At 41.6% G+C, this 288,358-nt stretch overlaps 1 protein-coding gene and 3 long non-coding RNA genes across 9 annotated transcripts; 2 read left to right on the top strand and 2 right to left on the bottom strand.

Annotated features, from left to right (window-relative positions):
- Positions 1-62,672: 62,672 nt before the first annotated feature.
- LOC308482921 lies at positions 62,673-111,397 on the bottom strand. 3 transcript variants are annotated; one of them, XR_013989499.1, is made up of 5 exons: positions 111,277-111,397; positions 100,978-101,048; positions 86,313-86,420; positions 84,031-84,224; positions 78,508-78,756 (listed from the first exon to the last, which is right to left on the bottom strand). It is a non-coding gene; the product is annotated as an uncharacterized lncRNA (long non-coding RNA). The 3 variants fall into 3 exon arrangements; XR_013989498.1 differs by lacking the exons at positions 78,508-78,756; positions 84,031-84,224 and adding an exon at positions 62,673-62,836; XR_013989500.1 differs by lacking the exon at positions 84,031-84,224.
- Positions 69,269-73,448, top strand: LOC308482925. The gene is made up of 3 exons (XR_013989507.1): positions 69,269-69,543; positions 69,975-70,106; positions 72,688-73,448. It is a non-coding gene; the product is annotated as an uncharacterized lncRNA (long non-coding RNA).
- On the top strand, positions 73,572-76,215 carry LOC308482412. Its single transcript, XR_013989265.1, has 2 exons — positions 73,572-74,615; positions 75,385-76,215. It is a non-coding gene; the product is annotated as an uncharacterized lncRNA (long non-coding RNA).
- Positions 111,398-112,387: 990 nt separating the features above from the next.
- ADAMTS18 (ADAM metallopeptidase with thrombospondin type 1 motif 18) lies at positions 112,388-209,775 on the bottom strand. 4 transcript variants are annotated; one of them, XM_081018461.1, is made up of 23 exons: positions 209,306-209,775; positions 209,128-209,212; positions 204,741-205,057; positions 172,932-173,208; positions 167,453-167,652; positions 163,859-163,942; positions 163,173-163,332; positions 162,078-162,183; positions 158,420-158,557; positions 157,181-157,334; positions 153,968-154,063; positions 152,519-152,667; positions 145,243-145,415; positions 143,735-143,865; positions 141,568-141,691; positions 140,386-140,630; positions 131,335-131,476; positions 129,501-129,627; positions 125,475-125,679; positions 122,717-122,908; positions 120,776-120,988; positions 118,794-118,941; positions 112,388-114,673 (listed from the first exon to the last, which is right to left on the bottom strand). In XM_081018461.1, exons 1-23 carry the CDS (start codon positions 209,405-209,407, stop codon positions 114,558-114,560), a joined length of 3,684 nt encoding a protein of 1,227 aa, XP_080874587.1. In that variant the 5' UTR covers positions 209,408-209,775; the 3' UTR covers positions 112,388-114,557. The 4 variants fall into 4 exon arrangements, with proteins under 4 accessions (XP_080874587.1, XP_080874584.1, XP_080874585.1 ...); XM_081018458.1 differs by having other exon boundaries at positions 209,128-209,775; XM_081018459.1 differs by having other exon boundaries at positions 140,386-140,603; positions 209,128-209,775.
- Between the last annotated feature and the right edge of the window lie 78,583 nt (positions 209,776-288,358).

The following is a 288,358-nucleotide window of genomic DNA, read 5'->3' as shown; positions in this document are numbered from 1 at the left end:
GTTTGTGTTTTTTTGTTTTTAAACTAGATCCCGAAAGGTTGCAGTCTGCCCACTCCTGCCATGGGAAATGAACTTGAAGCTGATAGTGCTAGGTGGGTTGTGCATGAACATATCTGTCAAAACACTTCTGATTGCAGGATTAAGCCTTCCCAGTTTTCAATTTTTCTTCCAACTCTTTCCACCCACTCCTTTGATGCTCATCTAGGGGGTTCAGATTGTATACTTTCTGAGCCTTAGCTTCATATCCAATTGGATTTCAACTTTGACAAACCTATTTTCCTACCCTGCAAGTCTCCTATCACAAATCCATCATAATTTCTCTGGTTGATGCTAGTTCGGCTCATTCAAGATTTCTTATCTGCCCAATATTTTTCCATCTCTAAAGTAAACTCACAGTTACTCTGTCTCTATATGCGAGCAGACAGGAGAGTTAATGAATTTTACATACACTTGCCGTTAATTTAAATGAAAAGGGGGGGGGTTGCTCTGGAAATTTGAACTTCAGAGTACTTTAATAAAATAGTACTTTAAAAGTTTGACAGGGAGCTGGAACTTATTTGAGCTTGAATTCAGAATAATTACTGGAATACAAATAGACCAGCAGTGACAAAGACACACATTAAGCCTCCGGATAATGAAGGGTCTGCTTTGCGCCTCAATAAACTGTGATGGTACTGCATGATGATACAGAGACTTGTAACAATTTTGTCTCTCCCTAAGCACGTTATAATAAGAAGCAAAAGTATGGCTACTATATGAGTGCAAAAGAATGGGTGCGTGGGGGGAATCTTATTTTATTTCAAATCCCCGAGAAGGTCTTTGCTGAAAGTTAACTGACAATTACAGAATCTTAGGATTTCTATAGTTCTTGAATGTATTTGTTATGTGCCATTAGTCACCAGGTGAAGCCCTACACTTATAGCAATACCCTTCAGTAACAGCTTGGGAGAATCTAACACTGATTGATGGCAAGTCACCTGGAATTGGTTGGCAGAATTTCCAATTTTCTGTGGGGAAATTGCTTATTTCACTGAGTCTATTCCCATTTTTACAAGTGGACAGCAAGCTGAGATTATACATTATTATGTGTCTGACTAAAATGGTGATGGATGGTGTCACACATTTAAAGAGAATTAAACATTTCATTTAGGGCTGGGTTTGGAAAAAAAGTGAGAGTTTAAATAACTTTATAATACAGGCTGGCTTTTAAAATGCAGTCTCTCTGACTTTTTTTTGTCTCATTTCATCCATGCTCTGAGAAGAATTGCTACACCTTCTATATTTAGATGGAGAGCAACTTTGAAATGTGCTTTTAAGATATTCAAAATAGTATCTAAATAAATATTTTTTCACGCTTTTGAAAGTTTTAAGACTGCTTGGACAAAATAGTGTTGAACTTTTAACATGTTGTAAATGAGAGTTGCAGAAAGCATGTTCTCCTTCATGAACAGCACGGGTTGTGGTGGGGTTAACCAGAAACCCCTTTGTTGCTGGGCGAGTTGGTTTGGATGGCCACAGTTGTGATTGGGCTCCTCCGGTTGCTGGGGAGAGTTTGATGTTGCCAATTTTGATTGACAGCCTTGGTTGTATATATTCCCTGCACACAGCGTTGAGCTTCCTCTTTTCACTGACTGCATCGGATCACCTGCCCACCCTCCCTGATTTTAGGTCATTTTTTGCATTTGACCTTGCTATGCCTGTCATGGGGTCGTCTGCTTTTGGGGCAGGGGACTGGTAGGAATTTTGCCCATTTGGCTGATTGGCTGGTGCCATTTGGTTTTTGCCTAAAGGTAAAGGGACCCCTGACCATTAGGTCCAGTCGTGACCGACTCTGGGGTTGTGGCGCTCATCTCACTTTATTGGCCGAGGGAGCCGGCATACAGCTTCCGGGTCATGTGGCCAGCATGAATAAGCCGCTTCTGGTGAACCAGAGCAGCGCACGAAAATGCTGTTTACCTTCCCGCTGGAGCGGTACCTATTTATCTACTTGCACTTTGACGTGCTTTCGAACTGCTAGGTTGGCAGGAGCAGGGACCGAGCAACGGGAGCTCACCCCGTCGCAGGGATTTGAACCGCTGACCTTCTGATCGGCAAGTCCTTGCCTCTATGGTTTAACCCACAGTGCCACCCGCGTCCCTGTAGGTTTTTGCCTACTGCATAGCAAATCATCACAACTTGTAAGGTTGCTGTTAGGCATTGGTTTTAGAAAAATTGGTTGGTGGAGCGGTATGGATTGGCTGTGCCTGCCCCTCCAATGCTGCTGCTGCTGCAAGGGTATTCCGTTAAAGGAATCCAGGGGCGCACCATGCTTTTGTCCGCACCTCTGTCAAGGGGGCTAGGGCCACGCAAAAGCCCCTGGGAGCATTTGGGGAGAGGTGAAGGTCTGGTACCCAGCTCCATTTGCTCCCCATAAAATGTTTTCCCTTACTGACTTCGCAGGCTTGTGGATATCAGTCCTGTCCCTGGGCGAGGACAGATAGTCTCAACCAATGCCTAAGCAACCACTCACATGTTTTGTATTTTAATAAAGTTGTGGCCAAAATTATGCCAAAAACCTTCAACAAAATTATGGTGTAAAGTGTGAATTGGGGACCTCAACATGCAAATATCCATTTTGATCAATGACAATTTAAAATAAATAAATACAGTAGATCTTTTACACATTTATTTTTGAGGTAGGAGATAGTGGTTTTTTGTTTTTGCAAATAGGGGCAGACAATGCTAAGTACAGATCTGCAAGTTTGGGGAATGAGTCAGCCAAACTTTGAGGAAAAACTTTATTGTGAGGGCTAATATTTTTATGAGATTACCAGTTTAAGCAAATGGACCAGCGGGTATTCTGGCATGGAACAACTGTCTCTAGGTGTATGCTAAGTGGAAGAAAGTGATGGGAATGCAGCTGTACCTGAATTCCTTGGGTTCATTTAATCTCAGACCAAACTGTAGTAGGCATAGCCAACAAAATATTATCTGCTTGCTCTGGTTTTGAACTAGGTCTCAGTAAGTTAGTTGGACAAGGATATAATTGTTGTGCAACCACAGCAGGAAAAAGGACGAGGTTCAAGCATAAGTCAGGCCAATCTGTCATCAGACAACTTTTGACCACTCTTCATTCTATAGATGTAATCTCACTGCAAATGATAGGAAGTGTAAATGCTGTGTAAAATACAGTAGGCACAATTAAAGCAAAAAATAAATAAATCTGTGAAAGCATCTAAATATGGCATCTAGCATATAACTCTATATAGAGCACGTTGCTTTAGAGCATGGATAACTGAAGCTATGCTATGGGCATAAGCACTCCTGACCACAGAATCCATTGAAGTCTCATCCTACAAGTTGGAATCAAGAACTACTCCTATACTACAAACATGTTCCTTCAGGAGGAGTGCAACCATTCCTAGGACAGGTTATAGCATAATTCCAAGACATGGGAACCACCCACCTATAGCACCTTCACTGGTCCCCATACAGCCATTCACTGCGTCCAGGCACTGGTCCAACACTCAGATGGAATGGAGAGAGGGGGTGGGGCAAGACGCATGTTGTCAACATACTGGTGCTTCCATGATCAATATGTGATTGGTTCACATATGATTGGTTCGCAAATTGATTCAAGAATGTGAATTAGGTAGTTTCTCAAAAAAATTCAAAATGATTTTTCTCCTTATTATGCTGCTATCATTTTTTGAAATGACCTACACACACACATGCCTTCCCTGGTTTTATGCTTCAATTGCTCCCTCCATTGACTGAGAGATGGGGTCAGGTTTTATTCTTATGTTCTTGCTGAGAGTCAGGGTGTACAGGGCCTTTGTCATCCTTAGATCTCTGTCACCCTTAGATCTCTTGCTAATTATGCTGTTTTAAATGTGCATTTTATATTTCACTTCATAATGTTTTATTCCAAAATCTTTAAGATAATATTGCAGTTTCCTGTTAATTATGTTGCTTTGAATGTATACTTTATATTCAACTTTCTTCAGTCATATTTTATTCTGGGTTGTTTTATGTTTTAACATGGGTTGTAAAGCACTTTGAGATTTTTTCCTTAAAAATATACCGTGGTAAAGAAATGAGATGAATCATAATAATAAGGAAAAGAATTATAATAAAAAAAGAAAAAATTGTAAACATTCTGAGTGAAATGCCAATAAATACAAGGAAAAGTGTTAGGTTTGTAACATTCAAGGAAAGTGCAAAGCAGGCCTGGTGAGGGATGTACTTGGGGTCATGTGTGGCATGAGGAGAGTCTACCTGAGGGCCAGGTAGAGAGGGCCTGGATGACATCATTTGGCCTGCAAACCTGAGGTCCCATGTACCTGATGTATGGTATAAGGAATGTTGGCCTTAAAGAGATTCACTATCAGAAAGTTTGAGAAGTCTCCGACCGTGACATACTTCCACTTTTAATTGAGTGCCAGACACATATGCTAGAACTAATCAGCTACAAGTGAATGAGTTGGGACTTAAGACATTTCCCACATGGCAACTCTCCTTTAATGAACTTCCAGTTATATTGAATTGCACCTTTCTTTTATTCCTGGTGCTACTTTATGTTCTCCCTGCCCTTCATTTTGTTTCTTTGTATTTCTTGGAATCACATTGCATTCAGCTTCCATAATATATTCTCTCCCTTTCCACTTCACTCCCCGTACAGCACATTGGGCTTCTTCGTATGATAGATGCTCTATGAAAATAAATTGCATTGGTTTGGGAGTTCTGAAATCTTCAGGGCACAATTCTTTTTCAATGACTCAGAAATCCGGCCTTGAAATTATGAATCATCATAGATACATTTTTTCCCAAGGCAATACGCATCCCTTTAATTACTTCCATAACACTTTATCTGAGCCATTCGAAAATATAAAGCTAAGATGTGCTCTCCTACTACCTCTCGCCTCTTTTCTCTTTGGTCTGGTGCAATTCTAGACTAGCTCTGCAAGGCTGATTCCGGATTCCATTAGTGGCTTTGATTCAGGGTAAATCATATCTTTTAAAGTCACAGAGCTTCACATCTCAGAACTGTACAACATGTTGTAAAATTCTTTGCAAACTTTATTCTGTGGAATATATATTTCCCACTTTAGTCCCCCTGTGCATTAACTTCTTGATGCAAGCACATTGCAAGAGAGGTGGCTGCAGCAAATGGATTTAAAATGATTTTTTTTATTTATTTAACATATTCAGACAAGAAAGCATGGTGTGAGTAGCCCAGATGCTGTTTTTGTTAACCTATAGATCACAGTATCACATGGACCACTAAAATGGGAGATGAAAAAGTTGCTCATTCTTTTTCTGCAGGAACCCTACCCCCCAAAAGAAGGAAAAACCTTACCCTTTACTTCATGGGTGGCCAGTAGAATCTGGTCAGTGGGACAAATAATTATCTCCTCCATCTTCTGTGGACCAAGTTTGACAGTCGAATGGAGCTGCTAACCTGTTAATCAACTGATGTCATGATGATGTCAGGACTGGCAATCCCTGCTGTAAGTGCTTCAGAGTTGAAAAGCTTTATCTAGATCATGTTTGGTATAGTATCTGGTTGGGAGGTTTTTAACAGCTGTATAGCCTGCAAGTCTATTATCACTGAACATGCTCATTAAATGTCACTATTTGAACAATTAATATTTAATTTGCTGTAGGCTATTTTGATAAATGTTAATTAAATATCTACAAATTTTTTACAAAGAATATACTAATATGAAAAAGGCATTTCTTGATTCTTATGATTTCTGAGCTAATTACATGACTATTTGATCTATCTTCTAAATACCCAATATGTTCTTCCTGAACAATCATTTTTATTTTTATTTAACAGTATCTTAGGTTGGTAGATTGGAAATAAAGTATGTCACTGGAAGAAATTAAAAAATGGTAGAATTATTTCAATGGTGATTAAAGAGATGACTGATTGAGTTGATTAATTCCAGTACCATTTGAGCAATTCAAGACACAGGGGTGTGAATTCTGTTTTTCAAGCACCTATAGTACATATCCATTGCAAGTACTCAATTGCAACAGCATGTATTTCAGATGGGGAGAACTCCCAATGAGAATCTCAAAATGGGGCTAAAAAGATCCCTGAACCATTTCCCCCATACTCAAGTTATTCATAACCTAACTCTAGACCAATTCAGATCCTGTTGAACCTCCAGGCTGTTTTCTAGAAAAGTCATTTCCCTCCAAAAAGTTCCTGTACCTCCAATAGTTCAATGCAAAGCAGAAATTCAGGGCCACTAGCAGACATGTTTTTGCTGCCTGTAGGATAAGGTGGCATTCTACTCCATTCCACATATATAAACCAACTGGAGTGGTGTCTGAATCTACTTTGGCAAGGTGACAGTGTCCTATGCCACTTCTGAAGCACTAAACTAGTTCAGCGGATGGAGGGAAAACAAGCCACAGCAGGGGGAAATGACTGGAGGAGAAACCTGAGGGCATGCTCCATTGCACCCAAAGCATTAGTCAGTAGAGCACGAGACTCTTAATCTCAGGGTTGTGGGTTCAAGCCCAATGTGGAGCAAAAGATTCCTGCATTGCAGGATGCTGGACTAAAGGACCCTTGTGGTCCCTTCCAACTCTACAGTTATATGATTCTATCTGCCACCTGCGCTGTTAAACCACAGAGCCTAGGACTTGTTGATCAGAAGGTCGGCGGTTCGAATCCCCGTGAAGGGGTGAGCTCCCATTGCTCAGTCCCTGCTCCTGCCAACCTAGCAGTTCGAAAGCATGTCAAAGTGCAAGCAGATAAATAGGTACTGCTCCAGCAGGAAGGTAAACAGTGTTTCTGTGCGCTGCTCTGGTTCGCCAGAAGCGGCTTAGTCCTGCTGGCCACATGACCCGGAAGCTGTACGCCGGCTCCCTCGGCCAATAAAGCAAGATGAGCACCGCAACCCCAGAGTCAGCCACGACTGGACCTAATCGTCACGGGTCCCTTTACCTTTTTATCTGCCACCTGAGGCAGTTGCTTGACTTTGCCTAATGGCAGGGCCAATCATGTCTGCCGTGGAGTTCACTCTTGCAAGAGGTAGTGCTGACCATGAACTTTAATGGCTTTTAAAGAGAATTGACAAATTCATGGAGGACAAGGCTATCTGCCCCCACTGTCAGAGGCAGTTCCTGGAAAACGTTTGACGGGAGAGTGCTGTTGCCCTCTAACTCTGCTTTCTAGCCTTCCCACAGGGATCCGCTTGGCTACTGTGAGTACAGGAAGCTGGACTAGATGGACCACTGGCCTGATCCTGCAGGCTCTTCTTTTGTTTTTAACAATGGCATTGGAAACCATCTTTCTCCCCACTATAGCCCCAAAGGCAACACCCCTGCTTCTCCAGCCCCCCTTCCCCTGGTGCACACTCATCAGTATCCTACAAGTCTGTGACACCATGTCTTCACACCTTTGCCCTTGACCTCACTTCCTTCTGTAATTGTTCCAGATGTGCCTTCCTCTTTCCACCATCGCTGGTGCATGAACAAAGTGGAGGCGGGGCATCGAGATAGTGGAGGGACAGGGGACATGGAGGTATGTGGGGGACAGCTTCATTTAATACCTGTTTTAAATTTTAATACAAGTTGGGAAATCCTTCTTTGGGGTGCAGTTCTTCTTTATTGTTGGAACAAACATAATAAATTCACCAAGATTTGTCTTTTCCAACCCAGGCAGTAGCATTTGGGTAAATGGGGCAGCTGCCTTCCTTTCCATCACCACATGGTGTACCAGGAGGTGAAGGAATGGGGCTGTGGCAAGTTCAACATGGTGCAAATGCACTGGTAGGAGCTTGACATCCCATATGCACCACACCAGCCTTGCTATTGTCTCACCCTCCTGGTATGCCGCAGTGATGACAGTCATGGGAGGTCATGCAAGCAATACCACCATTCCAGCTGCTACTGAAACCTGGAAATAAGAATGTTGGCAGAATCACTACATGTAAGTACTCATATACTTCCTTGGCAATCTATCCAGAAGACATTTGTATTTTGAGGAGTTAGTGAAGAGAAACAGATAAGGTTTCCTCACCTCAGGTTCACTTCAGAATGCTTGTGTGAATCAAAACATGAACACTTTGCTCCAGCTACCAGCTCCTTCTGTTCATTTGTATTCAGCTCACCTCCACATATTGCCAACATGCACATTATACATGCACATTGATAAATGATACAAAAGAACAATGACAATGGAAAACAACAGCCATTCTTAATACTGCTCTGCACATGACTACAACACAATTCTTTTTGTGTGGTGTTTCACTGATGTGCCCATAGCTCCTGCACATCAGTAAAATATCACACATACCACATTGGATTGTATCCAATGCTGCCTCTTTCATTCACAGAAAAATCATTGATATATAGTTCAAGTGTGGGGAAATTCTGGCCATCCAGCTATTGCCAATCTACAGCTCCTATCATCTCTGGCCCTTAGCTATGTTTGCTGATAGGAGTTCTAGTTCAACAACATTCAGAGGGCCAAAGGTTCCCCACACTGCTAACAGAAGAGGGGGGAGTCATTTTGCAGCCCCCTATGCCACCTTCCACACCATTCTGCAAGGTCTTCTAACATTCTGAAGCAAAGACTTTGGCATGCAGAGGGAGGGAGGAATTGTCCCAGAAAATTGTCTCCCTCCCTCTGCTGTGAAAGTGGAGGCATCTGCTAGATCAAAATCTATTGCACAGTTGGCTTCAACCCTCTTGTTACTGTTGCACATATGGTCACACTGAGGTTGCTTTGTTCCAGAGTCATATCGATGAATAGTGGCAATGCAGAGGAAATAAACAAATGAACTGAAAGCTAGCTACACAATGCTTGCAATACTTTGTGCCAAATTGGGAAATATAAAAGAGATTAATGGAGGATTCCTAATGTCTTGGTTCTGCTTTGGAAACATTACCAGGTTATTCAAAACTCCATGAACCACAGAGAAATTAAGATAAGGAAAATTTGGGGAGCACCCTGAAGTATGAACTGATTTGAAACTGTTCATTGCTGTAGATAGGCCCCAGATATGGATTCTGATGAACAGAGCTTTTGGTAGGTGACTACGATTGATCTCCACTGCCTTATAAGAGGCATCCTTTAGCATATGGAAGAGGAACAATCACCTCATATAAGGGTTCCTTGTGTTTCAAATGATTATATCTTTCAAGGATAATAGGGAGAATATAAAAGAAAACAATAAAAAAGCAGGGATGGAATGTGAAAAGATAAAGATAAATCCAACCAAACCATGCAAGATAGCTGTTATCGGTGGCTGTGAACTCAAAGAGAGTGCCTGTTAATGACTGGAGATAACATTTTAATACAAAGAAGGAAATCGAATTTTGAGAATACAGCTAGATAGTTGGGAGTGCTCTTATTTTGAGAATACAGAGAGAGGCAAAAGGGGGAAATGACAAGTCCTTTGATATGTTTCACACATTGCTGAGATTTACAACCAAATCAGCAGTATAGCATTCCTAGTTTTAAAAATGTAAATAGCAGCCATGGGAGGGGTGAGGGTCTCATGGCAAGAGGGTGGAGAGGGTCATTTTACACCCTTTCCATTCTCCATAGAGTTCATAAAATCCTTCCACCTGAAGCTGCTATTGGTATAGGGAAAGAAACTTCCACTGAAACAAATTGCGTCATCACTCCCAATGTAAACAGCATTATGAGAAGGTTGCAGTGGGTCTATTCACCAGAACTGAGCCGATTTCTGGGAATCTGGGTTTTGGCCAAGGCAGCACCAGATTGACCCTGGTTGGGGTACCTAGAGCAATCCAAAGCTCTTAGGGAGTGAGAAATTGAGCAAGAAGGTTGCAGACGTCTGCTTCACCAGTGTGTTCCATGCAGGGAATGTACTAGGGAAACAGACCCCACCATGATTGACTCCACCACTGACCATCTGGAAAGCTCCACAGAGGGAAGACACTTGCAAAACAGTACCCTGCAGGACTGACACCCCCACTCAGTAGCTGGTCAGTGGAGGATTCAATTCTACTATAGGCTGAATGGATTTGTTTCTCATGCTTCTCCTTCCCAGTCCCAACCTTATGTTCAGTTAGAATTTTAAAAACCCTGTTTAAACATTAGCCCTCTCCTCATATTGTTTTGAGGCCAGATCTGGGTCTGATGTTCCCTGGATCAACTGGGGACTAGGGCTGTGCAAAGCCCTACAGCTCGTGAATCCCTCCAAGTCTCCCATGGCTGCTATGTGAGGATAGGTGAGAAATGTGATTTGAATTTCTTTTAAAGACAAAGGTACCTAATTCACACTTTCCAAAACAATCTGCAAACTGAACCATAGCCGTCCTTCAAAGCTCACACTTCTCAAAATGTTGCTGTGCAGTTCTCCAACCAAGTTCTCCAACCAAGATGCATATAATTGACTAAATTATGCAAAAAATAATAATTAGTAAAAGTATATTAGTAAAAGTAACATACAAAATGTTAGGGGAATCTGGTTTGCAAATATACATATGCATATTATATATTGCACACTCTGTTTACACCTGTGCCTGTTATAGTTTTACTTCCCCAAAGTTTCCCTACAAGGCAACAATGACTCCTCACTCCCTGCCTCAGTATACCGTCTGAACCACATCTTCTTCCTGTCTCAGTTTTCCTCCCCCAGAGTTTCACCCTCTGACCACAAATCTCCCTTCTCCATGCCTCAGTTTTCTTCCTCAAGACTTCCCTGTGTGATCTTTGTTTTTTACCTCCGCAAACCTCCTTTTCTCCCATACCCACAAAAAGGCAACAATAAATCTCCTTTTCCTCTTTCTCAGCCTGTTCCCCTTTCTCTCACACAGAAAAAAACTTCCCATGGAGCAAAGAGAGAAAGATCTGCTCCTCGTAGCAGATCATGGTGGTGCCTCCCCATCCCATGCTCCTCCTCCTGAGGTCTTCCTTCAGGCCATGTGCTGGATTTCTGCAAGGGCCAGATTCCAAATATCTGCTTGGTCTATGTTCTTCTTATGCTGTCTAGTGGCTCAGAGTACCACGGCAGTGTGTTGACAGACCAGTGCAACTATTACAGAAAGAGATAAGGGGGGGAGTGTATATTAGAAACTGCACTAAAATACTGATGAATTTCCATGAGGAATAACAATAATAATAAAAGCAGCAGCAAACTGATGTGGAGATATGGGGATCAGAACATAAGACTGAAAAAATGAGAACCAGTTCACTGGAACCTTTAGCTTTTAATTATGATATTTTTTCCTGCCCAAGCTTAGTATGTAATGGCTATGGGGAAATGATAGCATGGACCACAGGCTACAAGACCACAGAGTTGAACAGGGCTTCTTCCAATGTACGCATGCATCACAGAATCGTAGAGTTGGAAGGGACCAATAGGATCATCTAGTCCAACCTCCTGCAATGCAGGAATCTTATTGCCAATGTAGTGCTCAAACCCACGACCCTGAAATCGAAGGTCTAACATTCTATCAGATTGCAGCCTTTGTATTCTTCTTGTGCTTCCATAAAACGGCATTCAACAAATAGTAAACAATTATCAATTTGAGCAGGCAAGTGTTTAAAAGTATTTGCTTTATAGATCACAGCTATAATACTCCTTGAAATTTTTTATTGAAGAGTTCCAGAGAGAAAGGAAAGATGCTATTAGCTGTTTTAAATGGTGTGTATAATATGTTGGTGCAATATTATATGCTGATTTAATAAGGCACTGTTTCGTCATTTGGCTTCTAGCATGCAGAACACTAGATTATGTTTTCCATTTGTTTGTGATCAACAGCACTGTTCCTAACCTAATCACAAAAATCTAGCCGGCTACAATTACTGTTTAATTTGCCACAAACCCCAGAGTTGTTTTATTTGCATAAGTAAAACAGTTCTCTGAAGCATAATAAATTTTTCAGATAGATGAAAGAGTCGACAGAAAGAGAAATGAAGGCAAATGCTGCTTGTGCACTGTTAGATGAAGAGCTCAATGGAACCAGCCAAGTGTTAAATGATGGCACAAATATTTGCATCCATTATCGTTTGGGATAAAACTTAACAGCACATCACGAGGAATGAAGGAGCTGGGAATCATCGGAGGCATGATGGCTGAAATGGCTTGTTGGGAAATTGATATACTGAGCAATGAACAATTCCCTACCCTACTTTTGTTCACTTAAGTTTTTAAAGCTCCCTCACATATCTTAAGGCCTAAGAAATATGAAGGTTGCTCAAGCTGTTAGAAGGGTGATTGTGGCCTGTTCAAACTCTACCACTTGTAGCTCTGGAGGGCCTAAGAAATATGGAGGGGTTGTTGTTGTTTAGTCGTGTCCGGCTCTTCGTGACCCCATGGACCAGAGCACGCCAGGTACTCCTGTATTTCACTGCCTCCCGCAGCTTGGTCAGACTCATGTTTGTAGCTTCAAGAACACTGTCCAACCATCTCGTCCTCTTCTCCTTGTGCCCTCAATCTTTCCCAACATCAGGGTCTTTTCCAGGGAGTCTTCTCTTCTCTTCTCATCGTCCTCCATGGAGGGGTAGGAGAGATATTATTGAAGGTGTGTCATGTTTTTAGTCACCCATTCAAAGATGAGTCTGACTGAAAAGGAGCGCTTAGGCCTAAATACTTTATTTGAGTGACCTCCATTCCAGTGTGGATGTTCATTGCCGTTAGCATCCACCTGTCTTGGGAGACAATGGAGGATTGCGCTTTGGTGGGGTGACGTCAAACTGTACAGCCACCTGCTGTGGCTGTACAGATCGATGTGGGAGAGACATGTTTTGTTGCAGCTGAGGCAGATGAAGTTGTCTGCTTGTGCTGATGCAGATGCACCATGGCATTTCTTCTTTCTGAACTCTTCCCAGTGCTCAGTCCTCCTCTGGTCACGGCTATGGACATACAACCTGACTGTCTTTCTCCAGGCACTGTAGTCCTCTGCAAGGGATTCCCACATGGCAGGGTTGATATTGAAAGCCTTCATGTCACATTTGTAGACATCTTTGTAACAGAGTTGGCCTGCCAACAGGCCTGGTGGCTGAAGCCAGCTCTCCATAGAGCACATTCTTGGGGATCCTGCCAACTTACATTCTGTGGACATGGCCAAACCAGCATATACCTTGATGAAACAGGACTGAGAACATGCTGAGAAATGTGGGTTTGGGATAGCCCATCTTTATTTGAAACTCTGTCCTTCCATGTGATACCCAAACCTTCCTGACACAGTGCATGTGGAAGGCATTGAGGCATCGCTCCTGATGATTGTAAGTTGCCCATGACTCACTTCCATAAAGCAGCATGGTAGACCTTCATTTTGGTATTGGTCATTAGAATCACATTCTCCTATACTCTTTTGGAGACATGAGCCATTGCCATAGCTGCCTTGCCAATATACATATTCAGCTTAGCATTGATGGAGAGTTTGCTGGTGGAACCCAGGTAGACAAAATTATTTGCTACCTCCAGTGTGTGGTCCCCAATTATGATATGTGGAGAGCTGGTGATGTCCTAGAATCATAGAATCATAGAGTTGGAAGAGACCACAAGGGCCATCGAGTCCAACCCCCTGCCAAGCAGGAAACACCATCAGAGCACTGGTGTCCTGACCCAGGACACCAGTCTTCGTCAGGCTGATGGGTGGGCAAAGCAGCTGATGAGTCTCTATAGAGCTTCCTCAGAGTGCACTGTCAACCCACTTTGCCTTGGCATGGAGATTGTGTCCTTCCATGATAACATGTTCAATTTGACAACTTATTCTCAGACTCCTTCCCTATAAAGAGCAGTGTAAAAGAGGCCTGTGTTCTTGCCCCAACTCCATTTAGCATATTAAAAAAAAAAAAAAATTATTAACCGACCAATCAAATCAAATCAAATCACATAAATTCCGAATTACAAAGCCGAATTCTAAATTTTTGTTGAGGGGACCCATATTTCAAGATCCAAAGGGGGATTCCGATCATCTTCTTGCTACTGCGTTCATATCCAAATCAGTCCAAATAAAGTTCATAATTCTATCCAGTCTTATCTTGCTGTTTCCACATTTCATCTTGTTCATATATTTTTTCTTTTTTCTTTAAGATCTCTTCTGATAATCTCCTTAAGCAGAAAAACAGCAATTATATCCTATGTGGATTTTTCCGTTCGTCCAATCCTCATATCGAGATGGTTTCCATATATCATCACTTTCATAAATAACATCGCTCTTTCCATCATTAATCTCAGGATCTGTCATTCTTAAGTCCCACTGAGGAGTCTCACCCACAATATAAAAACAGCTCTTTTCCTCCTCCCAGACTCAAGTCCTCTGACAGAGCTTACCAATATGGCGACGGTATTTTTAACTGCGTCATTCCAGAGCTCTTAAACCTTCCACGCTCTTCTTAAAACATGCTTTGGTTAGAAAATTTATCTCCACACAGTCGTAAATCCACAGCTTAAGTCATTAAAATGGCATTTCTGACTTGTGAGGGGGGGGGATTCTTGTTTAATCACATAGAGGAAAGAAAGGAAAGTTTCCCCCCCTCCCCCATCCAGTCCCTTTGCCATACCGAGTCTTGGCATATCTTCTCATGATTGATTCTTCTTCCTCCGACTCATCTTGTTTATCAGAGAACTCTTCAGTTAGTCTTTACTCCCCCTCCTTCCTTGAAATATGTGCATTCGCTTCTTCCTAATTGTTCCTTTTGAAGTTCTTGCAGCTAGCGGCGTGGATCAGAGACAGCGTCCAGGAGCACCGAGATCCACAGGAGGGCATTCTGCCTAGTGCCCCCATCCCCACAAATTCGGGGGTGGTATATATAGGGCACAGCAGGCAAGGGCAGCCCCCCCCCCCACAATCTTGGGGGGGTAGGGAGGCTATTTACTCCCATCACAGCCTCCTAATTACCCCCTGTGGGTCGGAGAGATGTTATTGTCGGCCATCTTCCGATGCGCCCCAGTGGCCCCTGCTTCATTTAGCATATTCTTCGCCTTGTTACGCTCATATGCCTTCAGCTGGACTGAAGATGTTGTGTAATCCTTCCTCCCAAGGTGATGGGGTGCAAGCTAGCTAAGCCTGGCAGGGCAGCTTACTCTATAGTCTTATAGAGTCATGCATTAATTAGAATCAAGCATGTTGGTTATATAGGGTTGATTTATCTCACAGCTTTTATGTCTGTTTTTAATATTTCTAAGTCACATTGAGTTCATTGGGGGGGGGGATGACTAACAACAATAGCAGTTCCCAACACCATGGCCAATAAGATGATGGGAACTGCTATCCCAAACATATGGAGTGCATCAGTTTAAGAAAGATTGCTTTAGGATACCACCAACACGGAGCTTATCTATTGTTTTATCTGATATGCAGTGCAGTCCTGTGAATCAACAGAAATAAGTGAAATTGTTTTTGACATGGCTTGCTCCCTTGTGTTTAGGATCACAGCTAGTTTTCTTTCAGGGTCCATGGCTGTTCTTTCAATCATAGGGCTATCAAGCACCCAGTGTCTATTGTGTGGCTTTATGCCCAGTCCATGCAAAGAAGTCCTGGAGAACAGGAAGCAGAGCTCATGAGATTCCTATTCCAACTTAGTTATATGATGTCTGAAGCCAGCTTCACTCAACACTAATTCTGAACAGGCCAGTTTAACTCTGGCTTTGCAGTTAGGAAGGATTTGGACCAAGATCACTATCTAACTCTAAACCTCTGTTACAATAAATGGTCTCACACAAAAGATAAATGGGTGTGCTGTCCTTTTTTGGCATTGACTTCCTTATGTATTTACAGCTTTCCCCTGGAATAGTAGAATCTGGTGTTCCTGAGTGATAACAGCAGGCTTAACTCCAGGAGCATCTCATATTCTCTTTGCAAAAGGATGAGGCCTTCCCAGTCTCCGCAGCTGCCCATCTATAGACTAAAATGGATGGTTTCTTTCTTTTCTTTTTCTGTGCAATGCTAAGGAGCTAATCAAGATCCCCACATGCCTTAGAAATTGTGGCAGTTATACCTACCAGATGTTTGTTTCTTCTGTGAATCCCCTGGTCGGCAAAGATGATTGTTGTTCCGGGAAAGCAAGGTCAAAGCAAGCTAGCTTTACATTTCATTCTGAAAGCGATGAGATTTGTGGTCATTCTAATCCCTTCTGGGAGTGAAGCTCTGCAGTGTTCCTTTTCAATGTGCTAAACAGTTGGCAAGAAGAAAAGTAATACGTTTGGATGAATAAAAAGCATCACAGAGAGAAAAAGCAAGGAAAACCCCTTAGTAGCTACTGATACAGCCTCTTCTCCTACAGGACTGAGATTATACAGTCTGCTGCCCTGCCCCGACACTTCTTCAACACAAACCTTAGGGGGAAGTGTGATTTTCGGGCCCATTAAACACTACACAGTAAATATTCTCTGTGCATTACAGGTGCAAAATGAAACACCTGAGTTAAATTACTTTTTTTGCTGGTCTGCTGGGAAAAGTCCTACTTTAGTAACCCCAAAATATCTCATTTCTAGCACACACATGCTGCTGAAAAACACACTTAAAAAGAAAGACTTGGATGTGCTTGTCAGACCCATTGAAGGTCTTGTTTTCACTTTATTTTTTGAAACTGAGCTGGGTCTTTTGTCCTGCCTAGAGACATAATGTCTCTTTAACCCTGATGTAGCATTAATGGCTTTTAGGGCCCACTGGGCATCAGACCTCAAGAGGTTGGGTTTTCAGGCCCTCAGAGGGAGTTGGCTGCCAGATCAATGGACCAGAGATAGGCAGCGTGATCCAGATTCAAGTACCACTAAGCAGCATTTCAAGATATGGGAAGAAAGAACTGTGCATATAGGCATATACATACATGACAACTCAAGGCCAGATGTTGCTGAACTACTACTCAATACAGCCTCAGCCAGCATGGTCATTGGTCTGGGATGATGGGAGTTGTAGTCCAACAACATGGAGAACATGCCACATCAACTATACCTGCTTCAGAGCATTTGTGTACATATTAAAAGGAAATTTTGAGGGTATCCCCCACCACACACATTTTTTTGCCCTCCCCCAAAAGGCAAACAATAGACAAGGATTTCCCAGAGATAAGTTTGAATAAACAAAGGCTATTCCTGAGGTTAATGAACATTATGAGCAAATGCTTAGTGTTTCTTGACTCACAATACAGAGAATTATAGTAGTACCTCTGGTTATGTACTTAATTCGTTCCAGAAACCATTCTTAAGCTGAGGTACCACTTTAGCCAATGGGGTCTCCTGCTGCTGCCGCACCACTGCTATGCGATTTCTGTTCTCATCCTGAGGTAAAGTTCTTAACCCGAGGTACTGCTTCCGGGTTAGCAGAGTCTGTAACCCGAGGTGTTTGTAACCCAAGGTACCACTATATATCATTACAGCACTTTGGGATCTTTAAAAACAGTGGTCTGGGGCAGCTTCAAGTGCACACAAGACAATGCACACAGATGGCTCTCTACACATTCATCACATTTCATTGCCAAGTACTGCAGTGGTGATAATGGCATGGTCATTGTGCCCCTTGTGTGACTGAAGATGCTGAAGAGGCATATCCAAGTCTCAAAAAACCTTTCCCGTGGGTGTGCCTGCGCCTGAGGGCCAACCAGCAAGGTTTGAGAGCCCCTTCTATACTAATGCCACCCCATCATTATGAGCTCCAATCTATTTGAAGCCGGGTCTTCGATTCAGCTCTCCCTGCAAATGAAAAGGCATTAATAAATGTGAGGAATGAACTCGAGGGGGAAAACCTCAGTCAGTTTAAGCATCCAAGACTAAGGAAGCCAACCACTCATTTACTGGAAAGTAAAAAGATAAGGGTGGAGATGTACAAATCAGATGTAACATCTGACAGCAAAGCCAGAGTTAGCAGCAGTCTGTTAATGGCAAAGATATTTCTGTCCTTTAAGGAGGCTTCTCAAGAAAGTGTCATTTGAAGCATGGGCCTCACATTTACTTAGGAGTGTATCCCTTTCACTTCAGCAGGACTTTCTTATGATCAAGCATGCCTAAGATTGTAGCCTTACCTTTTAATGTAAAATGACTAGATTTGATTTTACATGTTGAATGTCAATGACAATCACTTGTATTTCCTTCTTTCTTCAATTTTTATAAAGAAAATGATCGTGAATTATGGATTGCTGCTGATTAAAGAATCTCAGTTGCTTAATTGTATGAGTTGTACTTATTTAATCATCTTTTGGCAATGGACAACCCCCTGGTAAGGAAATATAATTTACTGCCCATTATTGGCAGTGGTGAAATGAGTGGTGATTGGGACATATACAAGTGTTTGACTTTTACACAAGCCTCCTTAGATTAGCTAATTCAACTTTATATTCTCTCTGGAGCACACTTTTTTTTTTTTGCACATTTTTACTCTTGTGTTTCTTGACTCTCCTCCACCCCATTTCCCCCCTAAAAAATAGAAGCAAAACACAACCCTACTAGTGCATCCTTGCTTATGAATTGCTCTGTCAGAGAGCCACCTTGCCTGCTTGTAATTCCAATACTGATGTAAAGTACAAAACAGAATCCAGATTGAAATCCTGTGTTGCACATCACAAAGAAGGCTGGCCAAACTCTTCTGTTTTTTCTGAAACCCACAAAGAGGCATTGTAAGATTAATGATTAGGCACAATACAAATAGGACTCCTTATAACAGAGACTGAATCTATGGATATTTTGGGAGTACAGTGGAGATGCAGAGCAATGGGGCACCCAGGTGGCTCCATCAACACCTTCTTTCAATACATGCATTATGAAACTAGGTATTCATCAACAGAACCCATACAAGTAATGGTGACATAACCCCTCACACACACTAAGTAGAATAATAGAAGCATAACCACCTGACCCCACCCCACCCACCACCCGCCACTCCCCCTCTTCCCCCCTCTTTTTCTGCTAATTGTTTAAACCAACTCATAAACCAATGACTCATACCTTGATCACTAATAATGAAACATAGATATTTTGTAGATATTTTTTCACATTTATTATGCTATTTTTGTGATATACATATGACATGAGAAAACTTGGTATACTTATTTGTATAACATTATACTTGTTTATAAAACCCAATTAAACACCCCCCCAAACCACCCCAGTAATCTTTATTGCACTAAAAAGGGGGTATTTTAAGACCCTGGTGATACTTGACATTACACACCAAACAACCTGAAAAAGACAAGCACAGAATACCTTTGCAGATGCTTTATTCACACTTTTTCAACCATACTCTAATAATCCAACATCTACTCTACTCTACTAATGTACTCTAATAATCCTACTCTAATAATCCAACACCTTTACAAGTATTTGGTTTAATATTCAAGCCAGCTAGCAGATAAAGTCTTGCTTAGTGCCAAAGTTGTCATCTCTGTCTTCTTCTGTTCATAGATGTGCAGTGCGCCTCTTCCTTATTTCTTATTTCTTTTTTTACTGTCGATGAATACATAGTTGGCTAACACATGCAAGGAATCATTTGAACCCCTTATGCTCATTGCATCATCAATAAATTTCTAATGGTTTCTACTATATGCCAAAAGGAAGTCAACTACCCTGTCCAAGCAAGCTCCCTCTCAGGTGTTCCATTGCTGTACTGGGGGGGGGGGGGAGTGTGCCAAGGAGGATTCTGGATAGGTGCACAGATAGGGGTCTAAACTACTCCAGACTCAGTCTGGAATTCATCCTATCTTATCCCCCCACCCACCCACAATATAAGTAAAAAGTGTGAATGATAATAAAATCCAGGTTCCCTAAATTACTTCTGGAGCACAGCAGAAGTGAGGAGCTTCATACATCTCTAGGTCTTAGGTTAAAAAAGAAAGAAAGAAATGTTTGTTCTTTTGTAACCTTTAATAGCTGACTCCTGTTTTACCTTTTACGCTGTTTTATTAAATGGTTGTTGTAAACAATTTACAATTTTAAAATGAAACATTGGTATACAAATATCACATGTTCCTGCTGGTGCATTTGCACCACACTGACCTCTCTGCTGCCTCACTACTCTCCCTCTCCCTCCTGGTAAGCAACAATGTCCCTCCAGCTGTAAAAGTAGCACAATGCCTCTGTCCTGCCCAACAAACCACTTCTAGCAGTCTCATCACCACTGTGGAACTGCCAGTCCAATCAACTTGAGTAGGTGGAATGAGACTTTACGAAATGCACTAAGAATGAGAGACAGTTCACATACGATCCATTATTTTTCCAACTATCCAAGCATTAGACTGTGATCTAAACCCTACTTACCTGGATTATGGCTACATATTCACCATATATTTGAAGCCCATAAAAGTATTCTCCCCCATAAAAAGAAGAAAAATCACAAAAGAATCATGGAAACTGTAGGAATAAAATACAGCTCCTGGGAATATTTTTTCCCTGGTGGGTGTTTTAAATTTATGGTGTGTATGCAGCTTAAGACCATGAAATACACATGTTAAATTACACACTTTGAGAACAATAAAATTTATATAAAATTCACAAAGACTGACACATTGCTTCCATTCTTTATAAACAAAGCAGGAGCAAACTTCTTCTTTTTAATTATTACACCTGATTTAAAATAGGTCAGGTCACCAAATAAAATAGCTGAGAAGAGTCAGATGGGACCACCTGTTAGCATCCCTTCCTCTATCCCTTTAAGGAATCTTACTGTGAAATGAGACTTATTGAGTTGTCATTGTTTGGGGCACAGAAAATGGAGGGGTGTGTGTGTGTTGCGGGGATATTGTCATTGCCACGTTTCCTAGAAAACAAATTAAAGCAGAAAACCATTTAAATTATTTCTTTTCCCATCAGCAGCTGAATTTATATACCTCAGAAACTAATATAACTCTTTGATGGGAATTGCTTATTTTCTGTTGACAGCTTTTTAGTGAAAAAGATAGAAATCAGATTGAATTTGAACAGTGAGAAATGGAGAGCAGCTTCTACCAGCAGGAAGCTCAAAGCTTCTAATTTTGCCTCAGCGAGCAAAAGATAGAGCAACATGGCCAGCCTCAAATATCTATCCATAAAAAGGGAAGAAACACCAAAGGAGGTGTTGTTGTTTTTAAGAAAACAAAGCAAAAATGCCTCTGATCCTCAACTTTCATAGGAGACTCCCATCCCAAGTCAATAACATTTTATTGTTTCATGCCTTTACATGAAAAAAAATCTAAAAATAAAAAAGGGAAGTGAAATATAAACTAAAACTCAGCAGCAAGTGAAAATATTGTCAAAGAAATTGTTTGCTCATTGACTTCATTTGTACTGTACCTTTCCCAAGGCTATACATAGGATTTCAAGGCATTCTCCCCTCAAAAAAGTAGACCAAACCAACACCTGCCTAGCTTTTTCAATAAGGTTGCTGCATTATGTACATTCTTCAAACCACGTGGGCTCTTTAGTTCTTTTGCAACTGCAGACCTTTGGGCATTCCTGGGCCCCAAAACTATCACTTTCCATATCACCTATGGACAATGGACCATATCACCTATGGATGCAATGGACAGGTGGGTTGTCCCACCCATCTCTCAAAGCTGGACTATGGGAATCTAAAAGTGTTCCCTACCTCTGGATTAAAATATGTGCACAGTTATCTGTGAGCAAGTTGCATTGAAAATTATTCTACTTTTCCACAGGTAACCATCGTTTTAATTGTGCTTTTGTTGAGCTACAGTTTATTAAAACTTGTAATGAAGAATATTTGAATATATGCCATTATATACCTAGCCTCATAGGAGCTCAATCTTCAAACCAACACCTCAGCTTGAAATGTATTTTTCATCTAGTCATTTTATGCAGTCTTGTATTTTGTCCAGATAATATACGATCCTCCAGTTTAGGATCTGGGGTAATATTTTTACTACCCTTACCTCTCCATCATATTATCCTAATGCTTTCTCCTATAAAGCATAATCATAAACCATATTACATTAATTCCTCGCTGGCCCATCACTTTTCCCCACTGTGTTTCCCGTTATTACTTCTCTGGCTTTCTCTCTCATTGCCTTTAGACTTTATCATCTTCCATCTTTATCATATTGTTTTACTTCTTTTCATTGCATCGTTCTTCCTGTTGAATCATTCTATCACCTTGGTTTTCACACTCTAGACTGCCATGGTTGCTTCGCAACACATCTCCAATGAAAGAAGCATCTCTCTAATCCAATCTAACCTTCACTTTATAATCATATATCTTTTCCTCTCTTGATACATTGTTAATATTGTCTTGGTCTTGGTCATGAAAATACAGTTTCTGTTCTCATAAAATCTTTGTTAGCTGAGAAAATAGAAATAAAATAAAATATCAGAACGAAAATAGAGCAGCAAAGTACATTGTAGGCCAGGATGTGGTTTGCTGCTTAGCCTCACTAGGGGTCTACTATTAAGAAAGCTTCCTTTGTCTTCAGCTATTTTGTCTGACTTCTAGCTAAGCTGCTTTCGTTTTTCATGGGGTAGGGTGAATATGTCCCTCTAAAGATCAAATCAATAAGAGCAAAATTCAAAGACCATTCTATGGGGGTGCTAGGTATTTTCACCAGTATATTCATTTCTATTGTGCACTTTCCCTTAATGTGTACCTTTGTGTATGCCTTTCTTTGGCTGGAGAATGGCATCATAAGATTTGGAGAAATGCAAATTCTGAAAGAGAGCTGCATTTCAGTTCACCTTTGTGTTGAACTGTCTTTCTTCCTCATTCCTAGATCATGGAAATAATATGTTGTTTTTGCAGCTGATAACACATGGAAGCTCTATCCCAACCTTCAGATGAATGCATGGAGGACAGCAGATATGAGTCTTATTAACCCACCCAGATAGATACATTCACATAATATTGTGCCAGAGACTGGCTGGAGGCAGAGGAATGGTGGGTTGAATAAACTGGGGCACCCCCAAGGGAAGAAGGCTCAGAGCCTGGGGATTGTGGTGGGATGATAATGAGTGGTCAGAGGGAGAAGAGGATGAGGTGTCAGAAGCTGAAGCTTAATGAATTGGGCTTAGTGAGACGTTAGAGTTTGTGGCAAAGAGAAGTCCAGAAACAGAAGCAGAAGCATGAGAGTAGGATGAGGGAGGTCAAGAGACAGAGGTGAGACAGGCTGGCGAGGAAGCACTAGTGTCTTCCCCTCCTTATGGGAAAAGCTCCCCTCTCCCCTGATCTTCCAGGACCAGAAGAGCATGAAGCTGGAGGAGCACAGGTGCAGTCTCAGATTGCTTGGGAAAAACCTGGAAGAGGAGGGAATGCAGATAGCTGTGGGAAAGAAGAAACCTTCCATCTCCACAACTACCACAATACCTACCAAAGAAGAGTTGCTGTGCTCATTAGGCCTGGCACTCCTGTGCAGATCCTGTTTTTCTAATAAAGAGTTATTCACCTATTCGGTGTTATTTGCTGTTGACTCACTCCTGACAATTTGCTAGGGCTACAATCAGTGCATTTGTTTGTGATGCTGCTGCCATCTCTCTCTTTTTGCTGCCCATGGCAGCCATTTTGTGCTGGCACCCATAGCACCTCACTTTTTCTAGCAAAAGAAGAAAAAAAACCACTAGCTATAGTTAGATGATTGGTCTGTAGATACCTCACACCAATAGACACTCTCCAAGATTTGAGACAGTGACTTTTCCAAGACTTGCTGGATGAAATCCCTTAATTGGGGATCCTTGTGCATGGAAGAGAAAAACAGTGAGATGTTTAGGAGAAAGGAAGGAAACTAGCTCTTCTTGTAGCCATCCATGAAACAACAAATGTGAATTTTGCCTTTGTATCATGAGCTAGCTTCTTCACACTCATGCATCCCTCTATATCTTTCAACCAGGCAAGCAAGAAGAGTTTAAAGACACATTCCATCCAGGCCAAAACACTCAAGGAGGATGTGAATCAGGACTGGGGTGGGTGGGTAGCCTGGGAACAGCGCCTGGAGGGAGGTATTTAAACCCTGGACCTGAGACTCCCCATCTCTGCTTCACACAGGCAGGGAAGGGAAGAGAAGAGGTAACATAATATAAATAGCTTTGGCAGCTGACAGTTCATTGAGCATGCTTCCCTATTACTAAATGTGATTGCTGGGGAAAGCAGTGCCTGCTGAATTGCATTCTAACTTGTAGATGTTAAAAAGCACAGTGCCTTTCCAGGAAAACACACACATAAAACAAAGGAGCCCACCCTACAAATGAAACCCATTTGTCTAGCAGCTGGAAATAGAGCATACCAGCTTCCTCATATGTCTTACTTAGGTATCATCCAATAATTTGTATTTCTTTATGCCTTGAATTAATATCACATTGACTGCAGTGGAAGAGAAAGCACAGAAAGGCTGAATAGTGAAACAAAGGCAGTCAATTCAGGTGATAACTTTTTTCAAATGCAGCCAGGCTGGCTTCAACTAGAAGTCTAACGTCTCCCCCATTCTGCAATCACCTCCACCCTTCCCCCACCCTGCAACAAACAGTCACATTTCCCAGGTTCTCCCACCTCTACTTTTAATTAAAATGCTGACAATCAGGGATAAGGGGAACAAAATACAAAGGTAATTATGTACTGAAAAACATATTTCACCAGAGCCTAAGCTATTACCAGTTTCTCAGCTATCTGATCATCTGACAGCCTTACGGGGTAAGTGATGTGAATTTCAGATCCCTTGCCATTCCCTGAGGAAGCTCTGTCTCATGCAGTTTGTTACCTAGCAAGATGCTGGGATGCAAAAGCAAATGCAGGGGAAAGAAGTGAAAGAATTAGGAGAGCACAGATATGCTGGCCTTAGTTTGGGGGTCTGTTTGGTTTGTTTGTTTTTTAAAAAAAGACTGGGAGCTAGTTCATATTCATCAGGTTTATAGAACTGGACAGAACCTCATTGGCTATCATTCTTCTACAATGAATGCTGCAGTACCTCAACAAGACTACAACAAAATGTTGCAGCACGGTAGGCTCCAGTTCAGGAATCCAAGTAGCCATGGCCTTTTCCAGGACTTCATGGTGTGTAGGAATGGACAAACCTGACAGTTTTGATTTCCTAATTTTAACCATGTTAAAATCAACTCTTCATGCTTCGGCAGCATTTTCATGTAATCATTTTAGCATGTTATTTTCACTAAGATATGGATCAGAAGAGGTCAGATATTGAAGGATAATTATGTTTCAGTTCACATATTGGTTTCAGAACTTCAAATTAGGTAGTTTCTCATTAAAATGCAAACAAAATAAATTTTCTTCGTCATCCCAAATTCCAAATTCCACTCCAAGGGTTGCCATAGTAAGCACTTGCACACTGCAAAATCTATCTGAACCATTTTATCCCCTCGCAATGAAATCATTCTTCCCAAGCATAATGAGTTGGCAATAGCTGAAGTGGGGAGGGAGGTGGGTGCCAGCAAACAAACAGAAAAAATTGAGAAGCGATGACACTCAGAAATGAAGATGGAAGTGACTTGCTTCCTATTTCTTTCACTGGCTTCTTTGTAACACCCCCAAAGGATGCACTGCTTGTTCAACCATGGTCAAATGTATGTGTTCCAAGTGCTCTGAAAACATTTCCCTCCCAGAAAATGTGGCTTATATCTGTTGAAAGTAAAGCAACACTGCTTGTAGTAAACAACCTGAACCAGTGGGGGAGAGACAGGCAGAAAGGAAACCTGTTCTTCCTCCTGACTGTTTTCTTCCCTTTTCATAACACCTTCTTGGTAATGGAGATCACTTGCTTTCAGACTTTACTTCCTTCCTGCTGCTTCTCCAAGTTTAGTCAGTATCAGAAAGAGATAGCATGTGCTAGTGTTAATTTACATTGCAATATATAGTTACTGACTCACAGTTGTGTGCATGAAAGAGTTAACTTGAGCTCAGGTTGCCACTTGCGTGGAGCTTAGTAGGCTCCCTGCAGCCTTTTGTTTCCTTCCTCCCATTATTATTTTTCTTTTTTGTGCCTTCCTGGAACAAGCAAAGAAGGAGCCCCGCGCTAGCCCCCAACTCAGCAAATACTGCAAATGAACTGACTTGCTCCAAAAGGGAGATTTTGCAGACTGTATCTTTGTTAACCCAAAGATTGCACATACATTTTTGTAAGGAAACAAACACTTTTCTTTTTAAGTCTTTTTCTTCTTTGTTTTACTGCCAACAGGGGACTTGTTTGCTAACTCCTGGAGACTCTGTGAGTGAAACATTCACTAATTTGCAAAACAAAGTGTCTGAGATTTGTTCTAGCTAGCCTAAGTAGCCATCTAAAGGTAGATGAGGGCAGATGCAAATCTTACCAAGTTTTAATGTGCTTGGAGCAATCACCAAAGTGCTAACTCTGCTATGAGAGAGTAAGAATCTCTGTACTAAACCTCTCTCCAACAATTCTGTGGCTCCGGCTTGGCCACATGTAAAACCTATGCTTAGAATGGCTTTGTTTGGCATAAGTAATAAACCTTAAGTTTTATTTATCCTTTCAACCAGCAGCCTCACCATACTTTTTCTTTCTGCACACCACTATGATATATTAACCAAACTCCAACAGTAACCAACTAAATTCTTCCCAGAGTAGACCCATTAAAATTAATAAAAATTCATAATGTCCATTATTTTTAATGGGTTTATTCTGCATATAATTAACACAATATAATCCTATGTGCTCTATTTTACTCTCTTGCGTTTGACTGTTAGAACTTGTGGACTGGAGAAACAAGAATAATAATAGCTTTAGTTTGTATCTCCTTCCAGTACTCTATCACCATGACGAATGTTTGTTTGTGTTCAACCTATATTACAAGTTGCTTACCAAATACCTGGTCTGATTATTATCATCTTATGCAAAGATTGCCATCTTATCCCTAGCCTTTATGCTGCACATGAAAGTGCATTAGTCCTTCTCCAATAGGGCTTTGAGGTTCCATTTTCACTATATAGTCATTTCTCCCTTCCAGCCGATCTCTCTTATGTTTTGATCCACAAAAGATACATGCAATTGATAGAGAGACAAAGGATATTTTCATACAGTTATATTTTTATGATGGAATATGGAATTGCATCATCAAGAGGTCTTCAAACATCAAAGCAACCCCCAGTTTCTCTTCCCCATCCTACAGATGTATTTACCATTCTTCAAGCAATCGAGATTGATGGCAATACTTTAAGCTTCATTGTTTAAAGGGGAGGGAATTGTATAGCAAGTTATTTATCACAAACCTTTTTGGAGATGGAAGCTTTATAACTACATTTTGATGATTTTTAAAAAGAAATTCTGCCCCCTGTATATATGAGGGCTTGGCTGAGTTTCTTTCAGGAATCAAAATGAAACTTCTGATCCTGTGCATATATGTTCACTAATGGCCTTGAATCTTAGATCAACTTTGTAACCCCCTAAGGCGTAATGATGATGAAGGGGGAAAGCAAGTTCGTTTTGTCACATTTTTATCAAATATCAAGCTATATTAAAGGAAGCATTTTTCCTCAATACAGGTGTGCATCAGAAGAGTGACTGACAACTTGATGTCTCTGCTTTGATAAGGCTTCTCCCTTGCCATTTTTGAGATGTATTTTCATAAATGAGCAGCAGTTTCTTGTGAGCTGAGTGTAGATCAGAAAAGCTGTGTTTGAAAGCTATGCTTACTAGTTCCTAATTCACAAAGGACAGCACAAAGTAAAAACAACTTTTCTTAATGTACCTTCTGGGAACTCAGGTAGGTGATGCTTTCATTAATGCTTGCAGGAGGAAGGTAATCATGAAGTCTGCATATGTTTACATGCCACCACTCAGAAGCTTTCACTGGTCAGACTCTAATGTCCTAACTACAAAGACAACCATGTTGGGAACTGTGGGAGAGGGAGCTGAGAGGTAGCAGCCGAGGAAAGGATTAAATGTCCCTTCTACCCACTGCTTCTTTGCTGCAAAAATATATTCTAAAGCAACGTTTTCATCAGAAAATCAGTCATTAGTGACATAGGCATATATGTGTAACATGTAATGTTGCCTTCCATTTGTGTCTTAAAATCATGGATCTGGAGCCATAAAACAATACATTTTATTTTAATTTCAGGGTACTATAGGTGGTTATTAATTTCAGGGTACTGGAAAGATGAGGATTTGTGACTTTATGAGCACCTGAGGTTCAGATGCCTATGTGTTTGCTTCTATACCCCTATTCAACATGAACTTTTGTAAATAAACAGAATATTACAATGACACAAAACCATTTCCAGCATCTCTAGACTGGGCTGGAAAGGACTCCTAACAACAATGAGAGCATATCAGTACAGGTTCTGCAACCTCCCCACTGCCGTGCCCCTCTCTGTCCTAGTAAGCAGCAGTGACCCACCTGCTAGAAAGTTAGCATTGTAGCTTCACCTCACTCGCTGAACCACTTCTGGTTATAAGGCTGCCAATCTATTTTTAGTACAGTGGTACCTCGAGTTACAAAAGACCTCAGGTTACAAACGCTTCAGGTTGCAAACTCTGCTAACCTGGAAGAGTTACCTTGAGTTGAGAACTTTGCCCCAGGATGAGAATGGAAATCGTGTGCTGTGGCAGCAAGAGGCCCCATTAGTGAAAGTACGCCTCTAGTTAAGAACAGTTTCAGGTTAAGAACGGACCTCCGGAATGAATTAAGTTTGTAACTAGAGGTACCACTGTATTTAGAATGTAGAGGCTTCTTTCTTTCCTGCAATATTATGTTCCAATGTATATTCAAAGTAGCATATTAAACTGAAACTAAAATGTATCACTTGTTTGAGAACAGCAGCTCCTCAAATTCATAAACATTTGAAAGATCTGATGTGGATTTACATATTTTGTTTGAGCTGTTTCACAAATTTTTCAGGGACCAACTTTGAGTAGCTACCAAGGAAACACTCAAGAAATTGCACACAATTAAGGCTCCTTAAGAAATGTGCCTTTTTGATACACACATATGCAAACATCTTTGACACATTCGTACTTTGATGTTTATGTGCATGTAGCCCACTAGGGAATTCTCCTTTAAAAATTTTGGTAGAAGGATATTCCTGAAGATGTTCTGTAAAAGAGTTGAAGCAGGGAGCTGCCACCATTATGGGCACTTTGCCTATTGTAAGAAAGGGACCCAGCTTCCGGGTCATGTGGCCAGCATGAGTAAGCCGCTTCTGGCGAACCAGAGCAGCGCACGGAAACGCTGTAAACCTTCCCATCAGAGCGGTACCTATTTATCTACTTGCACTTTGACATGCTTTGAACTGCTTTGAACAGGATAGTAGGGAGGTTTCCTTTAAAAATGTAAAATTAGTTACAAAGTTCCCTCATTCATTGTCTGTCTATGTTCCTTTATGTTATAAAGGTAAAGGTAAAGGTAAAGGGACCCCTGACCATTAGGTCCAGTCATGACCAACTCTGGGGTTGCGGCGCTCATCTCGCTTTATTGGCCGAGGGAGCCGGTGCACAGCTTCCGGGTCATGTGGCCAGCATGACTAAGCCACTTCTGGCGAACCAGAGCAGCGCACAGAAACACTGTTAACCTTCCCACCAGAGCGGTACCTATTTATCTACTTGCACTTTGACATGATTTGAACTGCTAGGTTGGCAGGAGCTGGGACCAAGCAACAGGAGCTCACCCCGTTGCAGGGATTCGAACCACCAACCTTCTGATCAGCAAGTCTTAGGCTCTGTGGTTTAACCCACAGCGCCACCTGCATATAATGGCCTGTTAATTTCACTTCCATAAGTTATTGATGCACGCAACATTTTTGAGAAGACTGCTGTAGAGCAGAGGCAAATTAACAAAGACAATTTTCCCTCTGTGGCCAGCAAGCAAGACCAAGCTGCAGGAAGATCAAAGCCCTATCTGCACTACATGTTTAAAGCAGTAGGATACCCATTTAAAGAGTCATGGCTTCCCTCAAAGAATTCTGGGAACTGTAGTTGGTTTAGGGTGTTTATCATTGCTAGGAGAGCCTCTTTCCTTCACACAGCTACAGTTCTCAGAGTTCCCTGAGAATAGGGCTTGATTTTTAAACCACTTTGAAAATTGTAGTTCTGTGAGAGGAATAAGGATTTCCTAACTACTCTCATCACAGGCTGTATAAAGTGGTATGATAGAGTTTTAAACATATAGTGCAGATGGGACCCAACTAATGTAGATAGTGACCAAATGGAGAGGTTCTATGGTGACCAGACTTTGGGAGGATGGTGTACTGTTTCATCATATTGTGTCGTTTATGTAAAATCGTTTTATATTTATGTACATATCAATAGGATAGAATAAAGTCATTGTTTGATGTTTGAGAGTTTTATGTTATTTACTTCTGCATAAGTCCTTTGCTGTGAGTCCCCCCAGAGACCCCGAATCAAGGACTTTGACATGCAAAAACATAGTAGTAAAATCTTATAAAAGAGTTACAGATCTATTTAAGTCCTAGTTGTAATGTGTGAACTGGTTCTTTTAGGAGTGCAAAATTCATGCGAAGGCAGAATTGTTTTGAGAGATCTAGAAAGTATATGCATTGATATACTGCTTTCTGGGTGGACCTCACAAAGTGGTTTACATAAGATAATTGCAGCAATAAGACTTGATTTTTGAAAGTAACAATAAAAAGGGGGGAATTTGTCTTCTTTGCTTTTCTCAGGGCATGATGGCTATGCAAAAGCCCCTGTGAGGACAGATGGAGGAGAGAGAGGCCACCATTGGGATATTCAAGAGATATATTCAGTATAAAGAACAGCATGCCATTGATCCTTTTGGTTCAATGCCTTTCCACACCAGATCATTCAGTTTGGATATATTTGAATGACGTAAATCATGTGTTGGTTCCTTTGCTCCATTAAGCTTCTAATCTGAGGCATAGAATTGTTAGCTATATATTGCCTCATTTGCCCTTAGCCCTCTCTCGTTACCTCTGAATAACTTTTCACTCTGCTGCAGGTTGTTTTCATGAAAATTGCCACTCAACAGAGAGAGTCAGAGCGAAGCCTTACTGAGAAAGGTGGAAAATTCACAATCATGTGTGATTCACATTACACCAAAGTATGGCTGAGATGCAAAAAGCCTATTCACTGCTCTATTTGCCGGGGGGTGAATTTGGGGAGGAGGAAATTTTGCCAGTTTGCAGTGGTGGGGAATAAAAACATTGACTTGATTGTGGGGTGGTGGGAAGAAAGTGTTTCCATCCATAAGTTTTGTAAGTTATGGACTGGTTTAGGAAGTTTTGGCTGAGTACTGACAAATCAGAATTTCAAAGTGCAATGCCACTTGACATCATAATGATGGCAGGTGAATGACAAATGAGCAGCTCCACCTACCTGTCAATTTGGCCTGCGATAAGGCCTGTTGTCCAGAAAAAGTTCCTCCAACCCTGGCAGAGAACATCTTTGGGGCAAGGAAATGATGACTGCCAGCCAGTTGGCTGAATAAGTATTATATAACCTCCCCCATCTGACAGATCAAGCAGAAAGAAAAGAAAGATGAAAGAAAGCACCACTTAGCATGTTACATTAAAAAGGTGCAGAAAGATGTATAAAAATCAATTCAATGATTTTTACCAACCCCATCTCTTTCAAGCAGTCAGATTTGCCACTTGATTCAATGAAGCAACCCAGTTCATAGAACCAGCTTACAGCCCCATACTAAACAGACCAGAATAAACTCAGTGGCTGTGCTGATGGTAATGGCTCAAATGATGGGACTGTTTGCTAATAGAATTACCCTATTTTCACCAGATCTCTCTACTCTGAGTGACTTTAAAAAAAAAATGTAATTGATTCTTGGGTACTGTCAGATGAGTAATCCTGGCACCATGAAATGTGTAAAATCTACTTTTTCCATTTTTGTTGCTTAGATCGATTGCATTGCTGAAATAATGTATGTGAACATTTTAAACAACATTATTATTGACTTTTATTGTACTGTGCTTCAAGTTTGGTACTCATGTTGGGATTTTATGGTGCCCCTAAGAATTCTATCCATTTTTATATATGTGAAAGGTGCAGCCATTCTTTACAAACATCAGTGGTTCTTAACACCAGCATTTTGTAAAGGCATCACATTGAATAGGGCTAGCAAAATCTAGTAGGTTGCTTATTGATTACATCTTTGTCTTGTCTTTCCCCTACAAAACTAAGAGCAGCATTTCTAAAGCTAAGGAAGGTGAATTCAAAATGTCCCTATTTCTGTAAGTGTGCACCCAATTTGGCAGGATGATCTACTGCTGAAATGGATCAAATAGAATTGCCAATGAACTTGAAATCAGCTATGAGCAGTTGCAGTGAACCTAAGAAAAGCCTGCTGGATCAGGCCAATGGTCCATCTAGTCCAGCATCCTGTTCTCACAGTGACCAACCAGACATTTGGGGGAAACCCTAACAGCAGGATTTGAGCACAAGAGCACTTTCCCCTCCTGAAGTTTCCAGCAACTGTTATTCAGAAGCATTGATGTTGAGTTTTGATAAGAGAAGACTAAATTAAGGAGAAGGGAGAGGCTGAAGCAGGCATGAGGAACCCAAGGCCCTCCAAATGTTGCTGGATTTCAACTTGCATCCTTCACCACTGGCTATGCTGGTTGGTGGAGTTGGACTCCCACAATATCTGGAAAGCTTAGGTTTCCCACTCATGGGGCAGTGTAACCAAGGTTGATTATGAACAAGTTCAACTAAAAAAGGACAAAACAGTTCTATTCTGGGTCTCACCAATAGCCTATACAGTCCAGCGTCCTGTTTCCTAGGACTTCCCCCAGGGCTGTCAGGGGCATAAGCCAGGAAGGAGTGGTAGGCAGTGGGTGGAACCCCACCCCCCAAAAAAGACTGAGACCTCCTGTCATGGTCTTCCCAGGCAAATGTAGGAGCCTGATGCTGCCTGATTCTCATTCCTGCCTTATGTCCAATCCCTGCAGGATAGGTGCCTCTGTGCAATAACTGTTGCAAGAAATGAGATTTTGATTAAGCAATAGGAAGAACTTTCTGACAGTAAGAACTGTTTAACAGTAGAACAGAGTCCCTCGGGAGATCGTGGAATCCTATTGGTTGGAGGTTTTTCAGCAGAGGTTGGATGGCCACTTGTCATGGATGCTTTAGGTGAGATTCCTGCATTCCAATGTCTTGGACTAGATGACCCTCAGGGTTCCTTCTAATTCTACAATTATATGAGACATCAGTCCTGTGGGGTGCAGGGCACTCATCCACAGGGTGCAGATAAGCCACTTTTGAAGGAGTACCTCAGTCGGGTGCCACTGATTTTTTAAAAAACCTAGCTCAAGAGTTGTACCACCTCAGACTAATTCAGGACCAGATCTCGGCCCAGTAGTCCCCATGATGGCCCAGGGCAGGTTGATTTACACACACACACACACACACACACACACACACACACCAGCAGGGCCAGGGTGTGGATCAGATGGCACTGTGCACAGCTCCAATAAATTGACCTATTCTTTCCCCTGAGTTGTGTATTTTGAATATCGTCTAAGCTAGTGGCCACATATTGTGGCAGCAAATTCCATCCATTAAATACATGCTGTATAGCATGAAAATTTATTACAGTGGTACCTGTGGTTACTATCTTAATTCGTTCCAGGGGTCCGTTCTTAACCTGAAACCGTTCTTAACCTGTGGTACCACTTTAGCTAATGGGGCCTCCCACTGCTGCCGTGCCACCAGCACACAATATCTGTTCTCATCCTGAGGTAAAGTTCTTAACCTGAGGTACTACTTCAGGGTTAGTGGAGTCTGTAACCCAAAGTGTTTGTAACCCAAGGTGTTTGTAACCCGACGTACCACTGTATATCTGTTTTTGAAGATAATGTCCTTGAGCATTCATTTCATTTGAGTTGGGACAGACTAGGAGGTTAAACCAGAGATTTCATGCAGGAGACGAGGCCTGAAGAGAAAGATGTGGCTCTCACGTGGCAGATGGAAAGAAATGCACAACAATTAATGGTCATTCACCAGAAGCAAAGAAGAAGAAATTATGAATTCACAACACAGCAACAAATTATAACGCAAAAGATTCCTGGTGGGAGCTTTTTATTGTGAAGTCTCTATCCCCCCAGCGCCATGACCTTGTTCTATCTCTCCTCTTTTCCTTTTCTGATGCTCAGGGCTATATGCCCAAAGGCAGTCTCCAGCCTTTCATTAGGAGATTGTCAAACACAATTTCATTGCCCAAATGGAATGCTTTCGGCATGGCCTGTGTCTGTCATGTTAGGCTTTTAAGGGGGGGGGGGCATTTCCACTTTGTGCACTGTAGATTTGAGTGGTCCACTGTGCCAAGTCTAAACAATTCTGTTTATTCTCGGTAATGGCTGTCTTTAATGTGGTTGTCCTGGGGTGATACAGCAAGTAGTTTTTCTTCTGTCAGAGATACAGAAGAAGTTACGAAGGGTGCACTAACGTGTTCCCTCCCCTGCTTTGATCAGAAAGAGTACCGTTGCTTATTTCAGCCTCTGGAATGTTTCAGATGCCAGGTTACATTACTGTTTTCATTATAGTGGTATTCTGCATTTGGTTTGTCCAATTGTCCTCTCTTCTTACCTGATATAACCTTTCTAGCAAAGGTGAGGAAACCATTTTTCAGATCGAGGGCCACATTCCCATTGGGGCAACCTTCAAGGGGCCACATACCACTGATGGGTGGGGCCAGAGGCAAAATTGGCAGCAGAACTGAATGTGAACTTTACCTTTGCACATGCGGCTGATTTCTACACACACACACACACACACACACACACAATGTGCAGGGATGTTTATGTAACGTCACATGCCTGCATTGTGGCATGCACATGCGGGCACCCACAATCCTGAGGGCAGGATGGTGCCCCTGCTTCGCAAGATGACTAGTCCCTCTGCCCTCCATTTCTACCCTTAACAAAAAAGCAATAGTTGCCCATACAGTCATGAGGGTTTCCACAGTCTCCTGCCCTCATTGCATTCTTCCCCTTCTTGTGTATCTTAAAAAAGAACCTTGCGGCTCTCAGTACTGTTTCTCCCTACTGGTTATATTATTCACATGGGTTATCACAACCAATAATGGGCTATACACTGAGCAAGCCAATCCAAATCACAATACAAGTCACTAAAACTGAGGGAGAGTGACGGAAATATCTATGGATTGCTGCACATTTTTGCAAAGAGTGAGAAATTCGCTCTCTCTCTCTCTCTCTCTCTCTCTCTTATTACACCACTGAAAATGTTTCCAAAACCTGATTAGCTTTAGCCTAACCCTAGCTGGAATATTTTCCTCCACTTTCCCTTCCTTCATTGTTTTAGTGTGAGCAAACCACATTTCAAAATTCCTCATCAATCATCTGATGATACTAACCCACATGTGGCACATGACAGGGCAGGTAGAGAGCACTTACACTATAATTTATTAATGCAAGACATTCTTTAATAGAGGTCAGAATATAGCTGTTTTATTAGTTGCTTTGATATTATTTCCTGAAATTAACCTACACTGTAGTTTCTAAAAAAATTTCACTCATTGAACCATCCCTGTGATTGGAAGTAATGTGCAAATATTGCATTTTTGCTGTTTACTATCTACTGCAATGTATCCTTTTCTTTTGTTTATGCTTTCTTTCTTTTATTTTCTTTTTAAAAATTGTGTGTACGTTTAATTTAGTACTTGCGCAACAATTGGTGCTATAGAGAGAGACACATATATAACAATAAAAAGGTAGGATAAAAATATTTGATAATTAATAATTAAATATTAATAATTTGCGTTTTTTTAAGTGCACTGAGCATTTTTTTTAGTATTTGGAGAATAATGTTAGCTATTAGTTGCAGCAACATTGCAATTTGTATAGTGAACAATCTTTAATAAAAATGAGTGCTGTACATTCTCTTATCTGCGTATCATTTTGTACATGACATTTACATCTCTGGTCAATTTTGCATGTGTTAATTGGTAAGTCTATTCCATTCCATTTAGCCCTTAATTTACTTTCCTTAAACCCACATGAGACTTTATCTATTTCTCTCTCTCAAAATGCCAATTTCCAAATGCATTTTCACTGTGCATTTTGACATGGTTTAAAAAGCCAGATTTTGGAATGTTTGGGAAGTGCAATTGGTCACATCCACACTTCCCCCAAAGAATTCTGGGAAGTGTAGTTTGTTGTTGGATGCTAACCTGACAGCTACAATTCCCTGTGCCCTTAACATATTACAGTGCCCATGATTTCCATGACTGTTAAAGTAGTGTAACAGTGTTTAAAATTTATTATGCAGAGGTGACGTAAGTTCCAATCCAAATATTAGTGCAAAAGGAGAGGATCAACCAGTTCTTATTGGAAATCAGAAATCCATCAAACACCCCTAATTATAAGTAGTGTAAGGGCTAAAATGAGCGGTATTTTGTCTTCTGAAATCATGGCTGCAGAACCAAATAAATGTTAACAAATAGATGATGTCGACGGTGATGATTATAAAACTCCTGCATTTCTCAGCTATGTAAGGGTATAGGCTTCCATTAATGGCAAAGCATATGGTTGAGGAAAATGGAAGAAAAATGAAACTTCTTTCAAACATTAAAATGAATAATGAGTTTAGACTTAATCCAAAAGCAATTTAACGTTAAACATTCATATGAAATTAAATGAGCCATTGAATTTGCTATATAAGCAAGCATTAATCTTATCAAGCTATGAAGACTGGAATGCTATACAGTGAGTGACCCATTAATTTCAAAGTCTAATACAAGGTCTGTTTAATGCCTGCAGTCCATTAAAAAGTCTGATTCCACAATATAACAGCTTTTTCATAAAAGTTTAACCCCCTATTCATTTGTTTTAATTACTCTAATTGCTTGATACCCTTTCCCAACACAGTGACAGTGCTAAACCTGAGGTATGTTTTCTTCATGGGAAATGATCTTTGAGTATGAACCTTTTGCAGTTTTAAGTTAAAACTTCTGGAAAGTTTTAAACGAGAATTAAGAATGGCCAAACTCTTGGAGGCGAATCTTACCGGCAGCACTGGGCGTAATGATCTGTTAAGCCAAGAATGGATAATTTGTTTCAAATGGCCGCAGTGAATTGCATACTTGGATACATATGATAATTTGCTTTTCATTGGCATAAACATGTTGGATGCCAAGCCACAAGGACAAGAAGTATATCATATTTATGATGGTGAGGGGCTTCCCCCCCCCAACTTCAAATCTGTAAAAACATCGAAACAAACCAATTAAAAATCCCAACCACCTGCACATCCTAAGGTCCTGCTAATTCATACAACTGAATCCCATGGCTGGGAGAAGTTGTGTGGTGTCTTTGATCACATCTGAGCCTCAGTTGCATGGTCTGGCGCTTCCATGTGGAGATTAGTGAAAATTAAAGCAATTATGGTGGCTTTTTTCCAAGTTGATAAATCATACAAAGAATAGCAGGTGTATGTTCACAAAGGTGAACCAACCAAATTTGCACTTTCCAAAACAATATGAAAACCATAACACAGCCAGTCTTTGGAATTTTGCAATGCAGTTCTCTAACCAAACGATATGTACAAGGGTATACTAGGATGTACTAGGGTACATTGCGCATAAAGATGCATATATTACTTTTAAATAAAAAATGTAAAAGATTATTATACAGTCGTACCTTGGATCTCAAATGCCTTGGCTCCCAAACAAATTGGCTCCCAAACGATCAAAACCCGAAAGTGAGTGTTACAGTTTTCGAATGTTCCTTTGGAAGCCGAACATCCGATGGGGCTTCTGCAGCTTCTGATTGGCTGCAGGAGGTTCCTGCAGCCAACCGGAAGCCGTGCTTTGGTTTCTGAACATTTGGGAAGTCGAACCAGACTTCCAGAATGGATTCCATTTGACTTCCAAGGTATGACTGTAGTAGGATAATTTGCTTTGCAGAAATGTGCACACAAGGCCAGAAAAAACATACAAAATGTGTGTATTAGGATAAACTTGCACTGAAATGCTCATGAATTTTAATGCTGATATTTTCTCTGTATTTAATAAAAATATAATAATGTCATTGCGGCCACCCCTATTGGGGACTGTCACACCACAGCCCCTGATTTGAATGAAGTCAGGGCAGGGTAGAGGAACAAAAGTGAACAACAGCAGTGGCCATGGCATGGGAGCTAAAGGAAGGAATACTGAGAGGTGGAAAGTGGTGTTTTGTGTGTGTGTTTTTTGGTTGGGTTGTGTGGGGTTTTTTTTTGGAAAGTGGTGTTTAAAATCAAAGGCATATGTTTGAATAATGCCTGGATGGAGGAAACTGAGAGGGACATGATGATTTTAAACAATGGCAGGTATTTCATTGTTTGAAGGTACTATGGGGCTAACCTGTGGCAGAGTTGTGGGGCGCCCCAAGAAGGGATGGGTCATGAAGGACTCCCTGCCCATGCTTAGGTGGGAACTGATGAAAAGTGGGTGGTATTAAACACCTCCTTAATGTGGTAGAGTGGACCTTGCCTGAGTGGTTAACAGCTAGGTTCCTGCACTGTCAAATTGCAGATAATTTGCATGAATTTAAATGTGACCACATGTTTTACCCGAACATTTCTTGTGTCACACCTCTTTATTTCATGGCTGCAGTCAATATCTTTTGTCACATTTTAGAGAGAAGGAAGCATGCATAGAAAAATAAATAGAAAAAGACTCTTCAAACTGTCCTTTTAACTAAATGCATTGGGGAGGAAGCAGCAAATGTACTAGAACGTTAACCACACTGTAGCTGCCATTTTGGAAGGTCATGGACCTAAATGTCGGTTTCTAATCAGTAGTTATTTTCTCCAAAAACCAATCAAGTGGGAAAGGTTGATATTTAAATATGTTTATCTGTAAAACAGGTGTTCCCATTTGACATACTAATCCTAATTTTAACTCATTTTCACAAATTTAAGGTCAACACAAAATTGAAGCTTTTGAAAATAAGAGGGAGAAACAGTGGTGTGATGTGTTTATTGAATGAAAGGGATAATAATTTTCCTTCCAAAGTTTTCTTTAACTTTATACCTTAATTGGCAGCACCTGAGAAAAAGGTTATCATGTTATGATTCCCTTATCCAGGAAAATATTCAGATGCAGGGGAATGTGGATGGGTAACTAAGATTGAAATGAAGTTCCATTTCCCCACAAATGTTTTCCCCTGCAATATACATTTTTTGATGTGACAGATTATTCAGCAAAACATGGATACCTGTCCTGCAGTCAATGAACTAAGCAGGGGTTTTAAGCAGGTGTTTTTTTTTAAAGCAGGGAACCCACTTATATCAGAAGTAACATTCCTACTTATGCTTTCAGCAGTAGGGTTAAGTAAATATACAATGGTGGCATCTGGGAAGGGTGACTGGAGCAGCTGTGAGGGTGGACCTAACAGGCTCATTCCTGCTACCACATTGCATGCCAACTTAAGCCCAATGCAGAAGACCTGAAGAAGGCTGTTTGTGTCAACTTCAACATTTACTGAGTAAGTACATTTAGAACAGATATGCCCTAGAGCAGGAATTGAAAACCTGTGGTCCTTAAGATGTTATTGGACTATAGCTCCCATCATTGCTGACCTTTGCCTGGGGCTGATGGGAGCTCAACTCCAACAGCATGTGGAGGGCCACAAGTTCCTTATCTCTGCCCTGGAACACCCATTTACTAAAGCCTCTATCATTTTGGATGTCTGTTTTCCTGTCATCCAGTTAGTCACATGGCCTACACTGGCAACACCCATAGAATGGACTATACTTAAATGCTTCATAACTATCTGAGAGGTGTGTTTATAACCCTGAGGTCTCTCAATACCCCTGGGGGGGGGTTCTGATAGACAAAGCACAGATATGAATGTTTAGATTCTGGATGATAGCATTGCTCCCATTTTAAACTTAATGTACAATAAAATAAGATATGAAGGTATTGACGTTGTATTGTGCTCATGTGTTTCTTGACACTAATTCAGCACTGATGAAATAGCGGTGCTTGCTTCCGATACTAGAATTTTCAAATACAAATGATCAAGGAGCAAACAGCACCAACAAAAAACTCTCCCAGGTTCAGGGAAGAGACAACTTCTAAATTGTCTGCAATTCTCCACTACTTTCATTGTTATTTTAAACCTTGGCATTTCTGCCATTCTTCAAATCATCTGTGATATTTGCCAGATTAAGTTGTTCCATAATCACCGCAGGCTCAGAACATTCGGCATATGACAATTTGTTCTCAATATAATGGTGTTCACCTAGAGAAGAGTAATATCTCCCCGCACCCCACACACAGACACACTAACTTATTAGTATTCCAGACCCTTACAGAGAGTCTGTGACCTGTTTGTGTAACTGGTATAGCCAAGCATTCGGGTTATGTTAATTTCCTTTTGCTCTGAAAGGATAAAATATAATGGAAGAGAAAATTAAACAAAGGCTATATACAAAAATATCCCTCTTTGCCACTTGAGGAAATGTTCCATGTGTCAATTTTATGAATACCATTGAACTGACTATTTTTACTGGCTCTGAATGATAGGCATAAGTGACTTTATGGAGTCTCTGCCTTAGCTGTGAGAAATTATGTTTGCACTCTGGGGTTGCTGTGCTGATAGAATACGCTTGTTTTCAAATGGGAAGAAAAAGATAAGTAATTCCAAAGTGAGACCAAGAAAAAAATCTTCCGACTTCCAGTGTGGCACATGTTTGTTTTTCTTCTGTGCAGAGGATCTATCAGGTTAGAAACGGCATATTTATAAGGGTGACTAGGAAAATGTGGATCAGCTCATATGTTAATGTGTATCTGCCTAATTCACACTTCTCAAAACAACACGTAAACCGAAATGACCTTCAGAATCAAAGCTGATTACAGGCAGTTCAAGTTACCAAGGCCACTTGAGTCTCTACTGGCAATAAGTACTACAGAATGAAAATACGATCTATTAAGACAGGGATAAGGTACTTATGGTTTATTCTGGGACTCCCATCAGACCTAGCCAATTATCAGGGAATATTGGAGTTGTAGTCCAGCAACATCTGGAGGGCCACAGGTTCCCCACCCGTTTGGTGAGGAATGCCACCCCTCCCAGAATAGGTTGAATACCACTCTCCCGAGAGGATGAACCACCCGCTCACAGTACTTTCATTTGTCTGGACTGAATCTCAGTTTATTCACCACCACCCCAACCAGTCACTTACTGTACCCAACCACTGATTCAGGACACCCACAGATTCACCTGTCTGTTTCCTTTTTTGTTTCTCTTGTAGCACCATCTGTTAAGCTAGTAACTAGGGAAGGCAAATCATTCACTTTTTGGTATATGTCACTTTTGCATTTGTTCACCCCTTAATCTTTTCTATTCTGCTTTCCTATTCACACACACACACACACACACACACACACACACACACACAGTGGTACCTTGGGTTAAGAACTTAATTTGTTCTGGAGGTCTGTTCTTAACCTGAAACTGTTCTTAACCTGAAGCACCACTTTAGCTAATGGTGCCTCCCGCTGCCGCTGCTGCACGATTTCTGTTCTCATCCTGAAGCAAAGTTCTTAACCTGAGGTACTATTTCTGGATTAGCGGAGTCTGTAACCTGAAGCGTATGTAACCTGAAGCGTATGTAACCCAAGGTACCACAGTATATATATACCATGCAAACATCTTCATCTCCTAAACACAGGATCATAGAATTGTAAGGTTGGGAGGGACCCCTGCAATGAAGGAATCATAGCCAACTTGTATTTAAATCGATACTTAAAAACTTATTTTCTCTCTTATGTATTTCTAAACATCTTTTCTCTCAAGCTATATATTTTTAAAATGCATTTGGATCCTTTGGGGAGGGTGGAACCATGCCCCAGTATTTGGCAAATGTAAAAGTCAGCAGATAACTAAATTGTAATAGTCAAGGACGTGCACATCAGGTCAGTGTATTCCAAATATCAATTATGTGTTTTGTGAAGAAGGACTTGCCTTTCCTTGTCCTAAATCTATAAGTTAGTTTCATATGATGACCACGAGAGAAAAACTTTTCTCTATCTACTTTTTGCACACCGTACATAATTTAATAGGGTTCTATCGGGCCTCCTGTAATGTAATAACCTCTTTTCTCATTTTTTCTAAAGCAGCTCCCCCAAAATTATAACCTTTGCTCGTAAAGAAGGTCCTCAAAGCCCCTGAATGCATTTTTGTTGCCCATTTTGGCATGTTATTCAGCTCTGCAATATCCTTCTGTAGAGTTGTGAACAGAACTGTACTCAGTATTTCAGGAAAGGAAGACGGCAACCCTCTTGTTGAAAAATGGAGCATTTTCTTTATGTACTGGTGCAACAAAGTACAAGAATATGCAGATCCATTATGACTGTGAAAGTCATAATCAAATTAATGTGTCTATCTTATCCAAAAGTGTATAAGAAGATATTTCACTTTTAAAAATTTAAATTATTGGTTTTGTATTATTATTATTATTATTATTATTATTATTATTATTATGCTATAGTAAATGTACTGGTAATATCAGCAGTAATAATAATAATAGCAATAATGATGGTGAACCCAGTATTTCAGATGTAGTCACACCAAACAATAATTTCATTAGGACTAGATAAACTTTATACTGCAGTATTAAAGTTTTAGTTGTACAGAACATAGGAGCATAGGAAATGGCCTTATACTGAATCAAATCATTGACATTCCAGCTCAGTATTGTCTATATTAATTGACAGTGGCTCCCCATAGTTCAAAGCTTGGGTAACTTTAAAAGAGGGTTAGACCAATTCATATGGCTATCAATGGCTACTTGCCGTGATGGCTGTGTTCTGCCTCCACTGTCAGAGGAAGTATGTTTCTGAATGCTAGTTACTGGGAATCACAAGTGGGGAGAGTGCTGTTGTGCTCAGGTCCTGCATGCCAGCATTGGTTGGCCACTGAAAGAATTGGATGCTAGAGTAGATGGGCCATTGACCTGACCCAGAAGGCTTCCTATCTCATTATGAGGCAGTAAATGCCTGTAGGGTGGGCAGCAGATAGTTGACCTCCCAAGCAATGCCACTTACTGGAAGGGCCAGGGGCCAGGCAGCAGATATATCAACACCGTGGGGATGTACCAACACTGACATTGCTCTATTTTCCTCTATGAATTTATATTAGGGAGACAGGGGTTGAAATCTGTAGTCAGTCATGATGCTTCCTGACTGGTCTTTAGCAAGTTTCTCTCTTTGTTTCACCAGATCCATAGAGCTGTTGTGAGGATAAAATGCTTTAACACTGTTCTGAGGTGCTTTGTGAAAGAGTAGAGAAGAAAAATCAATACAGATGTGTTTGACGGATCTTTAAAAATAAATGCACAGATCAGTTCAGTACTTAGAACAGAACAGCGATGGAAGGAAGACCCACTGCACAGAGCCATAGGCTCCCCTCCCAGGTAAGTGTGTATAGAATTGTAGCCTTAATCAGATGAAAACCAGTAATTTTCCAACATCCAAGCCGTATTTGTATCATCTTCAATTGTCTCGCTTTGACTTTTTTTGGCTTCTGCATTCTTCAGAATTTACAACCTTTGACAAACAACTTTCCTTTTAAAATCAATAGTCCTTATCTTGAAATCTCAGACACACTTTGGATAATTACTGGATGTTGGGTGGAGGGAGGCATGAAACCTCTGCTGGCTTTGAGGGGAGGGGGAGCACTTTGTGTTCGGAAGCAACATAAGGCCATCAACGAAAATACAAATTATGACTGTCAGCTACATTTTTCAGGTTATAATGACATTTGGGCACCATATAGTGCAACGAAGGCTTAGCTTTTCAACATGCTTAAAGCCATAAAAAACAAGATTATTGTTGTTTTGTGCCATTATATTGCATGCAAAGCTTGAATTAGTGCTCCTTTAGTGGTAATAAAAACAAATTGTAAATCCAATTGGTTTTGGTAATATGAATTTTGCCAGTAAAGCACTTTTTATTCCATTAAAGCATGTACTAAAACAAACAAAAGGAGGCTGCTCTTTTAGAATGACAATATGGGGCTGGACAGATTTTTCTTCCATGTGCTCTTACACCCATATTCCAAGAAGACACCTTGAAAAGATTCCTCAAGGATAGCTTCACCCAGATGCTCTTTGTATTTTGGGAGGGTGCCTTCCACACCTCAGTGATCGCAAAGGCATTTTAAACCTACACTCTGAAGGTGCAGCAGTACACTCAACTAATTATTTCAGCGGGTCCTTTGCCATCATTTGCAGAGCCCATTTAGTATGGAGGGAACTATTCATGATGTATCCACACCTACTGAGAGAAAGAATTTCACTGTTCAATGTACTGCTGTACAAGATGTTAAGTGCATAGGTACTAGGATGTGTATTGGATTGAGAAAATTCCCAAATGCTAAGGCTAAGAAGTGTGCCCTGAATGGATTTTGGGGCTTTGTGGAAGTGAAGCTGGATCTCCATAGTGCAGCACAAATCAAAACAGGAAGCCCTGAAGGTCCCAGGCTGTAAAGGCATCTTCCAACCTGCCCAGCATGACAGCAAAGCAATAATCAAATGCATGGCAGAACCACCCAACCCCATGCACCCAGAACCTTTCATATTTTCCCATCTCACACCCATTGAGTTCAGAAGATTAATGATGAATGTGTACTACTCCACTACATCCTCAGAATAACCCCCTGAGTGAATTAGTTTGAGACAAAGTGAATGGCCCATGGTCACCTGCTGAACAAGGAATTGAATTCTCCAGCCAAAGTCCATCAAAGCCTGTAGCCCTCTAGATTCCGTTGGACTCCATTTCTCATCTGCTCTGATCCAGCATGGCCTGTTGGGATGATGGGAGTTGTAGTCCAGCAATATCTAGAGGACCAAAACTTAAAACCCCCTGGTACTGTAAATTAATTGTGGTCATCTGCATAATGTTTGCATGATATATTGTACTTCTGAATAGACAGTGTGTGATTGTTATACAATTGGCTTTGGCTCTGTATACCTGAAGGAGTGTCTCCACCCCCATCATTCAGCCCAGATACTTAGATTCAGCTCAGAAGACCTTCTTGCAGTTCCCTCACTGCGAGAAATGAGGTTACATAGAACCAGGCAGAGGACATTCTCAGTAGTCATGCCTGCCCTGTGGAACTCCCTTCCATCAGATGTCAAGGAAATAAACAACTATATGACTTTTAGAAGACATCTGAAGACAGTGCTATATAGGAAAGTTTTTAATGTTTGATGTTTGATTATGCTTTATATTTGTTGGAAGCTGCTCAGAGTGGCTGGGGTAAACCTGTCAGATGGGCATCATATTATTATTATTATTATTATTATTATTATTATTATTATTGATACCTTTTCAGTATAAAGGAGGGAACATAAGTTTAAAGACACAGTATTAAGTCCACGTGGTTTTTTCTCTTTTGGATTCATAGCAAGAGAAATACTCCCAGTACAGAACTACTAGCTCAGGACTTCCGGAATATCATCTGGTGAAGTTGATACAAAGCTTACTGATTACTCTATTGTCATTGATATGGAAAAGGACAGCACAACCACTTGAGCAGTAATTCTAGCACATTGCATTCAAATTAGAACTGCAGACTTTAATTCATTAGTCACTCTGATTAATCAATTACAGTTTTAATTGCTGCTTAAAATTGAATCAAGAAAAGATGCTGGGCCATTGGATTCTGGAAGAATCTGCCACTATGCAGGCTACACAGATATGCTCACTCATGCCTTTGTACACTAAAAAAAATCCCTATGGGAATTGTGGTTTGGGGCAGCTGCTTTGTCGCAGGCCCTAGTCTCTAAACATTTCACCCTGAAATGTTGTTCTGCTCAGCTGCCTTTGCCTCATGGGGCTGCAAATCTATGTTTACACATTACCAAGGGGCTAAAATACTGGTGGGCAAGTTTCTATAGATAAACAGCTAGCAGAGGAAGGGTTAAGCATTTCATTCTCTCACATCATCCCCTCCAGAGGGTACTTTGCAAGGGAAAAAGTGCCACTGGGACATCATAACCCAGAGCTGCAATATAACATACAATAAAACATGCACCAGTGCCATGATAGTGCCCTGTTAAATCTGTTTTTAACTATGTTCATGTGATTTTATTGTTTTATTTTTTTTTACTTTGGTTGTAAATTACTTCAGAACGTGTTTAGTGGGAAGCAATGTATACATTTAATAAACCAAGCCAACCAACCATTTGGCTCTTAGTCTCAGCTGGCAGTGATGCAGAATGCAACAGGAACAAGAGGATTAAAGGAAGAGAGAAGGAATTTATATTAATGTCAGTGTACGGATGACAAATGGACACTGCATAAAATATTTTCAACAACAAATAAAAGACAATCTCTCAGTTCTTCCATTCAATAGGAAATTCCAGGAGTATCCACTCATTGTTAAACCCTGCATAAATAATACTGGCTGGCTATAACCCTAAAAACATTACAGATAGCTGACATGATCAAACCTTTGTTGCTTTATATCTTAATAAATCTATATCGAAATCACTCCTATCCATCTTAGTTAAGCAACAGAGTGCAGGTAGAAATTGGGTGGCAAAAAAAATCAACAACAATGAACATACTACAGTTTATTAATGTAAACAATAGTGAAATCAGTCTTCAGTTCATGTTTTTGGCAGTGTGGTCACTTGTCCATTTTTATGTTCAGACAATTTATCAGGAGTAATAAAGGATGTACTTGCATATAAATAGAATATGCTGGCTAACTGAAAAGAGGTCTAACTTTGTTGTATCAAAGTTTCTTTTTACTTTTGTGTTTCTTTTATTCTAATAGGCAACAATATCTTTTTGACTCACAAAAGTACATATAAGTGAAAACAACATTTAAAAATACATTATATTAGGAAAATTTCTCTTCAAAAATGTATGAATTAGACAAAATTGCAAATGAAAATATGTATATAAGCAATTATTCTCACTAAAACGCTAATGAATTTCAAGGAGAAATTTGTGTTGTTGTTGTTTTTTAATGCAAACTAATGTGGAAATGTGGAGAACTAAACTTAACATTGGAAGAATCAGAAACTGAGAGAAACCAAAATTGACAGCTTCACCTATCCCTACCACAGAGGCATTCTGGGAAGTACAGATGGGAGCAGCAGCTGCAACTTCATCCATTGCCTCTCCTTGCAGGGCTGATCTGTGAACTGTTGTCTGCTACCACTAAGTCCCTAGTCATATATACTGCCTAGTCCTCCACTCTCTGGCTAGCTTTTGGAAGCCCCATCATGGTGATAATTGAGTGGAGGACATCTTGCCTCAGTCCCCCCCCCCAAAAAACCCCCTTCCTACAAACAATCTATCAGCACGGAGGGCCACATGGACATTTTAATATAGCAGGCCAAGATTCTATTCCAGGCACCTTCTTCCCACAGTTTGCTGCCTGATCCTGTCCACATGAGAGATGCTTCACCTCTCTTTCATTTTTCAACCTCTATCTCTAGTATGTATCTCTACATTGTGTGAGATTCCTCCACCACATTCTCAGTCCCTCCTCTCACAACTCCCCATACTTCCCAACTCTCTTATATTCCAAGGCTTGCTACAACATACAGGATTTCTTCCCTTTAGACATTTGTTATTTCCACCCACACCCCCAACTATATCCACCTTCAGCTTTCAGCATTGCATGAATGACTCTTCCCACTCAGAAGACAGAATGTTTATAACATTCCATGACATCATAGCAACAGCAGATGCCTCCTATAGCCTATTCATTTCAGTAGCTGTCACTCACAACAGTCATTGTCATCAGTGATATCATCATGCAACTAAATTCCAGGAAAAAAAAGTCAAAGGGGGGAAATTGTGTCAAATTAAGTGTAATCAGGAAAAACAATGCACCACACAGGATACAAAACTGATGCAAAATCACAGAATGTAAGCATTTTATGGGAGATTTTCAGTCCTTGTAAATCACTAGCTTGAGCCCAGTAGCAAAAGCAGAAATTGAAGCACATTTTACTTTAGGCTTGTCTTGTTTCCTTTTCATTGAAAAAAGTTGTGTAATACATTTCTAACTACAGTTTCCAAAGCACCGTGGCAACAATGTGACATGCGCACCTCCATGTAATAACATCATCTTTTTCTTCCTTGCTCTGTAGTAGCTTTATTCTCTTGTTTTGTGGTGGCCAAACTTGAAATCAGAAGATGAAAGTTTCTTTGTTGATGTCCAATAATGCAATAATTTTACTCAGGTCACTATCTCTGACTACAGCAGCTGTTATCCCAAAGTTATTATTTTAAGGGCATTACATCCGCAACCCTGGAAAAAAGCTGAGACATTTGAGGTGGCAATAGCAATTTTCTAGGTAACTAGCACCTTGTGATCGAAAGAGGCTGCACAAGATGACAAAGGGAATGGGGAGAAAAAATCACACTGAGCTGTAGACTTTGAGAGATTAGCAACTTTTTAAAGGCCTGACAGTCCCTGGAGATTGATCTATCTTTCCAGGAAACCTTGGTGACTCATTTTCAACAGAAGAAAGCACATAGAAAGGCCAGACAAAGGCCAAGTCACGTTCATTTCAGACCAAGGAGTGAAACCCTTTCAGAACCTTTCTGGCTGAGTGAATAGATTGGTTGGTTTGAAGGCTTCCCGTAGACACCTGCTTGGCCACTGTAAGAGCACAATACTGGAGCAGATGGGCTATTGGCCTTCCCAGCAAGCTCTTCTTAAGCCTAGGGAACTTTTGCTCCTTATTAATTATTTTACTACCTTTGATACTAAAAAAAGAACACTAAGCAAAGCAAGATGAATAAGCATTTGGTAACAACCCCCCACCTGTCTGATAGCAAAAATAAGAATCCTGTTTCTGGCAAACGTCAAATTCACTTACAATCTAGTTCAGCCTTTTGCAAGCAGGTGCCTACCAGGTGTCGTTGGAGTACAACTCCCATTAACCACTGCCATGCTGGCTGGAGCTAATAGGAGACATAGTCCAAAATATGGGGAGGGCACCAGGCTAGGGAAAGTTTGTCTAGGTTAGTCATCATCACACCATCCCCCCCACCCAGCTCTACTGGTTGTGTGATAGGAATTTTATGGTCTTAGATATATAGTAATGTTCATAACTGCACATACATAGATCAGCACAGGAAAGCCAACCTGGAACCATTTTGATTCCTAAACTGACCAAATCCTTTCTCTGCAAGGTTACCCCATTGTCTCTTTCCTCACAAATCCTGTCTCAAGGATATGTCTGTTTGAATAAGGTGTGAGCCTGTGACCTGGCCCAGGAAATAAGTATTTTACCACTACAAAAGAATGGCCAGGCTCCCCAGGAAATCCAATCAAGTAACCTGCTAGACAGGAGATAAACAAGGACAAGAGAAAAACAACATTTAAATTTCTGTGATGTAGGTGGGATGTATCTGAGGGGTGGTCTTAGATTACACCCCTTCTGTGATGTATGCATAATGTTTCTGGGGGTGGTCCTGATCTAGAGAATGGGAATTTCAGAAGTCTTTATAAGGCCTTGCAGGCCATTGTTCTGGGTCCTCTTCCTCTCCTGCGTGTGAGGGGAGTACCCTGTTGCAACAGATCAATAAAGATCAAGCTTACTAGCTGCTTTGCTTCTCAATATTCTCTGGTTGGCCTCTGTTATTTTCTCCTACCAATAGGGAACCTATGTAAGGACTCTATATGGGCTCTTGGATACCCCATAAGGGAAAAGGGCATATTTTTATCAGTTGCCAATTTGTTTCTCAGATCACAGCAAGGTGCTGCTTTTGATACTGAGTTCTAAGGATATATGTGTAAGACTGCAGTGTTAGTCCCATTGAGCTACCTCCTATGAGACTGGAGGTAATACAGCCATCAGGACTAGTAACCACTGATAGACTTATCCTCTATGTATTTGTCTAATCACCTTTTAAAGCTCTACAAGTTGGTGGACCAGCATCTTATGGTAGCAAATGTCATGGCAAAGTGTTACTTGCTTTGGTCTACTTGGAATATCCCAACATTCAGCTATTATTATTATTATTATTATTATTATTATTATTATTAATTATTATTATTATCCCACCTTTATCTTCCAAGGATCTCAAGGTGGTGTACATGGTTCTTCTCCTCCCCATTTCATCCTCACAACAACCCTGTGAGTTAGCTTAGGCTAAGAGATGGTGACTGGCCCAAGCCCACCGAGTGCCAGTGAGCTTCATGGCTGTTCCCAGGTCCTAATCCAACACTCTAAACCATTACACTGCACTGGGATGACCCCTGGTTCTAGTATGATGAGCATCATATCACTTTAAAAATCATTTGACCTCCATAGCACCTGCTTGCTGGTAGCACACAGTTAGCCCTTTAAAATTTTGCACAGCTTTTGCATGCTGAACAATAGCATCTGTATATAGTACAAGTGCTCTTAAGAGACACCTCCGTGAGTTCAATGCATGTGTGGAGGAGAAGTGGGGCTGCATATTCTTGGCCCAGTCCAAATGTAAATACCCTGGATAGTTCTGCCCCAGACCTACAGGCATTTGGTGGAAGAGCTGAGAGATGAACTACACATAGATAGTGGTGTGAGTGTGCACTTCTTCACATGATCAAAAGCTCTGTGCAATCTGTTGGAGCTTAGGTCTGATTTAGCAGTATTCTTGTATTCTTGGAAAAGGCTGTTTGTTTTCCTTTTAGAGAAACACACTGAAAAAACAGAGAATGCCCAGTACATATGGCAAACATAATATTGCTATATCCTAGCAATACTGTGCTTGGCCAAAGAAGTTTTTGAACTATTTTTAAGGAAATTCGCCAAAAGCTACACATGGGTTGCTGTACGTCCAGATTTTCCTGGATATTTAAGTGATTTCTGCCCAAACACTGTTTCTGACAGCCGAATCCCAGCAACGTCCCGGAAATTCCAGATGTATGGCAACCCTACTATTTACTGTTTGATGGTGCATTTTTGCACATCCCTGTCTTCCCAATATAAAGATAATGAGCTGCGGGCAGGTGGTCAACTGCACTCCCAATCAAGTAAATAAACAGAAATACTTAACTGACTGACCAATTGCATGGCAGATAACTTGGTTCTGCTCCCCCCAACATAAAGCCTGCCCCCTCAATAAATCCTGGCTATGCCCATGCTTTCATGTCCATGTTTGTCTCCAGGTTATCTTGTCATCTTGTGTAATCAAGGCAATACAACACCCAGTTCCAAAAAGGGATTGTTTTTAATTGGACATTTTATTCATTAGCCTATACAATTGTGATACTATTTTGACACCAACTCCTGGATGTGGTTGTCTAATGGGACATAGTAGAATGGCAATAAAGACAAATCCATGTATAAATCAAGCCGGAGGGGGAAAAGAACCAAAACATTAATTTTCCATTTCTAATTAAAAATGACATTGAAACCTCAGGATGTGGAACATACAGAAAGGAGTGCATTTCTGCAAAGAGTAAAGCAGAATTACATGAAGGGGGAAATATGCAAAGCTTTCCTTAAAAGGGAGGAGGGAGTAACTGTTTCTGCTTTTGTTATGCCAGTAGAGGGAATCTTAAATGATTTTAATAGAAGACTGAGGGGTGTAGCAGCATCTTTCAGCAACAACTGAGTAAGATGTGAGACAACTCAAGCTGTTCAGAACAACTGGGGATTTATTGGAAGTCACCCATGACTCAATTGTTTTTACCTTTGGAGATAGTAAGACAGATGGCATGAATATATTTAAGCACAGGGACAGCACTGATGTGACACTCCAGTTACTTTACTCAAACTAACAGCTTCTTCCCAAAAAGGACTGGATTAAATTAGTTTGACAATAGACCATGTGTCAGTGTGAGGGAAACATAGGAATTTCCCATTAGGAAATTTTGTCAAATGGGCATGTCCAGTGAGATACTTTTTTGGTCTGAAAGCTGTTGTTTTTATCAATTTTGTACTAGCAAAATCCTTGATATTTGCAGATGTCAAGGTAGATTTTAATTATTTTCCTGCAGTTTGGGGATTAATTCAGGACAACAATAGTAGGTTTTGTGAGCCCTTCCGGCCACCCGAAACCTACATTGAATCTGGGAGGACAGACACCCAACACAGTGGTTTGAGAACCTCACTGCCCTTGCTGCATTTGAACACATTTCTTTTAAATGTCAATCTCATGCGGGTACCTATCTGGACATTTGGCTCACACCACACACAGAGAGATGGATATACTGATGGTGATTGTATTCTCAACATGAGTTTGGTTTATTTTCACCTTTTCACTTATTTTTTCACTTTTTTCCATTCATTCCCCCCCCCCCTCATTCTGAGACATATGCACATCCTTACTTGGCAGTTTTCCAGAGGCATCTAGTTCAACAGGATGTACAAATTCTTGTAGATGCTAGATGAGAACCCACATCAGATGGACACACAAGACCAAAACTATGTAGAGAAATGGAAGTACAGTATATGTTGGCCAAATCCTGAATATTACCAAGTGTCCCTGTCTGAATGGCTGAAGACAACTAGGGTTTAAGAATGGGGATGAACACCTAAGTACATCTCAATGCTTATCCAATTGAAAGAGAAACAAAAAATTTGCAAAAACCAATGTGCATCCAAAATGAACTCAAAACCAAAGAAAATGTGTTGTTTTGAAAATAAAATAAATTTTTGCAGCATCTTCAGGCATGTGCTGTTTGGTTTGCGGCATCCCACTGAAAGCATGGAATAACAGCTATACTTGAGCTTCCTCTTTTCTAACTTGCCCTCAGACCCTCAAAGTTCTAGTATTCAACTGAGTTCTCCTAGGCCTTACTAACAAGATGTTAGGGAGTTTTGGAGAACCTGTAGTTTTTAGGGACTGAATAGTGCTAATCCAGATCCACCCAACCTGCCCTTCTGATTTAAATATACCATTTAGACCTGAGCTGCTTTCAAGTGATCTCACAAATATGTTCTCCTGACTTGGTACAGCTGTCTCTATCAATGTGGTCTGCTCCAGGTACTCTGGACCATTACATCCATCAGATCAGTCCCAGACAGTGATGGCTGGGGCTGATGGGTTATAGTCCAAAACATCTGCAGCATTCCACATTGGTAGGACTGTGGTACAGTCACCCATTGGACTAGATAAGCACCTAAAAAGTATGACTCCATACTGAATCATCTTTAAAGTAAACAATTTCTTCTTAGTTTATACACATAATGACATAACAGTCTTCAAGGGATCCATTCTGTTATGCCCTTCTGAAAGGGTCTTAATGATCTGGCATTCCACATAAACCCATCAGCAGTTCTCTTTTCACTTTTCTTCTTGTGGATAAAGTTTTTAGCAATCCCAGGGTCATCTTTATGTAGCCTAATGGGTGAATAAGCATCTGCAAACGAGTTTGATATGTGTCATTTTCAGCCCGACTGAAATCAATCTTGGTGAAATCCCCTTGGCCAGTTTGAGTGAAATTATTCTCTAAATCCAACTGCTGCTTTTCCCTAACAGGCTTAAAGGAAAGTAAGATTTTTTTAAAAAACTTCAAATTAAGCAGGGTGGTGAGAGAGATGTGGTGAAAAGAGGCAGTGATTGCCCTGGAATTGATAATAGCAATAGTCTGATGGTGTCAGGTGTTATTGTAAGCTGACAGGTCTCTCAAAGTATTCAGGTTAAAGCTTTGAAGATTTCAGAAGGGGGGGGGGAGTAACTGATTGTGTGTGTGTGAAAACTTACCAGATGGAATCCAGAGGAAGTCTCTTGGTGCACATCAGCATGTTAATGTAATTACAGATATATAGGCATTTGCAGAGAAAGTGTCAGATGTATTCGAAATCACAGGGAAGAAGAGAGAAGAGGAAAAGACATTAACATTTCACTCCACACTTTGACATCACAAAACAACAAGGATGGGACAAGAGCGACATGGCTCCATGCACGAAGAAAAACATGCTGACATAATTTGTTCACAGCAAGTCCGGTGTTAAGACAGACACCACTGAATAAACACATGGGGGTGGCACAAAGAGAGAATATGCAAACATCCTTCTAGAACAGGCTTCTTCAACCTTGGCCCTCCAGATGTTTTGAGACTACAATTCCCATCATCCCTGACCACTGGTCCTGCTAGCTAGGGATCATGGGAGTTGTAGGCTAAAAACATCTGGAGGGCCGAGGTTGAGGAAGCCTGTTCTAGAACTTGCCTGGAAGGAAACATTTGACTATCAAGCAACATGGAACAAATATAGAAAAATACTGCCCAAATTCCACATGTCTACCACTTACTACGAAGCTAGATCTTGCATTTATTTACAATGCCCTGAACAATATAGGTCCAGGGTACCTCAGGGATTTCCCAGGCTCCTACAATTTTTCAGTGAAGGGGCTGGACCCCCAAACAGTTCTACTTGACAGCATGCGCATGCCATGGGGCATGCATGTGTCTTGTCAGCACACCCCACAATGTACGCAAGTGACATCAGAATGCTGCGGGTACCGTCTGTCGCAGGAGCAAGGCAGTGCGCCTGGCCTGAACCCTTATGTCCCAGCTCAATCACTGAGATCATCCCCAGGAACAAATCTGGTCAATCCCTTATTTGGTGAGACTCACATGACAACAAGAAACTGAGCCTTTAGTGTCATCAGCCCAGTCCAGTGGAATATAGCATTTACTGAATTGTTAATGGACAACTCTGAGGCAAAAAGACCCAGAGGCCCTTGGAAATGGTACCCCCCCCCCGAAGAACTACATCCAAGAATTTCAAAGACAGATTAGCTTGGAAAATAAGCTAAGCTTTTTCTGACTTTGAGTAACATAACTTTTTTCTGAGCCAATCTGATTTGGGCTAGGGGAAGCTTGCCTGTCAGTACCCAAAAGCCATAGTAAGCCCTTCAGCTTGCTGAGAAGTACATCAGAGCTCAGGCCAGCAGGTCTTTCTGCTTGCAAACACAAGTATTTAGGCAATCAGTCCCTGCTGCCAGAGACCTTGATTTGAGACAGCTGACTTCTTACAGAGTTGAAAGCATGGATTGGTCTGCCTGCAAGGGAACTTGTGCTATGAAGTAGAGCTTAACCTTTTCCTGGTTTTTCACAGCTTGTCATCTATAGTATTGATTTTTATTTATGAATATCAACAAGAAATCTTCAGTATGTATTAAGAGGACAAATGGCACTCAAAACTGTTGGAGAAGTAGTGCTAAAAACTTCAGTCATAAAGCACAAACCTGATCTGTGTGAAATAATATGCTAGGCTTTTGCAAAGAAATAGCTTTTGCAGGGAAATAAGAAAGCATCAAAGATGACTCACAGACCAGTCCCATGACAACTGCTGTGCTGAGCCAAGGAAGGGCTACAGCTCAATGGCAGACCATCTTTTTTTCAGGCAAATGGTTACAGTTTCAATCCCCAGCATCTTCACATAGAGCTGGGAATGTCTCTGTCTCAAACCCTGGAGAGTCTCTGCTGGTCAATGTAGACAATATGGAACTAGGTGGACTAAGTCTGACGCAGTATAAGGCAGCTTCCTATATTTCTAAGGATGTGGCATTCAGTGCATGACGGACCACCTTCCCATGCCAGTATTGGGACCCAGCATTTGCACCGGTAGAGCTACAGTCCTTTGTTCTGCTTGACTTTGCTTGCTCCACAGCAAAGTCCTGCCATGCATAATCCCTTGTACCACTCTGGTGGGAACAGCGAGATGGGCAGGGCAAAAGTCCCTTCACGACAGTGTAGAAATGCCAATATGCTGTTTTTGTCTATCAGAAAATTGGGAAGTCATAGAGCAGGCACGTCCAACAGTTAGATCGTGATCTACCGGTAGATCACTGGATGTCTGTGGTAGATCACTGGCTCTCCCAAAGAAACTCAACAACTTTGGCTCCCCTAAAAAGAAGCTCATCGTTTTTGCCCTGCACCCCCAAAAAACAGGGCTTTCTTTCTCCCTAAAAATAGTTCAACAACTATGACCTGAACCCCAGAAAATGGGGTAGATCACTGCCAGTTTTTAACTCTGTGAGTAGATCGCAGTCTCTTGGGAGTTGGCCACCCCGTCATAGAGGGATACACCAAACAAATATAAGACTAATGGACAGGGCTGGGTCACCCACGAGGCAAGGTGAGACAACTGCCTTGGGTGCCAGGATCCACAGGGGAACCAGATCCCAATGTAGATCTTTATTCCCCCCTTGTTCCTGATGTAAAGGAATGCTTGGTAACCTCAAGCCTGGGAACGAAATGTGTCCTGCCAAGCATCTCTCTATGACCAAGCTGCAGACCCTCCTCAGCCATTCTTCTCTAGCCAGCTGACCTTGTTTTGCACTCTACTGGAGAGCTTTCATCTGACTGAAACATGTTTTTGAACACAGATAATGCCTCTTGCAGTATGTGTGAAAGCTAGCCTACTGTGAAAAGTAAATTTGCTTCATTGCTTGACTCACTTTTGCCTCATGTCTCCACCTATCCCTGGCATGTGCCCCCCCCCCATACAAGGGAATGCAGTCCTGGGGCTGAAAAAGCTTCCCCCTTACCTGCCCAGATATCCCAGCTTTCAATTTTCCAACTAGACCTCTCTTGCCTGTGCCAGCAAACCAGTTTAGGAGGAGAAGATAAGACAGACAGAATTAAAAATTTGTTGATCACAAAATGAAATCAGTGGACATGGTAATAGCAATATAAAATTTCACTTAAAAAGGTAAAGGGACCCCTGACCACTAGGTCCAGTTGTGACCGACTCTGGGGTTGTGGCGCTCATCTCGCTTTATTGGCAGAGGGAGTCGGCATACAGCTTCCAGGTCATGTGGCCAGCATGACTAAGCCGCTTCTGGCGAACCAGAGCAGCGCACGGAAACACCATTTACCTTCCCGCTGGAGCAGTATCTATTTATGTACTTGCACTTTGATGTGCTTTCGAACTGCTAGGTTGGCAGAAGCTGGGACCGAACAACAGGAGCTCACCCCGTCGCGGGGATTCGAACTGCCGACCTTCTGATCAGCAAGTCCTAGACTTTGTTGTTTATCCCACAGCGCCACCCGCGTCCCAAAATTTCACTTATGGGAGGGCAAAGTTTCATAAATGAAAGGAGTAATACAGCAAGATTTATTCAATAAGTTTATTGTGCTAACCAATGGCCATATAGCAAATTGAGATTATTTCTTTTGGGATGTGGACAGACTGATGGGTAGATATTTCAGAACACTGTCTTCTCATTTTTATTTTTATTTTTGCACCAAAGCTAGACTATGGAAACGGTGAGGCTACATATTATTTTCTTTATTATTCAGCATCCTGGTCTTTCATTGTTTTCTATCCAACCAGCTGTTACTTGCACATTTCAGAAAGAGCGACATATTGTCGATAGCAGCAATGTAAAGTTTTCCTATCTGCAGACCACTTAGTAATCAGTATTGACAAATGAAACCCACGGGCTCTCACTGTGATTTCACCAAGTGCTGGGGAAAGATCGGTCTTTTTTTTTGTTAAAAAAAAGGAGTTGCAACTGAGTTTTGCCTAAAACAGAATTTCACAGCGAAAGCAGAGGATCCTCCATACATGAAAAAGATGAGGAATTTGGAAGAATAAGAGAGAAAAAAGATTTTTATATAGCATTTAGCAATCTGTATTTATAGTGGGTCTGAATTAGAAACGGGTAAAATCCTGCCCTTTTTTTTTTTTTTTACAGTACTGTGCAGTGGTAATTGGTTAAGGTCCCCCCTCCCCTAAACTAGGATACAAACATCAGAACACAAAAATGGAATGTCTACAGGGAGAGTAACTGTGAGGCAACCACCTAAGATGGCAGGTGCTGAAGGGCATCCTTTGATGTTTGTTTGTTTGTTTGTTTGTTTGTTTGTTTGTTTGTTTGTTTGTTGCATTTATATCTCACCTTTTTATGCAGTACTCCTCCTCTTCATTTAATCCCCACAACCACCCTATGAGATAGGTTAGGCTGAGAGGCAATGACTGGCTCAAGATCAGCCAGTGAGCTTCCTGGCCAAGTGGGGATTTGAACCCTGGTCTCCAGGCCCTCTTCCAAAACTGACCACTACATCACGCTGGCTCTGCTCCTTCAGTCTAAAAGTGGTCATTGATGTATTAGTGACACCTCACTCCAGATCCTCTGATGACTTCCCAATGGTTCCATATACTAGTTTCTGGAAATAGACCTGCAGGTAGGAACGGAATCATCATATTACCATGCCTTCCAACTCCCATCCATTAGAGCCATATCATGGCTGAGGTTATAAAAATCAACAAGAATCAACAAAGTCGAAGTCCCCCTATCTGTCTCCTAATAGAAGCCATCATTCAGGAGCTGACTTGTGGGCAGGACTCTATTTTTTGCTGTTGCACACAACTATGGAATGTGGTAATGTTTCACTGCCTACAAATATTGCAGTCTGGTAAAGATAGCACACTATTTTGCCATAAACAAAAGACTATGTGTCTATGGAATGTTATCTCTGGATCTCAAGGCTTTCGAACCTAAATATCAGCTCAGCCTGCTACATACTATTCCATTTCCAGCTTATCTTCAGGAGACCTCCATACTGCCTCCACATTTTCTGGTTACTCTTAGATTGAAATAAAGGAAGGGAAGGAGGAAGGGAAGGAGGAAGGAAAAGAAGGAAGGAATTCAATTATCTTTTAATTTGATTTTGTAATGTAATGGGATGTAGCAATTATAATCTGCAGGATGTACACCCCTAAACAGAAGAGGATGTGACCATTACTTAATTATTCCATTTGACTAAGTCAGTCCTTGCTTTAATTCACACATGAATAGCATCAATTTGCATGTAAATAGAAACTCTACATGCTTCCATGGAGCTAAAAAGCTGTGTTTCAAGGTGGAATTAGGCAGTGGGCACATCACAATTTGATAGCTCAACCTTGTAGAGAGACATCTTGGCTATAACCACTTTAAGTACGGTACTTACTTCCTTGCTTTCTCATAGGACTACATATTGGCCTAGCTCCAAAGGTGCCTCCATATTAGGCTGATTTTTTTAAAAAAAGAAGTCACTCAATAGGGATGGGCAAATTTGTTAGTTTTGGGTTCTCTCAGGGCTTATCCACACTTACCTTTTGCCCCGCTCTCTCCAGGCCACACCTTAACTGTTGTTGTTTCTCCTTGAGTTTTCCCTGAGAAAACACACCCTTTAAAGCTGAATCAGAGCAAACATCAATTCAGGTTTTCTGCGGATTGATGTTTGCTCTGATTGAGCTTTAAAGAGTGGTTTTTTGAAGGGAAAGCTCTGGAGGGGGAAAAGGGGGCTCTCCGACATGGAGCTTTAAATCGTGACCTGCACCTGGAAAGAGCAAATGAGAGGTAAGTGTGGATAAGGCCTCCATTCCCCCCCCTCTCTTTTTCTTACTCTACACTGATCTTCCAATGCTCACATGAGTACAAAATCTAGGAAAGCAACTGGCTACATAAAACTAATATAGGAAATAGAACATATGTGCATTCGCAAGACCTAACAGGCTTTGAGGAATGACTAATATTGCTCCATTTTAATCCTGCTGTTCTTTACTGATGCTGCTGGTTTCATTTCAACATTATTGATGACTATTCTATTTATGTGACTTTATTTGATTTTATGATTTATGATTTTGTCTGCAAAGCATGGGGTTGCGCTTTTTGTTCTTTGGATGTTGCATCAAGATAAGAGATGGCCTTCTCTTTAGATCCTTGTAAAGCTTATTAGCTAAAGTGATCACTTGAATGGGCACTGATGGTCAACTGATATTCCCAGAACAATATGCGCACACTATGCCAATCTGTCAGTGCGAGAGCTGGTTTAAACAGTTTTTAAAGTCTGGAGCGTGGCCAGTAGAAGCAAAAGCTTCAGCTAGTAACCCAGCTGTGACCCTATCTGGATAGGGACAGTCTGACTTCTGATAACCTCTAGGTTAGACTACTGCAACACATTATACATGGGGCTGCTTTTGAATACAGATGGGAAACCTCAGCTGGTGCAGAATTCAGCAGCCAGGTTGTTCACTAGGGCAAGATGGTTAGAACATATAATGCCAATTCTGGCTCAACGGCACTGGCAGCCCAATTCAAAGTGCTGGTTTTGATCTGTAAAGGTCTTGAACACCTCAGGACCACAGTACCTCAAGGAACGGCTCTTCCAATGGTTATGTTCAATGACACAGAAGATCCTGAATTGCTTAGGATCTAGTTACCTAAAGGAGAACCTCTCCACATAGCCTTGCCCAGGAACTGAGATTGGCCTTTAGGGCCCTTCATAGAATCCTTTCTGTAAGCGCAATGCATCATGCAGGGAACATACGGAAGGCCTTCTCCATGGTGGTGTCATGGAGGTGTACTTGTCTATTGCTGTCATCCATTTTTGACCATGGTGGCTGCTCTGATGTTTAATGAAGTTGATGGTTTCTTGCTTAGCAGGGCCCCGACTAACGCCAGGAAATCATGTTGGGTATACAGTGTGTTTGAACCAGATCATTGTTGCTTTCCAACATGATCTGGAGCAAAAGGAACTATAAACTGCATATCAAGGGTTACGGGTAAATGATCCAGGGAAAGGTTTGAATCAATGCATCCTGTTTCTCCTTCATCGACAGAAATTTAAAAACAGAAGGAGAAAACAATGGCAGGCAAATGTGATCCTGTGTTGGCTGCACAGGATTAAGCAGGCCATTTCAAGATATTTTCCTTGAAGAGTATTTCATGGGCCTCAAAAGACAGATTTAAAAAGAGCACCTTATTGTTCCCTGTTTTTATCTCCTGTTCTTTTTCAAAGCCACAAATTTCCATCTGCTGCATTTAGAACTTAAACTGTCCCCAAAATCAAGTAAATTAAAAGTGTTTCTCCTAGATTTGTCACGGTGCCTATAAAATTCTGACTTTATATGCTTCCTGGACTTTTGTGCTCATTTGTTTTCAGTTCAGCAGTAAGCCACCAAGCACTTCATCTGCTACCACAATTGCAAACATTAAAACAAATCGAACACAAAATTATGCAGGACTGTGTTAAGCAGCTCTTGCTCTACAACACTGATTTCTAGGCACCAAGACTAAAAGTGGACTACTTTCAAGCAAGAGTCACCCGCAGGTGTTCAGTTGCCCCAAGAACAAAGGAAGCTGCCTTATATAGAATCAGAGCATTGGTCTATCTAGCTCAAAATTTCCTACACTGACAAATAGCAGGATTTCAAGGATTCAGCTCTACCTGGAGATGCTAGGAATTGAACCTGGGACCTTTTGCAGGCAGATGCTCTACCACTGAGCTACAGTCTTCGCCCAAGAAGAAAACAATTACATGGAAGAAAGACATACCATTCCCCATGACCTCATAGCCCTTTTCACATGATCTTCCAATTTTATTGTACTTTTATTTTTTTTGAACCTCCCTGAGATCTATGGGTTTAGGTGATATGCAAATATAATAGCTACAACAACATGTGGAAAGAGCAGAATTGCACCTTGGTCCAGACAATCATTGTGCCTATGTGCACAGAGCCTATTATGTACTTGATGTATCTTGATGTATATGCTCAGACTTTGTGTGTACAGTGGCAATAAAATGATGGAGCCATGAAAAAGGACAGTGGTGTGGTATAGCTCACCACTTCTATACATTAAGTCTACAGATGTAGAGGAAGTCTATGTGTAGCTACTAACCATGCTGGCTGAGTGAAAGAACTTCCATCTTCAGAGGGAGCATTGCATTGAGTGCCAAGTGATGTGGAAACAAGGCAAAAGAAAGTAAAGGCAATTCCTGCGATATCTTCCTAGTGTGTGACAAACAGCATGCTGGATCAAATAGACCCATGGTCCGCTTCAACAAGATTCTCTAATGCAGCCTTTCTCAACCTGTGGGTCCCCAGATATTGCTGGACTACAACTCCCATCACCCCTTGCTAGCAAGGCCAGAGCTCAGGGATGATGGGAGTTGTAGTCCAACAACATCTGGGGACCCTTCAGTAGTTGAGAAGACTGTAATAGTCCTGGGAAACCTCTTTTTTTGGAGGCGGGGAGTATTGTACTAGCTTTTGGAATGTGGGGATGGAGAAATCTTGGCACCTTCATCAGTCTACAATTCATTGGCTTATGGAGGAGCAATGAGCTGAAGAGAGAGAGAGAGAGAGAGAGAGAGAGAGAGAGAGATTGTGCAGTACAAACTTAGACTCATTCTCTTTAATCACCTCCTCTTTTCTACTTTTGCTTTAAGAAACCTCACACACACATAGGGAAACAGGAGAAATTAGATTCAGTTTGTGTTTAAAGGCAAACATACTTTTTTCACATGTTCTGAAGCAACAAATAACAAAACATAGCCATCCTTTGAAATCCTTTGAGGAAGGATTACCAACCAGCTCCCATAGCGGTCCCTTACTGTCAACACAGGGGCATCTAAAGGACCATCTTGCCCTGAGGGAAGCAGAGAAGCAGCAGCAGCTTTTTCTACACAAACAATTTGTCTTTCCCATTCTATTGTTACTTTTAAAAATAATAATAATAAAAGACCCAGTGCTTATTCTTGTAATTATCTTATGCAAATCACTTTGGGAAGTCTGCTTGAAAAGTGGTATATATTTTCTGTAACACGTTCCCCTTAATTCTGAAATGTAGTCCTCCAGCCAAGTAATGTGTACACAAATGCATTTACTAGAGGAAATTGTGCATACATTAGTGAAAACATACAAAAAGGCCCCACAGCAAGAGAAATTGATTTGCAAAAATATGTACATGGTAAAATTGCATACAAATGTGTGTGCATTAGGAGAAATTTGCACTAAAATGTCAATTAATTTTCATTTTTAAAATTGCAATTAAAAAAATGTCATGTAAAAAAAAATCAGAGAACCGAATTTCAGTTTGAAAAATGAGAAACCAAAATTCAGAGATTCACTCTTTCCTACATAATTTAGTACCATAGACACAACGCACCTTAGATCCATTTTGGGGTTCTGTTGAAAACCAGGGGTCTAGAACACAGCTACCATCTCCTGTGAGCTGAGTGTTGCACAGAGCATATTGGTACAGATGTCCAAGCTGCTGGGTTGTTCAGCCAAGAAAAACAAGGTCACATTCATCACAGCATTTTGCCTTGCCCGTTGTTAATTTTGTTACAGCTACACTGAACAAAAGGAAAGCAACATAGCAGGATCATTGCGATGGAAAAACTAATGCTAAAGAACTGGTTGACAATTTGAAGCTAAAGCAATGGATTCTTATAACGTACTCCAGTGAAAGCCAGAAAATGGTTCCAATTTAATTAGAGTTTGCTCTTGGTCTTTTTTTTCCATGTGGCAACAACAATAAAAAATTGGCTGCTCACAAGAAAAAGAAAATTTGTATCAGCTGGGTTTTTTTGGGGGGGGGGAGGTGGTTGGTTGTTCTAGTTTGAGAAATCAGTAATATTGCCACAACGAGTTTATTTATTTATTTGAACTGTGTTGGAATCAACACACCATGATTAACTTATCCAATATTAGTTATATTCATAGCAGTGGGGATGTTCCACTTCAGTAAAGATGTACAAAACCCATTGGACTTGGGGAGAAGAGAAATTGGTTCTGCTCCCTTCATCATTTTTGCAAATACAGCCAGTGAGAGAGAGAAAATTATGTACATGAGCAATGTGTTGGCTTTGTGGAGACTCATATAACTTCGGACAATGCAATTCTCCTGCCTGCCTGCCAGCACCCCAAAACACATAAGCAGTATATAGCAAAGGAAAGCTCTCACAGAAGATTAGACTTCTACATTTAAACAAGGTTGATCTTGTGATTTAGTCAAGTATACAAGAGGGGATCATGATCTTCCATCAGCCACTTTCTCCAACTTTATACTGTTCACACATATAGATCATTCATACGAGCATCAATTTCTACACATGAGCCCCACAAAACAAGTTCTGGGCCAGCTCCTTTATCTCCAGGTTCAAATACAAGATCCTTCTGTATATATAGAGAGAGTTGTATGGACTAAAGCAGGGACACCCTAAAACATTTCTGTTATCAGCAGGTTGTGGAACTCTTGGAGACAGAGCTTAACTCACTGTAATTATGCCGATACCCCCCCCTTTTTTTTTTGGCTGAAATGCAGAAATGCAGAAAGCTGACATCTTTGAGAGCAGCCTGTGGGAAGTGGGGAGGGGAGGGAGACACTAGACCTGCAAAGCTAGTTCTGTTTCATTCTGCTGTCATCCTGACATTTCCTTGTAAAAAAGGGGGTGGGGGAGGCAACCCTTATTGACACGTCTGCTGGCTAAGAGGTTAGTGGGCATCAACATTTCTTGCAAATTTTGATGCAGTTATTCCAAACCTCTCTAGCAGCTAAGCTTAGCAGCCTGGATTTGTTTCCTTAAAAGAAAAGAAAAGGGGGGAAAACCCACCACACTATTGGAGAACTTGACTCTTTTCATAAAGCAATGTGTTGTGACTTCGTAGCAAGTGTTGTTAAAGAGGATTATAGATATCCAGACTGTGGCTGTTACTTTAGTTTCTTTAAAACACATACACTAACAAGAAAAGACCATCAATCACCCTGCAAGGTATAAATCCTAATTCCTACCCTTCCTAACAGGTTTTAAAGGTCATGGATGTATAGAAATGTGTAGCTTAATTTTAAATGCATTCATTACTCTTGCAGGGGAGTTTTACAATTTATCCTTCCTCTGTTTTGCCCCCATTTTAAAACAGCTATTTAAAATGTGAAGCAAGCATCACCAAAGATTATAAAGTGTTAGGACATAATAAAGGAGGCAGCACAGTATGCTGCCTATTTTTTGAAGTGGAGTGAGAGTTCAGGGAGGGAATCACACTTGGGGTCTGTTTTTCAATCACCCTCATTTGTAATGTTTGCATATTTACAGTAGCTCAGCTCCTTCAGCCATGTTTTCAGCAATCAGATTCCACACTGGGGACAGAGAACAGCCGCAAATGAGTGCTTGATCTATAAATGGCCATTTTTACATATAAGGGAGGAGGGGACATGAACTGAGATGGAGGCAGGACGGCAGCTGGAAGAATTATGTATCTTGTGTTCATCTGACACAAGAAATAGATAAAACATTTGTGTTTGGGAGAATGGAGAGAGATCAGAAAATAGAATAAAAGCATGCTTATGTCATCAGACTTGCAATTTACTGGTAGGGGGCACACTACAACTATGAAAGTTGATTGTGGCAGGTCACAGACCATCTTCTTACCAGACCTTGCTAGGCCACAGACCACCACAGGGTTAAACATGCTAAAGTCCTTTAAAATAAATGTGTGTTATTAAATGTGTTTAACAATTGGATTGTGGCCCTAGGTCACACCCATACCAAACACTTAATGCACATTTATTGCACTTTAAAAGTCATTACTTCCTCCAAAGTATCCTGGGACTGTAGCTTGCCCATCACATGTCTATAATTCCCAGCACTCTTAAACTACAGTTCCTAAGATTCTTTGAGAGTATCCACAATTAGTCGGATCCAGATAAAGCCAGTGGAACTTGGTTCCTATTGAACTTAAGGGGGCTTTAAGGAAAAATAATTATTAACTAGTCCCATTGACTGGAAGGACAGATCATGAAGCTGAGGCTCCAATACTCTGGCCACCTCATGAGAAGAGAAGACTCCCTGGAAAAGCCCCTGATGTTGGGAAAGATGGAGGGCACAAGGAGAAGGGGACGACAGAGGACGAGATGGTTGGATAGTGTTCTCGAAGCTACCAGCATTTTTTTGACCAAACTGCGGGAGGCAGTGGAAGACAGAAGTGCCTGGCATGCTCTGGTCCATGGGGTCACGAAGAGTTGGACATGACTAAATGACTAAACAACAACAAAATCCCATTGATTCCAATGGATCTGGACCAAACCCTATATTTAGGGGCTAGATTTGTGTAACATGCTCAGCTATGTGTATATTTATGGCATTTAAGGGTGTTTGTATAGGCAGAAACCTCCAGCCAATCTTGTTGAGTAATTTGGCACACACCAATGCAAGAGACCCTTTCTCTCAGGAAATCTCCATTCTTACCACAGGAAGGCAAGCAATGGAAAAGATTCTGTTGTGGACTCTCTGGCCACCGTAGTCAGGAGGGGTAAAGAAGCAAGCTAGGAATACCAAGTCTGTGTGGTGGTACAGTTTTGGGCTTTGCTGTTTCATAAACAGTTATGATGAGCTACCTCAATGAAGGGTAGAAAGAGATGGAGCAGTATAGCTTCACCTTCAGTGCAGGCAGGGCAGAGGCAAAAAAGCACATTTTACTTTTGTATGGCAAGCTACACACGCACACCCCTCTATCTGCCATCCAGGCAAGTAAGGGGCATTATCAGAGTTCAAGGATATATCCCAGCCAGGCAAAAACATGCAAGCAGAACCAGTGAGGGGGGCACTTAGGGATTGTCCTGAAATGCCAGAGTAGCCTGGGGGAGCACATTTGGGCCCAGACCAGATGTTTCCCACTTTTCTATTAAGAGGTTCCAAATAGGTCTAGTTTCAACCATTAAAAACTCCCCTACAATCAGATGATAACACCCCTCCGCAACCACAACCCTTGTTCTTTCTATTTGTCTTGCTATTTCTTGTTTGCAAAATATTAAGTGTCAAACAATTGAGTGAGAACGGTCTTCCTAATGTGTCTAGTGAGCGAAAAACAGCCTTGACAAAAACTTATTAGCCCAGCCAGCTATAAATAAGAAAATAAATACAATAAGGAACAAGGTGGCTGATAATACCTTGTAAATGAAGTCATCAAGGAAAGCATGGAATGCAAATGTCTGTGTCATTAATTGTATATGAAACAGAATGCCAAAAACATGAATTAAGCAATGAGAGAGAGAGAGAGAGAGAGAGAGAGAGAGAGAGAGAGAGAAATACATATATTTGCTAGCTAATATGAACTAAGTGGAAAAGCAGCATAAAATGGCAAAAAGTGATTTACTTACTCCAAGACCTGAAGATGTACGTGTTACTGTTTAGGTAATCTAGGGATTATTTGGTTAAAATAAAATGTTGCTCAGACGAAAAAGAGTCTTCACGAAGTCTAACTGCTATTTGCTTTGCATGACGATCTTATGCAGAAGAGAAAAATAAGCTCAGATATATTCTGAGACGGAGCAATATTTGGAGTTAATTGGCCCATTAAGCGATTAATTTAATAGGTGGGTGTTAGTCACTAACATTAGGTTATCCTAGGCAAATTGTCAAAAAGGTAAACTGAAATGAGAATCCAAAATGAATACTGAAATGACAGCAAACATTAGGAAGAGAGAAATGGCATTCAAATAGTAACAGTGTATACAGGATTGGAGAGACCTCTAGTGTCCCTAAAAACCTGAAACACAAAAGCAGCTCATTATTGTGCTAACAGGATATATAGATGGCTGGTTTTCATCTTATCAAAAGGGGGAAACTGCAAGTTTAATATTATGGCTTGCAAAATACCAAACATGTATCATACATTACAATCTCCTACATGTATACAGATCCACGTGCGTCAGCCAATCTGTACAATATAGGCACAGTTATATCCAAAAGCGGTCATAATGTATTGAATTTCATTAGCTCTTAGTTCTTGCAGTCTCCCAAACCACAAGCTGCCAAGTCCTTTTAGTCCATTCCAAAAAGAAGCTCCCCTTCTTCATGGATATGAATAATCAATCTCCATTTTTAAATATATATATATATATATGCTAATATTAATCATGCAATCTAAAGGTATGAGAGGAAACCCTTTTCAGCTCTCTGGGGGCAAGGCCAGAGACAAAACTGGGTTGGGGCAATGAATGTCCACTTAACCTTCATAAAGTAGGGTAGTTTCTACACACACGCCCTCTATGCTCCTCCAGGCAACCAAGAAGCACAGTGGTACAAGTGCATTAGGCTGCTCCAGAGACAAGAGTCAGGGAACAATATGACCAAATATGTGTGAATTAGAACAGGCCACAATTTAGTAAAGTTAGTGGGGTTGGCATGGCATTTAGGCATGGATCTGTTCTGCTTCAAACATCTGGTGTGATGATGGGATTTTACTTGATGTTTTGGTTTGTATATATACTGTAAGTTACCGTATTTTTCGCTCTATAAGACGCACCAGACCACAAGACGCACCTAGTTTTTGGAGGAAGAAAACAAGGAAAAAAATATTATGAATCTCAGAAGCCAGAACAGCAAGAGGGATCACCGCGCAGTGAAAGCAGCGATCCTTCTTGCTGTTCTGGCTTCTGGGATAGCTGCACAGCCTGCATTCACTCCATAAGATGCACACACATTTCCCCTTACTTTTTAGGAAGGAAAAAGTGAGTCTTATAGAGCAAAAAATATGGTACTTTGGTTACCTCTTTACAGAAAATGACCAATACATTTAATAAATCATCATCACCTACCACTGCCTGTTCACCTGTCACCTCTGAGCCAGTGAGAGAGAGCCATGGCTCAGTGGTAGAGCTTCTGTTTTGCATGCAGACATTCTCCAGCTGAATCCCTGGCATCTCCAGGTAGCTCTAGATAATTATTCTCTGCCCCAAACCACAGAGGGAAGTTGTTGTCGGTTCAGACAATACTAAGCTAGATGAACCAGTGGTGTGACTCAGAATAAATCACACCATTTCCTTGGAGGAGGAGCCTCCCTTCACCCCAAAGAGAAGGAAGCAGGAAGCAGAGAGAGCACTGAAGAGGAAGTGGGCCTGCTGAAAGAGAAGCCCATTGTTGGTTTTGTGCTCATGGGCCTCCAAAACCTGAAGTTTGAACATTTCAGCAATGTTCCCCACCTCCTTCAGGGTGTGACTAGATAATATAACAGACATGGCACTACTGCCAATAATGGCTGTCTCACATCTGGTTGTCCCTTTGATACCTATTGAATAATGATATTCTCAATGTGATGTGATATCATCCCGTTCTGAGATTCGACAGCCACAACACCAACACATTGGCTCCTGGCGATGGGGATCGGATTTTCATATGACGTGATGGCATCACAAAATGCACTGAGTTTCACTTGAAATTTTAGGTAAGAGAGAGCTGCGGTTCTCAGCTAGTTCCTCAATCTATCAGAAAACCCCTGATTAACCAAGAATTAGATCTGCTGTCTACTGCATTGTTACAGTAAGCTTCTGCAACATAAAATTTTATTAGAATGCCTCCCAGGTAGTTTATGTCTATGCCACATCTGTCATAGAGAAAGCATGCATATGAGTCACAATCAGAGCCTGCCCACCCATGAGGCAAGGTGAAGCAACTGCCTCAGAGCTTTGGAACATTCGATGGGGCAGTAGATCCGGGCCCATAAGGAGCAAATTACTTCCCATTTACATTCTCAGCCACCACCTTCTCCTCCATGCTGCTGCTGTTTGCTGTCACGTCTGGAAGCAATGACTCCCCCCCCCCCATCAGCCTCCTTTTGGATCTCCTTTTTCTCCCCGTTTTCTCATTGGTGGTGGTGGCACTGGTAAGGGGGCAGGGGAGGAGTTGGGGGGTGGATCCTGCTTCTGAGGGCTCATATGTCTCCTCTCCATGACTGATACACACAATCATGCTCACATCCCATCTTTCTCTCTTCTATAGATCATTATCTACAGTACTGATACAAGGTTCAGTATCAGTAAGGATTTCGGCTTAGAACCTTCACTGCATCCTGGTGTTAGACAGGAACTGCTAAATACAGCTGCCCCATTGTCAGGGAGTGGCAGGACACTGATGAGTGTGTACCGGAGGAAGAGGGGCTGCAGTCTGACTTGGGAGAAATGAGCAGTGGTCCGTGGGGAATCTGTAACAGCCAGGAGGCAAGAATAGGAGGCAGGGGAATCTTCAGAGCTGGAAGGAAGGAAGAGAAGGCAGAGGCAGGTGAGGGAAGTGAAGGAAGGTCCAGGTACTTCCCCACCCTCTCTTGCATCACTTTCTCCTGGAACCAGGAAAAAATGGAAGCTGCTAAAGCAGAAGCAGCATTATGTGAAGAAGGTTTTGCTTTGGTCTGATCCAAATCAATTACTGATTTTCATGAACAGGACAGCCCTTGGCAGGTGACCCTCAACAAGGGATATAATATTAAGAAAGGATATAGTATAAGTCTGGGGAAACTTTGGCTCTCCAAAGGTTGCTAAACTACAATTCCCATCATCCCTGGCCTTTGCCCATACTTTTTAGGGCTGGAGTAAAGTTTCCCATGCTTCTTCTAGGAATACTGGAGACAAGTTGCTACTCCCCATCACAAGTCAAGCATTTGCAAATGTCTTCTCTGTTTATTTTATAGAAAATATTATCTTCTTCTCTGACAGCTTATCCATAACCAAGAGGGAAATGATATCTATGTTGCTGTCAGCATTGTTCAATTCAGGAGAAAGAGATCTGGCAGAGGAATCCTATACTACAGTGTGGTTGAGATCCAGGACTTTGTCAACATATTTCAGGTAACTGGATTCAGCTGAAATACAGTCAAACTTAATCCACAAGATGTCTGGCCAGTTTTCTCTCTAGCGTATGTTTTCTGATCTTTACGTCTATTGCAGTTAGTTCTTTGACCAAGGAGGGGTTGGTTCATTTTATTTATTTTTGCAAACGTTACAGTGAACATTTTCCTTTATATTCTCCTGTAGGCACTCTGGTGAGTTAAGAATGCCACCTATAGTTCATCATTGAAATAGCTCCAAGAGGAGAAAGAAAGAAAGAAAGAAAGAAAGAAAGAAAGAAAGAAAGAGAGAAAGAGAGAGAGAGAGAGAGAAAGAAAGAAAGAAAGAAAGAAAAGGGGGGGGGACGCACCTTCCATGAATACCAACCAGGAATGTTGAATGACATTTTTTTCAGTTAAGCTGCGGATGGAAACTTAGCAATCAACTGGCTTCTGTATTTCCTGAACATAGCAACATAATTCTTTGTTCAAAAATGTATCAAAATAAGTCTGAAATGTGTGAAAGAAAGGTGCTTTAAAATACATTTAAAATAGTATGTAGATGCTAATTTTCCTGTAATTTTAAAAATTGCTAATTAATCTGGAAATCAGGTGAGATAGATTTATGAATGCATACATTCAAACAGGATGAGCAGTTACAATAGACAGATTCATCCATACCATCAAGTCATTACATTTCCATCAAGTTGCATTCCAATCCATTGTAACAATTTTCAGAACAATTTCTGTGTGTCTGTTGCAGAAAAACAACAAAGCATCTTGTGCTGCCTTAAATTTTAATAGATTTTATTACAGTGTCAGCTTTTGTTGACTAGCACTCAGTTCATCAGATGAATGAAGAGTTATTCTGAGTCACAGCTGTATTTCTTAGGGCTGGGCGGGTAGCTTAACAGTGAGGTCAAAGGGAAATGAAATGTGGCTGTCCAGGCCTCTCTATCTGCCCCTTGGGATTCTCCCATGGCGTACCTTTCACAGGCCCTGATCAACACCCTCTCCAGTACTTTTGCATGGTTGGAATGTGTCCTTGAACTGTAATGATGCCTCTTCCTTGTCATGCTGGAGAAATATATGCAGAGAGAACCATCTGACTTTTCTGTAGTTGGAATGTAGACTACTGTGCAATAATGAGTCACATCCATTACCCCACCACTACTGGAATCTCACTCCCAGTGCCTTGCAGACCATTTTCTATAACTTCCATGAGACATATGCACCTGGTGATTTGCCCTGCTCTAATTCTTTCCTGTCCAACCCCTCAAACCAGCAACAATATTGTAGGGGTGTGTGTGAAGGGACCTTGTTCCCTAGGAGTTGGCTCCTATGGGTCAGATAGAGAGGCCTGGATGGTCTCATTTGGTGCCCGGGTCTGCAGTACTCCATCCCTATACTAATTAGAGAGAAGATGTGCATGGGAACCTCCTACGGGAAACTTGCCCAAGAATTCCTACACACACAATTAAACAAAAAACAAAAAACTGGAGCTATGCCTGGAGGTGGTGATGCAGTGCCGCAACATTTAATAAACCAGCTCTAAGTGAGTTAGAAGAAGCCTTGAAAGACAGGTATGCATGCCAAGTTTGCTTTCAAATTCTTGACAAACTCCTGCTTAATAAATAGCAATTTGCCGTGTCGGAAAGCTGAACTCTCTGCTTTGGCTCACTCATAACAAAGACGCATATTCAGAGTCGTGCTGTTTCATGACCCTCCTGAGTTTCTGTTTGAGAACTCCTTGGAAACAGCTGCCACTTCCTCACAAAGCACGTGAGGCGTAACCCAACCAATTTATTGAATTATTCATTAGACTGAGAGAATAAATAAAAAAGGTGGGTATAAGAGGGTGGGGTGGGGGAGAGAGAAGAGTGTTGCTGTTATATTGGGGAGAGAGGAAGTTGTCAGAAAGTGCTTTTTATTTATAGGTTTATTACAGCTTGCATTTGTCTCTGTGAGAAGCATACAATTTTCTCTATTGGCCACCATAACTCAGGATAGAAAGAAGAGCTGTAAATACTAGAAATTTGGGGTTTTCTGGGACTATGGTCTCCTATTTTTAACTTGCATTTTTACATGGAGGTAAAACATTCCTTTGACAATGTACAGATATTAAATAAAGATCAGGGGGATACAGCAAGCAGAAATTATTCAAGTACTAGAGGAAAAAAATTGCTCCAGGCTACTCTTTCACACATTGTTGCTCAAGTCAGGATTATGATATGACAGTTCTAACTCTGCTGCTGACATTCGAATAGACTATTACATTATTTACTTTTTGTAAAATAACATTCTATTACAGCTCCCTCAAGGCCCACTGCTGTTCTTAGTTTAAGGGGAAAGATTCTCTTTGCCCATGATTCCGAGCTTCCAATTTGCTAATACAGCTCTGGTGGAGACCACTAATCGGGTCCTTCCTTAAAGAGGGCACATACTGGACAACTGACACCCTGTGTTGTGGGTGGGAACATCTGGTAAGCCACAACACCCGATTGGTAGGTCCCTCGAAGGTGGGTACAATCTGACCAATGGGACACAAACGGTTTGAGGGACCTATTATGCCCATGCATGTGACTCAGAGCTTCCTCTTTCAGCGCGTGCATTCGGAACACCACAGCATGTCCTCTGCAAGCCGAGAGAGAGAGAGAGATTTACCTCTCGACGGATCATCCTGGTGATATCTTTCCGTTATCCCTTCTTCTTTTTAATTCCTTTTACCCTCTTCCTTTCCCTAGTTTTTAATTTTTAAGTTTGTTTTTAATATTCCCCATCCTTGATCTTCCCTGATTTAGAGGGGCTTCTGCCCCATGGGGCTTGCAGCCGCTTAGCTCCACTTCGGAGTCTTTTCATTCGCTAATTTCTTTCCTATAGGGCGTTTGTCCTTGGGGTTCCCCCAGAGCTCTCCCTTTTGCTGGGGATTGCCATGGATCCTGATTCTAAATTTGTGGCTTCATGTAGCGATCACTATTCCCTTAAAGGACTTGAGCTCACAAGCTGGTTTATCCAGGGGTTCACGGTGCAGCGTTGCTGCAGCTTGAAAAACTTCTGCTCAGCGGCCCCAATTTATTGTTTTCGGTGTCTTTTTGCCCACAGGGCTTGGCTTTAGCGCTTTTGTCTCCAGGGTTGCCTCCATTTCCCTGGGTTCAGGGAGCAGTAATTCTGAGCCGTGTTAGCCACGCATTTATTTTATAGAGCCTTGAATAGCTGGAGCAAAGGAATTTGAGTTATAGTGATTGTTTGGTCCGCTAATTTGGCTTGTGAGAGTTCCCTCTCCGTAAGCTTGGTAAATACTTCACCCGCTCCCAATTTGCTTAAGGATGGTTGGGGAATTATTGGGGCCGGCAGCCATTTTGCCCTGCTTATTTTGGCAGGAGAAGAAGAAGAAGAGTTTGGATTTGATCCTTTAAGGAGTCTCAAAGCGGCTAACATTCTCCTTTCCCTTCCTCCCCCACAACAAACACTCTGTGAGGTGAGCGGGGCTGAGAGACTTCAGAGAAGTGTGAATGGCCCAAGGTCACCCAGCAGCTGCATGTGGAGGAGTGGAGACGCGAACCCGGTTTCCCAGATTACGTGACTACTGCTCTTAACCACTACACCATACTGGCATCTTGTCTTGGTGGCAGGGCCTGTGTTGGTGGGAGCACCATTTTGTTTTGGCGGGAGCACCATCTTAAGGATTAACAGTTAATTTTAATTTTACCGAATATTGGGAGACCTTATAGAGATGCCTGTTAAAAAGAATCTTAGCCCTGCCCTCCCTTCAAAAGGGGTAATTAGAGGCCCGTCTCAGTCGCTGCATTCAGTGCAAGCCCCAGCAGTTCCTCAGAAAACATTGGATCGTCTGGGATCTATCATGATCAATATTGGCACGGACCTTGTGGCCTTGACAAGATTTAATGTGGAGCTTGAGTCATTGGCTCAGCAGTTTGGGAGGCAGCCTGATCCCCGCCTGGCCCCTCCTCTTCTTCTACTGATTATGAGGCTCAGGGTCCTTCTGATGCAAGTGAAGGGAGTGAGGCTTTTGATTCCTCTGGGGCTTTGTTTTCCCAAATGCATTTTTCCAGGATTCCAGTCCCAGCTAGCCCTAGGAGTATGGGTTCCATGGTGCAGCAGGCCTTTCGGTCTGGACTGACACATTCACAGTCGGCACCCCCAGGTTCTGGGAGTTCAGGGCTTCCAGCAGCGCAGTTCTTGAGCAGAGGACCTTCTTTGTACTGTGATGCCTCAGTTTTAACATTGTATTTTCTGCCCGTTTTATTCCTAGTGCTAATAATGACATTGTGGATGCCTTATCCCATTTTCAGATGGAGTGCGTCAGATTCCTGGCTCCGGAGGCCCAGCAGCTTCTGGAATATTTACCGGAGCAACTTTGGAACCTTTGCAACAGATAGTCATGCAAGGCATAATAGCATCTGTTTCTCCCTCCACTTTGAAGTCTTATAAGAAGGCCTGGATGGACTTTTTAGCCTTTAGAGCACAGCTCATGACCAGCCTTAGCTCAGAGTCACCATCCACACAGCAGGTGTTGTAGTATTTAGCTCAATTGCATTTCATGGGTCGCGCTGTAAAGTCCATTTGAATTCAGTCATCTGCCATTTTCTTTTTCTGTAAGTCCCTTTATTCTAGAGACCCTTGTGCAAAATTTGTAGTGCACAAGGCTCTTGAAGGCTGGGCCAGATTACAGCCTCCTAAGTCACCAGGTAGGAGGCCGGTCACATTTGACATTTTGTGCGCTATGCGCAGCACCCTGAGATCAATTTGTTGGTCTAATTTTGAGGCAGCACTTTCAATTGCATTTTTCGGTGCACTGCGTGTGGACGAAGTGGTGGTGGAGTCAGTGTAGGGAAGGACTTCCAGGGGATTGCTTTTGCAGGATGTTCAGCTGTCAGTTGCTGAGTTGGTCCTAACCACTCACAATTCCAAAATGGACCAGTTGGGCAGAGGTGACTTGATGCGGCTGCCTGCCACTGGTGAGCTTGCCCTGTGTCCAGTAAAGGATGCCAAAAAAAAAATTTGTCCCTTCGCCTGCCTGGGGATGGTCCCTTCCTGGTTCACGAGGATGGGTCCCTGTTTTCTGCAGTAATGCACAAGGCGCTGGCAGCGTGCAGCCTGTCAGCCAGCGAATTTGCACCTCATTCCTTCTGTATTGGGGCAGCTACAACCGCTGCACATTGGGGCCTGTCCGTTGACAGGATTAAGGATCTGGGCCACTGGAGATCTGGAGCATACCGAGGTTATGTTCAGAAGCGGCATTGAGGTGCAGGTGCTAATGTTGTTTTGTTCATTCCTAGGTCTGCCTACCCTGCATGTCTGGATAGTAGGGCACAGCATTGTCCACTGGGCCAGCAAGAGGGCAGTAGAGTCTGGATTTTGACGCAGGCTCGGGCTTTCCAACCACGTGTGCGTTTTCTGGATATCCAGACGAGGAATGCGTTGGGAGGAGCTTCTCCCAATAGTGCGGGTGAAGGTGTCTGCGGAACGTGCGCCTGCAGCAATGGTGGTGCAGCTGGGCCAGAATGATTTGCCGGAGGCTCACGGCTTGTGGCTGCGGACCCACACACAGGAGGACTTGGAAGAGTTGAAGGCAGCTCTTCCTGGACTCAAGATACTTTGGTCGCAGCTGTTGCAGCAACGTGCGTGGTGAGGAAGCTGAGGTTTCCGGGTCTGAACATGCAATTAAGAGGACTGATGCAATGCCATACTCTCTGTTTCAGGAAAGACTGCATTCCTAGATTGAATTAAGTCAGCAAGAAATCCTTTAACGTCTTTGCATGAATGGGTCTGATTTCTCCAAACTGAGTGCAGATTTTTACATAATTAGAATCTTGGTGCAGGTGGTGCTCGTTACAAGGTATACACCTGATCCCTCAGTTTGTCTGCCATGTATATAGACCCAACATACACTCTTGAAAGGAATGCCACCTTTTGTGTAAAGTCAGGTTGTGCATCCATTAAAAAAATGTGTGCACACCGTTAATCCTTAAACCTAACAAAGAACTTGCCACACCAGGAAGTTGGAAAAGATTGGTTAATTACACAAAAATGAAAGAGACAAAAGTATTTAGTTGCTGCTTTAGACGGTGATATATAAATGTTTTTTTCTAAATAAATCAATAGCAGTGTGTTGGGGGTGCTTTCTTCTTGGGAAGTAATATCCCTCTGCTGTGCCAGGTAACATTCCTATGCCCTATGCACAGAGGGGAGTGGGGTTTGTCATGGTGATAATAATACACTGATTATTTCATTTTCTATAGACCTTCTCCTATGTTCTCTTTCCATTTTATTTATAGGTTTTGGTAACAGGTAGATAGCTAACAGAAAGAAATAGTTCTAGTTGTCCCAAAACGTAGTAGAGTAGTTTTTGGTCATATCTAATAGGCTTGTTATATGGGATATGACAATGAGTAAGAATTCAGGCCTGTGATTTTTATCTCCTGACTTGAACTCCTGTTTCTGTCCTTTTCCCAACCAACAGCCCCAGGAGATTAAGCCTGGATCCCTCACACAATTAGTTTTAAAAATGCTTTTTAAGACGGTCATCAACCATGGTCAGGTTACATAATAGCTCATAGTATTTCCATACATTTAAATGCTAGCTGTAGCTATCCCTTGAATAGAATAGGCAACCTGAATTCACGGTTAGGCTTTAAACAGCATGCTGAATAGTTTTAATGTACTATAACCTGCAGATAACTTTCATGTAATTTGGTCTGTAAATGCTAACAACTGGAATCCCCTTTTTTATTTATTGCAAAGGCTAGCATATTCATCATCTTGCCTAATTAAAATTTAGCAATTAACGAGCAGGGGCAAAATGGCACAATGAGGTCAGAAGCAACCTAAGCAAACTTATCACAAATGCAGAGCATTTTAGAGTTTCTAAAAAGTTCATTCTTTGCTTAATTAACAGATCTAATTACAGTCCTGACATAACAGAATGCAAAGCGTTCTCTTTCAAAGACAAGAAGTCAAAGGTTTAATAGAGCAGATAACCTTCTTTTTCAGAATGCTGTGACAGAGCTGAGCACAAGGGGAGGGAGCTATTTTACCAAGCAGTCAACAGGGTTGATGCAATGGCTTTGACAGAAATTAAAGCTAAGCAATACACAGGAATCCCAATGCAACAAAGGAATTGAAAGCGAATAAAAACTCTCATGTATCTTGGGATCTGAACTAACACCAAGTCAAGGCATTTGATAATCTCCTTTCTTAGCACGATGCCAGTTCTTATTCTGTGACCTCCACTGGCTACTTGTGAAAAACAGTTTCATGTTTCAGAGATAGCAAGTTTTGTAATTATCACCTTATTGATCTAAAATGCAAAAGGCACACACGCACACATTCCCACTCCCTCTTCCTGTATTAAACAAGGATGTGTAAGGTAAAAGCAAAACAAAACCCGTGTATTGATGCTTGTTGACCACAAGGTTTCAGAAACTCATTCCAAAAGAGATTATAGTGTATTCAGCTTTGTCCAGATTTAACTGTGTGGTCTGGGAAAGAGAACAGAACACTGATTGGAAACTTATAGAGTCAAGGCAGAGCCTTGCTGAGCTGACTTTGTACAGACAAACAAACAAAAGCTTTGAAACTCCATATGGACAAAGTTCCTAAGCATGAGGACAATGAAAGCCAGTTGGCTGTTGGCTTAGGCTTCAAGCTTAACCCCACTTACGTGGGAGTAAGATCTGATAGAACTTACTTCTAAGTAGACATGGTTAGGATTGTGCTAATAGGCACAAATCCTATGTGTAATCTCACTAATCAGAATGAGACATCGGAGGAAATTAGCAATCCCTATGGTAGAGAATCCTTAAATTACCCTGGACTGAATCATGAAAGGCTTCTTTGAACTGTGTGTAGTACGACCAAGAACCAAAACTTTGTCCTAGGAGTAAACACCATAACTAGCAGTCACAAGTCTTAATGTGTTAACAGCACTCTATAGAAGTAGGTATCAAGACAGGTGTTTCAACCCTTGACGTGTGGGTTTCACTGATAATTATCAAGTTTAACAGGCACACAGTGTTTCTCTGAGCAGCAATGAATACAAATTCACAGCAAACTGAAGGCTGTGATGAATGTGATTCGAAGTAAGCCCTCTACAAGCACTATGTCTACACATTTAATTAAAGCATGAACAGGTCCACACCCAATAGCTTTGCCTACTAGCGTGTACCTGTATACCATAAACATCTGTAGGATGGAAGTCTTCATGCATATATGAAAAGGCTTCATATATGCTGCAGACTGAATATGTACATGGCAGGAAATGCGGCTAGGAAGCACAGCACCACACATACATTGACTGAATATTTGAGCATAATGACCATTCCCCACATCAAATGGGGGGCGCCTTTTGCATGGTTGCGTGCAGCCCCCTGGATCCCAGTGCGGCTCCTGGTAGTTCGGGCTGGCTTCATCCTCCCCAGGCTGGATACCTGGAGGTCTCTGCCTACCTCAGCCAATCGCCCAATCCCACCTGGGGAGGCATTGCCAGGTAAGGGGAGGGACCGCCTTGCCCGCACAACAGAAGGTGAATCTTACCTGTGAAGCGTCAGTTGGCTCCAGAGCTTCTCCCACTCTGCCCTCCCTCAGTTAAGTCTTCTTTTGCAGGTTAACTTCTTTTCCACAGGTACGCAGACGCTGCTACATCAGGGTCACTGTTGAAGGGCCAGAAAGGAATTTTCCTACATTGGCAGGTTTTGCCTTTCCCTTAGCAAAATGAAACAACTTTGGCAGTTTCAGGCTTTGGGCATCTTCCTATATGGGGTGTGTGTGTGTGTGTGAAGCGGTGACCCATGCCCCCCTTGCGGCGGTGATCTCAGGGTTCCCTGTTAAAGGGGTCTTGAGAGGAGGCATTGGCCATATGCCGAGAGGTAGTCATTGCTCTCCCCTCCAATGGTGGCGAAACAGGGGGCGGGCTCTCTGCTTGAACATATGTTCTCCAGAGCTAGCCCAATCCCCACACATTCTGGATAACCCTGATGTCTCCCAGATTCCCGACTGGGGACTGGGAAGGATAAATGCCCAATGCCTGAGCCAAGGTCTCCCTACACCTGAAATTTAATAAAGTTGTGGCCAATTTTAATCCCATAGCACATTATCTTGAGTCATTATTCTGCTCAGGGGTCGCCTGGAGTTGGGGGGACTCCGCCTGTCCACTCAATTTATGAAGAGGACTCTAGCAATCTCAAGACATTCCCACCCAGTTAATCTCATCTACTTTCCACCCTCTTCCAGTTGTCAACTGGCAAAGAGTGGTATTCAGCTGAGTTTCCCTCACAATAAAGGTATAGGTACCCCTGACCATTAGGTCCAGTCGCAGACAAATCTGGGGTTGCGGCGCTCATCTCACTCCATAGGCTGAGGGAGCCGGTGTTTGTCCGTAGACAGCTTCCAGGTCATGTGGCCAGCATGACTAAGCCACTTCTGGCGAATCAGAGCAGCGCATGGAAATGCCGTTTACCTTCCCGCCAGAACGGTACCTATTTATCTACTTGCTCTTGACGTGCTTTCGAACTGCTAGGTGGACAGGAGCTGGGACCGAACAACGGGAGCTCACCCCATCGCGGGGATTCAAACCGCCAACCTTCTGATTGGCAAGCCCTAGGCTCTGTGGTTTAGACCACAGCACCACCCACAGTAGACCCATTGAAATTAATTGACTTAATTTAGGCTTGCTCATTCATTTCAATGGGTCTACTCTTAATTAAGCTTGTATGGTGGGTGGAATTCACCCCATCCCCACCCTATCTATTACTTGAAGTGTCCTTCAGTTATTTTTATTATCATGACATTCCATACGTCAAGCGATTGCCTCCATCACCCTTCCAAACAGAAGCCCCATGCACAGTTCCTTCAATGAATACTTGGCTTATCCCCCCCCCCCCCAAATAAATGGAATTCTAAGCCACATATTTTTGCTGTTGACACTTCCAAAGGCAATTTTTATAAATGGGTTTCTAAAATAACAAAAGTAACAACTAAAAAAAGCCCCACTTCTTAATGTCTGAATGCCCTGCGAAGATGTTAATCACAGGCAATATAAACTCAAGCCAAAAAGAGCCATTTGGTTTCCTGAATTTATTGGAAAGCAGAAAGCAGCAGGATCCACTCTCTCTTTTTGCTTTATTTTCTGGCATTGAAGAGCTTTCAACCTTCAGACAGTATCATTTATTAATAGTAATCCGAGCAAGCAAAGTTGTTAGCAATAATGTATAGCCCAAAAACGCTATATGAAAGGGCAATAAATCGGACTCGGGTAGAAAAGAAAAACCCAAACAAAACAAAATATCCCCACATTCTATGATCAATCAGCTTTCACACTTTAAATTTATGCACTGAGTTCAGGCCATAAAGCAAAGGTAAAATATTTGGCCTCTTCAGTGAGAATCCCCCCCCCCCAAAGATGCAAGGAGGGGGATTTGTATAAAAATACCTTTGAACATTCTATGTAATCTCTCTTTAGTTTCATTTTCCCTTTGTTTTCCCCTACCCCCTCATCTTTGATTGTAGAGAAACAATAATAATAGGATGCCATCTCAAAAAATAGCCTTGATTTTGTCCTTTTCTAAAGGACTCGTTCTCCTTGTATGAGCAAAAGGGGGGGGGGGGGAGAAAAAAAACTCCAAGACATGAAAGGTACAAAGAATAGTATGAAACAAAAGGGACTTTTAAGGTCACTTTGGGGGGACTTTTTCAGTCACATCCACACAAATGCATTTAAAGATGTCTTATACCACATGATCAGTCATGGTGCCCCCCCCAAGAATCCTGGGAACTGTAGTTTATTAAGAGTGCTGGGAATTATAGCTCTGTGATGGGTGTCCTAACTCTAATGACCATTAACAAGCTGTATGTAAGTGCTGTCCTGGAAAAGGATACCCAGAATCCAAAGGCCTCTCATTTCCTGAGACCGATGGAACGGACTAGAGAGGTTTAAAAATATATATTCATGTCTGGAGAATGTGGCTAGAGAGGAGTTCTTTCAGTCTCAAGAACAACAGTCACCCACTAAAATCCATTGGAAGAAGATTCAGGATAAGGGACTTCATTGCACAGAACATACTTGATTTATGGAACTCTCTGCCAAAAGATGTCGCAATGGGCATGGGTTTAGTATGCATCCACAGGGGATTGGACCAATTCCCAGAGGCTAGTTCCTTCAATGGCTATTAGCCATGAGGTCTAAATGGAACCTAAGTGTTCAGTATCAGTGGATGTCAGTTGCAGAGAAGAAACAGTGAAGGGTGGTAATTTCATATCCTGCTGCTGTTGCCAGAAGAATGTAGTTACCACATGTGGGGAAACAATGTTGAATTAGATGGAACTGTGGGCTGATCTAGCAGGACTTACCCCCCCCCTTAAAATGAAACACACACAGACCCCACTTTACAGTGGTACCTCGTTTAAGAACAGCCCTGTTTACGAACGATTCGGTTTACGAACTCTGCAAAACCAGAAGTAGTGTCCTGGTTTGGACACTTTACCTCAGAACGGGAGCCGAATGGTGGAAGAGTACTGGAGGCAGGAGGCCTCATTAGGGAAAGAGGGCCTTGGTTTAAGAAGGTTTCGGTTTAAGAACGGACTTCTGGAACAGATTAAGTTCGTAAACCGAGGTACCACTGTATTTTATTTTGCACCTCTGGAAAATAAAACAAGCAAGTTATTCTTTGTTACTCTGTAACTGTTGCTTATAAGCTGAAACTATGTTGTATGAGTCTCACAAAAAGCTTAGTAGATCTTATCACTTATTGCCCTCTACTGTGCTCTGAGAATGTGTGAGATGGATGGCCTGTAATAAGCTATTCAACAAAAGAGGGCAGTGAAGAAACTGCCATTGCAATTGGCTGATGTCAAGTGGATTAAAGAGACCTAATCCATATCATCAACTGTTTGCCAGATCCCTTTTATTGTAGGGCATGTGCAGTTTGGTTTGAAATGAGAGCTGGCAGGAGTTCAGAGAAGCGCAAGAGACTTATGACAAAGCATATGCAGAACTGAGCCCCTGGCTTCTAACCTGGAGAGACCTTCTTAGGCCAAACTCATATCAGAGGTTTATAAAAAATTATGACAACAGAAAGGACATTTCCTCCCCCCCCCCCCAATACTCCTAGAACTTGGAGTATTCATTTGAGGCCGCAACACTAATCACACCTTCTTGGCACAAGCACCACTTATATAACTGCAAGTCAAGAGGCAGTAGAATCAGGAAAGTTTTTTAAAAATCACCTTCAAAGCATAACCAACTTACGGAATTTGCTGTCTGAAATGGTGATGTCTGCAAGCTTTGATGAGTTTAAAAAATTAAAAGTATCAGAGAGAAGTAGCTAACAACAAGGCACCTACTGAGCCTTCATCTCTCCATATATGGGAGGAATATATATACCTCAGTTCTGAATATGAGATTACTGGGAACAAATATGTGTGGTGGAGTGGGGATTATCAACAATCAAATGAAAATACTTGATCTTCAGCTGGGCAAATCTGATAGCTCATCATATCAGATCTGTTTGTCTTGCAAATGGGAGGACTGACATGTAAGCAAGAGACTCAAACTAAGCACAATAAGCTATTGATCCCTATCTTTAGTATCAGCACTGATTTTCTCCCAAAATGCCCATCTCAGCAATAAAGGACAATAGGAAGATGGCTGGGTCACAAATGTCTTCATCTGTGGTTTTAGTGTTCAAGTTCATAACTACACAGAGAGTCTCCAAGGAAATTTGATATTGAACGTGAAATCAACTTTGTCTTGGACATTTTATTACACTTCTCTCTCTTTTTCAAACTTTTTTTAAAATAGGGAAATCATGTGCCGACAGTGGCAGCCCAAGACATCTGGTTGTGGTAAGCGGAGTCCACATAGGCTGCTAGGTGCAGCACTTGTCCCTCTTGTTGTTGCAGTTTTAAAAAGTCTTGTTTGGGACTCCAGTTCCTCTTGCCTTCATCTACCTGCCTCACATTACATCAGCGGTGGGGAATCTTTTTCAGCTAAAGGGCCTTATTTCCTTCTGGGTACCTTTCCAGGAGCTACATGACAGTAATGGGTGGAGCCAGAGGCAACAGTGAGCAGAGGAATGACTGTAAATTTTACTTGTGTATAGTAGGCTAAACACAGTCACACACCTCCATCCAGGCAAACCAGATTCATTATTACACTCCAAGTAGGCAAAAGCACTCAAGGAGGATTTGAAGGAGTCCAGTTGGGTGTGGTTTAACAGTCAATCCCTCTTCCTAGAGAACTCTTGGAAATGTAGCTCTGTGAGATGAATAGGGGTTTCCTAAGAGCTCTTAGCAGCCTTAACAAACTACAGTTCCTACATTTTTTGAGGGAATCTGTGATTGTTTAAAGTGGCCCGATACTGCTTTAATTATATAGTACAGGCTAGCTAAAAGCTACAAAGCAATATTGTCATATACTCAAAATTCAGAACACAAGGAAAATTCAGAACACAGGCATTTGGCAGATCAGTAATTTGCACCATTCCACAGTGCCAGGTTATGGCAGGAAGACTTCAAGACAGCATCATGCTTCAACTTCACCATAGGTACTGCACTGGGGTGATCCTTATAAAACAAAGTAGCACATTGTACAACAACTTACAGCCCATGTTGTATTGTTGTTGCCAATGTGCTTATGCATGTTACTTCATGCAAGCATAATTATACAGTGGTACCTTGGTTATCAAACTTAATCTGTTCCAGAAGTCTGTTCCAAAACCAAGGCTCACTTTCTCATGGAAAGTAATGCAAAACAGATTAATCCATTCCAGACTTTTAAAACAACCCCCAAAACAGCAATTTAACATGAATTTTACTGTCTAATGAGACCATTGATCCATAAAATGAAAGCAATAAATAATGTACTGTACTATGAAATAAATAAAACAGTATTGTAGATGATAAAAATAAAAATTTAAAAAAATTCTTACCTGCACTGATAGTCATTGTTTGGATGGGGGGCTTTTATCCATTTCCACAGTCACATAATCAATCAATCAATAGCTGAACTGGGATCCACACAGTCACAAAAACAAATTAACTGAAAAAGCCTCAAAACAAAAAGGCAAAATAAATAGCAAAAACAAAAGCACCAAATATAAGCTCCAAATATCACCTCAGAACACTGCAATTAGAAACAGAAGGCTTGAATTACAATGGGGTGTGTGTAAATTAGCAGCGCAACAGGAAACACAGGGGGACTCAAAACAGAGCAAATTTGGCTTCCAAATGAAAGTTCAAAAACAGGAACACCTACTTCTGGTTTTGCAGCGTTCGGGTTCCAAGTTGTTTGTGAACTAAGCTGTTCAAAAACCAAGGTACCACTGTACATTATGTTATTTCCAATGAGTCAGAAATCTCAACGTCAATGATTTTAATGCACCTTTGGTATTAAGAGTCTTTCCTTGCTTTCTGAGGATGTCACAGACTACCAATGTGCTCTACACTTTGCAAAAATAAAACTTGATTCACTTCCCACTTCCCTAATGTGTGAGAAAAGGTTTATTGTTGCTGTTAACACAGGCTATTAAAGAAGGACTAGTGGTATGAAAAGGTAGCACATTATCACATGGTTTATAAGCAGCAGCTTATATGAGGTATGTTTGGGGATTTGCCAGATCACAGCATTTGCTACTGTTGTTGTAAATCATCACATGAAGCTTCTACTAAGTCAGGATCAAGTAAGGACAATAATTAAGTCAGAAGAAAATGATTTCAGGGAGTTGTTGGAAAAGGGGGGGGGGGTCAACAGTGTTTTTCCAAAATATGTCAGCTTTACTAAACTGAAGTACTAGGATTTTGTTATTGCTATTTAAAACAGGATCCACTTCCTCAGCTACAAGCAATACTGTGTTAAAATGGCAACATAATGTAGATTGACCCTATGGAAGAGTAAAGTAAACAACAACAACAACAACACAGGTCAGTGGAGGGACTGGGGGACAAGTTGGATTGTGTGGAGGTGTCCTTCTACTCAGATCTGCCAGCTGCCCAATGTGTGGGCAGCACACTGCTGTGTTTCCCGCCAGTGGTAGCCAATGAAAAGCCCCAAAATGGGGCATTCTGAGGTTGGGGTGGAGTCTGAACCATCCTGGGATCCCTGAGATGCTGAGTGGTGCCACTAACAGCATACGATGACATTGGGTTCAATTCAGCCCTTATTGCCTCCATACCCACCTCCACTATGACTATCATTAGCAGCTGGGCTGTTGATGCTGCAGTGGCTCCAACATTCTGCACAGCTCTACTGATAGAGTTTGGAGGGTTGGATTGCACCCTAAATCTTGGTTCTGTAAGATTTCCCCCCCCATTTAGTAGAATGGTTGGGAGACTAGAAAATACTGGGCATGAAATATTTCATATAGATAAATAATGATCTATTCCTGTGCCTTTTAAATTATGTCAAAAATAATATAGTGCTCTCAAAAGCCCAAGCACACAAGTGTTATAGATCCTTACTCTAGATAGAATTGTCTTTGCTAAAGTATGGAAGATAACCCACACGCCAACTATCAATATATTTGGCATTAGCAAGGAAACTATGAGAACAGCTAGATATTGTTAAATTGACAATAACATTAAAGGGACATTAGGCATTTGAAGAAACTTCAAAAATATGGTTTCAGTAGTTCAATACGGATTAAAAAAACCACCTGGGAATAAATGAGATTGTGATCAATTATATACTGCCAGGGCTTTTTTCCAGCCGGAATGCACTGGAACTCAGTTCCAGCTCCTCTCAGGTGGGAGGCATTCATGGTGAGTTCTGGCACCTCTTTTTCTAGAATAATAGCACTGTATATTGCTGTAATTAAAAATGGGAGAAAAATGAAACCAAATGGGACCCATGTATATGGATTGCTTTCTTTTTTCTTTTTTGTTATTTAAGGCATGCCCTTAAATAGGGACTGGTGGGGTTTACATTGTCCAGTAGCAGCTTTTTGCTTTTTCCTTTAAAAATGTTTTGAATTGATGTCACACCAAGGGCATTCAGAGAAAATAGAAGAGTGGTCACCACAAGGTAGCCACTGATAAGATTTCCACTGTTCCTACCATCATAAGCTATGACAGAAACAAAAGTTAAAAGAACCTGCAAGAGGGAGAGAGAAAAAATAAGTAAAACAAATGTGAATGGAGGAAAAGAATTATGGAATGAATATGGTTTTGATACAGTAATAGAAGAGAATTAGCCCTCCATGTGTCTGTGTCTCACCCTCAGGATTCTCTTTTTTTAAAGGTCCTTCTGCTCCTCTATTCATCTTCATATGATTTGTTGAGCTGTTGTTGTTCCTGGCTCCCTACCGGCACAGACTTAAAGGAGCTGATGAACAAGAGGAGGGAAATAATTGCAAAAATGTCAATAAAATAAAAGACATGGCTGCTTTTGAAAACAGATCCAAAAGTTCTGACATTTAAGCTGGAAGAAAAGCAACCACTATACTTCATCCTGCCTCCTCCATCCGAGGACTTGAGCTCCTTGTGCAAAAAGTACCGTGATGAGATAAAATGCAGGGCAACATTTTTTTCTCTCTGCCTAGCCAGCCAGCCATTCATTTTATTGCTCCGATCCATCTGTCTTTTTAGTGGCTTCATGATTGTATCGGGTGTCGCTGGAAGTGCTGCTGTTAAATGTCAAAAGGATCTACATAGCACTGTGCTTGTCTTACATTATTCTGCTCTGACATTTTTAAAAGGGGAGTGTTTTGATTTGGAAGAGTATTTCAGGCAGCAGTTCTAAATGCACTTACCAGAGATTAAGCCCCACACAGGACTTACTTCAAAGTAAACAATCACTTAACTCCCTATATCTAAAAGACACACATTCACAGAACATACGAATTTCAGGTCTACAGTAGGATGGTTAAAATATTCAGATATTTCTCTTTTTCTCTTCATTTGTCCTTCTAGGTACATTTAGAATGTTTAAAAAGCAAATAAGAGCTAATACCCCAATGTCCTGAGAATTGTATTGTGGAATATAAATGGTACTGCTAAATCACCTGCATTATCATAATCTGTGAAATGTTTTTGTTCCAAACTGCCATCTTCTGAAATTCAGGCACCGAGGGTCAGCTGCTGATTCTCCTGATAATACTCCCTTTTCATACTTATCATGTAATGGCAGATTCTTCTCCATGCTTATGGGGCATGGAGGTAGGTGAGAATAGTGGCTCCTGTGCAAAAATGGTAGTGAATATTCAGAGAAAATTCTGCAAAAGGGCCTTCTTGGGAGCAGGGGGTGCTTGTGGAAAGAAAGATCTCAGAATTATCTCAGAGTAAAACATCTACTGAGAAATTCCAGTTCGTCTCTAGACTAGACCCAGGTCTGCCAGCCTTCAGCAAAGTTTCTCCATCATCATATACCTTGCTGAATAAGGAGCCTTGGCTTCTAATTAGACCAGTGGTCCTCTAAGCTTTTCAGTGGCAACTAAACCTGATGACTATGTTCTGCCTCCACTGCTGGAGGCAGTATGCTACCGAATACCAGTTACTAAGAATCACTTTAAGGCTAAGTGCTGTTGTGCTGCTTGTGGGCACCCCAGGGGCATCTGGTTGGCCCCTGTGAAAACATAATGCTGGACTAGATGGACCACAGACCTGATCCTATGGGGCTTTTCTAATGTTCTTTATCTGGCTCTTGGGATTCTCCCAAGAATCCATTCTCCAACACCCATTCCCCAATCATAACCCTCCCTGGCCCTTCCTTGCACCCTCCTTGAGGGTTTCTGCCTAGCTGGAATGTGTCCTTGAACTCTGATAATGCCCCTTGCTTGTCTGGATGGAGATGAGAGAGTTCGAAGGTACCCTCCCCCAAGGGTCATCTAATCCAACCCCCTGCAGCGCAAGAATCTCAATTAAAGCATCCATGACAGATGGCCATCCAACCTCTGCTTAAATACCTCCAAGAAATGAGAGTGCACCGCCTCCCATGGAAATCTGTCCCACTTTGGAACAGCTCTTACTGTCAAAAAGTTCCTCCTGGTGTTAAGTCAGAATCTCCTTACTTGTAACTTGAAGCTATTGGTTCATCTCCTACCCTCCAGAGCAGGAGAAAACAAGCTTGCTCCATCTTCCATGTGACAACCCTTCAGAAATTTGTGTGAGTGAGACTAGCCTACTGTTCAAAGGCAAGTATCTCCATGTATTGCTCCACCCACTTTCTCCTCTATTCCCACCCACCATGGACATGTGACACTCGGAAGGTATTGAAGAAGGAAATGTGACCCTTGGGATAAAAGAGGATTCACTACACTAACATAAGCAAAAGAGAGAGTATGTGTGTCCCTAATGCTTCAATCAAGGGAACAGAATCCACAATGCAGGTAAACTTATGTAGTGAGCCATTGACTGGGTTATTGTCATGCAGGGTGTTGTTTGCCTAACCTAGTGCTTTGCCTGGAAACTGAGCATTAAGGACAGGGCTGATTAAGTTACAAGTTGGCACTGAAGCATTGTAACAGATGGACACAGGTAGCCAGCAGGGGAGGATCAGGAATATGTATGAATGCCGCATCAGGTTTTGAGGGCATGTTTCCCATATGGGAACAGCCAGAGCAGCTGTCTGGATCTTACAGACCCTAAGAGGAAATGCCACCTCTAATCCAGATCCGCTTCACATTCACTTGTCTCAAAAATATATAAAATAGCATCTGCCACAGCTTAAGACAGGTTATTTGCCCCCAGTGAGCCAAGCAGAGTGAATGGAATAAATAAAGAGAATAGACATTCCGGTGGAGTTTAGCAGTTGGGGTTTTGATGGATTGTATGTGAAAAGGGAAGCTGAGGAAGTCAAACAGCACTCTACAGCTTTTTGGCAAGCAAACAGCAAATATTTATTAAAAATGAAGGCGCAGGGCAGTGATAATCTTTTTTTTTACAGCCTGATTGTGACAAGACGTCTCTCTTTTCCTCTGCAAGAGCTGATTATTAATGCCTCAAACACTTTTGGCTAAACTTGGACGTGTGTGCTAAGCCGTGATAGCACATCTGAATTCTCCCTTTTCAGTTGACCCAAAATCAACCTTAGGTATATGACAAGGTCAGGGCCAGGGCCAGGATGGGGCCAGTGGGTCACTGTGCCATGAATTTCAGTCTGTCCTCAGTTTGTCCCCACCTGCCTTCCTTCTTACTTACTATCTGTCAGTTTCCTCCTTCTTAGTCTTAGTTTTACCCCTTGTAGAACTCAGCAGGGAGGAGAATGTGGGCAAAACAAGTATTAACTGACTCTGCCTGTTATTAGCTACATTCAAGCCACATAAAATTCAGAGGCTACTATACACACACACACAGCCCTCTCTGTCCAGGCAAGTCAGAGAGGAGAACTCTATCAATGGCTACTAGCCATGATGGCAATGTTATGCTCCACGGTCAATTGATAGATAGATTGTTTGATTATTGAATTTCTATACCACTTAATATATTAAAAATATCTCTAAGCAGTTTACAGAAAACTGAAGCAACAACAGACAATTTAAACAAATACACAACCACATATAAAAATGTTACATAAGTACAAAATTACTAATATATATAAATCAATACAAATCCATTATCTTTCTCATGCACCCTCCCTCACAGCTTCTGGGTTCTCACCCAGAGTACAAATAAACTCTCAGCTCACCCACAGAAGCCTCACAATGAGAAGAGTTCCTGGAAACAGCAGACATCACCCTAGTCTCTCATGCTATACTTTTTATGGGCAGGCCAAAGAAGGATTCTCACTTGAGAGATAGCCAAAATGGCCCCCCACTTCACTCCTGCCATCCTCAAATGGGGTAGTGAAATGGGAAGGCCACATTTTAGATCAGCACTAATGCAGCTCCTGGGAAATCAGGCTGCCTGTAACTATCTCCTAACAAAAATTTTATCAGCTATTAACATTTAAGGACACAGCATTGCACAGTTCCCGCCTGGTCCTTCAAGCCCAGCAGGTTGCCTCTGTAATAGGGCACTCTCCTTCCAAAATAAAGGCCACTCTACAAGATCAATGGAGAGAGTTGTTTCACATGAAGGATATAAAATATGAAAGCCAAATGAGCAAAGACTCCTTTTATGTTCTTGAAGAGCTGTGGGGTGATTTTGCCATTATACATTTTCAAAAGGTGCATGATTTAACTCTCCTAAATTAATAAGATGGTCATGGTTCTCTGTTTTACCACCAAGCTGTGTGTATGAATTAAGCCTGCCTAGTTAGGATAATTCCTTCAATCTATTTCCTGTTCCCCATTTTCATGGCTACTCTTCAATAAGCAGAGAACATCCTTGCTATAACATTTAGTTAGCAAATAACTCCATCTTGGTATTCTTGCATTCTTCTTTTGCAAAGATTCCCCAGCTGTGTGTCTCAGGCCTGGTCAACTTTGGCATACACAGCAAGGCTGTTGTTTAAAGTTCACAATCCATTTTTACCCCAGACAGGATCTGTAACAATTACCTGACTTGAACCTCCTGTTTTAAATCTTTTAACTGCTGTTATTGTAGCACCCTGCTTGTGGTTAACGCTTAGCTGGAATGAAATATTCAACGCAGCAATAGAGAAATTAAAATAATAATTTATTTGTCAGACAAATAAATGAGAGGCACAGTGGTATATGGTTACCAAGCTCTGGCCTGGTCTCCTGCCATTATGGCCAGCACTTATATTCCCTCAGCCCAGCCCCCTTGCTCCTCCTTTGGCTGCCTCTGTCCAATCAGCCTGGTTGAATTTCCTATTGGCTGATTGCTATAACCAATCCTAAAAGATACACCCATTTCCTATTGCCTTTTATGGGATACAAAAAGCTATATATTCTTCTATCTATAAATGACAAATAAGTAGTCATATATCTTACATTTGTCTCAACAAGGAACCTTAATTACCAGCTCACCTCTTGCCCTCCTTGCCCTATTGCCCTCCAAAACAGATGGTGAATAGTTTTAAATTTTTATCTTAAACAGATGTCAGAGATCTTGGGTTCACATTCTCATGCATCATCAATGAAAGATCTCCTTTTTGAAGGTCTTTAAACAAAGGCCTGACAACCATATGTCAGGAGTGCTCGATGGCGTCTCCTGTCTGGCAGGGGGCTGGGCTCGTTTGCCCCTCTGGTCTCCTACAGCAATATGACTCTATGAAATAAGAATTTAACATTTCTTTCTTTCTAGATCCTTTGCATAATTACATTTAAGCCAGTATATTTCATACATTATCATAGATAGCTTTTTAGAAGAATAAACCTTCTCAAAGTAAAAGGAAGGAATAGTTTACAGCCTCAAAATAAAATAGGAAAAAAGCCTCTTCTTCTGTTTACACTCCCCTTCTCCAGCCAGTTGCTTTCTTTTCCATTTGCTCTTGGCCTTTAACCTTAGGAAGATATGTCTCAAATTTAATGGGAGGCACTATTTACCAACTCTTAATTATGTAGGGTCAGTGTAACCTTGCCCTCAGCCTGTAATTCCCTTTTACGACTTTGAGAATTGTTTTCTGCTATAAATCAGGGGGGCCCCTTGTCCAGGAGGATAAACATCTTGCCAAAGTACTTAGGCAGCTGGTCTTCTGCCTGGCATAAAACATTTGAAAATCTTTAAGCTCATTTTAAAATACAGACCCTAATCAAACTATAAGCCTTGATAAAAATGAAGGCTATGATTAGATGCCTCATTCCCCCCTTTCAAGCTCAAGGACCTTCATCCCAAGTGTCCTTGATAGCTTGACCTTCATCATATTCCTGAGGTAAAGCTCTATATAGGGCCATGATATGAGGTAGAGTTTCATTCGAAATCATCTTGCTAATTGTACTTCTAAAACATGAAATGATACATGGCACCATACATAAAACCATTATTACTACCGTCAAGAAAAACAAGCAAGACAATAGTATCCCTTTGAGTCCCGCAACATTAGGTAACCAGTTGGTGAGCCATCCCATATCCCATCCTTCCCATGTTTGTACTGGGACATGTGCTATACTCTCCATCTTTGTGGCCAACACACGGATTGCCTCACCATTATCAGAAATGTTAAAGCAACAGGCATTCCCTGTCAAGTTCAAGACTCCACATAGGCCTCCCTGCCTGGCAAGTACATAATCATTCCCATTTTCAGCTGCAAAATGGCGGCTCTACTTTCATCCAGCTGTTGTGCAATAAGTCTCAAACTCTGGGCCGTTGCATTGGTTACAAGTTCCACTACTGCTTGCAATCGAATTATTCTGTTTAGATTATAAATAGGATCCCGTGCCCCTTGTATGAGCTCACCAGGATTCCAGGAGGCAGGATCATAATAGGCTATAATGCGCTCTGGTGGCCAATCATCAGTATCGCTCCAACTTTGGGTACTTCCTCCTGCTATATGAGAAATATCAGCGTTTCTTCGTGTACGCTTGGCCGAATTAGTGGGCATAATCCACATTGGTGGTAATACCCATCCCAGGAAACAAGTCCCACTCCATTTGGAAGGGAGCTTCTTGTATGCCCATTCTCCACATATCCACCACAACCATCGGGTCTGAGGTTTTTGGTACGTGGAGTGCAGAAGGCGAAATATCAAAAGGGGTACAGAGTTCACAGTGCAGTATGTTAGATTGCCTTTTTCTGTCACAGTTATGTTCCATACCACTTTCCATGCATGAATAAAAGGAGGTGCACAGGGCAAGGTATTCCGAGTTCGATAGGTAGTACCGTTTACCCAGGTTTGACTATTCTTAATATAATCCCAAGTATAGTGGCAATGAGAAGAGCCTATCATGGTAGAATCAGCTGCATCTGATGATTTATGTACACAGAATTCCCCTTGCACAGGTATAACTCGTATTGGTTTAGTTGAGTTCCATCCGGGGAAATTCTGTACTTCTGTTTGGTGTGGCATTTCGCTTACCATACCAATGGCATTTAATGGTATCGGTAATAAGGGCATACCTCCCTCTGAATCATCTGGCCCAAGAGAGCAAACAAGGCAATTGGTCCTATTTGCAACATTGGCTACCATCTCAGCTAAGCCTACCCACATATTGTGGTCAGGACTACAGTGTGTTCCGAACGCTTTGGAATACGCTTTGGAACTGCAACAGAACGATTTTGCAGACGATGGGGAAAGGGTTGCCTATATTGTCGGACATCTGCAGGATGGGGCCAGAGATTGGATCAGGCCCCTAATGGCAACGCAGAATGCCGCCTTGAAAGACCTGAGGAAATTCTTCCAGGCGATGGATGCGATGTATTCCAGTGATGTACAGCAAAGTGTGACTCGGCGGGAACTGATGGGTTGCAAACAGGGGAACCAGTCAGTTAGAGACTACTGGTCACGCTTTGCCATGTTAGTCCACCGGCTCGGGTGGGATTTGGACTCTGAACCTATTCAAATGCTGTTCGAGGAGGGGTTGTCCCCAACGGTGAAGGACGAGCTTTCCCGCGCACCCCGCCCGCAGTCGATGGATCAGCTGACCAAGGCTGTGCTTGCAATTGGTGTAAGGCAGGAAGCGCGGGCCCAGGAGAAGCAGGAAGGGAGAGAGCAACGTTACCATGACTACCGCATTCCTGAAATACCAAGGCAGCCTTCCCTGCCGGCCGAGCCCATGGAAATAGATGGGGCGCACGCGGGGGAGATTTCAAACTCCAGTGAAGGTCGCAAGAGAGAGGGAAAGGATGGGAAAACCACCAAGAAGTGTTTTCTCTGCCAGCGGCCAGGACATTTTGCCAGGGTCTGCCCCGCAAAGAAAGGCCTGGCAAGGGATGGTGGGAGCTGCAGGGGGTGAGGAGGAGATGGTAAAGGAGCAGGGAAACGCCAAAGCTTGGCTGCCACTCAGCGGGCACAGCAGCCAGGCCAGCAACCAATAGAAGTGTCCAAACCAGACCCCCCCCCCAGGGCGGCTATAGCCATAGAAGTGGTGCTAGAACTCCCAAATGGGCACCCAGTCAAGGTGAAAGGGCTGTTGGATTCAGGCAGTTCCTGCAATTTCTTCAGCAAGGACTTTGCACTAGAGCACCAGCTCCACCTGCTGCCCCTGGATTTCCACTTGCAAGTAACCACCATTGATGGCAGGGAGCTTCTGGGAGGGGAAGTGACGCACCAGACCCCACCAATGAGAATGAGGGTTTCCAGGCACACGGAGACTATCGCCTTTCACGTAGCCTCACTGGCAGGGCCCCCAATAATATTAGGGATGAGCTGGCTAGCACAACATGATCCAGTGGTGGCATGGCATCAGAGAACGGTCACCTTTGGGCCTGCTTACTGCTTGGAACACTGTCTAGGGGGAGAAACCCCAAGGATGACCGTGGCCAGGGTGGCTGGGATAGCTGTGGAGCCAAAAGGGGAGGTGCCACCACAATATGCTGACCTGCAGGAGGTCTTCAGCGAGAAGGAGGCAGATAGACTACCCCCACATAGGCGCTTTGACTGCCAAATCAACTTGCTCCCTGGGGCGCAGCTACCGGTGGGTAAACTGTATGCCATGTCAGACAGGGAGATGAAGGAGTTGCGGGAGTTTATTGACAAGAACCTGAAGAGAGGGTTCATAAGGGAATCAAAGGTGGTGGGGGGCAGTCCGGTGTTCTTTGTGGACAAAAAAGGGACTAACCAGCCCAGATTGGTCGTAGATTTCAGGGCGTTAAATTTGGTATCAGAACCCGTGACCTTCCCAATGCCCAGGATTGACGACATTTTAACGCGGGTGAGGCAGGGAAAGATTTTTACCAAGCTGGACCTCAGGGGAGCCTACAATTTGATTAGGATGAGGTAAGGGGACGAATGGAAGACCACAATGTTCACCCCCTTGGGGGCCTTTGAGTACTTAGTTATGCCCTTTGGATTACAGTCAGGCTCCGCCTGTTTTCAAGCTTTCATGCACCACGTGTTGGGGTCCCTGCTGTACAAGAACTGCGTAGCCTTCTTGGACGACGTCTTAATCTATTCGGACAATGAGAAGCAACATGTCAGAGACGTCAGAGAAGTGCTGAAGAGACTGCAGAAGCACCAGTTGTGGGTCGAGCTGGAGAAATGTCAGTTTCACGCCAGAGAAGTCGAGTTTTTGGGGTACAAGTTGTCAGACAAAGGCTTAGCGATGGACCCAAGCAAGGTGCAGGCAGTGCTGGAGTGGAAGACTCCCAAAACCCGTAAGGACGTGCAGAGGTTCCTAGGGTTCAGCAACTTCTACAGGAAGTTCATCAAGAACTTCGCCCACTTGACAGCACCCATCACAGACTGTCTCAGTAGCAAAAGGAAGTTCGCCTGGACAGAGGAGGCCCAACAATCCTTTGAAAAACTGAAGAAGGCGTTCGCATCGGAAGAGCAGCTCCTGCACGTGGATCTGGAGAAACCCATGAGGCTAGAGACCTACGCGTCCGACAGAGCCATTGGGGCGGTTCTTTTGCAGCCAGGGAGGAGCAAGCAAGAATGGAGACCGTGTGCCTTCTTCTCAAGAAAGCTGAGCAAGTCGGAGCAAAACTATACGGTGTATGACCGCGAACTGCTTGCGATCTATGCGGCGTTTCGTCGATGGCGACATCTGCTAATAGGGGCGCAGCACAAGATCCAGGTTTGTACAGATCACAAGAACTTGGAATACTGGAGGACCGCACGAGTGCTCAACCAGAGACAGATTCGATGGGCACAGGAGTTCTCCAAGTTTTCCTTCGAAATCCGATACGTGCCAGGAGAGGAAAACGTGAGAGCAGATGCTCTCTCCCGGAAACCGGAGTACTTGGAAGGAGAGGGGCCACCGGAGATACGACACGTGATCCCCGAGGACCGATGGGTGTGTGGGGGAACCTTGGTGGGGCAACGAAAACTGGCTGGACTTACTAGAAACGACGTGTTCGCACAAACTAAAATCCGGGAACTCCGAGACAGAAGAGAAACCCAAGGAGGGTTTGAGGAGAAGGAAGGGGTGCTGTACTATAAGGGGGCGCTGTATGTACCGGGGGAGACCCTACGGGGAAAGGTACTCAAACAACTCCACGACAACCCCACAGCGGGGCACTTTGGACAGCACAAAACCATGATGCTCATCACCAGGCAGTTCTGGTGGCCCAGGGTGAGGGAGGATGTACGGGAATATGTACGGAGTTGCGACCGCTGCCAAACGGCAAAGGGGGAGCGGGCTGCCCCCGCAGGATTACTGGAACCCTTACCCACGCCGGGGAAACCTTGGGAGGTGGTATCCATTGATTTTATGACCGATTTGCCCAAGTCCCGGGGGAAGACAGCGGTCATGGTAGTGGTCAATCTACTAACAAAAACGTGCCATTTTATAGCTTGCTCACATGCGGTCACGGCAGAGGAAACAGCCAGGTTGTTTGTAGATCACATATTCCGGTTGCATGGGGCTCCTTCGAGGGTCATCTCCGACCGCGGGAAACAATTTACTTTCCGGTTCTGGAGGAAGCTCATGAGCTTGCTGCAGGTCGAAGTGGGCTTCTCAACGGCGAGACACCCGGAAACCAACGGGCAAGCAGAAAGAGCGAACAGTATTCTCCAGCAATACCTACGCTGCTACGTCAGTGAGAGACAGAACGATTGGGTAGAAAAACTAGCGCTGGCTGAATTTGCGTACAATAACGCTGAACATGTGTCAACGGGAATGAACCCGTTCATGGCCAATTATGGGTGTCACCCCAGGGCCTTCCCGGGGAGTGGGGAGGAAGGTTGGAGTGTACCGGCAGCAGAGCAGTTTGTGGAAGAAATGGAAGCCCTGCACCAGCAACTCAAGATGAACTTGGGGCGGGCCAAGGAAATTTACAAGAGGCAGGCAGACAAGCGCCGTAGGGAAGGGGAGACCATACGGGTGGGAGATCGGGTGTGGTTGTCAACCCAAGGGTTACCTTTTAAGGGGGGGGGTGCAAGAAGTTGCAACCCAGGCAATTGGGACCATTTGAGGTAACACAGCAGGTGAACCCCGTGGCATTCAAGCTCAAATTGCCAGACAGCATGAAGATACACCCGGTGTTCCATAGGTCCCTACTCTCACCGTACAGGGAAGGAAGGGGATTCCCGGGGCGAGAGGAAGAAGTCACCACACACCCGCAGGTAGAAGAGAGGGAGCACCACAATTTGGCCACGGAAATACTTGATTCAAGGTGGCGAGGGCGCCAGGTGGAGTACTTGGTGGCTTGGGAGGGAGAACCCGGGTCGGAAAACACTTGGGTTCCCGCGGAGCCAATCACTGAAGGGTATCTGGTGGAGGAATTCCACCGCCAGTTCCCGGCCAAACCCAAACCACTAGCGAGATTCTGGGAGGAGCAATTTGGAACCACAGACAATGAAGAGGATTTTGTGGGTTTTTCTGCCTCCGAAGGGGAGGGAGAAGAGGCTTCGGAGGACGAAGAATCAGACTGGGAGGCCCACCCTGCGGGAAGGGATCAGAGCGGGTGGGAAGCAGGTTTTGAATCCTCAGAGGATGGCGACAGCTCCTTCCGGGGGTTCCCCGCATCGTCGGCCGAAGAAAGGGATGAAGTTGGGTCAACAGGTCGGGCCGGGGGTGGAGGGGGTCCTGGGGGGGAGGTGGATGTCAGGGAACTGGCATCGGAGCTAGAGGCGGAGGGAAGGCTCTCAAATGAGGCTGGAGAACGGCCCAGCAGGGAGAGACGCAGCTCCGCAGATGGGGAAGCAAATCAGCGCAACACCAGGGATAAAGAGGGGCTGATGGGGGAATCGGCGAGAGGGCTCCAGGACTCTTCACCGGACACCAGCGGGGAGAGCACGAGTCCTCCGCTACCCACGCCCACCCTGCGCAGAAGACTTCCACGCAGAGAGAGTAGGAGGAGACTGGGTGTCAAACAACTTTTATGTTGGAAAAGATTTAAGAAACGCCCACTGACGGATTCTGCTAGCGACTGAGGCAGCCACGAAGTGAAGGGCTGCCCAGACTGAAAGGTTTAGCAAGGCAACAAAGCCTGGAGAGGTGGCAACTTACGCACGAGCAACACATACACATTACAGTTTGGTTTGGAAATGGGGGGCTGGATAGACCCCCCTATGCAGGGATGTCTGGACTTTCCAAGTCTGGCAATCGGCCGTGAGATGTCTGGGATTGTGGGGGCTCTTAATTTTGGAGGGATTCTGAAACACGTTTTTAAATACCACATAGAGTTTAGTTTGGACTATGGAAAAGGGGCTGATCTGTTGAAAAGGGTCAAAAACATTGTTAAGCTGGAGTTCCCACGAGTGAAATGAGCAGGAGACAAGGGAAAATACAGTTACAAATATGAAGAAGAGCTGCGGAAGGGACATGGAAGAGACTTAAGGGCCTCGGATATAAGGTTACCAGGTTAATGCGCTAGATCGATGAGAAAATAAGGACTGACAAAACCCAGGACCAGGAGGAAGGGACGCTGGATGAAGACTGGATTGTTTTTATTTCTTTTTCTACTACTAGGATTGTTTTATAAAATTATATGGCAGTGCCATAGCTTCTTTATCTTTTAGCAGTGTGGTACCATCTGCTGAGCATAGGGGTCATATGCCATGATTTATTGGCCTGTAGATGGTCTTCGTGGCTTTAAAGAAACTCTGTGCACCGTGAGTGTCAGCTAAGTGCTGAATTTCTTAAGCTTTTTTATCCACTAGGTGTTTTTTAGTTCTCTGGTTCTTCTTTGAACCTCAGCCTTGGTTGGCATAGGTTTTTTTCTTAGTGGCACAGTTTCTATCTCTTTGCCAGATCTGAAAAGCCTTCCTTTTCTTGTCAATCATGCGTTCAATCTCACTGTGATTCTCATCAAACCGGTCCTGGTGTTTCTTGGTTTCGTATCCAATAGTTTGTTCACAGGCTGCAATAATGGATGTTTTTAGCTTGGTCCAGTGTTCATCAATGTTATCAGGAAATTCTGAAAGCAGGTGGTCCTTAAGAGTCATTTAGAAGCAATCCCACTTAACAAGATCTTGAAGGGCTTGAGTGTTCATTTTGCTCCTTGGTTTCCTTCCTTGAAGCCTGCGTTGAGGTATAATCTTGAAAGCCATCGTGGAGTGTATTGGTTGGTGATATGTCCAGCAGTCATCGGCACTTGTCATAGCTCTGGTAAGGAGCACATCATGGCGATCTTTAGCATGGACAATCACATAGTCTAAGAGATGCCAGTGGTTTGACTGAGGATGCCTCCATGAAGTTTTAAATTTATTTTTCTGTCAAAAGAGTGTGTTGGTAATAACAAGGTTGTGCGCTGCACATACTGTCAAAAGTAAGATTCCGTTCTGGTTGCTCTTGCCAATTCCTTCTTTCCCAATAGTCCCAGACCACAGATCGAAATCTCACCCAATTCTTGCATTAAAATCACCCAGGAGGATAATTTTATCTTCCTTAGGCGTCTCTGATAGGACGGTATCCAGCTGAGAGTAAATTTTTTCTTTAATGTCTTCATTGGCATCCAATGTTGGTGCATAAGCACTTATAATAGTAGCCTGTTGGGTTTTGGTGAGTTTTATTCAAAAGGTTGAGAGCTGCTCATTAATGTTGGTAGGGACTTCTGACAGGAGCTTCACAAGATCGTTTTTGATAGCAAAGCCTACCCCGTGTATTTGATGTTCTTATTCAGATAGACCTTTCCAAAAGAATGTGTAGCCTCCTTTTTCTTCCTTCAGTTGTCCCTCACCTGCTCTTCGAGTCTCTTGAAGCGCTGCAATATCGATGTTAAAATGTTGCAGCTCTCTTGCTATGATGGCAGTTCTGCGTTCAGGATGCTTGTTATCTGCATTATCCGACAAAGTCCATGTTCCAAAGTTCAATTGTCTTTTACGATCGCTAGGTGGTGACCCCACTGAGTGTGGTAATCCAGTCAAGGGAAAAGGGAGGCAGCCTATGTTTAGGGCACCTTTTCTAGCTCCTCTGCCTTTTCAGGGTGAGCAGAGTGGATCCTAAAAAGGGCTGCTCAGTGAGTGAGGCTGACAGGAGTGATACCCTGTTAGCATATTAAACTGCCTCTCAGAGATTTGTGCTGGCTGCTTATTTGCTACCCAGGGCCAAAATCAAGATCTTACTGTTGGTATATAGTCTATGGATCACCTTCCCCGATATGTGCCCACTTGATCACTCCAGTCTGTGGAACTGGCACTTTTACAAGTTCCACATAATGTTCGTTCTTCAGTTGCATGGAATCAATCCTCCATTGTGGCAACACTTACTGTTTGGAATTCCTTGCCCATTGATTAGGCTTGTATGTTCACTGCCCTGCTTTTGGTGCCTGCTTAAAACTTTTTTGGGATAGGTAAGCCTACCCCGGCAAGCCATTTTAACATGTGATTTTACTTTATTATGCACATTTGAGTTTAAACTGTTGGGTTTATTTATATTTGTATGAAGTTTAGGTCAACTTCTTTTTAACGTTTGATGTTATTGGTATGATTTATATAAGCCACTTTTAGGCGACTAAACAGCATATAAATCCTGTTAAATAAATAACTAGGAGAACTTGTAATTAAAAGCTAGTGTCTGGTTTTGCCCCTTTCCTTCTCCCTCCCAATCCATTTTCCTTTAGGCTCATATAGGTTGTAAGTCTCAATACAGGAACTGCCTTGTTTTTATTGATCTGTGAATGGTTCTTGAAGCTAATAACATGAGTTTGACCAAACTGCGGGAGGCTGTGGAAGACAGGAGTGTGTGGTGTGCTCTGGTCCATGGGGTCATGAAGAGTCTGACACGACTAAACAACTAAACAACAACCAAACCACTGCAGGAACCTTTTTGGGGTTAAGAGCATGATTAACCAACAAGGAAAGAAATGCTTAAAATAAATAAATAAAAGAAGCATCATGTTTTTTCGGCATTGCTAAATCCTCAGTGCAGTTTATATTCCAACACATATTGCTCCTTAAAGATGCTTGCTATTTTTATGCAACATGGCCACTTGGTGGCGGAGTAGGAACACTTACGTTTTTCTGCTTGGTGTAGAATAAGCACTCAAAAACTTACATTTATTTTGTTCTTCAGTCATGCACTAGAGGACAGCAAAACCATGGAATGGGAGCACCATCAGTTCATACCTGTAGCAATACAAATAAATAACAACTGTGAGATTGAATGCATTGGGGAATGCAAGTGGCATGTTTTCAGCTGTAAATGTAAGCAGAGTTTAAAATTAGTTAGCTCCTAGGAATTTGCTCCTAGAAATTGTCTTCAAAAACCTTCACTGTGGACCATCTTGGCTGTGAGTTCTTGCAAGCTTTTTGTCACCTGGCCTGGGAGGGTGGGGCCCTGACTGACTCCAGCTACAAAAGCTGAGGCTTCTGAACAGACTCTTGGGTTGGGGGAGTTGCTTAGGAGTTTGTATCTTTTGTTTAAATCTTTCTATCATTTATGTGGAAATGTGGTTCAGTTTGGTTTATGATGTTTTATTTATTGTTTATGTCTATTTTTGTGCCCCTAAGCCCTTACTGGCCAAAGGAAAACCTATCCTTCTGTATCCAGGCCTTTTTGAATAAAAAGGGTTTTTGATCTAATGACCCCCCATCAGAATGAATGACTGTGTGATGCAACAAACCACATGTGCCTGGATGCAGTGGGATCTGTGACTCTAATGTTTGGTATTAGAGTGAGACAAGCTATTATGGTCTGTTTTCAAACCCGGAAAAGTGTCTTTACACCGTTAGCCTTTCTTAAATATACCTTATTTGTAAATGGTTCTTATTCTGTCATTCATAACCTATTTTTAAAAGTATTGTATTTATCCTTTGTGTGGCTTCTTGGAGTAAGCATTAGCTCTGAATCTGGTACGTGGCTACTTGGTCATATGCTACTGACTAACTTGTGGGTTTAGTGCTCAAAAGACCGTGAGTGGACTGTTTCGTTCATGTTTTTGAATTCCAAGGACATCCAGAAACAACCTAGGTTTCGCTTGGTCCAGGATTTGTGGGGCTACAGATTCTATCAGGAAGGGCTGGTTTTCCCTAGATTATTTTGGGGCTAAAGGTTCTTAGCTTCTTTACACGTTGGCAGCTATGGGATGTCAAACCTGAACACAGTTGCTGTCTAGAAGGCAAACACCCCTCAGGTCACAGACACTATGACACCATGCAATTACACATTTAATTTATTTCAAAAACTGCTTTAAATTTAGACTGCTTTAAATTTAGGATTTACTGCTTTAAATTTAGAAATCACTAGAAAATAACAATTAAAACACCCAGAAAATCATAATTAGGGATGTCAGAGAATTCAAACAAAAATAGAAATGGGAGCAGAAATTGCCAGTGGGCAAATTTGTTTCCTGCCTTTAAGCCAGAGGCTGGGGAGAGAACTTTCAATTTTAAATGTCACAAAAATGTGGTCCAGTGCTTATGAAAACCACTGTTCTTGGCTTGAAAGTCTCCTGGAAGATCAAGAAAAATTAAGTTATTCTGTTGACAAAGTCTCCCATGATATTCTTGTGAAGAAGCTGGTAAAATGTGGGCTGGATGTGGTAACAGTTAGGTGGATTTGTAGCTGGTTGACTGACCGAACCCCAAGAAGGCTCACTAATGGTTCCTTGTAAAGACGGCCCTGTACTTGCAGCACTCCCAAGGCTCCATGCCCAATGCAACCAGTCACACTTGCCTAAATCTGCCTCTCTTGCCTAAATCTGCAACTCCTGTATTGCAGTGGGTTGGACTAGATAACCCTCAAGGGACCCAAGGGGAATTTGTTTTCCCCAAAATAATCATAACATGCATTCTCAGTTTCCCTTTTCCCTTACTTCTTCATTACAGATGACTTCTAAGTTTTAAAAAGGTAAAGGACCCCTGGACAGTTAAGTCCAGTCAAAGGCAACTGTGGGGTGCAACACTCATCTCACTTCAGGCCAAGGGAGCTGGCGTTTGTCCACAGACAGCTAAGTTGTAACCTCTCTTATGTAGACTGTGGTTCAAAAGCCAGTGGCAGAATCGTTCCAGAGCCCAACATTTTCATCAGTGGAGTTTTTCTGTCAGAATGAATTATTGAAGGATTGCTTGGTGATCAATGCTATCTGAAGAAGAACGTTCTGATGAGGGGAAAAACTGGGGGCTAAATGAGGAATCAAAAGACTGTGTCAAAGTTTCTTCCCTTATCATTTTGATGTACAAAGAAATGCAAAATTTATCAATGGTTAAAGCTTGTTTAAAGCACTGAGCAACAACTGAAATAGCTATTATCAGCTAGGTTTGTATGTATGTTATCATGAAAAGCATTAATTTCAGAGAAGGGAGGTTTTTTTAAAGATTTTTTTGTAAGGAAAAAACTGGCCTGGTTCCAATCAACAATTGGTTCAGAAAATGTCATGACAAAAATCAAGAAGAGACATGTATAAAAGCCAGCCCCCCAAGAATAACAAACTTCCTTAGCTGTTCTCTCACTTCAGCTCAGGAAAAGAGAACTTATACCATATCAAAATCAGGGGAAGCTGTCTTAAGCAGACAGTTTTGGGAGGAAAGCACATTATATTATCAGCCATAGACAGAGCATGAAATCTACTGTTCTGCAGAAAATCCCCCCCCCCTCACTGTTCTCTCTCCTTTGATAATTTTCAAATGTATTTTATTTCCTTATTAAAGTAGAGACAACATTTTGGAGAAATTCTCATGGGGAAGTTTGAGAGTTTCTGAGGTGCTTATCTTACTTTTGTTGTGGCCAAAGGGTGTTTGTGAGTAGAGATGGAGGGAAACTTCAATTCAATTCACATCTAAAGGCAAATCTACCTAATTCACAAGTTATGAAACTGTATGCAAACCAAAACGTGGCCATTCCTCAAAATGTGCACTGTTCCAAATTTAGGAATGCAGTAATGTGTTCAAAAATACATACATTGTGTTAAGTGTGCATAAAAAAGCACATATTGCTATGGAAGATAGGACTTGAACCAATGGTTTCAAGCTGCAAAAGAGAAGATTCTGACTAGACGTACGGGAAAACTTTCTGACAATAAGAGCTGCTCCACAGTGGAACAGTCTCCCTCAGGAGGTTGTGGACTCTTCTTCCTTGGAAGTTTTTAAGCAGAGGTTGGATGGCCATCTGTCATGGATGCTTTAGCTGAGATTCCTGCATTGCAAGGGGTTAGACTAGAATACCATTGGGTCCCTTCCACCTCTAAGATTCTATGATTCTATGGTGAAAATAGCATTTTAAAAAGCACAATTATTAGGGGAAACTGCTTTACAAAAATGTTTTTAAAATGAAAATTGCATAGAAGCATGCGTACATTATGAGAAATTTGCACTAAAAGGCTGATGAATTTTTCATGGAGACGTTTTTTTAAAAAGATACCATTTTTTCGCTCTATAAGACACACCAGACCACAAGACACACCTAATTTTTGGAGGAGGAAAACAAGAAAAAAAATATTCTGAATCTCAGAAGCCAGAACAGCAAGAGGGATCGCTGTGCAGTGAAAGCCGCATTCGCTCCATAAGACGCACACACATTTCCCCTTACTTTTTAGGACGGAAAAAGTGAGTCTTATAGAGCAAAAAATATGGTAAGTCTAATTCTGGAAGGTTGCTTGCAGGAAACTATATCTCATTAATGCATATCACTGTTTTTAAAAAAAGTTTATATGCAAAGCAAACAACATAGGTTTCAATTAAAAACATGCAAGAAAACAGAAAGTTATCAATTAATTCTAGCTTTCCCCTTTTAGCTGCCCTGAACTGAGTGAAATCATTATTCCATCTCACAAAGCATTTTTTTCTTTTTCTTTTTTTAAAGAATATTTATTCCAGTTTTAAAGTTACAAAAGAATATAGAAAAAGCAAACCACACGCATCTTACAAAAAACAGACAATAAAAAGAAATAAGAAAAAACAAAAAATCACAGTAAAAAATAACAAAAATCAAATTAGACCTTTACAACCTTTTTCCCTTTTACTTATTTCCAAGACTTCCTCTCACCTCCCTGCTTTGTATTCTAGTTTAAATCGTATCTCCAGCAAATCCTTCTAACCTTCTTTTCTTTTACTTATTTTAACATTCGAAAGTATTTAATTCTCCTCTATCCTCATTTTACGCTTCATATTTACTTATTCCATTGTACCATGTCTGCCAATGCGGCCTAATATTCTTTTCCAACCTTTTTCTAACATTCTTTTATATTACAGTGTTTCTGAAGATATATTTTAAATTTTCTCCAGTCTTCTTCCATCAACCCTTCTTCCTGATCTCGAATTCTGCCGGTTATCTCAGCCAGTTCCATATAGTCCATCACTTTCATCTGCCATTCTTCTCGGGTAGGCAATTCTTGTGTCTTCCAATATTTCCCTATGAGTATTCTTGCCGCTGCTGTCGCATACATAAAAAAATTCCTATCTTCCCTTCGCACCAATTGGCCGACCATGCCCAAGAGGAAGGCCTCTGGTTTCTTCACAAAAGTATATTTCAATACCTTTTTTAATTCATTATATATCATTTCCCAGAAGGCCTTGATCTTTGGGCACGTCCACCAAAGGTGGAAAAAGGTACCTTAATTTTCTTTACATTTCCAACATTTATTATCGGGCAAGTGATATATTTTTGCTAACTTGACTGGGGTTAAGTACCACCTATAAATCATTTTCATTATATTTTCTCTTAAGGCATTACAAGCCGTAAACTTCATACCTGTGGTCCATAACCCAGTCAGCATTATGTTCCCAGTCAGCAAACATAATATTATGCCCAACATCTTGTGCCCATTTAATCATAGCAGACTTAACCGTTTCATCCTGTGTATTCCATTTCAGCAGCAGGTTATACATTCTTGACAAATTTTTAGTTTTAGGCTCTAACAATTCCGTTTCCAGTTTAGACTTTTCCTCCTGGAAACCAGTCTTTTTATCTAGGTTAAAAACCTCCCTTATTTGATAATAATGAAGCCAATCTCGAACTTTAGTTTTTAATTTGTCAAAACTCTGCAGTTTTAGTTTATCTCCAACTTGTTCTAAAATTTCACAGTATTTTGGCCAATTTGTCTCCATATTAGTTTTTTTCAATGCCTTTGCCTCCATTGGTGACAGCCACCTTGGTGTTTTACTTTCCAACAGATCCTTATATCTCACCCAAACATTAAACAGTGCTTTCCTGACAATATGATTCTTAAAGGCCTCCATCTCACAAAGCATTTTCAGCACTGACCAGCAGTGGCTCTCTAGGGTTTCAGATGGAGACATTCACATCCCTTCTTGTGACCTACTACTTGCCCATATCCAAGCTTTTTTTTAAAAAAAAAATTGTGTTGGCTAGCTAGTATTGGGGGAGCCCGGCAGTCTGGTTAGTTTGCTGCCACCCCCTTTGTGGATGGCAGGAACTGAAGCCCTTTGAGCTTTTTCAATCCTGCAGTTCCAGGGTTCAGAGTTGGAGACAGAGCTCAGTGTGATGTTAATATCTCTCAAGAAGAAAAAGTGATCTACTTGAGGAAGTAGATCCTTGGAAACTTTAAAAATAACTTGCCACATTGATAGATATGTAATTTTGGTGTGTGTTTGTGTGTGTTTTAAAAGTACTTTAGGAATGGGGAGAAGAAGCCAACTCCAACAAAGTGGTGAGAGGAACTCTTTGAGCACAACTATATTTAAGAAATCTGAGACTCTGGGCGTGGTTTTGTGTGTAGCAGTGGCACTTCCACTAAACACTGGTGGGTTTCAATAATGATACCAGTGATGCTTGGGCAAAAGCAACATGACAATTTGTTTTTAAAAATACCAGTCACTGTCCGCTCCACACGTGTGCAGTGTCAGCTGCTAAAAACACAACTTGCTGGTTCGTATCTTGAGATGAGATGCTCCTTGGAGGTGCAGTTGTGCTCTTAGAATGATTGCTTTGAATGCTAAATGCACAAATAATCACGGAGAGGGCAGTCTGGGGAACTCTGCATATTAGGGTTAATTCACGTGATGTGATTCCATGCATGATCACATCATGGGTCTTTATCCAGTGTTTGCACATTGATAAGATACCACACACAAGCATGTTCAGAATTGGAGGCAGTATGTCTCTGCATACCAGCTGCTGGGAACCCCAAGCGGGGAGAAAATTGTTGCACTCAGATCTTGCTTATTGGCTTTCTTTAGGTTGGTTGACCACTGTGAGAACAGGATGCTCAGCTAGATGGGGTTTTTTGTGATTATGTTTTTAAGAGCCAAACTTAATTTTATTGCCCTGGCAGATCTTCATATCCATGTCAGGACCACTCAATCCACAACAACTCCACAACAGCTTTCTGGAGGCTATGATGCCCATAGGATTGTCCCAACATATCACTGGCCCAACTCATATAGCAGAGCACACTCTAGAATTGGTCTTCTCTATCTAGACATGATAGTTTTCTGAAAGCACAGGATTTTACAACCTGTCCTTTGCCATGGTCAGGTCACTTCTTGTTGAGCTTTGGAGTCACAGTGATCAATACCTTCTGCTAGGGTAGAAGAGCACTTAGGATCATCTGGCCCTAGAGGTTACTGAATGGCCTAGTGGGAAAGCATCTGCCTTAAATGCAGAAGATCCTTTGTTCAATCCCTAGCATTTCCAGGTAAGGCTGCACATTTCCTATGTCAGACTTTGAACAGTCACTGCTAGTCAGTGTACATAAAGCTGAACTAGATAGACCAATGTTCTGATTCAATATAAGACAGCTTCCTGCGTTCCTTAAATTCCCCTTAAAGATGATTAGAGTTGGCAGTGTGATCATGCCTGAACAAAACTGGTAAGAATTTAGTAACTGATGCTAAATTTATAGGGTGGTTTATGAATTCTCTGAATCCAGGGAATGTATTTCCTCCTCACAACTTATGACCAGCAGGCACCTTCCAGCCCATGATGCTATTTCCTAGAGTCCTCTGACCCATTTATAATCAGATTCCTTTCCCCAAATATTATTCTGCTTCCCAGCTGGCAGTGATATTCATGAAATATTCCTATTGACTTATCAGTGTGAACCCCTGAAGCATTACATTTTGGATGACCAACCTCACAAGAGGTGGCAAGTAATCACAGCACATAGCCACAGATAATGGAACAAACTGTCCAATAACCCAGCAGTCTTGCCTTAGAGGCCACTTGCCAGCCAGATAATTTTACCATGCAATACAAGCATCATTCTGTGTTCCTTTCATGGAGAGTCATCAGCTCACCAGATGTGCCCTTTTCATTGTCTTCTAGCCAAACCACTCACCTCCTTTGTGGGGCTTCATTTCATTTCATTGTGGTTGTCTCATTTCTTTTATGGGATGTGGTTCTCCCTGACTATGACTTGTTTTTCTTTGGGCTTATGAGGAACTCCACAGTTTCCATGTAAGAAACGTAATATACATTTCCCTCCTTGAAACATCCTTCTAATGAAAATGTTAGCCTTCAAAAGGACATGTTGTAAGCAAGAAGCAGTATGCATGCAGGGAAAAAATTGATGGAAATTCTCTAATGTGACGAGAATTCACTCATGTCAAGGGATGGAGTACCTGGTCTGTGACTCCTATGTCCACCCCTGCCCCCTCTTTTTTTTTAAAAAAAAAAAAGCATCTCAAAATCCTACAGGCTTGTAGATCAGCTGCCACACTACTAGTCACCTCACCTGAAGAAGGATATTGTAGAGCTGGAAAAGGTCCAGCAAAGGGCAACAAAATGATTAAATGGATAGAGCAACTCCTTTATGAAGAACTCCTTTATATAGGAAAGGTAAGGAGGGGACACGATAGAGGTGTACAAAATTATTCATGGTGTGGATTGAGAAGGTATTTTTCCGTCTCTCAAACAAAATACTAGAACTCAGGAACAGCCGATGAAGCTGTATGCTGGAAGATTCAGGACACATTTCATTAAAAAGTACTTCTTCATGCAGCGCGTAGTTGTGGATCCCCCCCTGCCCCGGAAGTTAAAGTGGCCACCAATTTGGCTAGCTTTAAAAGAAGATGAGACAAATTCATGGAGGGTATTAGAGGTTTCTAGTCATGATAGCTTTGCTGACGGAGGCAGTATCCCTCTGAATCCCAGTTGTTAGGGACTGTAGATGGGGAGAGTGCTGTTGCGCTCAGGTTCTGCTTGTGAACTTCCCATAAGCATCTGGCTGACCACTGTGAGAACAGAGTGGGTCTTTGGCCTCATCCAGCAGGGCTCTTCTTACTATCTTATTACAGCCATTGGGCAATAATTAAGATGAGGAAAAAACTATCCAATTTCTTCCTACTCCATCCATATCTATCTGTCCATAACAACACACCCTCAGAGACAATATGCTTCTGAATACCAGTTGCCGGGAATCACAAGTGAGAAGGCGGCTATTGAATTCATGTCCTGCTTGAGGTTTTCCCACAGGCATCTGGCTGGCCACTGTGAGAAGAGAATGATGGACTAGATGGGCCTTCATATGTTCTTATCCACGCAATTAGTATTAACTTTACTTTGGCTGTAATGGTAACCAAATCTGAAGTTTTTTTGTGATTACTGTTTTACCATCAACTTAGACTACACAATATGATATGGGAAAGCTAAACAGTTCATTTCTACTATTTTAGCCTAATTGCACATAGTGGGATGGAACATTGGGAGAAAAAACTCCTTTGAAAAGTTAGATAAGCAACCCTGATTAGTGAAATTGTTTGAATTTGTTTAGCTCACATTGCCATTTTTCTTTAGTCCAAATTATAACCTTTCAATTGAATGCAATAGAACAAAGTCCTCTGCGTATATACCAACGTGGTGGGAGGCTAAACAAGGAAGGGAAAATAAGGGCAGGACTTTCCAGAACTGTGGCTTCCTGAGAATGTTCTTGGGTCAAGAAACAAAATGTTCAACCAGAAGCAAAGCTTGGGAAGGGCTTTCTGTGGCTGGAGAGAAGCAGTGGTGCCGTTAGGTAATTTTAGACTCTGGACTTCATGGTCTTAGGGTGGGGAGCTCTTTAGATGGTAATGTGTATTACTTCACCTACTTTAAAATATGGTGAGTCAGCTCTGCTGTGCTTAGGGGAACCTTCTGCTCAGTCTGCTGAGTGGAGAACTAGAAATTTACCCTACAGAAATTTACCCTACTGTCAGCAGTACCACTGTTGAGAAGACAGGAACAGGCCCCTCCTGTAATGATGCAAAACCACAAAATATGGGCTGGAATATAAACACTGTTGATATGCAAAGCATAGTTGGGGAACCTCAAGCACAGGGGTCAAATGTGGCCCTTGAAACACTCTGCTTGGTGACATGCCCTTCTAAGCCACACCCCTCATCAGCCCTGCTTTGCACCTTCCTCAGCTGTTTTTTGCCCGGCTAGTCTGTATCCTTGAACTCTGATAATGTCTTTTTTATTTTTTGGATGGAGACTAAAGAAGGGTATGTGAGTGTGAGTATAAATGAGTCTGCTGTACAAAGATAAACATTTTTTTGCTCTGCTGACCTTTTCCTCATACCTCACCCATCACCGGCAGGTGGCCCCCAGAAGGTTGGCCAGAAGGGAATGTGGCTCTTAGGCTGAAAATGTTCCCCACCTGTAAAGAAAGTAAGGCTACTATGTGTCCAGCTTTACTAGGATAGCCCTCTGTTTGAAGGGCTGTCCATTCCAAGACCAGTTTAAATATAAAGAACCACAAGAAGGAAGAACAGGGTCCTTGTAGTGGCTAGTCAACAGTCAACACCTGGCCAGAGACACAGGTCACCTGGTCGCAGCCTTCCCTACTATGGTGAGACTGTGTTTCTACTTAAATTATAGTAATTATACTACATTTGCCTCTAAACATATAAATTAGCAGATGCCAATTATATGCAAATCCTCTATTTTCAAGGATGGGTTTTCTCTTGTCTTGTGATGCATTAAAGAGATAGCCAACAATATACAAAGAGAAGTCTTTGGTCTTCGACAGCTCCAATAGACCCAACAAATTGCAAACTTCAAAGCTTTGACCAATGTCCCAAATAAGAGCATTTCTCTAATATATTAACCATTATTATACCTCCTAGTCCTGAAATTTGGGTTATGTGGCGCTTGTATGACAGGGGTTGAGGGTGTGGAGGCAGCAATGCTTCATGAACCCTGGATTCTCAATGGAATGGAGAGTACTTCAAAGCCATTATCACCAGCAAATGAGGAAAAATGTAATCAATTATGTATTTTTTAAGGCCTGAAAGCACCAGCAGTAAATACCAATCATATTCACTGGATTAATGCCCACTCTGGAGATGGGATGAATAAATGAACACTGTAAATTTCTTCCCCCATTTGTGTATTCATTGGAATACTCTGATATTCCTACTCATACACTCATACTCATTGTCGCCTAGCCTCCCTCCTTCTCATCTGGCTATTTAATACCTCTTGTTGTCCAACATCCAGAATAAATTTCCAGTTCCTTCAATGGGTGTCCCAAACCTGAAACTAGAACAGCATGGATGAACTGAGAGCCTGACATCTGAGATTGTGGGCTGTTTTATTGTAGCATTAAGGAATCTGAAAAAGCTTGGCTTCAGTTGCTTCCAAGAATTTGGAGCTTTTCAAGATTCTAAATGCAATCCCCATTCTAATCTCCATTTCACCTACAGCCCTTGCACTGCAAAAGAATGTGGATCCACACAATATTATGTTGGAAATAATCTGCTTTTCGTTATCCAGAAACAGTGCATCCACAATACCAATACACAATTATCGTGCATGACTAGGCTAGAACAGAGGGTGGGGGGCAGGTAGGACAATTGGCGTTCACCTCCCTTTTTGAAAGGGCCTACTCCAAGTCCCCCTGATAGAGGCAAAGGGAGATCTTTGGTAAAGATGATTGAAATAGAGCCTACATTTCCCTTCTGGCCTAGGCCTGTTACCAGCTTTGCAGGCCCAGGTTCATGACCTCTTTAAAGAATTATATATTTTCCAAAGAGTCCCAGATTTACAGAAGCATCCCAGTTTCTGATTTGATCCCAGAATGTTCCACTTTTCCTGAAGATGTCCCTATTTTCATCGGAGAGATATTGGAGGGTATGGAGTTAAGCAACCCCCAAGCCAAGGAGATAAGTAACTATACAACCTTTAGAAGACATCAGAAGGCAGCTCTGTATAGGGAAGTTTTTTTAATGTTTAATGTTTTATTATGCTTTTATATATGTTGGAAGCTACCCAGATGCAACCTAGTCAGATGGGTGGGGTATAATAATGTTGTTGTTGTTGTTGTTGTTGTTGTTGTTGTTGTTGTTGTTGTTGAATAGGACATCCCTATTTTCATCAGAGATATGTTGGAGGGTATGAGGCAGCTATCAGGCCTAAAATGAAGCTTTCTATATATCAACATAGCCTTTAAATGTTGGTGTGTATTGCTACAGTAAACCAGGATTTCAAAATTATATGCCAAGCACGAGAATGTTCAAGTCAGCAGTTGTAAAAGCATGCAGAAACAGAAATGTCATTCACATTGCTCTGGATGTACATCAAGCTTCCATGTTTTATTCAAAACGTGTATGTGTACCAAACATAATGAAACAGTTAGAGTATTTTTCTTATAAAACTTATAAAATAATTAAATAGTACACTTTATACTTTGCGCTTCTTTCTTTTTACACCATAATCCATACTTCTATGTAACACTATTTTGCTGTTGCTGCCACTTACTTGGAAAGCAAGTGAGAAAATAAAAAGAGGGGGGAGCTATGCATTAATAAATTAATATTTTTACATCAAATAATAAAAAATGACACATTTTTAGAACAAAAGTTTGCCAGTGGGAGGAAAATGTCCCCGAGAAAGTATCAGTTTACAACGTTCAATATTCAAGACATGGAAAATTTAGAACTCAAGGTATGGTTCCAATAATCATTTCTTAAGCATATCACAGAGAAAACATGTATTTTGTTTTGTTTCATTTAAGCATTTGCAAAAGCAACTCCTATTTTTAACTGACCACTGTCTGCATTGGTGCTGATGGGGCTACTTTTAGTTTGGATCAGTGAAGCTGAACTACATTCATCAAATGAAACTGTGGAATTGGGTGGAAACAGAGGGAAATGTCATTTTTAGCCATTCCTCAGAAAAATTCATTAGGTTACAATCTTTCTTTAGTTGTCTCAGTTTTGGTAAAGAGAGAGAGGTGATAGCTTGGTCCTCCAAATGTTTGCAGTTTGGGCATCCAAGATATTGTGTGCCCTGGTTCCATTGGATTCTGAGCGTACAAATGTCAGCACCACTGCAAAAAAAATTGTGTTGGTGTTTGATTATTCTGGGCTAGCTACCCAGAACAAATAACACAGATCATAGGCTTGGGTCCCACATGAACAAAGGCACATGTTCATGCAGAAGGCATCAGTAGCTTTCCCCTATTTACAAGCTGTGCATTGGCTCCAGGAGGCCAGAAAACCCTCCAGAGTGGCATTTTACATGAGGGAATAATGGTGGGGTGGCAAGGAGAAAATAAATGACTCAATTTGCAAAAAGCATTGTATTGTACTGGCACATCAATCAGTGAATTGAATCATGCAATTTGTTCTTATCTATTGACTTTATAATCTAAAAACAACCATATTAATTTAGAACCCTGTTTGAATTCACCAAGATTAATTTTGCAACTTCAAAGTTTCCAGAAACTGGTTTATGAATTTCATGCAGACCATTTATACTTTTCTGGCAACAGCTGAGTTTTCTTTCTAGGTGTAATGTCTGGAAACTCAAGTTTTGCAGGTGAAAGACCTAGTTTCTGCAAGTTCTCCAAAAGTTGTAGTGTTCAAAACTGAACTCTAAATTAGCATATTCTGGATGCCGATGGGATTCTGGGTTTCTGGTGATCATTTGTTTCAGCACTGATGATGATGATGCCTAACAGCAAATGTGTGGCTTTCATGAGTTACTTGAAGAATAAAATGCTAGTCTGCTCATACTACATAGCAATGCCCTAAATGAAGATGCTCTAAAGAAAAGTCCTGTTTTGTTCTCTTGGATGGGCATCTTAAGGAGTGCCTGCCTCTCAAGTGGTTAGTAAACCATGACTGAGTTACTAATCAAAGTGAAATGGGGAACAAAATACAACTAAAATTCTACCATGATATAAGCCTTGCTTTCCCAGCAGCAAGTGAAATAGAAAAGCACCTTTTATCTTGATAATGCAGTGATTGTGCTTACTGTGAATAACATAATGCCTATGTTATATACAGCAACACATTATCTCAGCAGCCACCAACGTAATTTCTCTGGAGTTGTTTTCTGCTTGTTTTGAAAGGCTATTCTAACTAACATTGAAATAGCCAACATATCTCTTCGTATTACAATGATATTGCCTCATTGCAGGTTCTGTGTGCATACCATTGAGCAGAATATGAGCACCATACTGACTGTGCTGGTCCACTTTGGAGATCAGATATGACCATTAACAGAGTAGGGTTAATGACAAATAGAAAGAAGGCTAAAAGTTGCCTCCACCTGCTAGCATTCAAAAATACCCTGTTTGGAAAAAGTCCAGTCCTTGTGTACTAATCCTTGGTTAAAAGCTGTACCATAGAACACCTTGTTCTACAGTACCCAAGTCTCTTCCATTGGTCATTCGTGGTTCTGGAAGACCTTCTAGAAAAGTTTGCCATCATCTTGCAAGGGAGGCTCTTGCCATTGAAGTGATTCCATTCACATCAGTTCTTCCGTGTGCACGATTTGCAGCATTGCTTGCCGTAAAATTTGTGATTGCAGACACCATGCTGGGGGACCAGATGGCACCAAGTGAAGAAGTCCACACAAGAAGGATCATCTGCAATGGTGAAATTACAGACAAGAATATTTAGTATTTTGCAGTATGTCTCAGGAACACTGAAGCTCAGGGACACTTCATGCACCTGGACTGGTTGATGACATGGACATTTAATCACTCCCAGGAGTGCTCTGTTCATGTGATCTGCATTAACACTGAAGACTCGGGATTACAGAAAAGCTTCAGTCAGAATACAAGACTCATGGCATGCCTGGACCGTGGATACTTACCTGTAAATTTCTGCTAGCTTTCTTTTCAGAAGGAATACAACTCATGCAAATATGAGCTGAATGCTCCTATTAGCTGGTTCGTTTCATACATGTAAGCGGCCTCCAAGGACTTATGCATTTTCTGTCTGAGAATGTCAAGAGCTGTGGGGCAGGGGATGGGTTTCTTACCAAAAAAAACCCCAAACACAAACCACCAAAATGCAGATACCTGAAAACACCTGTAAGGAGAATCTCTTGTTCAGCACATCCCATGCCCAAGAAAGTCAGCCAAAGAAATCTCTTTCACATATATGTGAATTAAGTTTTGGTAATAGTATTGAGTTTGATCCAGAATGAGACTGTTGCACTTAGTTCCCATGGGACTTAAGTCATGACTGACTTTACAGATTCAGTTCAATGGGCCCTAACCCCTAAGGTTAAAAAGGAATGTGGCTCTCAGTGTGAAAAATAGTCCCTACTCCAGCCACAGAACATTTGCTTAGAGATATGCTGCTTAATGTGCTGGACACATTGTGCTATGCTTGTTACATGAAGTTCTCCTGTACACCAATATACCGGTATTCAATGGCTTTCTCCTCTCTCAACATGGAATATGCAGCCACAGCATACTATCTGTTAGAGTAGTCCATATGTCATGGAGCACACTGGGAGGGAAGCAAACTGACATATGTCTATGAGGTGCAGGAGGATTTCAGATTATGTATTTATTTTTACTCTATTCTTGAGCCAAAAGTCCCCTAGAGCAACTTACAGATAAAAAGAAAAACAAGCCAAGGCCTGCCCCTCTGGCTCCCAATCTAAAGGACATGACACAAAAGGAAATAGTGAGGAAGAGGAGGAGGAGGAGGAGGAGGAGGAGGAAAATATGCAAACTGAGACATCAGTAAGTGCATTGCAGAGTGCCTGGTTGAAAGAGAGGGTAGAGAAAGAGAAGGAGAAAAGAATCCTTCCATGCACTGGAAGTATGGCCCAAATTCTCCAAAAAAGAAACACCACCCCCTTTTTTTAGACTATCATTTTGAAAAAGCAAATATCAGTTGGTTTAAAATATTGCATAGTTGAAGCATTCTGTAGTTTGGCTGCAACTGATTAATGCTTTACCTAAAAGTGAATAGCAATGAATCATGTTGCTACTCTAGAAATACATTCCTTAACAATTTAAATTGCAGCATTAAAGCAACATAAGTGAAACTTGGGAAAGATTTACTGCTGAGTTCAGCTATTATTGGAACATGGGAAAGCCTTCCAGTTTGCCCTCAAAACTAGTAGTTCATAGTACAGGAAATTGACATGGCTTTTAATCTGCATCCTTTTTATTTCAGATGAAAGGCTTAAAACTGATGGCACAGAAGAGACTCTTCCCATTTGTATAAAATCACTCACGTCTTGACATAATACACAGGCTGTCAGCTATTGGCCCAAAGATCTCCTGTGACATGAATAGGTCAGTGGCAGAAAGAGGCTTGACTACTACAGATTTCCCTCATCATGGCTTTGGTCACAGGATAATCCATAAATTATGGATGGATCATGTGGTCCAGTAAGGACCACATGAGCCTGCCCTATAAGGCTAGGTGTTGGAGACAAAAAAAAACAATTGTCCTGCCCACAAGGATGTAAGAATACATCCTTTTCAGTTTTGCCCTGTATTCATTGCACAAAACACCACTTCCATTCCACTGAAGTTCTTCTTCCAAAACCTATGTTATTCATCTCACCATCTGATGTGGCAAAATGACATAATTTATGTAATTTTTATAATTAATCATATTGCTGTTACATTATTCCACCCCATTCATTTCATTGCAAAGTAAACACATTGCAAATGATTGGGAGGGGGGGCAGTAACCAGTTATGTATCATTTGCAGTCTAAAAGCAACAGTGAAGGCAAATACTGTTTGTATTCACTGGACTGATTTCCATTCCAGACATGGAACAAATAAGTGAAAATAGGTAGTTTCCTATTTCTATGTCTATTGGAATTATCCAACATCTCTACTTATCCAAAACTGTTTTCATTAAGGGCTCACCCAGACTTCCTTTTGTACCATGTTTCTAGGCATAGATCTGTAGTTTAAAACTCCATGTCTGAGCCCCTTTGTCCCTCCCCCCCCAAATCCCTGCTGGCACTTTCCTCAAGAGAACCCATTATTTACCACTGAATCAGCACAAACAGCAACCCGCCGAAAATCTGCATTGCTATTTGTTCTGATTCAGCAGTAAAGAACAGGTTTTCCTGCTATCTACCAGCCGTCTTACTCACGTAAGTCTGCCTTCTTATATACATCTGACCCAAGAGGTGCCACTGGCTGTCAGCTTCCGCCTCCCTCATTTCTGTGTTGCCATTAAGTAGGAAGAAGGATCGGAGCAAAACAAGAATTAGTTAGCTCTACCTGTTTCTGGCTCCACCTACTGTTGGCCTCTCTCCGTTTCAGCCACCACTGAGCTTTGAGTTACAGTATCCTGCTGAGTGATGGAAATGAGGAGAGGGGGAAATGAACAGAGGAGCAGACCCAGCTTGTCTAGGGAAGCATGTTAACTCTCCCTGAAAGGCTCATTTCTTTCTCATGATCTCTCCCCAGTGACTCACAGGGCTGGAACTATGTGGTGGGTAATTGAGAGTGATTGGCTTCAATACAGTTCCAGCACAGCTGGCTGTGTTCACTGGTGGAGACAGAGACTTACAGCACGGTGAAGAAATAATTGATCTCCAGAGCCTGAAGACCTAGTTACAATAAAGTCAGAAGGACTTCTACAGCTGCAGGGAGGGGGAAGGGAAGAGACTGGAGTGAAATGAGTAACAGACACTGGACAATAAATCCAGTTAGGGGAAGAGAAATGGAAAAAATACCGTCTCAGGACAGAAAGTAGATATTATTATTGGTATTAATTGGGCAAAAATAAAGGTGGATGAAACTAGACCCAGGAACTTCTTGGAATGATCCATTCCTGGAAGTTCAAGGAGGGGAGGAGATCTACACACACACACCAAAAAACCTCTGGAACTCAGCAAAAATAAGTTGTTATGTTTGTGGGTTTTTATATAAAAATGGTAGGAATAAATAAGGAAGCAGTAAATTCAGGCTAGGATTTATTCGTTCATCTATTTTGACCATCCAAGATTCAGTTGATTCTAATGATTTAGGTCTACCTCACAGATGAAAACGACTCACTATATGACTTGTGGAGGGACTCCAACTCTGTAACAGGACACAGGCTTTTTGTGCAGATGGTCACAGGTTCAATCCTTTGCATCTCCATTTAAAATAACAAGGTAGCAGGTCTTGGGAGAGACCTCTGTCTGCATCCTTGGAGAGCTGCTCTGCTGTGAGTGGCGGTTGGTGCCCATTGGGAGTGGTGGGGTGGAAGGCAGAGAGACCAACAGCATGTAGAGCCAGAGCCAATGACAGACAGAGCCAAATAATTCTAGGTTTGCCCCCACCCTCCTAGCTACTTAATGGCAGTACAGAGACTAGGAAGGGGAAAGATGACAGCCAGTGTCATCTCCTGGGCTGGATGTAAGTAAGCAGGCAGATGCCAGGGCAGGGTGGCTGACGTCAGGTGGAGCAGTATCCCATTTGCTAATGTCTCCCTTGGTCGTTGCTGCTCAGAGTAGATGACACTGGGTTAGGTGGACAGTCTTATCAGGAATAAGGAAACTTCCCATGAGGCCTGCATGGAATAGACCACCATGGACAGGTGATGCCTAGTTCTGCAGGTCTTCCATATGTTTTTACCCATATTTTGCCAACTACTCAGGCAGAATTGTCTTGTCGAACATTTCAATCATTCAGTTCTCACTGGCCTTTATGTATCAGCTCTCAGAAAGGGGCAAAGCTTGGGAGATCTAGTCTGCTACACATTTACTTTAAACTGGGACAGTCTTTACCTTTCTTCTCAGGGGCAAGGCAGAAATTAGTATTGCAGGCTCTTGACATTGCGGGCTTCTGCTGAGGCAGGCAGCCCACAGCTGGTTGACCCTGACGAAGGCACTGGACAGTCCGTGTCTGCACTCCTCCACCGCATGTCACCGTGCACTGTAAGTGACAGAAAGGATATGAGATTTTACTTCCATGAGGGTCCCCAGAGCTCCAAGCATTGAATTCCTTTCCATTTACACTTCTTCCACATGAATCTTTCTATACAAAGCCATCAAAGGAGTATAAGCATTTGACGCTTGATCCCTGAAAGGTTGAGGGGAAAACCCAAGGGTGGTAGCAAGGAGTAGGGTCTTTTCAGTGTTACAACCTGCATTGTAGAACTTTCTCCCTGGATAGGTCTACACATTTGAGTCTGTATTTCTAGTCAGGCTATGCACTGGATCCACCTAAATCCCAGATCTCAAAATAAATCAGGCCAACTGGGGTTGACCAGGGATTTAACTGGGTTGGGCTGAGGCTGCTTCAGGTCATACTGGGTCACACCCCCCCCCCCCGAGCAACCTAAGGCTGTCAAAGGTGGGGAAGAATCTGGCAGTGAGGAGAATGGGAGAAGAAGGAAATATGTAGGCAGTCTGCAAGCTTCTCCTTCCCCAACTCCTGACTGCTTGTTTAATCAGGGTTTAAAACATTAATTAAATGCTGTGCAAGACCCCTTGCCACTTGGCTTTGAATAATCCCTCAGGATGGCTAAGAGGTATTAAGAATTTGCCTGCTATCCTTCTCAAGGGAGTGGTTGAAATACACTGATTTTATTTTCAAGAAACCCCACTATCCATGAAGACCATGTCCCCACGACACTTTCATCTGATTATGAAACTTAAGGTTCAAAAGGTACATGTATATGCTATCAAATAAATGCTTGTCTTAGGGATATGGGACTGACAAAGTAAGCAAGTTCCAAAATACAGAAGCTTGTTTGAGAGACTGTGGAAACAAACACAGACTGATCCAGTAATCAATCACACTATTTAAGGAATTCCAGACAATCTCTGCAGATCCCCAAGGACATTGTGCATAAAAATTTGTAATGGTTCAGCCACAGTGCAGCCCTCTGAAGATTGGTATGGAAAAGACGGTGGAATGCAACATAGCTGCAGCAGCAGAAACATTGTTATATAAAGCACTTATGGGTTTCCAGACAAATGAATCACTTATACCAAAATGGTGCTGTTGATTCTCCTCTTCTTCCTTAAGTGATGTACAAATCACAGTGACACTGTCAATGGACAGGAAAACAAAGAAGAAGAACAGGTCTAGGTGCCAAATGCAGCCTCTAGACCAGGGGTCAGCAACCTTTTTCAGCCGTGGGCCGGTCTACTGTCCCTCAGACCATGTGGTGGGCTGGACTATATTTTGAAAAAAAATATGAATGAATTTCTATGCCCCGCAAATAATCCAGAGATGCATTTTAAATAAAAGGACACATTCTACTCATGTAAAAACACGCTGGTTCCCGGACCGTCCATGGGCTGGATTTAGAAGGCGATTGGGCCGCATCCGGCCCCCGGGCCTTAGGTTGCCTACCCCTGCTCTAGACCTTTATCTGTGGCCCTTGGGACTCTCCTGAGGCATATTCCACACCAGCCCTGCTTTGCTTGAGTGTTTTTGCCTGACAGGCATATGCTCTTCTACTCTGAGAATGCTTCCTTGTTTGCTTGGATGGAGGATAGAAAGAGATGTGCAAGTCTTAAGAAACTAGTCTACTGTGCAAAGGCAAAATATGCATTTTTTTGTTTGCCTAATTTGCCTCTGCCACACCCACCATTGTCACTTGGCCCCCAGAAGGTTGCCCAGAGGGAGATGTGGCCCTCAGGCTTTAAAAGTTCCCTTTCCCTAAACTAGAGAAAGGGAAGCACTTGGTGATAACAAACATTATGAAACATGGTAGAAATGACTGATTTAGATCTCCATATGGAGCCTCTTCTCTCACCTGTTGCCAAGGTGAAGAATACCACCCTGGCACCCTGTGGTATAAATGGTGCAGAGGACATGCTCCTCTATTGCAGCCTTCCTCCAGTTCGATGTTTGGCTTCATAAGGTTTCGGCAACGGCGCTGTGGGAAAGTGATCAGTTTACCACTGATACTTTTCTCACTGCACTGCATTTCTCGCCGCTTCACACCTGGGCCGCAGGTGGCAGAGCACTATGGGTAGGAAAGGGAGAATATATCACTTTCAGTTCCTCTCCTTTTCTCATTTTTCCAGACTAATTTTCTCCACATCAATTTGCATTTTAGAAAATAAAAACGTCCTCATAAAACTCATCAGTGTTTTAGTATGAAATTCTTCTAATATACACTTTGCTGTAGGCACTTTTGCCTAATATTTTGCAAGCAATTTCCCCTAATATAATGCATTTTTATATGTAATATATTCATTTATAAGCAGACATTACAGTAGTATATGCATTTTTATATACAGGTATGCCTCACTTTATTGCACTTTGCAGATAATTGCATTTTTTACAAATTTAAGGACTGGAGGAACAACAGCTGCTGCTGCTGCTGCTGCTGCTGCTGCTGCTGCTGCTGGGTTGGTGGTGAGGCTGCAGGACCCTATCCCCCACGTGCTCCAGCTGCTCCTTACGAGAATGTGAGTGCAGCAACAGGCAGCCCAACCATTTCCAGGGGAAGGAAGTTCCCCACCCTGCTTCCCCTCTTCTGGCCATTGCAGTGGAACTGGCTAGGAGTAAAGCCCACCCACTTCTGTAGCCAGAGAGGCCTGGGGGAAGGCTAAGTGTGTTTTCTCAGGGTAGCCATCAAGCTACTTATTTTAAGAAACTGTCACAGCCACCCCAACCTTCAGCAACCACCACCTGATCCATCAGCAGCCATTGACGCTGAGGCATGACCTTCCGTGAGCAAAAAGATTACATCTAGCTGAAGGCTCAGGTGATGGTTAGGATTTTTTAGCCATAAAGTATGTGTTAATCAAGGTATGTACATTTTTAAAAACAACAACAACATAATGGTATTTCACACAGCATCATCTAAACATAATTTTAATGCACACTGGGAAACAAACAATTTCTGTGTGCGTGTGTGTGACTCACTTTATTGCAGTACTAACTTTATTGTTGTGGTCGGAAACTGAACCTACAATATCTCTGAGGTAAACATGTGCATTCCTTGGATGCATAAATGCACTGCAAAATGTGGAGAAGTGTGAATTTTGAAGGATGTCTTGTTTAGGTTTGCATGTTGTTTTGGAAAATGTGGACTTGGAAACTTTGCCTTTAAATACAAACTGAATCAAATGCCCCACCACCACCACTATTCCTAACAGGGGACAAAAAAGTACACACAGAAAATTTATTTAAAAGATACTGATTGGATAATGGAGTTTCATTCGGAGAGTTAAGCTAGGAGACATCAAAATAGTGCCTATTGGCACAACGGCAACCTTCAGGTCTTCCTCTGATGCCCACAAAGCCACTAAGCCCATTATTCTCTTGGCCATGAGGTGGTGAGTGTGGCTAGCTTTTTCTCCCTTGAAATATAGGGAGAGAGCTGAAGGAAAACGTTGGAAGAGTGACTCTTTCCCACTTCCTCTTTCAGCATTTTGTGCATTTTGAATGTCAGAAGGTGGCCCTTCGGCTGAAAAAAATTAATGGTTATACATCCCTGCTATAGGTCCACATGCCCCACAGTGGGTGGGCCTGTATCAACTATCTCCCCTCACAGCTCCAAGCAAGGAGACAAACTTCTCTTCATAAAGTCCAGTGACAAAGGGGCATTATTAACTTTTGCATTATTAACAACAGATATTGTCTGACCAACGAAGCCTGACACTCCTTTGAATATAACATCATTTGATTTTCAAATATCACCCTATGGCTATCTAAGTCCTGTAGAGCATGTTGGTTGTTGTACCTCACTCCAAGCAGAAATCACCCATTGTAGACGATCGTTTTTGGGGCACCGTTCCAACACACACGTCTGCTGCATTTCTGGCTTTGTTTGACTGCTACACATATTCTCCGGCAAGATTTTCAGTGTGGAAGTCCCTACACTTTTGCAGACGACATCACGTTTTGCAAGTCCTCTTCCACAAGTTTTGGAACACTTTATGGGAATTTGAGAAAGTTGGATGTTAAAGACTTTAAATAGACACTACTATGTCCCATGGGGTCACGAAGAGTAGGACACGACTAAACAACTAAACAGCAACAAATGCCAAAGTAGTACAACAAACAAAATGGTTCTCAACCCCATCCTGGAATTCACGGCAGTATTCACGAGGTTCCAGGCTGGTGGTGGCCCATCCCACAGTATGTTGGCTGCATCAAGTGCCTTTGGACAATGCTCAGGTAATTCATTTAATTGTCACCTTCCGGGGCATGTCAGCAACCAACATATTTGGATAATGGCTAGGGCCCCAGTGCCATGTGACATCTCACCACTGACACCTGCCCTTGACTCTCTTCTTAAAAAAAATAAAAACACCACCAAACTCTCTTACCAGTCATGGTTTGGATTGGTTGTTACCTGCCTGCCACCCGAAATGTCTCAGAAGTTGGTCATTGTCTTCTGTTTGGGGGAAAAGTGGTTGAAATATAGAATCACCAGCACCACTATGGTAAACCCCCAAGAGGTCCTAACATACCCTTAGGAGACTCATATTTGGATGACACTGTGCCAAGGGACACTGGCCTCACCCTTCAGGAACCTAAACCCAATCCAAAGTAGGAAAGTAAAGTAAAGGAAACAGCTGTTGCTAGCCATTTCTCAATGGGCAAAACTGTAACATGCCATTCTAGATTGCTCTCTCTAATTAGGCAGGAGTAAAACTAATTAGTGTAAATTGCATAAATTTTGACTAAATGTTATGAGATAAAATAATGATAAAAGCTGTTTGGCTCTCCTTCACCAGAGATGTTTAATCAAAGGCTGGACAGTCATGTGCCAGGGAAGAATGTAATTGAATCCTGCATTGAGTAAGGTGGGGATACATTAGATGGCCTCCACAATCACACTACTAGTAGTAGTATTACCACTACAACCCAGTACTACTAGGTAGGCAACATGATTAGGAAAAAATAAATGCATCCATTTCCCATAATGTGAGTTGAACAAAGAAAAGTATTTTTTCTCGCAGCTACAATGTAATCTTTAGATTAGAATGCTTTTGCACCAGCACATTCACTTAAATAAAAAATTGTGATATGTCTCCCTTGGCAACATTACAAGTATATGTGTTTCACTTCAGAATAAAAGCTCTCAGACACCCCACATCTTTCTGAAGCAGGGGTGTGTGCATATATTGGAATTTGCCCGAGGCCCTAAGCTACCAACTCTACTTCTAAGTGCAGGGCTTTTTAAACAACAACAAAAAACTGTACCAGGATTTTCAGCTGCTTGGAATGATACCTTATCAAAAAGAAGAAGACATCAGTCATCCTGGGTTTATCAAAAAACATGTTACACTGGACGCCTGATTAGTGGGGGGTGGGGGGTTAATGTATGCAAATTGATGAGATAAGAAATATCTTTCCCTAAATGCCTCTTCGCTGTACTCCAACTGAACATCTTAAGCCAGAGGTGGACAACTTGAGGATCAGGAGCTGAATGCAACCCTCCATCCTTCTATCTAGACCTCAGTATTCTCACAAGACCACATGTCTCAATGGTCTTGCTTTGCACCCTGAGTGTTGTTTTTCTCCCTGGTTGGAATATGTCATTGAACTCTGACAATGCCTCCTGCTTGTCTGGATGGAGCATAGAGAGGCTGTGACAGAGTGTGTAGAAAGAAGCCTACAGTACAAAAGCATATTTGCACTTGTTGCTCCTCTCCCTTTTGCCTCTGGCCCCACCCACCACTGGCATGTGCGCTGACCTCATCCACATCACCAGTGGCAGACTCTGAATGCTCACATTTCAGGGGTGCCCTGTGCGATGCTAAAATTCGGCACCCCACCACCTCTCATGCTCTGTTCTATATCATTATTGTGGAGCCACTTGCAGAGTGGCACCCAGTGCAGCCAAACCAGCTGGGCTATCCTAAAACCACCTCTGACAACATGAAAGCAGGTCACATATGTAGGAGCACTTCTTCATAGCTTCTCTAGACATGCTTCCATGCTTGCTGGTCCAGGAATTAAGATCAATTTTCAGAGACCTTGCTTTTGGTGCTGTCTTGGGAGATTTGGTGAGAAAGCAAACAAGCCCACCAGAGGGTTAAAGAACAGAGCTCTTTTGCAAGCAGCACCCAGCTGTTCTTTGAAGATCCAGGTTTCAGATATTTAAAAAGCACCATGCTGTTTGCAAAAGGGATTTTGAACATCCCAGCACTGTCCCAACAATCAGGATACTGAAATGCACAGACTTCACCCATCTGTCAAATTTGGCCTGGCAGGAGTCAAGAAATAAAGGTCTGGCCTCCAGCCATAAAAGGTTCCCCACAAACTAATGTTAGGTCTTCCCTTATGGTGAATGAATACCAATTACTATGGGACAGCAGTGGGGAGGGCTACTGCCTTCATTGCTCTTCTGGTGAGCTTCATGGAAGCATCTTCCTGGCCACTGTTAGAAACAGGATGCTAAAGAAGATGGAGATCCAGCAGGGCTCTTCTTATGTTCTTACCTATAATAAATACAGGGCAAAATAATGCTAGCCTTTTCTTTTCATTACCTGAGACCACGGACCAGGACTCCATTCTGGTGGACAGTCTTGGTGGTTACATGCCTGGATTTGTGCTGGTGTGGTTACTGGGCAGAGAGCATGGGCCACAATGTCCTCCTTCTGAAAAGCCTTTTTCTGGACACATTGGATTGGACGACTTTGTTGCCCTCCACCACAAGACTGGCTGCAAACACTCCATTCACCTGCTGACCAACTTCAAGAAAGAATGCATGTGTTGACTAGATAGCCAAGAATCAGACAATGAGCTCAAAATAAAGGAGACATTTCTATATCAGCTATGATTACAGCTACTAGGGGGTTCACATGTTATATTCAATGAGTGTACAATCTGTCTACTTGTGTACACAAACAGTTGAGCTGGATACTTATACAATTATTCACTTGTAATGTTCAATGAATGTATAATCTGCGCACCTGTGAACACAAGAGTGGAGCTGTACTCAAGTACACTTGTACTCAAATCAACAAGTGTACACTCTTTCACATAAACACTTGTACATGTGTAGAGACAGATTGTACCTTTCTTCAGTGAACACACCTACTAAAATGTTCCATCAAGGAACCAGAAAGTAGCAGCAATCCCCTATACATTCATTGTTTGGAGTACTTAAATGGGATGCTACAGCCTCAAAGGATGCTGATATACAACATTATGAGAAAAACTATAATGGCAGGAAAGATAGAAATACATATATTTAGTCTTATCCTCAGTTGGAGTATTATAAGTAGTCATATTTCTCCCCCAGTAGGAGGATTATCAAAAACATAATGGGCAGTTAACATTTCTGATTAAACTTGAGGTAATTCCCATCAGATTGGGGTTGATCCCTCTCTCTCTCCCTCTCTCTCTCCCTCTCTCTCTCCCTCTCTCTCTCTCTCTCTCTCTCCATATATTACTGCTTTTCACACACCTCCTGCCACACACACTTTCTCCTCCTTCCTCTTTTGCTTTGAATTTTACCCCATTTGTATAATTCCTTATTCACAGGCTATATCTACTCTAATTTGAACAAATCTGAACGTAACATTGGCCATTGTTCATTCTCCTAGCATCGGCAGGTCCTCCCCAGACCAAACAGCAAAATCTTAAATTTGGTTCAGTAGCCAACTGGTAGCCATTGCAATTCATTTGGAAATGATATTATATGTTCATGGTAGGCGGCTGCACTTAGCAGCCTGACCACTACATCCTGCATTAGCTGCAGCTTTCGAACCACCCTTGAGTGGAGCACTTTGCATTAACTGAATCTTGAGGAATGCATTGAATGACAAAATGCATGAGTCACTGTGGCTAGTCTATCGCTGACCTGTGTTTGAGTATCATCAAGTGAACATTAAAAACATGAGTCTCCCTGGGTCTAAATCCAGCACAACAGCCACTATACCACAAAGGCTCTCACCAATCTCAACTCATCTTTCAAATAAAGGAAGAAAGAAATATCTTGCTAAATTAAACCATCCTGTAATTAGAGTATGGAAGATTTAGAAGCTACCAACTAGCAGATGAATTTCCTCACAATGGGAGGAAAGCTACCTTTGGCTGCTGTGGGAGCTTTGTTTTCTTTGTGACTAGCAGGTACATGGTCTGAGACATTGAAACTGGTAGCGTGGAAGGCAAAGTGATCAAGAATTGGTGGAGCCAGAGCTAAAGGCAAACTCAACATTTAGGATCTACACACCCATCTTCAAAGTGCACACAGAGTTTCCCGTCAGAGTCGAGGCATGCAATGATGATAGCTACTTGTGTGGCTTTTTCTGGCGATTAAAATAAATGCTACGTTTTAGAAGTTGCCAGCCACAATTAAAAGGCAAATACAAACAAACCGGAGAAAGCTGAAGGAAACGTAATGGAAGACTTTTCTGTCTGCAAGAAGTAGAGCCTATGGGTACAGAAATAACACTTGGCAGAAGATTAGTCACATGCAAAACAGATTGTTTGGTGAGGGGAGGTTACTTCAAATTAGTTTTCAGACAATGTTGGGGCTCAGGGCTAGGCAATGAAATTGCAGAAGCTGTCACACGCTATGTTACTCCAATTAAACTTTATCTCTGCCTTCTTGTGGTTCAGCTATAATTTCCTTTCCGATCTTATGCAGTATATTTGTGTGGTGATATATCATCATCACCATGGAGGAAAACACCGACACACTTCTTCATAAGATTTTACTCCGTGGGTGAAAAATTATGGTTTATGTAAAACTTATTAAATTGTGCACTGGACAAATTGAATTGCACAGCAAATAGGTGCATATTTGCATACCCAGATGCAGCACCCCTGCCCTGGAGGCCAGGCCTTCATAAAAGGAAAAGACATGATAACGTCAACTTTATTGAATTCAGGTGTAGGTAAACCTCGGCACAGGCATTGGGTGTGTATCCCTCTCAGCTCCCTGCTGGGGGTCTGAGACATGTCAGGGTCAGCTAGGGGAAGGTGGAACCAACAGAAAACACTTGTTAGCCCAGCTGGTCCCACCCCAAATTGCTGAGGGGAGCTGTATGGCACTTCTGCCATGTGCTTTGGACAGAGACTCCTCTAATGGGTTACCCTGTTATTGCTGCCTCAAGAAGCGAGTGAGTCATCACTTCACCTCAACTTCAGATGTCAGACTAAAGGATTCCACCCAAGGCCTAAACCTCCAAAGTTGTGACAATTGCTATGGGAAAAGCAAAACATGCAGAGCAGGGAAAATTCCTTCCCAGCTCTGAAGACACAACCATCATACAACCATAGCAATGCCCACATTTCTAATAGCACAGAAGAATACAGAAGTGCCTAGAAACCAATGAGTTTTTATTGACATTTTAATAATGTTTTAATGGATGCTGTTATGGATACCAATGCAGTATATATTCATTTGCTCCTCTGAATTGGACAGATTTGGTTAACAGATGAGCTTCCCCATCTGTGGTTCCCTTTCTTTCTTATATCCCTTTCACTAAGAAGGTAAGTCTATAAATGGCTTAAATATTGGGAAGATATAATCTTTACTAACAGAAGCAGTATCTCTCTAAATACCAGATGCTGAGAAAAAAATAAAGAAAGAAGATGCTTATCACATTCATGCACAAATATGAGCTACCACAGGCATCTGGCTGGCTGCTGTTGGAAACAGGATGAAGAATTGGTAGAACTTTTTTTTCATTAAAACAATTTTTATGTGATTCACATTTGAAATCAGACAGCATACCTGTCTTTCATCTTCTTTGTTCTTTAACCTTGGGTCTCCAGATGTTATTGGACTGCAACTCCCATCATCCATCTATATTGGCTAAGCTGACTGGGGATAATGAGAGTTGTAGTCCAACAACACCTGGAGATCCAAGGCTAAAGAGCACTGCTCTAGGTTAAACACACTTACTTTCATTCACATTACGTTTTGGCTCCATTATTCTGGCTGTTCTTCCCCACTTATTGTCCCGCAATTGTAGTTGTCCCCCCAGCAACTCTTAGAGGATCCTATACTCAATCCCTTACTCAAACCATATTCATCCTCAAGGCACTGGGATGTTCATAGCAGTGTTCACATGTTACATTCAGTGAGTACGTACAATCTACATACCTGTGTGCACAAATAGTTGAGATGTACACTCACACAGTTATTTACATGTAACAGTCACCAAGTGCATAGTATGTGTACCAATTAACAAACTTAAACACTTCCACACAATGTACATGTGTAGAGATACCTTGTATCTGTGTTCAGTGTAACATGTGAACAAGCCTATTGTCTCCTGCTATTTGCACTCATAGGCTTTTTCCAGGTTGGGGGTGGAAGCAGAATTGAGCTGGAATGGGTCTGCTTTGATCCTGTTGCACTAATTTGAGGAAGGGTTCAAATTATTGCCCCATCCCTAGTCCCATACAATTCAAACTCTTCCAAGTTTTATAGAGGAGGGTTTGGAATCATCTGTCTAGGAAGCAAAATAGGTTTATTCTACAGATTTGTGAATTTAGACTCAAACACAAAGACCCATAAAAGAAATGGGAAGGGACGATAAATTCATAATACATACTAGGCTGGGCAAGGATTTGCATTGCATATCTTTGTCTCTGTCAAGGGCTTTGTGCTTGGGCCACAGAAAGAGGCATTGACACGGACACGATGATCTTGTAAACATACAGCTTTCGCTATCAAGTGCCCTATGGAGAAAACCAAGAGAAATAAAAAAAAGATGTAGGAGAGAAAGAAGTTATTGTAGAAATGAAAAAGTAACTGAACATAGCACTGTAGTTCATCAGGCAATTTGCCTCTCAACCTTCCCCCCCCCCCATCACTGGCATGCAGCCCCCAGAAGGTTCTCCATGAGGAAATGTGACCCTCAGATGAAAATGCCACCACCTTGAGCTCTAATAAATAAATTGGCATGACTAGCTTGGGTCTTAATGTTGGATACAAGCATTAGTGTTATTAATGTTACAAAGCATTCTTACTGGTTTTTAAACATGAGTCAGAGGAATTCTCACAATGTGTGTTGATATTTTTCAGTATAATTTTAAATGTTGCATAGTTACAATTAATTTGAAGATTTTGAAGGAATCGAACCACTGAATAAGGTTTTTGAGGTTTCGTTAAAAAAGAAGGGGAGCCTGTGTTGGATTATTTAATTCATTGAAGTTGGAGGTGGGGGGGGGATGACTAAACAATAATGTACTGTAGCTTTCTTGAAGATGGCAGGAAAAAGAAGGGGAATAGGGTCACAGGGAGGAGACACTATCTCAAGCAAGTTTATCTTTGGAAACAATTAAGGCATGAATTCAGATCTTTTTGAAGAAAAGATATGATCAGAAATGTAAGAAGACGGATAAGAAACGTGAGATGGCAAGAAAGAGAAGGAAATTCAGAGACAAAAGGAAAGAATGGGGTTTAAAAATCTAGATAGCACAAGGCCAGAAATAATGGAGATTATAAAAAGAAAATATTGGGAAAATTGATCCATGAAATGGCAGACAAAATATGAAAAAGTCATGGAAAACAAAGACAATGAAGAAAACTGGGGATAGATAATAGAGAATAAGTAACAGAAACCTTTACAATAGTGCTCAGAGCAGTGCTGTATTAACAATGGCTATCCTATACCATTGCCTTTGTGTGTCAGGCAAAAATGTTTGTTTTTAACCAAGCCTTTGGTTTTTAACTATCTATGGCCTTTTTGCATGGTTGGGGTGTTTTAATGTAGTTTTTTGTTTGTTTGTTTGTTTGTTTGTTTGTTGAGTTGGTATGAAAAAAAATGTGACTGATAAATGAAAGAAGAAGAAGAAGAAGAAGAAGAAGAAGAAGAAGAAGAAGAAGAAGAAGAAGAAGTTAAGAATTGATGAAATGTGACCTAATAATGCAGTGGAATTGCACTAATACAAACTTATCTCCTCTCTGTCCAGCGGTTTTTTTTTCCTCACCCTCAGAACTGATGGGGGTCATGGGGGCACAGATATGGGGGAGAGAAGGAGGAAAGCCCCACTGAGCTAGAAGGATGCTGTTATGCTGACACTTGTAAGCACAATTATTTAATTGAATCCAGCCCCTTATGCTCTCTTTATTTTAAATTGCAAGATATTTTGTGTTTAGTAGGTATGGAAAGTCTAGTATATATGTAAATATAAATAAAAGCAACAAATTAATAACACAAAGACCTATAAACAACAACAGACTAAAGAAAGGGAAATCAGAAGCAATAATGTATTGTTCACATTCAATCAACTGAAATTCAGTTTATCAACCAGGATTCCTGAAATCAGAAGCCCCTACTCAAATGTATTATTCAATATTAAAAAAATAATAATGCTGGAAACTATATTTCATGACATTTTGACATATTCATTGAATTCAGACTTTTGGAGTAAGTTACTCACCCCCACCACACGTAGCTGAGCAATCTGACTGCACTGTTACCCATGAGTAGCTGTGTCTTTTTGTGAATATCTTGTTCTCATTTATAATCTTAGAGAAGGTATATTGCCAAGCAATGCCAGGATTGTTGCCTTGTAAAAGGATCTAGACAGCATGGAGAGAGAAATACATTATGAAGAATGAAGGGAAAAGAAAGGTTAAGGCTGCAGTCTCAGGGAAGCTTACCTGGGTGAAAGCCCAGCTGAATACCACAAGATTTACCAGGAAGCAGATGCCTTTAAGACTGTGCCTAAAATATGCAGTTAAAGATATAATAGAATCACCCTGATCTGCTGTGGTTCTAATGTGTATCTGAAGATCCTTACCTGCAAAGGGTACCCAGGTAAGTCCCATATATTAATCATTTTCATAGGAGATTCCTTTCACACTAAAGAGAAGAGTACACACACACCAGGACTTCTTCCATTTGCTAGAGTGGGAATGAGCACCAACTTTCAGTTGAAGAAGGAACAGTCCAGTTTACCACCTCAGTGACAACTCGACCTTTATGTAACCCTCATCATGAGGATTTAGCATGAATAAAAGGAGATAATGCAGTGTATTGCTCTGGACTCCTGGGAGGAAGGGTAGAAGACATGAATAAGAAAGAAAGAAACTCAGGTCCCCTAGCTCATAAGTCCTCAATACTGTACAGTCAAAATGTGTGTGTGTGTGTGTGTGTGTGTGTGTGTGTGTAGAAAAGTCTGTCTTTTCCATCATGGGCCATTTAATTTTACACTGTTGCTGATTCTGAACAGGCCAATGGCCAATTACTAAAAACCATCTGCTTCAGTTCAGATAACTGCAAACTCAAGGAAGGGTTGCTGTTGGAGGTAAATTCTATTGTACCCTGCAGAAGCAGTTTCTGAGACTTTGGCTGCATTAATTCAAAAGATGGAATAAATAAAGCAAGGTTCATAAAGGCTTACAACGAATTCTATTTTTCATTCAAACTAGGAATGTGCAGATCCCTATGTCAGCATGGCATAATGGTTAGAGTGTTTGACTAGGACCTGGGAGCACAGGGTTCAAATCCCCACTTGGCCATGAAGCTCACTGGGTGACCTTGGGCCAGTCACCATCTCGTAGACTAACCTACCTCACTTACCCAGGAGTAAATCCCATTGAACTCAATAGGGGTTTACTTCTGAGTAGTTTAGGACTGCAATGTCTCTACAAGTATGCAGGGTGTCCCAGATTCAATCTCCAACATCTTCAGGTATGGCAGGAAAGGATTCCTGTCTGAAGCCCTGGTGAGCTGCTGCTAGACAATGTAGCCCAAGGATAGCCAATGTGGTGTCCTCCATATACTGAACTCCCAATTCTCATCAGCCCCAGCTGAAATTCCCAATGGAGAGAGAAATTGGCAGTTTAGTAGACAATTCTGATCTATGTGGACCAATAGTCTGATTCAGTATAAGTCAGTGCCCTATGTTAGGAACATAGAAAGGTGCATTATATGCCAAGTTAGACCACTGGTCCATCTACAGTGTCCATCTATTGTCTACATTGACTGACAATGGCTCTCCAGTATTTCAGGCAGGGTTCTCAACCATCCCTACCTGGAGATGCTGGGGATTGAACCTGAGGCCTTCTGCATGCAAAGCACATGCCCCACCACTGAGCTACAGCCCTTCCCTGTGTATTCCCTATGTGTTATTATATATCTGTGGAGGCTCCACATGTATTTTGGAATCTTGGGTAACTTCTCCATTTTAACAAAGCCTGAAGGGTATTGCAGTGGCTTGCCAATATCAAACCAGTCCTGCTTGGATTAAATCTATGAATGGATACGGAATCTAAATTGGAGCAGGTGTGGAGAAAGGCTTATGAAAAATCAGCAGTAAAGGTTACATTTTAAAAAATCCCAAGTATATACAATTAATGTTTTTCAAGGCAGAGAAGTGGATATTAGCTCTTCAGAAAATGTACACCTAGGGGAATAGGTAAAGGAGAGAAGCAATGAGTTATGATAGTGAAAAACAGTAAAATAAATTTGCATATTCAGTCCATTAACACCGAACATGTAAAAAATCTGGATAGCTCACTATTATTTACTGTTATAGAAAAGTGTGCCTGTTGTGAGGAGGGAGAGGAGACAGAGAAAAGGATGATATATTTTCCAGTCCCATTAGCCAGATTCTATTTCAGTCCACAAATTCTGGTAGAGATCCAAACCGGAAATATATGGCTTACTCCAGATATATATATATCCAGCAAAACTAATAGCTTGGCTCTCTGCTTTATTGCAAGACCCAGGGTTGAGGAAACACCTAATATCAGGCAAATGTAAAATAATGTATGAGATTTTATGGAGACCAGGGGTATAATCAGCCTCCCTTTTGCACCACCCAGACAGACAGCAAGCACATGCGCATTGTGCACATGTGCAAGAGAGAGAGAGAAAGGGAAGAAATTGTAAGAAGTTGCAATGATACACAGATACAACTATCACGGAATTGGAAGGGACCTTAGACCTAATGCAATCCCCTGCTCCATGCAGGACTTGCAATACAGGGTGCAATTACAGCATCCCTGACAGATGGCTGTCCAGATTCTGCTTAAATATCTCCAGTAAAGGAGAGCTCACCACCTCCTGAGGCAGACAGTTGTTTAATGGTTCTTATTATTAGAAAGTTTCTCCTAATGTTTAGCTGAGATATGCTTCCCTGAAATTTCCAGCTACTGGTTCTAGTCCTGCTCTTTAAAACAAGCAGAACATACCTACTCCATTATCTGTGTGAAAGTCCTTCTGATATTTGAGTATCATTATCATGCCCCTCCTTATTCTTCTCTTCTCCAGGCTAAATGTAGCCAATTCTTTCAACCATTTCTCAGTGGACTTAGTTTACAGACCACTGACCATCCCAGTCACCCTCTTCTGGACACCACTCCATTTTGTCAATGTCTTCCTGAGTCCATTACCAACTGTGCATCCTTCCTTCATCCTCTTACCTTTGGATCATCTTTCCTTAGCTTTCCTACCCATCCACTATCTCTTCCCAGTCCTCAGCCATCCCATCCAAGCTGACAACTTTCATTTCCCTCACAGAACTAGATAGCAAACTGTTTGCTCCTCTGAGTAACTGAACATTTCCTGCCACCAAACTACCTCTGCTAATCAGCAAGAAAGAATTCACTGCCACTAATAGAATACAATTACACTCCTCTTAAAAGTAAGGCATGTGTGAATGTGCTATGAATGAAACAGCAAATCCTGCATAAACTTAAATGAGTGTGGGAACTTTGAGGTATGCAAGAAAAGTGTACATTTTGGAGAGGAGCCCCACCTGCACACACAGCACACAAGCACAAAAAATGGCTACAGAAATAGGTAGCATATGTCCTTACATACAAAATTAATGTATATTACATGTCCCCTACTGCTCTCTGCAATATCTCTGGTAATGTGCAAGTGCTACACTTGATCAGGGCTGACTTCAATTTATGGCATGCTCTTAAGCCACAATCTTACAGCCATGATTGTTGGGGCTGTTGGGTGTGAGATCCTGACAACATCTGGAGGGCCACAGGCTCCCCATTTCTGATATTAACAGTGGATCAAGCACTGCATAGCTGCAGAGTAAATAGTCTAAGCTTACAATACCATATAATATTTATTTAAGGATACTATTTATTTTCCATTATCAAGGCAGAGCTATTCTCAGCTTGTCATTTTTCAAAGTGACAAGAACTTGTAGAATATAAAACATTATCTCTTCCTAGAATAGTGTCAAGCATTCACTTAGAAAGCTTTTCCATGGGAATCCAATATCTGAAGTCAGTGAGCAGCAGCATATTATTAAAACTACAAATTTGGAAAGACCTCCAGTGCTTCAGTCTACTTAACTGGACACATTCCAGAGACTTCCCTGCCAATTGGCGTTTGCTCCCAAATTTACAGCTGGCAAACAACCTCCTTAAACATTTCCAGGTCTTCCACAGAACTGTTTAATGTCTACCTTTAACACACCAACCACCTGACTTCAGACACAACACTCAGCAGCTTTGACCGCAGGGCGCAGAGTTATAAAATTTACAACTTTGTACGTTGAAAAAAACACAAGTTCAATGGCTAATATCTGCCAGAACTATTCGGAAGAGCAAAACTTTTGCTTAGGGCATAAAAAAATTGAAACAATGGACAAATTGAACTCTCTTGCACAAACAGCCCTTTTCTTTTCCTGTTAATTTTTATTTCAAGGTAAAAACAATAAATATTCTTAACCAGCTGTGCATCTATTTCTCTGTCTTGGTTTCCTTTCCTTCCCTTGGCTATTACTGATGTGTAAATGACTATGTACATTTGTGGATCATTGAAGCAATTCCTTGTAAATGTACATCAACACTTCCTTTAGGTCATCAAACTTCCTAGGGAGATTTTAGGCTGTAAACATGCATCTGGCAATTAGTACTAACTTGCAATTAATTACCTTGAATTACACTCAATGGATGTTTTAAAGATTTGCTCAGCTAGCAAATATGGAATGGCACGTAAAAGGTAAAGGTAAAGGACCCCTGGATGGTTAAGTCTAGTCAAAGGCGACTATGGGACTGTGGCACTCATCTCACTTTCAGGCCGAGGGAGCCGGCGTTTGTCCACAGACAGCTTTCTGGGTCATGTGGTCAGCATAACTAAACCGCTTCTGGCACAACGAACACTGTGATGGAAACCAGAGCGCATGGAAATGCCATTTACCTTCCCGCCACAGCGGTACCTATTTATCTACTAGCACTGGCGTGCTTTTGAACTGCTAGGTTGGCAGGAGCTGGGACAGAGAAATGGGAGCTCACCCCATTGCAGGGATTCAAACTGCCAACCTTTTGATTGGGAAGCCCAAGAGGCTCAGTGGTTTAGACCACAGCGCCACCCGCATCATGTACCAACTGTTTGGGTCTGCATAAAGTAACACTGTGGTTATAGATTCATAAAGTAGAATCATAAAGTTGGGATGGATCTCAAAAGTCATGGAAGAGGCTGGGAACAAAACTAGAATTAGTTGCTTCTGCCTATCATTGACTCTGTCTCCATCTACTACTGGCCATCTTGCCTTTTGCTTTAACCAGTACCAGTGAGCACCAGCCACTAATATTTAATACAGGAAGTCTAATGCTACAGTATCCTGATAGGTGGCTATCCAGCCTCTACTTAACATCCTCTAATGAAGTTGAGTAAATTACCTCCTGAGCCAATCTGCTCCACTGTCAAACAGTTCATACAAGCAGGATGTTCATCATTATGTTTAACCTCTTCTCCAGGTTAAACATACCCAACTCTTTCAACCATTTCTCATAGGATTTTGTTTCTAGAGAACTCACTATCTTGGTCACCCTCTTCTGGACACTGATCCAGAAGCTACACTCTGGAGCAACAGAAAGTGTGTGTGTGTGTGTGTGTGTGTGTGTGTGTGTGTATCAGCTCCTTCCTAGAACAAACTCCAGAAGGAGGATAAGGCTGTCAATGGCTACTAGCCCTGATGGGCTGCACTAGTGGAAGTCCATTATGCAACCAGAGTGCTACAAATGGATCTTGTCCACAGGAGAAAATGCAGACTTCTTACCAAGGGTCTTTTCAGAATGACTGTAAAACACACTCAGAGAAACTTTAGGGTGGGCAACTCTAACTTGCGTGTACTGAGAAAAATCTTGAAATCGAAGACAGGGAAGTTTTATGTGCCTTGCTATTTCTAGAGGGCATTTAGAAAGCAAATCTTAAAAGTGACATGAAAAATGGAGAGTTCACACAAGCCCACTGAGGGCATTGACAGGAAAAGGTAGCCTTTGAAAGGTCCTTCTATGATCTCATTTCTTCTTCAGCTGGCTTATATTTGTCATGGTATATATTTCTCACTCCCTCTTCTTTTGTAAACATCATGTGCAAAAGGCACCCATTTAAAGGATAGAGCCCATCTAATCTTTTTCACTTAAGCAGAACCCTTTTATCCCTTACATTGAATTTACATCTGTATCTCATAAGCCAGGCTTTGCTTTGTCCAACACACACTCTCTTTAGGGGAAATCAGAGCTAAATTATCATCTAGTAGCTAATAATAAAAGCAAGGCTTTCAAACTCCAAGCTGGCTTTCACCCAGTGACTGCTAGCCTAAATTATCAGCAAAGTCCTTCCACCTGGCTTCCTTTTTTTCATTTTCCCATCACCAAAGAGGGGAAGAAATGATTTATCGATTTTAATTAGACATCTTTTCCTGTATTGATAGTAGGTTCCCTTTTGCCTTGTCTCTTTTCTCTTTCCACCCTGAGTGAATGATTGCTACTTTGTTTAATGTCCCATCCCTCTCTTACAGGTTGCAGTGGAGATAAACTTATCCAGTTCTATGACAGTTTGGTAATTCTCTCATTCAATATGAGACAGTTTTGTTGAAGGTTGCCATATTCCCATTTATATTGTGACAGGTCATAATCTTCTTTTTTAACCGAAACCTTCTTAGAGTTTTCACACATGGCAGACCATTTCAAAAGATGGAAGCAGGTGGTTTTGTTATCAGATTAATGTTATTACTGATTGTTGCTCGAGTGCCTGGAGAAACTGATATAGGTCAAGCTATCAGACTTGAAATCTGAGGTTGAAACTATGCATTAAGCTCGGGACTCTTTGCTCAGAATTTGATTTTATTTATAATCCAAATCAGCCTGGAGCAAGCTTCCTCCTAGTGGAAGCAAAGCAAATTGGGAGAGGCTGCTTAACTCTTTCCCCTCCTGGTATTTTTTAGCTCAAAAATAGGGATGGGCCTATCAGTCTATTTCTGTTCCATATCAACTTTACAAATGTTCAGTCCCAAGTCTGTTCCATCCCATTTTCTGGACACACACACACACACTTAAATTACACATATTTTAATACACACTATTCTCTACAATAGGCACTTTGTGCACATTTTGCATGAATTTCACCCTTAGAATACGTAACTTTGTATGCTTTCCTATGCATTCTGCCTAAAATATCCATTTGAGTACACATTTCATCCATAAAATATACATTTTCATATTCATTTTCAAACAAAAATGGTATCACAAAGGTTGGAGATGTCTGCAATCCAATTGTTAAATGCATTCTAATCTGCATATAAATCCAGAAACTGTAAATTAGGTTAGTTCACTTTAATGTGAACTGAAGAAAATTCTCCAACTCAGAATCACCCACCCCAAACTGCTTTTTGCTCCCACAAGGGGAAAGATACTTGGTCTTTACATCTTTACTTAATCACTCTCAGTCTGCCTTTCTCCTACTTCAGAGCAATCTTCCCCCTGTTCCTTTGGGTTTACAAAACAAAACACATAGTTGGAAGATTCACAGAATGCTGCTTGGCAAGTAGTTTAGGCCTAAGGTGGGATGGGGAAGAATTTGATTCAGCTCACATTTAAAGGTGAACCAACCTAATTTGCATTTTCTGAAACAATATGTGAAACAAAACACAGCAATCTTTTAAAATTTGCAATTTTCTGAATTTTGCAATGCAGCTCTCTAGCCAAGTAATATGTACTTGCTTCTCAAGCTGAAAAAGGCAATTTAGTTAAGTAAAGTGTGCATACAAATGCACACACCTGTAAAGGAGAGCATACACAAATACAGTATATTAGGGGGGTTTCTGCAAAAATGTGTATATTAGGCAAAATTGCATAATAAATTAAATACTAAGAGAAAATCACAGTAAAATGCTGATGAATTTCATAAGGCCATCACCCCCACCCCCACCCCCACCCCTGGCACACTGACAGGTAAATGTGGGGAACTGAATATAAGACTGGAGAAAATGAGAAGCAGAGAAACTGAAAGTGACAGATTTGCTCATCTCTAGATACATAATTCACACACATAGAATTAGAAAATTGGAAAACAGAAATTGAACCCAAAAATGAATCTATGCTCAGACCTAAGATTGATCATGGCTTCATTGTCTTTTTCAAAGGCTTGAGTTTTAAGGCTAAGCTACAGTGCAAGCAATGATGAACCAGGAACGGGGTCTTCTTTGCCCAAAGCCAATCCACCTCCCATCTAAGTCTTTAAACAAGTTTTATAAATTGAAACCAGATGACCTTAAATTACCTATGCTGGAATTTTAACAAAACATTTTAGTGTTAAACGTTTAACTGGATTACACATTTTTTAAAAAAAATATATGCATGTCTCCACTTAAGGCAACTCATCCACATTACCAAAACCATGTGCTAAAAGCTGGCATTGATTTACAATACCAGGTGATCATTGTCCTATCATACGTCTACCATTTTGGTCTATTTTCTACCCTCCAGTCAGAATCTGCCTATTTTTGCAGGATTAAGTTTGGAATCCACTAGAGAGATGCTGTGTTTTAGTTGTATCTGTTTTTATAGGCTTCTGTAAATTCACAATCAGCAAGCTATACATAATGCATTCTTTTGACATCAAGAAGCATTGCAAAATGACTCCCCATGTTCTGCCTACTTTAAACATCCATATACTTATTTTGCTAGTAGTAGCAAGAGGAGGAAGAGGAGGAGGAGGAGGAAAAAGAAGCTGTAGTAGTAGCTGTAATCACCATCACCACTGAATACAGTTGAACTTACTTCCAAGTTAAGATGCACAGGGTTGTGCCTTTAGCGTTGAAAGTAATTCATGTCAATTATAGTTCAGTAATCTTTCAAACAGCTATCAGAACATCTTCAACATCAATATAAACTGCTGAAGTGAATGGTGGCCTTCAGGCTGTCACATGATCTCCCCCCCCCCCCACCGGAGCATCTGAAGTTACCCAAGTCTTTAGGCAATAGATGAATGAGGGCAAACACCCCCACCCCTCACCCTGACCGGCAGGAACAATATTCTCTAGAACACCCAAAACTATTGTCTCATACCTCTGTTAACCATGCTTTTAAACCTTCCAGCATGACTATGCTAACAATCCTAAACAGGAACATGGCTTTGTGTTCTTTTGTGTGATTTAACCTGTTGGACAGATGCTGCACCAAGCTCAGTTTGTCTGCATCAAGAAAAGAATGAGGAAAAGAAAGCTTACCTCAAATATGAGTGTCTCATTAGTTGGCCCAGTTGCAGAAAGCCTCTCTGGATGGCTAAACGAGCGCTGATACTCGAACATGGTCCCAGCAAAATAGAATTTCCCAGGCCAATCAATTGTCCAGTCTTTCGTTAGGTAATATTTTTTGCTCAAGTTGCGCACTGCAAGGTAGCTGCTAGACATCTGCATTTCCTGGATTTCAATGCTGCGGGCTCCTGCTGGAATCGTAACAATGGGGTAATAATCTAAAAGTTGGAGAAAATGTAGGATTTCATTCCAGTTGTAATGTAGGATTTCATTCCAGTCGTGAAAGCATTTCCTTTTAATCAAACCAGACTATCACAGGCTTTTTTCTGTTGTAAAAGGTAAGACTATTATCCACAGATCATGGACCTTATCAGGCAGGTAGTAATTTCTGGTAATACAGAACCCCACTTACAATTTTCTGGCTACAATATGGCCATAGACAGGCAAGGCTTTGGGATTACAAGCAAGAACCAGAGCAAAATTTCCTTTGGGCAGGTTCTTGTAGTGCTGGCTGAAGGTGTTTGTGTTGGTCCACATGGATGCCCAGCACACATCTCACAGGGGACATTAATTGAGAAGGTTGCCACCACGCTAATAAAATTGGTGTTTATTATGCTATTAGTATATTGCAATTGTCATGGCCTTTGGCTAACACAATAAACTTGCTTAGTTGAATCATAAAATGAGCAGAGATATCCTTTGGACACCACAGGCCTTTGAGATGCAGGCCTCGATCCACTTAGCAAGAGTGGAAGAGAAAACTTTATGACCTAGTTTTGAGGGAAGAAGGGGGGGTGGAATGGGGGTCAATCATCCAGAATGACTAAAGTCCGACCATGTAAATTTTCAGGGCTCTATTAATTTGTAGAGTTGCCATTGCCTCTCTTTGGGATGAGATGGGGCTGGGCAAAAGGTTGGTAGGATGATCTACTTTTGTCTGTGGAAGGGTGAGTTTACCTGTGGAACAAAGAAAGGGTCCATTTTTAGGACAACTCTATCTCTGTGGAAGGTACAGATTTGCTGCTACACACACTTCTAACTTTTATCTCACCTTTTATCTCATCTCAGTTTTCCACATCGGGAATCCTGAACTATGAGAAATCACAGTGCAAAGGAAAATATACCACAAAGTCCTAGCTCAATGGGTTTTCTTACCATTAGTTCTATGTTGGGTCAAATAATGGCCAGAGAAGAACTTGCATGTTGAATTATCTCCTTTGCAAACTCCACATGCATCCAAAACAGCTTTAGATCCAAGCTGACGATCGCACCCAACTTGCTGCAACAAAGAAAACTTGAGTGAGGGACTAAAAGGGTACATTAGGCTGTTAGGCTATTCCCCCCCCCCCAAGCTTGCAAAGTTCATTTTTAAAAGAAACAAGTTCTAGTTCTAATTCAACATGTCCAAAAAGGAATTAATTCTAGTTTACATTTGTTGCTTAACAAAATGAACAAGTTCAATTCACATTCAGTTCAGTTCACAGTTCAATTCAAGTTCATCTAAATGGTTCTCGGTTGTTTTTTCCCAGCATTCAGAAGGTTACAAGCTGCTGTGCTGAAGTCAAAAATATACTTAAGGCTAAGGGGGGAGGGTAAACACATCATGAAATGTGAATTATTTCAGTTATTTCCCCCAACAGTTATGTTATTTCAGCTTAAAGGTCAAACGAGTCTGAAGAAGAAGAAGAAAAATACATGTAAGAGAATGAACTACAAGATAAGGAGAACAGGGATCCCCAAACAAATTTCAGCACCTTTAAGCTACAGCTCCCAAAATTCTTTGGAGAAAACCATGAGTGTTTAAAGTGGTATCATAGCATGTTAAATGTATATGCAGAAAAGGCCTCAGTTCCATTGGTTCATACAGTCCTGTATGCCACTTGGCTGAAACTACTTGAATTTTCAGACAAAGATAATTTTCTATTGCCTGCTACCAGCATACTCTTTTTTTAAACTGGGGGTGCCAGGGATTGAAGCTGGGACCTTGTGCATGCAAAACATTTACTCTACCACTGAGCTGTAAAAAAGCAAAGTGGCAAAGAGTCAGAAAAGCATTATATAATGTTTGGATAAGATATAAAGATCTGTTGGAAAGCAAAACCCCTAGATGGTTGTCACCCTTGGAGGCTAAGGCGTTGAAAAAGCTTAATATGGAAGCCGAATGGCTAAAGTATTGGGAAATTTTGGAACAAGATGGAGATAAGTTGAAGTTACAGAGTCATGAGAAATTGAAACCCAAAGTTCGAGATTGGCTCCATTATTATCAAATAATGGAGGTGTATAAACAAGATAGGAAAATTGGCTTCCAGGTGGAGAAATCAAAATTAGAAACTGAACTGTTAGAACCCAATACTAAGAATTTGTCAAGAATGTATAATTTGCTGCTGAAATGGAATACACAAGATGAAATAGTTAAATCAGCTATGATTAAGTGGGCACAGGACATTGGTCATAACATTATGTTTGCTGACTGGGAATGGTTGTGGAACACCGGGATAAAATTTACGGCATGTAATGCCTTAAAGGAAAATATTATGAAAATGATTTATAGGTGGTACATGACCCCAGTCAAGCTAGCAAAAATCTATCATTTGCCTGATAATAAGTGTTGGAAATGTAAAGAAACTGAAGGTACTTTCTATCACCTTTGGTGGACGTGCCCAAAGATTAAGGCTTTTTGGGAGATGATATATAATGAAATGAAAAAGGTACTTAAATGTACCTTCCCTAAGAAACCAGAGACCTTCCTCTTGGGCATTGTCGGCCAATTGGTGTTAAAGAAAGATAGAACTTTTTTTATGTATGCTACGACAGCAGCAAGAATACTCATCGCAAAGTATTGGAAGACACAAGATCTACCCACCCTGGAAGAGTGGCAGATGAAGGTGATGGACTATATGACACTGGCTGAGATGACTGGCAGAATCCGTGAGCAGGGGAAAGAGACGGCGGAAGAAGATTGGAAGAAATTTAAAATTTATCTTAAGAACTATTATAAAATTGATGAATGCTAAAATGTCGAGGTTTTGAGAAAGAAAAGGAGATTACAGCGACATAAGATTAAGCTGAAGAAAAGAATAAGAAAAAATATATTTGATAAAATTATTTAGAATTTGCTGAAATAATTTTGGAAATTGGGATGTAGGAAGGGGAGGTTTGGGGGAGTCCGAGAAGTGAGGGATATGAAAAAAAAAGGTTATGAAATTATACATGTTTGTATGTCTTTTTATTTGTTTGTACTGTTTAAAATTTTTTTGTAAAATCAATAAAAAAAATTAAAAAAAAAGCAAAGTGGCAAAGAGAACTTTTAGCTTAACCTTACTTCACAAATCCCATCAATGCACACATCATCTCTGTACAGGGAGCAAGGGGTTCCATCTTTTACTCGGTTGGACATTGCAAAGAAAAAGTCAAAGTCTTCTGCAGTGCAGTATAGTTTGCAGCGATCTTCCTCTGAAAAGACATTAAAAGGGCAAATTATGGAGTAGAATTATTAAACAGTGTTGCCATTCCATCCTGGAGATGGATGACAGCACAAGGAATAAAATGGACAGAGGTAGCCAGAACATTTGTGTAATTAATCATACTGTTTCTGAATGGTCAGCAAATTGGAATATATTTTACCACCTGGCCACGCCAAGACACATCCCTCCCCCAATTCAAAATCAGGGACAGGCAGGCTGGAGATGAATTTGTGATTTTTATCATTCATTATTTATCAGTATTAGATTTATATTCCTTCAACATAGCATTCATTGGGTGACCTGGGGCCAGTCACACTTCTTTGAAGTCTCTCAGGCTCACTCACCTCACAGAGTGTTTATTGAGAGGGAGGAAGGGAAAGGAGATTATGAGCCGCTTTGAGACTCCTTAGGGTAGTGATAAAGTGGGATATCAAATCCAAACTCCTCTTCTTCTTGCCATGTTATCCTCACAACAACCCCAAGGGTTATGTTAGGCTGAGAGAGAATGACTGGTTTGAGGTCACACAGTAAACGTCATGGCTGAGTAGTGATTTTAACCCTGATTACCCAGGTCTTAGTCCACTTAATATCTCTCAAAGTTCATGGACACTTTCCAGCCAGGAAAAACACCTAAGGATGCAAAGCTGGGCTAGTGATGTATGTGGCCAGGGGAGAGGCTGTGTGACTAGGGAGGAGGTGTGGCCTGGGAGAGTCCTGAGAGACAGATAGAGGCCTGAAGCTCACTGCCTCTGCTGTTGCATAACACAATATAATGGGTGGGGTATAAATAAATTATTATTATTATTATTATTATTATTATTATTATTATTACTATTATTATTATTACTATCATCCCCCATATTCCTGCTGGGAAAACTGAGGGTGAAATGGAGTGGTTCCCTAGGACCACCTGGTGGGTTCATGGCAGAGGTGAGGTTCAAACTAGGGGCTTCCTGATTTGCAGCTTTGGTTTGTAACTAACTAAATGCTACTTAGTGTTGGCTCATGGAAATTAATGAACTTAAACTATTGATGTCTGCTTTGATTATGACTAGCATTAGCTGCAACTCTCAGTCTCTCAGCCACTACATTACAGTCATTCTCCTCCAGCTACATCTCTCTTTATGGACTGTCAGATTAAGTAAAGCTTTAGATGCCTGATCTTTTCATAAACAACATTTCTCTGTGTTGCTGTCAACAGCTTATACTGTTGCCACTGTTGTTATTAAGGATTTTATTGTCAATTTTCTGTAATTTGTTGGAAAGTGTCTTGAGGGTCTGTTATGATGGCAAGGCAGGGTATTAGAATTTTGAATGAATAATGCAAGACATATCAGAAACTGTTTGCATGCTGTTCCTGGCTTACCTTCCACTTTCATGTAGGGCTTCCACTTATAGTACCATCCACGGAAAGGTTTGCTGTTATATTCAGCACACTGTTGGGCACGGAAATCAGGGCTACTAGACATGCATGGTTGAACATTGCAAAGTTGATAAATGCGACTTGAGCCCTGACAGAATTTGCCACCGTACTGAGGCCTATGGAGAAAGAAACACCTTTTTGCAAGACCAGACACAGAGCAGATGATCAACTTTTACATGCATATCATTACAGTGGTACCTTGGTTTGCATACGTATTGGTTTGCATACATTTTGGATTACAAACATGTCAAACCCGGAAGTGCGTGTCCCAGTTTGCAAGCTTTTTTTGGATTACAACCCATTTTGGGGGGATTACAAACAAATTTTTTTGGGAGGCCCCATTGGCGAAAGCACGCCTTGGGTTACAACCTGTTTTGGTTTACAAATGGACCTCCGGAACAGATTATGGTTGTAAACCAAGGTACCGCTGTATATCTACTTCAATTGTAAGCAACATCAAAGTAAAAATTCTAATCCAGGAAGATTTGTTTCAGATCCTGTGTTTTGCTTCATTAATCAAAACAATGAGGCTAGAACATGCCATCTGGTAAGAGCCAATATATGTTCAACAAAATGATTTGTTACCTGATAGGTCAATGCATCCTAAATAAAATCAAGAAACACCCTCTTGTTTTGGATCAACTTATCTTCCATGTCCAGGAGGTAAGAACATAAGAGAAGTCTGCTGGATCAGACCAATGGCCCATCTAGTCCAGCATCCTGTTCTCAAAGTGGCCAAAAGCATTTTCATCCCACTTATGGCTCCCAGCAACTCGTATTCAGAAGCAATCCCACCTCCAACTGTGAAGGCAGAGCATAGCCATCATGCCTAGTAGCCACGAATAGCCTAATAGTCATCAATAGCCCTCTCCTCCATGAATTTGTCTAATCCTATTTTAAAGCCATCGAGGTTGCTGGCCATCACTGCCTCCTATGGGTTCCATAGTTTAACTATGCACTCCATGAAAAAGTACTTCCTTTTCTCCCTTCAATGGATGTCAGCATGTGAACATAGTAAATTTCCTAATCCAGTCAATCACTGAACATTTATTTATTATTTTACATTTAAATAGCTTTGGGAAGAGGAGCAGTGGTAGAGGGGTATGAACTCCCTCCTATTTCTTTTATCTATGGTTTCAACCAGAATTTGTTTGCTGGTAGGGCAGCTGTCTTCGGACAAGCGCCGGCTCCCGGCCTCTTGAGCGAGATGAGCGCACAACCCCAGAGTCGGTCACGACTGGACCTGTTGGTCAGGGGTACCTTTATCTAGGGCAGAGTCACTATGCTAGCCTCCTGGCTTGTTGGACACCTTAGCTTTCTGAGGGAGTCAGGGACAAGTGTGTGGGGAGACCAGGATATGCAGCATGCAGCTGTATCTCGAGTGTAACTCAAACACATTACAGCTGTTGGGTGATTGTTACCAAGATCACAATACACAGGGAGGGATGATTTATACTTTCTCTCTTCAGGTGTAACACACATGCCTCTGAATATTACTGAAACGCACACACATGACTACAAGGCATTGCTGGAAAACTAAGACATTTTAAAATAATATAAAATATAAAATAAAATAAAATAACGGTTATTATGTAGCTGTAATTGGCCAGAAATAATTTGGCTCCACTGGTCACTGAACTTCTACACATCATGCAACTTTTCCTCGACTGACCTAAAGAAGGTTCTCCCACAGGTCTGATTACGCAATGCATTCATTGAGCAAGCAAGATCAATTTTGTTCCAGTTTTGGTTTTTTTGTCTTCAAATGTCATCAACCACCCAAGCATGTATTCTAAATACACACATGACATGTAGCCCTGGGCTAATCTTGGTTGACCTGATACAGGACCCCTTACATTATATTAAATTGCCCTGGTACATGACAAGGAGAAATGTTTCCAAATTAACCCACCATATTTACTCAACAGTGGTGCTCAAATCCCTGTATAGATAGTTACCACTGAATGTTAAGTCAGTTACATACAACAGAACAGAGGGCCTATTTTGAGGTATTAGAAATACATATCTTTTAATATCCTATTCAGTTGAATCCATCATGGGGGGAAATTGTTAACATATGTTGGACAGAAATCCAGGTGTGAGTGAGATATATATATATATATATATATATGTATGTATATCCTCTGCTCAGACTTAGCATTCTAATTCTTGTATTATTACAAAGCAAGCTGGAACATGTTTCCATGGTTTGTGTGCCTTGAAAGCTAGAATTCTGATTCAGAATACCGTATTTTTCGCCCTATAGGACGCACTTTTTCCCCTCCAAAATGAAGGGGAAATCTGGGTGCGTCCTATGGGGCAAATGCAGGCTTTTGCTGAAGCTTGGAGAGCAAGAGGGGTCAGTGTGCACCGACCCCTCTCGCTCTCCAGGCTTCAGGAAGACACCCGCAGCCTAGGCAGCCCTGCGGGAGTTCCTGCAGGGCTGTCTAGGCTGTGGATAGCAGCTTGCTTCCCGGAGCGCCGGGCACGCTGAAAGCAGAGCGCCCGGCTCTTCGGGAACATATCCGCAGCCTAGGCAGCCCTGCGGGAGTTCCCGCAGGGCTGTCTAGGCTGCGGATAGCAGCCTGCTGCCCGGCACGAGGGGCGCCCTGAAGCAGAGCACCCCTCGTGCCGGGCAGACATCCGCAGTGTGGGGAGCCCTGCAGGAGTTCCCCCCAGGGCTCCCCACGCTGCGGATAGCAGCCTGCCGCCCGGCGCGAGGGGCGCCCTGAAGCAGAGCGCCCCTCGCGCCGGGCAGACATCCGCAGCGTGGGGAGCCCTGCAGGAGTTCCCCGCAGGGCTCCCCACACTGCAGATAGCAGCCTGCCGCCTGGCGGGCAGGGCGTGCTGAAGCAGAGTGCCCTGCGCGCTGGGCAGACATCGGCCAGCCCCACAAGCTCGGGGGACAGCAGGGAGGCGCAGCGCCGCCATCCCGCTGTTCCTCGACCTGGTTCGGTTTCCCCGACCTGGTTTTGGGGGGGAAATAAATTTTCCTTTATTTCCCCCCCAAAAAAAACTAGGTGCGTCCTATGGGACGGAGCGTCCTATGGGACGAAAAATACGGTATTCTCTTGCAACCACTGGCAATTGATTAACATTGGATCTAATTTTTTATTAAATGTGAAGTTCTTGGTTCTGGCCTAAATTCTTGCAACCCCCGATCCCACCCCCCAAACAGCCTCTTTATGAATCTGAGACTGTGCAATAATAAGCATCTTCGTCTAGCAGATTGATCATGGTATATACTGCATATTCATGGTCCAGTGCCCACTTGATCAGATTCAAATAGGTCCTAGTAATCTTTATGCCGCAATAAATCTGTTAAAACTTTATGGTGCAATAAATTTGCAAACCTTTAAGATGCCACCAGACTGTCTGGCTTTTAGTACAACCTGCTCACATTCTGAAGTCAGAAACATTTATTTTTTGGAGTTTGGGTTAGGGTTAGGGTTAGGGTTAGAGTCAAGGGTGCTAACTTGAATAAAATATGGTGGAGGGGGCAGGTAAGCCCCCCACCTCACATAATCGAACACAAGATACAGCACATGCCTATCAACTTTTGGTGGCCCCTCAAATATTTTATTGGGTGGGTGAAGCGATCGTGGCCCTTAGGAGGTGGCTCCCATGGTTACACTATTGGACTAGTAACCAGGGACCCCTACTAAGCCATGCAGCTCATTGAGTGAACTTGGACCAGTCATGGTTGACATGTCTAACTATATCACAGTGTTGTTGTGAAAACAAAATGGGGAGAGGGGTGCCACTTTGATCTTCTCATTGGAAAGGCGGGATATAAATGTTAGAAATAATGTAAGTTGAATTAATAAACAAGATAGGAGCTTAGGCTGCAGTCCTACGTACATTTAGCTGGGAGCAAGCACAACTGAATTAAATGGGACTAAATTCTGTGTAGAATTTGTTAAATTCTGTGTATTTGTTAAAGTCCCATTTGAAGCCATCCTATACTTAGGATGGCTTCAAATGGGACTTTAACAACTAAAGAGGGGCACAGATCTGTCAGTGCCTCTTAGTTCCAAGAGGTGAATGGAGCTTCCTCCAGGTTCACAATCAGTAAATCTATGAATACCAGTTGATGGTGTGGGGAGGGAAAGAGACATTGGGGGGAGCCTATTGCTATTGTGTTGCATTGCTTGAGAACTTGCTAGAAGCTTTTGGCTGGAGTCTGTGTGAAACAAGATGCTAGACTAGATGGGCCTTCGGTTTCACCCGCTAGGCCCCTGCTTACATTCTTATGGTCTATTAAAGTCACACCTCTTCAAAGTAAGCATGGTCATGCCTGGACTATTAAAGCTCTATATTTTCTGTATAGTCAAAGGTTTATGGAATTCCATGCTTGCGCCATCCCTCCAGTATTAGACTAATTACTGTTTTTAGTTGTACACTCCAATTTCATTTGCAGCCCTCCTGATCACTCATCAAGCTACAGCATGCAGCAAATAAAAAGTACATATGTTGAAGCTATTTTGTTGCTTTGGTAGATTTTTTTTTTAAAGTACAAGCACATCTAAAATTGCATTCTAATATTTTTGTGAACAATACACTATTATGCAGCAGGTAAGACTCAATCCTACATATATGAGTTACTATGAACGTTTGTCTCCTGGGCTCTCTTCATGTTCTTTACAGCCAAGCTGTTAAATTATGTAATCTATTTCTTTCTCAGAGAAAAATATCTCGATTGTAAAATGTTATGATGTATGGGAAACAGATCCACGAATTTACACTACAGCAGCTTGTACAAACATAATGATTTTAGCAAATCTGCATAGTTCTGTTGTACTGTGGATGACCTCCAAAGGTGTTTGGTGCTGTAAGGTCGTATCTAATGCCATGAGATGTTCAGAATACCAGGGCCAATTTTCTTACAAGCTCAACACATTCCATTTATATTGTACAGTCTAATGATAAAATTGCTGATTATGCCAGGGGAAAAAAGCTAGAATCATAACTTTAAATGCAAAAGGTTATGAGAAATGGTAGGCTTAGACAACAGCCCCACAATAGGAGCCATGTGGTCACCATGTGGTAGGAATCAATGGAACTAGGATTGTCTGACTGTACATGCAATGAACTCCATAGTATGTACTAATTGGACAAAACAGAATAATGAGATTGATTGATTTATTTGGACTTTTCCATACCACCCTTCATCCGAGGATCATAGAGCAGTTTATAATATAGAAACACAAAAAGACATTACATAGTAACAAACCAAAACAATACCCCCTTCCTCTGCTTACAGTTTAAAAGCCCATAGATTCTTTAATTAGCCAAAGGCCTGAGAGAATAGGAATATTTTTGCCTGACACCTAAAGATAAGTAACAGAGGTGCCAGGTGAGCCTTCCACGAATGCTAATGAATCATTATGGCACAAAAAAAGATTAAAAGGTTCCTACCAAGTATATGGCAATATTAATTTTCTGCCACCACCATAACTCAATGGAGTGATGATTCTATCTCTCAGTGGCATTTGACTTCAAAAGCTTGATGCATTTTGTACTCATTTTATGATTAGGAGGTTGAGATTCAATGATTCAAGATAATACTGAAGTTTCATGTCCACAACAAATATTTCCACCATGAATTTGGCTTTTCACAATAATTCCATGGCAGGGGTCCACTGGTCATATAACATATCTATGTCTGATCTACATGTGGAGGGAGGAAACCAGATTGAGTCCAGTGTCCCTGTCCCCCAGACACCATGTTTTGATCGTCTCTGTATGCTCAGAGATCCTGCAAAATGTTTGATCAGTGATCTTGCAGAATGCAGTGTTCTGAACATGTGGCATGTGCTAACGCAGGCTTCCTCAACCTCGGCCCTACAGATGTTTTTGGCCTACAACTCCCATGATCCCTAGCTAGCAGGAGCAGTGGTCAGGGATGATGGGAACTGTAGTCTCAAAATATCTGGAGGGCCGAGGTTGAGGAAGCCTGTGCTAACATATGTTCACACATTGCATTTAATGACTGTGTAATCTGTGTACTTGTGTACACAAATAGTTGAGCTATATACATGTAACATTCAATGAGTGCACTATGTTCATGTGTAGCTGTACAAATCAATGTGAGTACACTCTTTCACACAGCATTACATACAGCTTGTACCTGTATAAGTATAATGCCTGAACAAGCTTACAATATGCAGAGATCAACAATGGGACAGCAGGGGTGATCTTCCTTCTCTCTAGGCTCCACTTGCGCATTGTAGGGGATATGTTGTGAGAACTGCCCTACAATCCTAGAGCTAAAGCTAAGCAGATCTTAGCTTTATATAATCCTCTATATTGCCTGGCTGCAAGCCTAATTTGAAGAGAGAGCTGAATATGTGTAACATGCAAACAAATAACTAACTAGCCAAAATTAGAGTTGTCTGGACATGCCATAATCCTGATAGGGTTTAAGATCTACTTCTTTCAGCTCTAGGTGAATTATCACTAGAAAGAGGGATCAACCAACATCAGACATTGGAGCAGGTGCTCATACCAGAACCCTCATAATCCATAAATGAAATGCAATCTACTGCAATCCTCTCCATACATAGCTGACGCAGCATGAGAAACAGCATTCAGCTCTGAATGAAATATGTCACACACTCAGTTTAGTTGAGACTCCACAGTTAAGAGATACCTTCTTCAGAATTATCTTGTGAGGCTGTGTCATTTTTTTAAAAAATGAATCACTTGACATTATTCTTTTGCTAAGGAATTGATGTGAAGGAATCTGTGGTCCTCCAGATGTCAGGTGTTATAAATGTGCACCACCCCCTTCACCCCAATTTCCCATGTTTACTGGAAAGGTCTGATGGGGGAATTCTATGTTTTCAACCTAATACCTTTGGGGAAGGCCATAGCTCAGTGGTAAATCTACGGAAGGACCACTCTCTGAAACTGTGGAGAGCCACTGCCAGTCAGTATGGGAATACTGAACTAGAAAGACAAACAGTCTGGGCTTCGTATAAATCAGTTTCCTATGTTCCTGAGCCTCCCATGATTGGTGAGACCCTACCCTTCCCTATGCTCTTTAAACATTTGAACATTCAAAACATTCAAATTTGGTTGAATCCAGCCCATAAACATTATAAAGGGGTGTGTGGGTGTGCGTATGTAAACTGAACACAAATATTTACTTTGCCACCTTTCTGGTTAGGATACAAATAATGATAAAAAATAATACCTTTTCATATCAATGTCTTACTTTGGATTATTGCAGTGTCTCTCTTGGTACGTGACTCCACCCCCACAGGTCCGAGAGCAAGTGGACCACTCAGACCACATAGACCACTGGCCATTAACAGGCTTGGGACCATGGTCTCCATATTGTACACATTGACCTCTTCGACACCACTGTAGGAGATAATGTAGAAAACCAATGCTTTGTCAGTATCTACCAGAATGGCTGGGTAAGGTTGGAAAAAGAACCAGTTATAATCAGTTATGAATCACTAGAGTGGAAAGGAAGCTAAGGCAAAGAGTAGGTGGCAAGAAAATGGGGGAACTGGAATTAGTGGCAGAGATCTGAGTGAATGCACCTCCTCTCCCTTCCCAACCATTGTCCCTGTCCTACCTTTAAAGTCAAAACAGTCCCATGTGAGCTATAACCAATGGAGGTTGGTACCTTTGGGACAGGAGTCGGCAACGTGTGGTCCATGAGCCAGATGTGGCCCATGAAGACCATTTTACCAGCCCACGAGCTGCGACCGGACCAAGCCGCCAGCTCGGTGGGTTCCATGCGTGCTACGCTAAACCGGCACAGTGTGGTGCAGGGACTCACCAGGCTGCACGGGAAATAGCGTTTGCGCACGTGCAGATACCGGAAATCACATCTGCGCATGTCCAGATGCTGAAAATAGCTTCTGTGCAGGCACAATTTTTGGCATCTGGGCATGTGCAGAAGTAATTTTTGGAGCCGCGGGCATGCGCAGAAGCGATTTCTGGTGTCGCGCTGGTAAACCTTGCCAACCCCTGCTTTGGGAGAATGAGGCATTGTAAACTGGCCTGTGATCCTCAGGTGAAGGGCAATATAGAAATTTAAAATAATTGCTCCATCAGCCTCAGTCTGTCCTCAGCCGGCCCTCACCTGCTTCCTTTCTTACAACCAGTCCAGGAGGTGTTTCTGGCAGTCAACTTCCTCCTCCTTAATCTCAGTGTTGCCTGTTGTAGAACTCAGGAAGGGGAAGGATAGGAACGAAGCTAGAATTAGTTGACTCTGCCTGTCATTGGCTCTGGCTCCACCTACCATTTGGGCTCCCAGCTTTCTGCCCTACCAGTGGCAATGGGTACCAGCCGTCACTGGGTATAATAATACATTAGGGTGGGCACACACATACAATTCAATGTGCCTAGATGCAGAATGTGTGTGCCATTCCTAGATCTCATCTGGGATGTTTATAACACTGTTGAGGACAATACACAGTGGATTTTATGTGCATATGCCTTTTCAGAACATAGGAAGCTGCCTCGTGCTAAATTGGTTGGTCAGCCTCAGTACTGTCTATATTGACTGGCATCGGATCTCCAGGGTTTCAGAGAAGGAGCTCCTCTGGCTCTGCTTGGAAATTCTTGGGTGGGACCTTCTGCATGCAAAGCAGGTTCTCTACCACTGAGCTTTGGCCCTTCCCCCACTTTTGCAGCCTTAGTAACTTACCATGCCTATCCCACAGGGTGTTCCTTCTGCAGCTGGCATAAACTTTGTCTCACATCGATGGCCTACTTTATGGCACCACAGTGATTTACAGATATCCTGAAATTTATAAGAAGGAGAAGAGACTCCCATTAATCTCAGTCTTTCCTGACTGGAAAAATCCAACTTGTCTATTCTGATGTGAATGAGAGGCCTGAGATTTATATAGGTGCTTGTGTACTGTTTTGTTACTACAGTTTCATTTCATTTTTCTCCATTCAATGTTAATGACAGATAAAAAAAAAAACAAAGAAACAAAAACCCAATAAAATCAACAAAATCAAATCTTTGAGAAATCTAGAATATTCACACATACATGCAGATGACTCTTACCCCCCACCCACAACGCATCATCGTTTGTGTCCATTTTCTTTGAACTGTCTGCTTTGAAATGCATTGTAATTGTCACAGGTTCTTTCTGTAGTCTTAGATCTTTGATAACTCATTTAGTCAACTTCAAGTCTTCCCATGCTGCTGCTGTCACTAAGGATATGTGAACCAACCTGTATTGTATACGAACTTACTTTCCCAACTTTTCCTCCTCTACAGTAGTGCCATCAAGGTATGATTTGGGGGCAGAAGGCCTTGAGGAAAGAGCACTCACTCTGCTACTGGGGTATAAGAATGGGACCAAGGAGCCCTTCATCTGGAAAGCTCTAGTCTGGAAAGCTCCAGTGGTGCTCTCGTGCTTAGGTCTTCTTTTTGTGCTTCCTATACACATCTTGTTGACCACTATGAGAACAGAATGCTGGACTGGATGGGCCATTGGTCTGATCTAACAGGCTTATTCTTATGCTCTCCTGAAAAGCTTTCCCCAACTTGTGCACCAGTCTGATCCAAATGCATGCTTGACTCATATTATTATTGTTCTGCTGCTTCTCTTTCATCAACATTACTATCCAACTGGTTTCCTAAACAAATCCCCTCATGGCTCTTTTGGATTCCATACCCTGTCCTTTGCCCACCCTGCCTCTTAACAATTCAAGCTGCAGCAAAGGCTTCTGCTTCTCCCTCCTTGAAATTAACAAGATCCACCCCTTCCTCCCCATTATAGCTGCCAAAACTCTGTCCCCTACATCTTGTTGTGGCTTGCCTCAAATACTGCATGCTCCTCTTCCCTAGCTCTCTTTTATCACTCCATTTCCTCCACTCTGTCTAAAAGCATGAAACTGTACGCCTCTCCCCACCCCCTGGCATCCTGCGTTCTCTTCCTCTCCTTTCATAGATGCATTTACTCTTTCATATCAGTCTTTGACTTTGCCTAGTATGCTCTTATTGCCTTCCTTTTCCCACCTCCTGCTGGTCACCTCTCAGTGCCTGTGTCAGCTGTTAGATTTGATTTGATTCTATTCATTTAGGAATCAATTGAGACCAAGGTTTTAAATCTCTAACAACCAGTGTTAGCATAGGAAAACCAGCAATATCGTGTTACTGCCAATAATTAATTTGTGAATTGTCACAATGCTATCTTATATGCGTATAAACTTTGCTTACAGGTGTCACAAGCGGTACTTGATGACTGTACTTGAGGCTCTAGAATCTTGAGGCTCTAGAATCTGCCTCAACAAGAATTGCTCAGCAGATGTTGCTTGTTTCAAGCATGTTTTCCAAGCAGTAACTTGAAATCGTGGAATGGGTATTAAGTTCAGAATCCAGAGGTATATTTTTGAAATTCTTTCAAGGGAAAACTAAATATGGATTTACAGAAAATTAAACTGGAACTAAAGAGATGTTGGAATCCTGGTGCAATAAGAGGCTGCAACTGTTCCCCTCTGCTCATAACTAGTTTTTAACTCTTTTTTTCCTAAACCCAAGTATATGTATAAGATTAATCAATTTAATGAAGTTGTGCTTAATTAAAGGTTTTTGCATCTTATTGACTGCTTTATTAATTAAGTGAGAACTCAAACCTAAGCATGGGAGTAGCATAGTGGCTAAAAAACTGAGTTGTGAATCAGGAATTTCCTGATTCAAATTCCATCTCTGCCATGAAATCACTAGGTGGCCTCGAGACAAAGCCCCTCTCTCTCACACCCTCAGTCCCCGATCTCTGATATAGGGTTCTTGCAAGAATTAGAACATATGAGCTTTGATGGATCAGGCCAATGACCCATCTAGTCCAGCATCCTGTTCTCAAAGCAGCTGACCATGCCTATGAGAAGCCCAAAAGCTGGAGCTGAGCTCGACCAAGCTCTGCCAGAAACTGGGACAGTGGTACCTCAGGTTACAAATGCTTCAGGTTACAAACACTTCGGGTTACAAACTCTGCTAACCTGGAAGTAGTACCTCAGGTTGAGAACTTTGCCCCAGGATGAGAACAGAAATTGTGCGCCAGTGACATGGCGGCAGCGGGATGCCCCATTAGCTAAAGTGGTGAGAACAGTTTCTGGTTAAGAATGGACCTCCAGAGCAAATTAAGTTCATAACGCAAGGTACCACTGTATTCAGAAGCATAGTGCCTACAACAATGGAGCTTGAATATAACCATTGTGGCTAGGAGCCCCAATAGCCTTATCTTCCACAAATTTGTCTAATCCTCTTTTAAAACCATCCTAGTAGGTGGCTACCTCTTGCAGGAGTGAATGCCATAGTTTATGCACTGCATGGAAAAGTACTTTCTTTTGTCATCTAGCTATTGCATGGGAAGAGCTTTCTAGACTTGAAAGTGCTTTACAAATGTAATTATTATCACTTCTAGTAGCAATAGTAGCATTACTACAACAGGTAATGCCATTTTAGACCTGGATTGCGCTATGCAGTTTGCAAGCATATCTGTAACATCCCTTTCACTGCTACAACTATGCACTGCTTAAAAAACTGATCGGCCTAGTTTCATCTTAGGCAAGAAATCACACTAAAATATTCTTAAAAACACAGTGAAGCTTGGGCATCCCCTTGTGCCTCTATCCACCCCCCACCCCCCGTGCATTGCAATTAGATTCTGCATCCTGTAAGCACAATCTCTCCCTGCAGCTATGCTGGACCACCTTGACTTCCATCCAAGCCAACACCTTCAAAGCAAGCAATGGCTTTGCCAAATTATTTAAGATTTAGAAACAGTGCAGACCCTGGAGCTCATTGGAACCCCTCCACTCATTCATAATCTTCCCATTTATAATTCATTGCTATTCCTCAGTGCAAGTTCTAACGTCTGTCTGGAAGATGCGAATCTCGTACCTTTACAAAACTCAGATTGCAGAGTTTTGCTTTTGCTCCAAATTGCCATTTGCACTGGGTGTCAGCATCATAGATCTGTCCTGGGAGCTTATCGGGGTATTTGTATTGTCCAGCTTGTTTGGGTTCATCTATCAGGCAAGCTGCTTGAGCAGTACTGAAGGGAAGGAAGGGAAGCATCTGGTAAGAATACATTTGCTTAGGGTCTTTTTATCACATGTGGTGGTCTAAGCGGTTTACAAGAATTAAAAAAAACATTAAAATATGGAGATCCATCATTAAAATTCACAAAATGACAGTCCCACTAAAACATTAAAATAGAAATATTTGCAATTAAATATACAATAAAGCAATCCAATTAAAACAACACAGTAATTGAAATGGGAGACTTAGATAAGGAGATCAAGGGACTTAATTATTTCTAGCTCAAATCACGTCCACATGTTTTCACCCATAATTCTATTCTGGTCTGTTTCTGTATTAGTCTGGTTTTATTATTTTTTATTTACGTCTCTAAGAATATGTATCTAAATATTACTTTATTTTTCCATATAATTTTGATTGAAGTTTTAAAATTATAAGAAAAGGGGGGATACAGAAATTAAAAGAAGAAAGAAAAGAGAGAGGGGATACTGTGTAGGGAGGGCAGTAAATTGCATCATGAGTACAGCAATATATTGTTGAGTTTTAACAAATACTTTCACATATGGGCGGGCAGTATATACCAAAATGTACTCCAACAGACTTGCAAGTCCCACTTACTTTTAAACATTTCATTATTCCTGTCTAAATAAGTTTCCGTGTTATTTTATTTTATTTTATTTTAATAATTTAATTTAATGCCTTTTACTTGCTTGGCTGAACAGCATGTGAGTTTATGAAGAAACTAGCTAACTGTACAAAACTGGCCCCACCCACCACTGGCATGTAGCCAGGATTTTTGTTAGGCTGAAGGCTTTTCTTAGGGGGGGCAGGCTTTTGTTGGGGGACAGAACCTCAGATTTGTATTGATTTTTATTGTTTTATTGATTGGGGGACAGCTGCTCCCTCCCCCCCGGGCTATGCCCATGTCAGTAAGGAATAGGACCAACTGCGACATTCAGCTAGTAGGTGTGACCCCACTATCCTGCTCAATGTGATGCTAATCACTTGATTCACTATGCTCCAGTAGGGTTTTACTTTTCAAGGCTATCTTCCTCAGGATCAGAAAACATAAAGATGCCCTTCCAAGCTGAAGCCTACCTGAGAAATTTGTTGAGATACTGCCGGCTGCATACTGACCACGAAAACACTCCATTGTTTCCCGTGAGGGTGGGAGACATAATGTTACCTTCAGCTTTTCTGCAAGGATTCCCTTCTCCATCATGAATCATGCCAAAACTAGAAAGTTCCAAGATAAAACAAAAACAAAAGCAGAGGCCTTCACAATGTGTAAGGACAAATGATATGGCAATGTTGTGGCAATGCAAATTATTAGACTACATCATGAGTGCTCCACATGGGTAAGCACTTGGAAATGACAATTGATACAGAATGCAATTGGTTTGGTTGGTTGGTTGGTTGGTTGTTTGGTTGATAAGTTGGAATGTGTGCAGAGGAGGATGACCAAAATGATAAAGGGCCTGTAAACCTTAGATTGTAGATGTGTCAATCATCATTTCACAAAGGGCCAAACTAGGTATGAAACCAAAAGTAGAACAGGTTGGTTCCAAAGGGTCAATGGAAGCAGGAGTCTTCATCTGATGGAATGACTCTATCTGATGGAAAGTCTCCTTCTATGAGGGGAGAAGACTCCATATGTCAGAGAAAGGGAGCCTTTGGATTCAATCCCGTATCTTTAAACACAAAACCAGCCCATGTATGCAAAACGGGGAAATGGGATCTGATTTAAAAAGCAAAAGTGGTGTTTGAATCAAGCACCAGTTGTATCTTTTTATGTGACTTTATGTTCAAGTTGTGGAAGTTTAACTGTCAGGTCTAGTTTCCTCCAGATTTCCAGCTTTAAAGCCTCTGGCTTTTGTAATTAAACTTGAGCTAAGCTGTGGTATCCTTCATTTTGTAGGGAAGGAAGTTCCATCAAACTTTAAACGATTTATTTGACAAAAAATCCTATAATTGTTTGAAATGTTCCCTCCCATCTATAATTACTATCTGACTGCTAATAGGATCATTAGGCAACACTTCTAAGGATCATCTGCCTCTAGGCATCCGAAGGCCATTGCTGCCAATTTCCTATATTATACAGCTGAAAAGGCACACGCTTGGACAAATGACAATGGAAGAAATTTCTAGCAGTTATTGCCAAATGAAAGAATTGCAGTCTTTCCAAGATACTTTTTTTGGAAGGCATTTCATAAATCCTTCCTGTCCGGATATCAGCATTCATATGCCAAGCTGGAAAAGGAAGGTTATAATAGGAAGAAGAAGAAGAAGAAGAAGAAGAAGAAGAAGAAGAAGAAACAACTCCTAAAGGGAATGACAAATGATCTATATTACTTAAAGATAAATAGAAGAAGAATGTAAGATGCAAAAATGTGTGCTTATTACCCAGCTTTATCTACTTATTTTCTCTGGGCACAATCAATCAGTTGTAGTAGGTGTCCTCTTGCACTGCTCCTATTTAATTGCTATAGGGCTTCTACAAGAGAGCATCACAGCAGCATTCTCTTAAGGAGTTAATTCCAATACAGCAGAAGCCAGGAACCTCAGGAGAAATTATAGCATTCCCTCTTTGTCTGGCTCCTAGGACTCTCCCCAGGCCCCTCCCCTGCCTGTCTCTTTCTCTCTTCCCAGGTCATACCCCTCACCAACACTTTCTGTACTCTGCTTGAGTGCTTTTGCTTGGTAGGAATATGTCCTTAAACTGTTTGCATGGTGGATGGGCATGGAAGCCTCTGACTTTTGCATGTCTGATATGTACAAAGGAAGAGATGAAGTTTACTGGTAGTGCATCTGCCTTGCATGCAGAAAATCCCCAGCACCTCCAGACAGGTCTGGAAAGGGCCCCTGTCTGAAACTGTGGAGTGCCACTGCCAGTCAAGGTTGACAATACTTGGCTAAAGAGACCAATGGTGTGACTCAGTATAAGCTTCTGTGTTCCTATCTGTTGCTCTACTTGCTTTTGCTTCTGGCTCCACCCACATTTCCCTCTATGCCCCCACAAAGTCAATGGGCAAAGTTGAAGCCCTTTGTTGCAGGCACCCACAATCTTCAGTGTGAGATGGCACCTATGTTGGTGAGAAAGGAGATTTCGTGACGGATGGAAAGACAAGCCAATCTGTGCTATGTGTTGTACTGCTCTGAGAAGAGGTGTAACAGTTCTTCATGACTGACGCAATGTCCAGCCAATCAGTTATGAGCAAAACAGACTTTTCCAACAGGGGAACCTGATCCTAGGAAGAAGGTTATGAACCACTAACAATGTGCTTCCTTCTCAATCCCACCAGCACAATTATGTACATCTATACATAGCCTGAAAGATATAGTTCTGAATTCCATCAGATATTTGTTCCTGTTTTCCCCCAGTGAAATCCCTGACAAAGTTACCACTAGGTTTAGGATTAGCCTTTAATTCCTCATTTCCTTTCAGATGGACCTGCAAAAGGACCACTCATATAGCCATGAGGTCACAGTCAATGCTCTACAGTATATTTACACAATGAGAACTGAATAGCTCCAAGCAGTCATGCAGAATCAGAGATCCATGTAGCAAGTGAATGGGATGACAGCAGCATGCCCATTGACAAAAGGGGACAAGCTGAATGGAACTGTCAAGCCAACAATGAGGAGCTTCTGTGCAGGATGTGTTTTCATACAGATTCCTGAACAAAAGAAATTCTGGATTTAATTCTGCCTCCGTGCTCAAAGCCACGGTTAGCCTGCAACTGATACCTTGGGAACGCAATGTCATAGCAAACATTCACATATATATATATATATATATATATATATATATATATATATGTGCAACATTCATCAATCCCTCATCTCAAAAGTTCAGGTAGCAAATAGTTGATTTTAAAGATCAAATGTAAGATAGTTGATTAAAATGCAAATGTAACTAAATCATCCAAAACCTCAGATCCTGAACCCTCCAGCGGGTTTAGGCTAGGGATGGGGAAGAAATTTAATTCACTTCACTTTTAAAGGTGAATTTCTCAAAGCTGAAACAGTGTGAGAACTGAAACACAGATATCCTTTGAAATTCACAATTCTCTAAATTTTGTGATGCAGTTCTCTAAACGCCAAATAATGTACAAAAAATGCATATCTTAGGCAAAAATATGCATTAAAACTAACAAAAATAACATACAAAAATGCCTTATATTTGGAGATGTTTGCAAAAATGTGTGCATCAGTCAAAATCACATACAAAACTATTTCTTAAAATAAATTTACACTGAAATGCTGAAGAATTTTTAGCTTTTTTAAAAAATGCTAATTGCTCCCAGCTCTACCTTTGGAGTTGCCAGTTTAAATTCACGCCATGATGGGAAAGATCTTCCTCTACAGGGGCTTTCTGTAGGTCCCAGTCAGCTGATCAGCACAGATTGTAAATCCCACTAGGGATCAGCTGCAATATGAAATCTGCCCTAAATCTCTTTTGAAGTTTTCCCCAACACTCTAGAGCAGGTTTGGGGAGGGCATGGGATGTGCATAGTTGGATAAGAGGGGAGAAAGTCCCATTGTGGAACAGAAATCCTTTCACTGATGGTACTTAGCACTGCATTAGATAACAGTTGTAATGATGGAACACTGCTGGATCAGCAAGGTCATCATCTTCTATCAAACATAATAATAAAATATCAGCCAAAGCAGTGTGTGTGTGTGTCTTTAGTAATAATAATAACAGTCTTTTAGTAGCTTGTAGGGAGGGAAAGACTCACGAGGAATAGCTTACTTGTGTCCAGATTCATGGGCAATAGTAAATGCCAAACCAAGCCCCGTGTCCTCATTGATTGTACAACTGCGGTATTTACTGCACATTCCACTGATTGGAGCAAAACCTGCCAGGGAAAGGATGGTTGAATGGCATTATATCTTTATTCTGCCGCATAACATCACAGAGATTCAGAACATAGATTGTGTTAGGAAGATTTTGTGCTCATTTAAGCTTTGTCATGTAGAAGAATGCACAAGGCAAACTCACATGCACATGGCAATGCTGGGCCCGATCCAAGAAAAATGCATTCTGTCTGCAGCAGTTAGCCTACAAAACTAACACAGGCTCCTTTTCTCTGCTGACTCAACAACAGTCCCGTCAGTTAGGAAAGCTATTCTGGAAAAGGGCGCCAGCTCTTTCCTGAAGGTCAGCCAGAAAGAATGAGAGTGCCCTTGGCCAGAGATATTTTCAAAAATCTAAAGCAACCTGACTGCACTGAAGATTCCCCAGGCACAGTGCCCATCCTCCAGAAGACCCTTTCCTTCATTTCAATACCACTGAGTCCAAAATGCTGCAGATCAGATAATCCTGTAGAAAACTGTGAAAGACTGACATATAAACTTGCTACTTTCAAATTGACTCATTTGTGCTGGGCTGCCTTTGGGACTGGATTAACAATGAAGGTAAGTATGTTGTTGAGGGGTGGGCATTAAAATTGGGAAACTCATATGTGTTTTTTGGACAGCCTGGGCAATGTGCCTCCTTTGATTCCTTATAACATGACCAAAGCAAAGATCATACTCCAAGCTATTCCTCTCAAGTTTCTTTCATTGTTTTCAGTTTATTTTAAAAGCTTCTTGTTGTAATGATTCCTTAACTCTCTGGAACTCTCAATGCTTTTAAAACAGGCATAACTTTGCAGCTGGATTGCATCTACCACAACGTGAGATATGTTCATTTCTCAGCCATGATACCCTATAATATATCCTAACAAATGGTTTCCTGCCTTGGAAGCCACCCCTCCCAGACCATCCATCATGTCCATCAGCCCCATAGCTGGAAACATGTGGATGACACAACGTTGGGGGAGGCTGCCATAGAATATGCCCATACCTAAAGTGTCACATGGTTCATTCTTCCAGGAGCATATATCAAATCCAGTAAGCAAGATGGCGTGGTCATGACGCTTCCCATTCTTTCCAACCAGAGCTGATTGCCACTGGCAAAAGCTGTTTAATGACTGGTCTGCATGGTGGTTGATCATCAGTCCACCCTACAGACAAGAAAAAGAAATCTACTACTAGCAACTGAAAAAGGAAGAATGCTTCAAAGGCAATGAAAGTCTTATGAGGAAAGATCTACAGGGCCAGATCAAGGGAGCAAGGGCGTGTATGACCTGGGTGGCAGGCTAGGTGGGCAGCAAAATTCCCAGTTGGCCAGGAATGGAGGAAGAGACTTTTCCAAAGGGATTGGCTCCAAGGCCAGTGAGCTGCATCTCCTTCTCCTCTAAACCTGGAAACAGGGTGGGTGATTGCTGTTGTCACTCAGCAAATGTGAGGCAGGAGTGGTGGGGCTGAGCTGAGGGTGCATGCCAGAGAGAGATGCAATGAGATGGCAACAAGCCTGCCTTGTCACTGTGCCTGCTTTCCGGGCACACTGTAGCCTCAATCATTGATAGTACAAAAATGACACGTGTTCATATGTATGATTTACAACATCATGAGAATTCCCCTATGGAATCCCCTCTGCGGAACTGAGCTTGTATACAACCTCTCTGAGTCGGATGAAACATCACTTACGGGTTCCTGTTCCAGAAGAAGAAGGCTCACAACTACAATATTGATGTCACTTCCAATTGTGCCATCCTTAAAAAGACTTGATACCTATGTGAAGGTTAGCACAAACAAAAGAGAAAGGAAAATAACAAGCAGTAAGCAAAAGGAAAATAAGTTTTTAATCCATCCCTTCACAAGTACTATATTAAATGCAGATGTGCTGGGTGACATATTAATTTAGAAAGACATGGTCCTTCAGGAAATATTTCTACGCAGTTCACAACATGAAATTAATTGGATCATCAGTCTTAAACATTTTTGCAGACAAACATTAATGGCAGTGACAGCCCAATGTCTTCAATACAATAGCCTGATGATTCAGTGCCAAAATTTGAACTGGGGTTCTTCCAGGTTCACAGCCCAGTTGCTTACCAATGGTCACATCTGAACATTGAATGAGCCACAGCAAGCCCCAAGGTCATGTGCCCCCCTCTTTTCCCCCTCTTCTGGCACAGCCACATAAGGAGGCAAAAGGAAGCTTTCACTTCTGTTTTCTGTTAACCACACTTTAGTGTTGCATTCAACCCCTAAACAGTGACCACAGCTAACTATGGTTTGGCAAAACAAGCCAGCTTCATAACCCATCATTTGAAGTGAAAATTAACATTAAGCATATTGTGTCAATTTAATGACATCACAAGGTGCAGTTAAACACCACTGGGTAGTTCCTTATGGGAGAAGCTGTTCTATTCCATACCCAGGTGTCAGGGCTTTAAAGGTCAACACCAGAACCTTGAATTAGGTCTGGAAATGAATTAGAAGCAAGTGCAGGTGAAAAAGTACTGTTGTGACCCTGGTTAGAACTTCATAGGGCAAGAATTGTGCCTGGAAACAAACTATGAGCTAGTACAAAAAGCAAGTGTGGTATTCCTTCACATCCTTCCCCTCTGCCCTTAGCTTCAGATCCAACCATCTGTACCCTGTCCCTCATTAATGAAGGGTGACTGGACTGATTTCCAAAGAAGGAGGCATTCAGACTTCTGAGCAATGCTCTTGCTAGCATAAGCAAGGGGAGAGGTCAGAAGGGGAAGGAAGGAGCAAGTTCATAACCTTATTTCCTTCCTCACACTGGAGCAAGGCTTAATCACTCAAACAAGGCCTTGGGTTTGAGTCCATTGTGTTCTTTAATTTAAAATGACACAGCTTCTTGCAAGTACAAAAGCCATGCGTGGACCAGGCCAAGCACTGCTGTGAAAAAGGAAATGATTTAAGAAAGAAAAGCACATCTCCATACATATATTTCATTCTATCTTTGCTACACAAGACCATCAGGCAGCTTTGAACCAAAGCTCTGCCAAGGATTCTCTCATTTCCATCTGTGCTCTGGAAGTCATATAGTCAGCACAGCCAAACCAAAAAAATACTGGCAGGGTGGTGAGGGAATACTCCATTTGCTGAAAGTTTACCTTGTTTCAACGCCCTCCTTCTTGCTGCCACCCTCCATTATTGCCCCTCCCCCACAACTGTATCTATTCACTTGTGCACATTTATGTTGGTTTTTTTTAAAAAAAAAGAAAAAAGATAACATGCGTGCACACGTTTCCAACACAAAAATAGTTGTCCAAACTGGTTTACAATTAAAATTAGAATAATTGGGTTGTATTCAACATAGCACTAAGACGAACATTCTGTCAGCGCAAGGAATTCTCCTTGCACAACAGAATGTTCTCTCCCTCTAACACCACACAGCCCCTAAACTGCCAACTCAAAACTCAGACTCTCAGCTTGGGTGTAAACTTTATTCCAAAAAATAGGACAGGGTCCCAACAAAGGTTGAACTGAAGGTTACAGATTCCTAAGGCATGGTAGGACTCTACAATACACGGCAAGGCAAAAACAAAGAAATTGTTCCAACACTTGACACACACCCTGAGCTCCCCCTTTTAAGAGCAGGGAGACACAGTTATTTGTGTGGTCATTTCCCCCAGACCTGGGACTGGACAAGCAAGCAGCCATACCTGCAAGTAGACAAAGTTCACAAGGTCTCTTCAAGCCAGAGACCTTGTGAACTGGGGCACTGAGACAACTGGGGCACCTCACCATCAAAACTATCCTTAGGTGCCTCCCTTGAGAGGGATGGTCCCTTCCCACTAATGGGAGGCACCAAGGCCCTCTCCAACAGCAGTGATATTGTGTTCAGAGTATCTGATTACTTTGGTTCAGCTCCGAAGGCCTTCTAGCAGTTCCCTCATTGTGAAAAGTGAAGTTACAGGGCCTTCTCGGTAGTGGCAGCTGCACTGTGGAACGCCCTCCCATCAGATGTCAAGGAAATAAACAACTAAACAACTAAAAGGCCTTAGCCCAGTATAACTGGAGCATCTCCTCCCCCATCCTTCAGCCTGGACAGAGGTCCTCCTCCAAGGGTCTTCTGCTGGTTCCCTCACTGCAATAAGCAAAGTTACAGGGAACCAGGCAGAGAGCCTTCTCAGTAGTGGCAACTGTCCTGTGGAACACCCTTCCATCAGATGTGAAGGAAATAAACAACTATCTGACTTTTAGAAGACAACTATCTGACTTTTAGAAGACACCTGTATGAGAAAATTTTTAATGTCTAATGTTTTACTGTTTTTTATGTACTATAAGTGGCCCAGAGTGTCTGTGGAAACCCAGCCACATGGGTGGGGTATTATTATTATTATTATTATTATTATTATTATTATTATTATGGGTTGCTCTTCTGACTACCTGCTTGGCCCTTTCTCCCAGTCCAGGTCCCCACTTTGGCCCTCCCTGAGGTCAGATTCTTCTCCAGGTTCTTGATTACTATACTCCAATCCTCCAGCCCCTTCTTCCAAGCTGGGCACCTCCAAATCCCCAATCTCTACCTTGTCGTCTGACAACCCCTGTGTTCATAGGCTTCATGACATGAAGCAAATCTGGGGGTGGTGCAGGGTGCACAGAGGGTGAAAAATCCCACTGCTCTTGCTGAAATCTTGCTGAAATCTTGCATTAACAGGACAGGTTATTGGAATAGTGCCTACTGCAGGCAGCAGCATCTACTGTTCTTCCTTATCATCATCAGCACCACCACTGTTGGGGCCAGAGTGCTTAAGCAAGTTGCAACAATGAAGGGAATGAGCAGGTCAAGGAGACTCTTGGTACCAAGGTGTGGGTGCTCAATAGACACGCAAACATCCCAGCCCCTAACACTGGCCCCAGTATGTAAGGAGCTTGAGTAGATGCTTGTAGCATTGCCAGCTAATGACAATTTTCTAGGAAGCTCATCTCAAAATGTACATTGTGGTAAGTGGTTCCAGTAAGTGAGGTGGCAGAGGCTGGTAAGGAAGGCGCTGTCAAGCTTACCAGGCTTTGAGAAGGTGTTGCAAGGGTTCCGGGGTGCTGTCAGAACCCTCCTAGCTCCCTTCCCAGTAAACGAGAAAAACACACTGAGTGCGCAGATGGGGGGGGGGATAAAGAAATGGAGAGCAGAGAGCAGTAGGTTTCCCTGTCTCTCCATTTATTAATTTTACTTCCCCACCTGCCTAACTAAAGTAAGTGCAAGTTGAGGGCTTCTTGTACTGTAAAAAAGGATTCATCAGCTGCACTACCCTTTCTTACCATGTTCATGACTGTCAAGATGTACGTAGTCACATTCTCCTTGCTGTGCTTCTCCAGCATTTTCCTGTCTGCCACAACTAGAGTTTCAACATTCAAACTTCCACTCATCTGACTTTTAATGGGGGATCTTTTCAGCCTTGCCAAGCTCCGATATTCATCAGACAGGATGAATGTGTCCTCTGTGGGTGGTTTAGGTGTGTCTAAAAGGAAACAGAGCAGAGATTTGGAAATTGCTCAGAACTGACTTTTCTTTCTTTATGACCAGTTTAGCTCAGTCCTAAAGTGTTGAGGGACTAGAACCCTGAATGAATCTAGGATATTGTGATAGATGCCAAATGCTGATTAAAATGGGTTGTTAGCTGGGGAGTCCTTTTCAATACATTAATAAGTCCTGATTTGTCCGTCTTTGTTAATTTTCTTTTTAAAGACACTTAATACAACATGTCACAGAGAGGAAAAAAATCTATCTTGAAAAGAATGAGTTTCACATGCTTATATGGGAAACATTTCTAATTTCTACCTAATTATTTGTTATCTCCCTATGGGGCATGTGCGTGCGCGCGCACACATTCTCCTGTATATCTAGGGACCAATTCAAAAAGCTATACTGTGTGTGTGGCCCACTGATGATTCCACACACCCCAGGCTGCATTGTACACCAATCTTCAGAGCAGCAGCAGCCCCAAGAGCACATGCACAAAGCAAACTGTGCTAGGATTGTTGCAACAGCAAGCAATATTATGGTTACTGCTTTGGAATAAAGTTGCAGGAAACCTGTTGACCATAAGCACAATGCCTTCTGGACCAAATGAAAACAGATGTGTATAGTTCATGCTAATTTATCCTAACAGACAAAGTTTCAACCCCTCCATCAAATAAAGGATTCTAAATGAGGGTTGAAACCATGCATTTTTAAGAGAGTTGAAGGTATGATGACCAATGAGCCATTCTTTCTATAATGAATTGTATGTGCTTGTGGATGAACTGGCTAGCTTAGCTGGTAAAGCATGAGACTCTTAATCTCACGGTTGTGGGTTCAAGTTTCCTGCATAGCAGGGGGTTGGACTAGATGACCCTGTGATCCCTTCCAACTCTATGATTCTATGATTCTGTGTCTTTATCATACAGTACTTGCACTTCTAGGCACATGAGATTTTGAAGGGCTGCAGAAGCCTACACTCAGGTCTCTTTACTCATGACATGTCAAGGATACATCTGAGGATGGGTGAATCAGTCAATTTTATTTTCTCCTACTTTCTCATTTTTTTCCAATCTTAAATTCAGTCCTGCACATTTTCGCATCTGTTTCTGATCTGTTTGTTTATTTTTAAAATCCTCATGAAAATGTGTCAGCGTTGCAGTACAAATTAATATAAACACTCTTGTGTGCAATTTTCCCTAATATACACATTTTTACAAAACAGTTTCCCCTCATATTATGCATTTTGCATGTTGTTGTTATTAATACAGACATTTTATGCACACTTTACCTTAGTATATGCATTTTTGTACACACTGCTTGGCTGGCCTACGGTATTGCAAAATTTGGAGAAGTGTGAATTTTGACAAGTGGCTATGTAGTTCATATACTGTTTTTGAAACTACAAATTAGATTCAACTTTCAATGTGAAATGAAATGAATTTCTCCTCTATCCCTTGGGAGACATTATTTATTTTAACAGCACACCTAAAAATGTTAAGTATGAATGCCTGTACATGTCTGCTTGGACAGCTACTGTGCAAATGCACTTACTAGGAATCCTGATTGGCTGCAGCTCCCTTGCCTCTGCATAATTTGTGAAATGACTCAGAGCCAACCATGGGATTTGTATCTACAGCATGGGAAACATTGAATTGTATCCAATGTTAGTTCAACTCAAAGTTGACCCATTGAAATTAATGAACATGACTAAGGCTCATTAATTTCGGTGGGTCAAGTCTGAGTAGAACTTAGCTGGATGCAACCCAAAGCCTTTTACTCAACACCTTGAACTTTTCATAGCTTCTCTCACCAGATAAAGTATTTCTGTGCCCAATGTTTTATTATAGGGACAGGTAGATAACTATTGTTACACCTAAGTTAAGAAATGTGTGTCTATCATACTACCTTATTTTATAAATCCAGACATCCCATCATTTAGCTGCTTTAGCTGCTTATTATTTCCCTTCTGTATAACTTTTCTCTGTTGCTTGAGTCATCTGATACAATCCGTTCAGAAGTCAAATGGTTCCTGATCTCTGCTTGTAGCACCCTGAACTGTGTGGGGAGATCTGTGTGACTAGGACCATGCCTTAAGGCAGATGGCCACCCTTAATGAACTTTGGTTTTGCTTCCTTCAAACCCTGGAATTCGATGTATCTATAAGCCCTTTACCATGTCTCTTACTGTATCTGTGCAGAGCCTTGCTGAATAGAACTAGTCTTGATTAGAGTAGAAACTTCCATGTACTACAGTGATACAAAGGAGCAATTATGGTAATGTACATACAGCTTATACAAATGGGCTTCAGCTACTCTTCCCATCTGTTTTGCCTGACAGCCCCACCTTTTGACAGCTCTGGATAGTTCCAAGTGAGCTGACCCAACCTGAAGCAATCAAGGGTTATATCAATCCAATTTGACCAAAGCCCAGATTGACCCAAATAGGCCCAATTTGATTTTGGCATTCTGCGTCAGCTGAATCCAGTGCACAACCCTACAAAATATGCTTTTCATTCACTTGATCATGCATATGGTATTCTACTGCAAAAAAAACTGTGGCAAGAGAATGTTTGGGCCATTTGAGCATTCTCAAGCTATTCTGTGCTAGACAAAGAAGTGGGTTACAAGACTGGTCAAATCAGGTACTGTAGAGATCAGCAGTATTACCAGACGAAGCTTTTGCTTGACTATACTTATCTATTCAAACTGCAAGTAGGAACCACATGTTTCGGTGCTCACAAATATGTAAAATACCTGCATAGAGAAAATGGACACATTGGGGAGAAAAGCTCTACCATAAGGTATGTTATGGTTTATTTATATCCCACTTTTTGGTCCAAAGGCCTCCAGTGCAGTGAACAACATATTAATACAAAAGAAAAGTACAATAAAGAGTACAGCCAATTAATCATGTCACTTTTCATTTGGAAACCAGGCTAACACAGAGAGAGACAATCACAGAGAGAGGGGGGGAGGGGAGAGAGGCTGCTTCAGCCTTTCACCTAGGAACAAACACATCCACAAGCAATAGTCCATGCCAGAGGTCCCTCACTCTTGCCATATTTCAAGGGAGAAACTTACTCTCCTTCAGAATTTCCCCTTTGGAACTCATCCACCAGTGGCAACCCACTACCAACTGCGGCCTCCATATAAATAGGCTTCCCCCTTGGAAACCGGCCACAACTGTGTCAAAATTCTTTCCAAATGTAGCTAGCTGGCCAAATCTTTTGCCTGTGCCAACAAGCTACTGTTCTGCAGCTGCAGCAGGAAAGGGTTGGAGAGGCAAAGATGACATTCACCATATTTGACTACCCCGCTAGCTGCTATTTTGGAAGTTGACTTGGGGAAGCAAGGTTTAGCTAAGTTAAGTAGTCAGGGGGTGGTCTGTAGATTTAATGATGACTCCCCTATCTTGTCATACTCCCCCCCCCCACCTCATCTTGTCATACTTTATTTGAGAACTGGGCTCCAGCCAGAAGCAGGCTGCTGGGTGGCGTGAAGCAATTACACTATCTTTCTGGCATGTGGGTCACTACTGTTTACTGCAGGGAAAGGGGTGAGGCAATGAGGAGGTTAGTGCAGTACAACTGCACCAGACCAATCCAGTTCACCTGCCTGTGCATAAACACCAAACTCAGTCTCCTTTTTTCCCCTCCTTCACTCATCAAGTGACTGGAAAGGAACAAATGGGTGTGCTTTTCTCTCCTCACCCCCCCCCCCCCATGGATCCATTTGTTCCCTTCCTCTTTCTAGGTGGTGAGAGTGGCAGAGGAAATCACAAGGTCCAAAGACAGAGTACTCTGAAAAATGAACATAACAAGCATGATTATCTAGAAAGATAGGAAAGATAAAAGACTGGTATTGATGCAGCACTGCTGTTTAGGCACCCCAGTCCTGGGATCCATAGCCTGGTCCTCAGGCTGCCACTGCCTCCCCTAATCCTGCACAGAGGCTTTGGGGGGTGGGGGTGGGGCTAAGGGAGCAACAGCAGGAAGAACATGGGGAAAGATCAGTTGTGTGAGTAAACTTCCGTCCCCTTGCCTTTTGAAGTCAAGCCACAAAGCACATGACTTCATTTGTTTAGCTGGGAATATGAGATTATATGGTCTTCACATAATATATATGTTTAGTGCATGCAGACAGTAGTTTCTCAGGCCACCTTGTCTTGAGATTAGTCTTGTCTTTGCTGTTACTATTAAGAAGAAAAGGGTTACCAAAAAAATGGGGGAAGAATTTTACTAAAGCGTGTCTTGCGAAACACGATCCACTTGGCATGCCTTGCTCTGTAATTATGTATCTTGGGATAAGTGGCTTGAAAAGAATGCTGACTAATGCTGATTCTATACAAGCTGCATGTTGAGTGCAATTATTAAAGAAAGTTAAAAGGGGCAAATGTTACACATATGCCGTAAATGCTAAAGATTTCTTTTTCCCATTATTAATTTTAAAGCTGATCTATTACAAGTGTGGGTTTAACTAAACAGTCTTTTTAAAAACTACAACAAAGTCATCTTTCAAATTGAAGCAAATGAAAAGCACACAAATAAATAGCTAGGTCTCTAATGGGGAACACTAACATCCAGAAAAAACAAGGAATCTCAGACGAAGCTGCAGCAATCAATTCCCATTGTAACTCAGGTTTGCTTTCCTAATAAGATTGCCAAATACATCCAGGTTTGGTGTTCATAATGAGGATAAGCAAGCAAACAAGCTATCCAAAGCAGTCCTAATCATGGATTAATCTAAGAGAAATGAATTTGTGGTTGCCTCTTGCCCCTTGAACTCTAGATGCTTAAGGCCAACATGCCCAGAGCCTCTGTTTATCCAGAGTTATGGATTTGGGAAGCTATGTATGCAGGCCAGTCTTTGCCAGCCTGGTGCCTTCCAGATGTTTTGGACTGTAATTCCCATCAGACCAGCCACAATTCCACTCCAATTCTACATGTAATTTAACAATTCCTCTTCCCCAGGAACTCTAGAAACTGTAGTTCTGGGAAGTGAAATGGTGGTCTCCTAACAACACTCAGCACCCTTAACACACTTCAGACTACAGTACACAGGATTCTTGGGTGGGGGGACTGTTTACAATGGTACGATAAGGCTTTAAATGTATAGTGCAGATTGGGGGAGGCACTGCTCATTCTCTTTTATTTGGACATTTTTTTAAAAAAATGCAGCAATCACCAAAGCAATGCCTGCAGACCACTGCAAAAAACAAACACCTAATAATCTAAAAACTACTATGTCAAGAAAAGAGATAGAAAGTTTCCTTACATACATTTCTTGCGACGTCCACAAAAATGCTGCTTTTGAAACCTTCCGTGGTGGTAACCGTGAGCTTGGATGTGAGACTTGTGGGCAGTGTGATTTCTGTGATGGCCAGGGGGGAAGTGATGGGGATTGGAATCTACTTTGTGCACCTTCTCTTCAGCAGTCCGTTTGTACAATACATGAGGGTGGTGTCCGGCAGGTGGCGTATAGTGGTGTTCCTGTGCTAGGTGTTGAGGTAATGGAGATATAAGGAAGTCATTCTCCCGTGTCCTTATCAAACCTGACTAAAGAGATAAATATAAAGAAAAGATAAGGTTATACTTAGGTTCACTAGGCAAAGAGTTTCTCAAATGCAGCCACAAGGAATCTTAAGAGCAGGTCACCAACCTTCTCCGTTGCCTTGTATGAGATTTGAGCACACTATGGTCACATTCACACCACACATTGAAAGCACTATGATAGATCCTTAAACAATCATGGCTTCCCCCCAAAGGATTCTGGGAACCATGGTTTGTTAAGTGTGCTAAGATCCCTATCCCCCTCCCCGAGCTACCATTTCCAGAGTTCCCTGTGATGATGGGTTAATTATTAAACCACTCTAAGAATTGGGTGGGAAATAGGGGGTTTCCTAACAACCCTCAACACCCTTAAAAGCCACAGCTCACAGAATTCTTTGGGAGAAAGTGTTACTGTTTTCACAATTAAAAACACACAAACTGATGTGGAAATATGGAGGATCAAATTTAAGACTGCAAATTTGGGAAACTGAGAGAAACCAAAATTGATAGATTCTGCCATGTCTCTTAAGGAATTGCAGGCAGCTAGGCATGTGAAAATTTACAAATATCTTTGTAAATATCTGCTAGTCCTAGTGACGTCTCACTTCTTATGTATTAAAGTACTTCAAATATCGACAGAACTGTGCACAAGTCAGAAAGGTGGCAAAGCTTTGTGAATCACAAAGTTGTGCACTCTCCTTCACACACCCCTGAATTAGGAATGAAAATGCAAAAAACAACCCATTCCCTTATTATTGTTCTTAATATATCCAGCTCTAGTTTAAAGGGCCAACATGGACTTTGAGGTCTGTGCTGCTGCAAACCTTGTTAACCACTTGTCAGCTTCTGTAGTATATGTGTAACAGATTCATCAAAACCAGATGTGCAAATAAGTTTGGTTACTCAAAGACTGTGTACTCAGAAGCAAGGTACCATGTTGTAATGGTATTCTAATGGTATCTTGTGAGCTGCCCTGACCATTTTACATTTAAAAGCAGTATATAGATTTTTTTCACAAATAAATACTATGAGGTCAAATGCCGTGGTAGAAATACAATAGCATGCAGATATGTGTCCTCTTTTGACCTTTAGGTAACGTAGTAACACTTTTTTGACTATACATATGCGGCCACCCTAAATTCCTCCTGGGTTACTGGGTATATGATGACATCCTAAGAACTCCTTCAGATGGCCTGTTCATTGAGCATTCATCCTGATTTACTTGATGTGGGGATTAGACTATGTCTGATCTTTATTGCACATTTGTCCTGATTTGTTTGCAGGAAGATTATACAACAATGAGCACACACTCTAATTTGCTTGTGGAGTGTTTATAAGTTTTCCCATTAATCAGTGATCATCCCACATTTTGCAATGTATTACTCTGTGACTTTCCTAACTGCAAAAATGCAGGTTGTTGTTGTTTTTAAGTGGATTTGTTGCACTGTTGTGACTGAGCTCTTTAATCCACTTTCATTGCATAAACCTCAGTTTCCAGTATGCACTTGAATCCCTTTCACAAAGTACTGACAGCCTAGAGGTGACCTAAAATGTTTCCGCACAAATAGGATACCCTGGGTTATTATCCTTCTTACTACATGGATTGTATCTCATGTTGTTAGTTGAAAATTAGGATATCTTCACATTAGCAGCTTAAAAGACAGCAAGGTCATCCCCCATCCCCAATCTGCATTTCAAGCCTCATTTGCACAGTGTTCACATCTGAGAAGGGGCAGAGATGTCTTCCTCCAAGGTACATTATTGGTTTCCCCACTCCCATGGAACTCATTTCCATGAAGCTGTTATCTGTGTGTGCACAAGGATCTCTGCATGTGCAATGGCTTTCTCAAATGTCCCTACTACTGCCTACTCTGCATCCAGTTTTCTAGTCAGATTGAAACTGGTTTGAGAGAAAAAAATGCATCAAACATTTGTCAAGAAACTGCAGGACTGATATGGATTGTGGCTAATGCGTGACTGTGGCTTCAACATCTAGCAGTGGGAGCACACTGAATGCAGATTAAGTTTTAATATGAGCATATTCTTAGTTTGGAAAAGATTCACAGCACCACAGATCAGAGAGAAAGAACATGGTCCCAGGCATCTTCAGCTAAAGGAAATGAAGCAGCGGGAGTTTTTGTTGTTGCTGTTTTAACTTGCCCAAAGTCCCAGAGAGCTGCTGCCAGTTTAAAAAACAAAAAACAAAATACTGGCCTAGGTGAACCAGTGCTGTCTAAACTTGGTGGAAGGCAGTTTTATATGTTTATATGAAAATCATGCACTTGTAGTTGGCCAACAGTTTCACAGCTGGCCTGCAGGTTTCCATAAAGTATCCCACTGACCACTGTGTAAAACAGGATGCTGGACTGGATAGACCCTCACTGTCACCCAGAAGGGTTTTTTTTTAAAAAATTACTTCACTGAGCCATGATATGATTGCTGCGATCAGCACCTGGTATCCTTGAGCAACTGCAAGGGCTCCAATGGCCCAGTAGTTTCTACTGCTGATGCCTCCCCCACCCTTTCCATGTATCTATTTATTTATTGGTCTGGCACACCAAGAAGTACCATAGTGCCTACCTGCCTGCAGACTGTCTCACCAGAGTAGTGCATGCTCTGGTTATCGCCTGCTTGGAGTACCGCAATGCGCTCTACGTGGGGCTACCTTTGAAGGTTACCCAGAAACCACAACTAAACCAGAATGTGGCAGCTAGACTGGTGACTGGGAGTGGCCTCCAGAACCATATAACACTGATCCTAAAGGATCTTCATTGGCTCACAGTGCTTTCTGAGCAGACCTTTAAAGCCCTAAAAGGCCTCAGCCCAGTATACCTGAAGGAGCATCTCCTTCCCCATCGTTCAGCCTGGACACTGAGGTCCTCCTCCAAGGGTCTTCTGCTGGTTCCCTCACTGTGAGAAGCAAAGTTACAGGGAACCAGGCAGAGAGTCATCTCGGTAGTGGCGCCCTCCCTGTGGAACCCCCTCCCTTCAGATGCCAAGGAAATAAGCAGCTATCTGACTTCTAGAAGACATCTGATGGCAGCCCTGTATTAGGCAGTTTTAAATGTTTGATGTTTTAGTATGTTCTGATATACGCTGTGAGCCGCCCAGAGTGGCTGGGGAAACCAGCCAGATGGGCAGGGTATAAATAATAAATAATAAATAACTATTATTATCTTGTCTCTTAGTGGAAGCAGAACATAACCATCATGGCAAATAGCCACTGATATTCCTACCTTCCATGAATTTGTCTAATACGCTTTTAAAGCCATACAAAGTGGTGGCCATCACTACCTCTTCAGGGAGAAAATCTCATCATTTCATGGATGTGCTGTGTAAAGAAGGACATTCTTTCAGTCTGATTCTACCAACATTCAGCTTCATTGGATGGCCTTAAGTTCTAGCATTATGAGAGTTCTAGCCTCCTGACCTTGTGTCCCCCTGGGGCATACTTGTAAATGTAAAGGGCTGCTTGATGCTCCCTGGATCACTGTCATAGCAGCCCCTATGAAAAGCCAATGACAGAGCAGGAGGCCCAGCAGAGGACACTTTGCTCAGGGGCCTCCTCAAACCCCATGCAGCTGTGGCTGCAGTTTATTACACTATGAAAATAAGAAAAGAGACTTCACCAGGAGCTATTTGTTCCTTCCTCTTTTCAAAAGAAATTAACTAAGCCTGCCCAGCCTCATCTAACATCTTCTTTGGAGTAAAACCTTTGCTGTCAATGAAAATACAAAAGAAGTTCATCTTTGGCAAGGGCTTAATTCATTTGCTTGCTTTGCTCAATGTGCTGGTAATCTTCAAACTGGCAAGCCACACTAGGGCATGGAGAAGCAGATCCCTACAGGGGACAGAACTGATATTTTAATCCTTAAGATTTATGTCATCATTTATTAAGAAATGACACCATTCATACGAAGTTCTAGGCAAAAGGGGGGAAGGGAACCTCATAGTCTTCTGGTATTCTGCATGAGAAACAGGGCATCTGCTAACTGATTTTACAGAGAGAGAGAAAGAGAGAGACAGAAAAACATAGTAAATCTGTTCTTTATTTTGCTATTCTAAAGGTTTCCAACATCTGAAATTATTCCTAGAGGATTCATTTCATAAATGATTTGAACCATATGATTTGAATTGTCTGTGTTTCCCTTTCAAGAACCTGCTTGTGATGTGCACTGCATTGCAGACATCACATTGGTGGGCTGAGAATTCCAATGATGTGTAAGGAACTTATTAGGACTGTCCGCTGATTAAAGAATGCTCAGATGATTGATCACCATCCCTCATTATAAATCTGCATATTACAGAAGGCTGGAAATGGGTGCCTTTTTGAGATACTGAAAAGAATGTAAGAATAATTTAATGAATAATTTTAGCAACATGTTGTTATTCATATTTTGGTTTTGGTTTTTTCCCTATTACTGTAACATGCCAAAACTACATCAAAAAACAAACAAACAGGAATGTATCCTTAATTGGAGCCTTGCCAATTTAACTATTCCTCCCTGATTAAATTTGTTCCCCATTGATTAATCAAAGCTTTAGTTGATTAATCAGTTGATTAAGCCAATTAAACCCCGCAGTCCAGTTCAAAGTTGTGAGGGGTAAACTTCCCTTTGCACAACATTGTGGGAGAAAATGGGTAAGGTTTATGACTTGAAAAAGTCATAAGTTGGCTTGTAAGTTCATTACATCTTTTCACATTGCCATATTTTAAAGTATTTCATCAGCTGTGAACTGAAGCTATGACTGAGGCCTATGACTTTAACTGAAAACAGTGAAACACTCAAATTGTTCGTATTGTTTGATTGGTTGTCCCCTTCGCAGAGGACAGTTCTCTGTTTGAAGTGCTGTCAGAAATCTTTCTTCTGTTTGTAGGGCTGTTCAGTCCAAGGTCCATTTATAGACAAAGTACCCTAAGGACAGAGACCAGGGGCCTTAAATTTGGCCATCAACAGCAGACTGAGCAGGTATTCAGATCCTCTGGTCAAAGTCTTCCCCATTAGAGTGAGATGTGTCGTATTTCTGTCTGTACATAAATCTGTTCTAGCCCTGTCTTCCTTCCCTTATTCTAGTATAATATATTAATCTTACCATAATTCCATAACTAGTCGCGGATGGTGTGATGAGTCATTACTGTTTACCAGGAGGGGAAGGAGAGGGCACTGTGGCACAATCAAACCACTCATAGGAGCCAACGGCGAGGGGCCGAGGTACCTTCATCCCCCCATAAAATATTTGAGGGGGTCAGGCCCATGCAAAGTTGATGGGCATTGTCATTCAAATGGTGTGTGTGCACCACATCACGTGATTGATTATGCAGGGTGGGGCTTACTTGCCCCCACCCAATTTTTTATTTAGGTTGGCGCCCTTGAAACTAGTACAGTCAATCCGACACTCCCTCTGGTTTATCAGTACTGCACCACCCTTCCTGCACCTTGCCTGTCTCTTCCTCAACAACCAGCAGCAATTCACTTGCCTGGATGTTGGCTAAGTGCCTCCACCACACAGTCTATTCTATTGTAATATATCTGCTCACTGGACAGCTGGACCAATTCATATAACAAACCAGGTAATAATGGTGAGGCTCAGCAACATCACTAGTTCCAGTCTCTCATTAGAAGCCATTGTCTCCTTATGTATGGCAATGATGTACCCAAAAAAGGCCCAACTGAGACTAAACATAAGTAGAAATTATATTTGAATCATCAAAATAAATCTGCATAATACCTGAATGTTTAAACAAACTGGAAAAGTTGAGAGAGAGAGAGAGAGAGAGAGAGAGAGAGAGAGAATGTGTGTTTGTGTGTGTGTGTGTGTGTGGTAACATGGTATCTTACAATATTTTTAAAATAATTTTTAAAAGGTTTAGGAAGTATGCACAGAACAGCAGGCTGCCACTTCAACAACTTGAAAACATGACCTAGTCTTTGCCCCATGCCAACTACAAAAAAAATAGATTGCTGATATACTATCAAGCCATGAGATCTGTGCACCCAGAAGGCCAGAGATAGGTTCAGCCATAGGTTTCATAACACAGTCTAGTGTGATTGTTATTGCTGACGTGCCAGTGCTGATGACAGCAGGGAACAGGTTGGCAGCTGATCACAGTGTGCTATCCTTGATTTACGTAGTACAACTTGCATTTCCCCTCTTCTTTCTTTTAGATTTTATGCTGGAAAACTTCAAATGTAATTGAACAATAGCTGTATCGCTATTATGTCATGGTGGTTTGCATTGCATCTGGTTAGAGAGAATAAAAATCTGGTGGTGGCCGTGGTTTTGAGCCCAGCCTCCAGACAGAAAACATTAAGCTTTTTAATGATGCATCTGCTAGAAGTGGTTCACACTCTGATATAGATATAGATATCACTTCATTACTCATTACTCGATGACTCACAGCTGAACGTGCAAAGTGACGCAGTTGAAAAGGATTGCATCTGACATAATCTGAGCTGATATGGAAGTTTCACCTGTAGCATCTTATATCTCTTGGCGCATTCAAACATGCCAAAGTATCACTTCCACAGACAACACTTGATCACTGCAGCATTGGATGTTGAATGCATGTCATGACCCATACCACTGCAGAGGGGTAACTGCTCAGCCCCCACCCCTTGCTGCTGCTGCTCATTGTTTATTGGTTCTCTCTTCAGCATCCATCACTCTCTCTGGTTGGCTGTGTGGACAGAGCCAAGAAGAAGGCGGAAAGTAAATGGTCAGCCATGACCACAGGAAGGAGAATGTTCTGTGCAGAGGCAAAGCAAGGCAGATATCAGCTGGGTGCAGGGTGACCTTATACAGCTTCCAGCAGATACTAAAGCAGAAAAATTTAGCGCATGCAAACTCAGCCAAATACTACTGAATTATTCCGGACTGCATACCTGATGTTAGTCATACTGAGCAAATGAATGTTATGTTGATGTAATCAAACTATCAGATAATGAGATGTCTGAACCTGAGAACATTTATTGGGATTTGTTCCACTGAAGGAGGCTACAAGTGCCTTTATGATGGAAACTCTTGAACAAATGGGATTATGAATTGAATATCTGTGTGGTCAAGGTTATGATAACATGAAAGGCAAAGAAAATTAAGTATAAAAGAGAATCCTGGACATAAACACACATCTTTTCTTTTCTTTTTGCCCTGAAATGCACACTCTTTAAATTTAGTAGTCAATAATGCCACTACGTGTTGCCTAGAAGCAACTGGTTTCTTCAGTTTGGTTCAACAGATTTATTCGGTAATCATTTCTCTGCATTGACTTGGCATTAGCAAATTCTAACTAGCCATGTATCAGACTTAGGTATAACCATTAACCCACTGAGCAAAACAAGATGGAAAGTTGGATCGATGCTTTGAAACCACTGAGAAATATATAATGCTTTAATAGAGATCTTTGATGACACGTGCCTTAAAAGTTTATCTGGAAATACTTCCCAAATTGAAGCTGAAGCCCTTGCTAATGCAATTTGTAAATTCAAATTTGTGGTATCTCTTTTTACATGGTGCAACATCCTTTTTTGAAGTTAATTTTACAAGCAAGCTACTACAAAATAGGGAAGCTGATTTAAATTCAGCTACAAACCAACTGCAAGTGACCAAAAATTACCTTGTGGGCAGCAGGTGTGATGGGAATTTCAACAAGTTTTGATAGATGCTACTGAGACTGCAAAGTAGCTAGAAAAACCATCAAACTTCAAGATAGAACAAGTTAGAAAAAGGAGAAAGAAATGGCAGTTTGAGTACGAGGCCCAAGAAGAGGTACCATAAGATCCAAAACAGAAACTCAAAGTGGGTTTCTACCTTGCCAATGATGATTCTTATTCTCATTAAAACAAAACAAAACAAAAAAAATGTCCAGTAGCACCTTATAGACCATCTAAGTTTGTTCTGGTATAAGCTTTCATGTGCATGCACACTTCTTCAGATACACATTGTAATTCCCACTGCCCTAACAGCCTCCTGAACTCCACCCCACATTGTTCAAGGGGAGTTCCATACTCTCCAGAGTGCCTTTTCAGGGCATTTCAGGGGAGAGGAGGGGAAATGTTTCATTAACTTCCTTTGGTTACAACAACACATTTTATTACACAAGTCACAGAACTAGTAAAAATCCCTTAAGTTAATTTAGGATCCAAATGATTGATAGATAGTCAGATGAAGTAACAAGTGTTGAACAACTTGTGTTGTAGGATGAGGAGTGGACTTGGGCTAAAAATAAGACTAAAAGATGAGCAGAAACAAAACAAAAATCCTGACAAACTTTAAATGATGAATGCTTTCAAGCTGCCTGGCTTCAGTTTTGCTATGAAAGGGGTGTGTGGATGCATTCAGCATAATGACATAGCTTTCTTGAAGACTCTATATTTTTAAGCTTCAAATGTTAAGCTGGCTTAAACTACATAGCATTTTAGTTCCCCCACAAATTAAAGGATCTTCAGTGATCTTGAACCTTCAAACAACCATTTTGTTCTCTGGCTAGAAGACCGCTCAGTTCAAGTTAGTGCCACAAGAATGAACGCTATTTCTGAATGCTCAGCAATGGTTAAAAACAAGGTAGGAAAACTAGTCTCCCTTCTAATTATTCAGATATGAACAGAGAAAGAGGGAGACGAGGTTCCACTGAATGGTGCCTTTGTGCTTTGGCAGTTGAGTGGATCTTTTAAAAACATCTCCGAAACATCCGTTTCCAACGTTGTGTAGCAATGATGCAGTATTTAAATCCATTTCCTGGGCTTTTTAAGAAATCATGCATTGTTCCATACTATAAAGTACAGAATTCAAGTACAAAGTAAAATACTCTACATTCAATCTTAGAATGTTTCCCTGTGTACTTAAATTATTTGGCTTTCTCTGTAAAATGAAATGCTGAAATATAAAATAAAGTGATGCCTTGCTTCCTATTCCCCTGCTCCCTACATCAATGAATGTCTGATGGAATTACACTTTATATGTAATCCTGTGGTTTCTTCTTTCATAATCTTTAACATTTTTTTCCCACACATACAGTCAACAGATTCAAAGAGTACAATTCAAAGTGAAGGCAAAAAAGGACATGGCTATTCTTAACATCATGCTTGGGGGAGGGGCAGACTTTGGTCATTTGGCTCCATAAGAGGGGGCAAAATTTGGCATGCACACACACGCCAGTTACCTGCTTAATATAGGTATTATTATCATTATTTTGCACCCCCTCAGCTCAGTGTCCTGTGTGGAGGTACAGCTCACACCATCCTTAATTTGGCACTACTGGAGAAGGGCCATTGCTCAGTGATAGAGCAACTGCTTTACATGGAGAAGGTCTCAAGTTCAGTCCGGGCATCTTCAAGCCGTGCTGGAATTGTCCCCTGTCTGAAACCCATGTAGGTAGTCATCACTACTTCATGTTCACTCTACTTCAGCAAGGTTTGTTCTTTGATGTGCTTGATTATTTTATCTTTAACAAAACTTTCCGAGGACAGATGTTGAGCTAACTGGCCTGAAATGTCCAGCATCCCTTTCCTAGATCTGGTGTTATATTGGCTGCTTTCCTGCCCTCAGGTATACAAACTGTTCTTAGGGACAAGTCACACAGAAGAGAAGTAATTTCATCTTTCAGTTATTTGAGAAATCTCATGCAGATACTCCTAAGCCCTTGCTGGTATTCTCTCTGCACAATTGTTTTGTGGTTAGTTGACTTATTTCGTTGAGAGCTTGGGCTTTCTTTAGGTCAAGGAAAGGGCAGAATGCTTTACACAGGTCCTGCCAAAAATGGGGTCTAGAATGCACCCCCTGCACAAAACAAGGATTGCCTGTAGAATGAGGGGATGAATGAGGTAGCAGCACTCAGCCCTGATCCTCAGTTCATGAAATATGGTTTAACCATAAAGCATGGTTTATGAAGCAGGGAGTAATTGTTGAAACGGGACCTGTTTATGATAGTTTCATATCTCCTGCCTCGCCATAGTATGCTGTATGCTGTTCTGTAGTATACTGTTGTGTAGACAGTTTGTGGAAAAACACACTGTTTATTCAAACAAAATCATTTTGAGTAATCATCATCATCAGAGGCCCTGGGAAACATAGCAAGACTAATTTCCTTTATGCTTTGGTGAGGGACACATTGGGAAAATAAAGCAACACTATTCCCTGTGTTCCCAGTAAGGTTTATTTGAAACTCATTGGGCTGAATAAATAGTGTGACTTTTGTACACCATAGGAGCTCCCCTATCTTTCATTTGCCTTCATCATACACCATATAGATCTGGAAACAGGTACCCTACAGATGTTACTGGACGCCAGCTCCCATCATCCCTGAGCATTGGTAATGTTGGGTGGGGTGATGAGAGTTGTCATCCAAAAACATCTGGAGGGCTTCAGGTTCCCAAACCCTGTTGTGCATCACACTACACGGTCTTCTGGGAAGTGTACTCTCTTTAGCCAATGCTATGACCTGTGGGGAAACATTTGTACTTCCTGTCTAGTGTGCTTGCTCGTGTTGCTCATGTGGGACCAGTGAAGACTCAAGGCAAAGTCAGTGGCCAGGAATGAGGTAAGGCTTCAAATTAAATCTGCATGTAGGAAAGTACAGGCCTCACCAGGTATGAGAGCTTCCATTCATCAAGGAAAAAACACTCGATTCTCATCAGTCTCTCTTCGTGAACTGCAGCAATTTGTTCCATATCTCATAGTATTTCCATTAGTCACTCAACTTTCAAGCAATTTTTGGGGTGCCATGGGAGGATGCAGAAATGTTTACCACAAGCACAAAGCCATCATCAGGCAGTGCAATTCAACATATGCAAAGCACTTCCTGCTCACGACTGTGAAGGTGGTGGAAGCATCTTCCATCCCTTTATCTTTGGCAATCATTGCTTCCTTTTTTGTAATTCCTTGTATCCAAACTCCATCCTAAATCCGCATTTGCTGACTACAAGCCATAAGATATGCCTTGTTAAATGCAGTGCAAAACCACACTCTAATGGATGCCAGATGGATTTTTATTTGCATGTACCTTCAAAGTGTGTAAGCCTGCCTGTAGCAAGGGAGAGCAGAGATATAAACTGCCCTATTCCTAGACCCACCTCTTTGCAATGTGCATCAGCTTTAACCCCAATTTTAGAGCTGGGGTTAGGGACACTCCAATTAAAGTAGCAAGCAGGACTTTGCTTGCCAGCTACACATATACTTTGCATACTTTGGGGTGGGAAACTGTAGCCCAACAGCCCAAGCCAGCACGGCCAATGGCTCAATGTGATGGTAGCTGCATTTAAGCAACATCTAGAGTTCACAGGTTCCCTGCCTCTAGAGCATTATGTAAATGCTACAAAAATGATTAAATCCATCCTTAAATATCCCCTTTTGTCCCTTTTCCATGGTCCTTCATAGAAAGATCTGCTGCCTTCCAGATGGTGTTGAAATCCCATCAATGCCAACCAGCATGGCCAAGGGTCAGGGATGATGGGAGCTGTATTGGGAAGGGCTGTGGTGCAGTGATAGAGCATCTGTTTTGCATGCAGAAGGTTCCAATTTCAATCCATGGCATCTCCAGGAAGGACTGATAAAGGAGCTGTGTGAAGCTCTGGAAAACCACTGCCAGTCAATGTAAACAATATTGAGCTAGAAGGACCAATGGTCTGACTAATTATAAGGTACCTTCCTGTGTTCCTAGACCAGTAATATCTGGTGAGGCACAGATTCTTCACCCCTGCTCTATTACATTTCAAATCAAAAGTATATGTTACCCTTTTAAAATAGCATTTCCAAACAGTTCTGGTCCGCAGTGAGAAACAGGCGTAAGATAGGTTTGACAATTATGTCAAGGGGAACTGTTTAAGCAAGGCTGCTGTGAGCACAGGATAAAAATCTAGATATTTTATTAGTAATGACAGTTCCAAAATGCATTGCAAAGCAAACAGGAAGCCATGGGATTATGCTCTGAATTCCCTAATGCTTCACTTGTTTTGTTGTGAAAGGAAGACAGTGCAGTATTTCTCATATGTTTGAACTGTTTCTCATGCACCAACAAGAACCAATGATGAAATGTTGAAAATATAGGTGAGTGATACAGAAAGAGTTGTCATAAAGAGAACAGAAACAAATGCATCCCTGTAGAGAATGATGATAATAAAGCAACAAATCATTTATTTTCTGCGAAATAAATGTAAGGTTTAGTTCAAATACCAGGAAGCCACTCTCTAAAACTTTAATCTTAAGTGAAACCAGGTGGGGAGAAATTGGGCTCAAACTGGTCAGTATCAGCTAGGGATGGGAGAATGTGGCAATTTCAGTTTCTTTCACGTTCTCATTTTTTTTACTCTTCAGTTGTCCACACTTCCACATCAGTTTGCATTAAAAAAAGTCCTCATTAAAATTCATCAACAATTTAGTGTGAATTTCTCTTAATATAAACGTTTTTGTATGCAATTTTGCCTTATATACACATTTTTGCAAAGTGATTTATTGGAATATAATTCATTTTGCATGCTTTCACAAATATGTACAAATTAAAACACAAAGAGACACAGAACATTAAAATAGTGCTAGCCAGATGTTCTCATGATGTTCCTGCCTTGCCACATATCCCATGGCTAGCACTTAATCTCTGCTGCTAAAATGAATGTACCACCGGTTCCTGTGAGATCTTCTCCCCCTCCATGGAACTTCCTGCCCCACTTCTAGTGTTGAGATATCCTGATTAACAGCTCACGAAAGAAATCTATCAAAATGATCTGCCACAATCATTCTCCATTCATCCACTATCTGGTCTCCATTTGCTCACATGCCAAATGAGCCTAAAGCTGAACCACTAAGCATAGGAAATAGGGAACCTTCTTCAGTCCAAGTCCCGCATTTATTTCACTGCAATGCACTGAGAACAACATGCCTGCAGTAGGTGAGGCCAGAGGCAAAACTAGGCAGAAGAACAAATGTAAATTTTAACTTTTTACAGTGGGCTAGCTTCTACACACATTCACACACCCCTTCCTATGCTATCGAACTCTAACTCTAACCCTCACCCTTCTCTACCCTCCATGCAGATAAGCAAGAGGCATTCTTAAAGTACAAAGACACATTGCAGACAGGCAAAACGCTTGGATGCGAAGCAGGACTGTGGATAGTTCTGAAGGCCTAGAGAGTCACGTTTGGCCCTAGGCCTCATCCTGACTAGACACCTTAAGTACTGAATGGGAACCACCACCACCTCAATCCACTCAAATCTCTTGCATAAAAGTCCACAGACCCAACACGCCAAATATGGTAAAACATAAGATACCACATCCTTCTGTGGAACAGACCTTTGTAGAGGGGCAAGTGAAATGTTTTGAACAGATGCATTTATTGTCTAAAAGAAGCTTCAGGGAGAGATAGATATGTTTTAGCAATTCAGTTTTCCACCTGAACCAAATTGGACAGCCACTGAAGGCTGAGTGCCTAATTGTGATCTGAAATCTGTCAATTTTGTTTTGTTTCTCTTTCTTCCAGTCTTTAATTCAGTTCCTCTAAACATATTTTTGCATGCATTTTTCACTAATAAAAATAATTGTTTTATGTTATACATTCAATATATGGCAAACTTTCTCCGAATTTATACATCTGTTGGGTTAGGGGACTGCAACACAAAATTCAGAGAAGTGTGAATTTTGAAGGCTAGCTGTGTTTCAGTTCTCCTATTGGTTTGAGAAGTGAGAATTAGGTAGTTTCTCATTTAAATGCAAACAAAATTGAATCTGTCCATGTTCCCTAGTCCAAACCAAAGTTTGTGGCCAGTGCACACCTTTCCTCTGCCCTATTGCTGTTTAGATATGCAGAGAAATGCATGAAGGTCTAAAGCTGACCATGATTTTCCTACATGTATTCACATTGCTCCTCAGCCTACTCTCCCTTATTTATTCCATTTACAATCCCAAAAGGTACCTTTTGTATTGAACACAATGGGAATGTTCATAGGATCACTGTGATCATTTTTCCCCTGAATGATACTAGTTTACTTGGCTTGTCCTTGGGAATCAGCAGGGAAAGGACAGTAAATGTCATCCTTTTTGTTTTCCAGAAATTGCCCATATACAATAAAGAAACATTCTTGGCCCATCTGAATCCCATTCTGATATTAAAGGGTGATAAAGTAGTAAATTTTATTCCTGTTTGGCTACAGTTCAGGCTGTGTTAAATCTGAATTCCAGAACAGCAAGTATTTCTGCTAAAGATCAACAGGTTTAAAGATCCCATCTCTTCGCTCTTTCCCTCAAGATGTTCTGCAACAATAAGAAACCTAGATAACAACTGTAACCTTAGATATATAGTAAACCAGATAAACATCCCCAAACTTCCAGATTTAATAGCAAACAGATCCCAGAGTGCAAAGCATGCCTATTAAACTACAACTGAATCATCATTATGCTGTCTGTTAAAAATGACACATTCTTGAGCCAAAACCCCAGTGTCATAAAACTGGCTTTATAGCACTCAATGAAACTATAGTTGTGCATACAAACACAGGATTTGTGGAACAAATGTGACTAGAAATCTATGCAAGTGCACACAGTGACACAAGTTTACAAACCTCCCCAACACATTGAATATTATGAAGGACCTATGAAAAGAAGAGCCATTTTATAGTGGTTTGGTACACAGAAGATCCCATCTTCATTTTCTGGTATCTCCAGTTACAAGGCTCAGGAAGTACGTAGCTGATGGGAAACACTTCCACCTGATATCCTGGGAAACCACTGCTGCTCAGAGTAGGCAAGACTAGGAAAGATGAACAAATAGTTTGCTCTGGAATTATACAGTGGGGAACTTTAGGTCTCCAAGCCTCTCTATTCAGCCCTCAATACTTTCCCCAGGCCACATCCGTCACCAGTCTTGTTCCAAGCCCTTCTCAAGTGCTTTTGCCTGGCTGGAATGTGTTCACTAGCAATCTTTAATTTCTAGGAAGAGAGATCCCTGGAAACATCATCCTGTCCTCTGAAAGCCCATTCCCCAATTCCAGATGGGTGGGAATCTTCTACAGTCACTCTGTGGTATCGGAGAAGGAGTTTGGATTTGATATCCTGCTTTATCACTACCCTAAGGAGTCTCAAAGCGGCTCACAATCTCCTTTCCCTTCTTCCCCCACAACAAACACTCTGTGAGGTGAGTGGGGCTGAGAGACTTCAGAGAAGTGTGCCTGGCCCAAGGTCACCCAGCAGCTGCAGGTGGAGGAGTGGGGAATCGAACCCAGTTCACCAGATTACGAATCTACCGCTCTTAACCACTACACCACACTGGCTCTACACCACACCGGCACATTCTGTACGTGCTCTAAGACACTGCCAGCTATATGCCTCACGTTTTTGGTGCAGAAAGGAAATGTGGAGGCAGATCCTTAAAGAGCCTTAGTATCATTCCAGCACAACCTGTTTGGGGATTACAACCCAAGATTATTATTATTTTTTTAAATGTTCCATTTAGCACAGCAACATTATGCACTTCCCTACCCCATACAAAGCAGTTACATGCTATGCCTTTGCAGTTTGCTTGGGATGGCTGTATATGCCCTAAACCATGCGGGAGCATCTATTTGCTTATTTTCATACATGAAGATGATCAGTCACATGCTGCCCTACAGAAATTCCAAGATGAGAGGAATGGGCGACATGAGAGAAGCTACATGAAGCTATACTCCTTCCCTCCTTCCCCACTTTGTTTTCTTTTCAGATGTTTATAAACAAGTCTGGGGGTGGGTAGACAGAGGAGGGGGGGGAGAGATTTCTGAACATTTTCTTACCATATGGCAGACATGTATTAGATTAATTTTTGTTTCAAAGCTTGCGAGTACCATTTCTTGATGCAAACCTTTGCCAAGTGGAGGGTTTCCAACTTTTACTACCTAGAACAGCATGTTTTCAAACGATGGTCCTTGGGACCACCAGCAAATCAGTGACACGAGAAGAGGCTTAATGGTGGGTTTAATAATATTTTCTGCATTAGCACAATGCTTTAGAAGTGAGGAACCTACGTACTCCAGATGTTGCTGGAATACAAATCCCATCATCCCGACCATTGGCTATGCTGGCTGGGACTGATGGGAGCCTAACAACATCTGGAGGGTCGTAGGTTTCCTGTCCTTGCTGGAGAGTGTTCAAAGCACCCCACATTCATTATCTCAATCATCACTATAACAGTTCTGTTCAGAAGATCTGTAATGTATATTATCCTCTTATTACAAGTGGGAGACTGTGGGACAGTAGCTAGCTTTAGGCTACTTAGCGACTTCTCAACTGAGTCAAGATTCTTTTTCTTTTGTTGGTGGGCTTCCTCTTCACACACATATCTCTATATCCACCCTGAGCAAGCTATTCCAAGTACACAATATGAATGAATAAGCCTTTTGTTAACAGCAGCCAAATTTCACCTGCCTTCAGAGTGGAAATGCCCCCAGGGACAGTCTATGAAGGGGTGGCTTGACAAAGTGTGGTGTTTGCTTATAATTGACAGAGTATCTATACAAATTAGGACAACTTTCTACCCTAATTGCAAATAGAATATCTCCAGGGGAAATAATATCCATTTCTGGTATATGTTGACTCTTAAAAGAGGTGTGTAAAAAGGGAACAAAAAAAAATCAATCAATCAGATAGATAGTTGCATAATATCTTGTGTATTATATTATCAATGAATTTGTTCTCGGGGGACTTGGAAAAAAGAATATGTAACTGCAGGAGCAGTCTAGGACATTTTGCTGCATGCAGCAAAGAAATAGTACCCATCCCTTTTGAGGAGGTGAGGGGAGAAGTTGATTTTATTTGCATTTTAATGAAAAACTACCTACTTTTCACTTCTCAAACCAATATTGAAACCAAACCACAATTATCCGTCCAAGTTCAGCTTCTCTGAATTTTGCACTGTAGTTCTCCAAAGAAGCAATGTGGACAAAAATGCATCTGTTAAGGGAAAATGTGCATAGAAGTATGTGCATTGGTTAAAATAACATTAAAAATGCATTACATATGGGGAAATTGATTGCAAAAAAGATTTATTTTAATCACTGCTTGCAAAAATGTATACGTTAGGAGAATTTTGCGCTAAAATGCTGAAACATTTTCATGAGGCTGTTTAATTTTTTTTTTTTTTAATGCAGATTTCTGCAAAAAATGTGGAGGACCAAATTTAGGATTGGGAAAATGAGAAACCGAGAAACCAAAAGTGAAAGATTCATCTATCCCTACCCCACATTCTGTATACAGAAGCCAACTGGACTAGGCAATTGAATATTGTTTCAACATGGTGATGAGCAGGCAGCAGAACTAGTTTGCAGGTGGAGTCAGGTAGGTCACATGGCAAACCCAGCTCTGTACTACAATTGTGGGGAATGCCCAGAGATGGCTGGCTGGGGAAGTGGTTGCTACTGGGTAAGGCAGAGCCACTACACTAGCTGTGAGTCACTGTCACTGACTGGGAGGGAACAGGAGAAAGGGGAAGCAGGTGGAGGTCAGCATGGTTCAAAACACACTGCTGGAGCTAATATGGCAGTCTTGCCAGTGTATTTGCCCCACACTGACCTCTCTGCTGGCTTGCCACTCCCCCTCTCCCTTCTGGAAAGCATCAGGGCCCTCCAGGAGGCTAGTGCAGCAACTCCACTCCACCCAGTGGGTTGGGTGTTTGGACCTTAACTTGTCCTACACCCCAATTAGGCCTTGTTTTGATGCAGGACATGTGACCAGTGCTGCTTTAACATTAGCTTGTTCTTAACTCATGGGAAAATTCACAACAGCAGTTCCCATTCAACAACCTTTGGGTGTGTGAATGATTAAAAATGACTGTGATCAGGCCCACATGCTCAAATTTATTGTCTCATGTGATAGTGATAAATCACCCATGCAAATCACATATCAAGTTCATGAAATGGGTGTTGAGCACAATAGAAAATAAAGTGTTGAACAAATGGAGGCAAAGTATTGAAGATGCTCCTTTCCGGAGCACCATTGGAACAAGCGTTCTCCCTTAGTGCCTTGCCTGAGAGTCCAGCAGTGAAGCGGCCTGGATCTCAGTCATTTATTTCTTTGTTCTTTTGCAGTTACTACTACGCTCTGGCAGCAGAGTCAATGCACTCTCGTCTCACAGGGAAGTAAATCTGGCAGCTGTAATCTCCAGATGCCAGACTTGGGAGTACATTATGTGCAACAGCTGGTTCTCTGGGTATGACTGTTGAACTTCCAGCCTACTTTCTCTGCTTAGTGAGAGCTCTCAGTCAGATGCAGCCAAAGAATTTCTTTCATCTTTCTAAGGCTGCAGTCCTAAAATGGGTGGTAGGAAGGAGAAGCGAACCACACCAATGAACACCCTACTAGCCTCATGTTGGTTGGGTGGAAGGGTATTCTCATGCTCCTCCATTTTTTTCCATCTATGATGGTGGTGGTGGTGGTGATAACCATTTTCCTCCTAACTGAAATGATGACACAAACTATTCCAGCTTTAGGGCTAACATAATTACTTCCCTGATTTGGGGGCATATCAGGGGAATGTGGAGGCATTGGATCCAACACTCCCCACCCCCCTGCTCTGGCTCTAGCATGCCTTCCGTACACCCCCACCATGCTGCCTTCTCAGCCCTACTGACATCATATGTGGAAGAGTTGTAACTTAGTATCAGAGAATCTGCTTTGCAGGTCCAATTCCTGGTATCTCCAGGTACAGCTGGGAGAGAACCCTGTCTGAAACTTTAGAAAACCTCTGCCAGTCAGTGTAAACAATACTGACCTAGATGGAACAACTCAGAGCTCTGACATAGTAGAGTAAGGCCTGTGGAAGAAGGAAGCATTCAATATCAGACCTCCTTCAAGTTTGAATCTCTCTCTCTCTCTCTCTCTCTCTCTCTCTCTCTCTCTCTCTCTCTCTCTTGTCTGGTGCTTCTTATGGCCCTAGAATACCCTCCCAGGGACTGTGGGATTGCAAAACCAAGAATCTCCACACTGCTCTCGTTTATACATGAATCACTGCCTTATGCACATTAGTATATTCAGATCATCAGAAATATAGGAGCAGCAACAGACATCATAGGAAAGCACCTCTTGCCATTATTATTATTATGATTATTATTATTATTATTATTATTACATTTATAACCCACCTTTCAGCGCAAAGGGCACACAAACAATTCATTGTACCACAATACAGCAATGTCGCAGAAAAGTAGCAATCCAGAGTAGCAGAAGAAACTAGTTCTTAAATCAGCCATCATCATAAACCAGATAAATTAGCACCACAAAAGAAACTCACATTACATCAGTGAGGGTGGTCTTGGGTAGATAGGAAATAACACCATGAAATAGCATTGTTCTGTCCTTCATTTTATACAGAGGTTGTTTGGGAGCATTCACTTTCTCCAAGCGACAATATGCTACTATATTTAGCCTTGCAAACTTTCCAAGAAAAAATTTGCAAGAACTCTGTGACTGATTTGAATAGCAGGTGAGTTTCATTAGCCCATTCATAATGATTGCTCCATGAGCTAAAGAGAACACCCTCGCTGCAACTGACCCAGACCACTGCACAGTGAGCAGAGACTTGTCTCTCATTATTCAGGGCATTTGTGCAGACTAGCAGAATAACAATATTCAGAAATTCGGTGCTTGGGTGCACTTCACAGGATTTCTTCAGAATCAAATTGGAGATTTATTCATGGATGACAGTCAGTAATCCCTTTATTGGCTCAAATTTCTCTTTCTTTCAGGAATATGTTATTCTTGTTAATCTACTGTGATGCTTCTACATGCACTTGGCCCTTTGAGTTCAGCCTAAAAGGCTGTTACTCCAAGAACTGTAATCCCAAACTGAAGAATTTCTGAATGGTAGGCAAGGCGTGAGTATATTTATATGCATGAACTGCTGCTAATATTAATAAGCTTCAGATATTTTAAATCATTGGTCTATATAAGAATTGCCTTGCTTGCAGTTGTGACCCATGAGGTGGGACAAAGCCAGAGAGCCACCCACTTGACACTGCTGATTACCTAGGTGGGTCTAGGGTGTGACAAGGCTGCAGTGAGGACAGGACTGCAGTAGCATGGACCTGGTCTTAATTTCGCTTCATTATGATTAATACAAAGGAAGCTATTGAAATTAGAATCAGTGCCTGGAGGAAGTAATTGGTTGGATGTGGGCTAACAAATTGAGGCTTAATCCAGACAAGGCAGAAGTGCTCCTAGTCAAGAAGAAGGCAGACTCTTCAGATATTTTGAATTCTGGGGGTGTTCCAGGACTCAGATTTACACCACTTATGCAGAATTAAAGAACAGCTAGCCAGTGCTCTGAATCAAAATGATGTGGTCATTTTGTGGGGAACCTTTTTTTCAATCCAAGGCCAGCATTCTCTTGTGGGCAACCTTCCAGGGTCACATGATGGGCAGGTTCAGACACAAGAGTATGCAAAGCAGTGGATGTGGCTGTTAACTTTGTGCAGTAGGCTGCATTCCAACCATACAAAAGCCAGAGGTTTCCATACATATCACATCTCTTCAGCCTTCTGCTAAGCAAGCAAGAGGCACTATCACAGTTCATGCATTGAAGCCCAGCAGAAGCACTCAGGGAGGTTATGGCCTGGGGGTCAAACAGAGGATTTCCTTGGCCAGAAGTTACCCTATTTTTTTATCTAGGTGGTATGCACTGCTGATGCTTTCTAGAGTGATCAACTATTTTTGGAATGGTGTGTCTTCACAGATTTGAGAAGCCCCATGCAACTTGATGAAAACAACATCTAAGCCTCCATTCATATGTTATCCAGCACCATGTACAAAAGGGACAGTGGACCCATACAGCCTTCAACATCCTACAACTTTCTGGTCCTCCAACATCTGTGCATCTCATATGGGCATATGAACAGGGAAAGCCTATGCATGCAGAGTTTTATGTCCATGGGATTCCACATGATCTGGAACCTTGTTCAATCAAGGTTTCAGATTTCTCTATGCAGATAGCCACACACAACTCTTTGTCAGGGATGGGAGGCAGGAAAGCATGCAATATTGGGGCAGGGCTAGCAGCCTGACCCTACAGGATCTTCTGCATTGTCCAAGCCATTTTGCCACTTGAGAAAGAAGGTGGCACCATCCTCCATCCCACATACAGAAAATGATTGGACTACAATCTTTTTTTCAACACAGGGACAGCTTTCTCCGAAGAGTAGCAAACTAACATTGTGGGGATAGCAGAGGCAATGCAGCCCACACAACTGTGTCCCACAACACTTCACCACCACTCCTCATCATCTACTATCTGAGGCAGTTGCCTAACTCTGTCTAATGGTAGGGCTGGCTCTAAGCCTGCTTGAAAGGGATAATGCACAAAGCAAGTTCAAATCAGCTTGAATGCATGAAAGTAGGGTTGCCATATTTCAAACAGTGACAATCTGGACAGAAAAGTTGTTGAGCTTTCCGTTGACGTTTGGCAACCCTGTAAGAGTAATCACAGGTGAACTACCATAAGTTAAGATTACATGTCACATCAAATGCTACTCCTACAAAGAGTCCTTGTTCAGCAGCAAAGACATGTGACACTGTTTGCATTGCAGCCAGAACTGAACTATCCATCTAGGATCAGGCAATGATTTGCAGAAGACCATCTTCTTTTACTTGCATATATCTAGCATATATTTTTAACCACCTGCAAAATGTAACCATGCTTGTTCTAGACACATACAATGATATATTGGAAAGACTTATCTCAAACAGATCTAATTCATCTCCTTGACATTTCAGGGCTGCTTCCCCATAGTCTGCCCTTGGAGTAAGTGAGACATTTCCCCCCTTATATTTGCACTTTAGAGTTGTGATTTATTTTCAACAGTACAAAATGTGTTATGCTATATTTAACTATGTTTGAAATCACAACATACTCTCACCACTTTGGCAGATATATATCACAAATAACCCCTAGCAATGCATATTCATTTTATAAAAAATGCCAAAAGGTTGTAGAAACTTGTTCCACAGTCTGAGGTAGAAACCTATATCTTCATCACATTTATCATTACTAGGATATTAGTTCTTTTGTTCTTCTTCTAAAAGAGAAGCAATGTGGTATAGTGCCTTGGTGTTCATCTGTTGGGTTGAAAGCCACACATCATACTCTGAACAGGGCCGGTTCTATCATTAGGAAGAGTGAGTGACCATCTCAAGCAGATGCTGAAGGACAATGACAGATGGAGGACAGAGCTGTGTGAGTTGTGTGGCTTGCCCTGTGCCTCCTAAAAAACAAAGCAACCGAGACCCTGATCCACCATGCTGTCACAATGAAGATTTTTAGGACTTTGACTGATAAGCAGGACAACCCACCTGTCAATGATTTCAAGTGAATGACAGTTGGGTTGCGCCATCCACTTGCCAATGTCTTAGTCTAGCTTGCCATACTAAGAGGGTCATTTGCCCTTGATCTGGGGTGCATTTGTTCACTGTCTGTAATCTTTTCAAGTTCTAAATGAATTGCTACTTTGTAACATCTTACAAAGCTTAACATAGACTCTTGCACAGATGAACTTTTATCAAAATAATAATAATTAATAAAATCCTAACAGTCCAGATATTTCAATGCTCATTTTCTTTTGTCAGCCAAAAATATTTAAAGACTGGCATCGAGAAGGTAAGTGTCTGGCATTGCATGATACAATAGAGAAGATGCCCCAGTTGCCAGCCTTAAAGTTTAGGTGGTTTACATGGGCATAGGAGATCCTTCAGATAGTGTGGTTAGAAAACATTTGGTGCTTAAAACTTTAATTCCAGAACCTTGAATTGGGACAGAACACCAGACAGATAGTAAGTGTAACTGGTGCAGAACAGGTGACCTATGATTCGAGCACCTAGGTCAAGGTTGGGAAACCTGTGGCACCCCCAGTGTTGCTGGACTCCAGCTCCCATCATCCCTGGCTGCAGCTGATGGGCATTAGTGTCCAACAGTATCTGGACTGAAAGTACAGATCAGCAACTCCTGCTTTGAAAATTGGCCGGTGTGGGGCAAATGAGCACAATCTTGATTCCAAGTAAAATATATTTAGGAAGCATGCTACCCCATCTCAAACATCTAGATCTCAAGCTCTAATATGCACATCTTTTTACAATGAATAATCTCTGCCTACAAATAACCTGCCACATGAACCCTTCCCCAGGAAATCCTCTCAGCACAACAGGTGCTATGCTTCAGAACTTGCCTTCCTAACTCAAATTTGTTCCCAGCCTTCTCATCTGACACAGTTTCCAACTACTGGCAGGTTTTCTAAATTTTGACTATTTTTATGTATATTTCTACCTACAAGAAACATTTTCAATTACAATATTAACTTTAAACATTTCCTGTGGTTTGGACTAGACTAATTTAAAGCATATGGGATTGATAATAACATCCTACATCCTAAGCCTCTTTGAAGGAGGAAAAAAAAAATCAATGCAGAATTAGGAATGTGGCACAGAACTTAAGTTTATTTTCCCCTATAAGTACATTCCCATGCATATGTGTTTTTTCCTCAAATTAAGTATAAAAATTTGCAGAGAGAGATGGGGGTGGGGATGACTGTTCTGGTTCTAATGCTAGGGTTATGATGATCTATTTATTCCATGAACATTCAGTTGGTTTGCCACTGGTAATTTAGCAGAAAGTGCATCTGTGGTCCCTCTAAGGACCAAACTAGACATGAGATCAGTGCTCAGATACTATCACATCACCAGTACTGAAGTAAAATTCAACTTGCCTGATCAGCCAGCTTCTGTCCATGGAATGCAGATGGGACTCCATCTTGCCCTTCCCATCAGGCAGTAACATGTCTTGGGCCACCCCTGCTCCAAGATTCTACCCTGGAGGTACCAGTAGCCCTGTACAGATGTTCCACAAATATATGGAGGGGGATATGGATTGCGTATGGATTCCCAACTCCGGATGTTCATGCATTAAAAAAAAAAAACTTTTTTGAAGGTCAGAACAGATCTTTCATATGTATGTACAAATTACATGTGCATAGGGTCCAGAGCAGGACAGAGTAGGCTCAGTCTATATTCCTCACTCTTCATGATTGTCATATGTAAAGTATGCACCAGGAGAGTTAGCCTTAGAAAGGCTTTTACACCTGAACTATCTCACTGATGCTAAGTAGGACTAGATCTAGCCATATGTCTAGCAAGACAATGCCGAGGCTGTCTAGTGCTTGGGCAAACCGGTCGCAAAAGATTGGTAACGTAACTTCTAGGGCAGTGTTCTTCAACATTGGGTGCCCAAATGTTATTACATCCATCCAGAGCCAGCTTAATAAAGTAATAAATAATAATAATAATACCCCACCCATCTGGCTGGGTTTCCCCAGCCACTCTGGGCAGCTTCCAGTGCATATAAAAACATAATAAAACATCAAATGTTTGAAACTTCCCAATACACAGCTGCCTTCAGATGTCTCCTTGACATCTGATGGGAGAGCGTTTCACAGAGAAGGTGCCACTGCCAAGAAGGCCCTCAGTCCCCCAGCCCCTCCCCAGATGGTGTCCCTGCTAATACAGGTGTTACATAATACAGGTTCTGATTTGTAAGAATTCAGTTTGTGTGGCAGCACCTGCACTTTGGTACTCCCTGCCTATTGATATCAAGCAGACATTCATTTCTTTTTGGCGCTTGCTTAAAAAACTCTTGTTTAGACAAGCCTGCCTAGATTCTTAGAAAGCTGAGGTAATTTTAACCAGTTTTAATATTTAAACGTTTGTATGTTTTAAAGTACAGTTGTCATTTTTTCTTGATTTTATCGTTTTATATTTCTGTAAACCACTTTTGAGGGTTTGCTTTGGTTTGGTTTTTTACTATCAAGCGGTGTGTAAATGTTATGAAATAAATAAATTCCCATCATCCTTCACCATTGGCCATGCTTGCTAGGGCTGATGGGAGTTGTAGTTTGGCAATATCTGGAGGGCCATAGGTTCCCCACATCTGGCCTAACGGTAGTACAGGCCATTTCTGGGAAGGTTTTCCAACTAAGCTGCATTGACCTTCAACAACTCACATTAACTGTTTTTCAGCACCTGTTAAATCCCTCCCCCAAAAAATATGGAGAAGGAAGCCAAGAAGTATCTGCTTGATATTATTTCTCAACACTCCTATCATCGGCAAACCCATATATCAAGATTTTTCAAGAACTGACAAGTTTCCGTATTTAAAGACAGCATTTTTTATTTATTTTTTAAAGATTTCATTGTCAGCAACTGCAATTTGGCATCCCCTGTTATCAGTTTTAAACTGGAACGAAATTCCCGTTTGACATGTTCCTTGTCAACATGACTGCCACCTTTGTAAAACTGATTTTTTTAACCATATATATAATTTTATATACATAGCATTCTAGTCTATTCCCTACTGTTTGAAACCAAAACTAATTTAGCTTTCATCAGTCCATAGCCAGTCAATTCAATGTCAGAGCGTATCAGTGCACAGTGCCTGCTGTGCACTTTAAATTCATAGCAGACCTGCCAAAAAAGAATTTGGCAAGAAAGCAGCAAAGTCCCTTTCCCCACCGATAGGATCAGAAAGGCAGACAGCAACATAATCAGTGGCTTTCTTATCCAAGGAATCTACACTCAGACCATGTCTACATGCAGGGCCGGCCCTACCATTAGACAGAGTGAGATAGGCAGCAGACGCCAGGGGCTGTGGAGCAGACAGAGCTGCGTGCGCCACCCAATCTGCCCTGCAACCCTAACCTAGGCTGCTTCCCTCAGATACTGTGGAAGATGCTACCCTATCATCAATGCTGAAGGAAGATTCAAGTGCAAGTCCATTTGGCTTCTATATGTGGATTTGGAGAGGTGGCATCATCTTGTCCTTTACCTCAGAAAGCAAAATGCCTTGGGCCAGTCCAGTCTACATGAATTTGTGTGTGTGTGTGTGTGTGTGTGTGTGAGAGAGAGAGAGAGAGAGAGAGAATGCTGATTGACAGTTGGAAGAGGAATGAAAACAAGGGGGTTGGGGATGGAGTAAAGTAGCTGGAATCCCAAACATCAGCACACTATGCTGCAGCATTTTGTTGCAGGCCTCACTTGTATATGCTAATGTTTGAACTGTATTATTGTTATTGACATGCTGATTATTTATTGAAGTTATTTATTACTGTTATGCCTAGCATCTCCAGGCAGGGCTGGGGAAGACTTGTATCTGGAATCCTGGAAATCTGCTCCCTGTCAGTATAGACCAGGATTGGAAAACTGAACTGGATAGCGGGCCAGATCCTCACCTTTCCTATCCCTCATGGGCCAGGTTTGACATCACAAAGATGTCAGGTGATGATTGCTGAGACTTCAAAGCACTACAAAGGCCTTGCAAAGAGCCCTGTATGGTGCTTTGAAGTGCAGCTGATTTGCAAGCAGCAGGCTTGAAAAATAGTACATCAGCCAGTATTCAGTGACTTCAAGTCTGCATTCTGCAGGGAGTGGCTTCACAAGTGAGTCCCACATGCAGAACTCAGCCATGCAGCTGACCCAGATGCATCTCTATCTGCCCCACACTTGGCATCACTGGCATGTGGGACAAGTGGCCATGAGTTATGGGAAACAGTCATGGGTCAAACTGGGAGCCATGCTGGGCCAAACTTGGCCTGAGGGCCAAAGGTTGTCCACCCCTGGTGCAGACAACACTGAGTTAGATGGACCAATTGTCTGACTCAGGATAAGTCCGCTTCCTCTGCTCTTCTTTGAGTGGAGGACATAGCTCACTGTTAGATCAACTGTTTCAGGTTCCATCTCCTATAATACCAGAAAGTCTCTCATTTGGAATCATGGAGAGCTTCTGCCAGCCAGTGTAGACAAGACAGAGCTAGAAGGGCCAAAAGTCCAATTTTTTATACCCCCCTTTTTTTTAAGAACGGAGCATGATGGATATGTCAATCAATGACACATGGAGTTCAGTGTCAGCCTCATTGCAGAATTGTAGTAAAGCACCAGGTCCTCGGTCCTCCCCCACCCAGCTAGCTTATAGAGGGACTTTTCTTCTCTCTTCATAATCTTCTATCCAGGCAAAAGCACGAAGTAGACATCTGAACTGCTGAATTAGAGAATGCTCCCCAGCATGCTGCTCCCCGCACTACACACACAGAGACCAAAAAACAAGTGAGATCAAAGAATCCCTGCAGTCTATTGAAATACAATTGCTTCCAAATCACATTGTGGTGTTCCAGGCTTAAAAGAATGGGTCACTGCCATTTTATTGTGGAGAAGCTACTGCTAATGAAAGGAACAATGGAAAGATTAGTGCTACCAACCATGTAGAAGCAACACCACTTTCGGTTTAATTGCAGTGAACAAAGCAAATAGGAAAGAAGGCTAGCCAAGTGACAAAACATAGTAAGGGAAGGGGGGTGGAGACACAAATGGTGGTTGTCCACAAGAGACTCTCAATCACAGCACAGGATTCCAAGCATATGGTTACACCCCTGCAGTCAGAATGGTGTCCTCCACAGCATGTTGAACTACAACCCCCAACATCCCTGATAATCAGCTATGCTGTCTGGGGGCTGATGGAGTACAATGTCTGGAGGGTCCCACCCTTGATCAAGAGCTTTGCTTCTTATTCCAGGAGATAGGTCAGAGCTGGAGAACGTGTAGTTCTCCAGATGTTTTTAGGCTCGCAACTGCCTTCAGCCCCAGACAACATGCTCAATGGTCAAGGATAATGGAAGTCAGGAGTCCAGCAACATATGAAGGGTGGCAGGTTTCCCATTATTAAGACAGGTAGAACCTACCATAATTGCCAGAAGCAGAGGAGTGGGACTAAGTAGGTGGAACTTCAGTGCCAAAAAGCCTGTTTGTCCTCTAAGCAAGGGTTGGTGCAGAGGACAAAAGCATCACATTAGCTACTCCTTGTTTACAGAATCTTGATCATTGTTATTGCATTGTTATTGCAAACTGATAGAAAAGTGGTTATTGACTTATGTTCTCCATGCAACAGGTAACACTGAGTAAATGAAGGCATCTCATTCAGACCTGAATATGTAAGAACTGGGAACAGCTGACATTAGGAGCAGGACCACCAGGTGTGGTCCAACTCCTCACTCACAGGGGCAAGGAGTCCTGCAGCATCAAACCAGTGGTCCATCTAATCAAAGCATTGTCCATTCCAGCCTGGTTGGACAACAATTCCAGACATCCCTGACCAGTGACCATGGTGGCTGAGGGTGATCACAGATGTAGTCCAAAACATCTAGAGGGCATCAGGTTGGGGAGGCTCTGAATGCAGCTCTCAAAATATTCAGCCCTGAGACCTGAGGTAATTTTAAGAGATGAAACAGGGAACAAAACCTAAGATTTTCTGTGCACAAAGTATGTTGTTCACCACTAAGCTATAACCTTCTTCCCAATCCTTTCTGACAAATCACTCTGAAGAATGTCTTGCATCTCCATCTCACACCTAGTTGTAGAGTATTGGGCAACTTCATTTATTCACCTAAGAAAAAAGTGCTAGATTTTCCCCAATGCATTTTCATCAGTAAGAGCCAGGCACATTACTTTAATGTAACTGTCAGTATCTCATTCTTGTCTGCACTTCTGAGCTAAATTTCAAAAGCTATTTAAAAAGTTTAATCATTGCAGTCTTTTCTGAAACCACAAAACATTCAAATCCACTCTGCTGCCAACATTGCACTCCAGGGATTCAATGCTTACTGAAAATAACCCTGGATGAAATCACACCAGGGCCACAGCTAATTTTAGTTGCATGTAAGTAATATAATAACATCCATAAAGGTAAAGGGACCCCTGACCGTTAGGTCCAGTTGCGGATGACTCTGAGCTGCGCTCCTCTCGCTTTACTGGCCAAGGGAGCCGGCGTACAGCTTCCGGGTCATGTGGCCAGCATGACTAAGCCGATTCTGGCGAAACCAGAGCAGCACACGGAAACGCCGTTTACCATCCCACCGGAGTGGTACCTATTTATCTACTTGCACTTTGATGTGCTTTCAAACTGCTAGGTTGGCAGGAGCAGGGACCGAGAAACGGGAGCTCACGCCATTGCGGGGATTCTGATCAGCAAGTCCTAGGCTCTGTGGTTTAGACCACAGCACCACCCGCGTCCCTCCAATAACACCCATAGTTGTGTGCAATTAACATAGCATCTCATTCTGATATTGTTACCTTAAAAGACAGTGAATAGTAATTGAAGGTGGCCAGCTGAAAAAGGAAACAGGGATCCCATGCTTTGAAGAACTCGGTAGGAAAGGGAATTTCACCAAGTGTAACTTTACATATGCAGGACCCCTAGTCTCTTTTTCACTCAGCTACCCTACATGAACCTATTGCTAAGTAATTAATTAGGATTTGAGGTTTAGAACATTCTTTTAGCATATGTACCAATTTACTTCAAAACAAAAATGGGGACTCTACCATATGACCTGTTTATTGAGCATTCATCTTGGTTTGCTTGCACAAAGCTTATACAGAGGTTAGACTATGCCTGGTCTTTACTGATTATTCATTCTGATTTGAATGCTGGAAAGTTCTGCAACATGCAGTCATCTCATTTTCATTCACTTTAATATGTTTGCATGATGTTTATATGTCTTCCCACTAGTCCTCCCACACTTTGTAGTGCATTTCTCCATCACGTTCCTAACTACAAAAAGTCTGTTGTGTTTTTTGAAGTGGATCTGGTGTGCTGGAGCGAAAAACACTTTAATACATTTCAGTTGCACAAACCTAAATTTCCAATGTGTGCTTGAATCCCTCCCACAAAATATGACAATCCGGAGACAACCTTAACAGTTATAATCATAAGAACTAGGCTCTAAATGTTTGTTTGTTTTTGTTTGTTTGTTTTTATGAGTTGGGTCCAATGTTAGCTCTACTCAGAGTAGACTCGTTGACATTAATGGACAGGACTAACTTAGGTCCATTAATTCAGCTGGCCTATTCTGTCTAAAGTTAATTGCATACAACCCAATGATTCTGACATTTTTGTAAGCAATTTCCACTCATATAATGCATTTTTGTATGTTATTTTCATGAATATATGCATGTTTACACACATTTTAGCCTTGTATATGATTTTTTGGGTACACAGCATCTGGGGACCCCACCAGAAAGATGCTCCATGCTGCTCTTTCAGATGCTCTGCTGAAATCAGTGGAACCTAAGTTAGCTGTGACTAAATCTTTGCATTGATATCAATGGGACCCTCATCTGGATCCAACCCTATGTCTTCTCCAAAATAGCATACCAGAAAAACAAAACATAATGGGGTACAGTTAAAAACACCCCTGAGCAGTTAAAGGGATGTAAAATTGCATGCACAGATGCCTCAAAGTTCACACACACATACACACACACACACACACGTGCAAGGGACAAGGATGTACCCAATATTATCAAGTCCACTGAGAGAGAGCTTCAATGACCCTGAATTCTGACACTAGCAGCCCACACTAATAACATTTTTAAAAGACTTTCACCTCAAAAATGCAAATTCCAAGGCAATGATCTAGAAAGGTACTGCCACAACCTCTGAATCCCTAGAGTTCTCTGTAGCTCTGCAACTTCTGCCCAGCCTTGCCTCCTGCTCTGCCTTCCTCCAGCCTGGTCCTGCCTTTCCTCACCTCTCACTTTGCCACCTTCTTTGTGGGATCCTGCACTGCGCTGGAATCTTACAGATACCAGCAGAAAGGGGCAGCTGGGGAGTGTATTGGATGATAGAAGGTGGAAGGCTGGAGACACTGTTAGTTGGTGAACATCAACTATGAAGTTTAAAAAACAGACTTCTGGGGTGAGAATTTTCTGCAGTTTACTAAAGTGCGGTCCCCAGTCAGTAGCATCCATTGTCCATCTCCAATCCCAGCCTCCGTGATTTCATCACACACTCCCCCCAAAATTATTCACATCCATAAAGACTAGAAACACAGTCTAGGAGTCTAATAGACAATTGGTTGGCACCAACTGCAGCAATTAAAAACTTGGACCCTTTTTTGATAGCCTATGTTCTTAGTAAGAGTGTTAGTCATGATGGCCATCAAATGAGTAGCCTTCAGTGAAAACAACCTCTATGCTTCCCTGCCCTTCACTGTGGTTCATGTGAGGAAATGAGAGTTAACAGCAGAAGAAGTATGAGTAAAGACTATACATACATACACAGGAAGGATCTCAAACCTTTCCAACCAGTTACACATATATACACTGTGAATATTTTGGGCAGAAAAGAAATTCCCAAGGATTAACATCTGCACATAATTGCCCTTAGAAGTACTTTCAGAAGGCTTGTCTTTTCAGGAACCAATCTTAAGATAACCACTAGTTTAGCACAGAAAGATATCATCTGTAATTATAGCTCTCTTGTTGAATATGATTACATTGGCAAGACAGGTAATGGGGGTGGGGAGTTGGGAGAAGGATTGTATGTCAAACTGAATGTTGCAGGGTCATAATAACTGTGTCAAAATGAGTCCACCCCACCTGCATTCTCTTTAACAGGTTTAGGATTCCACTGTTCCCTAACGGAGTTCTTGGTATAAGCCAAGGCAATAAAGGAAAGGGACTGGAGGCTAGGTTACATTTAAGGGGTCAGCATACACTTACCAAGCCTACGCATGTAGATATGGCTACTGAAGAAGAACTATAGTTCCTTATAAATCCCTGATAGAAACACTGTTCAACTTCATGTTCCTGAGAATGCACGATGCCATCTTCCCCAAGCACCTGGACAGTGAAACCATTGCCAAAAAAGGCCGAAAGCTGGAGGTCCAAGAGAAGTTCCTGTCCAAATGCTGAAAATTTATAGTGCAAGGAACTCTTAGAGCTCACGGTTGATCGTTTCCTTCTAGCACTGCGCAAAACATCATGCGTGATGTACGATCCACTGGAGTCCACTTCAACAGGAGTGACAAAGATGTAATCTGGAAAGGGAAAGGGTTTATTAGCCATCAGCCTTCATGAGCCAAGGGCATGCCTGTTCATTTATTAGTTGGTTAGTTTTAGGCTTTCTTGCCTAAAAAATTAACCTCTGTAAGACATTTTTATGCAGCAAAGCAGGTTTTCAGTAGGGCACATTCGTTATCACCATTTGCAAAGTGGCACAGGGAGTCTGCAGTCTGTGTTGATACAGCCATGCATGCATAAATACTTCTAAAGCAATGTCAGCCGGCCCCACATAAATGACAAGGATTATAAAACTGGACTAGTTTCCTCTGCCCTCTGATCATTCCCGCCAGGAGAGACGACTTGGCGTAGCTGTGAAGTTTCCCACAGTCACTTTGGAAAAGACATTTGTCATCACCAAGGTGTCGTTTTTTCCTGCCTCGTCCCTTCAATTGAATGATGACAAATGGGAAGGTGGCTTCCCCACCCCCGCGCAATCTCCCTGTCTCTCAAAAGCAGAGCAAAGAATACTGCAGTCCCAAGAGGAATTGCACACAATTTGTTCAACTGGATTAAAGGATTTAATGATTAGTGTCTCAAAGGATTCAGCGTTCTCCTCCACTAACCCCACCAATGGCAGCTTGGCTAGTCTGGTTTTTAAGGTTGTAGCTGACCTCCTGTTGAGAAAGATCACCTCAAACCTGCAAATTTTGCCTGTTTCTGCTAATTCAGCTGCAGTGTGATTTCTTGTTCATGATCAAATAAACAAAGAAGTACAATGAAAAGATTGTGAGGCAATATACCTAGAACAAAATTCCTAAACCTGGTCTGCACTGCTGCATAGCTGTCAACTTTTCCCTTTTCTTGCGAGGAATCCTATTCGGAATAAGGGAATTTCCCTTTAAAAAAGGGAAACGTTGACAGCTATGCACTGCTGATCACTGGCATCCTGATTATGATCCTATGTGCATTTAAAGGTGACAGGATGAACATGAAAGGATTACATATGCATGTAATACTGGCTCCAGGTTTTGAAATTGAGGCAAGTCACTCCAGAGGGGCAGGTCCTCTCTCTATAGCCGCCCCCCCCCCCCCCCGCTCCAAGACATTGTGTCTCACACACTTACCCACCCATTTTGGCCCCAATCCACACAACCAGAGAGAGAGAGAGAGAGAGAGAGAGAGAGAGAGAGCGCACATAATGCAAGTGGAAGGTTTCAACTCATGTCATGGCTTGCATGCTTGGGGACAGCAGACAAACATAGGCAGTGATAGCCAAGAAAATCAGGAGATGGGCTGGTGCAGCAATGGAGTGCCTCTGGGTCCAACAAGCCACGCCCACCTGCCCTGCACCTGATATTTTATATGACAGCAAGTGTGCCTCAAGTAAAGATGGGACTTCCTGCGAAAAGCAGAATTTGCAGGCATTGCAATCAGCTGATCAGCAGCACCTGCAAAGCATCAGATGATTGGCAGGTAAGTGAACTAGCTCACCTGTCAAAACAGTCAATGGGAGAGGAGGCCCAGCAGGGTGTGTGACCTCTGCAGGTCTCTCTAGCTGGGTCTCGGAACTCTCCCCAAGCTACTATCCCTCTCCCCAGGCCACACCCCTCACCCCCCACCCCGCTTTGCTCCTGCCTTTACATTTTTGCTTGGGTGGAATGTATCCCTGAACTCTGATCATGGCTCTTGCTTGCCTGGAGTAAACTAGCCTGCTGTCCAAAGGTAAATCTTACATTAATTGCTTTGCTCAGTTTTGCCTCTGGTCCTGCTCACCACTAGACTAGAGCCCTCAGAAGTTTGCCCAGAAGGAATGAAAAAGGTTTCTGTAGAGGCTTGATTTTAGTTCTAAATGAACTGAGAACATTTCCTGGAATATGCCCCCAGCTCCCCAGTGGTTGCACATTGTGGGAGAATATCTGTCATAATAAGTATGCCTCTGTAGGAAATTCTGCCTCTCCAATTAAAGCATTTCTTTAAAAATCCCAGATTTCCTAGGAGTTCTAGATCTTCAGCAACATCTGTTTCCACATGCCATCATCATAATGGACTATATCCAAAGCTAGGCCTGTTAAAATTAGTGAAGATTGATTAATGTCAATGGATCTACTTTGAAGAAAATTGAGTTGGATACAATCCATTGCTTTTCTTTTTTCCTTAATGATAATCTGAACAAGGAAAGCAACTGGCAGAGCACCTTTCTCTGCCAAATTTGTATGGCAGGACAAATGCTAGAGATAGAGTTAAAGCGGTGCAGAATTGCTAACTAGCCCATCCTGCATTACAGGGGGTTAGACTAGATGACTCTTGGGGTCTCTTCCAACTCTACAGCTCTATGCCTCCATTAAATGTAAGCAGCAATAGGTTGCCTTTGTGTTAGACAGTGGAAATGATATATCACAAGCCTTTCACTTTCCAGTGGTGTTAATCAGTGGCAGAAGTTCAGGATGCTAAACAGGCTGGTAGCCAAAAATGCAAGCAGCTGCGAGAGGGAGGAATTCCCCAGCGAACAGACACAAGGCACACCAGGATTTGCCTTTCCCAGTCCTGTGCACACTGTACTTGTTAACACTCCCAGCTAGCAAGAGCATCACGCTTCGATCTTCCTGAGCTACAGAACATTCACAGCTGGACATCCTGCTGAATCTATTTGTATATTGATATCCATACAGAACATGAGTAGGGATTTTTTGTATTCTTCTGCAATATGAGCCGGAGTGCTAAAGCATGCCATGCAATTGTTTGTAACATTAACTTATCTTTTTTTAAAAATGGGAGCTTCGTCTTCAGTCCATGATTGCCTGCAATCACCTGTTCTCTTTGAAATCTAGGAATCATTGCCTGCCTGTTCACACACGTTTTAATACACTGCTACATTACATTAGCATTTCATTCTTTCTTTCATTTTGGGCAGAAGGCTGGAAGTGCTTTGAAAGTGTAAAGATTCTTTCTACTGAGATGTTTCAAAGAGAGAGAGAGACTTGATCTATTTCTTACAAATCCTTAAGCACATATTCTTTATTGTCTTCCTTTCTTTTTGCACTTCAGGCTGGTTTCTTTCCATATTGCTGAAAGAGCTGTGCAAAGAGACTGATATTCACCAGTTTTTGTTCACCAGTCATCAGGAATGATCTCCACCTCTATTTCATTTACACAGAAGCAAGCCCTTCTTGAAACAAATGGAACTTTTATTACAGCTAAATTGGGTCTGAGCTATCAGGGTACCTATTCTGTAATCCTTCTACCAATTTCTCCAGACTATTCTTATAGTCTATTGATTCTATAGCCGTTTTAACTTTCTGTTGGACTAGATGACCCTTTCAGTCACTTCCAACTCTATAATTCTATGATTCTATTATTTAAACATCAAGGGCAATAGCCATTAACAAAGCCGTTCTCCCCAAAATTGTTCAACTTTTACCAAACCACTAACACAACTGGCCATCACAATGTTTAGCCTCTTATTCATTTCTGTCTCAGCAAAGAAATAGTTCATTGCAATTATTGCATTGCTCACTTGTCACAACCCTCAAACGGTCCCATTTTACAGATGAGCCACACTGAGGCAGTCACCTGCCCAATCCTCCCCGCACAGTGCAGTCCTATACACCTCTCTAGTCAGAATTAAATCCCACTGATTTGCGTACAGTTTACTCTCAGGAAGGTATGTAAAGCATCACACCCTCAATTGAACTCCATAACCAAATCTGGATTTGAACACACCTGGTCTCTTAAGTCCAACTTCCAGCGCTCAATCCACCACAATGGTCGAGTCATGGCTACTTTTGACCGAATCAAAGCATTGGTCCATCTAGCTCAAGAGCAGTCACACTGGCAGGCAGCAGCTCTGCAAGACTTCAGAAGGGGCCATTCCTAACGCTACCGGGAGATGCCAGGGATTGAACCTGGGACCTTCTGCCTGCCAAGCAGGTGCTCTGCCCCTGAGCTATGGTCCTTCCCTGCTGAACTATGGTTTGCACAGTGGCCTCCGGTGAAACTACTCCCAACCAAAGAATATTAACAGTTTCCCGCCTCCTGCTCCCATGGGCTCCCGCACAGGCGAGAAAGAGGCTCATTCATTCGCATTGTAATCGAAAAGGATACGAACCGTGGTTAAATCCGCCGATGCCGCCGCTGTCACCAGTTAACGCGGCCGCCAAGGACACGCAACAGAGGCAGCACAGCTGCAGACTCTGCAAAAAAGAAGAGAAAGAAGAGGGGTATCTCAGGGATACGTGGGGAAACCTCGATCGGATCTCGCCCCGCTGGCTCCCACCACCACTTACCTTTGCAATGCTGCCGAGCCAGAGGATGGTGAGCGAGTGCATCGGGGTGGCGTCGCCGATCGCCACGGGTAAAGTCCACAGGAAAAGCAGGAGGCAATCCATGGATTCTTCCTCTCGCCTCGGTACATCTGGGAAGGGGGCGGCCAGGAGTGTGGGGTGGGTGGGGGTGCGGTGGGTTTACCTGTCGCGGCCACCGCCGCTGCCGCCTCCAGCAGCAGCAGCAGACACGTGCAGCGGGAGATCCCGTCTCCTCCGCCACATGTTCGGGGAGATGGTCATGGGGATTGGCATCCCCCGCCTGCACCGCCCACCGCGGGCGCAGGGCAGCCCATGCAGAAAGGAGCGCCGAGGGGAGCCCTGCTGCTGCTGCTGCTGCTGCTGCTGCTGCTGCTGCTGCCCGCCCGCCCGCCCGCCTTCCCCGCCTCCTCCGCGGCCAGCGCGCAGCTTTTGAAATCGGCTGCAGCTCCGCCACCAGGACGCGGCGGCCCCAAGGCGCAGCTGCCCCGGCTCGCTCGCTAACTCGCTGCGCGCCGCAGCCCCCGGGGAGCGGGAGCAGCGGCTCGGAGGGGGCGCAGCGATGGAGCGCACCAATGGGGGGGGGGAGAGAGACAGAGAGAGAGGGGAGCGAGGAGGCTGCTTGGTGGCTCCGGGCGCTTTGGCAGCAGCGCCTGCTCTCAACTACCGGGGATGGGGCGGGCGCGGGGAGGGAAGAGAAGGATCGGCCCTTCGCAGGCTCCCCTTGCTCTGGGCTGCTCCTTCCTGGGTTCTGTTTCTTTGATCTTCTTCAGCCATTGGAATCTTACTGTTCTTCTTATTGTTGTTGCATGGTATTCAGCCGAGCTCTATGCACAGTAGGCCCATTGGTTACCAAGGCTAAGTTAGTTGTGTCTATTAACTTCGACGGCGGAACTAGCTTTGGATACAAAGTGCTGCTACTGTGATCTAAGTGCTACTCAGAGCAAAGCCATTGGAATTAATAGATCTGTTAGGCATGGCCGCTGATTTCAGAGGCGCTGCTCTAACTAGGACTAAGATTGGATATAAACTATTAGCTCCACCGTCTGTGTTAAGGAGGAATGACCATAACTTGTGTAATTGGTTGTAAATCACTTAGAAGCCTAAAAACCCCTGTCTGAGACTTTGCTAGAGCTCAGTGTAGATCAGGTGGCTATGTCGTGGCCTTCTAGGTATTGTTGGCCAGGCTAGCTGGGACTGATACGAGTTGAAATCCAACAACATTTGGAGGCAGCAGGTCAACCATCCCTGGTGTAGACAGTGCTGAACAATGTGGACCAATCACATGACATTGAGGCAGGTTCCTATGCTCCTAATCATGGTCATAATGATCATCATCGTTGGCGAAGGAGGAGAGGGAGTAAATAGCAGAGCAACTCTAAGCAGGTTCACTCAGAAGCATGTTCCAAACATGGCTCATTCTCAGGCAAGTGTAAACAGGACTGTAGCCAGAGAGAGGGATATTGGAGAGGGGGGAAAGTTGGTCAGGGCATGAAAGATGTTGCCTTTTTCTGTGAGGATTTTTACACTGGCTTCCTTCTTGGGCTATTGTTGATAGGTAGGCCTGCCATACCTATGCTTGATTGGGGGGAAAAGAGAAAGGAATCTCAGAAATGGTAACAGAACAAAGTAAAAGCTAACAAACCCAGAACATTTCTAGAACATCAGCCAGCCTTGCCTGCAGTGCCAGTCTCTTTTTTGCTCAATATTCCTTCTGTGCCCCCAGCCAAGCTTAAGAGGCTCTAGCTCCCTCTGCCTGCCCTCTGCTTCTAGGGTCTATGAGTTCAAGGTCAACTTCCAGACAACCTGTTTATTGAGCATCCATCCTGATTTGTTTGCAGGGGTTACACATCATAACAAGCAATTGTTATGTCACACTTTCCAGTGTGCACTTTCCATCACAGCAAATACAGTGGTACCTCAGGTTAAGTACTTAATTCGTTCCGGAGGTCCATTTTTAACCTGAAACTGTTCTTAACCTGAAGCACCACTTTAGCTAATGGGGCCTCCTGCTGCCGCCGTGCCGCCGGAGCACAATTTCTGTTCTCATCCTGAAGCAAAGTTCTTAATCTGAAGCACTATTTCTGGGTTAGCAGAATCTGGAGCGTATGTAACCTGAAGCGTATGTAACCCGAGGTACCACTGTAGTCTGATTTTTTTGTTGTCCACTTTTATTGTGCAACCTGAATTTGTTGGCATGAGCTTGACTCCCTCTCACAAAACAGCAACACTCAAGAAGGACCCTAATAGTATATTGGCATCTTAAAGATAAGCAGATTGACAACAAGTCTATGCATGTATACTCAGACATGTGTTCTGTTGGATGAAATTAGGAGGACTTCTCCAAGATAAGTGTATAATAGGACTGCAGCTTCATTGTTGCAGAAACAGTGATTAACTAGAGCCTTTGTCATAAACATTAATTTAGCAGATTTTCCCCCCATTGCCACACTTCATTTATTTAGAACTCCAAACAACTTATTTAATGAGCGTGCATCTTGATTTGCTTGCAGAAAGCTTATGAAGAGGTTAGATTATATCCAGTCTTTATTGAGCATCCATTCTGATTTGTTTGTGTAGAGGTTATATAAAAAATGATCGTTCATCCTGATTTGCTTGTGGTAGGTTTATATGTGTTCCTGTTATTCATTCATTCATTCATTTCATAGTATTCAATACATTTCCCCACCACTTTTCTAGCCACGAAATGCCCTTTTCTTTTTTTAGAGTGGATTTGTTGTACTAGGGTGGCAGTATACTTGATCTACTTATGTTGCACAAACCTAAATGTGCTTGAATCCTTCCTGTGAAATAGTGACAATTCAGGAAGCACACCTTATTATTACATTTGCATCCCACACTTGTTCAAAGGAGCACAGCAAAGCATACAAGGTGCTTTCCCACCCATTTAATCCTCACAACAATCCCCTGAGGTAGCAAAGGTCTGGCCCAGTGGGTTTGATAGATGAGTGGCAATTTGAACTTGAGTCCTAGTTCAACACTAGGCATGACTCTGGGATGGGAAACCATCAACCATTCAACCGTGATTTACCTTTATTCACAGCTGCCCCACACTGGATGACATCTTCATCTAGCTATCCGGTGTGACCCCAAGCTTATTTATTTGTCATGCAGAGGACTGGCAAATAATGGCCCAGGAGATGACATCATCATCCCTTCTGTGTATATGGTAGCACTTCATCCCTGCCTGTCACTGTCCCCCATCACTGCTCAGTATGTGCCTGTTCCATGCAAAACTGAAATGAAAGAGTGACCGACCTTCACAACAGAGTGATAATTGGTGGCAGTGCCGTCTTCCTAGTTTTCCTATCCTAATTAAACATTTTTTCTCTCACTACAGATGTTAAAATTCATGAATGGGATGAAGTGGCTTCTAACTCGCGAAAACATATGTTGTAATAATTGGCTTAGTTTTAGCAGTCATTTTTATTGCAATAGATGAGCACTACTTCCCTCGCTGGAATTTGTCACCACTATCTGGACAAACGTCATCCACTACATTCCCTACCAATCACAGATTTCTGCAAGAGATGGCATCAGAACTTGTCAAAAACTTGGGGAGAAAAGTGTTCATTTTGCATTTTCATGCAAGCCAAATTAATTTGCACTTTCTGAACCCATAAACAAACTGAATTGTATTGCATGATGGAAAGTTTCAATAAAAATTTATGGCTATCTGCACTTTTTGAATTTGTGGTGCAGTTCTTCAACCATATATATATATATATATATCCAGTGTGAAAGGTGTTTGCAGAAATGCATATATTATTTATTTATCAATTATTAAAATTATGTCCTGCCCTTCCTCCCAAGGGATCCTAGGGCAGCAATGAGTGAAAATAATGTACAAACCTACATTATGTTAGGAGAAATTACTTGAAGAAATTCATATATTAGGCCAAATTACATGTGGAAATACATATATATCAAGAGAAATCCACACATAAATTTGGATATTAGACCCAAACTCATTGCAGAGTTTGATTTGCTTCTTTTTGGGGTTAACCTTTGGAAAATCCACCCAGATCTATTTTTGGTGGTGTAGCTTTTGCCACTTGTGTTTCAAGGGAGACACTTGAGATTAAACTCCCTTGTTTGAACTGTTCTGGTATAGAACACTTGAAAACGTGTGGGGTGAGGGGAGCTCTTCCTCACAATAAGAGGCCAGGGGCCCATTTTGGCAGCTCCAGTCTCACATAGCTGTGAACCAAAAAACACTTAGCTGAGAAGATGTCCAATTGCCTTTTACAAGCAAGGTGTTTATTTGCAATGTGATTATGCAGCCCAATAAGCACATTTCACTTCTCTGCATTGTTTCCTGTCCATAAACATTAAATAACTTCCTTAGCTTGGAATGGTTTCTTTCCCTTCCAACCTTCCGTAGCAGGGAAGGGGGACATCAGCCTACCCAAATCATTTATTTAATTCTATTTATGGGCCTAGTTTTGTGGAACTCAATTCCAGTTGAAATCAGATAGACCCTCCCTGCTGAATGGTGCCTACTGAATACTTAAAGAAAGAAAGAAAGAATTCCAGCAGGAATGTTAACTGAAATCTGATTTTATAATTCTAATGACTTTTATCTGCATTTGTATTGAGTTAGTTGTACACCGCTTGGAGACCATTGTTATTAAATGGCATATCAATTGTTGGAAGGAGTAAATGAATAAATAAATGTTGATCACTTCCTTTGAAACCTCTCGAAGTGATCTAACAATAAAAACTGTTAAAACAATTTCACATATAGAAACAATTAGGACAATGTCATGTATAAAACCATTTCAAATCCAATACAGATGCAGACTTGGATATAAAAACCTCCACTGGCAAAATTGTTGTTGGTCTACTACTCCTATCATTCCTAACTGTCCACTGGGAGTGATGGGTATTGCTATTTACTGTGGGCGGCCTTGACAAAATTGGAGAAGGCACATTATAACTTTCTAAATACAATAAGCAGAACTAGGTACAGATAAATCTGTCAGTTTCAGTTTATCTCCGTTTCTCATTTTCCAATAATAAAGTCAGTTCTCTACATTTTCACATAAAATTTCAATTTGTTTAAAAGAGGAAGGGACTCATAAAAATTTGGCAACTTTAAAATGAGAATTTCTCTTAATAAATTTATTTTTGTTTGCAATTTTTACTAATACACACATTTTTACTGGTCATTTCCCCTAATATGATGCATTTTGCATGTTGTTATTTTCACTAATATATGCATTTTTGTACATATTGGTTGGATAACCACATCGTAAAATTGAGAGAAGGTTGGCTGTGTTTCATTCACATATTGTCCTGAGAAGCGTGAATTAGATCATTTCTCATTAAAGTGTGAACAAGATCCACTTTCTCCCCAATCCCTGCTCTTGATAAAATGTATCAATTTCCAAAATAAATGCCTGAGCAACCTCCCTAGTTTAAAAAAAAAAAAAAAGCAGTTACTGTGGCAAAATCATCTGGTCGATGGAAACTTCTGCATGGGCAACTTTCTTCATATGGGTTTAAAAAGCTTGTCTTGTGCTTTCTAGGTCCAAGCGGTTTTGCCTTTGCCCCACTGCTTTCCCCTGAAAACCCACTTTTCAGTGCTAAATCAGAGTAAACATCAGCCTGGAGAAAACATGACTGACATTTGCTCCGATTCAGTGGTAGATAGCAGGTTTCTGTGGGGTAAAGTGGTGGGGCAAGTGGAAGTAGGAAGGTATATCCTGGAATTGGGCCTGGCTGGCCGCAACTTTGAACTGGAGTTCTGCATGTTTTGTTGCAGGCGCCGCTTCTCTTGCTTAATGCCCATCCTCACGGAATTTGTCTAATCCCATATAAAGTATGAACCATAACCATATCAGGGTAGGAAAGAATTCCTTAGATCAGGGACATGGAACCTGTGACCCTACAGTTGTTGATGGACCCCAATTCCCATCTGCCCAATGGCTGCAAGGATGAAAATTGTAGTCCAAAGTCTGTTGGTCATCTATTTTCACCTTGCATGGGCAAGTACTGTATGAAGTATTAAGATACTCCAGAAAAAGGTTGCACCCCTTTAAACAAGTATTTTTCTCTCTCTTTCTCCTGAGAAACCAATGTCACAGCACTAAACAGTTGATAAAGAGTTGCCTTCCAGTCTTTTCCCACATGCAGAATTCATATTAACATCAGCAGGACTGACAGGCATGCAGAACAAATAAGCTTATTTGCTTTGGCTTCTTTTGTTTGAGCAAATTCTTCACTGTGCAACACATTGGCAACCACTAAGTATATCTAAGCAAATAACTTGGGAGTGCTTAGTTATGTGACAACTCTGGCCTCATTTTCCAATGCCAATTCATGCGGGTGAAAGCGGTAGTTCTAGTCTCCTCATTTTTATCAATCAGAGATGCTCCCATCAATTCCTACCATGAAACTTCTGTGTTCTGTGCTTGCCATTTGGGATAGTTAATATGTTGAATATTAGAAGATAAGATACTATAGATTAATGGGACATATAGAATGGTATGCAATGCTAGACATACTCAGAGTAGACTCACTGAAGATAATGAACCAAATTCTGTACTGGCTTAAGCTTCCTGATCATCTTCAAAGGTAGTCCCACATAGAATTCACTGCAATAGTCTGGGTTGGGAGGTCTCCAGGACATGTATAACTAAGACTAAAAAAATTGGTCCAATAACAGCCATATTTGGTGAACCAGCCTAAGCTAAACATAAGCACTCCTAGCCACAGAAGCCACTTGGGACCCTAGTGACAGACTGAACGTCAAGAGTTCTTCCAGACTGCAAAAATCTTCCTTCAAGGAAAATAAAACCATTCCAGTAACAGGTTGTCCACCTAAAGCCTGGACACAGGGACTGGTCACCCACAGTACTTTTTTAAAATCTGGATTCAGCCTCACTTTACTGACCCCCATCCAGCCTATCATTGCTTCCAGGCACCACCCACACAGATTCTCTTCATTCAGATAGAATGGAAAGATAGAACTCTGTGCCATTAGCCTACTGAAGTCACCATGGTCCATATCCCTATTTGTCAGCTTCCAATGGTTTCATATGGATGTTGAATAGCATAGGAGACAGAATGGACCATTATGCATCCCCACAGGTCAAAAGCCATGACGATGAGCAACAGTTCATGAAAAATCAGCTCTCACACAGCCAAGATAACATTTAAAGCATCCCACAATGAAGGCTGATTTTGCTTATGGCTAACTGAATTATTTCTGGACAAAGTCTACCACGCCATACTGATAACTACATTTCAGCTGACATGGAAACAGACTAGGTAACAACAAACATCTATGGCTTGAAATGGTATGGTTCCTCCATTAATTTATGTGCCTTGTGAGCCAGGAACACTCCTAAAATAAAATTCCAATCATCTCCCCAGTCTCTGTATTAAATTCTACATTCTGCAGAAGCCTCAAAACATCGTTTTAGGAGTAGAGTTATTTCCTCCAAAGAGCTCTAAAACTTACAATTTCTGTGACTGAGACCTACAAATCTTGGCAAGCTCTGAGCAATAAAAAGCAATCTCAGTGGAATTAGTTGTCAGCGTATTCATATTATTATTGTTGTTGTTATTGTTATCCCGATAATTTCATTTTGCACAGCTTCATAATCTGGTTAAGATGGAACAAAGGCCTTGAACTCACATTCCATCTTGCACCCCAAACTCTCAGTGAAATCAAGAGAGATCAGTGTTTACATTTCCGCAGAGTGTTCAAACTGCTCCGGTCCCGAATAGATGCTTTGATTACAAATATTAAATAGCAATTTTCTGCTTTCATGAATTGCTGTGTACCGCACAGCATGGTCATCCTAATTTGATTAGTTCTACACATTTATTTATGTTTGCTAGGATATCCTCTCTCCTGGCACTGCGAATGAAGTTCCAGCTATCCTGCTGACATCCTTGTATTGTATTTTCCATGCTTTGCTGCCTGATCCGGATTCCAGGGAAGAATGAAGGTTGCACCTCCATACTGAGTGCTTAAGGGCTAACACACAGCACCTTCTCTGAGATTCTGTTCTTGTTCACTGATCGCTAATGGCTCATGCTTGGGATTTGAATAGAGATTAAATGACTAGCTTTTCCAATGTCACCACCAGCAATTTTTTAAAAAGAAAAAGACACACACACATGAACACACACACTAGAAAGGGGAATTCCAAGCCAAGAAAGCAAAAGAGACATCCTAGAAAGTGGGCAAATTCCTTTGGACAGCTTCCAAATATCACGAGTTTCTGTCTTAATGCACTGAACACTTGGATGGCTGCAAAATGAACAAGGGGAAAGCTGTGATTCAGGACATGGATCTCTTTCTCTCTCTCTTCACCCCCCTCACCAAAGGAAAATTAAATAAAATATCCATCAATAAGCAGAGTTAATGTAGGGCAGGAAAAGGGTGTCATTGTGGGTGGCCCAAATTAGAATTTTCAAGTGTTCTGTTTTAGAGGAGTTTCCTGGAAGCTTGCCCAGCGTAATTAAAGAACAGGTAACTCTGAATTCACAGAACTCTAATAAAAACTTTTTTTTTCACTTTACAGTGTTGTAAGCATGCCAAAATGCCCCCCCCCCTTTCTTTTGGAACAATGGGATGGAATGGCATAGATGAATTGCACCTTTTGACAGATGTAAGGGTGCCGTTTCCAAATCTATGCTATACAAGTTTCAGTGTTCTGGGAGTAAAAACGAAACAAAATATAATTTCAAATATATTCTTAATATCATTAAAAAATAGAATTAAAACTTTACACGGTAATCAGCAATAGCAGGATCAGAAATAAGAAAGAAGCATTTTATTCAAACATCTGGACTGATCTGAAATAATGGAAGTAGCAAACTTAATGCAAATCAATACAAATCCTAATCCGTTTAACTGGGAATAAGCTGCATTGTATTCAATTGTACTGGGAAGACATGGTTCAGGTTGTTCTGTACATTACTAGGTATCATTGAAAGGAAGTCAAACACCTGTAGTTAGTGGCCCACAAATCTGTGTAAATATTTCATTATCTTTTAAATTCTATTTCTTTGTTTAAATTGCCCACAACGTGCTTGTTGGTGAGGCTAGGATTGTGCATTATTTCCTTGTGCCATTGAAAAAGATTGTTGGAGCGAAAATGTGCCTGGTGTTTATATAATCTTTAATAAATTTATTATTATTTGTGAATTAAAATATTTGGCTCCCAGGAGGGTATCCCAGGGACCAAATGGTACATTGGATTTCCATTCCCAACAACACTGGAGATGGAGATCTGGTATTGGGTCCCTCCTCCCTTCTGTTTCTCTCTTCTATTCTGCAGTCCCCCTTTCCCCATTTTCACCTTCACCCCCATGTCCATGCCCCCTCTCCCTCCTTTTCTGCAACCCCACAAGCCATTCCCATGGTAATCTCCCACATCTTTCTTCTCCCACACATTGCTACTACCAAGCACCCTTTTCACCTTCTGCCCAACTAGGGAAAGACTCCCTCCTCCTCTTCAGACCCTTTCATGACCCTGCTTTCATCGTCAATCCCATTCCCATGCTTCCTGTTCTCTCCTTTTTTGCAATCCCCTTTGCTCCCCAATTTTCACTTTCACTCCTTTTTCGTCCACCCTCCTCTTTACTTTTCTCAACTCACTCCTTTTTCCTCCACCCTCCTCAACTCTCCCTTGCACCTAGATCGCCCCATGCCCATGCTGCCACCTCTCTCCAATTCTGCAGCTCCCTTTGCGCACAACCCTGTTAATGTATCTTTAAGAAGAATAGACTGTTAAGAGAAAGACTGTCAGTTAGCTTGTTCTGTTTGAGAATGTTAAGTTCATTTGATGGATCTTGTACATATATGGGTGTTTGCTTGTTAATGAAGTATTTTGTCTAAATTGTTGCATTGAGTTTGGAATAAGTAATGGATGGGAATAGTCTTATTATGAAATGGACTGGCATTCACTGACAGCCCCACCAAACCAGAGGGTTCAGTGGATAAGCTATTGGTAACTTCTGAGTGACTGAAACAGGGTACCAGGAAGAAGCATCTAGAATGATGGTCAGACACTCCACTCCAATTATAAGTTTTTCTGCCCACCACCAATGAAATTGGGGAAGCATCTTTGCAACTCCCGTCACACTATCAGGTGGAAGATAGTAATTTCACTACAACTCTCCTCCCCCATATTTCACTTAGTGGAAACCCACCAAGTGAAACTTCCCTTCCCACAGGCTCTCACCTTAGGTAAGGGTCACATGCCTGTCTCCTACAGTGCCTGGTCTCCCCTTGCCTGTCCCTGAAGTGAGGAGCCAAAGAGGAGAATCTCTTCAGGGACCACCCCACTGAGGTTGACCCTGCTTCGCACAGCAGAGGCATTTATAGTAAAGCAGGTTCTGGGCTACATCCCATCTTGTATCCAGAAGCAGTTTGCCTCAAGCTGCGGTTCAGGGGATAACCAATGGATGGCAATTGCTGCCTTTGTGCTTGACTTGCAGGCTACCCAGAGTTTCACTGATCACGGTGGGCCCCTGATCCCATCCAACAAGGATCTTCCTATGAGAACTCAGTGTGTGTTTAGTTCTTCAAATGTTTATTCAAACATTTAGCTCTTTATCATTATTTATATTTTAACTTTGGGTCACTAGAAGTCATAAAATAGTTCCGTGTGTGGAGAGGCAACATCTTTATTCAATAGTGTTTCTTTCCAAAATGCTTCAGACTTTTCTGAACTTTTGCTCTGTAGAATTATTTAACATTTCAGCTGCCCTTTCCAATTAAGAATTAAATTTGATCTACCCATTTCTCAGCCAGTACCAGCAGCAGCTTCCTCGTTTGTCTAACACAGGAGATACTGGAGATAGAAAGCAGATACTGCCAAGAACCAGGAGTGGGATTTAATGTGTGTCTTAACCATCAACCAACAGCAATTCTGCAGATATTTGTCTTTTAAGCATCAACCAAGCCCAGCTTCATCCCAGCAGACAAAAAGTTATTTTTGAGCATTCCATTCCAGCTAAGCAGTCTGTCTCCTGATCTTCAGGGAAGGGAGGAATCACCCTTGAGATGTATCTTAGTTATCACATTTGCATCATGCTCACTGTAAGAAGCTCGTGGTGGCATTTATAGGGTTATTCTCATTGTATCCTGTGAAACACTAATCTAGGACTGGGAAACCTGTGGACCTCCAGATGCTGCCAGACTACAGCTCCCACCAGTCCCAACCAGTGGTCAAGGATAATGGTAGCTGTTCTGCAATAACATCTGGAATATTTGGCCTGTGTCATTTTTCTTGTAATGTGAACCCAAGGGTTGTTTTCTTTCTTTTCTTAGAAACATCAGCATACTATAGAGAGGGGGAGATGTGACCCTTCACTGTACACTATTTTTCTGGTCAAAATCAGCACTTCTGAAACTCTGCATCACTGGGAGCAAACAGCAGGTTCACAAGGTGATTTCAGTGAGGAAGTAGGGCAGATGGAAGACCCAGCTTCCCCACTTGCTGCCACTCCATTCAGGATCCCTTAAGGCAACGATGGGGAACCTTTGACCATCCCAGTGTTGCTGAACTTGACTCTGTGTTGGTGCCCACCTTGGTAACCACTGTCCCTGCTCCTGACCTCCACAAATCTATTTAGTATAATTAATAATTATGACAGTAATGAAAATAGTATTAATAAAATAACAATTATGATGATGAATTTGTACACTGATTTTCAATAAAAATTCTTCCTAAGATGGTTTGCAAGCCACATACCACTCAGTGACAGGCAGCAGTTCTGCCAGGTTTCAGATGGGGGACACACCCAACTCAACCTAGAGACACCGGGAATTGAATCTGGGATTTTCTACTTGCAAAGCTGGCCCTCCACCAATAATCCCTTCCCCTGGAGATGCTGAGGACTGAACTGAGCACAGATCAGAGTAGGAAGGTCAGAGACAGGGCCAATGAATGGAAAGCCACTTTTTGTCTTCCCTTCCATAGAAGCTGTGCTCACCAGAACATTATGCCCCCCCCCCCAATGGCATGCTTTGTTATGATGATCGTTGAGTATTTTGAACTTGGCATGAGTGCCTACCTTCTTTGGCCATGGTTTTCAATATGCATGTCCCAGGCAAAGGGAAAAATTGGCTTGTTCCCCTTGCAAAATGTCATTGTGTGCAGATTTGTTTATTTTTCAAAACCCTGGACTATGTCATGTTTACTGGTTTCTCAAAGCCATCACTCAAAGTTTCCCTTCCCTTTCATCACTGGTCACTTTATTCAGGGCTATTCTAAGTTTTAGTGGGTTCTGGACAAGCTGATGGGAATTGTAGTCCAAAGCATCTGCACAGCACCAGGCTGAGGAAAGCTGAACTATCTGTTACAAGGAAGTTGGGGAGAAACACAGCAGAGCAGCATCTCTGTTTTTCTCACAGCAGCTAGTTCTGCCTCCAGTAATTTTATCCTTTCCTTAGGGTGGGGGGGAGGGAGAGAAACAAAAAACAAATTGCTCAGAAATATACATTGACTGTAGATTAATCTTGCTTTCTACGCAAGAGCCAATTCTTGACAAATCTTGTTTCACAACAGACAGTATCTGTTTTTAGTTTGCAATTCCTAATTTCTCACACATCTTTCTTATTTATTTATTTAAGCAAAATTCCTAATTTGCAAACAAAACTGACAACTGACTGTCTGGTATCAAATCCCAGAGAGAAATGCTCTGGCATGCCGAGGAGGTTTATGTTATTTTCTAAACCATTGTTTCCAGTGGTTGCTGTGACAGCACTTATTTAATTTCTTATTGTGTCTGCATTCAGTGGAATGCGTTTGGTTTTGCCTACCTCAGCAACTGTGCGATCTGAAATTTCACAAGGGTGGAATGAACAGGAAATGAAATTACACTGTTATTCTGATAATGGCTTGTTCCTATAGCACTGGAATCAACAGCAATTCTCCAGCTGTATTCAATGGCAGCAGAACCAAGTTTTTAAAAACAGTTTCAAAATAGATTTTTAATGTGATATATGATATTTTATGGAAGTGTGTGTATATACTTTGGCTGGGGAACTGGATCCAGCCGGTGGGCCAGATCCTTTTCTTCTCCCTCCTATCCCACCCTGCCCTGCTCCATGGGCCAAGTTTGACAGGTGGGAGAAGCTGTCCACCTGTCAATCACCTGACATCACAGTGACATCACAGGTGACTCATTTTTGCCTATGCGGTGCTCAATCAAATCATGCAGGCAAAGCCACAGTCCACAAAATGCTGGTAATCAGATGGTTGTTGGGGTTGCGAAGCCTTGTGCATAATGGGACCTAACACTGCAACCCTATGCATGCCTACTTAGAAGCAAGACTTGACAATTTCAGTCTGGTCTCACTCCTGGCTCAGTGGGTCGAGGACTGCAACATAATTGAGGCCCCACCTGCACCGAACATTTAAAGCAGTATAATACCATTTTAAACAGCCATGGCTTTCCCCCAAAGAATCCTGGGAATTGTAGCTGCTAAAGGTGCTGACAGTTATTAGGAGATTCCTATCCTGCTCATGCAGCTATGGTTCTCAGAGAAGCTTGACAATCAATCCCTCTTCCCTGGGAAATCTGAGAATAGTAACTCTAGTGAGGGGAATATGAGGCTCCTAACAACTCTCAGCACCCTTAACAAATGGCAGTTCCCATGATTCTTTAGGGAAAAGCAATTGCTCTTTAAATTACCTTGGGAAAAGCTATTGTTCTTCAAGCTGGCCCCAAAAAACCGTACTGCGGCCTGTGATAAGAACCATAGCTGTCAACTTTTCCCTTTTTAAAGGGAAATTCCCTTATTCCGAATAGGATTCCTCGCAAGAAAAGGGAAAAGTTGACAGCTATGATGAGGACCCGAACTCAGACAGCTCTTTCCAAGCTACATTTAACAAAAAGAACAATAGTGTTCCCCCTCTCAGCTGGCAAAACATCAGCAGTTGAAACTGGAAGTGATTCCTTGACCCACTCAAAGATCTGCTGGATCACAAGCCCATCTTGAGTGATGGCACTGGGCCCAAGCATCTTACAGATAATTCTAAATGAATAAAATTAAATATTAATTGCCCTGTGCGCTACAAATTTGTCTAATCCTCTGAGATGGCTGGATCCAAATGAAATAAGTTGGAAAGTCTATCATGACTTAACTTAAATCCCATTAATTACCAGCACCATTTTAAACTTTTCACTCAGGAGCCAATCCCATTGATTTCAACAAGGCCTACTCCCAGGTATGTGTGTATAGGCTAGCAGTCAAAGATTAAAAAATAATAATAGCATAGTTCCTATCCATAAGGTTTAATGGTAGTACAGTGGTACCTCGGGTTACAGATGCTTCAGGTTACAGACGCTTCAGGTTACAGACTCCGCTAACTCAGAAATAGTACCTCGGGTTAAGAACTTTGCTTCAGGATGAGAACAGAAATTCTGCGGCGGCAGCATGGCGGCAGCAGGAGGCCCCTGCTAAAGGAGCTAAAATGGTACCTCAGGTTAAGAACAGTTTCAGATTAAGAACGGACCTCCAGAACAAATTAAGTTCTTAACCAGAGGTACCACTGTATTCAGTGCTCATCCTAGCCATTGAAGTTAATGGACATGACTTGTAGACACCCTGAAATCGCTGGACACAACTCACAGGTTTCCATGTGTCTACTCTGTGTAGGACTTGGTTGGAATCAAACTTATGCTTTTAATATGCACAGAACCAAAGAACTGAGATGAAAAGCTATTATTATAATTAATATTTTAACCGCAATTGACCTAATATGGGAGAGTGTATCATCATCTTAGACAGGAAATAACATTCAAATTAAATAAAGAAACCACACTTAATTAATGGTGCATTTACGGTAGACACCTTCCAATATCTAATAACTGAAGATGTGAAAGCAAAATCAAAGGCTGAAAATCTCCTCCACTCTCCCTACTCCAGTGAGGTTAATCACCTTCATCCATCACCACCTGCCAGTAATTGGGCATACAACAAGGCATCACTTTCTATTCCACCCTGTACTCATTCCTTGCAGTGCCCTTTGTGACATGTAGGCCCACTCTGCCCCATTACACCCTGTTACACCCCATTATGCCCCGCCCCATTGCACCCTTTTTCAGGCCACTTCTGGGTTCCAATCATGTGTGCATTGAACGGAAATGCTCGTTTTTCCACTCCACTCATTACAATGCAAAGGAAATGCAATACAAATAGGAGAAAAACAGTTACCTATAGTTTGGGGACTGAAAACAACAACAACAACAACAACAACAACAACAAGTAGTAACCAATTGCATTTGCTGGATTGGTTTTTGCTCTGGACATGGGACAAATAAGCGAACATCAGTAATTTCCACTCCATTTCAGTTTTCTCTGACATTCCGACAAGTAATTCTGAGTGAGTGAGTGTGTGTGTTTATTTATTTATTTATTTATTTATTTATCCATCCATCCATCCATCCTAAGTGCTCAGCATCATATATTATGAGCCACCAATACAGCAATCATGTGCAGACCATACCCTTCCTAGCTAGGCTCTCCACCGAAGAAACCAAAGGGCTTGAGAAGTATTTCTTTTCCAGATACATTCTTTTCTCCACGCAGCCTCATCACCGTGCAGAGATGATGTGATCTGAAAGCATATTATTTTGGACGCTAGCCAGTCATCTGGGAATCCTTTGCATGTACCTGAAATAGAACCAAAGTAAGGGCAGATCAAGGTGAGCAGCTTCTCGGTCCTACCTGAAAGCTCTGTAGGTGGCCGTAGGCCACTTGACTCAAAGCCAAATCAAGCACCTGGCTCAGAGTTGGATGCTTGCCAGTTTTATATCATATTCTGTTCCTTGAATTATGGTGTCTGGGGACCCCTTTCAGGGCTTATTGTTGTACATCTTTTTCAAACTAATTCCTCACTGAAAGATGTTTGAAATCCAAAGGGTTATTCCATCCACCCCCTCCTAGCTTCCTACCATATTCAGAGCTGCTGACACTTGTCCTGTTCGGTCAAAGAAAAATCTATTTGAAGATTTTGTATCACAGGGCTTAAATCTTTTTGAAATTAACTCTTTGATAGCCCTCCTATGAGGATATTTTTGTCATACTGTAGGTGCCATTAAGTATGTATGCAAACGTACCTAGGAGTTAACCAGGTAGGGGAAGGGATGTGGCTCTGTAGTAAATTGCACACTTTACCTGACAAAGGTGCTGGGTTCAATTTCTAGCATATTCAGTTAAAGAAATTTCAATGTCTGAAACTCTGGACAACCACAGACAGTCAGCATAGATAATACTAAGCTATCTGTACCCATTGTCTGGCTTGATATAAGGCCACTTTCTGTGTTACTAAGCCCCAAGGCAAAAGTAGGATTTACTTCTGAGTAGACATGTGTAGTCTTGAATAGACCATAACCACTGAAGATCATTTTCATTGTTCAAAAAGAAGAAGAAAACGGTCTCCTATTACAATATTACTACTAACCTCACACTTTTTACAGATGTACAGAAAGCAACTTTCAAAAAATTAACACATTACAATAAGATCAAAATGCTACCTAAAAACAAGTTAACACCAATGCAAATGGCAGCAAAAACAAGAGAGTCATGTTAAAAGCTCCTCTTCTGGATCAGTTTTTTCTATTTTTGTATTTGTTGCTGTTGATTTTTTTTTGACCACTTGGCATAGTAGTCATTGCTCAAATTGCATGGAGGACAGAAAGGGTCTGTTTCAACTTTTGGGGGTGCGGTCTCCTTAGCTACCAGTTTTAGAGAGGGAGGCAGCATGAACACTGGCAGAGGAAGAGGAGTGCGGGGGGAGCGCACCGCCCCCGGCAACGTGATCCCCAGGGTGCCATTGCGGCTGGCCGTCCACCTGCGCTGGGCACCACACCCCTGCAGGTGGCGCATCCCGCCTCCGGGATGTGTGCCAGCCCTGCCTCTGGCTGCTCTCCGCCCCTCCCCCGCCCCCGGTGCCAGAGCATGAAGCTCTGCCACTGGGCATGAAATGGCTATGTTGGGGAAGGGGAGTCACAGAATGTGGCCTATGGGTCATCTCCTCCTCCATTTCCTGGCAGTGTCATGAGCAGATGTGGGAACCAATCCCACAGTGCAGGGCCAAATGTGGCTCCCCAGTCCTATCTAGTGCTGTGGACTCTCTCCTGGCCACACCTTCTTTTTAGGCCACACCCCTCACTGTTTCTGAGTGCTTTTGCCGGGCTGGAGCTTGTCCCTGATCTGCAATAATGCCTCTACTTGCCTATTTGAGGGATGCAGAGATGGGTGTGGATATATCTCTGACTTTTTGAGAGTCTGCAATGTAGCCTTGTGTACAGTTGCATTTGCTGCTCCACCCAGTTTTGTCTCTGGCCCTGCCCATCACAGGCATGTGGTTCCACATACGATGAAATACAGCCCTTGGGCTGAAAAAGGTTCTACACCCCAGTCTTAAACTTGTCTTGAAGCAATTGTTCATGCAAACTTAAGTCGCTGTGAACATCTGCAGCAATCACTGCATGACACTGCCTTCACTGCTGACTCCTCTACCTGTGAACATTAGTCTGAGGCCAACCCTCAGTGTTTTCCATGTGCAGTGGAACTGTAGTTTCTCAGTCCATACACCTGATGATTTTCTCATAACCTCCCATCATATCCCCATCACCTCTCAGCAAAGATGTTCATAGCAGCTCCAGCATCATATTACAAACCATTGGGGAGCTTATATTTCTCTGAGGCTTCTCACTGGGAGCATGAAGCCATATTCTCTGACTGGTGTGAACTGACACAGCGCTGCAGAAGTCAGCCTAGCTAGCTAGAATTTCAGTTCAGTTCAGGAGCCTAACAAGTTAGAGCAGCTGCAGCAACTGGCTATTTTGTAGTCCATAGCTAATTATAAGGGAGGGCTGAGCCCATATAGTGGAACTGCCTGCCTGGCCTCCAGATTTCCACTGGAATTATGGAAAAAATTGGCTTTGTTCTTCATTAGCAAGTAAACTGTGTGTGCAAAAAAAGGAGAGCATTTTATAAGGTAATTTGGGTTTTCTAATGAAGATTTATTCTTTGATAGAAACATATTAAAAATGCTGGCATCCATCTGTCTCAGGAGACCATGTGCCTTTGGGCTGGGGACAAGCAGTGCTGGATTAAACCCTGTGGAGGCCTCTAGGCAGTCAAAATCTCAGGGGGGGGGGGCGCATGCTCAATGGAATAACATTGAACTAAGAAAGCTTGATTTTAATTTCCTTTAAGACCAAGTCAATATTATTTTGATCCATTGTTGTAGGGCCCATGCCTATTTGGTAACCCAGCACTACGATCAAGCTGTTGGAAAGTTGTAGCACCTGCTATGGCTGTAAAGACTGATGCAGAAGAGACATGTTTTGTTGCAGCTGGGACAGATGAAGGTGTTCAGTTGGGCTGCTGCTGTAGATGCACCATGGCTTTTCTTCTCTCTGCACTCCACCCAGTGGTCATTTCTCTTCTGGTTACTGCTATGGATAAACGACTTGACAGCCTGTTTCCAGGTACTGCTATCATCTGCAATTGATTCCCACATAGCAAGGTTGATGTTGCATTACACAGCCAAGACCATTCGCTCCTTCCTTCCTTCCTTCCTTCCTTCCTTATTTCCTTCCTGCTGTTTGTGAATGTAGAACTGTTTTTGATTGCTGCCACTGTATTCCTCCACAACACCCTGGGAACTGTGTTGCTCCAGGACACTGTGAGGGAGAAATGGCAGCAAACACAGACACACATGGGCCTTTCTTTCCTGGTAATACCCCATAATGGTGCAACGTCTGGAAGATCCTGGGCAGTAGGTGGAATAAGCACTTATAAATAGTGGCTACTTAGTGCAGCCTCCAGAGACCCCTAAGTGCTCCCCCTCAACCAAAGTGGTACAAAAGAATAATGACCAGTCCATATGGGAGTACCAAAGCACATACCTATTCTTATCCATCCATAACTCTGTGAGCATAGGGACATGGGAAGTAAATGTAACTAATAAGCAAATGATGCCAAGTGAAACCATCGGTTTATCTAATTCAGCACTGTCAACTTGGCATCAGCTCTTCAGGGTTTCCGACAGGGGACCTTCCCAGGCTGACCTGGAGACTAAGGGGATTGAACTTCATGTTTTCTGCATGTAAACCAAGTGCTGCACCACTGAGCTCTCATCTTTTCCTTTTGTTTTGTGCATTAATTTAGGAACAGATGAAAATGAAAGCCTAAGACCCTAATTCCAGATGAAGGAACAGTTAGAGTCACTTAAATTCCACCACCACCACCACCATTCAAAAATGATATTTCTCAAATAAAGCATACTATCCAAGAAAACACTTCTGGTAAACAGAATAAACAAGCCCAAATAAATGGGATTATATATATATCCAGCTTCAAGTGAGAAAGCCAAGAAAGAAGTGAGAGGAAGGGAAAGTAGCAACAGCCAGCCTGATGCACAGGAAAATCCTGTCCTATTCCAAACTAGAACAATCAATAATTGTCAAGGCCTTTTAGTTTGGAAAGAATTATTGCTGGCACTCCTCATATCACATTCATTTAATAATCTATCATAAATCTTAAAAAAATAAAAATGCTTGGTAGCACATTCCTCTAGTTTTTTTTCTCGCACACTCTTCTCCCTGCCCTTTGGAATGGGCGATCTGTAATTAGTTGCTGCAACTCCTGATGCTAAACTTGTAATTTAAAATTGAGAGAGCCTCAAACTGTCTGGACAAATGAGATATGTACTTACAAGTCTGGCAATTGTCCAAGGAAAAGAAGGTCTGTTATTATCTTTGGTTGCCTCTATTACCAGAATAATGAGGGAGCTTTGCAAATCAGCATGACAAATTAGGAAAGAAAAACAGATCTCCAAAGGCAGGAAGGTTTTAGCACTACTTTAAATTAAACCTTCCTGGTTAGATTTATTTTCCTAAACATACATTTGTTGCAATTAGCTACTGGGACCATGGGGGCTTAATGATTTTCTTCTTCTTCAAAAACGATACTTTAGAAGCTGTTAAGAGAGGGAAAGGTTACTGTGGTGATTATTTGGGTGTTTCTTTTCTCTGTCATTTCAGAATAAAAATGAGATGCGGCATTAAAAAAAATTCAGGACAACTGGGATATAACTATAGAAGACATGTCACCTCATTCCCCTGGCTTCTTACATGCTTAGTGGGAAATGAATTAAAAACAAACAGAAGCCTTATTCACACATTCAGTGACCATGTCAGTGGTTTTGCCCCTCTATCCCCATCACACAACCCTTCCATCAGGGGTGGTGAATTTGTCCTAACTGGCAGAGTGAGGCAGCTGTATTGGGCAGTGAGTGCTGGAGACAGGGAGTGGTGACAAGTTGTTGGAGGATGGAGCCTGCTGCCCACTAATGGGCAGGGGGGACAGTGCCCCATCACCAGTTTTGAAGTGAGATTAAACCATTGGTCTAGTTGGCTTGTTTACACGGAATGGAGGGCATCATCTTGTTCTTTACCTCGAATATCAAAAGTGTCTTGGAGAATGGTGACTCTAAGATCCTAGTGGAAGTCAGAACGATCTTAAAAAGCATTAAAAATAATCAAAAACAAAATTGCAGTCACAGAAATAGGGTAGGTCCTAAAATAATACACCTCACATATCAGCCAGGGTACAGAAGTGAATCTTCAACATACAACAAAAACTGCATAGTGATTGTGCCAGATGCATCTCTGTAGGAAGGGTGACCCACAACTTAGGGACTCCCACAGCAAATGCCTTCTCTTAGGCCATCACCACCCTAGATTAAGAACTGGTAACACCTGGGGGATTATATGAGTTATAAGTGGGACAATGGCTAGTAATGTGTCTGCAGCATTTTGGACCAATTTAGATTTCTGAGACATCTTCAAAGGCAGCCCTACATACAGCAACTTGCAATAAACTGGTTACTAGAGTATGGAGTACAGTGGCCAAGTCCTTTCAGCCCAAAAGGGGCCATAGCTGGCAAACCAGCCAGACCTGGAAAAGGTACTCCTAGGCACGGGGAGCACCTGTGCTTCCAATGACATTGTTGGGCAGTATTGGATCCAGGACCCAAGCTATGTACCTGCTCCTTCCAGAGGAGTGCAACTCCATTCAGGACACGTCATCTCCCCACTTCCTGGCCTTGAGAACTCAGGACTTATAACAACTTATGTCTTTTCAGGATTCTGCTTCATTTTATTGGCTCACTTTGAGCCCATTGCTGATGCCAAGCACTGGTGATGCTTTCTTTCTCTCCTAGCTTTGCAATTCTGAATTGCCTGGTCTGTTTCCAAAGTAGGACCAGTGCAGAACCTCCATTGGTCCCTCTTGTTATTTCCAAAAAATTCCGCAAAGCGTTGCACATAAACAATTTGCTACAGCTAGCCTTACTTAAGTTTATTTGTGTCTTTCTTCCTGCTTTCCATTACTGATGCAGATGTGCAAAAGAAAAAAAGTTGCAAAAAAGAACTATATTTGATTTCTTTTCTGTAAAAAACCCAAAACACATGAAAATATAATCTTTTGTGCTCAAGCAGAAGAATGTGGTGGTCTCAAAGAGTGTGTTTATTTTTCAAACAAAAGAGAGACAAGCCACCAGTCAGCTTTCTTCCTTCCAATGTCTTCAATGTGGTCTAATTAATCAAGTCAAAATGAATTAAAAAATGGTAACCTTTTGCCAAACACATAAAAGAAATGTCTGCTGTTGACATTTAAATAAACAGCTCTTCTAAAGAAAGGTTCATTTTTGAAGGGGGGGGTTAACTTTCACAGACACAGATTTCTACAACTTTTTCCCACACATTGTTGTCTTACAAAGACTAAATATAAATGTACCCACACATCCATCATAATCACTGCCACCCAGGAACCAGGGACTTTGGAGGTTATTTTAACAATTGGTATAATCCAGGTCACATTAAGTCCATTGATTTTGACAGATATGGTCAAGTACATACATTTGGGTGAATGTCAACATATATGCACAAATGTTGATAATCCCAGACAAATTTTGAGAATGTTTAAGAACTCATTGGTGAATTCTGACAGTCACCTTGATTGATGGTTTACATCAGGTCTGGTCCAAGACATTTTGCTGCCTGAGGCAAAGCAGGATGATTCTCCACTACCACCACATTCCATGCACAGAAGCAAATGAATCTTATTTCAACACTGGCAATGAGACAGAGTCTTCCAACTGCCTTGAGGGCAGTGGGCTAGGCTAAGCAGAGTGCACACAGCTCTGTCCCCACAACACAAGGAATCAGCTGTGGGAGCAGAGAATGTAGCCCCTCCCCAGTGTCCAGTATCCACCACCTGAGGTATCTGCCTTACTCTGCCTAATGGCAGGGCCGGTCCTAGATAGCACTTCTGTATGTGTATTTGCTGCTACCAACTTCAGCTAGTAGACCAGATTTGTCCTTGGCAGGAAGATGGGGAGCTAAACTCTGCTATCCATGCCCTGATGTCTTCAAGCTTAGACTTTGACTGAAGGGCAGCATTAAAAATAAATAAACAAACAAATATTCATGTAGCATCTGTACTGAAACAGCTGCAATGGCAACTGCTTCAAAATGTTCATTTTAACACAGAAAGCCCTACTTGGTGGAATATTTCAGGGAAGACTTCCTGCAATATTTATTTGTTAATTTATTACAGCAGGTATCAGGAACTCCCCTACTCCTTACAAGCCAAATTTGATGGGTGAGGCCACCCACCTGTCAATCACCTGTTGTGGCAATGACATTAGGCAATAGGGTGCTTTGAAGGCCCCTTGTGTCTCAAAGTGCCACCAATCTACTGATCAGCAGCACTTCAGAGAGCTGAACTGAGCTATTTGCAGCCTGCAGAAAGTGGGGGCTAGAACTAAGCACCCACCAGCTGGTAGGCAGTCAGTTCAAACTCCATTTTTTGGCTGTGCTATTGAGTTCCCCATGGTATGCAATTCTTGTACACATTACTTGCTCCAGCAGATTGAGTGGGTGAGACCAGTAGTAGGTCTAATGGTCAAGAAGGTGATTACTGCATGTGCTGTAGAGGGGAGTGAGGGGCAGAGGTGGATCCTAAACCTCTAAAGGTAAAGGGACCCCTGACCATTAGGTCCAGTCGTGGCCGACTCTGGGGTTGCAGCGCTCATCTCACTTTATTGGCCGAGGGAGCCGGCTTACAGCTTCTGGGTCATGTGGCCAGCATGACTAAGCTGCTTCTGGCGAACCAGAGCAGCGCATGGAAACACCGTTTACCTTGCCGCCAGAGCGGTACCTATTTATCTACTTGCACTTTGACGTGCTTTTGAACTGCTAGGTGGGCAGGAGCAGGGACCGAGCAACAGGAGCTCACCCTGTCGCAGGGATTCGAACCGCCGACCTTTTGATCAGCAAGTCCTAGGCTCTGTGGTTTAACCCACAGCGCCACCTGCGTCCCTCCTAAACCTCTGCTACCTTGCAAAATATATTCAGAAAAAGGAAAGGCTAATGAGTAAACCCTACACAAATCTGGAGTGGAGTCTCTAAGATGGCTGGATGGTGCCTTCTGCACCTCCTTCTGGCAACTCCTGCAGCCAAGCTCTGCTAAACATATTGCTCTGCTCTCCTTTGGACCACCTCAGCAAGACTGAGAGGAGGGTCTTGACATCTGGGCAACACAGGACCTCCATACACACTGCCCAGGCTTTTGCCCCTGAGAGGTCACTTTGCTGCTGCTAACGCAGTTGTTTGACTTCACCCTTGGAGGCACACTCTCAATAACAGCTTGGCTGGAGAAATGCACTGCAAAATTCAGAAAAGTGTGGATTTTGAAAGATGACGGTATTTTTATTTGCATCTTGTTTCAGGAAGTGTGAATTTTTATGATGTTTTGATGGATGAAAAGGACCACCAAAATGCTCTTGATGGTGGAGCAGCTCCCCTTAGGAGGAAAGTGTACAACTTTAGGGGCTTTCTAGTTCTAGAGCTTGGGGGAGGCAAACAAGGAGGAACATGACAGAGGTTTATAAAACTATGCATTGTGTGAATAAAGTGGATTAAAGACAAGGGTTTTTTCCCCTCCATCTCCCATAATACTAGAGCCCAGGGCTATCCAATAAAGTTGAATGTTGGGAAATTCAGGAGAGACAAAGGAAAGTATTACTTTATGAAAAGCATTTACGGACTTCACTATCACAAGACTTGGTGATGGCCATCAACTTGCCCAGAAAGGGATGCAGCCCTTTGGCTAGAAAGAGGTCCCCCACTCCTGCACTGCCTTTGCAACTTTCTTCAATGACCTTTCAATTGCTTTCCTCTGGCAGGCAAAGACTTGTTCAGACAGGCCATTGGGTTGTTGTGTTGAGTGTACTCTTCTGCATCTAGGTAATGGTGAATAGCTTTGAGTCAGCTGCTGTTTCTGCTTTTAGCTGCTTGTTGTATACATGGTGTTCAGCATCTTATGAGATTGTATCCTTTATTTTATTTTGTTTCTTCTATTTAACTCCTCATTAGTTTCCTTTTGGGTAGAGGATTTCAGAAAGGTGGGGCCAAACAATTAAATAATACATAAATGACGTCATCTATTTAGTTTAAAACTAATACTAAATAAATGAGATGGTGCTGCATGTCTACTTTAACAAAACATCACCATAGATCAGCAGCCACCACATCTTTTAAAGTGACACGTGCTTTGGGCCTGAAAGAACATGATTGTGATGCTAATTGTCTTCATCAAGTATTGCCTTGGATTTCTTCAACAGCTGGAAGAGGTAGCAACAGTGATTATTTAATTCAAGAGCAGTGTTTTGACTCATTACAGACAACACAAGAATTCCCTCCAATGAATGCTCCCGGAATTACTTCAAGTCAATATATAATTACCAGTGAGATCCCACATGGTGCGCATATTGTTCCCACCAGGCAGGGGAAGAATGTAGTCCACATTCCTTTTTTTTTTTTTTAAAGCAATTTATTAAATTTTACAATAAAAATAAACATAGTAAACAATGTAACATTGATCTTAACATATTTTCACATTTTCTTTAGACTTCCTCACATCTCCCGCTCCCATTTTCATCGTTATAACGTTTTGTCAGCAATTTATCATCTTATTTAAAATTCTTATATCCCTTATATTTCATAATCTTATAATTCTCAAAAGGAGCTAAGATTCACAATCTTACTTATTTTCTTAAAAACTTCTAAATTTAGTGGTGCTCAGTTATTTTGATCTAGCGTCTTGTTTAGCATTCACTCAAATTACAATACTTTTGTAAATAGTTCTTAAATTTCTTCCAGTCCTCCTCAATCCTCTCTTCTCCCAGGTCACGGATTCTGCCGGTCATTTCAGCCAGTTCCATGTAGTCTATCAGTTGTATCTGCCATTCTTCCAGTGTGGGTAGATCTTGAGTTTTCCAATGTTTTGCGAGAAGTATCCTTGCTGCTGTTGTTGCATACATAAAAAATGTCTGGTCCTTCTTTGCCACCCCTTGGCCGACAATACCCAAAAGGAAGGCCTCTGGTTTCTTAGTGAAGGTATATTTAAATACCTTTTTCAGTTCATTATAAATCATTTCCCAGAACGCCTTCACTTTAGGGCAAGTCCACCAGAGGTGGAAAAACGTTCCCTCACACTCTTTGCATTTCCAACACTTATTATCAGACAGGTGGTAAATTTTGGCAAGTTTGACTGGGGTCATATACCATCTATAAATCATTTTCATTACATTTTCTTTCAGAGCGTTACATGCAGTAAATTTCAATCCATTGTTCCACAACCTCTCCCAGTCTTCAAACATGATATTATGCCCAATGTCCTGTGCCCACCTTATCATAGCCGATTTAACCGTTTCATCTTGTGTATTCCATTTCAACAGCAAGTTATACATCCTTGAAAGTACCTTAATCTTTGGTTCTAACAATTCTGTTTCTAATTTCGATTTCTCCACCTGGAACCCTAGTTTTTTATCATTTTTAAAAACTTCTTTAATCTGAGCGTAATGTAACCAATCTCGCACTTTGTCTTTCATTTTCTCCAAACTCTGCAATTTCCAATTGTCTCCATCCTTTTCTAGTATTTCCCAATATTTTGGCCATTTAGCCTCCATATTGGGTCTTTTTCGGGCCTTGGCTTCCAAAGGTGAAAGCCACCTTGGTGTCTTATTTTCCAGCAAGTCTTTATATTTTATCCAGACATTAAACAATGATTTTCTGACAATATGGTTCTTAAAGGCCTTATTTGCTTTAACCTTGTCATACCATAAATATGCATGCCATCCAAAAGCATTGTTAAACCCTTCCAGATCTAGCACATCAGTGTCCTCAAGAAGTAGCCAGTCTTTTAGCCAGCAGAACGCTGCGGCTTCATAATACAACTTTAAGTCTGGCAGGGCAAAGCCCCCTCTTTGTTTTGCATCAGTTAATATCTTAAACTTAATTCTGGGCTTTTTGCCCTGCCAGACAAACTTAGAAATGTCTCTCTGCCACTTCTGAAAGCACCCCGTTTTGTCCAAGACCTGAAGTGTTTGAAATAAAAACAACATCCTTGGCAATACATTCATCTTGATAGCAGCAATTCGGCCTAACAAAGAAAGTTTCAATTTTGACCAACTATCTAAGTCTCTCTTAATTTCTGTCCAGCATTTTTCATAATTGTCCTTAAATAGACTTAGATTTTTTGCTGTTATGTTTACCCCTAGGTATTTTACTTTTTTAACCACATTAAGTTCCGTCTCATTCTGAAACCGTTCTGACTCTGTATCAGTCAAGTTTTTCCCCAAAACCTTAGTTTTCTGTTTATTTAGTTTAAATCCAGCCACCCGACCAAAGTCATTAATCAGTTGTAATACTCTTTTCGTACTGGGCTCTGGCTTCTGCAAGGTCAAAACCAGGTCATCTGCAAAAGCTTTTAATTTATATTGTTTCTGACCGACCTGAATTCCTTCCACCAACCGATCCTCTCTAATCATGTTCAATAGCACTTCCAGAACCGAAATAAATAACAAAGGGGAAATAGGGCAACCTTGTCGTGTCCCTTTTTCAATTTTAAACTCTTCTGTAACCACATTATTAACTATCAGTTTAGCTTTCTGTTCTGAGTATATCGCCCCGATCCCATTCTCAAAACCCCGTCCCACTCCCATCTCTTTTAAATTTCCCATCATAAATTTCCAGGAGATATTGTCAAAGGCCTTCTCCGCGTCTATAAAGATTAAAACTGCTTTTGTATTTATGTCTGTTTGCAAAAGTTCCAAAATGTCAATAATGTTCCTTGTATTAGCAAACAGATGTCTTCCTGGGAGAAAGCCGGCCTGGTCCTTATGAATTACTTCATTTAAAACTTTTTTAAATCTATTTGCCAAAATGTCTGCAAATATTTTGTAATCCACATTTAAAAGAGAGATGGGACGGTAGTTCTTAAGTTGTGTCTTTTCAGCTTCCGACTTTGGTATTAATGTGATAAACGCTTCCTTCCACGACTCCGGTGCCCTCCTCCCCTCCATAATTTCATTGCTGACCTCCATCAAAGGTTGTATCAAATAGTCTTTTAATGTCTTATAGTACTTGGAGGTCAGCCCATCTGGTCCTGGAGATTTGCCAAGTTGCATGTTCTGGATAGCTTGTTCGATCTCCTGTCGTGTTATTTTAGAGTTCAGGATTGTCCTATTTTCTTGTGACAATTTAGATAGTCCGTTTTTTACCAAAAATTGTTTAATCTCAGCATCATCTTGCGGCCCTTGGGTGTATAATTTTTTGAAATATCTCTGGAAACACTTTCTGATGTCCACTGGATTCTGAATGTTTTTTCCATCAACCTCTAAGTTTGTAACAGTATTTAATCTTTGTCTTCTCTTCAGCTGCCAAGCTAGCAGTTTTCCACATTTATTCGCCGACTCAAACGTTTTTTGTTTCATTAATTTAACCTTCCATTCAATTTCCTGATTTATCAATTTAGAATATTGTGTTTGATAAAGTTTAATTTCTCTCAGAGTTGGCTGTGACTTCGGATTCACTCTTAATTTTTTCTCTAATTCTTTTATTTTATCCAAAATCTTATCTTTTTTCTCATTTTGTGTTCTTTTCTTTACTGCATTCTGTTGTATCAAGAATCCCCTCATTACAGCTTTGCTTGCGTCCCAGATTATTCTTTTTTCCACCATATTATTCATATTTATCTCAAAATAGTCCTTCAAAACTTTTTGGGCCTTCTTGGTAATTTCCTGATCTCTAAACAAATTGTCATTCATCTTCCATCTAAAGGATCCAGTTGGTAATAGTGTCATATCCATCTTTACTGCATTATGGTCGGAGCAGGTCTTTGGGCAGATTTCCACTTTTCTGACCTTAGGTGCCAGGCCTCTAGAAACCCATATTTGGTCGATTCTTGTCCAGGTCAGTTGGGCTTCAGAAAAGAATGTTCCCTCTCTTCCTAGTGGGTTCTTTGTCCTCCAAATGTCAATCAAATCCATATTGTCAGTCATTTCAAAAAAGGTTTTAGGTAGTCTGCCGTCTTTTGTAACATTTTGACTTTGTGACTTGTCCATGTTAGTTGATACGACCCCATTCATATCTCCCATCATTATGATGTTGTTGTAGTCTAGATAGTCCAGCATTGTCTCCTGCAACTTCTTGTAAAATTCCGATTTCCCTTCATTAGGTGCATAGATTCCTAATATCAGCAGTTTCTCTCCTTGATATTGTATCTCAATAGCCAAAATTCTTCCATGTTCATCTTTAAATAGGAATTTAGGTGACAGGCTCTCTTTTGCATATATCACCACACCTCTCTTCTTAACTTTGTCGGACGATACAAATTCCTGGCCCAATCTTTTGTTTATTAACACTTTTCTGTGGAGCCTCGTCACATGTGTTTCTTGTAAACAAATAATGTCCAATTGTTCTTTTTTTAATATATGAAATATTTTCTTCCTTTTTTCCGGAATGTTACAACCATTAATATTCCAGCTCAACAGTTGCAGAGACATCCTGAACTATCTGGTTATTTTTCAAGGGGTGGTATCTTCTCAGGATCTTCAGGTTCCACAGATGCTGATGTTGGTACTGGCGTTGCCTCAGGCCCAGAAGGTAGTTCAATTCCTTTTTGAAGGTCCTCTCCGTATGTAGACAGGAATTTGTCTCTCTCTTCCAATGTTCTTACTTTAACCTTTCTCCCTCTAAAGGTAAAAGATATTCCTTGGGGAAATTCCCACCTGAATGGAATTGCGTTGCTCCTTAGTAGTTTAACAAGTTCAGAATAGGCGGCTCTAAGATCAAGCAGTAGTCTTGGGATATCTTTATAAATTTCAATTCTTCTATCCAAGACCTCCAGTGATTTTACAAAATGTAGTCCCAAAATCTTATCCCTTTCCTCCTTTGATCTCAATGTTATCAAACAGTCTCTGGGCCTCTCCTTCTTTATGAATCTTCCAAGTCTGAAAGCTGACACGATTTTAAAGTCCTTTTCTTCCAAGTTCCAGAACTTGGAGAATTCTTTGGTCAAAAACTCAGTTAGATGTCCTTCTTCTGCCTCTTGTAGTGATCTAATCCTTAAGTTGCTCTCACGGTTTCGCAGTTCTATCATAGAGAGATAAATCTGATGTTCCCCAACTTGTTTAGTGAGTGGTCTTACCTCTTGCTCTAAATTTTCTAATTTTTGTCTAGTGTCCTCAGTCAATTTCCGATTTTCTGCTGAGGCCTCCGTTAACTGTCCAATTGCTTGTGCATTCTGTGCCACTTGTGTGGTTAATTTATTTAGACATTCTGTGTTTTTGTCAATCTTTGCTGATTGCGCATCTACTTTCTTGTCCAAAGCTTCCAATTTTTCAAAAATTTTGTCTAGAACAGAAACAGATGCTCCTGAGGCCATATCTTCCAATTGTAACTGCTCTGCTTCGCCCTCTCCCTCCACTTCTGAGGGCAAAGTAGGCACAGATGATCTACGTGTCTGTGAGGCTGAGGTTAGAGTTGTTAAAGTTGTTTGTTTAGCTCTCCCTCTTTTTCTTGTGCCACTCATTCCAACGTTATCTGTCAGTCAAGGTCACACTGAGTTATTCCCATGGGAATGGAAAGGTCCAGAGCAAGCAAACAGCAAGGGAATCGAAAGTAAAAAGCGCATGTAAAGTCACTGTTTTAGTCCAATCCTCTAGAGGGAGCTTAATCTGTCTTTCAGAGTCTAATTTAATGTCCAAGAACCTTCAAGTACAAATATTTAGCAGAGTTTATAAGTAGTCACTTTGTTGCAGACAGTGCTTATTTATCTCCAAAAAAAATGTTTCAAATTTAAAAGGTCTCAATACCCTCAGATTGTTTCAAGTTCCAATATACAGTATCCAAATCTGCAGTGCTGACAGCTCCCTTAGTGCTCAGGCAGCTCCTGACTCTGGGTTTCACCTTCTAATTTGTAATCCAATAAAAGGAGGAAAGTCAAGTGCAAGTAAAAATCCCAAATCTTTAGCTTAAAGTCTTTACTTTAAGATGCAAGTTCAATAGATGCTTAGATCTGTAAAACTTAAAATCTCTTTCTTTCAGCCTCCACTCCTCCAGCTAATTGCTTTTTTCAAGTTCAATGGCTGCGGAAGACGGACTTCCTGCTTCCACGTCTCTCCGCTTTCAGCCAAGTTCAAGCCAATTTAAATTTTCCCTTTAAAGTCTCAAATTCAAGTGACTCAGTCTTTTACTCACAAGTTAGTTGCTTTTTCGTCCGAATCCGTAATTTAGCAGGAAAAGGGATCAGCGCTCACCGACAGTAGCAGCGCGGCTTCGCTCCTCAGGCTGTGAAACAGCTCTCAGCGCCGCAACCCCCCTCCGCGCTCCGGAGCCCCTTACGGGGTTCCTTCTGCACTTGGAGGGTCGCTCAAGGCGCCCACCGAGCCTCAAGACCCCAGGCTCTTGCCGCCTGGGGTTTTCCAGAGTGGGTCTCCGCTTCGCCGTAGCGGACGACCCGTTGCCTGCGGAGCCTCCTCTCCCGTTCAGAAGAGGACCGCCATTGCCGTTCGCGCCGCCCCCGGAAGTCCGAATGTAGTCCACATTCCACTACTCAAACCTTGGTTTGAAATGTTTGGCTATTTGGGTGGGCAGCAAAAGAAGAGACAAGGAAAATAAGAAGTCTTTCAACAAACAGGCTGATGGAATATAATGTGAGCAAAGGGTCTTTCCTGCTTTGCATTGCCCCCTCACCCTTGCTTAAAGGACAAGAAGGCATTTCAGCACTGTAGCTCTACTCCTGTTACTTTCCAAGTCCCATTCCTTTGCTTTAGTAGGCAACTGTGGTTGGTCTGCTCTCTTAGCAGTGGAAAACCAATAGCCTTCCATATTCACCTGGATTCCCAAAACTCACTATCCCTCACCATTAGCCTTGGGGACCAAGGACTGGTGGGAGTTAGGAGTCCAACCACATCTGCATGACAACCTATCTGCACACCTTGACCTACGGCAAAGCCCTTGGGCAAGAGTGGGGAATCTGTGCAAAAATATCTAGAGGTCCTCATGAAAATTCATAAGCATTTTAGTGCAGATTTCTCCTGTGTGCTTAATATGCACACTTTGGCAAAGCAATTTCCCCTGACTAATTATATTTGCACAACATTTTCCCTAAGGGCTTATCCACACTTTCACTCGTTCTGCTGCTTTCACCTGGGGATAAACACTCTTTAGTGCTCATTCGGAGCAAATGGCAATTCAGATATTCAGTAGATTGCCATTTGTTCCAATTTATCGTTAAAGAGTGGTGTTTTCTCTAGGAAAGGAGTGGGGATCCATGCTTTCTAAGCATGAGGCAAGGGGAAGTGTGGAAGAGCCCTAAGACATGCATTTTTATGCATATGTTACCCTAATATATGCATTTTATATTCATTACTTGGCTAAAGAACTGTGTTTCAGCTCATATATTGTTTCAGAAAGTATGATTTTGGTAGGTTTGCCTTCAAATACAAACTGAATCTGATTTCTCCCCCATCCCTGTTTCTTTGCCACCATTGCAACAAAGGTGAAAGGAGACATAGTCTGCAGTTCTGAAGCTTTCAGTCACCTCCAGAAGTATTCTGATTCCTATCAAGCTTACTATGTAAAGAATTGGTACCAAAATAGTAGTAGTAGTAGTAATACACTTCTAGGCACCAGGCAAAAACGTTCCTTTTTAACCAGGCCTTTTCTTGACCTGACCAACATCCCATACCCTTTTAAAATGTGGCTCTTGGTGGGGGGGGGGTATCATTGGGTTATTGCTTTTATTTTAATTTTATATACTGTGCTCTTTTTATGTGAACCACCCTGAGACCTCCAGGGATAGGGCAGTATATAAATTCAAGAAATAACAATAATAATATTTTCACATGTATGTGGTCTTACTAAAGCAACAGTCCCAAAGAAGGAACCCAATCCATTTTATGAAGCCTTGTCTCACTTTTTACCTGTACTTTCTGAACTGTAGGCAAGTTGCTTTGCTTGATTATTACCCAATTCACAATAGCCTGCTAGCTAAGCCCCCCCCCCCCCGAAACACTGGAATTTGCTTCTTAACTTATACCAGGTTTTCCTACCGGTTTTTGACTTGCATGGACCTGCATGCTGTTGTTTTGGTTCGTTCAGGAGAAGCAGGACAGAGTTTCAGAAGGGAAATGTAAGAAGTTCTCAAGAATCTTTGGTTTCAAAGCTAAATGAGTAGGGCAGGTCTCTTGCATTTTGGGGTGGCTTCTCTCAAAGCCCTCCTGTCGTGGGCACCCTCCGGTAGGCTGTTAGCTGCTGCTGCAGACATAAGAAGGCCATTTGTTTTTGCAGTATGATACAAATAAAGATTTTTATTAAAGAAAATAAAAGTGTAGGAACTGGGGGTCTTGTCCCCGGCACATCAGCAAACAGAAGAATCTGTTTAACTTGTACTGTGTTGAGGGAAAATTAGTACCACACATCTTGAAAAGCTTGTATCCTCTTGTTTCCGTTTCAGCCCCTGCCTGTTCCTGTTCCAGTTAGTACTTCTATTATTTTAGGTTGGAAGTAAGTACATGGAACCAGGCTGCAAAAACCTGGAAGGGGGGTACGTTCTGACTACACTCCAAATAAAACTTCTCTTGAGAGCATAATGGACCTCCAAAACTCCTAACTTATCAGAGGGTGAGAGAGTCTCTGCTTTTGATAAAAAATATTGCCTCCCTTGTCTTATGGATAGGACCAGAGGGCAGAATTGAGGTGGACCAAGATTCTGGTGGATGATGGGAGCAAGTAAAGTCAAATCTAGTGGTTCATGGATGGATGGAAGACAGAATACTGTTAGGTAAAGACTGAAGGGTTATTGAGGAGGCACTGACAGGCTCTACCTCTCCAAGTACCTTGCCCACATTCTTTGGCTGCAATAAGTAAAATTCATCCAAGCAAATCTACTACCAGACAACATTTCTGTAATATCCTCAAAAGCCATTTTTAGACACTTGGTGAAAAGGTTTTGAAAATCCAACAGTGTTGTTTACTGAATCTACAACATACTGAATAATACTATCAGATAATTATTATACACTGCTGGAGTGAGGTTTCCCATCGAAAGAAAGTTGACTTTCTCCAATAATTGTATCCTTAATTATTTTTTCTTCTCAATTTAAAGGGATCAAAACAGTAGGGCACCAATGAGTACAGAGGAAGAAAGATGGGACTTTATCCACAGCAATCATCCCTTCCCCCAAGATTCTTAACTATTGCATGAACCCAATTCAGTACCACAGAATCATAGAATTATAGAGTTGGAAGATACCCCAAGGGTGCAAATCCCCACAATGAAGGGATCACAGTTAAATCACAGCCACCATCATGTTGTTTAGGACTGGGCTGAATTTTTGAATACTGATTTTCACATTTTGTTGCAGATGGGAGACATGAAACTCACCAGTGGTCCCCTGACAATTCTACCCATGTTTAAATCCTTATTATGCCCCAGAATGACATTACATCACAACCAACAGTGGGCAGCATAGTAGGGTGGTGCTACTCTCCTGACTTCTGGTCAGTCACATCATTGCTGCTTGCCAGGAAGCAGAGGAGAGAAAGAGGCAGCAGGGATATTGGTTCAGTGCAAACACACCAGCAGGAGCTCTAGGTTGGCTCCATCACTGCATTTGCGCCGCACCAGCATTGTCACCACCTTTTCCCTCCTCCCTCTACCATCTGGTAAGCAGCACCAACTCAAAGTCAGGTGATTACAATGCATTCTGGGATGGGGGGAGGCAGCTTCCAGCATGATCCTTCAAATTATACCATGCTGTGACATGGCAGCATTCCAGATGATAGGAATTTAAACATGCCGGCTAGGAAATGAGTTTTCCAGATTCTGTTTGCCATGTTCACTGCCTCTCCCAAAGACAAATTAACAAAAACTTATCCCATTTTTCTTAACTTGCAAATTGCCTTTGATGAGAAACATTTTGCTACAGATCAGTTATTATGTATAAAGCACTTACTATTACGAGATATCTTATTCCCAGAAACAAAGAAAAACCTCTGCTCATAATCCAAAATTGACTGATAGGCTGGCGAGAGCAATAAGATCTGATGAAGGTGATAAAGGAATTTGGGTGGGGCAAAAACAATATAAATTGAAAGCCTTTGCTGATGACCTTGTAATAACAGTAGAAGACCCTTTATCCAGTGCAACTAACAGGGTAGGACACTTCAAGGAATGGCAAAAAGTAATATCTAGATTTATCTGGCAAGCGGAGAAGATAAGCGATTATTTCTGTATGCAACAAAAGCAGCGTGAGTACTACTAGCCCAGAAATGGAAGCAAGGAGAAGTGCCATCAAAAGAGGAATGGCAGATGAAACTGATGGACTATGCGGAGATGGCGAAATTGACAGGAAAGATCCGAAACCAGGAAGATCAAGCATTTGAAAAAGATTGGAATAAATTTATACTTTATTTAAAAGATCACTGTAAAAATTTAAAGACACTGGCAGGAATGTGAAGGTACTTGTAATGTGAAATTTTACTCTATGTTACTTGTGATATATATAATGAATTGGAAAATGTAATAGAGGCAGTAAATTATGGGAGAAGGAAAGAACCCACGGAGGGAAGGAGGGAAGCCCAAAGGTTCAAAAGAACCTAAAAAATAGAGGTGAAAAATGATCGTTGTAAAGATGTTAAAAATGTGGGAAATTAATAAAAAAAACAAAAATGACTGATAGGAGAGAAAGGGCAGGGCTATGAATGGGGAAGGAACTAATCTTTCCAGCTATGATTGACACTGTAGTGCAGGGAAAGGGAACCTGTGGCTCTCTAGATGTTGTTGGACCACAACTCCCATCTCCCCTAGCCATTGGCCACGATGGCTGGGACTGATGGGAATTGGAATCCAACAACAACATCTGAAGGACAACACATTCCCCATTCTTGGAGTAGGGATGCATCTAAGACCATGGCTAAATTTGTCAAGGTACATTTCAGCCCCTGGGGTGATTTTAGAACGCCATCTGCTCCAAGAAGGTTTGTTTGCCTGAATCACTCTTCACTGTTTTTGACAAGAAGGGACAATTCCAAACAAGGTTGTGCAAGCTGACCACAATGATGAGGAAAGTTGACAAGGGAGATTTATAAACTTCTGACGGAGATTTATAAGCTTCTGACCAAGTCCCACTTAACCGCACTCTGTCTGACAATTATTCTGTCGAGACAACAAAGGGATATTTTATAACCATGGTTCTGGAGGGTTTCTGTCTGAGAACAATGATAACCATAACTGTGGAACAGGCATTATTGTCTTTGCTAAGTAAGTGTTGGCATGAGCATGAAGGTTTCCTCCTTCAGACATCTGTTAATCAAATATTTACCTCTGCCCTTTGATGCGGAAAGATGACTAAGAAGTCTGCTTGAGCTCTAAGCAACCATTGCACTAAAAATAAAAAGGGGAAGCCATCACTTCATTGGCCAAAAAAGAAAAATGATATTACATAATGCATTACAGTTATGTCAAGTTCCCATTCTAAGACCTCAGTTTCCCCTGGATCTTTAATGTTATAAAACAGCTCTTCGGCCCAGCGTTTGGCTTTCTGTTTTTGAATGCCCTGAACATGGTGCTTATCTACACAGTCCAACAATATGTTTTATCAGTTAATTAATGCAAACTAGGCTTCATATTGAAATGACTTATGTGCTCATAAATGCTGATTCCAAGAGGAAACCCTGACAGCAGTGAGGCCTGGGGTTATATTGTATGTTATCTCGATTATAGTATATTTATTTTAATGAAAACATATGGTATGAGTCATTGTGTGTGCATATTATGTGCGTGTGAGAAAGAGTTGTGTCAGTCTGTGATCTATAGCAATTTCATGTGAATTAGCTGGCTAGCCAGCTGACCTATAGGAGCAACATGTAACCTAGCTGTAAGATCATCTACTGAGAAGCATTTTGTGGAGAGCAGTGGTAACGGGTGCCCATTGATACTGGTGGGGCAGAAGGCAGGGAGCCCAATGGCAGGCTAATAAAAGTCAGGGCTAATAAAAGCAGTTCCAACTAAATATAGTTTTGTTTTTATCCTTCTCCCTGCTGAGTTCTACAAGGGCAATGCTGAGATGAATGAGGAAAAGTGTATCAGGCAAACAAACTTTGTTGGAGCTGATGGAGTTTTGAAATAACATTGGGGGCTGAAAAGTACCTGGACAAATTTAGTCACAGTCTTGGATGAGGCCCTACTCCAGGTTTGGCCCTTGAGATGTTGCTGCCCACTCCTAGTGTATTTGAGGAACTGTCTGGTCTGAATCTGCTTTAAAGAAAACCCTAAGAATGAAGAGAAAGGTCTGGAAATTGCCCATCAACCATTAGCAGCTAGTAAGAAGAAGGATCTCAGAAGAAGGTCAGTCTTCCTTGCTTTGAAGGAAATTAACCATTACTTCTATATTTGCACCTATAGCTATAGATATGAATTAGCATATGTATTTTATGCAATTGTGTCTTCTTCTTTTGTGATGTTGTTCCTCATTTTTTGCACCACTTAAGTGGGCACTTTAACCTCTACTGTCCTTGCTCCTGACCTCCTCATATTTACTAAAGGCTCTGAAAAGTCTAGATGTGCACATCTCTGTAGATATGGCTGGAGGAATTGCCTTTTGCTGGATTTCCAAGTATGTCAACAGAACCTATGCATGTACCACTTAAATGTATCTTATAGCCAGATCTTAGGGCAAATCCATGATAGCAGAGAAAAGAGAACTACTTCCATTTCCTACACCCACACCAAGTATTCACTATCCACACTTTCTGACAGTCTGTACATACCTTGTTTTTATCTTACAAGGGGGGAAATTGCAGGCAAAAGTTTTACCACTTCTTCATTAAAACTTTGGCAAGGCTTCCTTCATAGGCGAGATCTGGATGGCAGGACACTAGTAATCTCTGGATTAAAAGTCTGTTCACTCAACTACATCTAAACCTTTTTATGTCAATAGTGCAGTGGCTCCTTGCTGGGGGGTGTTTAAAATCAAATTCTGATTTTTTTAAAAAAATAATTAAAAAAACGAACCAGAAGAATGAAATTCACTCATATTCACTCTTGTTGATTTTTTTGAACAAGGTTGCAGTCAAACCTGGAAGAATAATTCTGTTTTCTTTATGTCTTAAGAGAACAAAATCAAAAGTGAGATTTATTGGGATAAATAAAAAATAGGTAGCTCTTGCGAACAAAGCGGGAGTGCTGAAATTCCAAATCAGCCACAGCATTCAGGGAAGACCATTGGGAGCCATAGATCTCTAATACAATTCTGTTGCTGCAGCTTCATTGCTTATTACCCTATTCTTTCTCTCCAGTGTCCATCCACCAATTAACACATAAAACAATGTTTAACATTAAGGGTAGTTTTTGATGTTTTTTAAAAGCCAGATGGCTCTCAGAGTAACAAAAATGTAAAAAAAAAAGAAGAACATTTACAGCACTGATTTAATGCTGTGAACCAAATTCACAAAATGGCTTTTGAGTTGTACATACTCCAAGGAAGGTGAACATTCGGTTGCTAGGCAATAAACTTTTTGAGAGCGATGTTTAACAGATTCCTGCATTCCAGGGGAAAAACCTGCAGCTTTTATCAAAACCTTCATAATCAATAGATTAGGGAGTGAACGAATGTTATTTGAGAGCATCATAATGATTTCAACCTTATTGGTAGATGACAGAAACAAGCCAGCAGTAAATCACACTGAGCAATTTGGAGTTAACTCTTCATTAGCAAAAACAAGATCTGCACAGGAGTGTCAGGCCTCATCTCCAGCAGCACTTGCCCCCATGAAGCAATTACTTAGCCTAAAGGTCCCTACCACTGCCTATGTCTCCTCCTCTCCAGGGCTTTCTCCAAGCATGATTTTGTGCGCACTCTTCCCTATGATATGTATTTTGGCACGGACGAACTTCATCACAGAAATTTGGAGAAAGCATGGACTTTGGAGGAAAGCTGCATTTCAGTTCAGGAAGAGTGAGCATTAAAATGCAAACCATTCCCCCCCCCCATCCTTCCCATGAAATGCTACTGCTTGTCAAAGGCAAAAGATTCCTATCATTTTTTGCTGTAGACGGTAACCCTCATGGGATATTGAGGGTCATGGGAATTCTAAGCCTGGTGGTAGACCTGAATTCGGCTTTGACCATGGTGTCAAACAGTTGTCTGCAGGATTCCCTTAATAAAGCGTGGCCCTTTTTAAAGGAATAGGCCCTTTATAAAGCTTTCCTTGCTGTGGACAGGTGACAGCTGTGTTGCAAAGACTCTTCTTGAGGTTGAGTGAGGGGACACATGGGAACCTCTATTTGACGTTTTTAAAACGTGCCCCCCTTGCCCTTGCATAGGAGAGTCTGAAGTGAACAGCTGCTCAGATCAGGCTGCTGCATTCAAAGCGCTCAACATCTTTCCCATAAGAGCAAATGCATTTTAGAACATTATGAGTGTGCTTCTCTGGGGGGAATGAAACTGCTCTCCTGCTGCCAAACCTCAGAAATATTACTGAAAAGACAGATGATTTGCAAATCGCAACTGCTTTGGTTTGTGTGGTAGTTTCATTCCATTCTCTCTCTCCTCCACATCTTTCACTGCCTTATGAGTGAATGAATCCATTACAAGGACATAGATGGCAGTGGTTCTGTTAGCCACAGGAGTGAACCACACTGCTGCTTTTAAAAATGTTCACAATATTTTGCAAAGGTAATGCCTCTTACCTTCCCACCATATCCCCTTTGAAAGATTTGCCCTTGCTTTTTATTGCCTCGTGACATCAGGCCTCTGAATTCCAGCTCAATTCATTTCTTCCATAGTTTATTCTTTGAAAAAGTGACCATGCTGGGCAAAGAACCAAGTAGAGAACTGCAACATCCTGACAGTTCTGTCAGCTTGGCTTAGACAAAATCGATGTTTTCATGGTTCCCCAGGTATTTGGGTGCAACCCTCCCATTTAAATGGTGTGGAAACTGAGACTCATTCTCCAGCACATCTCCTCCATTATGAGGTTGTGTTGTTGTTGGAATCCACTGGATACAAGGAAGAGAAGCACACACATGCACACATTTGTTTGTGGTCCAGAAATAACACTAGCACCACCCACTCTTGTTACTGGTTTCCTCAGAAGGAAAGACCCAAAACTGCATGCTGAACTCAAGGCTGCAGCATCTGTTTCCTCGCATTCATACCCTTGTCAACGAGTAAGCCACTTAAGCTTTTATAGTACAGAATTGGAGTGCCTGCCTCAAACCTTTTTAGTCATAAGCATGCTTTCATAATATGATCTCTCAGCCACCATACAAAGATGTTCTGATTGGAAAAGACTGCCAGTCAGTGGTGAGATGGACCACTGACTGGTCTGACTCAGTGTAAAGCTTCAAATGGTGAATGAAGGGATGGCTATCTTTTGGCCCTGCAGATATTGCTGGACTAACAATATTATGCCTGACAATATTATGTTCTCATCTTATTAATTGGTCATGAAACTGATGGGGGTTGAAGTCCAACATCTTGATTGCCATCAACAGGAATGTAAGAAGACACTGATCTCTCTTCTAACCTATTCATCACAATCAGCACTGTTTGCATTCCACTGCAGTTCAGTTTCTGCCAAATACTACATTATTCATCTCACTGTCCACTATTTAATGTATGTTATGTGACTATTTACATAGCATACATAAGCCGCATTCATTTTAATGTAAAACAGGACTGTTTTGTCAAATGTGTGGAGAACTTGTTCACATTCCTAGAGTCAGGTCAGAAAAACACGGTGCATGGATTGCAATCCAAACATTGACAATGTATTTAGGAAAAGTATAAAAACACAAGAAGACAGGGCATTGCTAATGATGATAATCCAGTTGGTATTGGAGTAAACTTTTGTTGTGTTCCCTTTTCAACCCCGCCACAAAACTGCAAGGTAAGTCAGGGTGTTCAGTTTCTTCATCACAAAATACTCTAAAATAATTCTGTTGAGCTCATCTCAGCAAGCCTCATTATCTGTCCTCATTTTAATCTTTATTGCTTTTTGGAATACATCACAGTTAACCTTCTCCATCAAAAATATACACAAAAGAATATACTGAAATGTCGGAAATAAAGTAAAGATATATAATGAAGTATTGAGACTTCCCTCCACCCCAACATGGGTCCTCTACCTTTCTAAGTTAACAGCATATTAAATAGTATCTAGTTGATATTTATCCATAGCAAGCCTCATTATCTGATGATGTTGGTGATCAGTGCCATTTTTAAAAAAGAAAAAAGGTGCCAATACTCACCATGAAGTTGTTAAAGTAAGTGCCACACTTTTAACATGTGGGAGGGAGGTGCCAGTCCTGTGTATGCTTAAGTACCCCCCAGACAAGAAAAGCACTGGTGGTGATGCTGATGATGATATTATCAGTAATATTGGGTGGTGCCCTTTCACCATTCATGACTTGTGGGCAGATGGTTACTTGATAAGCAATTATCTGGCTCATTGATTTTTTAATAGAAACAATCAGGAAACATCTGCAGTATTGGAAGTTACATTAGATACCTATGTAAGAGACCATTTACACTATTGTTAGGCTAGAGGTCAGCAATAATTTTAGATTTGACCACTATAATTTAGTGGGATGGTAAAGATGTAGCAGATTGCAAATAGCCATGGACTAGGAAATATAAATGTTCCATTGAATAGCAGCTGAGACAAAAGCCTATGGCAAACTACATCTCTACTTGGGTGATAGGTGCTGCAGGTGACAGCATGGTGTTGAATAGCACATCTGTGTGTGCCACAGAGCTAGCCCTCACCTCTCATGTCATCTGTGTTGAAGTAAGAGTCAACTGCCTGTCCTGTCTTTGTGTAAAATGGAGGTGCACTCTTTTGTCCATCTCAGGCAGCAAAATTTCTGAGGCCAATTCAGTGCATATAGTGCATACTTAACATACAAAATTCACAATTGCAATAATGGCAACAGCCAACAGATATCATTAAGAATATATTAGACAATTTCATGAAGTATATGATAGATAAAAAGGCTTGTGTTCAGAGTCAGTATACCACTGAAAACCATATGCTGGCATCATGCTGTCCTCTGTTGGAGGCAAAATACTAGACTAGATCAAACTTGGTATGATCCAGCAAGCCAGTTGCTGCAAGTACCAAAACACTATTTGTACTGCAGGAGCAAAGTCCACTAAAAAAATAATCTGATCCTCTTAATTAGAGATGAGCAGTGTAGAAATACACTGAGTCAGCATATCTTGTAACTGCACTGTGCTTCACGCTTTAAATCAAAACTGATCTTTCCCCCCTCCCTTTCAGTCCCTGACAAAGAATTCGCTGCTGCCTTTTAAGTGGATTGGATTTCAATTCTTCCAAATAATCCTTTAGAGAGATGCCCTTTGGAAAAACAAGGAAAGTAGATTTCAGTTTGCAATGAAAAACCCATTATTTCAGCTAATACAAAACACTTGTTAAAGCAAAGATGAGCCCATGGTGGAAATGTGATTTTCAAATTAACTAGAATAAGTGTATTGTGCAATGAAATAACCTCCCAACAGAGAGGATACATTTTTACAACATATTCCTGTCATTTCTTGTTTTCTAGAATGCAGAAGCATATGTTCCATCACTGCATGAATGCCATTTTTCTGGCACAACCACTACGTCAAACAGCCCAAATGCTGATGTAGCGGATTGAAGCTACCTTGAACTAGAAGAACAACATTCTCTCCCCACTTAGCCTATTTCAAAACATTTATCTTTTACTTACATCTTGCTAGCTTAAAAAATTCACATGCTTAGGTAATAGATTCATCACACCACAGCAGTGGTTTTCATACTGTGTTCCACAGAATCTTGAGTGTAGGCCTGGGATAGGGAACCTGCGACTCTCTAGATGTTGTTCGATTCCAGCCCTCGTTAGCCCTATTCACAATGACAAATGGTCAAGGATGATGGGAATTGTAGTCCAACAATACCTAGAGGGACACAGGTTCCCCATCCCTGGTGTAGACAATACTGAGCTAGGCAGTAGTATAAAGCAGCTTCCAATTTTCCTATCTATCGTGTAACAAAATAATTTATCAGTTGACAGCCCTCCTAAGACAATCTAATGTTATAGTGATAATAGAATGAGTATTTGACAATGGAAAGATAAACAAGAGTCCCATTATCAATGTCCTGATACCATCAGCAAAGCAGCCACTTAGCTCTTCTATCCAGTTGTGATTCTTTTCTGTCTGAGTGTCCATTAGCCTTGCCATTCATAGCACTTGCAGACTCTGTCTGAACTATGCATGCTATTCCAAGTAACCATATTGTAATGGAGGTGGTAGTGATAGAGAGAAACTGCCTAGCAATCATGGCAGTTCAACATTGTCCTTTTAATGTCTCAAGTGATTCTTAAAGCTTTCAAAGAAGGCTATTCCTGCCTCCTCCCTAAACTGCCTTTTGATGAGTCATCTGTTTATCTGGACCCTTCAGTTGCAGCTTATAGACCTCATGACCCTTGTCAGGAATGCACAGGGTCTGAGCTGTGAAACCAGGCAGAAACATATGCATCAGAGCAAGTGAGAATGAAACAGGCCCTGTTCACACAGACACTGGCTTCACTTAAACATGCACTAAATGTGATTTGATTCCTGGGAATTAAAGGGGGAATCACCGGCAGGGAAGTCATGTGACAACTGCCCATTCATACTTCCATATTCATTACTTGATGACTGTGGCCTCAAAAGAGGTGCCTTACCATGTGAATGAGCCATCTCATGTAGAACAAGCATCACTGTGCTCACACATTCAACTGCAAGTCATCAAGTGCTCCCTAATATTTATTTTTTAAAAAAATAATATTTATTAAGATTTAAAAGGTTACAAAAAGAAAAAAATAGAAAACAGCATATCAAGCAAAAACAGAACATCACATCACAATAAGGAAAAGAAGAAGAAAAAAAACTAAAAAGATAAAAACAGTTAAAGAAAATAATGGGGGGGGGGGGGAAATACAATGAACCTTCCCATAACTTATCTTTCATTTGCTTGTTTCCTTGACCTCCTCACACCTCCCTTTTTTGTATTCTAGTTCAATTAGCTATTTCAGCAAGTCCTTTCCATCTTTTCCAGTTTTTGTCCTATATTTTATCTTAATATAATGTAACTTTACTTTCCCTCCTTTCACCATTTAACAATCTGCTTTTTCTTAATCCTTTATAGCATTTCTGCTAAAACCACATTACTTCATTCCAACATCCTTCTAACATTCCTTAAGTGCTCCCTAATATTTAGTTGGAATCCCCTTTCCTGTAATTTGAACACATTGGTTTGGATCCTTTGGAGCAACAATAAACAAACTATTGCATCATCTACTTGGCTGCTCTTAAAATCTTTGAAGATGGCCATTGTGTCACCTCCTAATTGCCTCTTTTCCAGGTGATGCCACAGACAGAATCTACAATCTTTTACGTGCAAAGCATGTATGCTTATCACTGAGTCATTGAGTTACGTTACCTCCCCTACATGCCTTCCTGATAGGCTTTGTCATGGGCAAAGTTTTCAGCTCAGTTTATACTTACCATGCACCATCTAGCTGATGAGCAAAATAACACACATTCCCAAATACAATGTGAAATTAAGCCTATTCTTTATGGCTGTGGTGTTCATCAAATCATTACTTAAAACGATCGAAGTGAAGCATACTGGTCCACTAAAAAGTCCACTGCAATTCATTTTTATTGCACCCATTTTGTCTCCCTATTGCTATTGCTGCTATCCATTTACTTCTCTGTCTTTCTGGATCCAATACCATTAGGGATCAGCAGAGTGGGGCAAGGGCACATACTTGACCTCCTTGTCAACAGTGTCATTGTCACTTACCAGGAAGGAGAGGGAGTGGGAAAGCCAATCTTGCACTTCTGTCCTTTTCTAAATTTCCTATTACGTTTCAATATTCTTTGGAATGAATAACAACAACAGACACTATGTTCTTTCAAAATATGATTTTGGTTTAAAATATGACAATATATTTGTTGGTGAGATCTAGGCTATCAGTTTTAGCCCAAAGTTGCTGTTTTGTGTTTAAATTCTCCCCCCGTGCACTCTACATCCCGAGGACACATTTCAAAGATTTAATGTTCCTTCCTTCTCAGTGCGGTATTTTAAAGCTGAGTCTGTCTTACTAACACCACAAAGATGTAAACACTCTGGATGAAGAAATAAAAGAGTGCAAGCCCATCAAGGATGGGATTTCTCCCACAAGGTCTATAAAGTGGCTTTGGGTGTTGCAATGTTGAAAGCATTCTTTTCTTCGGATTGTCAAACTTGTTCTAACAAGGACCTGAAACGCATGCTAAGTGTTTACTGTACACCATGTGCCCATAGAAAACCACACTGTGTGTAGTGGACTTATATAAAACCCCAACATCAGATATTTTGCAACAGAAAATGTAGATGGCATCACTCCATGCTTATCATCAGTAATCATCAGCAAGAGGAGACGATTGGGGTTGACTCCTTACCTTTTGTAATGACCTCTGTCAGTTCCTAGCCCTGGTGCCAGACCCCCGAGCCCTTGGAGGGCAAACCAGGCATTCCACAGATCTAGGACTTTGAGGAGCAAGCAGGGTCTCTAGGAACTAGTGCTGAGGATCTCCTGGAGGAGGAGTCCTTTGGTGGGAGACCTGCTGAAGAATCCTTGGCTAGGGTAGCCGTATTTGAAAATCTCCCAAACGTCACTTCTGCCTTTGAAATCCTGGGACAATCCATCATGTATGGCAGCCCTGCCTTTGGCGATGTCAGAGGAGGAGTTGCCCCTCAGTCTTCAAGACTGCCAATGCCAAAAGGCCCAGGCTCAGGCCCATAGCTAGGGGGTGGTGAGGTGGGCCCCCGCCAGGGGCACAGATGATTGGGAGGTAGAAAATCAGCTAAAAATATTTCCAGAAATATAAATATCAATTATTGCCTCATAAAAAATGGTTTTAAATAGAGGGTGAATTGAATAGGAGGGGGTTGGAGGAGAGGCAGAAAGAAGAGCTAGTTTGTCTGTGGCTAGAAGACGAAATCTGGACAGTTCTGCCAGGGGCGCAAGATCACCTAGCTACGGCTCTGGGCTCAGGCCAAAGAGCAGAAACAGTTTGGATAAAAGCTGGTTTTTTAACTTCTTGTACTGAAAATGTTAACAACCAGATCCTGGCAAACTTTTGCACAAATTAAGGCCCAAATGAGGGGTGACTGTGCATCACCCAGCTTTATCCCTACCCTGGAAGGGCATCCAATTTACAAAGTATCTTTAAGATCATGGTTTGGAACATGTCATGTGTCTGATTTATTTTTAATGATGCTGTTCAGAGATTTATTTGACCTAGTAGCATCTGCTACATGTCTAATATAAAGCAAAAAAGGAACAACAACAACAAAAACCAAGCCACCCAAACACTTTAATTTAAAGATGATGGTTCATGGGCTTAATAGTAACCAATGACATATGTCTGACATATCCATTGTGGTGGGGGGGAGGGAAAGGGGGGGAGGGAGACCCAAGGATTGTATTTTATTTTTATTTAAACTGCCATTGTGGATTAAATTTTGTTCACTCAAACAGTCTTAAGATTTATATAGGCATTTAGAGCTGTACTGAATATTCTTCAGTTCTATCTTGGAATAGAAAATAGTGATTCCTATGGGAAATGATTTCTCCTTGCTCCTGGAAAACACTTAAGTGTGTGTGAATATTTGCTTTTCATTCAGTACCATTGCATCCCCTGCCTTCTGCCACTTCCCCCTTCTAATATTAGTCAATCAGGGATCAAACACTGGATATTATCTCAATGCTATATACCGTAACTAGTCAGATTTGACTACATTGTTATAACATGGTGGACAAGTGAGGGCAACATAAGTGAAGAAGAAACTATTTTACAAGAGAACTTCTTCAAAAACTGAAGGGTTTTCTGCACTTTTAAAAACTGTTATTGAAAAAATAGAAACTTTTTTTGTTCAGCTCTGTACCAGTAGTTAACTGCTCAGCTTCCCCACCTTCCAGATAGCTGAAAATCTGAGTCCAAAGAAATGCTCTTAAATAATTAGCAGTCACTCGGATACCCTATCCAGGCCCTTTCCAAATGTATGCTAAATAAATGTAGAATGGGAGTCATTGGCCTTCTTGACATTCACGTGTAGGCAGCATGTCACATGAACACACAAAGGTCAAAGAAGTGGGCCCAGTGATGCATGAGGCATTAGTAACAGGGCCAGTAGCACAGCACCACTTTCTCCCTCTTCATGCGTTCAGCATGTATATGGAAAATATTTGAAGCCAGCTCCAGTTTGAGCCCAAGCAAGAACCAGAAGCAGTAAGAGGTAAAGTGGAAATCCATTAGAGGGATAGCAACGGCCAGGTTTTAACTTAACAGTTTGCAAAGTTTAAGGTGATCCTTGGGGAGTCATTATTATTAGACCCTATACTATAACATACTTAGCCTCCTGATTAATCCACCCATTTTTCTTCTCTCAGACTTTTAGACTACAAATGATCAAAAGTTGTTCAGACCATACTGACCAGTCCCACTGTGTCTCATTGACAAGACTAATCCTGTCAAGTACACTTTAGCTTATTTACCAAGGCAATCCCTATGAAACCCCCAAGTTATATTTTCCCATCAATATCAGTGACATGATTACATCTTTTCTGGCACTTACCAGGTTATCATTCCTGAAATGTCTGCCATACTTTCCCACAACAAAGACAATTGACAAAGAAATCCACCCCCACCCCCTCTACTCACACATATGCACCCACACACTGTTCGATGAGTACAGATTCTCCTACATCTTTTAAAGTTAGCTTATCCACTAAAGCTGTAATTAGTTCTTAGAGTATTATGTTTTTCCCCCTCTGATCCCAGCTTAAAGCCAAATCTAGGCAATAGGACCAGCCACATGGAAAATCCTGTACCCATTAAACCAAACAGTAACAAAAACCCACACCCTAAAGGAAAATGAAGTTCAACAAGCTAAAATTATTAACCCATACACAAACACAGACTCACAAATCTTAATAAACTTTTTTCTAGCTTCAAATCAATTTCATGGCAAGCAACCTAATTTGCTGAACTCCATTTTTGATTTGGAAGCTTAAATTTATATATCTTGTCTTTCCACCAAATGGTACTCAAGGCAGCTAACAATAATAATATCAATAAAATAAAATATAATGAAATGGCACCAGTTAAAACCAATTGCAACTGATTTGGGGCTGAAATCTTTCCCCTAGTTTCCCCAAAATGTTGGCCCCCCTGTGAAAACAATATGTGAATTTTCTGCTGCTTTCTCATGGGGTGTGGAGAAAAATTTCTCTGAAATGTTTGGGAGCTAAATGAAGGCCCTGTGAAGAAGGTGTGGTGGGGCTGCTGTGTTGCTGGGGATGTTGCTTTTGTTTCAACCATTGCAAGCTCTGGATGGGATGGAAGGTCTCAGGAGGTGGCAGAGGGATGCTCCTAGAGTTGTTTGGCAGGGCAGGAAGCCTCGAGTTAAGCTTAAGATATTGATGGATGCTAAAGAAGGAGGTGGACCTGCCCTGCCAGACCTTTAAACTTCGTTGTGAACCATCTGCCTTTTGCTGGTTGAGAGAATGGTTGCTTCTTGAAAACACTGAAATGTTGGACAATGGCAGACGAAGTTGATGGACTATAGGGAATTGGCAGAAATGATTGGCAAGATCCGAGACCAGGGTGAAGAGTCGGTGGAAGAAGATTGGAAAAAGTTTCAAGACTATTTATAGAAATGTTGTAAAATTAAGGAATGTTAGAAAAATGTTGGAATGAAATTACATGGCTTTAGTAGAAATGTCATAAGAAATTAAGTATAAATAGATTAATAGAAAATTAAAGGAAAAGTATGGCAAGAATGTGTTAAGATAATTATAGAACAGAAAACAGAGTAAGATGGAAAGGAATTGCTGAAACAAATAATAGAAGTGGAATACAAAAAGGGAGGTGTGAGGAAGTCGCTGGAAATAAGTGAATGAAATATAAGATATTGAAAATGTTTGAGGTATTTTTAAATTGTTTTTGTTTGTTTTTGCTTGATTTGTTAGTCCATGTAGTGTTTTTGTATTGTATTCGTATTGTTTTTTCTTTTTTTTCTTTTTTTTTCTTTTTCTCTCTGTTTGTAGTGCTGTGTTGGAAATTTTGAAAAAGTAATAAATATTATTTTTTTAAAAAAAGAAGAAGAAGGTGTGGTGGGGTTGTTCTGTGGTCTGAGGAACTTTCTGCAGCTTCCAAACAGCCACATTTCCGGGACCCCCTTGGGAGTGATGCAACATGATCTGTCAGCCCCAAGGTATTGTGGCTGTCACCAAGCCATGGAGATAGCCTTGCAGTGCTTCTTGCCTCACTTCCTGTCAAACTTTGGGAGCAGCATATGACATCAAGTTGTGTCGCTCCCAAAGCACTTCAGGAAGTGAGCTTGGCAGGAAGTTGCCGTAAAAAAAAAACACCATGCACCATTGTGTGCAGCACAGGACTTTAAAAAAATATCAAACCAAGGGGGTAAGTTCCCACCCGAATCCTTTGGCCACTTTGCAAGGGTAAGTGGCAACATTGCTCAAATATTGCAGAGAAATGTCTTATCCACTTCATGTTTTTGTTTTACCCCCCACTTCCCAAACAATGTCTGAGAAGGAGCTGGCCATTCAGCTCAGGCCTAATTGCAATATATTTCCTACTCAGCCTGTGGAACAAAGGCCTAAATAAAATGACTTTACCTGCTGGCAGAAGATCGAGAAAGGGTTTACTGGGTCGCTCTGTCAATGAGATCCAAAGCAGCGAAAGACTGTTCTGTCAATTTGAGTTTCTCATTTTCCCCAATCTTAATTTCAGTTCTCCACATTTCCATATCAATATGTCATTATTACTATTTTAAAATCGTTGTGAAATTTTATCAGCAGTGTAGTGCAAAATTCTAATATACATATTTTTGCAAATTTTCACCAATATAATGCATTTTTGTAAATTAGTTATCTTATAAATTTTAATGGACACTTCACACTTCATTAGTTTTTTGTACCATTTGACAAATTAATGCCATGCTGTGTCTGCTGGTTATGCTATTGTTGACATGTGAATGTTTAGCATATGTGTCATTAATTGATACGTTTTAATGTTTGATAGTTTGTTTTATGCTGACCTTAAAATGTTCATATACTCATATGTTCTTGCATATGTGGTAGGAGTGTGGGGAAGTTCAGAGTTTCTTGGGATGGATTTTTTCAGAAATATTATCACCAACCAGATGTGGGCTCCTGAACCACCATCAACATTATTGTCCTTAGAAAGTGATCTTAATGAAGTTGTGTTACATAAAACATTGGCTTTTTTGCTATTGATTGCTGCAAGGTTAGTTATAGCTGTGCACTGGAAGCTCAAGTGCCTTTGCCTAAAGAGATGGTATAATTATATATTGTATGGGATATAGCCCTTTTGGAACATCTTAGTATCCCAGAGCCATTCAGGGTGTTATGAAAGTCAATACATTTGATAAAGATTGGTCAGTGTTTTGGGGAACATTAATGAAGGGGACAGCTTTAGACATCCCCCTGTATCACATTCTTCTCTGTGCCTGGGCTATTTGAATATAGGTTGATATATCTTAGGCTTTTTGACATCTATTACATTTAAAATTTTAGCTGTATCATTGGTATATTATATTGTATTGTTTGTTGTGCCAATTTTATGTTATGTAAAAAATTGCTTTCTCCCCCTTTTTTCCTTCTTCTTTGATCTTTATTAATGGAAAAATCAATAACTTGTTTTGAAAATGTTATTTGTTGCATTGCCACATTATATTTTGATATGATGTAGTATTTGATTTCTATTTGAGTGGTGTATTGATCTACACTTTCATTCTTCTGTGAGCTATTGTGAGCATATTTATAAAGGAAAAGTGGTGTAAAGATTTATTATTTATTTATTGCTTTCCAAACAGTATCTGAAGGCGATTTACAAGATTAATAAAAGCAGCTAAAAGAATGAAAAACAAAACAGAATACAGAAACGGGGGTGGGGAGCAATTTAGACATTAATGGCAGAGTCCTAGTCACCCAACCGAGAAAGCTTGCCAGAAGAAAAATGTGCACTACTGTTTCCAGAAGTGGGCACTTATCATATCTTGCCAGGAATACTGTTCTATAGATAGATGGAAGATAGATAAATAGAACTAGAACCTGTTGGGAAGTTAGGATGGATAGTGCATTTCAAAAATCAGAAGTATGGCAAATTTGCTGGCTTCAGCAAGAATCTGAATTGCCAAATATTGGGGGGACCAAAACAAAAACAAAAAACCACCCAGCAGCTACCATCTATGAAAAGGTGAGAACATGAAATTTGGCGCAGGATACAAATGTACAAAATTAAATCTCATATTATATTAAAAAGAAACATCTGGGAAAGAATGGCAGACATGCAAAAGTTGCATTCTTACATGAGTGCATAATATATTTATACAGAATTGCAGGTTTTTAATACTAAACTCCTTATGTTCTTTAAGCTATTATAACATGTTCACACATTACATGCAATGAGTGTAGAATCTGTGTACCTGTGTACACAAGCAGTTGAGCTGTATGTTCATACAGTTACTCACATGTAATGTTAAATGAGTGTATAGCCTTGTGAACACAAGAGTTGAGCTGTGGAAATAAACAAGGACACACTTTTGGGCACAAACGTTTGTAGCGACAACTTGTACATGTGTTCAGTGCAATGTGTGAGCAACTCTTGTCGGTGAATCATTTGTGAAAAGAAAATTAATTATTCAGGGCCTTTAACTGAAGTGAGCAATATACAATATTAAAGTTCACAAAGCGAACTGATCAGATAGATGCTCCCCATCCATCACTTGGGGTTGGAAAATAAAAGTGAAAATGAAATCCCACCATGTAACTCTTTCTTTATGTTTTTCTTCCAATTTGTCCCTTTTCTTCCTAAATCATCTGCCTTTGTAATTCCTGCCTTCCCTGCTGAATGCTGTGAATTTTTTTTAGAAAAGTATTAAAAGGCAAGTTCTACAAATAATAAACACTGTTTAGACACTCCTCTAAAGAACAGCAGAAGCATCTGTGATCCATTGGCTTCCAAATTGCTACAATTCTAGACACAAGTTCAAAAAAAACATATTTCTCCGTTACATCTTCAGTTGTATGACTTTGCAATTGTTTGATCTCCTTGTAATAAGGGATAGAATATTAAAATAAACAATAAGGGAAACAATACTAAAATATGCCCTCTATTTCTTGTGATTTCCAGATGAACAACTGAAAGCTGAAAATCTAATTTCAGTACAATCGTGGCATGGCTTCAGAGTTTTTTTCCTGTGCATGATTTGTGGTTACATTTCACACATTTTTCAAAAGCAATATAATGAAGGACACTGGGGTGGGTTGGAGTTTTATTGTAGTTGTTGATGATGGCATATACAGGGGGGAAATCACAAGGTAAAATATCAAAGATTTCACACTCAGTGTCATAAACACATTATGCAGTGCTTCTGCTGCAGAATGGGAAGTTAATACTGAGAGGAGAGTCTACTGTAATGCACTATCGAAAGAAGCTTGGCAGAGGTGTTATTAAGATGGCTGCTGGCATTATTCTAGTGGAGTAACCAAAAAAGTGCCCTGGAATGCTCTCCCAATTCAAACCCACCAGGCTCCCTCTTTTTTGTTATTTCCTGTGCAACACCAGTGGAAATGAAGACAATTCAGTTTTAATAAGCTTTTCTTGTGTGCATAACCTCAAGCTGCATTCCTTGTTCTTATCTTTCTCAGGGTTGGTTGTAACACATTTCATTGTTGCTTTTAGTTGTTCCTTAATTGCGTTTTATGGTTGTATCATACTGCACAACTGTCCCATTTAAAGCGGAACAACCCTGGCTTCTGATTCCAATCCTGGATGTCCCATTTTGGCTCCTGTGCTCTGGGAAGGTTGCCCAGAAGCAAATGTTGCCCTTGGGCTGGCTGACAAGGGTTCCCAGTCCCTGCTCCATCCTTGGCACATTCTGTAAAAGCGCAAGAAATGATAACAACAACAATAATTTGTTGTGATCCTGTGTAAAGCTATGGTACTTTCCATGGTGAGAATGTTTGAATTCTGCCTGGATTGGGGGGGGGGGGACCTCTGCGAGAATAACCTTCATTATAATTTATTTTCTGCAGCATAAATGATAAGTAGACTTTCTTAGACGTCCCACACCCCTTTCCGTGAACCGCAATAGTGACTCTGCTATCTGAAAAGAATCTTTAAAAAAAAAAAAATGTTCAAAGGGGAAAGAAAAAATTAAACGTTTGCCAAGAGAGACCTAAAACCAAGAGAAGTCCCGGCTGGACCCCTTGTTTCCAATTTTCTGCCCTGATTAATTATAAAGGCTGCTAATTGCATGTTGATGTTAGTTTAGAAGCATTTGGTTTGTTTGTCTGGTCATGATGTCAGGATTTAAAAGGTTCTGCATAAAGGTCAAATTGAAGAATATAACAGGGTGGGTTTTTTAAAAAAAAAATCCCCTGCTCTCCAGTTTATTTATTTATTTATTCTTCCTTTCTTTTGTATATACAAATAAAATTATATATGTATTTGTTATTGCATCCAATTGTATTGCAACTTGATCATTCATACAAGTTTTCAGGCTTCTAAACAATTCTGATTTAAGAGGTCTTAAATATCACACAACCTATTTTTATTGGGGTTTTAACAGAGGAGCCCTCAACTTCTAACGCACTTTTAATTGATTCCCTTAATTTCAGTGGGTTTTCTCTAATATAGTTGGATGCAACCCAGGACCTCTTGGTGGCCTAGATGAAGACTGAAGAGCTGTAGGCAGGCGGAAACCACTACCATACAAAGGGTAGAATCACATCCATTGATTCACCCACTTTTCCTCTGGTCCCTCCTGTAGGGATGTGAGTCTCAGTCTGCCCCTCAGTATTAAATGGTGAAGGAGCTCTGCTATCTTTGTTGTGAAGGTAGCTATCAACCAGGGTTCAGCCTTAACCAGTCCTGGAACCTGAGATCTTATTGGCACCTTAAATTGGGTCCAATAGCAAACCAGCCACCAGCGTAGAGCTTTAAGGATTGGTGGCACATGACATCACTTTGTGGTGCCAATAAGTAACAGGCATTCTGCTAAAGCAGTTTTCCCAATCACAGGAGAGCTTTTAAGCATGTTCAGCCCCCTTGAGACCTTCATGCTGAATGTCAGAGCTGCTCTTGCGCTCAGGTCCTTCTTGTAGGCTTCCCATACAGCTTCTTCTTATGAGTCAGAGCACACAATGATGTTGGGACTAGGGCTTGTTCTCCTTCCCAATTGAAGCCCTCATGTGTTTGTTCAGATTCCTGAACAGGGCTAACATAAACACTACTTATGAATCATATGCTGCAACAGTGACAGCCTCTACTCTGCACTCATTTCAAATCTTCAAATTTGCAATTTAAAGAAGTTACGTTTCCTGTGCTTTAAAATGTGTTATTGCAGCATTCCCTAAAACAATATACATGGGGATTTACCATTTGTCCAGAGCCAGCCTACATATTTACAAATCATTTTCTCTCCCCCCCCCCCATACCATCACTCATTCTCTTTCTTTCTTTTTGCTCAAACTTGCTGATAGGGTTTTAGTGGGTTTAAGGGAAAATATGACCCTTAATGCAGATGCACACACAAGTGATAGCACTTGAGACAAGAGACTTCATTGTTCTAAAGGAAGCCATGTTAATTGAATAAAAGGATTTGGATTATATTTCATTCCTCACCAAGGAGTAGATAATGGAAACCTTGCAATCTCCAAATACACATCTCAGAAAGAAAGAAAGAAAGAAAGAAAGAAAGAAAGAGGAGGAAGGGTTTAAGAGGCAATATTATCTAGGGGCCTTGGGGTTTTGGTGGACCACAAGCTTAACATGAGTCAACAGTGTGATGCATCAGCTGACGCTATTCTAGGCTGCAACAACAGAAGTATCAAGGGAAGTAACAGTACCACTCTATTCTACCTTGGTCAGATCACACCTGAAATATTTTGCCCAATTCTGGGCACCGTAATTTAAGAAGGATGTTGGCAAGCTGTAACGTGTGCAGAGGAGGGCAACCAAGATGACCAAGGGCCTGGAAACAAAGCCTTACGCGAGGAGCGCTTGAAGGAGCTGTATACCTGAAGGAGCATCTCCACCCCCATCATTCAGCCCGGACACTGAGGTCCAGCGCCGAGGGCCTTCTGGCGGTTCCCTCATTGCGAGAAGAGAGGTTACAGGGAGGCAAACAGAGGGCTTTCTCGGCGCCCGCCCTGTGGAACATCCTCCCATCAGATGTCAAGGAAATAAGCAGCTATCTTATCTTTAAAAGACACCTGAAGGCAGCCCTGTTTAGGGAAGTTTTTAATATTTAATGCTGTATTGTTTTTAACACTCGATTGGGAGCCGCCCAGAGCGGCTGGGGAAACTCAGCAAGATGGGTGGGGTATAAATAATAAAAACTATTATTATTATTATTATTATTATTATGTTTAGCCTGGAAAAGAGGAGACTGAGAGGAGATATGATAGCCATCTTCAAATATCTTAAGGCATGCCACTTGGAAGAGGAAGCAAGCTTATTTTCTCCTGCTCTGGAGGTTAGGACTCGAACCAATGGCTTCAAGTTACAAGAAATGAGATTCTGATTAAACATTCGGAAAAACGTTCTGACAGTAAGAACTGTTCAGCCGTGGAACTGACTGCCACAAGAGGTGATGGACTCTACTTCCTTGGAGGTTTTTAAACAGTTTGGATGGCCATCTGTCATGGATGTTTTAGCTGAGATTTTAACCGCACCCTATGGGATCTGTGCATATAGTATGGATATTGCAAGGCGGAAGCATTTGTGTTGCCGAAAAATATCTGCACAGGACTCCGCTGAACTCCATTTAACATTATTGTCGCTCAGTGTTGGAAACATCCTGAATGAACTGACAGCATCAGCAACATGGGCCACTCATTCCTCACTCCCAATAACTTATGAATGTTTATGACGGTTTTCGTTATACAGTGGAAATCATTGACTTATCTGGCGTAGTTTGTAATCATGCCATATTAATTTAACCAGCATTTATTCTGAAATCCTAAATTACACCAAAGACGTGACAATAAATTAACTTTACTGCTTATGTGCTGTTAATGCTTTTCCATATGTTACCCCAATATACCATCCAGTGAACAGCATAAATAGTTTTGGTTTGTGTGATTGAATTCCTATTTCCGATTCAGTCTGTGGTGGAAAGTCTGTTTAATTGTTTAAGTGGAATGAAGAGAAGCCTTTGCTAGACTGCTCAGGCACATTATTTTCAAAGATAATATCAGTGGCTGGCATTTAGACAAGCTTTGGGGTTGGATTGATATGCCTGCTGATTAACTGAGAGACACCAAAGTGACTCAGGAATCATTTGAGAATTCTTGCCTAGTCCTTTACACAAGACCAGACATGAAGCATCTTTTCTGCAGTATCACAATTCCTGCCACCCCATCACTGCACGTCACCATGATAATGGCACAGATAGGGATGGGGGGGGTCACACTTTCCGAAACAATATGAAAATCAAAGCACAGCCATCCTTTGAAATTCACACGTCTCCAAATTTTGCAATGCGGTTCTGCAGCCAAGTAATGTGTACAAAAATGGATATACAAAGTGTGCATAAAATGCATATTTCAGTGAAAGTGACAAATGAAATTGCATTACGCTAGAGAAAATTGGTTGCAAAAAATGTGTACATCTATCAAACCTGCCTACAAAAAATGTGTTTATTGGGAGAAATTCACATGTGGAGAACTGAATCTGAAATTGGAAAGATGAGAAACTGAGAGAAGTGAAACTGTCCGATCTGCCCATCCGTACTTGCAGAACCATTATTACAACTCCTTTGTTCTTAGTGGCCATTTTCAAGATCATCTTTTTTAAAATCTGAATGATGAAATACATCTCACAAGCTGAGTGCACATAGTACCCTCCCACATTCTACAAATGAAAATAGGGGCATTCTTGTTGCAACCTTGTTTTTATAACTAGGATCCCTGCCTGTCTCTTTCTCACCCTGCCACATACTGTTATTATACATTGCTGAAGGCTTTTTTCCGCCTCCTGACTGCTGTATTCATTTACTCAGCAATCGCCAGCTCTCAGGTAGCTAGAGAACAGAGAATATTGTTAGAGAATAGAATAGAATGCATTTAATGATTTGGCGGACCATATCAAAAGAGGACAAAATAAAACACTAAAAGAAAATATCTGTCTTTGCTATATTGAAAAAACAGAGAGCTTTGCCCTCTGGTGCTTTGTGCTTTACATAGAAGCCTTGCACCTAAGGATGGAGGAGAATCAGTTAGCATCTAAAGGCAAACTTACCTAAATGAAAAATGAAGCACAGCCATACTTACAAATTCATACTTCTCCAAATTTTTCAGTGCAATTCTCCAGTCAAGTAATGGGTATAAAAATGCTTACACTAAGGCAAGATGTGCATAACAGTGATGTAGTATATCATGGAAATTTCCTTGCAAAATTATGTATGTTTGTCAAAACTGCATAGAAAACTTCGTTTCTTAGCAGAAATTCACACTAAAATGCTGGTGAATTTTCATGAGGATTATTTTAACTAAAATTTGAAAATTAGTGCAAAAAAGTAGAGAACTGAATTTAACTTGGGCAGAAATGTGAAACTGAGAGAACTGAAACTATCAGATTCATGCATGCCTAGCTATCACTACTTCATGCAGCCTGCAAAAAGCTCCCCACCCCTACGAAAATGCTAACAGCATTTACTGAGTGTGGGTATTTGTTTATGGCCCCATCCATTAACAAGAACAAAGTGTCGGCAGGCTTAAGGAAACATTCTTTAGAAATAATTCTTTAGAAATAAAATTCCCAAGGCGGGGGAAAACTAAAAGCAGCCCAATAAGGACTGAGTTACAACGAAATGAAGGGCATAAATCTGAAGGGAAAGAAATGGAATGGAACATCCTAGGAAAAAACAGTCAGTTGCCTCACTGGCTGGAAACTTGAAGAATGGGACTCTACCATGCAACATTTTGTGGCCAGTTCTGAACATCTGAAACTAGTATCAAATTTAATGTAGCTTAGAATGCTAGTGCAACTCAGAGTAGACCCACTGAAAGTCATGGACTTGACTAACTTAGGTTACTAGCATTGGATGCAATCTGTATTTTACAGCAACAGCGTGGCCAGTTTTTGTCAAAATGGCTACCCATCTGGAGGCTGAAAATGGATGCTCATTTGCAAGATCTACATCCACTTTGTGCTGGTCTCCCTTGCTGTATTGAGGCAATGCATTTTAAAGGCCTATCTGTTGTCTCCAATTAAGGCTTTCCCATGTGACTTTCTTTTTTCTGCTGTCAAAAACCCATCTGTTCCAAAGCCCATTTTAAGTGGATTGTCTCAGCCCGTTCAGACTCATCCTTTCCCCTCCCTTGTAATTCAGTGTGCCATGTGATAGATCAACATACAGGATAACTTAAGTCAGAAATCATTTCTCCACATTTCAGCTCAACAAAACTCATTGGGTTAGAAGATATAAACATTACTGTTGTCGAGAAGGTTCACTTAGAAAGTTCAGCTCCTACCCTAGACGTCTACCTTACAGTTGTTGAAAATAATCAGAGAAGACAGACAGTGTTAATCACTTACTGATGCTTGTTCTCTTCTGTGGTTTTGGCAAGTGCAAAAAGACAAATTCCCATGGTTTAAGAAAGAAGAACATATATTTTAGAAGATAAAAAGCATTTTACTAACAGCTCCAATCCTTTATGTCCTCTCTTGACACAAATCCTATTCGCTGGGTACAGAGTGTAGCTCAATGGTAGAGCATATGCTATGAATGCAAGATCACAGGTTATCAGCATCTCAAGACAGGATAGGGGAAATTCCCTGTCTGAAACCCTGTAGAGCTGCTGTTGATCATGTAGACCACGGATGGGAAAACTGTAGCCTTCCAGGACCCCAAATCCCATCAAGCCAAGGAAGATAGGAACTGAAGTCCAGTAGCATCTTAAGGACCTCAGGTTCCCCACCCTTGATGTAGACAATACCAGTTAGATGGACCAAGGCTCTGATTTAATGTAAGGCAATGTTCTGCTTTTGAACTTTGAAGTGTTTTTAATTGCTCACAACACTATGGGTGATATAAAATGTCTGTCATCCTTAGAGTAAATGGATGACGGTAACGTGCTCATTAAATTCAATGAGTCTACTTTGAGCTTCCCTTGGTTGGATATCACTCTTTGTGTTTAGTTGGAAAATACATTGATGGCAGTTGCTGGACTTGTGTGTTTTCAGATAAATACCCAAAATGTTGTTGCACTGAAGCAAAATTCACCACTTTTCACTTTGCTTTTTATGCCCACATTTAACTATAGATCTGAGAAATGACATTATGGAGAATGAAGGATCTCCCCAACTGTTGGAATTTAAGCAATTGCTCTCAGTAGCTTTAAACAAAATAGATTTTGAATTGACACTTTAAAAAAAGTTAGACTCTGCAGTCAGAACATTGCCATCTTACCATTGGTTTCTGGACTGAGAATTTGAATAATAGTTTTAAAAGAAAACCCTGCTCATTAACAGGCCAGGAAGTTCAAAAGAATAAATCCAACAATGGAAATACTTCACGCTTTGTAGCGCTTTTCAGCCCAAGCTCAGAAAACCACTTTGCAGATCATTATCTGTGTTTTGCAAAATCCGGAAACAGAGATATACTGAGGTCAAGTTACTTGCCCAAGGTCACCCAGTAGGTGGCTATGGGTTGTCTCCATAGTCATCACAATGTGTGCTGACCTTTCCTATATATATAGTGGAGATTTGCAATAGGTTGCCAAAGGACTATCCAATGACTGAGATATAGTTCAGCATGGAGGTGCCTCTTGGTTTAATTCCACAAACTCCGTGTCATTTCTCCCATATGACTCAGAGATACAGCCAGGGGACACTCCCCACCCCCAAAGCATTTATTCTGCTGGGGTTGCCCAGAGGCACTTAATCTTTGCATCTGGTTCAGTTTGTGAGTGGTATTTGTTCTCTTGCAAGCTCACGGAATTGCTCTGAGACAATAGCAAAGGATAAATGAGAACTTATGTGAAGAACAATTAACTTTAGCGTCCCAGACAGCTTCCTGTGGGAGATTAATTGACAAACTTCAAGATCAATTGGCTCGATTACTTCTGCTGGAATGGCATATGAATTTATGTTATTAATTGTGAGGTTCTCATAACAAGCTAACATTGTGTTTGTGTGTGCCGTGATACTCAAAACAGTTTGATGTTGTTGTTTTAAAAATATGCTTTACTTCCATACTTTAAGAAGAAATCTTCTTCTAAATGATTTGGGGTGTTTTAAACATGTAAAGCTTGAAACGGTTTCCATTTAAATTAATGTTTAGCAAACTCAGTTAAGTCAATGGATTTTCAGGGCAAGCTATTTTAAATCCAGAATTAAAGAGGAAGGTGATTTTGGCACAGGTCAGAGGATCAGGGAAAGCTCAGAGAAAGTCATACCATTGGTCCATGTAGCTCAGTATTGTCCACAGGAGAGGAGGCCAGGCCTGGGGAGAGGTTGGCAGATATTCATCACTCCTGGTCTACACTGAATGACAGCCATTCTCCAGGGTTATCAGGCAGAAGCATTTCCCAGCCTCATCTAGAGACTGAACCTGGGCTCTTCAGCTCTCAAAGTATGTTGCTTACTACAGAGCTCTCCAGTCACTGCTGAGTCCCGACTCTGGATGGTGGTGAAACCATCAAATCTGTTTTTTCTGAAGTAAGGTTAGAACTAAAACGCAGCCATCCTTTAAAATTAAGACTTACCCAGCTTTTGTGATGCAGTTCTCCAACCAATGTTTACAAAAACACATATATTAGAGGAAAGCCAACATAAGATTGAATATATTGGTGGAAATAACATGCGGCGCTGGTCCCACCCCTTGGCGGATTGGACTTGAAGTGGCAGGCTTCACTCTAGTCCACCCCTTGGGTTTTTAATCCTGGGGCCTGGTCCACCTCCTCGTCCAGATTTGGGCAGGAAATGTTCGTACATGTATCATCTATTGTATAATCATGCTTACTGGTGTAACATAGAAGGTCAAAACAAAGAAGGTAGGTTTCCAGGGGGCGCTGAGTATTTTATTTTTTTCTGAAAAGGGGTGGTAGGCCATAAATTTGGGAACCTCTGATATACAGCATACCTTCCGTTCCTTCATATAATGTCTATTGCATCATACATCAGCATGCAGTTTCCATGCAGGCTTCTTAAGATTAAAGTATCCCCCAATGATGCGTACATTTTGCTAGAATTGGAACTCCAGGAAAGCACATAGGAAGCTGCATTGTATACCAAGTGAACACATTGCTCTATCTGGCTCAGTATTGTCTACACTGACCAGCAAAAGCTCTCCAGCATTTCAGGCAGGGTTCACTCCCAGCCCCACCTGGAGATGCCAGAGATTAAACATGGGACCTTCTGCTTGAAAAGCAGGTGCAGTACTCTAGCACTGAGTAGTTGCAGCAGCATTTGCCTTTGGCAGAGTTGGCCTCTAAAGCAGAAGAGCATACTGTTTAGCTGTTTGGATATAACAGATGCAAACAGAAAACTACAAAATCGAACTTGTTATAGTGAAATAACTGCTTCTTTTGGCATGTTCTAGCCAGATTGTCAGCCAAATTAAGACATGTTTTCACCAGCTCATGACTTTTGAGTCTGTTGCACTGATTCAAAGTCATTCAGTAGCCAAATCTTTTCTGTAATCTATGACCTTTATAGATATCTTCTAACTTGATAAGATCTATTGCAATTCTTAAAGGAATGCTCATACAGGAGAACTTAAAGAATCTGTTCCTTTAAAACACCCCATGGATGGGTATTGAGACCTGTGGTTTTTAACTTGTTCATAAATAATCTAAAGTGGGGAGTGAGGTCACCAAGTTTGCCAATGCCACTAAATTGTTGGCCATTAAAACTGGAAGATATTGTGAAGAGTTCCAAAAGGACCTCTCCAAACTGCAGTAAAATGGCAAATGCAATTCCATGTAAACGAGTGTTAAGTGATGCATGTTGGAGAAAAAAATATTAATTTCACATACACGCTCATGGGGTCTGAACTGCAGGGGATGTGCCAGGAGCAAGACCTTGATGTCATAGTAGCTTGGTGAAGCTGTTAATTCAGTGTGCACATTTATGGTTGCCTCACCTCAAAAAGGATATTGTAGAGTTGGAGAAGGTTCAGAAAAGGGCAACCAAAATGATCGAGCGGATGGAGTGACGTGTGTATGTGTGTTGCAGCATTTGGGACTTTCCAGTTTAGAGAAAAGGAGTGTAAGAGGCAACATGATAAATATTTATAAAATTAAATTGATAAAGAAAAGCTCCCCCCCCCTCAGAATACACTAGAACTCGCGGACATCCAATGAAGCTGAATGTTGGAAGACTTGGACAGATAAAAAGAACTTACTTCTTCATACAGCACATAGTTAAACTTTGGAACTTGGATGGCTTTAAAAGAGGGGCAGACACATTCATGGAGAAGAGGGCGATCAATTGCTGGGAACCACAGGAGGGGAAAGTGCACTTGTGTTCATGTTCTGCTGCTAGTTGGCCACTGTGAGAACAGGATGCTGGACTAGATGAGATGGGCCATTGGCCTGATCCAGCAGGCTATTTTTATGTTCTTATTCAGCACATACCTTCCAAAGAGTTTTCTTAGTGAAACATAGCCACACACTCTACATATGGAGGTTTCTAATTTAGAGTATAAAAATGTGACTCTGATAAGATCTTCTTATTAAGGAATGGTAAAAACATCAAGTGAAAAAACCAATATGGCTGTCGACACTCTTATTTAAAAATATACAGTGCAAACCACATATCAGGAAACCTCATTTTCTTAAGATGGTTTTCAATAAATGCCAAGTTGAAATTGGCATGTGCTCATTCCCATGATAAAAATATTACACTTGAGAGCAAGTAACCCTAATACTAAACAGTATGCTGTTAACTAAATAAGATTTGTTCTATGAATGTGAATATGTTACTTATTAAGTTTAAGGAAAATCTCATTTCTAACAGGGCTGAGCCAAACGACTCACCATCTTTCATAAATATTCATTGCAGTGCTTAAAAACAATCTCCACTTTCTACACATTTTTCCTGCATGCCTTATGAAAATATTGACTTAGGTCACCTTTTAAGCATTATTATGCCAATAGCCATGGAGAATCCTAGAAACTGTAGTTTAAGTGTGCAAGGAACTGTACTTTTGAGAGGTTGTCACCTTAACAAACTACAGTTTCCAAGATTCTTTGGGGAAAGCCATGACTATTACTGTATAAGAGTGTTTAAAAGTATGGTGTGAATGTAACCTTATTTTCCTAAATTTCGCAGGCATAAGTTGCCTGGCAACCACTTGAAAGCTCTGCATTTGATTGTGTACCATGACAAATAGCAGTTAGTTATATGAAATTGTTCCACTGGAAAATGTGGCTCTCAAGATCAATGCACATGATTTAATAATTTTCTCGATAGTTTTATATGGCCCATTCACAGATGCAAATTACCATTTGAAGTGCAAGGCATCAACCGAGGAACACAACCATGTGAACTAGGCAACATTTATCAGGGAGCAAGGCAAACCTGGTTTTGACACTGTCATCCTATTCAGGCTCCCCCCCCCCCCAAAAAAAAAAATGATTCCCATTATGTGAACAATGTCCTGCTCTCTCTGTCACTTGCAAGTTGCTGCAACCACAAGTGTTTGGCACTGAGGGCTGAAACTCTGCATCGGGGAGCTTTTTCTAGTCATGTAACCTCCCTACATGATTTAGAATACTGGAAAATAATGGTTGTAAGATCAGGGTTGTAATTCACATGGGGAACTTATACAAGTAAAGTAGTTCACCCCCAAACCATGGAGGGTAATGAAGCCAGCAATAGTGAAACATCAGAGGAGTTGAGACCAGGGAATCACATGGGGGGCTTACCTGAATGTGTAAAGTTTGTACATTTCAAGGCGAATCTACAAACAGTAATCCAGACTTCCTTAAACAAAACATGAAACGAACCACAGTAAACTTTTGAAATTCACACTTCTCCAAATTTTGCACTGCAATCCTCCAGCCAAGTAATGTGTACAAAAATGCATGTATTGGGTAAAGGCTGCATAAAAATGTAAATATGGGTGAAAACAACATACAAAATGCATTATATTAGGGGAAACCACTTTCAAAGACGTATATTAGGGAGAAATGCATACCGGGAGAAATTTGTACTAAAATCTTGAAGAAATTTCATATGAACTTCTAAAAATAACCTTAATACTTCCTGATCTGATGCTGAAATTGTTAAGTCAAGTCAAAAAGGGTTAATTCCACATGAGTTGGCAGAAATGCCCCCACCCACCCACACACACACAACACACACACAGAGTGCAGCTGCAGGTCTCTTGAGACTGTCTTATCTGAGTTGCTGGGCAAACTAGCATATAGAAATGGAAATGTAAAGGGCTCAGGTTACAGCATTCATTGTTGGGGAGTTTTGGAGACTTGTTAAGACCATTGGAGAAATCTATGGAACTGTGGAAACATGGAAGACTTTGAGAAGAGTTCATCTGAGAGAAGTTGGACAAGACTTTTGAACTCAGAGAACTCAGAGAAATCTGACAGTTGCAGGACTTTGCAAGCAACTGGACTTAATACCTTGCCTTGTGGACTTTGTAAGCAAAGAACTCTCTCTGGGTTCAGAGAGAGAAGACTTATTGTGGCAACTGTTAACAGAGTGTGTATATAGTGTGTGTTTGTGTTTGCCAAGTAAAAGTTATCTCTGCTACACAGTTGTTTCCTGTGGTGAGTTTAACCACTTGACTGAACTTCCTTGGCACATACACAACACTCAACAGAAATATGGAGAACTGAATTTATGAGGAGAAAAATGAGAAACTGGGAGAAACTGATATTGACAGAGTCACCCATACCTAATCAGGACTCATCAATACAAGCCTTCGGAGGGGCCTAGAGGCTTAACTTGTTATCCAGTGCATCCCATCAGGATTTTGTGTGGGATTTATAAAATGGTTTTAGTTACAATTATTCATTGTACCTTAGTGCTTTTACTGGTTTGGATACATTTTCTTACTTGGGGAAAAAAAAACACCCTTACTTTTTGTGTTATGGTTGTACTGTTTCTGAAGCTTATAGTTTTATGGTGAATGCTGATTGTTGCAAACCACAATGGAAGGGCTTTCAACCTAAATGCCAGATTATTTAAAATAATAATAATACTTTTCCAAGAGGCAACCATTATTTCTTGAATTTTGCGGTATGCCTCTGAATACCAGTTGCTGGGAATCACAAGTAGGGACTGTGCAATTGCAGATGGGTCCAGCATGCAGGCTTCCCATAGGCATCTGGTTGGCCATGGTAAGAAAATGATACTTGAATAGATGGGCATTTGACCTGATCCAGCAGGGATCTTCTTACATTCGTACTCCCCCACCCCATGCTTTTTTAGCAGTCATTCCCTTGCTGATAAGTGCATAAGAAGAACCCTGCTGGATCAGCCCAAAGGCCCATCTAACCCAGAACTCTGTTCTCACAGTGGCCAACCAAATGCCCATGGGAATGCACCTTGGAAGGCAGGCAATCAGGGGGCATGTAGTCAGAAAGTGTTCTGGAAGCTGCCCCATTCAGGTTTTTTAAAGATAATTATTTTTTGCATCCTTTTTGGAAAGATAAATTAAAGAAAGCATATTGACAGGGGGAAATCCCAAACCACAAGCATTTTACTGCATAAGTATGCCATATTTCAAAAAGAAAAATTCCTGACACCCCAAAAATTGTTGAGCTTTGTTGGGGAAACATCCCCCCAAAATAGTGATTTTAAACTTTTGGAGCTGTTTCCGCTGCTTTTTCCATCATGTTGCTATATATCCAGGTTTTCCCTGACATTTTGCCGCTTCAGCAAAATTCCCCCGACGCCATTTTTACACCCCCAAACCAGGACATGTCAGGAATTTTCCTGACTTATGGCAAGCCTCTTACTGCAGAGATTTATAATAAATCTCAGAAAGCAAATAAATGGAGCCATCTCCTCACCCAAGTATCAGCAATCAGATGCTATTTCATTTTTTTTTTCCCCTTTGCAGTTTTTGGCATACTCTGTATTTATGTCTCTTTACTAGCTATATTACACTCTAAAAAAGTTTAGCTGAGATTTGTTTTAGAAAGGTGTTTTAAATTAGTACAGTGTGAGCTGTAAAATATCTGAACCCAAATTAAGCTAACAAGCTCCCAGGGAAAGAAAGGGGGGGAATCCCCACATTTACTTCAAGTTAAATATTTTCCAGTTGTTTCTTTTCTTTCTTTCTTTCTTTCTTTCTTTCTTTCTTTCTTTCTTTCTTTCTTGTGTTAGATACAGTGCTTGGAAGAAAAGTACATTTTCTGTACATCGAGACAGCCTAAATGGTTTGGCAAAAAATGTACGGAAGCTGATGTGCAGATTTTTAAGGCGAGGGATCTCCAGGGCCATGTGTACTAGCAGTGGGAAGAGGAGACTCTAGCCTTGGATTGAAGCTCTGGTAGTATTCAAGGCAAAATGTTATATCATAGAATACTGTCTGAGGAAAGGATGCTAATATCTGTGCCATCTCAAGTCCCTTTCGTACGGTATTCATACAGAGATGGGTGAGCTGATCCTGTTGGTGCAGTCTGTTGGTTCACTAGCAAGTTTCTTTTCTTTTGTTAATTGACACTTTCATTTGAAAAATAAATAAAAACAAAACTCATGTGAAAGAATACCAGCTGATGTTGCCAAAGTTCATACCTCTTTGAGAGGGAGACAGACTAAAATTGCAGAGCTTTGAAAAATTGAAAAATAAAGTGCGAGATTGGCTCCATTATTATCAAATAATGGAGGCATATAATTTGGACAAAAAAGTTGGTTTCCAGGTGGAAAAATCAAAATTGGAAACAGAATTGTTAGATTCCAAAATCAAGAATTTGTCAAAAATGTATAACTTGCTGTTGAAATGGAACACTCAGGATGAAACGGTGAAATCAGCTATGATTAAATGGGCACAAGATGTTGGACATAACATAATGATGGCTGACTGAGAACAGTTATGGACCACAGGTATGAAATATACAGCATGTAATGCCCTAAGAGAAAACTTAATGAAAATGATTTATAGGTGGTACATGACACCAGTCAAGCTTGCAAAAATTTACCATTTGCCCGAAAATAAATGTTGGAAATGTAATGAGACCGAAGGCACATTTTTTCACCTTTGGTGGACATGCCCAAGGATTAAGACATTCTGGGAGATGATTTATAATGAAATGAAAAAGGTATTTAAATATACCTTCCTGAAGAAACCAGAGGCCTTCCTCCTGGGCATGGTCGGCCAATTGGTGTTAAAGAAGGATAGAACTTTTTTTATGTACGCAACAACAGCAGCAAGAATACTCATCGTGAAGTATTGGAAGACACAAGATTTGCCCACCCGGGAAGAATGGCAGATGAAGTTGATGGACTATATGGAACTGGTGGAAATGACTGGCAGAATCTGAGACCAGGGAGAGGAGTTGGTGGAAGAAGACTGGAAAAGGTTTAAAAATTATCTACAGAAATATTGTAAAATTAATGAATGTTAGAAAAATGTTGAAATGAAGTTATATGGCTTTAGTAGAAATACTATAAGGAATTAAGTACAGATAGGTTAATAGAGTATTAAAGGGAAAAAATAAGGTTAGAATGAGTTAAGATAATTATGGGATAGAAAACAGAGGAGGATGGAAAGGAATTGCTGAAATAATTAACAGAAGTGGAATACAAAAAGGGAGGTGTGAGGAGGTCGTGGAAATAAGTGAATGAAAGATGGGATAATGAAATTGGTTGATTTATTTTATTGTCTTAGTCTTGTTTTGTTAATTTGATGTGTTGTATTGTATTGTTTTTCTTTTTCTTTTTCTTTTTCTTCTTTCTTTTAGTGTGTTTGGAAAAATAATAAATATTATTTAAAAAAAAAAAGTTCATACCTCTTTGGCTTGGAGATACAGCCTTGGCAACTGGTACCACTTGCCTACTATGTGAGGTGAACATTATCACACGCACACACACACACAGTCACAAAGTCATGACTCTACATAGTTGTCTGGCTCAGATTGCAATCTGAGTCAGAGAAAATTATTGCAGTCTGAGCCAGAGAAAAGCTCCTCCCTCACCTCACCTCACCTCCTACCTACCCACTTAACATTTCTCTCTACCTGAATATTGTACTATGGGTAGCTGCAAACCAGCCTCTCTGTATCCTTGTATGGCAGCAAATCACACCTCCCCCCACCCCACAGCCCCTGGACCCAGGTAAGAGGATGGAAGATACAAACACTGTACTGGTAAGCAATTTGGGGCTCATAGGGGGCTGGGGATGTATTCAGACAACATTATACTTCCAGAGGCATTACTGGATGGTCAACTGAGTCCCAAAACTTTTCCTAGGCAGTCTAGAAAATAACTTAAGTTATTTCTGGTTTTTAAATAAATAATTAGCTAAGCCCAATTTCTATTCAAGTCTGAGGACTGGGGTTCAGTTACATTTGGAAATGTGCCACTTCAGCTCTTTTCACAAGCCAATTTTGGAACATAGTCCATTGGTCCACTGACCTCAGTATTGTCTAAACTGACTGACAGCAGCTCTTCAAGGTTTCCGACAGAAGTATTTGCCAGCAATATCTGGAGATGCCAGAGATTGAATCTGGGATATTTAGCACACAAAGCATGCCCACTGAATTATTCTTGGCCAGATCCTGAGATCACCTTCTGTAGCCCTTTCTTGGGTGACTCAGGGGCAATGGGTGGCTACTATAGAATGGACCATTTCAGTGGTGGCCCCCTGGTTGTGAAATGCCCTCCCTGAAGACGTTAAGCTGGTATCAACTCTGTCATCATTCTAACACCGAGGAAGTCCCTTTTATTTTCTCTGACTATCTTTTTTTTAAAAAGAAAAAGAAAACTTTTAGAGAATTGAAATACTACTTTTACTATTTTCTGAAATGTTGTTGTTGTTGTTTAGTCGTTTAGTCGTGTCTGACTCTTCGTGACCCCATGGACCAGAGCACGCCAGGCACTCCTGTCTTCCACTGCCTCCCGCAGTTTGGTCAGACTCATGTTTGTAGCTTCGAGGACACCGTCCAACCATCTCGTCCTCTGTCGTCCCCTTCTCCTTGTGCCCTCAATTTTCCCAACATCAGGGTCTTTTCCAGGGAGTCTTCTCTTCTCATGAAGTGGCCAAAGTATTGGAATCTCAGCTTCAGGATCTGTCCTTCCAGTGAGCACTCAGGGCTGATTTCCTGAAGAATGGATACGTTTGATCTTCTTGCAGTCCATGGGACTCTCAAGAGTCTCCTCCAGCACCATAATTCAAAAGCATCAATTCTGAAATGTTAGGGCTGCCTAAAATCCTTTATGCTCTTGCGAGTCTTGCTGAGAGCTCTACTGTATCAATTTTATTATTTCCTGCTGAGTTTTTATGCTGTCTTTTTAATGTTGGCTGTATGGCTATTGATTTTGTATCTGAATATTTTATGGTTACTCTAAGCTACCCAGACAGCTCTGCTTGGGTGGCACATGGATACTGTTCAGAGATAAATGCAGGGAACGATTAAGATTAGGAGAATATACAGATTTGGGGGGGGGGATTATCTCTGTAGGACAAGGGTGGGGAATCATGAGTGCTGCATTCTCTCAAGAGGAATCTTTCAGAGGCTGCATATTGGCATAGGTGGGGCCAGAATCAAAAGCAGGTGGAGCCACACCTTTTGTCTCTCTGTCTGTCTCTCTCTGACATCTTTTCTTTCTTCTCCCTGCCCAGCAGGATGGCAGGAGACGAACAGATGACTCTTACAAGAAGTCTGAAACAGGGGTGAGAAGACTTTTAGAGACCAAGGGCCACATTCCCATCGGGACAAGCTTCCAGGGGCCACATGCTGGTGGTGGGTGAAGTCAGATGCAAAAGTGGACAAGCCAATAAATATAAGTTTCACATTTGTGGAGTAGGCTAGTTTCAACCCTCATTCACACTCTAACATCCATTCAAACAAGCAGGAAGCACTATCAGAGTTCAAGGACACATTCCACAAGGGTTGAAAAGAACTCATGGAGGATATGCTGGTGAGGGTTATGGCTTAGAGAGAGGGGTGTGTGGCCTGGGGAGATTCCCAAAGGTTATACCCTTCAGAAGGGAGTTGCTGCCAGAGGAACAGCTGTGATGGGTGAGAGATTGTACTGCCCACCAGGCTCATCTTGGACGTCCTCTAGTGCAGCCTTTCTTAACACTGAGTTATCAGGTGTTACTGGACTACAGCTCCCATCACTCCTAGCCATTATGACCTGTGCTCAGTGATGATGGAAGTTGTAGTTCAGGAACATCTGGAAACCCAAGGTTGCAAAAAACCGCTGTAGTGGGAATGGACCTCCTGATTATCGAGGGTGACATGGGTAAGTTCCTTGCCAATGGTGCCTTGGTGGGCTACCCGGAGCCAGAATCCACTTTACCGTAACTGATAGGGCCAAAGCCCCACCATCTCCACCATGGCCTGATGACCCCAGTCAGCTCAGCATTTGGCTGAGCTGGCTTAACAATGGGCATTACATGAATGTAATTTTTAATGACCTGAATATACTGAAAGATTATGAGTTGTGGGGTGGAGTGTGTGTGTGTGTGTGTGAAGAGAGTTTAGTTGTTGTTTTTTGGATGCTATTTTGTTAAGGTTGTTAATACTGCTTTACGGATTATAAATGCTGTCTTGATTTGTTAATTGTATAACATGAGTTTCACTGTAGTTGTTATGTTTATCTTATGTCTAAGTTGCTGCTTTGTCAAAAGTGTTTTATAGATTGTAATTATTTTATAGATGATCTGTAAATCATTCCATGATTTATGCTCTATTTGTGATGTTCTGTCATGTTATTGTTATTTATTGTTTGTAAGCTGCTTTGGGATTCATTTGAATGAAAAGCGGCAGAAAAATGCAATAAATCAAATCAACAGAGAGAGACCAGGAGAGGCATATATGGCCCCTGGACCTAAGGTTCCACCCCTCTAGTCTGCACTGATAGCTTGCAGAAGGCTTCCCTTCCACCCTCCTTGCATTGTTCCATCTGTTTTGGCTCCCTCACCCCCCCCCAATTACTTCTCTCCTGCCTTCCTTCTCTCCCTCTAGACTCTTTCATCTGCATGAAATCAGAACGGGGGTCACAGAGTACCCACTGTTGCTGCAGAAAGTTGCAGTGTAAGCTTTCGGAATGCAGTTCGAAAAATATTTCTTTTCTGGACTGAGTCATTAGAGGGAAACCATGACACTGACATGTAATAGGAGAAGCTGGCCATAGTTCTAAAAATGGCTACCTGTCTATTTAAATATTTCAATGCAATATACAGGGTGTATGTTAATGTTTATTAAGGTGTGCTCTACTGAATCCACTTTTTGTTCCCTTCACTGCATGCTTTCCTTACTTCCAAAGAAAATTTCCCCTAGCTAGATACTTAACAAATACTTTGGCTTGCTGACAAAGCCTGTGTGCTATTTATTAAATGTTAAGATCATCAAACTGGCTTTGATACTATTTTAATTGAACACAGCAACATGGAGCAGTGCATTAGATCTGCAGTGACTTGGTGTTGTCAGAGAGATGTAGGCTCATTTTGGAGAAAAAAGACTCACTTTTGAACAAATTTCAGGCTTCTTTTGTTTTAAAAAAATCATGGGAGTGTTTTTTATTATGTCCATTTGAAAGTAATTAGAAGGACTAAGCCAAGAGCAAAACAGTAGTTGATGGAAGTGGAAACAGACTGGAGATGCCCCTTGGCTGTTAATGTCTTGATGTGCCAATACCTTTGATTGCCAAAGTAATTGTTTTCCATGAATCTTAGTGTTAGCAAAGTCACTTAAACAATGCAGATGGAGTCCAGAGAGAGAAAGAATCCGGATAACTCTTTACTGAGAAAACCGAAGAAAAACAGAATATAATTCGAGGAGAAGGTCCTTTTGCATGCAGAAGGTCCTATCTTCTGATAGGACTCCTAACACAGGATTTTGGAGGTAAGCATTTGTGTTCAAAAGAAGACACACATTTAAAATGCCAATATGCACTTCTCCATCTGTTGCAATTGCTCCACTACTCAGTGCCACGTAAAAATAAAACATCACGGTGTTGGCTCTTAAATTGTGTTGACTTCATCCTGATTTGCGTCAACCTGTATTATTTGTGCATAACATTTGGGGAGAAACAGCTCTTGCACAGATGTGCAAAAAGAGTGTGGTAAAAGAGAAAGCAAATTAGAAACATTGTTGGGACCTCATCATCATTGGATCCATCCCTGTTGCCAACATAGCTAACAGTACAGCTACATGCAATTCTCTCACAGAAATCTACAGACGTTTGGTAAAAAAATGTTGAAATGAAACATAACTGCAACCCCCCATTAATCTTTTTTTCTTTTTTCTTTTTTTGTATAGCTACAGGCATGTCTTGCTTCAGAGTTGCTTTGACTGATAGGTGAGACAATTCATAACTTTTCCATACCCGCAAAATGCTAACTCTGTTATCTGTTTCATACATCCTAAGTGGCCATTTCATTAATCTCCCATGGACACTCCCCACAAATCAAATGCATCTAGACAAGAGCTGTAAGTGCAAGTACCATGTATTGTGCTTGTGTCAAACCTCATCTATCCAACACAAATCTAAGGCTGCAATCCTATGTGCACTTACTTGGGGGAGTCACTCAATTTTGATTTCTCATTTCCCCAGTCTTTAAAGTTCAGTTTGGCATATTTCCACATCAGTTTTTTTTTTAATGCTCCCAGCATTTTAATGTTCGTTTCTCCTGATACATATGCAATTTTGTGTGCAGTTTTGCCAAATATACATATTTTTACAATGAATTTTCCCTTATTATAATGCACTTTTGTGTGTTGTTTTCTCTAGTATATGATTTTTCAGTTCTCACTTTCCCTTATTATACAGTTTTGTTGTTGCTGGAGAACTGCATCACACCATTTGGAGAAGTGCAAATATCAGAGGATAGCTGCATTTCAGTCCAGATATTGTTTTGGGAAATGCAAATTAGGTAAAGGTAAAGGTAAAGGGACCCCTGACCATTAGGTCCAGTCGTGGCCGACTCTGGGGTTGCAGCGCTCATCTCGCTTTATTGGCTGAGGGAGCCAGCGTACAGCGTACAGGTCATGTGGCCAGCATTACTAAGCCGCTTCTAGCTAACCAGAGCAGCGCACGGAAACGCCGTTTACCTTCCCGCCAGAGCGGTACCTATTTATCTACTTGCACTTTGATGTGCTTTCGAACTGCTAGGTTGGCAGGAGCAGGGACCAAACAACGGGAGCTCACCCCGTCACAGGGATTCGAACCGCCGACCTTCTGATCAGCAAGTCCTAGGCTCTGTGGTTTAACCCACAGCGCCACCTGTGTCCCTGCACAGGTAGGTTCACATTAACTCTCCTAACTTGCCTACCACCTAGAGGAGGGACCAGAGCTCAGTAGAAGAGCACATCCTCTGCATGCTGAAAGCCCCAAGTTCAAGCCTAGCCTCTCCAGGTAATGAACAGGATCAGATAGCAAATGATGCAAAAGACGTCCGTTAAAGACACTGGAGGGTTGCTGCCTGTTGAAATAGACCAGGGGTAGGAGACTAGTGGCCCTCTAACCTTTGTTGGACTCCAACTCCCATCCACCCCAGCCAGCACTGCCAATGGTCAGGGGTGACAAGACCTGTACTCTGATAACATCTGGACAGCCACAGGTTGTCCAGGGGAGAGAAGATTGTACTGGTCTAATTCAGGGCTGGAGAGCCATATTCAGCCTGAGGGCCACATTCCCTTCTGATCAACCTTGCAGGGGCGACATGCTAGTGGTGGGTGTGGCTAGAAGCAAAAGTGGGGAAAGCAACAGGCGTGAATTTTATCTTTGTGTTGTAGGCTAGATTCTATCCTTTCTCCAGGCAAAAAGGTTCCATTGTCAGAATTTAGGGACACCTTCAAGCCAGACACAAACAATCAAAGAGGGTGCAAAGCAGGGTCAGTGTGGGGTATGACTCCAAGAGAGTCTTGAGGACCAGACAAAGAGGCCTAGAGAACTGGATCTGACACACACACCACAACACAACACAACACAACACAACACAACACAGCACAACACACACCTGAATTTCCCCATCCCTTGGCTAGATGGACAAATAATCTGATCTGGTATAAAGGCAGCTTCCAAAGTACTGTCAAGAGTTTCCATTCACATCTTACCTCATACCGCTTTACTTTGAAATCTACACGCCCAGCATTGCAGTGCTTCCCCAGGGCAGGGTGTGTAGCTGGGACAGAACGTCACAGGGGTGGAGAAGACCAAAGACGTAGAAAGAGGTCAAAGTTGGTGGAAATAATAAATATAACCGCAAGCCCCAAATATATTTGTCACGGTTTGCTTCCCTTCGAATCCATTCCAAGCAGGAGCCCAGTGGATCAGAGGTTGCAGCCCTGACCTCTTCACAAAGAGAACTCTTCACAAAGGCAAAAGCAGCTAATTTGAAATGAAACAGGATATGAACACATGAATTAAGTGGCTCGCTAGGGGAAATTACAGTTCATAGTGCTATATCATTTAAGTGATCGAAGCAGATACTACCCACTTTGTTTAGAACTATGAGATATATAATATCCTGTGGAACAATTTCCAGGCTACTCCATGCACTTCCCCTTTCCGAAAGCGCTATTGTCAAATTAACCAGATATACTTTTACATCCATTCATTTTTATTAGATTACAGCTCATTTTGTCCCAGCCATATCAATACATATCAAGTCAACCAACAAGCAGCCCCTATTGGTTGCCTCAAGCTCCTCTAATTGGCCTTATCGCAGTTCTTGTGGCAGCTCAATCTGACAGCAAGTATGTTGGGCCAAATTGAATATGGAATGCAGCCTTATTTATGCCAGTGGCAACAGCTCCACTGATCTCCACCAGACCCAAATTTGTCTTCCTGCATTTTATCTGTCTGATCTGTATAACTGCAAACATCCTTGGCAGATTATACTTATCTGGATTTTCCTTCTATAAAAAAAAGGAAGGCTCTAGGTTTGTCTGCATGCATGCTTCTATGGCTTTCAGCATTCAGATGCCATAGATATTTCTCCAGCCAGGTGGTTTTAGAGCACACATAGGCTCAAAAGCAGCACCACATAAGCAGGGATTGTTTTGGTATTCCAGCTTTAGGTGCTTTTAGCTATTTAGCCCAAATGGCACCATCCTTCCATACCTGAGGGATGTATTAGCAGGCTGGTGGGAATTCAAGGAACAAAAATACAATGGGAGGAGATCCTGAAGAGGGAGGAAAGCAGAAAGAGCCCAATGAGGACTGAACATACTCAGCGGCCAGTCAGTCAAATTAATATGCTAAGAACACTCAGTCATCACAAAGATAGTTACTGTAGGGTACATTAGCATAAGTGGCTCCCAGTACACTAGACCACACACTGTAAAATTATTTTTTGTCTTATCCATTGGGCTGCTAAAGTAAACATGGAAACCTTGGGCTTGTCCATATTTCAGCACCGTTTACTTGTTAATACACTTCCCTCCCCCCCCCCATTCAAATTAGACCAGGCTAGTTCACACCTGCATACAGTTGTGTTTGTCCTCTCCTTCTAATGTGTTGATTCTATTATGCTAATTATGTACTTACAGGGCATGGAGGCAAATAGCTTGTTTTTTAAAGTAACTGCCTGCCCAGAAGTATGCAAAGGCAAAAAGTAAAGCAACTGTACATTTTTAGCACACAATTTTAATGTGATTTGATTTGCAGTTTTCTGGTTTTCTGCAAATCTGATGGATCAAAAGAATATGTGTGTGTGTGCGACTACCCTTCTCCTTCAGGAGTGTGGGAAATGGGAGTACAACCAGAAAAGAAATGAAAGCAAATGTAAATTCTCAGCACACACTTTTCAGATTAATTAGCTCTCCAGTACCTGGAAGCCAAAAAAAAATAAAAATCAATGTAGTTCTCTTGTGCCGATTTCTGGTTTTGTGCAAATCTGAGTGATTATTTTGGGGGGGGGGAGAGCACACCAGAAATAACATGGTCAGAAAAAATTGAAAGCACTGAGGAAGCAGTAGAAAGGACAGTAGCAGAAAGTGACAGTTGATCCATCCACCAAATAACACTGACGCTAATAATCTGTAACCCTTAGTGCAGGGGTCGGCAATGTTTTTTGAGGCTGGGCCAGTCCACTCCCTGGCAGACCTCTCAATGGGCGAGCGCATGTGCGGAGTGAGGGTAAGGAGTGCCTGTGCGTGTGCACATGCTATTTCCAGCGCTCTTCTGCCCAGGAAGTTGGTCCTAGCAGCAAGAGAGAAAATGGCACCATGAAAAAAAAGCACGGAATCCCCATGTCGATCCACAGAACGGCCATGGGCCGGTTCCAGGAAGCTCATGGGCCGGAATTGGCCCATGGGCCTTAGGTTGCTGACCTCTGCCTTAGTGCAATGGTTTGGAGCCTGATTTTCCCCAATTTATCTGATTATCCCCATACTGCAAAAACTGTAATTTACAGGAGAAAGACATTGAAATTAGTATTGTTTGAGGGTAGAATTTGCAAATTACATAGGAATGCAAAAAGCTGCAAATACACAGCAAATTGCAGTGTGGACACGCCCCTTATATACAGTATACTTATCCCTATCCATCAACAAATGGAACATTTTCTTCCTAGTATTCAAAAGGGACTTTGAAGAATTCCTGCTCAGCACTCACAGAAGCCTGAGTAACTAATGGGAGCAGAAGAAAGAGAGTGAAAACCAGGGGTGAGAGGGATTTTTTTTAAAAATAATTTTTATTAACTGGCCAATCATATCAAATTAAATCATATCACATACATTCCGAATTACAAAGCCGAATTTTAAATTTTGTTGGGGGGACCCATATTTCAAGATCCGAAGGGGAATTCTGATCATCTTCTTGCTGCTGCGTTAATGTCCCAATCAGTCCAAATCAGTCCAAACAGAGTTCATAATTCTATCCCATCTTATCTTGCTGTTTCCACATCACATCTTGTTCATATATTTTCTCTTTTTTCTTTATGATCTCTTCTGATAGTCTCCTTAAGCCGATAAACACCAATAGTAATAATAGTCCTGTGTGAATTTTCCGTTCTTCCAATCCTCAAATCGAGATGGTTTCCATATATCATCTCCTTCATAGATAACATCACTCTTTCCATCATAGTCTCGTAAAACTGTCGCTCTTAAGTCCCACTGAGGAGTTTAACCCACAATATATAAACAGCTCTATTTCTCTCTTTCTCCTCCCAGACTCAAGACCTCCGACAGAACTTCCCAATATGGCGACGGCATTTTTAACTGCGTCATTCCAAAGCTCTTACACATTCCACGCTCTTCTTAAAACGTGCTTTGGCTCGAAAGTTTATCTCCACACAGCCTTAAATCCACAGCTTAAGTCCTTAAAACGACATTTCTGACTCGTGAGGGGAGGGGATTCTTGTTTAATCACATAAGAAAAGAAGGGAGAGTTTTTTCCCCCTCCCCCATCAGTCATTTGCCGTACCTTGTCTTGGCGTATCTTCTCATGTTTTATTCTTATCTTGTTTTGTCAGAGATCTCTTCTGTTAGCAGTCTTTACTCCCCCTTCTTTCTTGAAATATGTGCATTCCTTCATCCAAATTGTTTCTTTTGAAGTTCTTGCATCTAGTGGCGCGAGTCAGGGACGGCATCCAGGAGTGCCGGAATCCCACAGGAGGGCTTTGTGCCTAGTGCCCCCACCCCCACAAATTCGGGGGTGGTATAGGGCACAGCAGGCAAGGGCTGTCCCCCCCACAATCCTGGGGGGGTTAAGGAGGCTAATTACCCCAATCATAGCCTCCAAATTACCTCGTGTGGGTCGGAGAGATGTTATTGTCAGCCATCTTCCAATGTGCCCCCTAGGGCCCCCCCCCCCAGGGGTGAGAGGGATTGAACAAAGTGGCTAGAAGCTCTCTTCTGTTCAGAGAAGGAATGGGTGGAATATTAAAAATTAGGTTTCTCTCAATTTCTCATTTTTCCAGTCTGTAGTTCAGTTCTCTACATTTCCATATCAGTTTGCAATTTTTTATCAGCATTTAGTATATTCTCCTAATATACACATTTTATGAATTTTTGCTTTCATATACACATATTTGCAAAGCAATTTCCCCTACAATAATTCATTTTGTTTGTTGTTGCATGTATATTATATATATATTTTTAAACCAACCATCGACAGTGCGGAAAAGTAGACAAGGCCATGCAGCAGTCGACAGAGCCAAAGTAAAAAATGAATGGAACACTTTTCCATTTTCTTCCATTTTGTTTTCTCTACCATTCAGTCATCTATCAGCCTGCCCCCCCCCCACCCACACACAGACAAGCAACAAGCACTCACCCTCTATTCCTTCCTTCTCATTCATTCACCTTTCATTTATTGTTTTCCACTCATTCTCTCTTTCTCTTTCCCTCTGAACTTGGGGGGAGGAAACACTGAAAGACGCCTTGGGAGAGTCCCAAGGACCAGACAGAGAGGGCCACATTTCGCCCCTGGGCTTGAAGTTCCCCACCCCTGCTACAGCTGATCAGATGCAATGGAGGACAAGACTATTGTATCTTTAAATAGTGATGCAGAACAGGGAATTTCACTAAGTCCACCGGGAAAATGGAACAGAATTTTCCTTGCTAGTTGAGCTACGTTCAGGTTGGGCAAGAAAATAAAAGCACAAAGGAGGATAGTAAATGCATGATTTGAATGCAGAAGGACACAGATTCAGCTCCGACATCTCTGGTTATAAGGATTGGGTGGGGTGAAAGCTCCGTTTTTCCTTGCCCAGGAAAACTGGTCCTGTCTGCCTTTGAAGCTTCAGTAAATCCTCCTAAACTGCTGAAGAGGAATTGTGGGCACTTGGCTGTATCTGGAACAAGGAGGACATCTGCTGGCCAGCTGAACATGCGACTGTTCTCTTTCAGTGTCAAAAGGTTATGTCAACACAGATTTGCCCTGGAGCTGATTTCCAGGCCTCCATGATCAGCACATAGTAGATGTGAGGAACTCCCAAATGCATTGTACACACTTCCTGCCATCATGTGTTTCCTTTCCATTGAAATGAATGGGGTGGAATAAGGAAATGACAATGTAATCTATGTAATTAATTAATTAAAGTCACATAATTTTGCCACAACAGACAGTGAGACGAATAATGTTGTTTTTGGAAGAAGATGAACTGCAGTGGAATGGAAGCAGTGTTGCATGTGACAAAATGCAGGGCACAGTCTGGATCCAAGCCACTACCCCACCCCGCTGGCTTCTACTGCTAGTGCATCATGCCTTTTTTGGTTCAAAGGCCTGAGGGGATCCCACAGGCAGTTCCACTTGCTTAGTTTTGACTATCCTGTAGATTATCCCTTGGTCGCAGGCCCTGGAGAACCTTCAGGCAAATGGGTATTCAGTGCCTGAATGGTAGCCAGTAATCACTAGTTATGGCTAAGTGCACGGCCAGTAA

Source organism: Podarcis pityusensis (assembly GCF_964106645.2).
Source record: "Podarcis pityusensis genome assembly, chromosome: 8".
Lineage (NCBI taxonomy): Eukaryota > Metazoa > Chordata > Lepidosauria > Squamata > Lacertidae > Podarcis > Podarcis pityusensis.
This window is presented reverse-complemented; position numbering and strand designations above follow the sequence as displayed.

Bases quoted from the DNA above. Each gene is read 5' to 3' on its own strand.
- ADAMTS18 (XM_081018458.1), bottom strand. From the start codon at position 209,407: ATGGATTGCCTCCTGCTTTTCCTGTGGACTTTACCCGTGGCGATCGGC. The intron at 205,058-209,127 runs GTTCGTATCCTT...TTCCCTTTCCAG, and splicing joins CATCGGCGGATTTAACCACG to ATTACATCTTTGTCACTCCT. The intron at 131,477-140,385 runs GTAAGCTTTCTT...CATGCTGTCTAG, and splicing joins ATGAGACACTCATATTTGAG to ATCCTTTTACAAGGCAACAA.